This window comes from Cupressus sempervirens, chromosome 10 (genome assembly GCF_028749045.1).
Source record: "Cupressus sempervirens isolate cs-2001-9-10 chromosome 10, ASM2874904v1, whole genome shotgun sequence".
NCBI lineage: Eukaryota > Viridiplantae > Streptophyta > Pinopsida > Cupressales > Cupressaceae > Cupressus > Cupressus sempervirens.
The window spans coordinates 573,083,342-573,371,699 of record NC_143127.1 but is presented as its reverse complement, the minus strand read 5'-3'; the positions used below and the strand labels follow the sequence as shown (position 1 = coordinate 573,371,699).

Here is a 288,358-nt window from a genome sequence, read left to right as displayed (position 1 = left end):
TGGAATTCACCATATCTTATGCCTTATTTTACATTCACTACTCTAATTAAGTGTCATGGTAGTTAATGTTTTGCCTTTGTTTGTCGTTTACCTCTGTCCAATAAGTACCCCTTTTGTGACATTAGTCTCATGATGCATTTGAAATTGATCACCTCAGTATACTATTATGAATTTATTTATGCATATTTATTGTGGTTCCTTAACATGTAGTTCCTATTGGCCCAATTGTTTAGGTAACTATCACCTCACCTTTGTCTATGTTGTGAAGTTTCTTCTATAGGTTCTTATGCTTCCTTGGTTTGATAGACTGAGATTTTTATTTAGTATTTGTTTGTATGTACTAGGTGGATGCAGTGGGTAGGTACCAATGCATTTCGGTGAGATGTATCATTTACCATATGGACAATTTTATTTTTGTTCTTACTTTGGATGCATCTCTCTATGTTTGATTGATTATCTCTTCAAGCTTTTGTATTTTATTCCATCTGTATTTTTGAGTTCAGTTGATTGCCTTTATAGTGTCATCTGAGGGCACTCATGCATATCATAACTTTCTCCACCTGGTCATGTTTTATTTTAGTAGAGGTTCTTTAGATCAAAAAAAAAAATTTAATAGAGCTTTGCAGCTTCTATATCCTCTAGTGGTGTTCTTCATTATCATCCTTTTGTTCCTATCTTCTGAGACATTCTCTAGCTTGGAGGCTTCTGCAGTCCTTCACTAGTTCTTTCAACATATTTTCTATCTCTTTTTTGAGTAGGATTTTTCCTATGTGGTTTTCTCTATTTCTCATATTTACAAAGATTTAGTTGTTCTTGGGTACCTCATTAAGCCTTTTTGTTGGGAACCAAGTTTTCTTTCAGTAGTAGTTTCTAGGTTTTTAGCTACTTCCAAAGTTTATGTTAAGGGGTGGTGTTAGAGTAATAACATTTTGTCTTATTACCTCTAGTTTTCTTAAGCTAAACTTTAAGAATATAATAATTAATTCTTTTTTTAATTATTATCAAGCAACCTAGGTTAGTTTCCCTTTAGGGTTTTTAGCTTTTAGTTTTTACCTTTTTCCTTTTATAAGCATGGTAATTGTAAATCTATTCATTCTCTCTTAATGCTTTTTACTCTTTGAGAGCAATTTGTCTGGACTCTATTCTTTTCTTGTGACATATTTTTGCATGCAGGTGTTCATGGGTTAAGAAGATTCATATTTCTCAAATTTAATAATTATTTACACTATACTATTTTATTTTATTATGTAATGTTGCACCTAGGAGCACCTAGATGGACATGTAACATGTAGATATCCTCATGGAATATTTTTTATGACTTGTATTGACATATTGTAATAATATTTGATGTAATTATTTAATATTGGAGAAAAATACATTAAACAACCAATATCAAATGTGGGTTAGTAGAGGTTAGGTAGCACATGATTTATGTAATACCACTTGGTGGTTTTGTGGGAGTTTTCCACTATAAAAAAAAAAAATCACAAGGGTAGTTTTTTATGAGTGAGAGAGAAAGGAAATGTGAGACATGTTAGCCAAGGGAGCATTTGTAAAGGTTTGAAGAATAGCTTAGGATGTGTAGATTCATGCTTGTTCACATGAATTGTTTGATTGTGGCTATGGATTTGAAGGCTCCTATGATTGTATTGGGATGGTATTTTTGTTGAATAACACATGGTGATGGATTCTTTTGGAGGCTAGATTTTTTTCCCTCAATGAGAAAGTTTTCCAAGATATATCTTGTTAGCATGAATTCTTGATTATTCTAGAGACATGACAGTATGGGGAATATTGTCAGTATGTCAAAGAGATGATTGAGTGCTTACATGTTTCATTCATGATTGTGTTTGTCATTGATGCAAACAAATCAACTTTGTGGATAGTTTAGACAGAATTGTAGAGGAAGATTCATTTGGTGAGGTTTGTAGCTAGAGGTTTTGAAGGAATTAGGATAGTGGATTTAGTTGACTTCCTATCAACTCCTCACAGTGTTGACACAACTCCTAATAAGGTTGGAATCTCCTGACAAGGATTCAAAGTCTCCTAACAACCATAAGTACTAATTATATTTCTTTAGCTCCTAATAGGGTATATCCTCTCAAAAGGAACTTCTATATTAATAAATCATCTTATGTGCATCATTCCCACTAGGGCTTTCTCTTTGATCAAGGGTTTCCTCAGTTAACAAATCTGGTGTTATTGTGTATACTTATCTTTGTACAATTGTTGTAGCTTTTGAGTACATGTATCAGGTTTGATAAATTTATTATAATTTTTTTATAGAATACAACTGATTTATTCCTCCTTCTTAGTTATATTGGTAGACTTTACTTTCTAACATATCTTGTGTTACATTTTTGTGGGTATATTATCTATTTTCTTTCATGTAGATTATAAGTTCTTATTTATTTTAGATATATTATGGGTTATATGGAAATAGTAATATTTTTGGTGCAACATTCCTGACATCTTCCACCTTTTTTTCTTTTGAACTTCTTGTTCAACTTTTATTCCACCCTTAAGGAAAATTGATATGCCTCTTCAATACTAGTCATTCTTACTAGACTTAACTCTTTTTGAATATTTGACCTTAACCCATCAAGCTAATGAACAAATTTCTCCTTGTTATCTTTTGCATGACCTATTTTGATGAGGAACCAATAGAACTCTTACGTATACTCTTAAATAGATATTTGTACTTACTTCAAATCTAGCATTTTACTCAATAGATCAAGATCATGATCAACATGTATGAATTATCTCTTTAATTTCTATAACATCAAATTTTATCTTTTGATTTTATCCTTTCCTCTTCTATTTCTCTTGAATTGAATCTTCCACCACCAATGTTTTGCACACCCCTTCAATTTAGAGTTTGCAAATTTGACCTTCTTAGAATCTTTGATATCTTTATACTCAAGATATTCTTCCAGATCATCCATCCATTCAATCAATTTCTTAGTTTGATATTTCCCAAAAATATGGGGACTTCAATCTTGGATCTCTTTCCAATCTTGGAAATGATCCTCAAAATCCTATCCTCCTCAGGATTTTCATTTGGTGCTTCTTATTCTCTACACCCTTCTTCTTTAAACTCCTCCTGTAAAACCCCAAAATTGGCACATTTCCATGTTAACCAATTCTAATCTGTTTTATCATTCTTAAGTCCTATTTTACTAGGCAATTCTGATTCTGATTCTGATACTCGCTACTTGACCTAAGTGTCAAATGTAGAAAACCTTAATCTACATTAATCACACTAATTATTTAATTCCTAAATATTGACTGGAATTAGCTACATTAAACCTATTGATCAAATTTAATTGAATTGTAAGTGTTCATACTTTAATTAAATTAAATTACTTCTTGTGCTAAGGAATTAAACATATTTAATTTAATGAGATAATGTCCTTATTTCAATTATTGGGTTTAATTACTCAATTAATTAAAAATATGCATTTATGAGGTCATATCTAATTTTATTAAATTAAATATCTCTTCAATAGCTTCTCTTTAGTTCAGGAAGGGGAATTTTGAGTGATCTATCTCTTGAATTGGAATTGACCTAATCAACTTGTTCTCACACTCAGGTGAAATTTAGTTAACTCTTCATCACACTCAGGATCTGATTTAGTTAACCTCACATTCATAAGGAATCTTCCATCCTGACTAAATCTCAGCTTCAATCTTGACCATTCATATCAATTGATCTCAACCATTGATTGATTTTGGGAATTCTATTTAAGAGACCTCCAATTCCTCATTACAGAGGTTGAATGAATTTGCATCAAATTAATATTGGAATACTCACTCACTTGCTTAATACTTTCATAAGCTTTCATCTTTTCTTTCATTATTAATATCATATTAGATTAAAATTCACTCATAAAGTCTAATTCACTTTTCTTTGTTCTTAGATTAAATGCATTTTATATAGAATAATTGCACTCTCATATAGTTGCATAAATATTTTATACTAAAAGGTTTGGTTACCTGCTTCTTGGTCTAAGAGCAATGGAAAAATCCTTCTTGTTAGAAGGCAACAAGTTGCATTGTTGGATTACTCGAATGAACAATTCAATGGGATGATCTTTCAGGTAATGATTGTGTTGAAGTGTATGTGAGGATCAGAGGCCCCATTTCACATATACATTTTTGGCACCCATCGTAGGGCTGAGAAATCAAGTTTTTTGGCCTCATTTACTCTATTTTCTACATTTTTAATAATTCTATCACATATGTCCGTACAATTTTCCAAATTTTTGCACAAAGAACTGAGGATTTTTCCCATTTCATTGCACTTCCTCATGCAAAAAAGTGCATAAATGCACAATTTCTCATGCGGTGCACATCATTTTCTCACATAGGTCTATGCATGATTTCATGCAAAATTTTGCAACAACACATGCAAAATACAGTTTTCCAAAATTCAATTTATCATTATGTTTGACTAACGGTATTTTTTGAAGCATTTTCTTTCTAATTTCTATTTTTTCTACAACTTAACAGTGGTTTGCAGGATGTTTGATGAAGACACCTTTATCTAAATGCTCTAAGCATGTACCGACTGTGTGATTGCAAGACATTGTCAAAGATATGCATGTCGAAGACTTATTTCAAACCCACTTAAAATATCATGCCTTCTTTTTTCTTTTCACACAGTATAATTAGGGCTCATGAACTTTGTATGGTGCAAGACAAGGGAATAGGGGAGTATGATCTTACTATTTGGAAGTGATTCCCAAGAGTAAATTAGAAACCTAGAAGCCTCCAAAAAATAGCACTTCAGGGAGGCAAGCAAGTTAGTGGTTCTCTAGTACGAGTCTTCTCTATGAAGGGATGATGATTTCCTTTTAGGGAATCAAAATCTTAAGAAAGAATAGGTCTGGATTGATTAAGCTAACTTAGTGATTAACATGTCTTGCATGTTTGGGCAAGGTGATGAGGTAGAGAAGTATGCTCTTTCCCCTTGACAGAAATCAAAAACTTGGACCCTTAGATCTAAACCACCAGTCTAAGTCAACCATTAGAGGGCCTACCAGAGCAATCCAACCTCTGAAAATGACCGAAGTGAGCACACTCCTTTCGCCAGAGATTCCAACTCACTATAATAAAGAGGCTTTATAGAGTGAAAGACTCCAAAGCCATATTAATTTCCTCTTCTTCATTATGATACCGCATATCAAGAAGAGGCTATATCTATTGCAGTAGCTGGTGCTGGCCCTAGTCTTGATAGTCAAGTGTGTGCCCATTCAGATGCTGGTGTGGGTTATTGGCCTAAACTTCACTTGCAAAGCTATTGGGGGTTAATATGAATGGAAGCCAAGTAAAAACCTCTTAATTAGTTGTTGCCCAGTTCACCTCCAAAAGGGGACATAATCTTTGTGGAAGGAGGGGGAAGAATCTCTCCTATAGATACTCACCATAGGCATGTACTTGGGCATTGGAAGGTGGTATACACACTTGACCCCTGCCACAAGGGTGTTCATTTAGTGTATATGTTATTGAGCCCTTGGAATACATCAAAAACATGGGTGCCCTCTAGTGGAGTGACATGGTTGTGTGAGTTGAACACATGCACATAAATTGTGAGACAAAGTTTTTGCCTTCTCTACCTTTTTTGGTTTTAGGGATAGAGCATGCCTTTTTCAATTCTTAAACTTGTCCAAACCTATCAAACAAACTGAAGGTCAAGACTCCCCCATCCCTCTGAGTTACTTTGTCCTTGGTTGAATTGTTTGTGACTACTTCTTGCTTCCTATGTCTATCTGAAAACAAACTGTCTTGTTCAAAGCCAAATGCTATTTAACAACTTGAAAACCATCTTGCTATCTGTCTAAAATCTATCAAACAACAATGTATCCAGAATTGTCTGAAACTTGCAAAATCTCTTCAAAATTTAGTCTTTGTTGTTAGTCTGGTCCCTATTTTTGTGCCTAGTTTTGTGAAATTTTGTGCAAGTATCTTTTTAGTCAGCATTTCTTTTTGTGGTCCTATCCAAGTCCTCATATGGTCTTGCACAAATCTTCACATGAGATCTTGCAAATACTGCCTTTTTATGTTAGAATCTTGTTCGTTTGTCCATTTTTCAACTCCTCACATGACTCTATACAACTCCTCAAGTGAGAAAACTAGTCCAAAATTGATGTTCTAAGTCTTTGCTTGCTTCATTGTACTTTCTCATGCGGTTCCCTAAGAATCTTCGAGCGGAATCTTGTCTTAAAAATGTCAAACTATTTTGTCAAGAGCTATCTGGGCTCTAAGTTAGTCTGTTATCTGCAACATTTTACCTCTTTTCTATCTACAAATAGTGTCAAATAGTGACTTCTTTCTCAACTGAAAACTTGTGACCTACATGTAAACTAGTCTCATTTCTCAGTTATCTTGTCCTTGTCCTCTCATACTTGCCATACTTTGTGTCATGATAGTCATAATCATTGGCTATTCTAGTCATTACTAAGACAACTTGTACCTTAGTATACAATACTCTTATCTTGCTTTTTTTGACTACGTTCTAGTGTGGTCCTTGTCTAGGTTTTTGCTTTTTGTCCTTGTCTATGACTATGGAAACAAGAAGCAAAAATGTGTTTTATCCCCTTAGGCTTAGATGAGGTAGAGCTAGGGGTCATAATTGTGATAAAGGTCACTTTCCAGTCTATACATAGTCTGTCTCTAATTCTTCTAGTGAGGAGTCTTCACAATCTCCTTCACCTATCAGGTCACCTCGTGTGCAGAGAACATTCTCTATAAACTTACAACAAACTAGGAACCCCTTGTATCAAGAGGATCTTAAAACTAGAAAATGTCACATGTCTCCAAACAACATAGCTAAATTCTTATTCAGAGGACCTTTCCAACCAACATACACTAAAACTTATCACATTCCTACAATGGCAGATCAAGAACTCGAACATGGAGAACATAGTAGAGACCAAGATCAAAATAGGAATGAAAAACATAAGGAACGTTTTATTGATGAGACTGAGGAGGAAGTAGAAATACTTTATGAACACATTGAAAAATGTCATAAGGACAAAAACTTTCAAAAAGTGATGGAAATCCTGCTTAGTGAAGAGAAAGAGAAATACTTTCTCAAACTTGCTCAAGAGGGAGCCAAGCTGCCTCATCACTTTAACATTGAAACTATCATTGCACCTGAAGAGGAAATTGAAACTTCCAAATTGCAAAAACAACTAAAGATCATGCAAGAACAGTTAGCCCAAATGATGTGTGATAAAGACAAACCTACAAAAACATACACCTTAAATGCTCTTTGTCCATTTCCTTTTGACAAGAGTATAGACATGCCTTCTTTTCTAAGAGGAGTTGAGTAACTTAAGTATGATAAATACTTTGGAACTACCAATCCCCAAGATCATTTGCAAGAATTTAGTGCCTTTTCTATGGAATTTATGCATAATCAGACATATCTCATGCATCTATTCCCAAGAAGTCTAGGTGGTCAAGCTGTAGAGTGGTTTTCACACTTGCCTACTACTATCAAAATGTTTGATGAGATTGCTAACCTATTTTTTCAATAGTACTCTCATAACAGACAACACTCGGTTAACATTCGAGACTTGTGTAACCATAAATAGAAAGTTGGGGAACCTTTCCTCACATTCCTTCAGAGATGGAGACAAATTTACACCAAATATTCACAAAAGATTCTTGAAGAAGAAAAGCTTGACATCTTCACTGATAATCTCCTTCCTAATTTTGGGTATAGAGTTCAACTTCAAGGTTCACGCACCTTTGAAGACATGGTCACACAAGTTATCTATATTGAGGAATTCATGGTCAAAAGGGGTGAACTAACCTTTCAAAAGGACACTAAACAAGGATCCACCTCTAATAAGGATAAATATAAGTATGTGAACAAAAAATGAGAGGTTGTGCATGATGGAGTTGTTGAAAACATTACTCCTAAACCTACTAAGGTGGCCTCCAATCTTATAGACAATCTCAAAGCATCCAAGAATGTTGAGAAACCTCTTGTTGACAATAAGATGTTTGGAAACAAACTAAAGAACACATCATGGGTCTCACATCCAGGATGAGAATATACACCTCTTGGTGAACCTTTAGATGTGGTCTACAAGACCTTGCTACAAAACAAGCTTATTTCTCCATTAGATAACTCTCCTCCTTGTGATCCAAAACCATGACCACCATGGTGGAATGAAACTGCATTTTTTGAATATCACCAAAATAAAGGTCACAAAACTAGCAATTGCATCAACTTGTGTCAAAAAGTCCAAGACCTCATTGACAATGGTGACATTGTTGTGGATGGACATAATAAGAACATAGATCATGAGGCTTTCAAGGAGCCATTCCAAAGGAGAAAACTCAAAACAAAAATCTCATAACAAGATCAACTATATGTACTCAATGATGATAATGAGATAGTCCACATGTTTGAACCCATGGATGCTGAGTATTATGATGTTATCACCATCAAGGGAAAACAAGACAAAACTAAACCTAAGATGCCATTTTTCTTAAGGGGCCCTACTTCCACAAATCTGACAATTAACCATTGCAATCATGTGCCAACATTGTTACACATTCTCATGCTAAGTTAGTACTCAAAGGATCTACACCTTCTGCTCTTGATCTAGAACAAAATAAAGATAAACCTCTTGCTGGTTCGTCTGGAAAAGGACTAAAACCTGCAACAACTTCTGTGGCTACTAGCTACAGTATCTTCGATCAATTATAGCAAACTAATGCTCAAATCATGATCTTTGAGCTGCTCAAAATCTTGCCTACTCATAGGAAGATTCTTGATAAAGCCCTCATTAAGGCAAATGTACCCCAAGATCTTGATCTTGAGAGGTTCCAATCTATGGTAGGTCATCTTACCTCACCTTACTATATGTCTTTCTCTGAGGAGGAGGATAATTCACTGAGTCATCTGCATAATCAACCGTTACACATTGAGGTCATGATATACCAAAAATGTGTCCATCATGTGCTCATTGATAATGGAGCTAGTTTAAACATTATTTTTGTTACTCTACTCAAACAACTAGACTATTCTAAGGATTCCATTAATCTTCGTTGTAAGATAACTATTAAAGCATATGACAAAGTCAAGCATAAATATTTAAGTCTTATAGTGTTGCCTCTCTGCATTGGTCCTGTAGAAAGGGATGTCACTTGTCAAGTCCTTGACATTCCCTTGGCTTACAATATACTTCCAGGAAGATCATGGATACATGAGATGTGAGTTGTGCCTTCCACTTACCATCAATGTGTAAAATTTCCATTTCATGGGTCTAAAGTCACCATACCTGCAAGTACTAGCTATACCCATAACATGTTGAAATCTACTAAAAACTTTGCACCTACTAATAGGGAATCTATTGACCATCATGATAACAAGCTGAAGCAAATCGAGTAGTCACTCAGGCTAAAAGAAACTGGCATGGTTGAATATCACATAGAACCAATTCTATCTTTGGCATCTCTTCTTGAGTCTCCTCATCATTATGGGAGGTCATTTGAAGCGAAGAGACCTTTTATGTTAACACCTCAAACTAAGTATGATGGTACATTTGTCAAAGATACTATCCCTCTTGAGGAGGAATATGAAAATAGAGCTATTGTTGCATGGATCTACAAAGAAGAAACTCCAGTTGACCACACAGAATAGTCTCGTGAAATTAATCCTATGAAGTATGGTCTCGGTCTTAAACTCATGAAACACTTTGGCTACAAGGGGACTGGTCCTATTGGATGCAACAAAAATGGTCTAATTGATCTTGTCAAAGCGAGAACTAGGAGGAATCAAGATATCTCTGGCCTAGGCTTCAAGAAGATCCCTTTCCATCTAGGGATTAACAAATTCATACCAGAGCCTAAGAGTTCATTTGAACATGAGTCACAAGCTGAGTTTGGTGACCATGAAGACAATGCTAATGATGAGGATCCTTATCCTTATCCAATTCCTAATGATCTGGCTAAATTCTTTGTAGAACTAGATGACTTTGTACCACATGTCAATACCATGGATGGTGATAGTGACTCTTCTAATGATATTACTGACTCACATGATACCTAGCAAGAACAAGGAGAGTCAAGTCATGCTTTACACATTCAGTAACTTTGAAAAAATCTAGATGATGAAGGAGAGTTTGTTCCCATCACTGTTGGGGAATTCTATAGTCTATCTCCCTATAGTAATAATTCTTGAGAGTGTGACTTTGACTCTCTCTCAAAATAAACTACAAAAAAAGACATAGATCAAGTTCATGTCTATGAAAACCTCCTCAAAGTAGGTGAATCATCTGGGGTTAGGTCAGATGAGTCTTATCTAACTAGTGTCCTTAAGTCTTTGATTAATGATGTTAGTGCTCAAAGGCATTCAAACACACTTGTAGATGAAACCACTCTAGGTCTCAAATTGCTTGTCTAAGCATTTAATGATTATACTGTGAACACACTTGAACCTGCTACATCACTTTCACTCACCTATCCTAAGGTCATAGACTAGAATTCTAATGCATCTGGTGAAGTCCTCACATTCCAGAATGACTATGCTCTTGCCTGCTACTCAAACATTGTCAAATTAGTAATGTCTTCCACCAACAAACAAAGTGTCAACATGACTAAAGCTAACATCAAATATCTCAGTCATACAATCAAAAAGAAAAGAAATAAAATGTTCAACGGTGAAAACCACATTGTGGCAGTGTCTGAACCTTAAAAAGTAAAAATAAAAGACGTATCCACGGGTGAAAACCTCTCTAAGGCACCTGCGGATGAGATATTTGATGCACTTCCTAGTCATTTTTAGGAAAGATTATCAGTATTGATACAACCAACACAGCCGATCAACTTGGGAACATAGGAACAACCTCACATGATACATCTTGCACAGTCACTATCTCCAAAAGAAAAAGTGGAATTCATCACCTTCTTCCAAGACAAAAAGATAAACTTTGTGCTGACATATTTAGAAATGTCAAGATTAGATCCTAATCTCATAATCCACCACTTGTCTATTGCACCAGGAGTTAAACCAGTCAAACATAAACTTAGAAAAATGCATCCTCATGTTGCATTACTTATCAAAGTTGAACTGGAAAAGCTTCTAAAAGTTGGTTTCATCCACACTATTGATTATACTGAATGGATATCAAACTTTGTTTTAGTCTCCAAGCATGAAAAATCTATCAGAGTTTGTACTAATTTTTGACATCTTAACTTAGCATGTACAAAGGATGATTTTCCATTCCCTGACATTGATATGGTAGTGGACATGACAACAGGATATGAAATGTACTCACTCATGGATGAATTTTTTGGTTATAATCAGATCAAAATTGCACCAGAAGATCAAAAAATGACTGCCTTCACTTGTGCATGGGGAACTTTCTATTGTAATGTGATGCCATTTGGTTTGAAAAATACTGGTGCTACATATCAGAGGATAGTCACTACAATTTTCCATAATATGATGCATAAGACCATGGAAGACTATGTGGATGATACCTTGGTTAAGAGTGCAAAACACAACACTCACCTTCAAGATTTGGGACCTATCCTAGATTGCATGGAGAAATTTAGTCTCAGACTTAAATCCCAAAAATTGTGCATTTGGCGTAAAATCTAGAAAATTACTTGGCTACATTGTGTCTGCAAAAGGAATCAAAGTTGATCCATAGAAAATTCAAGCAATCATGGATATGCCTCCACCTCATAATATTAGTTATATGGGGGGCTTACAAGGAAGACTTCAATCCATTTGTAGATTCATCTCACAGGTGGTAGATAGGTCACAACCTTTCACCAAAACTTTGCATAAAGGTGTGAAATATAATTGGATAAAGATTATGATCAAAGCTTAAAACAGATAAAACAATATTTAGCTAATCCTCCAATCTTGATGCCTCCTATCTATGGGAAGCCTCTAATTTTATACATCTCAACAAAAAAGACATCTTTGGGTATCTTGCTAGCGCAAGAAGACAACGATAACAAGGAAAGAGCTATTTACTATCTGAGTCCCACACTGATCTCCTATGAAATGAATTAGAGTATCATTGAGAAGGCTTGCTTGGTAGTTGGATTTGCTTCCCAAAATTTGAGACACTACATGCTCGCCCATACTACATGACTGGTTTCTAGAATTGATCCATTGAAATACTTACTCAGTAAGGTAGCTCTAACAGGCAGGGAGGTTGGCTAAGTAGGTCATGATCTTGAGCAAGTTTGACATTCAATATGTTGAACGGAAGGCTATCAAAGGACAAGAAATCATTGATCAGCTAGCAAAGGAACCAATGCAGAGTTTTTTTTTGCTAAACATCAACTTTCCTAATGAATCAATTCTTACGCTTACACACCAAACTTGGGTGATGTTCTTTGATAGTTCCTTCACACAATAGGGATCTAGTGTTGGGCTATTGTTTATAACACCATAGAAGTATTCACTGCCTAAGGCATACAAAATTTTGTTTCCTTGTATGAACAACATTGCAGAATATGAAGCTCTCATTAATGACATGAAGATGGAAGTTGAATGTAGAGTAGATCAATTGAACATCTTTGGTGATTGATAGCTCATAATCAACCAGGTCAATGACATATATCAGAAAAAGGATGAGAAATTGATCCCTTATAAATGCTCAGAGGATAACCTGAAGAATACTTTGCTCATATCACTTTCCAATAGGTTCCTTAAGCAAACAACAAAGTGGTTGATGTCATGGCTACTCTTACTTCCTTGTTACAGATGTCAGAGAATGATCTTCAACACAAGTTCTTGGTGGAAGCGTTACTCTACCCTACTTATGATACCCCTAAATCTCAGATGATTTGTTCTATTATAGGACATGACTCATCCCGCTACCACCATATATACACTTATCTGTGTGACCAAACCATTTCGAACAATCTAACCCAAAATGAAAAACATCACCTTATCTGTAATGCTTCATAGTATGTCAATATTGCTGATGACTTGTTTAGGAGAGGTCTTGACAAAACAGTTGTTAGGTATTTAGAACCCAATGAGTCCATATGTGCATTAACAGACATCCATGAGGGTATTTGCGGATCTCACTCTAATGGTTTTACACTAGCTCGTAAACTTATTAGAGCTGGTTAATATTGGTTGAATATGGAGCAAGAGGCAATCAAATATGCCAAGTCCTACAAACAATGTCAGCTCCATGGGAATCTGATTCATGTTCCAGTTAGGGAACTAATTCCATATATCAAAATGTGGCCATTTCAATAATGGGCCTTTGATCTTGTGGGTCAAATTCACCCATCTTCTTCAAATGGACGTAAGTTCATTGTTATACCTACAGATTACTTCACTAAGTGGGTAGAGGCAATCCCTCTCTCTATAGAAGATGGAAAAACTATAACTCTATTAATCATGAATTACATCATATGGTATGATCTACCTTCCTCCATTATTACTGACAATAGAGGATAGTTTGAAAATAAAGATCTTAAGGAGTTATGCAAAAAAGTTTAGAATCACGCAACATTGGTCTTTTATCTATTGCCCCCAGAGTAATGGTCAAGCGAAGGCATCCAACAAGGCAACCCTTAAGATCCTTCATCACACTATTCACAAATTTGGAAGGGACTGGCACCTTCAGATTAATCTAGCTTTATGGGCTTATAGAACAAGTATCAGAACTCTGATGAGTACAATGCCCTTTGCTTTAGTATAAGGAGTGGATGTTGTGCTTCCCATTGAGGTTGAGATTCCTACTTTGAGAATCTCCATGAAGGGCCTCATTGCTAATGATGACTATAGAATATCTTAGCTTCAAGAACTAGAGTTGTTAGATGAACATCAACAAATGGCATGTGATCATCTTCGAGCTTATTAGTAGCGTATGTCCAAAAGTTACAATAAGAAAGTTAAGCCATGTGACTTCCAATTGGGTGATCTTGTTCTAAGAGAAAACCCTAAGAATTAGTAACAATAGGTACAAAAAGGGAAGTTGAACCCAATTGGCTTTGTCCCTACATAGTCATTGCAATGTTCGGATCTGGTGCTTACCAACTTTCTATAGTCGAGGGAGAGATTCTTAAGGAGCCTATCAACACTCTCCACCTAAAGTGGTTCTATAGCTGATCCAATTTCAAAAGATCTCTATATATATCTAAATTTCCTAGAAAAAAATCTAAAAATTGCAAAAAGTCCTAAAAAAAATCTATTACCTTGGTGAAAACCTAGAAATAGGCGCTTTGGTAGTACCAAAAAAATCAAAAAGAGAAAAATACAAAAATTAAAAAAAAAGATAAAAATACAAAATACAAAAAAAAAAATTGAAAAACAAAAAAAAGTGCCATTGATGAAAACCTTGCAAACAGGCATCACGATAGCAAAAAAAAGAATTTATGCCAAAAAGGTGAAAACCTAGTAAATAGGCACCTCTTGTTTCAAATGCTATATCTCGCAACACATCTTCTGGCTCATGCACAATTGCATTCCTACTTTTGTTTGCTACTTTCACTCATCCATCCATGGATTGAATCTGGTCGTAACTCAAGGGCAACACCCTACAATGTCATAGGAATCTCTCTCTCTCATCAGTCACCAGTTGTTCTAACTATGTATGCCTAATGTCACTAGTGTTACTTTTTGGGACTCCTCTCATGGAAGATCTCTCTCACATTGGTCACCAGTTGTTATAACTACATCTATCTACTATCACTCAGTTTCCTACCAAGGTTCTTGTTACTAAAGATTCCTTTTTGACTTCAATCACCCGTTGTCCTAATTATGTATGTCTATTGTTGTCACTAGACTGAAGAGATTTCTTTCATACATGTTCTAAACATTGACACTTGACATCAATCCTATAACACAAAAATTGAACTCAAAATGATGAACATGTTTTGGATATGCTGAGCTTTTCTTTGTTTGCTTTGCTTTTGCTATATCATGTCTCTTTGAGCAACTTGATGATGTCACTTTTGACTAGAGAAGCGAGGATTGGGGGCATGATCTTTTCCTCACTTTTCATTTGTGGTTTAGTTCCAATGATCTGAAGCATTCATGTAAAAAGGGTGTCCACTATATGATCCTCCATCTTGTATTAGATGGTCGTGTGTATCTCGACTCCTTTTATATGGATAAATCAGTGAGGTTGGTTCTTCTCCTTTCTTGTTGCAGTGAACTCTTTGTGCTACAATAAATATTGATACTCATCCTGCTAAGTGAACGTATGGGTCACTGCAAGTATTCTTAGCACACTTCTATCTTAGGTTACAAATGCAAGGGTCATTATACTTACTAATTACTTAGCATAAGAAGGATCTCTCATGTGTCTACATGCAAGAAACATTTTGGTCATCCTAGTGTTTATGTTCTGATACTTATGTTAGCTTGCTACATTAAAAGAGACAAATGCTCTGGTCATTCTGGTTGCTTGTGCCTCGAATGTTTACATTTAATCTCGACAAAACTAGAATAGGTGTCATACTCATATTCCCATGATTGCAATGTCATGGGAATTGTTCAACATTTGGGATTTAGCTAAATGCTCAGTGATGATAATTATTGAAGCTTGGTAACCAGATCTAGGGTTGCATCTAGTCTAAGGTTGCATCTAGCATAGGGTTGCATTACATAAGCACATGGTTCAATTTTAGATCTACTTGCAATCTTTATGAAGAGGAATTGTTGGCTTCTTCAAACTATAATGCTTCTTCATGATTGCACAAGCATTCGGTCCTTTGGTTTGTCCTCTTGCTCTTCATGGAATACCTGTCACTATCAACAAAATAGAACACTGCATGAGATGTTAGTTCATTTATATTTTCATTTCATACATGACTTTATCATTCATCTCATCTACACTACATTCATACATCATATCGTATTCGCTTTCATACATCATATCATATTTGCATCCATACATCACATCATATTTGTATTCATAATCATAAGGATAAACATCTCATGTAAATCAAACTAAAAATAGAGAAAGGGACACACGTGAATGGTACTCAAATCAAAATCTCATATATATATATATATATCATAAATGTACATCGATGCAAAATTGGATGCTACTCGAGCGCTGTCGATCTCAAAAATGACACAAAATAGTGCTGGCACACCAATCAATACAAAGCCAAATCAAAGTAGTGGTAAATATGAATCTAACTCTCTCCTTCCCCCTCACCTCTCATTGCTTGTGGAGGAGAAGGAGGAGGAGGAGGAGGCATGTTAGGTCTCGATGTAGGTCATGCTTCCACAAACTCTCGTGCATACTATGAAAATTGAGGCACCTGCTTGGACTCATCCGGTACAACTGCTACATATGTCACAAAATAGTAGGCTACCCTAGTTGACTACAGCTAGATCTCATCCTATTACTGCTTAGATCTCTAGGCCTCTCCCTCTAACTGCTCTCACAGATGATTACATCATTGAATCTTTCAAAACTGGCTTCAAATTAGTTCGAATCTTATGTCCTCATCACTCGAGGCATCTCATCACTCGGGGCATCTTGTTCCCTTCTATCTGGCATCTTTTCATCTATCTCATCTTTGATCAACAGATCACATCTTACAGAAGTTCTTATCAGAGTTCAATGGATAGGTATCGAGACAGTCTAAACCCTAACTCCTGAGGATCAAGCCTCATTCTGGGGATGATTTTATGACTCCTAATTGGATCTTGTTATCTTTTTGAACTAGTATTCAGGTGTTCAATCTAGACTTTGGGGAATTAAGTTTTGTTCTAGAGATAATCCTAACTTTTTCCTGAGGATTAAGCCTCATTCTAGGGATAATTCTATGAATCATGATTAATCTTGTCATCTTTTAATGGACAAGTATCAGGACAGTCTAAACCCTGACTCTTGAGAGTTGAGTCTCATTCTGGGAACAATTCTATGAAATTTGACAATATTTGTGCTATCATCTCGGTATCTAGGTGTTCTATCTAGATCTCTTAAGGTTGAGCTCTATTTTGGATATAATCTTTAAAAGCTTATCAATCTTGGTATCTAGGTATTCTATCTGGATCCCTTAAGGCTAAGCTCTATTCAGGATATAATCTTTAAAAGCTTATCAATCTTGGTATCTAGGTGTTCTATCTGGCTCCCTTAAGGTTAACTCCATTCTGGAGATAATATTTAAAAGCTTTTCAATCTCGGTATCTAGGTATTCTATCTAGATCCCCTAAGGTTAAGCTCTATTCTAGAGATAATCTTTAAAAGCTTATCGATTTTGATATCTAGGTGTTCTATCTAGATCCCCTAAGGTTAAGCTTCATTTTGGAGATGACCTTCAAAAGCTTATCAATTGATCTTTGTATCATTAGTTTCAAAACCAATCTCATTTCTTGATCTTCACATCATACTTATGATTTCTTTGAATCGAACGTGTTGCTCGCACATTCATTCAAAGAGGGGCAAATGTAATACCCCAAAATTGGCACATTGCCATGTTAACCAATTCTGGTCTATTTGATCATTCTTAAGTCCTATTTTACTAGGCAATTTTGATTATGATTCTGATACTCGCTACTTGACCTAAGTGTCAAATATAGAAAACCCTAATCTGCATTAATCACACTATTTATTTAATTCCTAGGTATCAACTCAAAATAGCTACATTAAACCTATTGATCAAATTTAATTTAATTGTAAGTGTTCATACTTTAATTAAATTAAATTACTTATTTAGCTAATGTACAAAGGAATTAAACATATCTAATTTAATGAGATAATGACCTTATTTCAATTATTGGGCTTAATTACTCAATTAATTAAAAATATGCATTTATGAGGTCATGTCTCATTTTATTAAATTAAATATCTCTTTAATATCTTCTCTTCAGTTTAGGAATAGGAATTTTGAGTGATCTATCTTGGAATTTACCTGATCAATTTGTTCTCACACTTAGGTGAAATTTAGTTAACTCTTCATCACACTCAAGATTTGAGTTAGTTAACCTCACCTACATAAGGAATCTTCCATCCTGACTGAATCTCAGCTTGAATCTTGACCGTTCATATCAATTGATCTCAACCATTGATTGATTTCGAGAATTCTATTTAAGAGGCCTCCAATTCCTCATTACATAGGTTGAATTGAATTTGCATCAAATTAATGTTGGAATACTCACTCACTTGCTTAATACTTTCATAAGCTTTCATCTTTTCTTGCATTATTAATATCATATTAGATTAAAATGTAGTCATATAGCATAATTTGCTTTTCTTTGTTCTTAGGATAAATACATTTCATATAGAATAATTGCACTCTCATATAGCTGCAGAAATTCTTCATACTAAAAGGTCTAGTTGCCCACTTCTTAGTTTGAGAGAAATGGCAAAGTCCTTCTAGTTAGAAGGCAACAGGTCGCACTATTGGATTACTTGAATGAACAATTCAATGTTTATTCTGGGATGATCTTTCGGGTAATGACCATGTTGAAGTGTATGTGAGGATCAAAGGCCCACATTTCACATATACACCTCCTCACTCTCATCTCTTGCCACATTATTTATTCCTATTAAACTCTTCTTGTAATAACTATACTTATTTCTAGAGGTCTCTAAACCCTCTTCTATCTATAATCATCAAAAAATGGTCATCTCAACTATGAGCCCCTTTTTTAGCATTTTTGCTTACTTTATCCATTGCTTATCTTTGATCATATAATCACTTTGATACTTATTTGATTATAATCTATGGTTTGACTAATTTATCCTAAGTCTCTTATTATGTTAAAAGAAATTTCTCCATTTTAATTAAATAAAACTCCTTAAGTACCACTTATCCTATGTGTGCACATGAAAAGCATTATTCTTATTTTAAAAATAAAAGAAAAATAGTTTTTGTTTCACATGAGGAGCACATTTTTCAAGGTGGGTAGAATCTTTATTCTCCTCCACACATATTTTGCCTCTTAAACACCACCATTGGTATTTCTTAGGTGATATTCTTGTGCACATGGATAACTCAAGATGCATTCTCCACCCTTCATTATGCCTCTTAATCTCTAATATTCATTTATCTTTAAAAAGAGGCTCTTTCCTCATTCTCTCAAACTTATTAAACTCTCATTCTATCATTATGCTACATGTTTTCTTGGTGAATTTGGAGCTTTGAAGGACTTGGAGCATTCTTAAACTTGCACTCTCATACTTACATTCTCATACTTGCATCATGACATTGTTAGCTTAGTCTTTCTTTATTCTCTAGATTAGATCACATAGCTTAATTAAGAGGATTTTTAATACTGTCATTCTTTTTATCTTAGCTTTCATCTTGCATTTGCATTGCATCCATTGTGAATTTTTGGATATTAGCGTCCTTGCTTTTGTCTTTGAATCTTCCATTCTATGGTACAACTTACAAGGGTTTGCATAAGCTAGGTTCATTTGAGAGCCACCATCTCATAGCTCTTGCACATCATAGATAGGAAGTTGTAGGTTGTCTCTTGAGATGCTCTTCATCATGGGTATTCTTAAGTATAATGGTCTATAGAAGTGTGTCCACATTTTTAACATACCTTTTTGGTGCCCACCATGTGGATAGATGACCTTCTCTAGCTCCCTTTTTGCTATTTTTGTTTCTTTTTTCTGTTTGAACGTTCAAATTTTATTTTTACAGACAAAAATATCATACGATACTTTGTAAATCATCATATGATACTTTATGTAAAAGGATACAGTACATGGCCAATTTCTCTATCGTACTAGTTTCTATACTCTATCGTATTATAGTTGCATACTCTATTGTAATGTTTGATACCAAGTATTGTATTGGGAAAAACTATTGCCTAGACATATTGGGGAGTATCGTAGGATACTAGTGTATCCAATATTATCATTCTTCCTACTCCAATTTCCTAATCCAACTTTTAGTTTGCATTTTTCATTTCCAAGTTGTCACATTTTGGTTTTCTGGTTTTCTAACAACTCTTAACATTGGTTTTGCAAGGTAATTCTTAGCCTTTTCTAACCATTTGATGCACTAACCTTTGTTTATTTATAGTGGCATATTTCTTGCTTTCTTGCTAAGAGAAATTTCTAAATCGAAAAGGACTACTAACATTATTGTAGGGATGCCCAAGCAAAAACAAAAACAAAAATATTTTTGTGTGTCTTATTTTTTAATTTTGTGTGCAACATATACTAGTTGTCCTTTTTGATAGGCACATAAAACCCATAAGTAAGGTTTCATTATTGGTAGGAGAGTATTCTCTTCACCTTTTAGGTGAATCACAAATCTTTACCCTTTATTGAATCAAGAAAGGTGGTGGGCTATTCCACTATTTAGTGGTCTTAATTAACCTTTCTTGGTAGGTTTGGGGGAAGCATTGGGGAGTAGGAAAGTAGGCTCTTCATCTCTTGGTGAATCATAACTCTTGACCTCCTTGGTGTGGATCCATCTTTTTAATATTACTAGAGACATTTTACCTCTAAAGGGCCTTATATTGATGGAGAGATAGCAATAGGAATGACCCAAAGTTAAAACAAGTGATCCCAACTAATCTGACCCACTATAATCAAAATCTCTTGACAAAAGGAAAAATCCTTGGGGACCATAACACTTGACTTTACTTGGAAAGATTACTTGTGGGATTGTGACCATGAGGAAATTACTAGATGGGTATGGTTAAGATACTCCTTTGCCCACAAGGTCCATTATTATGTCTTGTACCAGGTGCAAGAGGGGTGTTATGAATGGAACCCTTACTAGACACTTTAGGATTTAGAAGCCACCTTTTTTATCCACTCAATATCTTAGTGCAGGGATTGATTCTAGTAGACTACCTGGGTCACCCCAAAATTTACACTCACCATATGTATCCCTTTAGTTCTATTAATAGTGTAATCACCTAAAAATGGTCATCTAGACTATTAGCCCCCTTTTCAACATTTTGGCTAAATTAATTTAATCACTTACCTAAGCCAAATTGCTAATAATCAATTTGTTTGATTATAACCTATAGTTTGACTATGCTATCCTAAGTTCATTATTTGATTAAAAGAACATGTCCCCTTTTAATTAAATAAAAGACCCCATTCTTCTAACCCACTTAAAGTGCACACATAAAGTCCTTTTTCTATTTTGCAATTAAAAGAAAAGGCTTTGTGACTTTTGTCTTATATGACAAGTTAACTTATATTCTATTGGTTGACTTGTGTGTGCACATGGATCACTCCTCTTTTTGAATTCCACCGTTGATCATCCACCATCTTCATCTTGATCTCTACCATCCATACATCTTTAAAAGGGAGAGAGCTTTCCCCCTCAATCCATCCTCATTTTGAATATTGTTATGCTGCAGGTTTTCTAACAGGTTTCTTTGGAGCTTTGTGGAGAACTTCTATTTCTTGTCTACATTCTCTCATACCATAGCATCTTAGCTTAGCTTTCATTTTTACATGTAGCTTAATCTCACATAGCTTAATAATGGTATTGTAACACTCTCATACATGTTTTAGCATAGCTGCACTTTTCATATTCATTCTAGTTTAATCTTTAGTTACATTGCATTCTTGAGGAACTCCTTGGGACATTTGCATTCTTGCATCTTGTCTTTGGAACCTCCCATTGCATGGTTTACTAGCAAGAAGAGTATCTCTAAGGCTCATCTGAGAGCCTTCTTATTCTTGAAATATACTCTCTTGCACTTCGTGGATAGGGAGCTCTAAGCCGGCATCCAAGCATTCCGAACTCATGGAATCGTTTGGATAGAAGGGTTTAGAGTGGGACACTTTCGAGTGTACAAATAGTACTTCCACGACAAAGCCAATATCTATTATGGACAACCGCTTTGTTTGAGCTGAGGAGGTATCAAGTTGTGGGCCAAGGTATTGAATAATGAACCACTTCGTTTAGGTAGAATGTTCTTGACATGTCTTTGAATGTTCAAGACCTATGGAAATATTTTGAACATACACATGATGGTAGTTTTCATAGGCTTTTCATCTTAAAACTCCACAAGTGCCTGTATTGGCAAGATTGCTTTGTCTCTTGTCCAATTTTTTGAAGACGTGTGTTTGTATGCCCAAATTGATTTCAAAACTAGCACTTAGTTGTAACAAAATTGAGACACACTTTGCTACAACTGTCATATTTTTCAAATTGACCAATAATCAAGTCAAAACATAGGTCTCTTAGGCATGAAGTCACTAAAACTGTCTTTGCTAAACAATTGTCATACTACCTATCGGAGAAGTATCATATAATACTTTTGGAGCTTGCAAAGCATCATTTCGCCATACTAGAAACTGTCATATGAAAATTGTTGTTGAACTTCTATTGTATTGCTTCTTGGACTCTATTGCCTAGTCCTATTGCTTTTGGATTTAACTTTGATCATGTCCTTGGCTGATTTAGGGGTCTCCCTAGGCTGAAATATACATGTTTGGAATTGGTTTAGGTTGAAAAGGGTCACCTTAGCTCCTTGGATAAAAACTTGATTTGACAAATCTTTCACTTGTCATTTATGCTCATTTTACCTACTTTGCTATTTGGCTTCTTGCCTAGCTCCTGGCTTGAGTCACTAGTGTTGCTAGTTTCTTGGACACTTCTAAAAAGATATTTTCATTTATACCCCCTCTCTTGACAAGTGGACATCTTGATTTTCTAAGTTTTGGACTCTAAGTCCTTTATGTTATCTCGCTAGGCTAAAAGCTAAGCTCTTACATGCCAGTTACAACTAGGGTTTAATTTGGTCAAGGTAGAAGTCCCTCTTTTAGCTTTGAACAATTACCTTCTCTAACTAGGTGTCTGTGTAAGAAAAAGTTTGAGGTGAACCTATCTTTGATAAGGTTGAGGAAGACAAACCTGCCATTTAGTATGATCCTCCTAGCCATTTTGGTAGTTCTTTTGATATTCCACTTGATACTCTTAGAGCTAAAAATGATGTGTCTTTCACCATAAACCTGAAAGAGAGAAATCATCACTTAGATAACTCATTTTCATATAGGAGAGAATAAATTGAAAGGAGAAATAAAGCTTACCAAGATGAACAAGCAAGACTAGAACTAGAGAGGCTCAAACAAGCAAGACACAACTTCTAGGGTGACTGCTCATATCTATGATAAAAACAATGCTCATGATAACAATGCTCTTGGATTTTGGAATCATCACATGTATACTTTTGAGAAAAAAATGCAAACACTACCTATAGCAATCCCTTGCAAATCATGTGAACTTTGGCAACAATCGCAACAACACCCCTCCAAGGACTCCAAGGTCTCATATTGAGGGTTATGTATTTCCACCTAGATGTTGTTACCATAGACAACATTCATAACATGGGAGTGAAGAAACAATGAGATTACTAGTGAAGACCTCATAAGATTTCAAAAAGATTATCATCTTCAAAGGCTTATGCTTAAGGAATTAGAACAAAATGAGGACCAATATTTCACATACATTACTTCTAGAGGATGGAAGTTACCCCATGAATTTGATGTCCAAAATCTTATTCAAAAGAGAGAACCAACTAAAAATAATATTTTGAATTAAAATATTGAGGAATTACAAAGAAAATTTGAATGCATGGAAATGGAAAAAGAAAAACCTAAAACTTTCTTCATTGAAACCATATACACACACCCTTTAGAAAAAAACTCTTTACATGATGTACTTCTAATGCAGGAGCATCCTAGGGTTGTTAGCAATCCTACATGTTAGAGGAATTTTGGCTAGGAATTGTGGACTTGGTGACCAAAGGAGTGGTGCTCGATCATTATTGGATGTAGTGTTGGCTAAGGTGCTTAGCATCTACTATTGCTCGATATTCACTATAGTGCTCAGCATGGGTTGGTTGCTTGACACCTATGGAACTTGACAATGCTTGTGGGAGCTCAACAACACTAAAGAAAATTTGAACGCATGGAAATGGAAAAAGAAAAACCTAAAACTTCCTTCATTGAAACTATATGCACACACCCTTTAGAAAAAACTCTTTACATGATGCACTTCTAATGCAGAAGCATCCTAGGGTTGTTAGCAATCCTACATGTTAGAGGAATTTTGGCTAGGAATTGTGGACTTGGTCACCAAAGGAGTGGTTTTCAATTGTTATTGGATGTAGTTTTGGCTAAGGTGCTTGGTCATTGATGGACTCAGTCACTCAAGGGGCTTGGCATCTACTATTGCTTGATACTCACTATAGTACTCTGCATGTGTTGGTTTCTTGATACCTATGGAACTTGACAATGCTTGTGGGAGCTCGACAACACTTGTAATCTCGTTGACACTCGGTAGTGTGGCTTGTGGGATGGAGTTCTTGCAAATTTTCTTGAACAATTTGGTGCATTTAATGAATGTTAAAGGTTGACTTGTGGGTCAACATGTATTTAATGTAAGGGTTTATCTAGTTTGTAGCTTACTAGGCCAATTTGTGGCTTAGTTGGGTATAAGTAGGGGGTCTTGTGGAGTCTTTAGTAATAGTCATCCAACTTGGAGAAGAGGATGAAGTGGAGGAATGAACTTTGAAGGGCTAGTAGCCAAGGCTTGGTAAACCAGGAGATTGCTTGGTGGGCTTATGGGTACAAGTTGAGATTTCCCTGGGGTTGTCTACCATAGTATAGATCTAGACTAGCTAGGGTTTGGATTGGATTTTGAGGGATCTTGCAAAACTATTACTTGCTTTGTAATTGGCCATAACCAGGAAGGTCGTACATCCTGACACATTGCATGTAATCAATTATTTTATGAATAAAGAGTTGTGATTTGGTATCAGATCTTGCATTGTTGTTGTGTTTCTACTGTATGGTTATTTTTTGAGGGCTAGTACATCTAATTTGGGGATTATCATGCCTTCCACTTCATTAGGTGGTATTAGAGTGGAGGTTTTCTTAAGCATGTAGAAAGATCACCGAAGTTGAGGCAGTTTGCATCAGGACTTGGGTGAAGGTTGGAAGTGAAGGCTGATCTTGCAAGGCTAATTGATCTTCTAAATTTGTGGATTTATTGCTTTGGGTTGGCAAAGGATCTTGGAAGATGTCTTTAAGAAGATTGGACCCTAGGGAAATTGATGATCTCAGTAATGTTGTAGAAGAAAAGATTTTAGAGAAGGTTAAAATAGATTTTAAATCTAAAATGGAGGAGGTTAAAGCTAGTTTTAGATATGAGATGGCATTGATGAAGAGTGACATGATTGCTAAAATTGTGAGTGCTTTAGGTGGTGTACCTAGGCATGCAGGTATTGAATATGGTTATGAGGACTTGGAGGATATGTATGTGAAGAACCAATTTGGGACTTTTGTGTTGAATCCCAGAAGATGTTCTTTCAGCTATTAAGAACATCTTTTCAAACTTGGGATCTCTGATGTAGGAGCATCCTAGGTTTGTTAGCAATCCTACATATTAGATGAATTTTGGCTAGGAGTTGAGGAATCAGTCACCAAAGGAGTAGTGCTTGATTGTTATTGGATGTAGCATTGGCTAAGGTGCTAGGTCATTGATGGGCTCAGTCGCTCAAGGGGCTCAACATCTACTGTTGCTTGACACTCACTGTAGTACTTAGTGTATATTGGTAGCTTGACACCTATGGAACTCGACAATGCTCGTGGGAGCTTGACAATGCTTGTAGCCTTGTTGATGCTCGAAAATGTGTCTTGTAGGATGGAGTTATTGGGGATTTCCTTGAATGATTTGGTGCATTTAATGCATGTATCTTTTGATCATGATGTGGATTAATCTAGGAGTTTGTTGGACCTATTTTGGTCTTGGTTGTCTCTCCTATGTGCATTTGATTTGTGTTGTAAGCCTTCTAAGGCATTTTGATATTTAATATCTGTTAGAGGCCAACTTGTGGCTCAACAAGTATTTAATTTAAGGCTTTATTTAATTTGTAGATTACTAGGTCAACTTGTGCCTTAGTTGGGTATAAGTAGGGGGTCTTGTAGAGTCTTTAGTAATAGTTATCCAACTTGGAGAAGAGGATGAAGTGGAGGATAAAACTTTGAAGGGCTAGTAGCTGGGGCATTAATGATACACATAACTACATTAATCATCCACATCACATCAACATCTATGACTATCACATAAATAAAATTACAAAACCACATACATTCATCCATGACATTGAATATATAAAGTCCATGATACAAAAAGTGCAAAAATCTGAACAACAAAAATCTTGAATAATCATACATCAAAAATATTGAATCATCAACATCAAAAGGTCATCATCATAAATGATATACATGATAAGACAATAAAATTCAATACAAAATGATACACAGATCACCCTTGCATCTCACCACCTGCATCCTCTGTTTGTGTTAGATCTAGAGGTCCTTGCTCACTGGGGACACTCATCCCATATCATGAAACCTGATCTGTCGAATATGACACCTATGTCATAGGAATAGTTGTGGTCATCTGACTCATAGTAGCCCATTTGTTCTCAATGGTGGCTGTAATGGTGGAGGCCTCAGTGTCATTGAAGCTATAAATGCATGTAATGTACTAGTCAATTGGGTAATCTATGTCCCCATCAATCCAACCTATACCTCCATAGCACTAATATGAGTCTCTACCTCTAATGACCCACTCTATCTAACTAGCTCTGGTGCTACAAAAACTTGTGGCTACCCCTATGGTTATGCACTCTGTGCATTTGTAATTGGGACCTGTATATGTGGCCTTTGTCACCTGGTAAATTAAACATCATCTGATAACCTAGCCCTAGGTTGCTTGATGCTTCCATGACCCATATCATCTGCCCACCAGCTCAGTCCTACCTTGCCACCAATGCCACCTCTCATCACCACCTTGCCTCGATAATGAACCTCTCTAGGTCTATCTACTCCAACATCCCCAAGTCTCTAAACTGGGCCCTATAAAATAATCCTCTATTGTGGAAACATTGTTTCCTAGCCTCAACCTCCATATGTCCTTCGCACCCTAGCTCTGCCTCTAGCCCTACCTCTCCCTCATTTTCCCTCATCATCACCATCATCCCCTCCACTCAACTGCTCCTCAATGCCAGGTATTAGCTCCGTCGGATCTATATATCTCAAAAATAGATGCTCTCAAAACCATTGTGCATAATCACCCTCCATTCCTACATCTACCTCTTCATCCCCAAAGCCCATATATGAGGTGTCTTTACCATTTGCATAAATGCCTCATGATATGCCTCATACTCCAATGTCAGCCCTCATATTGGCCTCTCTACTTATACGCAAGCATAGTGTGCTAACCCCTGTGGCATGCCTTGTTGTCCGCCAAACTATCTGACCACCCTCCTACAACAAAATATTTCTATTACCACAAGCACTCGACCTAGTAGATATCATAAAGAAAAGAAGTACACCATCTCATCATCATCTTCGACCCATGGCTCTGTAAACCTATATGGCCTCCATACAACCTCATCAAGGTCATCCAACATATGTCACCAATACTCTATCTCGCTCAAATGGGGTTGAATGATCACACTTGAGTATACATATATATGGCCTATCTTGTGGCCACTGATGAACGCATATCGTTTGTGTAATGAGAAGATGCTCCCATGTCCATATTTGTAACAAGACTACACCTGCTGACAACGATGCAGCCCCAGCATACACTACCTGATGCAAATCATGATATAAGTGGGCTAGTATGTAGCTACCCCATACAAACCTTCATGGTCAATCGATCATATCATGTATAATGAAGCCCCATCTAAGTGGACATTTGCACCCATGCCTATCTAGCAATAAAAATCCTCCTATTAGTCCAATTGATATCATAGGCAATGACTCATACTATAACATATGAAACTATGGCACACTATCATCTCCAGTATCATCATCCCCAAATACATCTTTGAAGGTTGTCCCATTAGTGGCCTAATCATAATACATAAAATCCCCCATAGTAGGGATTTGCAGAATTCTGTATACATCCTGAGGAGTAATCATCATCTCTCCCAAGGGCATGTGAAATGTGTTATGGTTTGAGTGCCATCACTTAGCCACAACTGTCAATAATCCTATGTTCACCTGGAACTAAGGCATCTGTAAAAGGTATATAAATCTATATCTATCAATCACCTGTCACTCAACCATAGACAATTTGTCTATCGACTCCAATGGCTACGAGTACAATCCCTGAACCATGAGCTTTCACCCACAAACAATCAAATAAGGACATTAGATTGTTATCACAAGTGATCAACCTACATCAATCAAATATCAACATCTAGCTATTCAGCTAATGGTTCTATCTTGAACCTTTTATTTGTCCTACTCTATATCCTAAGATGGACATATTAGTTTTCCCTACTTTATATCCTGACAGGGGCACTATTTTCTATCTATCCAACATCACTTGATTGACTTTACATGTCACTTTATGACCACAAATTCACTATCATTTGATTCGCTATGTGAACAAGTGTCTAGTTCGATTCCAGACTCATCAATTTCACATCAGAACCATATCATATACCATGACCAATGATCAAGACATTTGACTCTACCTATTAGGACATTCTATTATCAGACAAACCATTAAACTAGCCTTGCACATTATTGAATGTACCAAAAGCATTGCAAGATTCCTTCGGACTATTTCATCAATCATATGCGCTATTCAACAAGGTGTTGATGCTACAAAAATCAAACACACTATTACAATAATCAGATGCACTATTTCCTATCACATAAGTGCTACAATTGTCCTAAGTGCTATTAAACTAGACATTTGCGCCATTGAATTCATCAGATGCATTATAGGACTATGAAGCGCTACTAGGTGCATCAAATGTGCTATCCTATCCCATGGATGCACTATCTAAGGCAAAAGCACAACATGATGCATAAACGCTACCAAGATATTACTTCGCTTACAAAAACTCATCACCTATGATCCACCAAACTCCCTATGCATATGCACTATCCTATTAGTTATATACACTGAACAATATTTTATTGGCGCTACAAGAGTCAAATGTGCTACAAAACCTTAAGGATGCGCTATAGTTTAAACATATGCACTATTTCACTATGTGATTATGGTTTCAAATGTGTTATTCTACACCACAGATGTGCTATTCTATGTTAGGGATGTGCTAAAAGAAATTAAATGCATTAAAATAAGCATCAAATGCACTAAATTGTTGAACCTACACATTTATGAAGCAAATTTGTGCAAAAATCTAAAAAATCAGGCAAAACCCAAAAACTTTAAATTATGAAAGATCTTGATGACTTACCTAGGCACCATAGTCAGTCAGACACTCATATTTGCAACCCCTCTCAAATCTATGCTCTGGTAATGGGACAACCATCCTCACTAGCTCAATGATCCAAGATGACAAAAGTGAAAAGGGAGTGCAAAAATGAAATGAGAAAAAGGTCTTTTGACATATTTAACCCTCCTTTTGGGCACTTGATGGTATTTTCAACCCTACACACCCAAATTAATGCCTTTGACCCATTTCCTCAAACTAGGTATCATTCTAAAACAACTCAATCACCTACATTTACCTGACTTTACTCTCAATTGTTCTCATCAACATTTTTAGAAATAAAATTGGAATATCCCTATCTTTGCTCATTACTTTTTCCAATTTCATTTTTGAGGGGACAGTATACCCATATCAAATAGGGGCATCAAAAATGTTCAAATATAAAAAATGTTCTACCCCAACCAATTTCAACAATCAAACAAAATTGGGGCATCCAAGCAAGTTATCTTGAATGAAAGATTTTAAACATTGCAATATCGAACCAAACATCAACAATCAAACATCAAATTATCAACAATCAGACATCATACCAACTTTGAATCAGACACCATATCAACGTCAACAATCAAGCAAACATCTTTGATCAGACATTCAAACAACAAAATTGGCTAAAAATAAGAAATTCAAGACAATCTTTGAACTAATATACTTCACATATTAGCTCAAAGAGGGCTATTTGTAGACACCCTAAAATTGGCAAAGACCTAAAACAACACAAATTTTGATCAAACAACACAAATTAAGGGCAAAGTCAAATAATGAAGGAAAACAAAAAACTTTCAAATCAATGGTAACATCAAGTCATTAATCAATCAATCACCTATCAAATCAAAAAGGACCTAAATCACTCTAAAAAAAGAAAAAGCAATTCATAAATTTTAAAAATGAAATTTTTAAAAAAAAAGGAAAAAGGAAAAGAAGAAAGTTGAAAATAAATGGAACATTTAATAAATCAATAAAATCCATTTATCCTCTCAAAAGTGGAAATCCTCCTTTTTGAAATCAAAAGAATTTAAAAATTCTCATTTTTCCTCACAAACTAAGTCTACTAGACTTTTCCTCTTGGTGCCTTATGAGATATTTACAGTTTCAACATTACCCTCCAGTGAAAAGTAAAATTTTGATCCTTACCACAACCCCCTTCTGAAACCCTATAAATAGGAGGGAAATTCAAGAGCAAAGGGACCAAAGTTTTAGGCATCTGCATTATAGGCATATTTAGAGCTATCATCCATTTTATCATTGTTATTATATATAATTAATGTTTTTGAAATAAAAAGTGACAAAAAAAAAGGGGGTCAACCCTTACAACCAAAAAGCTAGTAACCAACACATTACCAGCAGAGACCAACTAAGGACCTTAACAGATTAAACTAAAGTTCCACATAACCACAATAAAACTTATGCATGTAACCAACTAGTATAATACTATGAACAAAATCATCTAAACTATAGTAATAGTCTATCAAACTATGAGAGTTCATCATAAAAATTGTTGACATAACTATGCCAACCCAAGTCTGAGCAACAATTGGATACCAGCAAAACCAGAAATAGCATACAAGCATAAAAACTTGGATCCGAGGATCCCCAAAAAACTAAAAAAATTAATTCACAGTTTTCTCCTTTCCCTTCACAGCCAACAGAATATGAGGCCAGTCATCAACAAGGAATTTAAAGAGGAGCTTATGATCCTCCATATGCATTCTAGTGTCCTCCTCCTCCTGAGCCAACAGTTGGAGTGTAGTGGCAGCATCGTGGGTGACCTTAAGGGCAAATTTAGAGAAGGGGAAAAACCCTTCTTCTAAGGTTTTAACCCTCTTTTCCAATTTGGCATACGCCTCCAATTGCTCCTCGATCTCTTCCTTATTATCCACTTCCACCTTTTTAGCTTCCTATTTAGCATTTTGCGCCTGGTTATCATCCTAAAAAACCCTTGGGTTAGTAAAAACCTTAAGTTTTTCTTTGGCTAGTGAGGAGATAGTGATGGGGGGAGTGTCCACTTTGTTGCTATCCTCGTAGAAGGTAATGGGCTAAAGGGTAGAGCTAGCAGAAACATGGGTAGTCTATGTGGTTGCAGCATTGCCAATTGACACTTGAGTATTATCAGCATACAACTGGGCATTGTCAATAGAATTGTTCGCCGAGTTAACACTTTTTGCTACCTCCTCCTTTCCTTCTTCACCTTTGGAATCCTCCTCCTCCCCTTCTTCTTCATTATTTTTTATGCTCTCTTCTTCAACCTCCTCAACCCTGAACATGTTGGATTTCTGTTTGTGCCTTGCCTAGGATTGGACAATTCTCCCAGACCTTCTCCTAGCCTTTCCCTCAACCTCCTCCTCTAAGTCCTCCTCTTCCACCACCACAGGTTTTTCCATTTTAATTTTTTTACTACCCTTTTATTCCCCAATAGCATCAGGTTTTTTCTTTTTCTTATTTACATGGTTAGAGGAGGGTCGTGGGGTATGAATTTTTGTTCCAATACTGGTGCTCGGGGGTGAATTCTGACGATAGTGCTGGTTGTCAACCGCCACCACCCTAGGGGGGCAAAGGGTAAGGTGGAATTGGCACAGGCAAAAGATAAGGCCTTGGTGGATAATGGTAAAATTTTCCCTTTGTTTCTCTTCTCCCTAACATCACTAACCATATCTTCAAGAGAATGCAACAGAAAAAATGGGATAGACAAAATCCTTGATCCTAAAATGATTCAACAAAGGGAAATGATAGTAGTAAAAAACACCCAACTTGCCCTCCAGTGTCAGATATTTCATAAGAACCAGGCACACATCGTCCCATGGAGCTGGCAGTTTGCCCCTCTTAAATCCTCCTCTATAGCACACTGGTTCCTCACCATCTGCAAAAAAATTGTTCATATTAGCCTCGTTCGCAATTTTAGTGACCTTCTTCCATTTCTTTCCTCTCATTGAAAGACTAGTAGCCATGGCTATCACCTTCTCATTTACTTGAAAAGTGATTCCATTAATGGTGACCTTAGGGTCCTTCCACCCATTGACAAACTAAAGGGCACAATTCTCGTCATACCCCACCATCGATTGCATGTAGGGCAGAAAGCCCCCCTCCTTCAACAAAAACCAGGTAGCCATCCTATCTTTGAAGTTCTCCATTTTCATGGGCTCTAGCCTATTCAAGTCCCTGCCCATATCAATCCCGCCAATTTCTCGTCCCCCCACTTCAACGATGCGCATCTAAACCTCCTTGTCTGTGAAAGCATTGCACCTATAATCGACCCTGAGTCTTTCAACAATGAACAAAAAGGTTTTATAGTCTCGTGCTTGAAAAGCTTCAAAATCCCATGTGAATTCATTATGGGATTCGTGATTGTATAGTATCATAATTTTAATACCTCAAAAATCTCTAACAATCTGATAAATGATATGATTCGTACTTTTAAATGGGGAGAAATTTGAATTCCATAATAGGTTACCATAATGATGAAGTGGCATTCCTCTTAATTTGCATTCACTCATATTTTCGTTTGTATGGCCACATCTCCTCATTTCCCTAAAACCTTTCTTAATTTTAGCACACTTCGACTCACACTTGCCAAATTTGGCCCCAGCATTAAATATTATAGACATTATTACATGATACTCCCTTTACTTTCCTTGCTTATCAAGGACTTAATGCCTTTGTTAAGATTCTCCATATTCCTCCAGCACGTGAATGCCATAGATTTAAACCCCATGGCAGTCGTCGCGTCGACCACCATATTTCCTTCCCTGTAGATGTGCTACAGGTGGACTCTTTCCATCCCATCTAAAATATGCCTGATATCCATAATGATAGTATGGATATTCCATCCTAGTTGGGGCACCCCATTGGCCAGATCAAATATTAATTTGGAGTCCCCTTCTATTGTTATTTCCTTAAGTTGCATTTCACTAATCATCTGTAGCCCACAGAATAAATCCATTGCCTCAGCTAGATTATTACTTCCATTTCCTACCTTGCCAGCATAGACTAACAGGCATTACCCTTCCTATCACACAACACTCCACCTGCCACTCCAATACCTCCTCTAGCAGCACCATCAAAATTTAGTTTAAATTGTGTAAGGGTCGGTGGTTTCCATCTCATTTGCTGTTTCCTCAACATTTTTGAGTTGTCAAAAAGGAAAAAATCCTCATGACAACCCCATTTTTCTACAATTTTTCCTTCTTGCCTACTTGGTTCTTCCTTCGATTTTGTACATTTGGCAACCCTTATATTTTCCTTCAATAATTTCTCCATTATTTCAAAAAATACCTCCACCGATTTTTCCCACTCCCTAAATATTCTGTTATTTCTTTCTTTCCATATATGCCAGCAAATATATGGAGGAACAATTTTCCATAGATAGAATGGACAGCACCAGTTCTCCACGAATTGACCCATATTGTCTTTCATAACCCAGTTCAAACCAAATCTCTCCTAGACTTTTGCCCATATCCCTATAGCATATTGGCATTCAAGGAATAGGTGAGAAATGCTCTCCTCCTTTTCCTTGCAAAGATAACAATAGTTGTTATATAAAATCCCCTTCTTTTCAGATTGTCTAAGGTTAAAATTTTGCCATGTTGAACCGTCCACCAAAAAAAGTTGATTTTAGGAAGAAGGTTACAAATCCAAACCTTACTCCACCATGGTGAACAGAGGTCCTTGCTAAAAAGGTGTTTGTAAGACAATTTGACTGTGAAGCAACCACTTGAAGTTAAGTCACAAATAGTAGTGTCCTCCTGGAACAAAATTGGGGGTCTTTGTGTTCCCAACAACTCTTCCAACTCCTTTAGTGGCTAAATATCATCCTGAGAGTGAGTATCTTTATAAAGTTTCTTCCACTTCTTCCCCTAATCAATATAGTCTTCTACCTTCCTTCCCATGTCTTCTTTACGTAACTATATAGAATTAATGTCATTTTAGTATCATGTTAGTGTTATTTTAGTAGTTATTTAATATCTCTTGCAATTGTTTAGTCTTATGCATGCATATATTCTAGCATTCTAGTGTTACTATCTTCATATAATCTACATTTTCACATAAATCTCACATAGACTTTGGTAGATTTGCATTTATAACATACTCACATTCTAGAACTATCACTAAGATGTTGGTTTGAGAGCAATTTTAGCAGTTGTAGTTAGGGAAACATGAGATGTTTGTGGAGTCTTTTTTTAACAGTGATTTCTTGGGTCTAGATTAGCTCATTGTTATTCTAATTGCACTCTGCTCTACGGTCTCATGAATATGTGATTCCACCATGTACACTATCCATTCACATTAACATATATTTCATCCTTGTATTTGCCTCTTGGTCCTAGAAAAATCCTTTCAATTATCCTTCACCATTGATGTCATCTTCATTTCTTAGTCATCCATCCATACTTGCAAAAATCTATAAACTCAAGAATCCCTGTCAACTTTTCAATCATTATCAACTTGTTAAGTGCATGTTATAAAATAATTTAATCTTTAATCAAAGGAATGCCAACATAACTATTACTAAAATTTCACACATGTGTAAAATTTAAGTATACATGCAATGAAAGTACAGAAGTTCCATTCATTTCATTTAAAATAAAAAATAAAAAATAGAAATGTCCTTGTGTTATTTACTTTCAAATATATATTGATGTTTTCAAAACAATGAAATGAATTGATATGCTGAAAGGAAAAAATCTCACACAAGCCGTAAGTCTAACTACTGCTTCTATACATATTTAAAATAAGAAAAACATAGCACAAGTAGGTAAAGTTAGAGATAACCAGTCATTGCCTTTCATCCTTTAACTAGTTAAATGTCCTTTGTTGCTGCTCCTAGTTCAACTCTTTATCTGATAAGCTCTGGATCTTTGTTCTCTTGCATTGGAAAAAGTGGGGTTAGATCTTTATGATCTAAGCAATGACTGATAATCTATAACTACGTACCTACATATGTCATATTTCTATTAATCTGAATACATATCAAAACAGTACTCTAAGTGCTCAAATGCAAATTATAGAAAGATAGTTCATGAGTGTCATGAGCCCGTGCTTGAACCTTATGAAATGCTCTTTCAAATATCACATCAGTGAAGGGTAATGTAGTGGTAATAGTAAGAGAGCAGCAAAGTGCTTTTAGTTTTATATTCTGAAGCAAGCTTCAAATTTGAATTAAAACTTGAATAATTCAGCAACTAGTGAAGCTTCCATAAATGGTTTGTCTAGCATGGTTGATAATTATAGACTCCGAGCTCATTGAAGTCAATGGCTCTCTTTGGGATCTTGTTCAGTCAGTTAGTGAGAAAGCTCACCGGGAAAATGTAATGCTAATGGATAGAGATAAGGCTGAAGTATTTTTTATACTTGGAGGAGCTCCTTTTGTGTGTTAACCAACATTTATCTTATGCCATTGGAAGGGAGATGCCACTTAGGCTGCAAATTCAACGTCTTTGTCAAGTCTCAGTTGCTTGTACAAGTGTTGTACGAATTTTCGTTCACTATAGAGATGTTCAACACTCGTGGTATCCATCACCGGAAGGATTGACACCTTGGTACTGTGAACCAACTGTGAGGGCTAGACTGTGGAAGGTGGCTTCAATCATTTTTGAATTGAAAATAGAAGCAAATATTTCAGAGCCTTCAAAGAAGTTGGCATTAATTGAACAACTTGAAGAGTTGACAGATGTTTTATTGGAAGCTTATGCTGGTGCAATTATTGCCAAAATTGAACGCGAGAAAGAATATTGTGGTCTCCAAGGTGAGTACTGGGCCAGAGAGGAACTTGGGTGTTGTGAGTGATAAATTGAGGGAAATTCAAATGCAAAACTATATACGGAAAATGAAACTTAGGAGAAAAAGAGGAGACCTCATAATTCAAACAAAAAAAAAAAGGACTAGCACCACCTTCATCATATTTAATATAGGCGAATATACCATCTAGTCACTCCAAAAGATCAACCAAAGATGCCCTGGCTGTAAACAACATACTTTAAAGCAATTTTATGGGTTTTCAATAAAACCCTTAGGTAAAATTTAAAGCTAGAAAATATGTTATATGAGAACAACACTGAAAGCTACAGAAAACAATGCCAGCATATTCCCAATGACAGCAAATGGAGCATAACTTGCTGCAAATTCTTTCATGATAACATGCTTCATTCAAGTGGCATGGAAGCTTTAACAAGCAAATTAAATGCAAAATATGGCTCAAACTTTTTAGTGCAGCAAAGGAAATACATATAGCAAATGAAATAAAAGTTCCAGCAAATGCAAAATGGTAGACAGTATTTCATGGCGACATTTTTTTAAAATCTCAAATAGTATAGAAGCTCCAAGCAAAAGAATATGATCGCAATACATGGTGGCAAAGATGGCCATGATGCTATTATTAATATGGGAAACTAACAACATGTGCACTAAATTAAAGCACTAGATCAGGTTTTTTTTTTGAAAAAAAAAATAGCAAACCCTCCACCTTATTTCAGACAAATTAGGTTGCCATGAAATGGGCTTAACAAACTTAAATAAGTGAGAACCAATAACTGATGATGCAGCAACAAAACTATGGAAAGGCTGAGAAAGGCTACAAAGTCTATATTTTCTTTCAATGAAGTTGTTACTTGAAAGGTAAATGTTGTGCATACCTTTATGTCTGTGGATCAAATGCCATGGAGGAATTAAGAAGGGAAAAAACTACTTACTATAGCACAATGTTACTATTCAAGATGATTGCTATTTAGAATGCACGCAAAGATCACCTTAGCAAGTTCAACAATGGGGGTATCAAAAAAACCTAACATCAATATAAGTTTTGCATTTGCAACATAAGTTTCAAAGCATTATCAGCTGAAAGTCAAAGTGAAAATCTGAACAGTAGCAAAATGACAAATATTTTAAAATACAAGCTTCGGATTACAACGAGTTCAACAATGACAACCAAAAAAAACCAAATCTTACCTCCACAGTAAAGAGAAAACTCCATAATTTTGCTTAAAGAGTAATAGGAATTCAAGAAAGAAGCAAAAACATTTGTGATCAAAGAATGAATAAGGAATGATACAAATCATTCTTACCCATCAAATGGTCATCAATAAACGTCTCCAGAAAGCTCATTCATGGTGGCCAATAGAATATAGAAACTCAAAAACAACAAATTCCTTTCACTGCATTCAAAAACTCAATGAATCTTCTTCATGGAACAACAAGGACCAGTAAATTCTCTATTGGCAGCTAATAAAACCAATGAGATTCAATTCCAGCAACAAATAACACGGTGGCGGACATCACAAAGAGAAACCCTTCTTCCTTCGCCGTAGCAAATTCTTCACCAATGAAGTTAAAAAATGAAGATGTTGCAGGGTTATGTTTTCATGCCCTCAATTACTTTTTGTTTTGTTTTGAAGTCCACATGCTTTTCATAGGATTTATTTCCTATTTGAAAGTATGATATTTTGTGTTGTGATTTCATTTATAGAGGGAATGGTTTTTTTTCTTTTCTCTTAACTTTTATTTGCACAAAGTTAATATTATTAAAACAAGAAATATTAAAATGGTATTCATAATTCATTTTAATATTTTTGTTAAATTGAATGCAAATAAAAGGGGTATTGTTTATTTTCTTTTCTTTTGCGCAATTCTATTATTGTAGAGGATAAATATTTAAATGATAAATTATATATCATTTAATATTTTTTCTATTTGATGCAAAAGAAAGTGGCTGGGTTAATTCCATATGTCATGGTCTTAATTGAAAGAATCGGTTGGGAAACATCTGGAGGGAATATAGGCTTTTGGGGTCGAATTTGACTTCACCCTAGCAGTTAAGTAGCCTTTATTGACTATTAGAGCATTTTTAGAGGAGTTTTGAGTGAGTCATGAGGTTCTTTATGAGGTAGTGGAGTTTTCCCAGGGGTAGGACTTAATTTTGCGAGTTATTGAGTCTTTGTTTTTATGTTATCTTTCTACATTCGACCGAAGGGGTAGAGATTGTACTTAATGAGTTTTGCAACTCATTATTTTGGGAGTTCTGATTATGCAGAGAAGTGGATGTGACTTCTATTTTCAGTCCTTATTCTTTTTTGCAGAAATTGTATTTCAACTTGGGAAATTCAATACAGGTGACATAATTGTGTTCATGTTATTTTAATGTTACTTATAAAGCCTTCTTTCTTTCTGCAAGTTTTGTGTGTGTCCTTTTGAATGATTTGATAGATTAACTTGAGAATGTTCATTATTCCTTGTCTTTCTGTCTCATTCTAGCACTTGTTTGTAGGAAAGTAAGTTTATTTGCAGGTTATAATATGTGTTTTAAAGGTGAAATTAGCAAATGAGAGGCATTTGTTTTCCTCCTTTTGTTAATTTATCCTTCAAACCTTATTACAAATCATTTATGCAAATCTTTACAAAAAGATGTGTTTTGTTGTACTTCAAGTAGCTATATACTCCTCTGTTAAGTGTGTTTGAGTTTTTCATATCATTTTAATGTATCACCATCTCCTAGTTTAGGTTTATTTTAAGCAACTTCTTCCCTTTTCCCTGAAGTTTAAGTTAGGATCTTGGAAATATTACTGAATATCCAATAGGAGCCAGCCTAGAATTTGGAGGTCTCATTTCATTTGCATGTCCCATGAAGTGAAGTGATTCCCATGTTAAGTAAGGATTGCTAAACTCTTTCAGTTTAGTACTGGGTGCAAATCCTGAAACTTAACAATAACATTAGTTGGATGGTACAACAATTAAGGTTTTTTTGTAGTATTTGAGTTTGATGGGGTTACAGTATTCTTAGTTTTTATTTTTCTTTCATTGTGAATCTATCTAAAACAATAAAGCTTTTGGTAACATTTGAGTTTGATTGAATATATTATGTTTTTTATTGTTACTTCCATTGTGAGCCTAGCTATTGTTTTTTTTCTTAATTTGAATAGGAAATTTACACTTATTATTATTTTTGTTTCCTCTTACATTCAAATTTCATGCATTATAGATCAAAAGATATTATGACTATGATATTGCTATCATGATTCAATTATGTAATTTTTTGAGTCAAACTCATTCATATCACAAGACTCAAACAAATACACACTTTAATCCTATTAGAAATATCACAATTCACTTGTTGTAGGAAATATCTCCTACTTATCGAGAGATTATTATTTTTTATGTGTATAGGATGTGAACAAAAATAAGTCTTTTAAGAAGTGTACATGAACAAATTAAGAAGCATCAAATTTTTAGGTGTATCTTGAGGGAAAATAAGAACACATGTTTTCAAGAAGCCCACATAAGAAAATTAAGAAGGATTAGTCTCATTAGGTGTGTCATAAGAAAAAAATGTGTATAGTCAAGAAGGGATAAGAAGGGATTGATTTTTAGATATAGATATAAAACATACACATATTCTAAGAGAATCATGGTTGAGTGAAAAAAATATCCATTCATAACTAATAAAAAATTATGTTAGTTGGAGGGTCACTTTGATGTAGATGAAAGGGTGATGGACCCAATACACAAGATAAATTACTCAAATTTGGCTTAAAATCCCACTACTTCTCAAAGTGCTCAAATGGTTTTAAGAGACTCAACTCATCCAAGGTTACTCTAAATGTAAACCTATAATAGATTTTATGTATTTGAGGTATACAAGGGTAGATTAAAGTTGTTTCAAGGTTTCTAGAACTATCTCTTACTCACAATGACAAAAAGTCTCCAAACTAGCCTAGAGGCCTAATGAATCAACAATTAGCCCTGCAGTGACATTTTTGGTCTTGAAACACTCCACTTTCCCAAAACACAATAAGAACTAAATCCACATTCAAACACCCTTTTGGCCTTTTAATAACATATCTCAAATTCAGGTATTGGTCTTTTGGACTAAATAGTAGTATTATGCTTGTACCCCTATAAACACACTAAAAACTAGGTGATTTTACAAAGAAACTACCACCTTGAAACATCTCCAAGGTCTCAACTCTTGGACAGTTTCATAAAATGTCACAAACCCTCTAATCCTAAGAGGAATTCAACCATAAACATTTGGAATCCCAAAGGCCCCAATTTAGTTGCTTCAAACCCTTAATTTGAGGGTTTCTCCAATCTCATTCTTCCAACCCTTTCTTGGAACTACTGATTGATTCACCATTCACTCCACTATATAAGACTATCCCAATCATAAAATAACTATGTTTTTTAGCCCAAACTCCCACTGCTACACTTGTGCCATCAATTTCAATGGAACATTCTTTGCCTTAGCCTATGATCACACTTCTCATTCAATTTTTTGTAAGTTCCAAGTCATATTCATATGTTACATGGTAGTAATCATCATTCCATGGATTCTAGGCCTCTGATTCCATGGAGTGGTTATTAGTTACAAATAAACTTCAAAACAAGGAAAGAAAACTAGGCAAACCAATCTATTCTGTTGGAAATAAAGGTACAATCATGTAAGATGACATTCAAATCCTCTAAAACATGTAACAATGCCTTCCAATGTCCTATTGAATCTTCCAAACCTATTCTATATTAATCTCAAAATGAAAACAAGAAGTGTCAATGCCAAGAACAATGGATTTGTTGATCAAAACTTATATTTCATTGGATCTCTATGATGTTTGTACATTCCAGGCTTTAGATCAATACAATGGATTCCCAATTAAAAATAAGAAATTAAACTTAACTTCCCCAACCTCTTCCAACCAGTTTGAGGGATTAGTTAAGTGTTTAAATAACAAAAACTCCATTTCCCTCCTAAATGGCTACTAGTTGTTATCAATTAAGCATTTGAAGTTTTAAACTATGAAAATGAACTAAAACTCATTAAATTTACTCACTAAGGTTTTTCCAATACTTAGATAACTTATTTAAAACCCAACTAACCTCCTCAAACCTTTTAGACACATTGGGACAGTAATGGTCCAAGATACATTCATTTAATCCTTTCAATGATATAAATTCATTCAAAAGCCATTTCATGCATTACACCATTATAGGAGCCAATACATTATAATTGATATGATTTGCATCATTTAGGATCCCTTTGACCTCCTTAGACATCTGATTGTCATTGGGTATCTTCCATTCCTTCATAGTCTTCATGGTTTTCTTGTTGTTCCTAGGTGCTCCTGCACCATACTCCCCACCACCAATGAAACTCTTATCCCAAGATTTGTGTGGCTTAAAGGATCTTTGCAATGTAGGGGTGAAATAATCCCCCAAAGTAATCTTGTTTCTCACACCTTGCTAACCTACATTCACATACAACTTGTTAAAAGAAAAACTTGGATTTGTTGATTATCCTTATGAAGGATAGTGAGAAAGTTGTAAGTCCTTCATCTATGATCTCTTTCTATGCATTAAATTCATTAAAGGACACTTAATGGTCCCAATTTGTACAAAGGCTAGATTCCAGAGTTCTTCGCCTTTAGGACTATTGTAGTAACCTCTTTACTCTACTTGTGTACCCTTCTTCCATCTACTATCATATTGATCTTTCTTTGTTATCTCCTACCCAAAACACATAAGAATTGGGTCCTCTCAGTTTCTCACTAAGGGCTGCAACTCATATTTCTTGCCTTAATGGTGAACCAAATACTTATTGGTGAAGCCATCATAAATTACCTTTCTTGACCATTGCTAAGACTTGCTTAAGGTCAAGTGTCCACAACTCATATCCGTAACATCACATAACACCTTATCCCTGTATTTTCCAAATGAAAACTCAATCATAACTTGAGTACTAACCAAAAAATGTTGATTTATATTCACCCAAGTAGCATAATATGGCTTAAGATGGACAAATGTTTTCAAATTCAACTTCCTAACAACCTCACAAGACACAACATCATGACTTGCACTTGAGTCTATGATGAATCTACATACTTTACCTTGAATGAAAAAATTGGATTTGAAAATACTTGGATTGTATGGTTTCCTTCTTCCCATTAGCAAACATTCTCCTTCTTCAAGTAAAACCATTATGTTTCTAGACTCTTCTTCTTCCTCTGAGTCTTCTTGGGTTAAAGTGGCTCTCCTATCTTTTCCCTTATCTTCAATCCACTTAGGACATTTATATGGCCGATGACCCACTTCATTACAAGTGAAACATCTTCTTGTGAACACTCCATTGCCTCTTCCTCTACTTATTCCACCTCTATACCCACCTCTTGTATCAGATGAGTAGGGATTGTCCTTGTCTTTCTCATTGTGATTCTGAAAATTAGTTCTGCCTCTACCTCCTATTCATCTCATGGATGAACCTCCTCTTGTGTTACTGTATTTCTTTTGTCTTCTCTTGATATTTTCCTTAGCCTTAATGGCCAACTTATAGTATTCTTTAATTGATCTAGGGGTAGCAAAACTAAGTTCATCTTGTATGTTGAACTCAAGTGCCCCCATGTACCTAATAATCTTCTCCTCCACGTCTTCATCATGACTCACCCTCATGTATAGTTTGTGAAACTCTTTAGTATACCTTTGTACATCTATGTCTTTTTGCTTAATACCTTGCATATTGTATAGCTGAACCTTATAGTCATTTGGAATTTTTATTGCCTTTATCTTATCCATTATTGTATACCAAGATGTGATTTTGGGCTTCCTATTCCTCCCTCTCTTTGCTTGAACACAATCCCACCATAATAGAGCATGTCCTTTCATTTTGGACTTTGCAACCTTCAACTTCTGATTCTCTTCTACACCCTCACATTCAAGGAAATTCTCCATGGCACTAAACCAATCTATCAATTCATCACCATCCATCTTCCCTCCATACATAGGCAAATTAACTCTTTCCCTTATGTCACAATTCTTGATGACTTGAGAAAACTCAACCATCTTTAGTTCATCGGGATCTAATGGTTCTTCCTCTTGGACTTCCTCTTCTACTTCTTCTTCATCCTGTTTGATGCTCTTGTACCTTTTCTCTGAGGCCAATATTCTCTCCATCATGATTCTCATCTCTTTATCCTTTTCATCTTTTCCCTTCTTCTTTTGTTCAAGGGTTTCCTTTAGCTTCTTGTTATCTACCAATTGTTCTTTAACAATCCTTACCAACTCCATGTTGGTCATCCTTGTAGGTAAATCTCTTTCCTCACCTTCAGTCATGGTTCTTTGATTAGCTTGGCAAATGAATCAACTTAGGGCTACACCTTAAAGGATGTTTCTACTCCAAGGGCTTAACTAAGGATCCGAGAACCAACTCCTCATGACCACAAAAAACCTTCCACAAGACCTTTCCCTGGGGTCTAATACCACTTGATGTGGAGGAAAGGGTGATGGAATTGATACACAAGATAATACTCAAATGGTTTTAAGAGACTCAACTCAACCAAGGTTACTCTGAATGCAATCCAATAATATATTTTATGTATTTGAGGTATACGTGGGTAGATTAAAGTGATTTTAAGGTGTTTCTAGACTTATCTCTTACTCACAGTGGCAAAAAGTCTCCAAATTGGCCTAGAGGCCTAATGAATCAACAATTAGACCTAAAGTGACCTTTTTGGTCTTCAAACACTCCAATTAAAAAAAACATAAGAAGAAATGAATCCACATTTAGAAACCCTTTTAGCCATTTAATAACATATCTCAAATTCAAAAATTGGTCTTTTGGACCAAATAGTAGTATTTCGCCTGAACCCCTATAAATACATTAAAAACTAGGTGATTTTACAAAGAAACTACCACCTAGAAACATCTCCAAGGTCTCAAATCTTGGATAGTGTCATAAAATGTCACAAAACCTCTAATCCTAAGAGGAATTCAACAAAAAACATCCAGAATCCCAAAATTCTTCATTTGGTTGCTTCAAACCCTTGATTTGAGGGTTTCTCCAATCTCACTCTTCTAAGCCTTTCTTGGATCAATTGGTGATTGATTCACCATGTAATCCACCATAAAAGACTATCCCAATCATAAAATAACTATGTTGTTTAGCCCAAACTCCCATTGCTACACTTGTGCCATCAATTTCAATGGAACATTCTCAACCCCAACCTGTGATCACACCTCTCATTCAATTTTCTTCAAGTTTCAAGTTAGATTCATATGGTACATGGTTATTGATCATCATTCTATGTATTCTAAGTATTTAAGTCCATGGAGTGGTTATTAGTTACAAATAAACTTCAAAACAAGGAAATAAAACTTAGCCAAATAGTCTATTCCGCTGGAAATGAAGGGTACAATCATATAAGATGACTTTCAAATCCTCTAAAACATATAACAATGTCTTCCAATGTCCTATTTAATCTTCAAAACCTATTCTACATTAGATTTAAAAACCAAAACAAGAAGTATCAATGCTAAGAACAATGGATTTGTTGATCAAAACTTATATTTCATTGGATCTTTGTGTTGTATGTACATTCCAGGCTTTATATCCATACAATGGAGTCCCAAATACAAATAAGAAATTAAAATTATCTTCCCCAAAATCTTCCAACCAGTTTGAGGGATTAGTTAAGTGTTTAGACAACAAAAACTCCATTTCCCTCCTAAATGACTACTATTCATTATCAATTGAACATTTGAAGTCTTAAACTATGAAAATGAACTAAAACTCATTAAATTTACTCACTAAGGTGTTTCTAACACTTATAAGACTTATTTAAAACCAACTAACCTCCTAGAACCTCCTAGACACATTGGGACACTAATCGTCCAAGATACATTCATTTAATCCTTTCAAGAATATAAATTCATTCAAATGTTGTTTCATGCATTACACCATTAAGGAGCTAATACATTATAATTGTTATGATTTGCATCATTTAGGATCCCTTTGACCTCCTTAGACCTTTGATTGTCATTAGGTGTCTTCCATTCCTTCATAGTCTTCATGGTTTACTTGGTGTTCCTGAGTGCCCCTGCACTGCACTTTATGTTAGTGGAAGAATTTTGATATTTTAGATTGCATATATTATTCATACCAATTACCTGAGTAATCATAAATTATGTTCTTGAGTATAAATACAAAATATATAGTTATAAAGATAACTTTTTTTTTGACAAAGGAATTACACAGAGCTTGATAACTCCATCTTTATATAATAAAGTACAAATTTATAAAAAAGTGCTTACATATGAATGAATTATTCTAATAATGTTTGCAAGGCCAAAGCAACCTATGGGACCTACAAGAAAGGAGACAAGCACACCCTTGAGAAAAGGGTGGAAGAATATTAAGCCTTTTGAAGCTACTTATGTAAGATTGCTCTTTGATAATGAATGTTGATCACTAGATTTGTTGTCCTCTCCGACTGCGTTTCCTAAAGAAGAGTACCTAAATTTCTCATTTCTAGAATATTCCCATAGTTGGAGTGGATATCATTGTATGCTAGGAATTCCATGAGAAAGTGTTTTTCAGTCTCCATCACTCTCTTGTTGCAAAATGGACATATTCTTTTCCCCCTCTCTTCCTTGGGTATCATCCATCTACTTGTTTCACATCTCAAATGGCGAGAGCTCGTCCTAAGTTGTGCTGTGAGCATTTTAGATTTCCACTTGATGTTTACTTCTATTTATGCTTTCTCCCCATGGTCTTGAATTGGGTTAAATTCTTTGATATAATAGTATTTTTTGCACTCATTTTGTTTTGACCATGTGCAACTTCTAAATTTTTCCTTTACAAACTTTTTTTATTCCAACAATGTTATTTGAACATTCATGCATAAGTTAACATTCCATTTTTCCATCCATTTAGCATTTTGCTTCATCCACATGTTATTTCTTCTATCCAACCTTCTTTCATGATAAACTTTGGCCAGTAATGATTTTCTATACTTTGGGATTTCTTAAATAACATAATAATTGAATCATTATTGAGGCCTCTAAAGGGAAGATTCTTGTTTCCATTAATATGATCTCATTGGGGACCTTTGTTTTACTTTTGAGATCGTTGATCATTAAATGCTTTTGGATTCTTTCCACTTGTCTCCATTTATGATCAAACATGTTTCTACCCCAAATCTCACAACCATAAAGGATCACCTACGTAACCAACAAACCAAAGAACATCTTTTTCATTTTCCAATCCCATAATTCTACATTTTTGTGTCTATTTTGTAAATAATAGATTGCTTTCCATCATCCTTGAATTCTTTTTTCTCTACATGTTTCCCAACTAAGTTTTTTGTTGAAGTCAATTCCAAGGTATTTTGTACGCATCCACAATCTGTAATGGGCTACCATTGAAAAGGAAAGTGTTTTGCTTCCTCTTATTTATTTTTAAAGAGAAAATCATCATTTTGGTTTTTCTAGTGTTCACTTGCATTATGAACACCTGAAAAAAAGTCTCAAGTGCCTTGAAGTGTTCCCTCACACCATTCGTTGTTTTAGCAATTAAAATGAGATCAACTGCATCAAGAAGTACCTTAATCACATATTGGCTAGTTGAACCCCATCACCATTTTTCTTGTCTAAACATTCTTCTAATTTTTTGATGTATAACCCAAACAAGGTTGGTGAGAGGAAGCATCCCTATTTGACACCTATATCACTCCCAAAGCTCTCTAACATCCCTTTTGTAGTTTTGATTTCAGCCATGACTTGCTCATAAATTCTATTTATCATAGTTCTGAGTTCGTTAGGATTTTTCAAATCTTTCATTCTAATCTAGAGTTTTTCACATGACATAGTGTCAAAGGCTTGTTTAAAGTCAACAAAGTAGCAAAAGGCCTCCTCAACCAGTGTGGTCCAAAAAAAAAACCCCAAGAATCTTAGTGTAACCCCGTGGTCAACAATGGAGTTCTTTGGTTTGAATCATGCCTGCCCCTTAGCTCTTTTACCTTCTGATTCAACCCACTTACTAATATTGCATTCCACCATGCTACCAAAGAGTTTTCCCAAGAGTGAATTAATCATAATAGTATAAAGATTTGATGGATTATTTATGTCACCGATTCTGTGGAGAGAGATAACCGTGCTAGCCGTCTAATTTTTAGGGAACCCCTCTTTAATGACATCATTAAATATGTGATTAATATAAGGTGCCAAGATATCACTGCCCTATTTTAGATGTTTATTTTCTAGCCCATCAATGATTTGCGCACCTCTTGCCCCCCCGCCAATTTGTTTATGCCTTGGAAGATGTCTTCAATAGTAAAAAATTTATTTGTTGCCTTAATTATTGGAGGTCTATGCTTTTCCTTTTCGCACTCATATAACATCCTTGCATATTTAAGCCATTGGGGCTTTGTGATGTTGTTTACTATCTACTTTCTATTTTACTGTAGCTCATTCTAGAACTTATTGGGGTTTTGTTTTCCTAAGGTGATCAATTCCAACCTTCTCATTCTCACATATAATTCCTTTTTTTACCTCTTAACAAATCCTTGTACTTTTTTTTGTGCTCTTTACTCATTCTCTTTCTTAACTTTCTCTTAGCCAACTTGTAGTCATCATCAAACCAAGGATTTGTTGGGAAAGTATTTTTTACCTCCCATTTGGGTTTTCTTCTTTTACATTTCTCAAGTGCCTTGGGAATTAGGGGAACTAAAGTCTCTTTGCACACCCTTTGTTGATTCGCATGTGTAACTCCTCTTTCAAGGCTCCAAATCATGCCTCTAAGAGCTTATCAAATATTTTCTAATTTTCACAGTTCATTATAATTCTTCCACATGAGGGCTCTTTCTTTTGATTAAGGTGGGTTTCTTCTCCTTGTTTTTTTTTTGATTGGTAAATGGCCAAGGCCATGATGATATATTATTATTAATAAAATAATTACAATAGCATTCCAACATTCAAATGGGCACTGGTAGGAAAGAACAGGGAAAGAAAACCTCCAGTCTCACCCGGGACCATAGTCCTATATTATTACATCATAAAAGGGGCATACCCCAGTTAGAATATCCAAATTATACATTACACGTAAATATTTATTTACACAAAGATTAAAGAAAAACTCTCTTTTGAAGCCACCACGTTCTCTTGGCATGAATTCCATCTTAATTATGCATAAGAACCAAATGCGATCATCCCTATCTAGCTATCTTGCACTAAAATTGGTTAATAATAAATAATATAGAATCAAGGATAATATTCTAACTAAATAAGAGACATTCATAATCTCTTATACAAAACAACAAAATAAAAATGGACCTATTTATAATAGGACATAAAGGATGATATAAACCAATATATAGCCTAAAATAGAAGTCAAAATACCTATAAGAACTAATTATATCTAAAATACGACAACTAACTTTTCCCCAAGAATAAAGTTTCCTCTCCTCGTTGCTCCTTCAAGAAGGCCTATTTAAAATAAAAAAAATAGATAGTGGTCTAACCTTAGTTCAATGGGACACTTTCTTATTTCTTTCTCTTTAACTCTTTTGATGTGATCTTGAGAGCATATAACATAGTCAACAATACTTTGCCCATTGTACATTTTGCATGTAATACCTCCCGAGCTTGGCCATACTTCCATACCATTACATATTACCATATCATATAAACTTCATAAGTCTAGTAATTTTTCCCCTTAATGATTTGCATTGCCTTTGTTGTCTGATGCCCTTTTCCAAAACAAATCATTCTCCTCTTCTAACCATAATGGGTCACTTCTTCCCTTGTAGCTTCTTTTCAAATTGAGAGATTGGTTGTTTGTTGTCCATGCATATAAATCTTTGATTATTGGGACTTTCCCTAGAGTGTTAAAAATAAAGATATCCCTTTTTAGCAATGTGTATGGATCATCTTGATCTAGGTTCTTCTTCTTGTGAGTTTTTATCCCTTTGGTCCAAAACTTAACATGATGCCACTCTTATCTCAGTTTGCTTATCTGTGATTTTCAACCATATGAATTGTTTGCCTGAGTCTTCTTTATCTATACTTCCACTTATGCTCCAAATATCTCTAATCAAAATAGTGATTCCACCATGCCCTTTTCTACAATTGATTATTTCATTCCAAAGTGATTTTGTTTTATAACCCTCAAACTTTGGCACTTTACATCCATCACGTTCATGAGTTTCCATGAGCAAGATAATGTCTTTACCTTTGGCTATGGGCCATAAAACAGGTCCTCTTCTCCACGAGTAGCCTCTATAATTCCAACTAATTATATCTAGGTATTCTTGGTCCCTCCCCACCCCCCCTTGAGTTGCTATTTCTTTTGTTATTTTCTTTCACATATCGAGCCTTACCAATCTTTACCACACCCACATTCCAACCTCTCTTGTTGGCTTCACCCTTTTCCATTATTTCCTTCTTTCTTCTTGTTGAAAAATGGTAAGATATTCATCAACATTTATACACGTGTCTTTGAGGAGCCTCTTGTTCCCCAATATCATGTTCTTGTCTTTTGAATTCTTCAAAAAGACCCTTACATGTTTTCTCATGCTATCTTTTGTCCATTTACCAATCCTTTATGCTTGTTGGATTGTTCCATGCTACTCTAAATGGTCCATAAGGAAATCTCTTACCAGATTTTTTGTGTTCTCCTTTTCTCCGTAGTCCTTTATCCCTTTAATGATGATATTTGCTTCCTTATCATTTATATCTTTCTTCTTGAATCTGGCTCCTTACTTGCTTTTCTATCACTTGGTGTTTGACGGTTATTTCATTACTTGACTCCATGATTTGATTTCTTTTATTTGTTCTCTCAGTCCATTTTCTTTTAACTCTATGTTTGCCACTGCATATTGTATTTATTTAATTTGTGGGTCATCTCTTCCACCCTCATTTACTTTACATCCTCCTGTTGTTTTTATTTCATCCATTGCTTGTCTTAATATAATCAACTCATGCTCCCCTTTTTCCACATTGAACTGTAGTTTTTGAATTTGTTCTCTGAGTGATTTGTTTTCACATGTTAACTTCAGATTGCACTTGATGAGTGCCTTTATCCTATTTTCCTCTGCATGACTTCTTATTTCTAAGGCTCAAATCCTCTCTTTCATGAACATCCGCTCTTTAACAAATAGATCTAGACACTACGTTAAAGGTGTTGAAGAAGGGTTGTATGTGTTTGTTGTTTTGTTTCCCCCTGCTTCTATCATGTAGAGTGGAACTCAAAATTATTACTTTTCTATCCTTTGATTTGATTCTTCTCATGTTTCTCAATCATTTCCAAAGCTTTCAACATAGTTCTTGGTAGCATATCTCTTAGTTCCCCCCTTCTTGCATACTTAGCTTGCCAAATCTTCCTACAACTTAGCATTCTTTTGTACTATATTGCATTGACATACACACATGATTGGTTTATTATCCTAGTATTGGCCTAGCTTGTGAGACCTCTGCATATTTGTATCCCTGACTTGGATATTGAAACTAGAATTCCAAACTACAATCTGGGAAATTTTTGAGGTCATTGCAGAAGAGATGAGATAGATAAAAAAGCCCTTTTGGGTTAACATCCCAAACATAGGCCTCTATTCTGATTTATCTCTTTGAGACTCATCATTTGTTTGAACTATACCCATTGTGATACTGTTTGACTCTGTCCCTTTTCTCACTCCAACAATTGCTATTCCTCTCTTTAAACCTATCATCTCATCCTGAAAATTAGTGTCTATTTTTACCATACTCTAACTAGTATTAATGGAACATGATAAATCTTGTTTCCCATTCTCCTTCATATCTTGTAACTAAGTTTTGTCCAGAGTGGCGAAAGGTGTTTGGTTATTTTTTAAGGTTTTGTTTTTTAATGAAGTTATATGATAGGTTTGAAATTTTTTGCTGTTGAAACAAAAATGAAACAACAAAGACATAAAAGAGCACAAAATGCCAAACGACCGAGAAGAACTTGGCAAATTGGTTTCTATAAAAATAAATAAATATCATGTTGTTGTTTTGTGAATTCGCTCTTGTTTGTTTGAAGCCCAAGCCTATTTGGTTGGAACTCGTGGGTGTTTGGTTGAAACCTGTGCCCGGATGAAACAAAAACCCTTGTCACATTGCTCGATTCCCTACTATTCCCTAGTTCTCTGCATGCCCTGTGCGCCCTTTAAAATCTCTAGTTCCCTGCATGCCTTGGAAAGGTAAAAGCTCGAAATCTTTAGTTCCTTGAGAAAATCACATACTAATTTTGTTTATTCCTCGGCTAAGCCCATGAAGAAAAAGTTTCCCTTCAACTAAGTTTTCATGAGTTATTAACGAATGATTTATGGATTAAAGTTGCTCTTCAACTAAATTGCCCTTCAACTAAGTGTAGTTATGAATGAATAAATGATTGATTGATTTTAATGACATCTATAAGACTAAATAATCTATGGAACAAAGAAAACATCCTTAATTTATCTTCACACTCTTTTTGATATTGGTTCTCCTACTATTAGCTTTGACTAGGAAGTTGGTCATCTTGTTCCTCTCATCATCAAATAATTGGTATACATTGAATACTAATATCCTCAAACTATTTTTAAATTAAAAATCTAAAAGAAATATACAAATCATACTTAATCTAATATAAAAATTGAAATATTAATAAATAATAAAATAATATAAAAGAAGATTTATTATGTTCTTTTCAATTATTTAATTAATCCAACTATAACGATATAAAGTATAACCATATAAAGAAACAAACAATAAACTATTTAAAACAACTTAAACAAACAATAAACTATTTAAAACAACTTAAACAAACAATAAACTATTTAAAACAACTTAAACAAACAATAAACTATTTAAACATTGATAAATAGTATTATAAAAACGGACATTGGAAATTGGAGGCGCTTCTCGACTGGTGAGGAACCTCCTTTGTTTTTGGCGGGGCGTCAAAGAAAAGGAGCCTCAGTTGTGGGATTAATTCGCGTAAAATACTTAGCAACTAGGGAAAGTGATTTGAATTGAACAGACGTAAAAAAAAAGAAAAAATGCTGCATGAATTGTTGCTAGCACTGGTTGGATGTACTGGAGATTTCATCATAGACGGAAGAGAAGAAGAACAAAATACAGCGTCTTCTCAATCCCTGGATGAAGTCGCTGAAGAATGCACATTCAAGCTCGCTCCTGATCTCGCCTTCCTCCAAGATTCCGAGAGGTATTTATGTTCTTTCTAAACTTAATACGATTCCTAAATTCCTCGTATTCTGTCGTCTTGATAATTTCTAAATAGGCTACATTAGAGACACCATAGCAATTATGGGTACCACCCTAATCGTCTTTAACATGAAGATTTTCAGTAAATAGATTTGCATTTCTGATCCAAGTCTCACTAACTCAAAGCAAATAATCCTCCTCCGATGATTTTTTTTTTGCAAAATACTTGAAAAGGGTATCTTTTTAATATTACTAATTAGTCTACATCTGTACAACAGACTGGTACACTCCTAGATATTCACCACTTTAGGCCTGATGCTAACCATCGATTTGGTTCATGCTCTCTTCCTTTAACGGTTATTCTAAGGGGTGGTAAGGCTTGCCTTATTTTAACTTTGAGCGGTGCATAATTCTATATTGCTGTTATCTTATATCCTTTCCTCATCATATTGCTGCAAATCATGCGTGATAGATTTTATTTCTTCTAGCTGATTGAACAGTGTTTCACTTAATTTCTGTGATGGGGACAGTAAAAATGAGCGACAAGCTTGAAAATTGGAGTCATCATCTAATAGTTGTTAAAAAAAAAAATGATTCTTTTTATTGCTGGAACTGCCAGAATAAACTATATCATGTGATCATCAATGCTGACAGCACATGTTGCTCTTTATAAACTTGTAGCAGGTCTTCATGTTCCACTTGCCTATATGTTTCAAAGGTTTACTTGTACTTAGGCATCTTATGATCAATGAGATGCAAGACACTATGCACAACAAGTGTTTTTCTGTTTTCTTAGAAGTAAGTTTGTTCCTCCAAAAAGAGTGGGTAAAGCTATAGTTTATTCCTCTTAAGAGAGTGGATAGAGCTATAGTTTATTCCTATTAAGAGAGTCGATAAAGCTAGACGGAGGAGCTAGAAGCCTTTGAGAGGAAATTAATTTCCAATGCACACAACAATCCTTGAAGTCCAGATGGTCATCTCCAACAAACTGGTCTATTATTGGCCATTTATTAAAGGCTATTTTTAAACTGCCCTTGATCATGGAATCAACGTGTGTCATCAAGTTGTTATCCCACATTATCTGTGGACAATAAATTGCATGTTAAGCTCCTTTGCGATTGATGTCAGCTTGTCTTAGTCAGAATATTGAATGCTTGTACTGTTTGTCCCAGGTCACACATGTTCACTGTCATTCTCAAATGCCAAATCACTTGCCAAATTGAAGTTTTCAAATTATATTACTAGTTGCAAGTTATTCCAATTTCTAGAATACACCGCCAGTTACAAATGTGTAATGTCCCCTATTGGGACTTTACTCAGTTGGCCCTAGAACTCCAAAATGTGGTATGGATTATATTTGGGAATGTAAAATCTCAATTTAAAATCTTGTTAGAGCCAAGTGCTAGGAAATAAAGCTATTGTTTAGTTTATAATTTGTGATTCTGAAAACTTATTCCTTGATTGGATGCCTAATTATTCTCATTCTTTGATGGTCCGAGTATATCTTATTTCCCGTGTGATATCTTCATTCTTTTAATACCACAGTAAATTGTGAAGACTTATAAATAAGACATTTTTCTCTGCATATATCCTTATTTAAGAATATCTGATCTTATTTGATATTTGTTCTTCCTTTAGTTAATCGCTGGCTATAATTTTCAATGTAGATTTTATCTTTCCACTAGGGGTTAATATTGACTTTTATATCTTTCTATAGGATGGAAAGCCATGACCCTTGCATGGAGGTCTGTTTGCAATTGAGATGGCTTTTAGCTTTGTGCCCCTTGACTCTTGACCAACTCCAAGCTGACTGCACCCCTTTGTAGATAATCTGATCTTAAATATAATCCACTTGGAGGATTTTAAGTCTTGTTGCTTCCATGTTGCTATATATCACTATCTTGCATTCAAGTTTCTGGAGAAGGGTATTTGCTGTCTTGCATCTCATTGTGTCAGCTGCTCCTCACTTCCCTTGGATGATTGAAATGTCCCCCAAAGACTCTTAGTTATACCCATTAAGTGCCTCTTCAAATGAATGGTCATACCCCCTTAATTAGGTTGGCCATCATAACCTTTCTAGGTCAGCGGAGCATTTATTGTAAAATTAAACCTTTGTCCAAATTGAGCAATTATCATGACAATGTTGGCCAGCAATTGTGCATTATTTTTGTTTCACAAAGTTGTTGATTTAATATTTGTTTTGAGGCACCTTTTATGGAACCTTCTTACAAGTTTCGCAGGCACCAATCTACATGAGACACTAATCCGCAACAATTGGGCACCAACGCAACATTAGACACCAATCCCTTTCATTAAGAGGCACCAATCTTGCAATCTCCTTAGATAGAAGGCACCAACCTTCAAGATAATGATATGTTAAGTTTTTGGGAACTTCTTGGATCTGCTCTAAAATGTCTTCTCAAATAACACTCATAAAGCTGCTCAAATACTCCCTACCATCTTCTTGAATAGCCTCCTTTTTCTGCTTTTGATACATCTATTATTCCTTAAAAATGCTTTCTTTTAATCATCTTTATTCACGCTTCTATTTATAATTTCCAAAACTCATCTTTACTGAAAGGAGGTGACTAATCTAAGGTGGTTGGCGATACCAACAACAAATGATTTTCTTTATTAAATTTTACTTGCCCTAGATGGGTGCTCATGTCAAGAGGATTGCCCCTTTTGGGAGGCCCAATTAAAATTAATTAATCTATTTTGATGTCCGTAAAATAGGGCAATCAGGGGGGGGGGGGGGGGGGGGGTTGACTCCATAGGAACTACAATTAATTTGCATATATCATAGTTTTTGCAAAGTAATTAACTTCTTACCAGCGATATCTTGAGAATAATGCATAAGTTTGGCACAATTGAATCTCCAATAATTAAACGTAAACTTGACCTTTGGCTTCAAAGACAAAAATCGAACAGTTAAGGATGTATTAAAAGAAAGTATTTAATTATGATGTAAATTTCTCAGCATGTCATACATTCACTTTATACCTAGTCAATATCGCTCATAAGTGATATATATTCAAAACGCATTATTCTTTTGCATATATAATTCAAAATGCACCTTTTTAGCTTATACAAATAATGCAAACAAATCCAAACGCCCTCAACTATTCTAAATGGCTTTTTTATCATTTCTATTTTTTATTAAGTTATTCCCAACACTCGAAGTGAACTGTTGGATTTAGGAATAATTTAACAAATAAGGAACATACAACTCATTTGAGGTTTGGCACAAGAGGGTTCTAGAATTGCGAAAGATTTGAGTCAGTGGCAAATTAGTTTGACACATCACAAGTCTTTCACTCTAATAGAATTAATATAATATCCTGTTCTGTAAATTCCTTAAATAAATATTCCACACTCACAATAATGCTTGGTTGAACTGTAAAGTTATGCTTTTGATAATTTTAATGACCTAAACTTCTCAACAATTGTCATATTTTCACTTTATTTCAAGTCAATATTGTGCACAAGTGATATATATTCAAAACCCATTATGATTTTGCATATATAATTCAAAATATAATTTTTACCTTATGCAAATTATGCAAAGAAATCCAAACGTCCCCCAACTATTCTAAATGGTATTTTATCATTGCTATATTTTATCAAGTTAATCTCATCACTCAAAGTGGACTGCTGGATATAGAAATAATTTAACAAGGAACATATAAATCATTGGTTGGGCACAATAGGGTTCTAGATTCGTGAAAGATTTGAGTTGGTGGCAAATCGGTTTGACACATCACAAACCTTTCACTCTAATAGAATTTATGTAATGTCTTGTTCTGAAAATTCCTTAAATAAATATTCAACACTCTTATTAATGCTTGGTTTAACTGTAAGCTTTTGTTTTTGATAACTTTAAACTTTGGATTCAAAGTTTTTATACAAATTTGCAATTATGAAACATTCATTCTGCTGTAATAATTTTCCAATTTGCACCTTCCTCACTTGTATAAATGTTTTGAGATGTTCGTCAAATTCCTGTCTGAAAATAGGGTTTATTTGTCCATTAACTTTGCAAGAGATATTAAGAATTTTTGTCCTTAAATCTCTGATCTTTGAGGGGTTTTGGCCTTAGTGGCTGAACACTTCACAAGGAAAATAATATAAAATTTTTCACATAATTTTTTTCTCCTTTGCTTGGTCTTCTTTATATATACTTTTTCACCAATAGACACTTTGACCTGCACCTTTTTAAGAAAATTAATCTCTAATGATTTTCTTTCATTTACAATTTAAATATCAACCTTTATTAAAATAACATGTTAATTAGGCAAGAGCCCATAACGGGGACCTCTTGCATTAGTCAGAGAAAGGATTGCGAACGGGGACCTCTTATTGGTCAAATTATCCAACGCATGACTTGGAAGAACCAAAGCTCACCATGGTTCGATCACATACCACATTGGAAGAGACCCATCACAAGCATGGAGGGCAGAATCTCTCAAGGAAGATGGTCAACGACTAGAGACCTACAATATTGGGTAAGGTGCATAGCGTACGTTAAAAAGGGCATTGCTTGCGATTGACCAATGTGGCCGGAATATCCCCAACACAACACAGTCTGTTTTAAACTGCATGTCAAGCAGATGAGGACTCATAACCATCAATAATAACAACGATCCTGACTTCAATGAAAAGTCCCTCAGATGCTTCCAAAGATTATAGTGACAATGCTATACAGAAACAATAAATTGTTTATGGATGATGAAGCCAATTATTTCCTAGGAATGCGATGATGGATAATAGTACTGAACTTCACAAAAGGAAATCGATGTGTGATTAGTGTTGATGCCAAGTTGGACATGGTAAGTGTTATGATCTAATCTGCATTGGAGGATTATGAAGTCAATAAAGTCCCATAGGAAGTCAAACAATTTTACGTGATTGAGGATGTGAATTTGAGAACATAGACTATTTTGATGATCATTTATCATCACGAAAAGACTACCATTGTGACAAACACCATTAATAAGTAAGTCGATAACAAGGATTGATTAGACAATGGACATAGTGGAAGACTAATTGGGTTGGTATGAAGAGAATTGTTTGGAAGAGTTATCTCCCATCATTCACGAAGAGGTTTAACCTTTCCGATTACACAATATAAGAAGATAATCGTCAATACCCAATCAATCATCGACTTGGAAACTCTATTTCTTATCTATCCATTCTTGGATCTGCTCATTTGAGAAGTCATACCTTGTATAAAACCAATTCCAACAAATTAAGATTTTTATAAATATATTTCGGCATTTAGGGATATCAGTATTAAGATGTTGCTAAAGAAGTAATTTGTTTTAAGGATATTGATAATCGCTATTACCTAAGGCTTAGAGGAGAGGGAGTAAAGTCTTGCCAAGTTGGCATCCCCCTATATTGATATCATTTTTACATACAAGGAAATGATGTGCAAGCTAGGAGCCGCGAGCTCTTCGCATATAGAATCGCTTGCTTGAACATTGAAGAAACAAAATGGATCATGCTTTCCCTGCATGAGATTAAGTGTTGCGTTGAGAGAAAAAAATACTTGCAATGAACCTGTAAAGAGGATCTTTTGTGTCAATTGGACAAGAACGAAATCAACGCAGCTAAGATGGGAACTATGTGATCCGATTTAATAATGTTCGCCAACAGGGATGACAACGGTCATGTCCATGCATACATACATTGGGATCATAGACAAATTACTCGCTCACTCCTAAAGCAAATTGGAAGAAATATTCTGACTCTATAAAATAGAATGAATGGGAATTTTACATTGTCGGGAGGACTAATAATCAATGTTCCATTCCCACTTGAACCAGCTTTAGAGGGGAGATGTTCCATTCTTAAGCAAATTTTGATTAATTGTCTATAGACCTTCATGTGTAGATAAGTATTTCTTATCCTTGAATGTTACATTTATCTACCCATTGTAGTCTCTTTCTTATTTGTATTTCTATACATACTATAAAGAGCAATTTGCCTTGATCTTTTCCTTTATGTTTGGGGATATTCTTGTAGGAAAAGAAGGTTGGTACTTATACATGATGCCAAATATTGGCAGACTCAATGTTATGACAGTAGCTCCAAAGAAGTTGTGATTTGAAATTCATTAGTCATATGATGATAAGGCTGGATAAAGTGAGGCTCTTGAAGCAAACATCTTTGATGGTTGAGATTATGAGTATCATTATATATGAAGAGGGAGTCTGTCACTTCATCAAAGACAACGTAGGAGCTTAAAAGATTGATATGTAGAGGGAGTCTAGAAATACATGTGTGTGACTGCATGATTTTGATGGGCCTACTCCTGTGTACATCATGAGGAAGTAATGACTTATCACTAGAAAGTTGGAAGATTAATATTAGATTCAGAGGGATTCTGATAGGCATCCTTGGGCGAAGAGAGCCTCTAAGGGAGTAACTATAGGACTTGACTTCCCAGGACCATTATCCAGAGGTAGAATTTTGAGGTGCAATCCCTTGTGAATGATATTTTCTTTATGAGGGAGAAGTTCTAAGTGAAATTCCTTGTAATGCATCTTCTCTGTGAGAGAGAAGTTGAGGTGAAAGCCATTGTTCCACCCTTTGACTTGATTCATGGTGGTTACTATTTTGCAAATGTGGATTATCGATCTTTCATGATAGATATATTTGGAGGGTTGCTATTGTAAGGTGACGATCTGATCAATATAGCTTGACTTGTTATCATGACAGACTACATTAAGTGGCTGTCCTGGAGTGCCGAAAATCATGATAACAAACATATCATGATCAGACTACATTAATTTTCTATCTCGGAGTGCCGAAAATCATGATACTTGTCATGATGGAGTTCATGACATGTTGAGTCCTAGTTATCTGATCTACTTCACTAAGTTGTTGTCCCAGAGTGTTGGAAATCAGATAACACATATCCTACTAGGATATAACATATTCTTTTAGTAGGCATCAAGGATTTGATGATAGTGCACACACCAAAAGAATATAAGTATGATGAATATCATATGATTGATATTTCTTGTTGAAACATCTTTCAGATTATATTGAAAGATAACATCTAAGTTGATGGATATATGTTGATATCCTTAATATGCCATTCTAGAAATATCATATTGAGATGATTTCCCTTCATATACTTGAGAGCATAATGTGTTCTATAACAATCCTCCCTAGCTAAGAAGGAGTGTTAAGTCTGTAACTTCAGTCAGATTGATTCGATCATGAGATACATTGTTGATGGTAAATTATCATTTAGACAAATATTCTTATATATATAGTATATTATATATAAATATATATATGGTAATTTATAGTATTGTTAATATATTATTATTATCTAATGATGATTAACCATAGAGACATGTCTCTTCATGAGACATGCCTCTCATATTTGTAAGTCTTCAAATCTGCATTTGGAACACACCAATAACAATAGTAGTGTTATTACATTTGTAAAAAATGATCCTAGATAATTCAACACTCACAAGATGGAACATGAGTCTTCTCTTGATAATAGTCAGCATCATGATTAAAATCTTTTGAAATTCTGCTACATAATCTTTCATCGAACCAGTCTGCCTTATTTATGTCATCTCCCTAAAGTGCTCTTTGGGTTTTTCTTATCAAATGTCTTAAGCCTTTTCTGAGATCAACATATGCTAGAATTTGTTGATCCCATCATGTAATTAGTGTTAAATTTGAACCAAAAAAAAGTATAGAAAAGAAATGCAAAACTAATGTAAAAATACAACTCAATTTTCCTGGGTAAAACCCTCCCTAATGAGGGAAACAACCCAGCCCACACAAATTCAATCATTCTTATTATAATAATGAGAAATAGGAAGTATAGGTCTCTTAAAACTGAGAGATTCAGGATAGCAAATTATTTTGATAAACTTGAATATCTTTCACAAAACTTGAAAAATTGTTTCTCAAACGAACTGATACAATGTCATACGCACAAACTGCTATTGAAATATATATCAGACTCGACAAAGTTTAACTGCTTTAGCTTACACTACCAGATAATATGATGAACCATAGAGTAATATGAACTTGAGAAAATAATAATCATTCCGAAAGTCTCTTTGTTGGAGAATACACTAGATTAAAGATTGATAAAATATCAATGCCTCATTATAAATTGTCCATGCATCATAATAAAGCCGACAAAACAATACAATCTGTGTATACCATACAATGTTGTCGCTATCATAACAAAAATCTCTCTAGTGTCTTTTCCTATCATTCGCATCTTCGGAGACGATGAAAAAAGGCAGTTACAAAGAAGATGAAACTATTATGAAGTAATTGGTAAAATACTTGCTTATTATTAACAATGATTAATAGATCAATATATACAAAAAGAATGAACGATGTTTCCATAGGAAATGATCGTAAAGAATAGAAATTTCTATTCTAGTTAATAGAAAACTAATAGATTTAACCATTAAATAATAATAGATAATAATAGAAGCTATCTATTATTATAATACACTCCCTTAATGGTTAATCTATTCACAACACCAAGCTATCCTCTGAATTTGACAAACTTATTAGGATCAAGAAGCTTGGTGAGAATGTCTGCAATCTGATCCGTTGTAGGAACATACTGCAAGTCTATTGTCCCGTCTTCAATCAGTTGTCATATGTAGTAACAATGAACATTCACATGCTTGGTTTGTTCATGGAAGACTGGATTCCGTGCTAATTTGATAATGCCTTCGTTATCAACAAACATGATGATGACATTTGCATATCCCTAAGCATTTGACGAAGCGAATTAACTTCATAAACTGCCTTAACTGTCCCTCATTTGCTTGGCAAAAATTTGTAAGCCAACTATAATTGTTATTAAAAGATTTTTACCGTTAAAGGTTGTGTTTCACCAAGCAAATTGATAGACATACTTGAGAGCCCTGTTGTTGTCTACAATGAGCACATAAGTTGTAACAAACATATTTCTCAATATTTGAGTCTTCCATGACTTATCTTAGGCGTATTCATAGGAGGGCATAGGCTACTATGAACCTTAGTCTTCTACACTCTAGTTGATATTTTGATATATGTTTTCAACTTTTGATTCCATGGATTTCATATATTGTAGACATTTGACAGTGACACTATGTTTAACTTTATATTACGTTATTCAGTTTTTTTCCTTTAGAAATTCGTTGTTAAACTTATGTGATCTATGCAAAATTGTGTATGAGTGTTAAGTAGCTTCTATTTACCTCAATTATTGTGTATTTGATGTTAATTGACAAAATGATGCATGAAAAAACCTTTAAATCCTTAAAATTTTTTGAATTTTGTGGATTTTTCGATTCTCTGAGTCCTGGTCGAGTCCTGGTCGGATTTTGACTTTCCGAGTTAGAGGCGAGTCCGAGTCCTGTAGTTATGCTATAGAGTATATATTCCACGACAAAGATCAATTGAAATCAGCACAGATGTTAAATTTGAAGAAGATGTTACATATAAGATTTCTAAAAATATTGAAGAACCAAATGATAGATCAAACACAAAATTAGATGAAAACAATACTATTGAGATTTAGAGGTAGAATTATTTAGAATATCATGGACTCATACAATCTAATTCTAAAAATCTAGAGGTTCCAGCCAACAAGAAAAGACCACTATGGACAAGGAAGATGGTCGAAGAAAATAATGTAGCCCCTTAAGAAATCTTTAGAGAAAGTAAGGAAACAAGAAGTCCCTCATGCTATGTTGCACTTATAAGTGAGCTCATCAAATTTGAACCATCAAATGTTGAAGAAGCTTTTTACATGCAAGCCTGGAAAGATGCCATGATTGAGGAATACCAATCTATATTGAAAAATGATGTTTGGGACACCTTACCAAGACCTAAGGATAAATCAATTGTCTTCTCTATATGGCTATTTAAAATAAAACATGCCCCAGATGGAAGTATTGAGAAACACAAGGTTAGATTTGTTGCCAGAGGATTCTCGCAGAAGGCTGGAATTGACTATGAAGAAACATCCGCTCTTGTTGCACGATATACCTTTGAGAAACACAAGGTTAGATTTGTTGCCAGAGGATTCTCTCAGAAGGCTGGAATTGACTATGAAGAAACATCCGCTCTTGTTGCACGATATACCTCTGTAAGAACTATAATTGCCATTGTTGCATTTAAAGGATGAAAGATACATCAAATGGACGTAAAGACATCATTCCTAAATGGTGTTATTGATGAAGAAGTATATCTAGAGGAACCAGAAGGCTTTGTCATCTGTGACAAGAACTCCTATGTGTGTAAATTGAAAAAAACTCTATACTACCTTAAACAAACTCCTATGGCATGGTATGAAAGGATAGACAGTTACCTTACCAAACTAGGATAATCCAAAAATGAAGTAGATCTAAATATATATTTCAAAGTATCAGATGGTGACATGTTAATACTTGTTCTCTATATTGATGATTTACTGATAATAATGGAAGATCATCTCATTATAAAATGCAAACAAGACCTTGCTTCGAAATTTTATATGAAAGACCTAGGTCTCTTGCACTATATTTTGGGACTAGAAGTGTGGAAAAAAGAGAACTATATTTTCCTAAATCAAGGCAACTATTATATTGAAATTTTGAACAAATTTGGAATGATGGACTGTAAACTCTTATCTACACCAATGGAGACAAACCTTCACAAGCTTAGAAGTGATGCATCTGAATTTGAACCTACAGATTCCACACACTTAAGACAGATAATTGGATCATTAATGTATTTGGTGAACACTCATTTTGACATCTGTTATGCGACAAATGCATTGAGTCAATTCATGTGCGAAGTTAAGAAAATTCACCTCATGGCAGCCAAACACATCTTGAGATACTTGTAGGAAACCATTGGATTCGGTCTAAAATATGATAATGTTGAAATACAACTTCAAGGATATTTAGATTCAGACTGGGCTGGAAGTTCTTTTGATTGTAAAACTGCTATAAGATGTTTCAGTCTAGGAACTACAATGATATCTTGGTTTGACAGGAAGCAATCTGCAGTTGCACAGAATTCTATTGAAATAGATTACATAGTAGCCTTTGTGGGAGCCCGAGAAGCAGTTAGGTTAAGGAAGCTACTGGTTGGATTATTTGGAAAATCCTTGAACCCAACAGTCATACACAGTGACAATCAGAGTTGCATAAAACTATCAGGAAATCCATCATTTCACAACAAGTCAAAGCACATCGAGATTCCCTATCACCACATCAGAGATATGGTGGATAGAAATGTCATCAAGTTGGTATACATTAGCACTGATGAATAAACTGACGATATATTTACCAAATCTCTTTCAAAACTAAAAGTGGAGAATTTTAGAGGTAAACTTGGTATGATTAAAATGTAAAAGCAAATTGTAATTCCGAGATTGAGTCTTTGTTATGTTTAATTTTAATATTCATTTATATTATTTTAATATTATGCGAGTTATGATTTTGCATATGTGGATAATGTCATGAAAGGTGACGATCTTTCATTGATGTGTTTGTGAGGTTGCTATTGTAAGTCAATCTTAACAATGGCTTGACTTGTTATCATGATGGACTACAATAAGTTGTTGTCCCAGAGATCAAGATAACAAACATATCATGATGGACTACATTAAGTTGCTGTCTCGGAGGTCATGATTGTTATTTGATAGACTACATTCAGTTGCTGTCCTGGAGTGCACTGGAGATCAGATAACACATATCCTTATAGTATATAACATATTCTTTTGGTAGGCATCACGAACCCAATGCTAGTGCACATACCACAAGAATATGAGAGTGGCAAATATCATATGGATGATATCACTAGTTGCAATCTCTATTCAAATTCAAACTATCATTTTGAAGGTGGTCGTGTTGTTTAAATCCTCCCTCGCTAAGTGGGAGTGTTAAAGATGTAGCTTCAGTCGGATTGCAGCATATAGTAAATCATAATCAAAATAGTATATATATATTCAAATTGAATGATCAAATTATAATATGATTTACTAAATTGATATCTGTCACAACAAATCGAGCTGCATCTTATTCCATACCATGGATTTGACTAATGTATCACAGCACCAATTGGGCTCTATCTCAAATATTGATTGAGCCTTTGCAATGATATTAATTGGGCCGCTAGTGTATTATGATCGGGCATTAACCAATTACGGTTCATGAACAGAAATGACCACGTAGGGACATAGACCTATGTGGCATAAGCCACATAGAGTCACACCCCTATGCGGGCATGACTATTCTCATTGTATATATACGTTATCACTGTTTCCGCAGAGAGAATATCAATTACAGCGGCATACAAGTATCTGCAGTAACATCAAGATATATATATATATATCTTACAGCATTTCTAATATACCCTGTGAAATCTAAAATTTGTACATGCAGTCATCTAAGTAATATTGAAGATAAAATCAAGACAGTTGCAGAACTGCATATTATAGAAAATATTGAATTTATATTTAAATTAATTTAACTCTGAGATCTGAATTTGCTTCACACGCATCTGAGGCCAGGAAGCCTGCGTCGGCTTCTGAGATAATAAGCTTCGGATTTAAAGCTATCACACAAATTTGCAAATATTACACATATTCTGCTGTAATCTTTCTCCCAATTCACAGTTTCATCACTTGGATAATTGTTTTGAATTTTTCTAAATTTCTATCTACAGTTAGGGTTTTTCGTCCACTAAATGGGCAATAAGGGTTTTGATCTCTAAATCACTGATCATTGAGGGGCTTCCTTCCCTGTGGTTGAATACTTTCACAAGGAAAACTATATATTGTTTCTTTACATAATTTCTTTCTTTCTCCTTTGTCTTGTCTTCTTTGTATATTCTTTTCCACTAATGGACATAACCTTTTACATGCCCCTCATTAATCAAATAAAGCTTTAATATTTCTATTTTATTTAATAATTGTAAGTGTTGCTGTGGTTTCCCTGCATCTTGTGTGGCAGCAATATTTTTGAAGCTCCAACATAGTAATGCAATCGTACATAGAAAGGTGCCATAGACTTTCTTTAATATTTCATAGAGGTTTGATCAGTTAAGATTGCAGCAGACCTAAACAAATTTAAACCTACAATTTCCTTATTTTGTAGCTGTCCATGGGGAAAGATGTACATTGGGTTCTGACTTAAGACTCAAACTTTATTTTGATGTGGAATATTTGGATGAAAATCAAATGCTGTTGGAGGAGATCTAGCAGCTATGTTGTTTACGTACATTTTTTGTGATTTTGTAGTTCTAGCTTTTGATCCTGTTGTTGTACTTGTCATATATGCAAATTGACAGTTACAACAACGAAATTTTGATAATTTGTGTGTCAACTCTCATTGGAATTCTCAATGCAACTCTAATGTTATGTAATATGGCTCTATAATGAATATGATGAATGTTGCATGAAATCAATAATTTAAATTTTCTACATATTTTAGTTTACCCTTACTTTCTTATTGGCATTCTCTGAAAAAGGTCTTTCATCCCCTGCCATCTTGGGACATGTTCCTTCATTACTTGCTGTCCCGACAAATGCCATGGAATGTAAAACATTGCAAAACTTTCTAAATATCTCACTTTCTGTAAAAAAGAATAAAGTACACACAATTTAAGAGGCTTTTCCTAGCATGTACATTGGCTTCTTTCCTTACTTGAAAAATATCAGAGGGCAGTAGAGCACTGCTATCGAAAATAACAAAGAAAAATGTTCTAGTTTTTGTGTAAATTGTTCAGCCTTTAAGGCCACAATCAAATAATCAAAATGGTTTAGCAAGTGGTACCAACTTGTCTAATGTTGGTCAATAAATTTTTCACTGTCAATTTGATTTAAAATTGACTCTTAACATACCCAGCCAACCGTTACAATCAATTGTTGGAAAAGTTGTGTAACAGCTTCCCTCTGAATTTTAGAGGTACAGCACCCTTTGATGATAACTTTTGATATTCCATGAGTTTCTTTTAACTACAAAGCAGGAAAGGTAATAATTTGATTATGAGCAAAATATAAATATAATACTCAAAATAAAACTATCATTTAAGGATTTAGGTCTTGCAGAAAAGAACAAACTCAAAGACTTACTCTTGCTGAACCATTATATATAACATGCAACCAAGATAAAATCTGAAAGTGATTGTCAGGCTCACAGACCACTAATAATCATTCCCAAATAAAATAATGTAAATTTAAATAAATAAATATAATGACACTTATAGCCAATCATTTATCTTCAATCGAAGGCATGCATATGAATGAATAGCCATCTATGAAAATTATGTTAAAATGGTTACTTCCTATTCAGCCTATATTGCCATTCCATTGCTTCCATTCATCAGGCAGCCATTCTATTGACCGTGGGTTTTTGTACCGAGGGCCATAGAACATATCCATTTCAGAATATCATTATATGTCAATCCTTCGGTTCATTCCACAGATATCCATATCCAATCCATCTCAACTTTCTAGCAGAATAGTGATTTACATTTTAAATTGTTAATATGACGCTCTTTTGTTGTCTACATTTCATAGTCTGTTGATAGAAGTCCTCTGTCAAGTTTTGATTCAGACTCCCCGGAGAGACAAAAGTGATGGTCATTTAGAGTATCAGATATTTGATGGAGTGGATCAAGCAGAAGCATGTATTACTAATATGTCCACCTATTTTTGGCACTTTGTTCAGTCCCATGTCAATTAAAAATCTTTTTCCTCAGTCAAGAAATGGATCTTTAGATTGTACTGTTGCTTTTGGTCTGTGATTCAGATTATTGCGATTTCCCTTCTTCTGATAAAGATAATGTTTTACATGATAATAATGTATTTCTGATATTTTTATTCTTCTGAAACATATAATTTTATGGGCTCAGTTGCAATTCTCCAAATAATATCATTTGGACCAGGTATTCTCTTTAAAGTAGACTGGTACCAAGAACTAGATGTGACAAACTCTTTTTTGCAAGTGCAGGGAAATCTTGGAACGTCTTATTCGCCTTGGGTTTTTCTATCGTGAACTGGACCGTTTTGCTGTAAAATCACGCAATCTTAGCTGGATAACTTGTGCAAACCATGATTTTCAAATACAGGATCCAGTTGAAATGAAAGGGAAAAAACGACCTCCAAGTGTTTATCGCAGAGCTCTTGCAAATGGCATCTCTGAGGTGTTGTCAATTTATAGGTCTGCAGTTTTACAAGTGGAACAGAACTTCTTGGCTGATCCTGTGCCAGTGCTGGCTAGTGTAACACAGGGACTGAACAAGGTTTGTTAAATCTAACTCTAAAGAGGGCAATTATAAATATGCCTTTGCACATATTTTGGTAGAATATTTTTCCTTTTATATCTGTTTGGATGTTTTGCAAGGCTATGTCTGGTTTGATCTGCTTATTGTTCTTATTCATACTGTTCCAAATTAAATAAACGGTCCCTGAAAAGATAATTTGCAAAAGCTGTTGCATCATTTTGAAGCATTTATGTGTGTTCCACAGGAATATAAAGGATATGGCAGCATCACTGTAGCCTTATAGGATTCTAACGTTCTCACTTTATTCAAAATATGAAATATGAATCTTTATTTTATATTAGTGTATGCAAACGATTAAAGTAGGTCAGTGGGGTTCAAAACTACTACAAGTTAGATTAACAAATGACTCAACTAATTGGCAATATGAAAATTATGCAACTATTTTTTTGTTTAGATTAAGGGAATAAACTTAAAGGAGGGTAAGTCAATTGGGTAAACCCTAGATAGATCATCATATACAAAGCAATACCAACAATCTTGTGAACTGGCGATTCATGTTAAATGAGAATTCAGAAAATAGAGGCAGAAGCAGTACGCTATGGGAGAACAAAATTTTAGTTTGCACAAGATCTAGGAGCAGAGGAGAGACTAGCACTTGCATCAATTCCTATGAAAAAGACAAGACAGAGTCCTGTTGAATCATTAAGTGAAAGGCCTAGCTTACAAAAAAAATGTGCTGCTAGATTTTGATTAGGGTTTACTATTTTTGGTGGAACTTGATGTTTTTCAATGCATCGTTGCTGGCAAGTTGAAATTATTATTGAGACAACTACTAGTAGTGGGTAAATATAAGTATTCTAACACTGAGTTCAACTTTGATGGAAGCCTTAATAATAATGTACTCAATGTAGCCCTAGATTTTCTAGTTGCAAATCCCTCTTTTGATCTTCGAAACAATAACCTTTACTGTTAAGAATTTCCTCATTCAGTCAAAAGCATAGAGGTTGATTAGAAAATGTTTGATTCTTTTCAAATATTTCACTTGTTTTGTTAAAAAGTCTCATGACACTAAGATAAATGTGTTGCTGGCAATTTGTTTTGGTAAGTAAGAGGCCACAGCCAGTAATTTTATTATATTAATAAACTTAAAAGTACAAACTCTGTTCAGTACGGGTACTGGTAGGAAAGAATGGAGTTAAGAAAACCTCCAGTCTAGCCCTAGACTTATTCAGTCCAGATCGTAATACAAATCCTGCTGTTAAACATGAGGGTCATTTGTAAGAGAATCTAAGGTTCTGTGGTACAAATTCAGAATTACATTCGAGTATTTTACAATTTACAATTGCGAATCCTTCCTTCAATATATGCAGGATAGGTTTATTCTGCCATTACACTATGGCTTGTAACCTTCTGACCCAACATTCCAGGTATTATAGCTTATTACATTACAAACTTCCCAAATCAGATTACATCCAACAATTATTTCTGCAGAAAGCTCAGATCTGTGATATTCCTTTTCTTCTGCATTATCCATAAAATACCTGTAATCCAACCAGCACCTTCCTTCCTGATTGCACATTAGCATTTATCAAAGATGATCTAGAACACATGCATTTAAAACGTAACGGGTATCCAAGATATAACCTATCCAACATCCATAACTCAACAAGACAGAGCAAATGCATTACAATATCTGGAAGCAAGTAAGTGTGAGGGATAGGCATTATATATTTCTGAATATATATTTGTTTGTTGATTTCAAAAAAATATATTTTCAGAAATATATATATCCATCAGAGAGCCTACTCATACTCACTGTTACTCTGACCATAAATAATCCAGTAAATGTATACAATAGCAACAGATTAGCTCCCAATTAAGAATCATAGGCTTACTTACACATCTATGCTTCTCACAAAATGTAACAGAGCTACCAAATAAGTCAAAGAGGACAGCAGATCTTATATCCAGCCAGGCTTGATCAACAAGTCAATATCTTCTACAGAGTTAATCACTTCACTATGTTAAGCATACAAACTAACGATTATAATAGTACCTTAAAATCCTTATCCGGCATAGCTAGCAAAACCTACCTCCAGCAAGAAGTATTGAAATACCATAGATTACAGAAGTGTGAGAACCAGTATTCTACCCAGAACAACCACCAGATCAATAACTAGAGCTAAATAACCCAAACATGAAGAAGCCAAAGAAAAGCCACACACAAGTAAGACTAGAAAGATACAAATTAAATAACCGTTTTTAAAACAAGTGAAAGATACACGATCATCAGATCAAAGCATGCCATATGGAAACAGAGCCAGACAAGAAAATAAATCCCAGATTATATAATTATATATAACAAAAAAAATATATATACGTGCATATCTATGTATGTATGTATGTATGTATGTATCTATCAATATATATTTATTTGTCACTTTGTAGAGTAGAAACTAAGTAACATAGAAAGGATAGTATTAACAGATAGTATGATAATGTGATAGCCCGTGTAATTTCCCATATTAAAATTCATATTTTTGTAATAATTGCCAATTATGAAGAAGAAATAAAATAATCTCATTGTATATATAAATTAAAATAATTAAAATAATAATAATAATGAATTAATGATCATTGTAATTATAATATAAATTAAAATAATGGTAATAATAAATTAATGACATTGTATATATATTTAAACATGTATTATTAAATATATATGTCATCAGGTTTAATAAAATTAAGTACGATATTGATTACCACTCAATCTCATATTATGATGAAGCCGCATCAATTAAACCCAACTGAACAGACGGCTCTCTTCACGACATATATCTATGAAGTCTTATCGGGATCTTGGAGTGGCCGGAAACCAGCGGAGGAAAATACACAGTGAACAAGTTGCCAGATTTCATCAGACCTTAGAACAACCATTGTGTGAAGAAATAAACATCGAACACAACGACAGATGAGTGCATCAATATTGAGGTGATGGTAAATCAAAGATATTAATTGTTTAAAAGTTTGTATAAGGAGAACAGATATTGAAGGATTATCTACGGATTCATTTCAACAGCATCATTAATTAGAATCGGGTTCCTGTAAGGAGGTTGATTAACAGCAGATCACATTCAATCAAGATTAATCTTATTAAGATTTCAGCAAACATCACACTTGGAAGTCAAGTAATTCGCAAAGACACGTTACTTGCCAGGTACTAGAATAAGACGGTCTTTGAATGTTTGGTTTCTTTAGAAGGAACCCAGAGTAAACATTCAGATTAAGACATGGAGAGTTTTGCACAAAGCTTATGAAATATCTGGTTTCTTTAGAGAGAAACTCAGAATGCAATAAGCAATAAAGATGATTAAATTCTTTGGATAAGAACTTAGTTTCTTTAGAGAGAAATTGCGAATAGGAGACAATATATATATTGTGAAAATCAACATATGCATATGACAGAGGGCCTTGGTAAAAGAGGGATCTTTACCAAGTGATTAATCCGAGATCCCAAGAGGCCTTAGTTAGATACTCCTTCATGACAAATTACTTAATCGGGAAAACAATTCCCGTAGAGGATTGAGTAATTCGAAGGGAGTCTCTTCCGAAGGATTAGTAATGGGTTATATGGGGTAGTCTTTATACTGTAATTTTATGTTTTAATTTGAGTTTCATACATCTTTTATTAATACTGACAATCTGATGCAGGGTTCAACTTTATTCCGACAAGGGTTCATTACAGATAATACTAACAGATAATATGTTGAAAGCAGAGTTAAAAGACAGATCATAAGTGACAGAGATCCACCTACATTTGATATTAGTGTGATAATGTCAGCCATCTCAATAGATCAAAATGGATGGATAAAGGAGGTTCAAACCAAGCCTATCATCTAGCCAAAGCATTCAAACTATAAACAACAGAAAAGAAAATCCTTAGAGGCCTTTTCCTTGCCCTTACTGCAGGCCAAAACTATATTAGTGTAAGGCAGCCTCTCCTCTATTTCATCATCTCTGTGATCCACTTTATCTTCCAGCGTAAATTTTTCTAACCCTTTCCATTCCTTATGTTGAGGAATTTAGCCTCACAGTGAATTGAAGTAAACTCCATATGTTAAATATGTTAATATATGTGTGTGTGTGTGTGTTGATGGATTCATGTTGATATCCTTAATATGTCATTCTAGGAATATCTCTTCATATAATCAAAAACTTAATGTGTTATATATCAATCCTCCCTAACTAAGAGGGATTGTTAAGTTTGTAGTTACAGTCAGATTGATATGATCATGAGTTTCATTATTGATGATAATATAAATATTCCTTTATATATATTATATATATTACATATATTACATATATTATAATATATATATATATATATTTTTTCACATATGGTTAGTTATACTAACTAATGATGTTTAAACCTTGAAGACATGTCTCCTTCTCTCATACTTATATGAGATCCAAATCTGCATTTGAAACACATAAATTACAATGTCAATGTTACTACATTTGCAGAAACGATCCTAGAAAAACAACATGGTATCAGAGCCAAACTACAAGTGTAAAATGGAATCAAGAGAGCGGGGAATAAATAAACATCCATTGCAGGATACACATATCAAGAGTGATATGAACGAAAGACTATGCTGTGGATTAAAAGAAACAATCAACCCATATATTCAGCAAGAAATTTTGGAGACGATGGGATTACCGGAAATAGATCATACATAGTCGCTGGATTAATAAGGATTATTGAATTCCTACAATTACTTACAAACATTGAAACATCTGATAATCAAAGTTATCTCAATTCGTAGTCTATAGAGAAAGAGGGTGGAGTCCATATGAGGGAGCATATTAATATGCAGATACACTATCACATAAGCTATCAGAATCATATTAGAAACAATGATATAGATTTCAGATTGATTGTGATAACAGTGGTGAAGATCAGATTCATTTAAATTAATGATACAAACCAATTCATTCAAGGAGAAGGAACTAAGGGAACATAGACTACTCTTGAATTAGATGGGAATGGAAAAGACATCGTTGCACACAGCTAGAGAGGTCGATATTTTTCCTTTATCAGGCTTACACCCTATCAGAATTGAAATGTATAATATGTAATCATAAATCACGAAGTCCAACTGGCAAACCCAACAATCGTAGAGGAAGAAACAAAATTGTTTCTCAATGCAGCATACCAAATGTCCATCGAAATAATAATCAAATGGTGACATGGAGGATGTATCATTTTGGGGGTTAGAACTCTGTAAGTACGAACATCATATTCTCGGCAGACATCCATGTGGATAGCCTCCATTGGTTACAAAAGGGACGAGAGTACAATCAACGCCATCGATGGTTCTGGAAAGGAAAGAAACACGGTGCGCATGAAGAGGAAGTCTGTTGAACACTGCACTAATGTGACAAGGAAAGTACACAAACAAAACAATAACCAATCGAACTTAATAGTAGTGAATCTTGTATAAGGGAGGAAGCATTAAAGGTACCGCATAAAAGGAAGTTCGACCAACATAAGAAGGGGGTCCTAGTCAATCCTAAGACAATTGGTTCCCACCCACTCCAGCGAAGGTATGTAAGGTCTTTAAAGTTATTAATAAACTAATAAATATGTTTATTATTTATTTATATTGGAGTCACCTTCATTCTAAGTCTCCTTATCTTAATTACATAATGACTTTAGATACTAATCTATTATATTTTGATATAATATTATATTAAATGTTAATAGAAATAATGGAATCAATAACGAAAAAAAAATTAAAAAATAAGCAAATGAATGTTGGAAATATAGATTATAGTATGCATTTATAAAATCAATTAGATAGTGATTAATAGGGATCATTCTAAATGTAATAGAGTATCACATCAGTTTCTAATTATCTACATTCTGTTGGAAAGATCTTATATTGAATATTATCTTGTTCTCTCTCTTAGTTTTTGAGATATAAGGGATGAAAAGGCATATTAAATAAGATTAAAATTTATTTGTATTAAATATTAATATTATTTAAGAACATTGAGGAGAATCAAATTGCTTATGTTCTTGTAATAATAATATTTAGAATAATTATTATATATAGTTTTTATGTTCTATAAGAGCTATTTTGCTTTGATCTTTCTTCTGAGAATGTTCTTGCAGGAAAAGGAGGATTAATATCAAATTTGGAGAGAGTCTAACACTTTCTTAAAGGGAAGTTTATTTTAAAAGCTTATAATATTTATGTTTAGAGGGATTCTGACACATCCGTCAGAGGGAGCTGATAGAGAATATGGTTTCGTCAACCGTCAGTGATATCAATCATATTGATTTAGAGGGAGTAAACCAATGTTGTGATGGAATCTTTAGTGATCAATAAATCGTAACAGTCAAGAGGACTATAATTCATGCAACTATGTGAATGGGCCTACCCCTTGTGTACATCATAAGAAAGTTGTGACTTTAAATTAAACTATCTACAAGTCTCTCTTTGATAAATGAAACTTGATGTATGAGTTGTAGAGTCATTCAAGTGGCATAATCGTACTCAATCAAGATATTGGCGTATTGTGGACGAGTTTGTGATTCGCTTCTACTATTAAGCTTAATGAATGTTTTGAAGCTTCAATGGATGAAAAGAGCAAGTGAAAATTTTACATTGTGGGGGGAATAATAGTCAATGTTTCATTCCCACTTGAACCTCATTATCAAATAATCTAAAAAGACAATTTCTAAATCTTCATGTGGAGATAAGTAGTATTCTTATCTTTTACATTTATCTACTCTTTGTAATCTCTCTTATTTGTAATTCTATACAAACTATAAGGGTTATTTGCCTTGTTTTTTCTTCCTTTATGTTTGAAGATATTCTTGTAGGAAAATAAGGTTGGTACTTTACATATGCTATCTAAATTTTGTGCAGACTCAATCTAATAATAGTAGCTCCAAAGACCCTGATGATCAAGATAGATAAACTGAGGCCCTTGAAGTAAACATCTTTGATGATTGAGATTATGAGATTCTTCTACATTAAGAGGGAGTATGACACTTCTTCTAAGGCAACGTAGGAACTTAGAAGATTGATACTCAGGGGAGTCTAGCAATACATGTGGGTAATTGCATGATGTGATGGGCCTACTCCTATGTATATCATGAGGAAGTGATGAATTATCACCAGAAATCAGACAATTGATTCAGAGTGAGTTCGACAGGCATCCTTGGGTGAAGAAAATTTCTGAGGAAGTAACTAGAGGATTTGACTTCCTAGGATTGATGTTCAGAAGGAGAAATTTTGAGATATAGTCCTTTGTGAATGATACCTTCTCTATGAGTGAAATTCCTTGAAATGCTTTCTTCTCTATGAGAGAGAATTGAGGTGAAAGCCTTTGTACCACCCTCTCACTGGGTTCATGGTGGTTACTATTTCACATATGATATGTAATGACAGGTGACGATTTTTCATTGACATATATAAACAGAAGGTAAGCATTATAAGATGACGATCTTATAAATGGTAGACCTGTTATCATGGTTCTTTGGGCCGGATTTTGCCGGACACCATGATAACGAACAAACAGAAGTTAAGTTTTGTAAGATGACGATCATGCAAATGATAGGCCTGTTATTATGACAATTTTTGTTCCGGATACGTCAAAAGTCATTGATAACGAAAGCATTATGATCACTCTAGATATTGTTTCAGACAATTAGAGATCATAATATATGTTATGATAGTGTTCATAACATTGTGATTGTAGTTATTTGACAAGTCACTATTTCAAAGTGTTAAAGTTAGATAATATGTTGTGTATAGATATCCTTGATACTGATATCTCATAAAATGTTTTTGTCACTTCTCCCTTGCTAAGAGGAAGTGTTGAAGTATAGCACCAGTCAAAGTGATATACTCATTACATTGAGTATTTGTATTTATGATTTATATAAACATTTATTTATAAATGACTTTACTTAACTAATTGGGCTCTTATAATCAGAAGAGACTATTATGTTATGGAGTTCTTGAATGTAATTGTTTTACCACCACATGATTGTTGATTGAGAAGGAAACTAATTGTGTTTGTTTATACATCGATGGTGATCAAATAAGGACATGACCCTACGTAGCCTTTGGCCACATAGATTCATGTCTCTACGTGGACATGACTTGTTAAGGTTGTAGCTGCTGTCGGATTGATTTTATCATGAAAATTATTGGTGTCATTGTTATTAAGCCAGATTTTGCTTGACACATTGATATCCATCATGGTTATTAGGCCGGATTTTGCCGAACACCATAAAAATCATTTCTTATGGTTCTTTAGGCCGGATCTTGCTGGACACCATAACTTAAATCTATCATACACCACACTTAAGGTGGCATTTAATTTTGTATTATATTTGCTTCAATTCCCTCCTTGCTAAAGAGGGAGTGTTGAGGAATTTAGCCTCACAGTGAATTGAAGTAAATTCCATATGTTAAATATGTTAATATATATGTGTTTGGGTGTTTGTTGATGGATTCATGTTGATATCCTTAATATGTCATTCTAGGAATATCTCTTCATATAATCAAAAGCTTAATGTGTTATATATCAATTCTCCCTAACTAAGAGGGAGTGTTAAGTTTGTAGTTACAGTCAGATTGATATGATCACGAGTTTCATTATTGATGATAATATAAATATTCCTTTATGTATATATATATATATATATATATATATATATATGTCACATATGGTTAGTTATACTAACTAATGATGTTTAAACCTTGGAGACATGTCTCTAATATGAGATCCAAATTTGCATTTGAAACACATCAATTACAATGGCAATGTTACTACATTTGCAGAAACGATCCTAGAAAACAACACCTTACTGGCGCGGACATGCATAATGCTCATTAGAAACTGAATATTCTTGATAATGGCAGGAATCCTAGTAGTAAAGGCTTGATGGTTCTCAATAATCAGAATAGGGTAAACTGGGACCAGGTTATTCCTTTCCCAATAATGCCTTCGCTTGGGAATGCAAAGATTCTCATTGATATTGTTCAGAGCCACGTCCGATTTCTCCAACAGGGATTTTTGAAGAGACTTCTGCATAAAGTATTCAATGTAGCCCCATCCTTCTCAACCTTCAAGATATTAGCAAAAAAACTCCAATAACCTCAGTGCTTGTTTTTGGTCTATCTTCCAACAATGATAATTTCTTCCCCAAAATCCTAAGCACAACCCTTATTATCAGGTTGTGCTTAGCATTCACCATCTTCTTAATCCTTTCACTTGAAACACCTTCACCAAATGGACATTTCTCTCTTATTAGCTTTCATCCGAATAGAGGTATCCATAGTTAGAACCGAAGCGGTATAGGGTGAATGTTATGTGCCAACCTGCTGAAAGGAATTTAAAACTTGAGAGGTTGCTAGAACCTCCAAGAAGCTTTGACATAAATGTTGATGTGATCAACTCTTACTTGGAAATGATCCGCCCATAATTGTTGGGAGAGATATGGAAACCTTTACGAGTCATCATTGCTAATCAAGGCCGTGACAATAGAGCATAAGAGGACATAGAGCCCAAACAATATAAAGTGGATGAATAGATGGGAGCAACAATATAAAAGGGGAGAATTGAAAAAAACATCAAAAGAGGACAAAGCAAAGAAGAGTATGGCGAGAAAAAGTATATGTGTGTGTGTGTGTATATATATTTATAGATAAACTCCATCCACATAAATAAGTATAAATATACATGTGTGTGTCTGTTGTAGTCAGTAGATATTGTGTAGCCAAAGGGTTGATGTCGTCAGTAAAGATTGTGTAGCTGACAGGTTGATGTCGTCGGTAAAGACTGTGTAGCCAACGGGTTCATGTTGTCAGTAAGGATTTTGTAGCCGATGGGTAGACTAGTATTGTTATGTAGCTGACGGACCACTTCGGGAAGGTTCAGCGGGAAGTATTTATACCCCATCTGGGATCATTGTAAATCATCATCTATATGTAATCTCTTGGCATATGCGAATAATAAAAGGAGTACTGCTGTTCTTGTTCATTATCTATGTGCATTAATCATTTGATCTATGCGGTAAACATTTGGCGCCGTTGCTGGGGACTTGGAACAAAGGCTGAGGAATGAAGACTAATGCCGTATCAGTTAAACAAAAATAAGAATAAACTAAAGGACAAAGATGAAATCTGCACAGGTCAAGAAAATTTAATTTTGGCGCAGCAGGCCAAACACAGACGAAGGTTTCAGAAGATTATCGATGGACACTGAAGCGCTGAGGAATTGTTGAAGGAGACTCGCTAGCAGGTGGAGTTGGTGGAAGAAGCAAGGGAGGAATTTTTGAACTTGTATTTGTTGAGGGAAGAGAATCCAGACGGAAGGGAATTAACTCGCATGGCTCGGAGTGCCAAGGGAGCATGAGCGTGAAGTGAACTCTTTGTCTGCGATACACTTCCAGAAGAGACAACTTCAAAAGATCCTTCTTCACCAAAGTTCGCCGCTGTTGCAAATAAGACACCTATACAAAACGACGACAGTGTGGGAGCGCAAAGCGTTGGCGTGGGAGTGCAAAGCCACGGTGTGGGAGTGCAAAGCGTCGGTGTAGAAGTGCAGAGCGCCGGTGTGGGAGTGCAAAACAATGCTAGTGTTGCAGGACTGAGCAGTGCTTGTGCACAAAATCTAGTACTGATGGCAGGACCAAAGGAAAAGTTGCCAAAGTTTGATGGGGATGGTATGGCCGATCCAATCTGACATTGTAAAACATGCGAAACAATTTGGAGGGCGAATGGCATAACAGATACAAACGAATGGGTTCGACAATTTTCGGCAACCCTATGAGGTGTCGCAATTGATTGGTTTGCCGATACGGATCCCTAAAAATTAACCAATTGGGACAACATTAAAAAAGGAGTTTATCAGTGAATTTCAATTGCTGTGCGACAACAATGAGATTGTAGCAGAGATATACAACACAAAGTAGGGGAAGAATGAAATTCTCCGAGTATACTCTAGGAAATTAAAAGACTTAATAAATAAAATGGAAAATAAACCGGCAGATGGACTACAAAAAAGATGGTTCGTTGAAGGTCTATGCTCGAAGTTGCGGAAAAAGATGAAGATTGTGCCGCCATCGTCATACGCCGAAGCATAGAAAGTGAGTAGAAGACAAAAAAGAAAAAGAAGAGTAGTTCATCCGACTCAGATGATGACGCGTCCTTGGGAGAAGATAGCAGCGATGATGAAAACAACAGCAAGAAGGTCCGAGCTCTCTAGAAGGAAATGATCCGAACGATGAAGGAATTTAAGAACATGCAGAAAGAAACGAAGGGAAGCGAGCTATGGTGCATAGAATGTAAGGTAAAAGGTCACACAAAGGGATCCTGTCTAAAGAACCAGTTCTGCGAGATCTGCCAGATCATGGGACATTCCACAAAAGAATGCCCGTTCAATATGAAAACAAAAGAACCTCAACAAGTGCTCCTGACATAGGCAGCTTCCACTTCAGGAGGGAACGAAAACACAAACATTGATGGTGCCACTTCGGGTGGGTACAAAAATAATAGTAGAGGGCAAAACAACAACAACAATGCCAACAACAATAATGGGAGCCGAAGTCGAATTCAGTATGATGTGAACGGCCGGTCGATGGTTCAATGCCGAGCATGTAATTTGTGAGGCACTTTGTCCGAGATTGTACAACGACAAACACACCAAAATTATTATGCAGATGGTGTGGGCCTAGTGATCATGAAGATTCCAAGTGCCCGAAATCAAGAGTGAATTTGATCACCATCGGGATGGACGAGGAGGAGGTTCTGGCAATTACGCGACGGCAAGCAAAACTATACCCTGATCCAATGGAAGAAAAGAGGAAATTGGGGGAAGCACGGGCCGAAATTGAAAAAGCAGCAGAGGCGGAGACATCTCAGTTGAAGGACACCACCGACACCTCAACAAGGAACTGTGTCGAGCAAAACATAATAAGGCAGGTGATGCAAATGGAAGTCCCGATCAAATTTAGTGACCTCCTCACAATGCCCTAGTTACGGACGACCATTTTGAATTATACACCATTTTTGAAAGCGACGGAGGAAACAGGAAGGGACAGTAGTGGAACGACGACAACAGACCCAATGCTTCTGGCACTCACAACAGGAAGGCATCCGACAGTAGTGGAGATGGGCATTCTGGGAACTGTTTTGACAGACACAATTGTGGACGGAGGGTCAGGAGTGAATGTGTTACCAGAAGATGTATGGAAAAAGTTAGGACAACCTACGCTATGGCCACCAACATTCCAGTTGCTCACAGCAGACCAACACAGGATCAAACTATTGGAAACCTTGAGGGCACCACCGGTAACTATTGGAACGTAGCCATTTTTATTGGACTTCGTGGTCATCCCATTGAAAAGAGAAGGCTATGATGCTATTCTAGGATGGAATTGGTTAGTGCAAGCAAAAGTAAAACATGATTGGAAATGAAATACCTTATCAATGGAGCACGGAGGCAGAAGATTCATAATTGACCTGCACACACAAATGGTAGGTGAGGAGGCGGCATCATCAGACACAAAAGGTGAAGGCGAGAGTTACGACGAAGGAAAGAAGAGAATGGAACTGGACAAAGGAGTATTGAGACTAGGAGGAGGATCAAATGACGATGACCTAGACTTGGTGAATGGTCTTTTCCACTGGCAAATAGAAGACTACAAACTCTTTTCGAGTTGTAATATGTTAAGGTTCGACGGAGGTGACAAAAAAGAAGAAAATGAATGCTTGAAAGAATACAGAGAAGCGAAAGAAGGACAGACAGTTACGACTGAAGTTGAGGGGAAGAACATACAGTACAAACCCAGAAAAAGGAAAGAACCCACCGTTCGGTACACAGTGAACGGACCGTGCGGGAAGAAAAGGTTACACCGCACCATAAAATTAGTAGAAAGGTGCTGACAACAAGGAAATAATCTAGATGAGCGACGACTGCAAGCACAATGGGCCACAAAGGTGACACAGAACAGACGCAAAGCGTGGCATGATAAGCACCTAAAACTCAACAGGTTTCAGTAGGGGCAGTTGGTGTTGAAGTATGATGGACGAAATGAAATCAAACTAGGAAAGTTTAAGGTCAGATGGGTAGGGCCATACCAGATCCGGGAGGTAGGTGACAATGGAGCAATAAAATTGTGGACTTTAGACGGACAAGAAGTAACTCAGGCAATCAACGGTTCGAAGCTAAAGATGTACCATGCTAGGAAGACTCCCTCGTCATCACAGAATGACGAAGTCCGGAGGGAGAATTGAGGTTGTAATTTAATTTAAAAAAGAAAAAGAAAAAAAAAGAGTTAAAGTGAATGCCTGCAGGCTGTTCTGCGGACACCTGTCCCGCAGGAAGGTCTGCGAGTTTTTCATTTGTTCCACGCGGCTTGAACTTTGTCTTCCACAAGTGGCTTTTTAAATTTTCCGCGGCCTAGCATCTCCTTTCTGCGGACGTGCATGGCGATTACTTTCTTATCCTTGTGGATTGCATCTTGTTTGTTGGCGACTTCACCTTTTCACTGTGGCTAAGTCTTTTCTTTTGTAGACTTCATTCTTGTAGAGCCCCTCTTCCGTGGACGGTGCTATCTTGGCGAAGGTGTTTATGATTTCGGCAGGGATGTTTTATTCTTTTGTGGAATGAATTCCTGTGGCTGATGTTCCTGTGGAGGTTAGTAAATTGTTGCAAATAATATAGGAAAGTTCTTTGTAATAATATCCAGGGTATCACAAACCTGTAATCAGGTGTCTTGCCAGGAGTGAGGGCAGAAGGAAGCAGTCAGAAGTGAAGGAGCAAAAAAAAAAAAAAACAACAACTCAAAGATATTCAGAATGAATAATGTATGATGTTGAGGAGAAGGGAAAGATATAAACGGATAGGAAACACAAGCAATTGCTAGAAAGGGTGTGGAATCAGAAGAAAATCACAAAAATAGTGTGTTCCATGCAGTTTTGTGTGGTTTTGGAGTGCTAATTTGGGTTTTGGTAGCCTCAGGACCCCGCAGCCTCGACCCCGCTGGGGGCGTTGCCCCCTAGACCCCCAGTCAGTGTGGTTATCAGTTGTGAGAAGTGTGACCAGTTGATGAGACCTGGAGCTGCTGCAGGCATAGTGTGCCAGAGGTGGAGAGCATTGGAGCAAGCCTTTTGAGAGGGATGTTATGCTTTGAGGCACTTGGAGTAGGTGTTGGACGTGAAGCTGTCTTGGTGGATGCATAGAGAGCTCGGGAGGAGCTCATCATCCAATTGAAGGCAGTATAGTGACACTTGGCTCAAGGTACCCAGGAGTTGGAAGTAGAGAAAGCAGCATGGGTGGCTATCAAGGTCAGCTTGATTAAGGAGACAGTATTGTGTTAGTAGAGGCTACAGATGCATTGTTGGTTGGAGACTAGGCATGGGATGAATGTGAAAGTGATGTGACAGAAACAGATCTATCTTTTTGTAGTTAGTCAGTTAATGTATTTTGTTTATTTGTCTTGAATATTTTGTAATTGTCATCCAGAGACGACTTTTTCTTTTGGGGGGGATGAATGTAGTCGGTAGATATTGTGTAGCCGACAGGTTGATGTCGTCGGTAAAGATTGTGTAGCCGACGGGTTGATGTAATTGGTAAAGATTATGTAGGCGACGAGTTGATGTCGTCGGTAAAGATTGTGTAGGCGATGGGTTCATGTCGTCGATAAAGATTTTGTAGCCGACGGGTAGACTAGTATTGTAGATAGTAGTTTTCCACAATCCATTAGAATTCTTAGCTGTGTTTTTTGGGTAGATTGTGTTACAATTTTTGGATCTTTAAACATTTCGGATCACACTCTGTGATCCATCATCAGGATGAGAGAGCTGAAGGAAAAAAAAAAGTAGAAAGATTGCAGACCCAATAAGGATAAAAAGGTGGGGAAAGGAAGGGGGGGTAGGTGCACCACAATCAAGAAAAGTTTGAGGTTCAACAATAGGGACAAGGAGGGAAGGGGACCCCAAAATTTTTGAGATGCAAAAATTGTAACACAATCTACCCAGAAAACACAGCTAAGTAGACTAGTATTGTTATGTAGCCGACAGACCCCTTCGGGAAGGTTCGGTGGGAAGTATTTATACCCCATTTGGGATCATTGTAAATCATCATCTGTATGTAATCTCTTGCCATATGCAAATAATAAAAGGAGTACTGTTGTTCTTGTTCATTATCTGTGTGCATTAATCATTTGATCTATGCGGTAAACATATATATATATATATATATATATATATATATGGCTATTTAACCATATCCAAATAAAACAAAAAGAAAATGCAATCCTTACATAAACAGGAACCAATAAAGACAACAGAGAAAGCCCGCCACAACACAAAAACCATAGAGTCCAAACAATATAAAGTGGATGAATAGATGGGGGCAACAATATAAAAGGGGAGAATTGAAAAAAACATCAAAAGGGGACAAAGCAAAGAAGAGTATGGTGAGAGAAAGTATGTGTGTGTGTGTGTGTGTGTATTTATAGATAAACTCTATCCACATATATAAATATAAATATACGTGTGTGTGTGTGTGTATGTATAGATTAGAGTATTTATATATATACATATCTATATATCTATCAATAAATATATGAAAATTTATATATATAGCTATTTAACCATATCCAAATAAAATAAAAGAAAATGCAATCCTTACATAAACAGGAACTGATAAAGACAACAAAGAAAGCCCACCACAACACAAAAACCATAGCATACCACGAGCCTATCCACAACCAATCCATTCCCCAACCGCCTGCTGATTAGCAAGTTTATCAGCCACATCATTCCCCTCCATATATATACAATTAATCGCATATTGTTTGAAGGATTCAAAAATTCCCATGGAGCTTTTGACTAGCCCATTTAGACGCCAGTTTGAGGTGTTTCCGCCTCTAATGGCATTGATTACTAGGGCTGAGTCTCCTTCAATTTCCCGATTTTCTATAAGAAGATTTTTACAAAAAAGTAACCCTTTAGTTAGGGCTGTGAATGAAGCATATATATTTATAGATAAACTCCATCCACATATATAAATATAAATATACATGTGTGTGTATGTATAGATTATATGTGTATATATATCTAGAGAGAGAGAGAGAGAGAGAGAGAGAGAGAGAGAGAGAGATTATATATGTATATATATACATCTTTATATCTATCAATAAATACATGAAAATTTATATATATAGCTATTTAGCCATATCCAAATAAAATAAAAAGCCAATGCACTCCTTACATAAACATGAATCAATAAAGACAACAAAGAAAGCCCACCACAACACAAAAACCATAGCATACCACCAGCCTACCCACAACCAATCCATTTCCCAACTGCCCCTTGATTAGCAAGTTTATCAGCCACACCATTCCCCTCCCTATATATGCGATTAATTGTATATTGTTTGAAGGATTCAAAAATTCCCATGGATCTTTTGATTAGCCCATTTGGATGCTAGTTTAAGGTGTTTCCGCCTCTAATGACATTGATTGCCAGGGTCGAGTCTCCTTCAATTTCTAGATTTTCTATATGAAGATTTTTAGACAAAAGTAACCCTTTAGTTACAGTTGTGAGTGAAGCATAAATTTTTGTCTCTACACCAATAGGCCTTGCCAAACTTGCAACATGCTTACCATCGGCATTGTGAATGCAACAACCAATCTCGACTACCTCATGACTACTTGTAGTTTTGCAAACCATAATAAAGTAGAATAAATTATGTCTTTGTAAGTAAATGGCAATGTAATGAATATAGTTCTTGGGTAGTAGTTGTTGGTTGTTGATGGTTAGCACTCTTGATCAACTGTGGAAGGCTTTATATTTTGGGATTGCACCAGGAACATGGACATTATGATTGTATAGATGATACATTGGAAATAAAGCTATATCTTTCTGGTAGTCTCTATGTGTTATATTTGAATTGCTATGTTATATGTCTTTTGTTCAATTCCGTGCTTATTTTGAGTTAAAAATATATATCTTGTAGGGAGTAAACATTTTGGCATTGATGCCTATTCAAATGTAGAGATCTGTTGAAAGGCCAAAATGTGCGATGACAACAAAATGGGTAGCTCGTTTGAGCTACAAATGGTAGAAATCGATAGTGATGTTGAGGAAAACGAGGAAGAAACATGTTAGGATGGCTTGACAAAAGATTTGTTGCATGCCTGTGAAGTTTTTGTCAATCAATTAGTGTAGAGGGAAGCTCAAGAGAGAAAGGTCCTTGAAGGCACGATACGCTATGGACTTATGGTGTGATTTGGGGTCTATGATCTTCTCAAAAGTATTCCCAGGTTGTTGGCTCATAATCTGATTGAAGTACAAGAGCGACATGAGAAAGGCAACAAGCAATGTGACAACAAATACTGCAACAACATGAATAGAGGACTTGTAGGGAGGAAGAAATACTGGATATTGGCTGATGTCGTACCCCTAGCAATTAGTGTCCCTATGTCCAAACAAGGATAGATGTACCTCACAAAACCAAGATGAGAGAGGAGCGGTATGAAGCTATTGGTTAACACTGTATCCCTAGCAATTAGTGCCTCTATGTCCAAACAAGGACAAACATACCTCACACAACCAAGATGAGGGAAGAGCAATACAAAGATCTCTTCGTCTTAAAGAAAAGAGTGAGAGAAAACGATAATTATGACAAAATGGCAAAAAATTGGAGTGTCTAGCAAAAAGAAAGAGCCATAGTGTGAGCTAGTGATGTAGTGAAGAGAGGGCAAGACCGTACATGGAGTGAGTAGGAAGAGGTTGCTAGAAACCTACCACTTGTAGATGACAAAGTAAGTGAAGATCTCGTTGACTAGGCAAGTAACCAAGTGGCACACTTTGCTTCCAATGAGGACTCCCAATCTCTTGATAATACTAGTACTACAAGCCCCTTTGTGTTGTCAGATGAAGGGAAGAGTGAAACCTCCTGACTGAGGTTGCTGAAATTAATTACGACAAAATGGCAAAAAATTGGAGTGTCTAGCAAAAAGAAAGAGCCATAGTGTGAGCTAGAGATGTAGTGAAGAGAGGGCAAGAGTGAAGAGAGGGCAAGACCATGTACATGGAGTGAGTAGGAAGAGGTTGCTAGAAACCTACCACTCGTAGATGACAAAGTAAGTGAAGATCTCATTGACTAGGCAAGTAACCAAGTGGCACACTTTGCTTCCAATGAGGACCCCCAATCTCTTGATAATACTAGTACTACAAGCCCCTTTGTGTTGTTAGATGAAGGGAAGAGTGAAACCTCTTGATTGAGGTTGCTGAAATTTTTGATACTACTTTGCACTTTATCTAGAACCTATCCCTTGTAGAAGATCCAAAAATATGTAAAGTTTCTGCAAATTCTGAACAACCAAACTTTACAATGCCTTTCTCTACTTGTTCAAGACGATCTTGAATATATCACACTTGTATATGAAGTGTTCTTTGGAGTATAATAATTATTCTGCAAATGTTTTATGCTTGCTATGAATCATATAAGGCTGTAGATGCTAAAGGAGCAGACTTGTATTTTCTGTGTGTCCTTTATCCACAATCACACCCTACATAAATATGGCAACCAAGGGGACATGTCCCTCTTTAGGTCGGTCTGAATTGTTTTCTTCAAATCAGCGTCTAATGGAGGAATAGATTTAGTTAGTGATTAAACTAAGTTGATCAAGTTTTTTCTTGAACAATATTGCCCCAAGGGAGATGCCGATCACAACTAAAGAAGAGACAATTATATATAGGCCTTAAATAGTAAGGCATGCATAATCAGATTTGTATGATTTGTACAATCAGACCAGTATGATGTCAGAGTTATAGAATTAACACTCCCTCTTAACTTGATAATCATACTGAGAGATAACATATCTAGCATCATCAATTAAGATGAATAAGCATAAATTGATACTCTATATCTATCTGAATCTTCTAAGCATGTGGTATCATTGAACACATGATACTATGTCATATTACTATACCTATGATATGACTTATCACTTATACTTGTGATAACAGTGGAATGCAATATACAGGATACAATTTGGAGAATGATTAAATTCTTCTTTTATCCAAGTTGTGACTATTGGTATTGGAAGGCCTATATCACAATATGATCTTGAGTCAAGATCTACCAGTACACAGGATAAAATTCGGAGAATGATTAAATTCTTACTTTATCCAAGTTGTGACTCAAAGGCATAGAAATGTCTACATCACAATGTGATCTTGAACTCATCTAGATCTGACAGTAGTTCTCTACTGTTCAGTACATTATCTTAGAGATTGTCATCTCCCATAATGTCTTTTATACAAGTGTTCATTATCTCAGAGATCATCACCTCTTAAATAATGAATACAAATGGTGGAGCCCATAACAGTCAATAGCCTGACAATACTAATTTAAACTAAAAATGATTTCATTAATAATTAAAGAATACAAATGTATTATAATTCAACCATACCAAGTCTTTTCCTGAAGTGATCTATCTTCACTCGAGAGAGAGGTTTGGTAAATTATATCTGTTGTCTGGAGCCCATAACAGTCAATAGCCTGACAATACTAATTTAAACTCAAAATGATTTCATTAATAATTAAAGAATACAAATGTATTATAATTCAACCATACCAAGTCTTTTCTTGAAGTGATCTATCTTCACTCGAGAGAGAGGTTTGGTAAATTATATCTGTTGTCTGATCTGCAGTGCAAATGTATTCTAATTTTACAATATTCCTATCTACCATATCTCTTACATAATAGTAAGGAATTTCAATATGCTTGGACCTGTCATGAAAAACTGGATTCACAGAAAGCTTGATGGAACTCTGATTATCACAATGAATAATAGTAGGATTCATGGGTTGACCAAATAATTCCGCAAGTAACTTTCTAAGCCAAACTGCCTCCTGAGAGGCCATTGCTGCGACAATGTATTCAGCTTCTGTGGAACTCTGTGCTACTGATGCTTGCTTTCTGCATATCCAAGATATCATCGCTGACCATAAACTGAAACATCATCCTGAAGTGTTTTTCCTATCAGTAACACTTCCAGCCCAATCTGAGTCTGCATACCCATGTAAGTCCAAGTCAACTCTCTCATACTTGAGCCCAAGGTTAAAAGTGCCTTGTAAGTATCTCATAATGTGTTTGACTGCAACTAGGTGAATCTCTTTTGGCTCACACATAAACTGACTTAAGGCATTAACATCATAGCAAATATCAGGTCTTGTGTTTACTAGGTATATAAGAGACCTAATCATCTGTCTGTAAAGAGTAGAATTTATGAAGGGTGATTCTGCCGCAACTTCCTTAAGTTTGTGTAGATTAGTCTCTATTGGAGAAGACATAGGTCTGCAATTCCATATTCCAAATCTCTTCAAGATGTCTAATGTATACTTTCCTTGATTAAGTATGATGCTGTCAGAGTTCTACCATACTTTTAGTCCTAGGAAGTAATGAAGGAGTCCAAAATCTTTCATCTCAAATTCTTTGATTAGATCTTTCTTGCATTGATCTATAAGATGATGATCACTTGTTATTAGTAAATCATCAACATATAGTATCAAAATTATCATATCATCTTTATCCTTTTTATAATAGAGATTTGGATCAGCTTCATTTTTGGAGAATCCTAAACTGGAGAGATACTTTCAATTCTTTCAGACTATGCCCTTGGAGCCTGTTTAGGCCCATAGAGAGCTTTCTTGAGCCTACAAACAAAGGCTTTAGGGTTATGAGTTTCAAATCCTTTAGGTTGTTCCAAATATACCTCTTCTGTAATCTTTCCATTCAGAAATGCTGTTTTCACATCCATCTGATGTACTTTCCATCATTTCGATGTTGCAATACCTAGTATTGCTCTTACAGAGGTGTATTTGGCAACTGGAGCAAAGGTTCTTCATAATCAATTTCGTCCTTTTGAGAGAATCCTTTGGCTACGAATTTGGCTTTATATTTTTCAATGCTACCGTTAGCAGCATGCTTGATTTTAAATATCCGCTTAGAAGAAACAACAGATTTTCCTTCAGGCCTTGGAACAATTTCCGAAACATCATTCTTAATAATGGATTGGTATTCTTTTGTCAGAGCATCCTTCCAAGTTGTATGTTTAATAGCATCTGAAACATAGGTTGGTTTTTATTTAGATAGATCACTCATGTTTGCTACATAACTAAAAAATCTTTTGGGTCTTTTGCTTTCTTTGAAGGTTCCAGATGGTGTAGTGAAGTCTTGTGCTTCCTCTACGGTCTTAATAGCCCAAAGTGGTCTTTTCTTAGGATTTTGAGTTTCCTCAAGATTAATGTAATGACCCTCCTCAAATCTGCTTTCAAAAATGCCGATGAAAGCACAAGGAATTTCATCAAACAATTCACATGCAAGGGACGTATGACTGATATAATATTTTAGCTGGCTTTAAATGACTCTTTCTTCAATTTGCATCAATGAGAATTTTGTGCTAGAAGACTCCAAATGGACTACACAATGACCTAACATGAGTGTGCTACTAATTTTGACAATATTCAGTGCATATATATGATCTAAGCATGAGAAATGAACACCTACAACCAATTGGCATTTTTACAAACAGTTGGTATGCAAACTAACTAGCTGATAAATAATGATATTGAATTGCTTAAATGACACCAACAACTATTATCTTCTTAATTGCAATGAAATTTCTAATACAATGCTCATGAAATATGGCCAAGACTTTTGGCATTTACATGGATTACAAAATGATAATGCTGATATAATGCACACTTACAGCTGAAACTTATAATACCCTAAAAAACAATACTAACAAGGGAACCTGGTTGTAGATGGCTGTAATAATTTCCTTCAATGCTGACCCTTCTGATTTGCTTTTCCGATTTGCTTTTTCGAACTGCTCTTTCGGATCGGCTTTTTGAATTGCTTTTACAGACTGCTTTTTCAGCCTGCTTTTTCAGTTTCGCTTTTTCAGACTGCTTTTACGGACTGCTTTTTCAGCCTGCTTTGTCGGTTCCGCTTTTTCGGATTGCTTTTTTCAGACTGCTACTATGTTAAATCTCAAGACCATATCTTTCAATGGCGTCAAGATTTTCAGCTTGAAAGGATTTCGTCCTTCAAACTATTGAGATGTAATCTCCAGAAAATTTCTCAATTTCTTTGATATTTCCGAGCATACTAAAAAACTCTTCCCTTTCTTTTATAGTGTTCTCACAAGAGCTCAATCCTTCGTTTTCTCAATGTGGGATAAAACATCACTCCCTTTATGTAACTTATGTCTCCAATGTGTTATAAAATAAAGGGGACTTTTTTAATTTAAATATTTCCCACAAACTATAGTCTATGCATTAATAAAGTTAAATATTTAAATTTAACTTTATAAAATAGCTTTATCAATGCATAACAAATCTTATCAATGATAAACAAGTCTTCTTGTCGACTTTAAACAATTACCATCGACATACTGTTGCCACTGGATGTCCGACCATATCCAAGATGACTTACTATAAATAGTAAGTATGCCCAAAGTTGCCTCAAAACCCCTCAGAAAGACCTGCAATTGAAACTATCAAGGCCAAATGGCCTCTAAGTCCCTTTAATGTCCTGGTTAGCCTACGGGACCGTGGGGAAATAGGCTAATGACAACATCATGCTATGAATGGTAAAAAGGGGACATTACAATTAAGATTTTGAATTTCATCTTCATTTTTTTCAATGTTCTCCTTCTGAAACTCAGATTCATGATTTTCTTCAGAACTAGGTATATGTGTGGGATCTTCAGTTTTAAGGGCTCTTTTGAATGCTAAATTTTCTTCAAATATTACATCATTACTAAGTTCAATGTTTTTCTAATCAAGTATGAAAACTCTATATGCTTTAGATGTTTCAGTATACCTGACAAAAATACCTTTTCTCCTGGAGGGTTCTAACGTAGCTCTCTTTTCTTTTGGCACATGTATGTATATTGGGCACCCAAATATCCTAAGATGACTTATATTTGGTTTAACCTTAGAAAAGACTTCTTCAAGAGTTTTATCTCTAAGGTGGGAGTGAGGACTTCTGTTTTGAATATAGACAACAGTACATGAGGCTTCTGCCCAAAGATAATATTGTAAATTTTGATCAAATATCATAGCTGGTTATAAGGAACAATATACTCCCTCTTAATTTCTGCTTCTTTACAAAATCTTTTAAATAAATCTGAAGTTTATTCCGCTCCATTATCAATCCTAAGAGTTTTAATCGTGTCCTGATAGGTTTTCAGTTAAGGTTTTGAATTCTTTAAATCTCTTAAGGATTTCTTATAATTCTTTACATTTTAATAAGTAAATCCATGATTTCCTAGAGAAATCATCCATAAAAAGTATATAGTATTAGAATCCTCCAAGAGAAGGAACAGAGATAGGTCCACATAAATCTGAGTGGACTAATTCCAAAACATTGTTAGTTTTTCTAGTGCTATATTGAAATGAACTTTTGGTGTTCTTACCTAGAGCACATCCTTTGCATATGTTTGAATGATCTTTATTCAACTTAGGTAAACTAGCAACCATCTTCTCCATAGTCGATAAGGCTTTGAAGTTTAGATGTCCTAACCTTCTATGCCATATTTTATTTATATCAACAACTTCATGAATTAAGGCTTGAATAGGTTCTATGTTTAATTCATACAAGTATCCCTTTCTTTGACAATTAACTTTGATTTCTTAAATGAAGAGTTCTTAGACCAGGTCATTACTTTACCGTCCATAAATGCAACATTATGTCCATCATCTTCAAGTGTTGTAACAACGATTAGATTCTTCTTTGTTCTTGTTACATAGAGTACACTTTTGAGATGGAGAGAAATACTCAAGTTCAGTTTCAAGGTGCAGTTCCCAATTCCTTTGACTGAATGAGTAGAATTATCACCTATGGTAACTTTGCCATTAACTTCTTCTGATATTGAGTCTAGTACTTCTTTGTATCCTGTAATGTGTTGAGATGATCCACTATCAATTACCCATGCTTTGCTTGATACTTCATTTGATAGTGCATAATACAATACATGTTGCTTAGGATCATAGTTTTTTTCTTTCCTAGTAACATTTGTACCGTTTACTTGCTACTTTGTATTCTCAGAGCAATTAGATCTATAGTGTCCAAATTTTTCACATTTGAAGCATTTTATTTTGGATAAATCTCTCTTAGGTTTGTCATTTCTTTGATTACCCTTCATTTTCTTGAAGTGCTTCTTCTTACCTTTATAGGAATATGTGTTGAGAACATGAAGTTTTTCATCTTCAGTTTTCAATTTTCCTTCTTTCTTAAGTTTGCTAGATTCTTCTTGAAGGCAATCTCCTTTAAGTCTATTGAAGTCTGGAAGATTGTCTCTAACACTTACTCCTTGTGAGAATGTTTCCCATGAATCCAGTAACCCATCTATAGCCATAAGTGTTAGCTCTTTGTTTTCAATTATGGACCCTATACTTGCAAGTTCATCTCTTAGACTAACCACCCTTAGGAAGTATGAATTCATAGATTCTCCCTTCTTTATTCGTATATGATTTAGTTGCCCTTTTAGTGCAAGGGTTCTAGTTGCATTGTTAACCTCATATGCTTTTAATAATGTATTCATCATATTAAATGCTGTTTGATGTTTCATTAGCATAGGTACTATTTCATTTTTAACTCCATCTAATATGATTTGCATGGCTTTCCTGTTTCCTTTTCTTCAGATAGTTTTATGAGGATCAGCATTAGGTTGCTTGGATTCTTTATCAACAAACTATTTCACATCATTCTCTTCAAGAATCATCATAATTTTGAATTTCCAAGCAACGAAGTGTTCTTTTCCATCAAACCTGTCTCTGGGTCTGATTGTGCTAGCCATTAAAGGTAGAGGGATGTTGCTAGATATTTTAAATCTGATTGTCAATTTGCAGAGCCTAGGTTCGACTACCAGAGCTCTGATACCATGTAAAGTTTTTGCAAATTTTGAACAACCAAACTTTACAATGCTTTTCTCTATTGGCTGAAGATGATCTTAAATATATCAGACTTGTATATGAAGTTTTCTTTGGAGTATAATAATTATTCTGCAAATGTTTTATGCTTGCTATGAATCGTATAAGGCTATAGATGCTAAAGGAGTAGACTTGTATTTTCTGTGCATCCTTTATCCACAATCACACCCTACATAAATATGACAACCAAGGGGCATGTCCCTTCTAGGGACATGTCCCTCTCTAGGTCGGCTTGAATTGTTTTCTTCAAATCGGCATCTAATGGAGGAATAGATTTAGTTAGTGATTAAATAACTAAGTTGGTCAAGTTTATTCTTAAACAATATTGCCCCAAAGGAGACACCGATCACAACTAAAGAAGAGACAATTATATATAGGCTTTATTAGTAAGGCATTTCATGCATAATCAGATCTGTACGATCTGTACAATCTGACCAGTATGATGTCAGATTTACAGAATTAACAAAAGATGGGGACCAAAGTTGACCTTGGGGACGAGAGAGTACAAACATGAGGCATGCAAGGTGTGGATGATGTGGATGGACATGTAAAGGACTCACACGTGGCCGAGAGTGCAAGAGAGGCACCAAAACGCAACAAACACACTCCATTTTGGTTAGATACACATGATATCTACTGTTGACCCTAAGGTTTACAATCTAGAATGGTAACGAGTCTTATGAGAAGTTCAAATGTTGTGGGACAAGGATGCTGCCATTTGACCAACCTTCAGGATCGAGAAGCCGACTCTTCATGAATAGGGGGATTTGGAAAGGGAAGAGAATGCACTAGAACACTTCACAAATAACTTAGAGTTACTTTATTCAGAAAAGGATAAGATATGATCACCAATAAACTCACAACTGCTATTTTCATGTTAGAAAGAAAGCTAAAAAACTACAACTAACTAATACTAACTAAATATTAGAAACATTTTAATATTTACACTAGGTTACAAATAGATTGCCATTAACTAATAATAGACGATTATCTATTATCGTAATACCCTCTCTTAATGGTTAATCTATCTACAACACCAAGCTGTCCATTGAATTTGAAAAATTTATCAAGACCAAGAGGCTTAGTGAGAATTTTTGCAGTTTGATCTGTGGTAGGAACATAATATAAATCTATTGTTCCATCTTCAATGAGTTGTTGTATGTAGTGACAATGAACATCCACATGCTTGGTTCATTCATGGAAGACTAGGTTTCGTGCTAATTTGATAACGCCTTTGTATCAACAAACAGAGTAGTCGGTCCTGCTGGTGACATCTGCATATCCCTGAGCATTTGATGAAGTCAAACAACTTCACATCTTGCCTCAACAGTCCCTCTATATTCGACCTCTGTAGTGGAGAGAGAAATTGCTTGCTGTTTCTTGCTGGTCCATGTGACGGCATCGGATCCCATGCTTAACATATATCTAGAAGTTTGACTTTTTATCGTCAACAAAGCCTATCCAATTTGAATTTGTGGACCCATTGAGTCTAGGAGTAGAACTTCGAGAGTACAAAAGTCCATACTCTGAAGTGCCCTTCACATAACGAAGCACACGCTCACATAACGAAACACATGCTTTGTGGCCATCCAATGATCAACTTTAGGAGCTGTCATAAAGTGTGAGATGTAGCTAACTGCGAAGCTAATGTCAGGCCTAGTAACAGAGAGGTTGATGAGGTTTCTTACTAGTTGCCTGTATGTAGTATCATCAATGGAAGGAGAATCAGACTTTGCGAATAACTTGAGACCTTTCTCCATGGGTGTAGATGCAAGCTTGCGGTCCTGTATACAAAATTTGTCTAATAGAGCCCTGACATATTTGGACTGAGAGATGAATATACTAGAAGACTGTTGCTAAACTTCAACACCTAGGCAATAATGCATGAGCCCAAGGTCAGTCATATCAAAAGACTGGCATAAATTTTGTTTGATTCCTTGAATCAAAGATGCTGAACGATCAGTGATGATTAAATCATCCACATAAATGATCAGAAGGATGATGTCATTGCTAGTAGACTTGATGTACAAATTTGAGTCTGAAGAACTTCTCTGGAAGCCTTGATCATTGAGGTACTTATCAAATTTTATGTACCATGCCCGAGGGGCCTGCTTCAAGCCATAGAGAGCTTTTACCAATCTGAGAACCTAATGGTCTTTACTAGTAACTTTGAAACTAGGAGGTTGTGTCATGTAGACCTCTTCATGGAGACCAGCATTCACGAAAGCAGTCTTGACATCCATCTGATGGACCTTCCAACCAAACAGTGTTGCCATGGCTAGGACTAATCTAGTGGTGCTCATTTTTGCAGTAGGAGCAAAGGTCTCCTCATAATCAATACCCTGACGCTGAGAAAAGCCCTTTGCAACTAAACGAGCTTTGTACTTATCGAAAGTACCATCCGATTTGTCTTTGATTTTGTAAACCCATTTGCAGCTAATGGGTTTCTTCCTTGGTGGAAGATCAGAAAGGACCCAGGTGTTATTCTTCAACAAGCTCTAGTGTTCAGATGTCATAGCCTGTTCTCACTTTGAAATTCCTTTAGCCTTAGAGTATGTCTGAGGTTCAAACACACTGTGAATGTTGGCCATCAGAGCAAAGTTGACAGACTCTGTAGGTTTGCTCTTTTTTTGGGTAGTTCTCCCATCAACGAGTTCATCATCACGAAGATCATCAAGTGTCTTAGCCCACCATTTGGGCCGGAGAGGAGAATGACCAACATTAGTATCAGGACATGCATGCCGATTAGGTTCCTCATTAGAAGAGTCCGGATCAAACTCAGGTGAAGCATCTACAAATCAAGGTGATCCTGTAGGAGAAGCTGGAGGTGTCTGTACAGGTATCACTGGTATAACTAGCGCTGCAGGAGCTATTGGAGCCCTCCCATCAGGTGGACCTAATGGAAGCCTAACTCCCAAATTATGAGCCTTCATAGGCTGGTCTGTTGGATCAGGAACAGAAGAAACAGGCATGAAAGGTCCTCGCTGCTCATTAAAAGACTATATCATGACTGTAGATGAGATGAGATGTCTCAACATCGATTAGGCAGTAGGCTTTGTGAATACTGTTGTATCCAACAAGCATGAGTTTCTCACTCTTGGCATCCAACTTGGTGCGTGACGCATCAGGGGTCCAAACTAAAGCAAGGGAGCCAAAAACCTTCAGGTGACTCATTTTGGGCTTGCGACCTTACCAGGCCTCTTCCGAAGATTTACCTTTAACCGCCATTGTGGGTGACCGGTTCAAAAGATAACTTGCAATGTTCACTGTTTCTACCCAAAACTTCTTCGGTACATTTTTGTGTTCGAGCATGGATCGAGCCATCTTGGTGATTGTTATGTTCTGTCATTCAACGACATTGTACTGTTGTGGTGTTTGGAGTGTGGTTAATTGATGTTTGATGCCATGAGTATCCAAGAAGCTAGAAAATGCATTAGAACAAAATTCCCTCCCATGGTTTGATCTAAGAGTGATAATAGATTTCCCAGACTCTTTTTCAACTAAAGGTTTAAACTTTTGAAATACAGGAAATGCATTTGATTTCTTTTTAAGGAAATAGACCCACATTTTCTATTCAAATCATCAACAAACAACAAAAAATACTTGGACCCAAGAATAGAAGGAGTGTCCATAGGGTTGCAGATATTTGCATGAACAAGCTGAAGTACCTGAGAAGCTCGCCATGAATTGCCACTTGTGAAGGGTGTATGATGTTGCTTCCTAGCCTGACATACATCATAAACTCCAAGCTGCTGAGTTTGAATCTCTGACAATCCAAGGACAAGATCATCCCAAGCAAGCTGTGAGAGGTAATGCACATTTAAGTACACATATTGCTGATGCCAAAGTGTGCCAACAGAAGATTGCCGAGTAGCCATAGCTAAGTCCCAAGAATCACCAGAATGAGTGAGTCGAAAAAGACCATGATCCTCAAGACCCATTGAGTCACCCGATCGGTGATGGTATACTTATGTGAACTGAAGGTGACATCCAAGTGTGGAGAATGTCGCAGTTGCTAACTGATTGAGAGTAGATTTAGTTCCATCCCTGGAACATAGTACACATTGAGGAAAATGAAATTCCTTCCAACAAATTGAATCTAAATGTCGCCTTTGCCAACAACAATGTACTCTTCTCCGTGACCAAAAATAACAGAGTCTGAATAAGGCTGGTAGACAGTAAACTAGTCTCTGCAGTGAGTGAATTGACGAGAGGCACCTAAATCAATGTACCAGACAAACAACTTCACATGATCTACATGTCTTTTAGTCATGAAGCTGTAAAAGGCAGATTTTGTTTGCTCAGTGTGCTCTGCACTGTTTTTTTTTGGTTGCAAACCTAATTTCTTAGATTGTGTACTTAAGCGTTTTCGACATTCAATCTTCATGTGCCCAAACTTGTGGCAATAGTTGCATCGAACGTTCTTTTAGGAGTCGTCCGAAGCAAGAGTAGAAGACTTCTGTTGAGGTGACTGCTGAAACTTGCTTTTATCCTTTTGAAAAGATTTAGCAACAAAGGCTTGTTCTGTGGAGGTGGAGTTGGAACTACTACTGAACTGTTGTTTCCACCGATCTTGCTGAAGCGGAAGTGTACAGAGATCTGTGAACTTCAGATCAACACCAAAAGACGTGATGTTGAGAGTCTTGATAAATATGCTCCTACGACTTTGGTAAACTCTAAAGAGTGATAACCACAATATCCTCTTGAGCCATCTTACGACCGATGGCAAGCAATTGATCACAAATTTCTTGAATCCTATTCAGGTGTGCCTAGTGTTGGGTGGATATTTTGCAACCGACAGTTTTGGGTAAAAATTCAGTCGCAAAATAGGATGACGAGCCACAGCATGTGAGACAGAGTCTCTCCTACCTTAAAGGGAAGGCTCCCCCTTCTCACTGTTCTTTGGATCAACTCAAGGTAAGCAAGAAATTGAGAGATTTATAAAGAGGGTGTTACTATTATCCTTTCTTCTTAACTTTCAAGAAAGGATCGACTTATTTGTAAGGCGAATAATGGGCAAGGTGAATCTCTAATTACACTTCTATCACGAGCTGGAACAGTGATACCGATAAATTTTAACCAACTCAAAGGCTAGCCAAAATGTACCAGTTTGGCTCTAAGTCCTGTTGTACTTCTATATGGTAAAATCTTTACAATTAGGGCACAAAGACTCCTAAAAGTAACAACAATCTAACTATTTTGCAAAGTAAGACAAACACCCAAGCTACAGACAAAGCTAATAGCTATGGATTTTCACAATTGTTCCTGGTCAAATCTCGGGATTCAATTGTTTCTTAACTCTTTTCTATCAATCACAAGATACAATATCAATGACAAAAGATATTACGAATCAAAGGTAACTTGAATGAATTATAGACAAAGCTTACAATTCACACAAATAACAATCTCACTTAATCAAAGTTAAGTCTCAAATGCTCCTTTGTATTCACTTTCTCTCAAAATAGTGCTACACAAACAAAGTTCTGCTCGCACAATTTCACCAGAGCTCTCTTGCATAAAGATAATGATGATTTTACAATGAGGGGGCACTCCTTTATATAGGCAAAGAAGTTGAGAAAAGGGGGGAGGAAAAAGTGGGAGCAACTCAACCAACTTTGACCAAGTCTAACTACCGAAACTAATGGATTACATGCAACTGCACATGCAACTCGCATTACATCTTTTAAATACATGAAATTAGCATTACATGCAATTACACTTTATCATGTAATGCATCTTAAACAACTATGAAGTAGAAATTACATAACAATCTTAAAGATTGCTTCTTAATGCCTTGAATTTCACAATGACATCACGCACTGTAGGAAGATCAGCAATCTCCATAGTCTTTGATATGACTTCGATTCTCACTGCATTTTCATATGCTGATTGCACGACTTTGGAATTTGCTCTTGTAGTATCTAACAAGTGTTTTGTCAAGGATTTGTACAAAACGAACTTGTTCATTGTGTGTGAACCAAAATCTTCGGAATCTACATCAGCATCGATTCTGATTGTATATTCTGAATTCACTCTCTCTGCTGCCAAAAGATTACTAAGATTATCAGTAACATGACATCCCAATTACTCCAAATCACAAGTAAGGATTGTTTCAACTGCTTGACAATCTTCAAGAGCCACTTGCAATTTTGTGATCAACTTTTTTAGGGTCTCTTCCTTGTAACCAATGAGTCCTTGAAATATGAAGAACATTTCAGATGATGGAAGAATGTCACATGAGACCATAGCATTTAGATCAAATTTTATCATTTCATCCCAATCTTCAAGGATTTCCTTCAGGTTATCTGCTTCCTGAATCAAAGAAGAAATTAAGCTTAGTTCCATTTTGTTCATCTCTTTGATACGCTTTAGAACTGCAAGTGTCTTTGTGATAGCTCGAACTCCTTCAACAATGATTTCCTGTATCCAAGACTTAGCAGCTTCAATCAACCTTCTCTCTTTAGTCGTTTGTGATGCAACAACATTCTGAGAAGATTGCTTCTGGATGACCTCATTCAAACGAGCTATTTCCTGTTTCAATTGATTCTTCTTTTCCCAAAGCTCATGACTGCTTTTTGATACATTTGCCAATGCAGCATGAGCATCTTGTAAAGAACTCAAACGAGATTGCTTTCCAACTTCAATCTTAGTAAATTTATAATCAGAGCTAGTGAGTTCTTCAACAGGTTTATCTTCTAAGGGCTTAGCAACCTCAACATACTTGGTTTTGTTAGAATCAACCAAAATTCTAGAAACAATCTTGTCCTTCAGAGATTTGGATTTAGTCTTCTTCATAGGAAGATTGTCAGGAGGAACAACCACCTTCCTTCTCTTCGTTATTATTCTACTCAACCATGCAGGTTGGCTGAAATTTTCATCTGTAGAAGCAAGCACAATGGAGACCATTGGCATTGATCTAGATTGTATATTTGTAGTGACTGAACAAGATTTAGTTTGCACTGCTGTAGGCATAGGAACATGTTGTGAAGATTCTGTCATGAAAAGTTCAAATCCTGTCAAAGATATATCAAGTTGGGAAACTTGACCACTAGTAAGAGTCGGAAAATCTTCAAACACATTTGCTAAGTGTTCAAATTGATTATGTGCAGGAACATGAGGAGCAACAGATGAAATCGGAAGAGCCATGGTATTAACTTCTGAGACGTGAATAGAGTGAGTGAAAACAGTAGAAAATGAATTTACATCATCATCAACCTCATGCAAAAAGGGCTCTTCATGTGGAGAAGACGTGCAAGTTTGTGCAGGCTTGGGAGGAGATATGATTCTAATTTCTCCTTCATCTGAATCTTCTTTCTCCGATTCTGTTTCCAATTCTTCTTTTGATTCTGTCACTGATTCTTGAATTGGTTCACGAATTTGGGATGATTTAGTCCCTTTTTCGCCCTTTAATTTGAATTTGAGAGTATTCTTGACATTTGAAGATGAAGCAACATCTTTCCCTGTAATTTCCAGTTGTGACTTCTTGCCAGGAGGACCAAAGCTTCCATAATCCAGACCCATTTTAGGATTTACTTTTTTTAGGCCTTTACTTTTCAACCACTTGTTAGTGTTTGCTAAGATGGATTGAAACCTGTCCATAATAGATGTACCTTCTTTTTGTTGCCATTGAATAAGAAAATGACACATTTTATCAAAACCGGCTTGATGAAATTCTGGATTAAGGATGTTGCCGTCATCTTCAACTTGGAAATCTGGAGGGATTTCCAACATATTAAGATCGATTATTTGTTGCAAGGTTAACCTGCAATAATCCATCTTCATAATATCAAGCTCTGTTCTCATGTCAATCCAAATGTCTTCAATGCAATGAACATGAGCATAAGCCTCTTTATCTGAGAGTTCATCTCTCGATAATCAAAGTCAAATTGAACCTCTTCAATGTAATCAATTGCAACTCTGCTTTCATATTCTTCGCTTTAGGCACATAAACAATTGAATAATTGCCAATAGATAAAGGCCTAGCTGAGGTGATGCCAAATCCGGGCTTATGTGATGCATGCTGATCATTCTGCACGTCCATGAGTTGTCTGGCTAACTCTATTAGAATGATTGAATCTGTTGCATACCTAGGTAAGGTATATGGCTCTCCTTTGAAATATCCAACTCTCAAGTATGTGAAAGTGGGAAATTGAAGAAAAATGCAGTCATATTGGTTTACCTTTTCCCATGCTGCATCGGACACTCTTTTGATACACAACTGTTTGTCGAACAGACACCTGTAATGTCCAAAGAAAGCATCTTGGACTCTTTTGTACTGATATTTACTGTTAGCCAAAGTAATTTGGTCATAGTATTCCCAAATAGGTACTTGAAGATGATCACCTTTGGTGGAAAGCCCCGAAAAAGATCCCGTGGCAGCAGCAATATAAACTAGATATGAATTCATGTAAAAAGGTACTGATGTTCCTACATTGCATATCTGCTGACAGATCGCAGTACTGATAAGCTCTCCTTAAAAGATGGGTTCTTTGTTCTCTATGATTTGAAACATAAATTTGTACATCCATGGCTCAAAGTCGGAAGAATCCTTAAGACCACAGATTTTGCTGAGAAGGATGATGAGATCTTTGTATTCCTATTTAAAATTGGACCGATGAATAGTCTTTGGCCACTTGGAAAAATTACTTCTTTTGTTGTCTAACCAGTAAAGGTTGACATACTTCTGATAGTTGCTTTTTTGTTCATTCCAACAAGCCAATGACGAATCTTTGGTCAAATCAACACATTTTGATTTTCGAGGAACTTTGAAGATTTGTTCAATCACATTAGGATCAAGGCTAATGATGACCTTGCCGTCAGCGTCTTTGATATTCCTTGTCTTCGGAGTGAATCGCCGAGCGCATTTGTAAACAAAATCAAGTTCTATGGCCGCCATGGGAAATGTAGAAACCAAATGAATGTTGCTTCTTTTAATGCGTTTCATCTTATGCGTAGTTGGAGCTTCAATCCTTTGTAGAAAATTGGCTACATCTACATGACCAATCTTGGTGTCTAGTATGTTATCCAAAACAGACGTAACTCAAGAAGGAACTGCATGAGCCAATTCTTTATCATATTGGTATTTCATCTTGCCTTTGGATTTGGAAGGCGAGGACATTTCTTGTGTTCGTACTGTAACACAAAAATTCCAAAACACAAATACATCGTCAAAAGGAATCTCCATGTAAGTGGATTCCAGAGCAGCAGTGAAGATTCGAAAATGAGTGACTTTCGAAGAGAAAGCGTATGCATATGCAACGGAATGTGAAATGAGATGTAAGTGCGAATGCGTATATGAAGATGGAAATGAAACAATGGAGGTGAGATAATGAATTATATAGTCAGTTTTGGAGGAAGAAAGAAGTCAAAATTCACGGAAAGCGAAAATAACATCTTTTTTGTCTTTTCAAAATATGACTTTTGATCAAAATCAGACCTTTTGGATGCAATTACATGTAAGGCATTTTGTGTAATCGTATTGTGCGAATGGAAGCGAAAAATGAGATGGATGAAAATGAAAATGGAAAATGGGATTACATGCACGTGCGGATGGCGAATGAGATGATAAACATGTAATCGCATTTGTCGGATGAGATGTGAGATGTAATGACATGGAAATGGAATGTGAAAAATGATAACGCTTTCGCATGTAATGAAGGAAAAACAAGTTTTTGGGAAAAAAACTTGCAACTTCTCCAAATGGAGAAAAACAGGCAAACAAACACACAAAACCAAAACAAAAGAAAAACATACCTTTGAAAACAACTCAAAACATGCCAAGATGCAATGCACTCCAAAGATGAAATTCGAATTTGGAATTTGGGGAAGAACCAAAGACATCAAAATGAAAAATAAATTCATATTTAAAGGAAAAATGCATATTCTAAGGCAAAGTTTTTTACAAATGGCATCCATTCAACGATTTCATGCATAAAATCAGCAAGGATAAGCATGAATTAAAATGTAAGAAAGAAGAGGTCCACTTACATGATGAATATGTGCCAAAAATGAAGGAAAAGATGCTCTTTGCTTGAAATTTTCTTCAAAAATGATAAGAACTTTTCAAATCTCCAAAATCTGAATGATGAAGGGCAGCAAACAAGGAGATTATTTAGCAAAATGCCAAAACATGCCCTAGACTAGCTCCTCCTTGCAACGTTTTAAAGATTGCATGTTCTTGAGCCGTTTTTGCCAAAACAAGCAAAAAACGTGATCTTCAAAGTAAAATGTTTTGATGATTTAACACCAAAATAATGATCCTCAACCAATGTAATCACCTAATGAGGTAAAAACAACTTGATCTCATGCAAAAATGTGATCAAACTTGGCAGATTTATGGAGTTTTATGCAAAAAAGTGCCCTATCTTGGGAGTTCCAAACACGTTTTTGGGTGCAATAACTTGATTTTTGATGAGGGCACAATGATCACCTCTCCAAAACATGGTGAATGCAACTGATTTCATTCAAATCCATGGAGAAAATCAAAAGTTATAAGCAAAATTGGAGGTTTTTGGAACAAGAACATGTTTTCTTCACATAATAGGACATTTTTATGTTCATAACATATTTTAAAACATGTTGGAAGGCAAAAGAGGACCTTTTTGAGTCCAATGCATGTTTTAAAATATGTCTTTGATCATAATCTCACTTTTTGAAGCCCATTACATATTTTAAAATGTGCAAGTCTCCAAAATCTCACTTTTTGAAGTCACTTACATATTTTATAAACATATCTCACCTTTTTCATACACAAGCATGAAAACTCAACTTTTCATGTCATTGCATCAAAAATGTCCACTTTTACAAGCTTTTGATGCAATGACTTGAAAAAGGTCCTCAAAATGAGTTTTCATATGCATTAGCATGAAAAGTTTCCACTTTTCATGGTTTTTTACATGCATATGCACATAAAATGTCCATTTTTAGGCTTTTAAGTTATGCATTTCACTTATTTTTATAAAAATGTCAACAATATGGGTCAAAAATAACATTTATGCATTATATTAATCAATATAAGTCATAAACATTAAGTTAAAGTGACATTTATATAAGTATTTGATTTAAAAATCAAAAATTTAAAAAGTAACTATATAGTTCTATAGTCACTTTAAGTGAAAAATTAAAAAGTAACTCAACTTAAAATTATAACATAAAGTGCACTATAGTCACTTTAAGTTATAAATTTAAATGAAAAGTAATTTCAAAACATAACAAAAAGTGAATAAATGTTATATTTTTGAAAAAGTGAATGTCAAAATGAAAATAGAACATCATTTTTTTTAATTCGTTCTTCTGCACCTAAAAGGTCCACTTTTTGGGCACTAAAATGACATATCTCTTAACTGACAACTCCAATTGACCTCTAGGTTAGATCGAATCGAAGGGGAAATCGAAAGGCATAATATGAGAAAATTCAAAGGACAAAAAACAAGCGAGCACAAACTCAAAAGCAAAGAACAGACTGTGAAGGCTTCACAAATCAAGCAAAGGCTCGACAAAAAGCAAAACAAAAATGACTTGACGAAGGCCTTCAGTAAAACAACTTGATATTCGAATTAAAATGGATCAATTGATTAACATTAAGCAATTGAATATCAAATTCAAGCTTAGAGAAACATGAAACTAGCTTGGAAAAATTTCGTGCTGTTACCAACATTTTGTGGTGACAAAATGCAGGACAACAGCTGGAGCGAGGTTCGCTCATCCATGATAATAGGAAATAGAGTATTCTTTAAAAAGAAAGCTTTGGTTTTGTTAGAATTTTCTTGAAGACCTTTGAGATGTGTTTATGTCTCGGCAGCTGTATTGTTGGATGAAATTTGAGAGAGTTGATCATTAGCCACAAATTATTTGATAAGCATCACCGCCTTTTGATTATTCAGAGCCCATGTATCTTGATCAGTACCAGGAGCAGTTGGACGCTTGTAATACCCAGAACAATTTGATCGGTATTCCAATATTCAAATATTGCTATGATCTGCTGCTTCCAAGTGCCATAATTTCGACCATTGAATTTTGAGTTGTGTTAGAGCAGTATGTTTGTCAGAGATGCCATGGCATGTTTTTCAATGAAAAAATGTGAAAATCTGTGAAGGCACATTTTTCGAGGTAAAACAATGGAAGACCCAGAAAATTTGAAGGGTGACTTAGAAGAGAGCTCGAAAAACCCAAAAAGAATATTTTGTTGGTTTTTAGATTTGTTGGCTTGAAAATTGAGGCACAAAAATCGAGGCATCCAAAAAAAACGGACAGCCTAGTTGAGCTCTCGGAAAACCCACCACAAATTTGTAATCAAAAGAAATTTCAAGGTAAAAAATTAGGGTTTCGAAAAAAAACTAGGCAACAACCATGAAAGCTTGGATTTGTAGAAAAATGGAGTTTTGGAGGCCAAAAAATTGCGAATCTGAGGTTGCAACCAGCTGAGCCAAGGTCGTTTTTGGCTTGGGAAAGCAAAAACAACCCCAAAGAGGGTGTTTGAGGTGCTTGTATTTGAAGAAACAACGGTCAAAAATTCTAAAAAACACGAGATGCTGTAGATGCCTTGATTTTCAGCTCGCGATTTTGCTCTTGCTTGGAGAAAAATTGTGATTTCCAAAGCCTTAAAACCCTAGTCAAGAACTAGGTAAGAATAGAGGAGTTTTACGAAAAACCAGACCTATACAACATTCATAAATAATTTCGAAAATTTGGAGCAGATAATTTCGAAATAAATTATAAAATTTTCAAAAAAATTTGAAGTATTGGCTTTGATACCATATTATGAAGTAAGTGGTAAAATACTTGCTCGTTATTAACAAAGACCGAGAGGTCATTATATACAAAAGAATGGAACGATGTTTGCTTAGGAGACAATCGTAAAGAATAGAAACATTCTATTCTAGTTGAAAGAAAGCTAAAAATTCTACAGCTAACTAAAGCTAACTACATATTAGAAGCATTCTAAAATTTACACTAGATTACAAATAGATTACCATTAACTAATAATTGACGATTATCTATTATGGCAATAAATACATATGCTCAAACACTTAGTCATTTTTGCATGTAATGAGGAAAATACAAGTCACAAATCCTCTGAAATGCAAAATGTTTTTTCATGTATATTGTTCTTGAGGTATTTTTAATAAAAAATGCGCCTCTTCACTGCTCAAATATGGGTTGTTTTTGCAAGAATAGGGCAAAAACCTTGCAAAAATGTGTTTCTCCTATGCCAAAACAAACTCCCAAATATAAAAATGTTACCTTGTTGTTGGTTTGTTTGAGCTGGGAATGCATTTATATGACCTTCAAATGCAAAAACATGACTGGAAATATGGATTTCGTGGCTTCAAATGTAGATTTCTGGGCGTTTTTAATAAAAACATGGCTTTGAAATGCATGAATTTGAAATGTTTTTGACTTTGAATGCAAAAACGTGAGCTCCAAATCCATTTTCATGTGTTAGAATGGTGAAATCAGATCCTAAACATGTATTTACATGTTTTACTTTGCTTTGGAAAACCAATGTTTTGACTAGAGATGCATAATCACACTCTAGTCTCATTACATGCAAAAAATGTCATGCACTTGGATGTTTTTGACTTTGAAGTGCAAAAACAGGGTCTTGGAGGGTGATAACATGAGTTTTTAGTGCAAAATCGGATTCTCCATTACATTTTACATGTAATGTTCATTGGTGGGAAGTGTATTTACATATAAATGGACTCTTAGAAATGCATTACATATTACAAAAATACATTTTTTAAACTAAAAGTGGATTCTCGATATACATTTGCTTAAAGGGGTCAAAAATAACATTTACACTATATAGTTTATATATCATGTGCAGATATTATTCAAAAAATAATATTTAACTTAGATGTTTTAAAATTAAACATAAAGTAAAACTCAACATTAAATTAGAACTATTTAGTGATAAACTCACTTAAGTGAAAAATAAAAAAGTATCTCAACATGAAATATAACATAAAGTGCACTATGGTCACTTAAGTGATAAAATATAACATTTATATTTTAAATATGGGATTGCGCCTGGAGAGTCTACTTTTTGGGCACTTAAATGGTCATATCTTTTGACTACCACGTCCAAATAAGCCCTAAGATATACCAAATCAAAGAGAAAACCGAAAGCAAGAGATATATGAAACAAAAAGACTAAAAGCAACTAAACACACCCTCAAAAACAAAAGAAAGGACGTTGAAGGCTTCAAAAATCAAGCATAGAATTGATATAATGAAAAACGAAAAGGACTTGATGAAAGCCTTCAGTAAAAGGATTCATTATGCAAACTGGGGTCGATTGATTGATCAATGTTGGCCAATTAATTAGTGAATTATCTCAAAGAATTGTGAAACAAAGTTGAAAAAGTTTCGTAGTGCTACCTACATTTTGTGGTGACAAAATGCAGGACAACACTAGGGTCGATTTTTCCTTGTGGGGACAAAGTGAGATCAAATTTTTTTATAGTACAAATTGAATTCCATCCAAGCCTTGGTTGATTTGCCCTACTTCGTATGGGTGGAATTTGAGTTTGGATATGTCTTTGGATCCATGCATATTGTGGACTTTTGAGGATGTACGCATCGATCAATTTTCCTGTATTGGGCATTATTTTAGTAGTTATAATTAAAATATGGGGAAAATTAATAAATTAAAGACGAAAGCTTCTAGAAAGTCATTGATCTTTTATTGCACATTGTTTGTGGGTGGTAAAACAATATCCCAAACTCATTTATAAGGCCATCAACCAAGAGGAAAAATTCAAAAGGATTTATAAAGGTAATTGCTAATTGGCTGAAAATCTGAAGCAAGAAGGCTAAGTTTGTTGTCCTGCATTTTGTCACCACAAAATGTTGGTAACAACATGAAACTTTTTCAAGCTAGTTTCGCGTTTCTCTGAGCTTAAATTTGATATTCAATTGCTTAATGTTGATCAATCAATCCATTTCAATTTGAATATCAAATTGTTTTATTGAAGGCTTTTGTCAAGTCATTTTCATTTTGCTTTCTGTTGAGCCTTTGCTTGATTTTTGAAGCCTTCACAGTCCATTCTTTGTTTTTGAGTTTTCGTTAATTTTTTGGATTTGCTCATACCATGCCTTTCGTTTTGCCTTTCGATTCAGTCTAACCTAGAGGTGAATCAAAGTAGTCAATCAAGAGATATGGTCATTTTACTGCCTCAAAAGTGGACATTTTAGGTGCAACAACATGAATTAAAAAAATGATGTTATATTTTCATTTTGACATTCACTTTTTCAAAAATATAACATTTACTCACTTTTTGTCATGTTTTGAAGTTACTTTTCATTTAAATTTATAACTTAAAGCGACTATAGTGCACTTTATTTAATAATTTTAAGTTGAGTTACTTTTTAATTTTTCACTTAAAGTGACTATAGAACTATATAGTTACTTTTTAAATTTTTGATTTTTAAATCAAATACTTATATAAATGTCACTTTAACTTAATGTTTATGAATTATATTGATTGATATGATGCATAAATGTTATTTTTGATCCATATGGATGACATTTTTATAAAAATAAGTGAAATGCATAACTTAAAAGCCTTAAAGTGGACTTTTTATGTGCATATGCATGTAAAAAATTATGAAAAGTGGAAACTTTTCATATTATTGCATATAAAAACTCACTTTGAGGACATTTTTCATGCCATTACATCAAAAGCTTGTAAAGTGGACCTTTTTGATGCAATGCCATGAAAAGTTGAGTTTTTGTGCTTGTGCATCAAAAAGGTGAGACATGTTTTTAAAACATGTAAGTGACTCCAAAAGGTCCGATTTTGGAGTCTTGCACATTTTAAAATATGCAATGAGCTTCAAAAAGTGAGATTATGCATGAAGGCATATTTTAAAATATGCAATGGACTCTAAAAGGTCCGATTTTGCCTTCCAATATGTTTCAAAATATGTAATGAACATGAAAATGTCTTTTTTTGTGTAGAAAATATGTTCTTGCTCCAAAAACCTCCGATTTTGATTATAACTAGAGATTTTCTCCATGGATTTGGATGAAATCACTTGCATTCAAGGCATTTTGGAGTGGTGATCATTTTGCCCCCATTAAAAATCAGTTTATTGAGCCCAAAAATGTGTTCAAATCTCCCAATCTAGGGCACTTTTTGGCATCTTGCACAATAATCTCCTTGTTTGTTGCCTTTTATCATTAGAATTTACAAGATTTGAAAAGTTCTCACCATTTTTGAAAAAAGATTTCAAAGAAAGAGCATCTTTTCTTTCATTTTTGGCACTTATTCTTCATGTAAGTGGACATCTTCTTTCTTGCATTTTAATTCATGCTTATCTTTGTTGATTTTATGCATGAAATCGTTGAATGGATGCCATTTGTAAAAATCTTTGCCTTAGAATGTGCATTTTTTCTTTAAATATGAAGGTTTCTTTCATTTTCATGTTTTTGGTTCTTTCCCAAGTTCCAAATTCGAATTTAAACTTTGGAGTGCATTGCATCTTGGCATGTTTTGAGTTGTTTTCAAAGGTATTTTTTTTCTTTTGTTTTGGTTTTGTGTGCTTGTTTGTCGATTTTTCTTTATTTGGAGAAGTTGCAAGTTTTTTTCCCAAAAAATTGTTTTTCTTTCATTACATGCGAAAGCATTATCATTTTTCACATTCCATTTCCATGTCATTACATCCCACAGCTCATCCGACAAATGCGATTACATGTTTTCACCTCATTCACCATCCGCATGCACATGTAATCCCATTTTCCGTTTTCATTTTCATCCATCTCATTTTTCACTTGCATTCGCACGACACGATTACACGAAATGTCTTACATGTAATTACATCCAAAAGGTCCGATTTTGATCAAAAAGTCATATTTTGAAAAGACAAAAGGATGTCATTTTCAATTTCCGTGTACTTTGACCTATTCCTTCTTGCAAAAATGACTATATAACTCATTATCTTACCTCGATTTTTCATTTTCATCTTCTCATACGTGTTCGCGCTTACATGAATAAGTACATGTTTCCACCTCATTACATGTTTTACATGTTACCTTTCATCCACATATGCACGTAAAGTGTACATTTCATTTGCACTTACATCTCATTTCACTTTCCACCTTCTGTTACATGTTGCATTTACATATATGCATGTTTCATTCAATAAAGCCTTGAAAACTTTAAGTCACTTTTGAAATCAACAACTTTCACTTTGCACGCATTCCCATGCGTTTCACTTTCGCACATTTTCATTCCATTCAATTTCTTTCCATTTCATTTTCCATATTTGTATTTCCATATCATTTCATTCGACATTTCGTTCATTCCATTGCATATGCATATGCTTTCTCTTCGAAAGTCACTCTTTTTCGAATCTTCACTGCTGCTTCGGTATTCACTTGCACGGAGATTCCTTTTGATGATGTATTTGTGTTTTGGGATTTTTGTGTTGCAGTACAAGCACAATAAATGTCCTTGCCATCCAAATCCAAGGGCAAGATGAAATACCAATATGACAAAGAATTGACTCATGCAGTTTCTTTTTCAGTTACATCTGTTCTCAATAACGTGCTAGACACGTAGATGTAGCTGATTTTCTACAAAGGATTGAAGCTCCAGCTACTCATGAGATGAAACGTATTAAAAGAAGAAACATCCATTTGGTTTCTACATTTCTCATGGCGGCCATAGAACCTAATTTTGTTTATGGATGTGCTTGGCGGTTCACTCCAAAGACAAGGAATATCAAAGATGCTGACGGCAAGGTTATCATTAGCCTTGATTCTGAAGTGATTGAACAAATCTTCAAAGTTCTTTGAAAATCAGAATGTGCTGATTTGATCAAAGAATTGTCATTGGCTTGTTGGAATGAGCAAAAGAGCAATTATCATAAGTATTTCAACCTTTACTGGTTAGACAACAAAAGAAACAATTTTTCTAGGTGGCCAAAGACTCTTCATCGGTCAAATTTTAAACAGGAATACAAGGATCTCATCATCCTTCTCAGCAGGATGTGTGGTCTTAAGGATTCTTCCAATTTTGAGCCATGGATGTACAAATTTATGTTTCAAATTATAGAGAACAAAGAACACATCTTTTGGGGAGAGCTTATCAGTACTGCGCTCTGTCAGCAGATATGCAATGTAGGAACATCAATACCTTTTTACATGAATTCTTATCTAGTTTACATTGCGGCTTCCAGGGTATATTTTTTGGGTCTTTCCACCAAAGGTGATTGTTTTCAAGTACCTGTTTGGGAATACTATGACCAAATCACTTTGGTTAACAGTAAATTTTATTATAGAAGAGTCCAAGATGCCTTCTTTGGACATTACAGGTGTTTGTTCGATAAACAGTTGTGTATCAAAAGAGTATCTGGTGCAGCATGGGAAAAGGTAAACTAGTACGGCTTTATTTTTCTTCAATTTCCCACTTTCACATATTTGAGAGTTGGATATTTCAAGGGAGAGCCGTATACCTTACCGAGGTATGCTACAGATTGAATCATTCTAATGGAGTTAGCTAGACAACTCATGGACGTGCAGAGTGATCAGCATGTTTCGCATAGGCTTGGATTTGGCATTACCTCAGCTAGGCCTTTATCTATTGGCAATTATTCAATTGTCTCTGTGCCTAAAGCGAAAAATATGGAAGTAGAGTTGCAATTAATTACATTGAAGAGATTGAAGGCTAGATTTGATTTTGATTATTGAGAAATGAGTTCTCAGATAAAGAGGGCCTACACTCATGTTCATCGCATTGAAGATATTTGGATTGACATGAGAATATAACTTGACATTATGAAGATAGATTATTGCAGGTTAACCTTGCAACAAATAATCAATCTTAATATGTTGGAAATTCTTCCAGATTTCCAAGTTGAAGATGCAACATTCTTGATCCAGAATTTCATCAAGCTAGTTTCGATAATTGATAAAATGTGCCCTTTCCCTATTCAATGGCAACAAAAGGAAGGTACATCTATTATGGACAGGTTTCACTCCATCTTAGCAAACACTAACAAGTGGTTGAAAAGTAAAGGCCTTAAAAGCGTAAATCCTAAGATGGGTTTGGATTGTGAATGTTTTGGTCCTCTTGATAGGAAATCACAATTGGAAATTATAGGGAAAGATGGTGCCTCATCTTCGAATATCAAGAGTACTCTCAAATTCAAATTAAAGGTCGGAAAAGGAACTAAATGATCTCAAGTTCCTAAACCAATTCAAGAATTAGCGACAGAATTAAAAGACGAATTGGAAACAGAATTCGAGAAAGAAGATTCAGATGGAGGAGAAATTAGGATCACATCTCCTCCAAAGCCTACACGAGTCTGCACGTCTTCTACACATGAAGAGCCCTTTTTGCATGAGGTTGATGATGATGTAGATTCATTCTGTACTGTTTTCACTCACTCCATTCCAGTCTCGGAAGTTAACACCATGGCTCTTCCGATTTTATTTGTTGTTTGTCGTGTTCTTGCACATGATCAATATGAACACTTAGCAAATGTGTTTGAAGGTTTTCCGACTCTTACTAGTGGTCAAGTTTCTCAACTTGATACATCTTTGACAGGATTTGAACTTTTCATGACAGAATCTTCACAACATATTCCTATGCCTACAGCAGTACAAATAGAATCTTGTTTAGTCACTACATATATACAATCTGGATCAATGCCAATGGTCTCTATTGTGCCTGCTTCTACAGATGAAAGTTTTAGCCTACCTACATGGTTGAGTAGAATAACAACAAAGAGAAGGAAGGTGGTTGTTCCTCCTGACAATCTTCCTGTGAAGAAAACTAAATCTAAATCTTTGAAAGATAAGATTGTAGAATTTTGGTTGATTCCGACAAAACCAAATATGTTGAGGTTGCTGAGCCCTTAGTAGATAAACCTGTTGAAGAGCTTACTTGTTCTGACTACAAGTTTACTAAGGTTGAAGTTGGAAAACAATCTTGTTTGAGTTGTTTACAAGATGCTCTAGATGCATTGACAGATGTATCAAAAAGCAATCATGAGCTTTGAGAAAAGAAGAATTAGTTGAAATAGGAAATAGCTCGTTTGAATGAGGTCATCCAAAAGCAATCTTCCAAAATATTATTGTTACATCAGAACCATCTAAAGAGAGAAGGTTGATTGAAGTTGCTAAGTCTTGGATATAGGAAATCATTGTTGAAGGAGTTCGAGCTATCACAGAAACACTTGCAGTTTTAAGGCATGTCAAAGAGATGAACAAAATGGAACTGAGCTTAATTTCGTCTTTGACTCAAGAAGCAGATAACCTGAAGGAAATCCTTGAGGATTGGGATGAAATGATAATATTTGATTTGAATGCTATGGTCTTATGTGACATTCTTTTGTCATGTGAAATGTTCTTCAGATTTCAAGGACTCATTGGTTACAGGGACGAGACATTAAGAAAATTGATAACAATATTGCAAGTGTAATCACCTAAAAATGGTCATCTAGACAATTAGCCCCCTTTTCAACATTTTGGCTAAATTAATTTAATTATTTACCTAGACCAAATTGCTAATAATCAATTTATTTGATTATAACCTATAGTTTGACTATGCTATCCTAAGTTCATTATTTGATTAAAAGAACATGTCCCCTTTTAATTAAATAAAACACCCTATTCTTCTAACCCACTTAAAGTGCACGCATAAAGTCCTTTTTCTATTTTGCAATTAAAAGAAAAGGCTTTGTGACTTTTGTCTTATATGACAAGTCAACTTATATTCTATTGGTTAACTTGTGTGTGCACATGGATCACTCTTTTCACATTCCACCGTTGATCATCCACCATCTTCATCTTGATCTTTACCGTCCGTACGACTTTAAAAGGGAGAGAGCTTTCCCCCTCAAATCATCCATCCATCTTTTGAATATTGTTATGCTACAGGTTTTCTAACAAGTTTCTTTGGATCTTTATGGAGAACTTCTCATTTCTTGTCTCATTCTCTCATTCCATCATATTAGCATAGGATCATATGGCATTCTTAGCATAGTTGCATGTTAGTTTAGCTTTCAAGTGTGACAAAAATCTCACATAGCTTAATATTTGGTTTTGTAATGCTCTCATTCATGCTTAGCATAGCTGCATTTTGCATTATCATCTTAGCTTAGTTTCCATACTTGCATTGCATTCTTGAGGGATTCCTTGAAGATATTGGCACTCTTGCTCTTGTCTCAAAGAACCTCCCGTTGCATGGTTTACTAGCAAGAAGTACATTTCTAAGGCTTGGCTGAGAGCCTTCATGCTTGAATACTAACTTCTTGCACTCCGTGGATAGGGAGCTTTAAGCCGGCATCCAAGCATTCCAACTCATGGAATCGTTTGGATAGAATGGTTTAGAGTGTGACACAAATCAAGTGTACATTTTTGGCGCCCACCGTGAGGCTTGAATCAAGTTTTTAGCTCCATTTGCTTTTATTTTTCATCTCTGGTTTTTTACAGCAGCATATTGGATCTAATCAAGTGCTTTTGTAGAATTATCACTTGGGTTTTAAGGCCAACCCATAAGTAAATTGGTTTGAAGGCCAAAAATATAGTTGGTTTAAAGATTTGATCATATCTTTTAAACCGTTTGGAGTTTGGTTTTGAAATTTTTTTTGCAGGTTGGGTATGTGTTCAAAATATCTCAGTCCGATTTTCAGAGCATTTTGATGTGATTTTTGGGAGTTATGATTTTTTCTTTGTTTTTCATAAAAAGTCGTTTCTAATAGCAAATCAGCGCATTTTTTGGAAAAACTTACATTTTTAGAAAGATTTTTGAATTCTAAGAGGGGTACTCTTTTTGTGTTTTGTTTTTTGAGGTCGTATTAGGGATCAAAAACTCGATTTGATAAATTTGGCCTGTTTTGACAAAATCGATCTCTAGGGAGCAAATGAAGAAATTTTTTTGAATTTCTTGCATTTTTGGAAAGCTCTTTGATTTCTAGTAGGTGTCTCTTCTTTTCATTTCTGTTTTTGGATCCGAAATAATAGCAAAAAAGTCTAATCTTGTTGACTAGATAAAAAGCAAAGAGTAAAAATGAGAGCATTTGTGATTAGTTTGCCCTTTCTTTGCATACACTTGATTGGAAGATAACTTGGATATTTGAGGCAACTAACCACTTTTTATTGCATTATTTTATGTTATTTTACACTAACTTGTGGTGCTAACAAGTTGTGATTGTAGGTTGCCATCCTTGTGAAAAAAAAATTGAAACATTGCATAAAAAGAACGCATGTCAAAGCTTCAAATGCACAAGGGCTACTAACGATTGTTTGCAGAGCTGCCCAATGCATAAAAACCCATTTTTGCTTGTTCTTTACTTTTACATGTGCGGCACATACTATTTGTTTATTTTTAGGCACATTAAAACTTACAATTGGGATCTTTTGGTGATAGGAGAGTATGCTCTTCACCCTTGTGGTGAATCAGAAATCTTGGCTTACCATTTGGTTTCAAGAGTAAGAGGCAACTAAATCTTCTTGGCGTGTTCTGTAGGAAATAATTGGAATAGGAGAGTATGCTCTTCACCCTTGTGGTGAATCAAAAATCTTAAGAGGCAACTAAATCTTCTTGGCGTGTTCTGGAGAAAATAATTGGAATAGGAGAGTATGCTCTTCACCCTTGTGGTGAATCAAAAATCTTGATTTCCAAAAGTTGATCCACTCTTTATGTAGTTTAGAATCCTTTAGAGGGCCTGCTCTCGGACAACCTGAGAGGAACAACCCAAGTGGGGACAAGTAAATTACCTGACTCTTCCAACCCACTATAAACTCAAGGCTATCAAGGACACAAAACCTTGGTAGACGTAGTGTTTATCTTCGCCTAGTGTGATCGCTTATGGGATTTCGACCATAGGGAGATCACTAGGCAAGAATGCTTAAGGTACTCTTGTGATCGCGAGATCGGTTACTCATCGCAAGGTGAGGTGTCCCGTAATTAAGAGCAAGAGGAACACTATGAACGAAAGCCCTATCTAAACACCCTAAGTTAGTAACTACCTTTTTTAGCCGCTCAACTTCTTGGTGCAAGGATCGATCCTAGTGGACTACCCGGATCACTCCAAGATTTTACACTCACCATATGTGTTCCCTTGGTTGTGTTTATGGCACTTCCATGAAAAATCCAATATCTCTTGTGGGCAACCACTTGGTGTGAGGAAAAGGAGCATCAAGTGTGGGCCAAGTTGTTGAGTAATGAACCATGACATTTAGGTAGATATTGCTTGATGTGTTCTTGAATGTGCTAGACCTGTGGAAATCTTTGCTAGACCTGTGGAAATCTTTGGAACATACACATGATGATAGTTATACGACTTTCTTTTAAGACCTCACATATGCTTGTATCATGCAAGGTTGCTTTGTCCCTTGCTTGATTGTTTGAAGACTACTTCATGTGTCACTATCTTGCTTGGAAAGAAATTATTTTTGAACATCAAACTTGCTATGCTATCAACTATTGTCAAACTTTGTCAACCAAGTCAAAGCATCAAGTCTTAACATTTTTCTTGTGTTGCTTCCTAAGGGGAGTCTCATCATTTGACTTTGATTTGCTATGTCTCTAGTTCTTGAACATGCTTAAAGTGAATTTTTGGTCTTAGTGCTCTTGGTCTTTTTGTCTTCATGGTCTATGTTTGCTTGCTAGTTATCCTTTTGTTGAAATGGTTTCCTTGATTTCTTGACTACACTCTTGGGTTGGAGAGTTGTTCACTTGTCACCCCGCTTGCTCTATCTATTTGGCTATTTGGGCATCTTGCCTAGCTATTGACTTGAGTCATTCATGTCGTAAGTTTCTTGGACATATTGTTTGACAAGGTGCTTTAATCTCTCTCTACTATCTTGGCAAGTGAACACTCTATCTCTTATAGTTTCAACATCAAGTTATCTTGTAGACTATTTTATGCTTGGCTTTGCATCTAAAACTATGAGATCTAAACCTTGTGCTACCAAACTTCAACCGAATCTAGATGATCATGATATCCTCCATGTCACTAAAGAGTTTCAAGATCTATATGCACAATACAAAGAACTAGAAGAGACAAATGATCTTTCTTACCTTCATCTCTCTAAGCGCATGACAAAAATGAAGTATAAACTTGAGAAAAGGTTAGAGGAGAAGATTGCATCATTACATGAATCTTCCTTAAGGTCTTTAAATGCATGTGAGTCACCTTCTTTGAGGTCATCCTCTTCTTCTAGGTCTACATACTCTACTTCAAGACATCAAATTTCTTCATCTTCTAGATCTAAAGACCTTTGTAGAGAACAAGCACTTGAGCCTATGCCAAAATTTCATGATGGACCTATCTTTGACGAAGATAATGATGAAGACATGAACGCATGCTATTCACTTGAGAAACAACAAGAAGATCCTAGACATATTTTTGAGAGGACTTTTACTCCCTTGGAACATTCTTATGATGACATTTTGCAAACACTTCTTGAAACCAAGCTCATCATGTTGCCTAAGTCTAGCTCCTATGGAAATCCATTCTTGGATATCTATTGTGCCTATCATCGATCTAATGACCATGCTACTTCAGATTGCATTGAGCTAAAACATAAAATCCAAGATCTTATTGATAATGGAATTATTGATACCTCTAATAATTTATGCGATGAGGATACTTTTCATGAGCAAGATTACATTAATGAACCTATGTCTAGTAGCAGTTCTATTACATCTTCCACTTCTTCCAACACTCGTGCATCTCCCAACACTTCAAATCTTTCCAACATGCCTCCATCAAATAAAGAATCTAATGCTTTCCACATTGACTATGTGTATCCTCAAGGGCTATCTCTAAAAGAAACTCAAGCTAACCTTCACTTGGCTGCAAACCTTTTCCATGCTACTAATCCTAAACATCCTCAACCTTCATGCACTACTATACCTAATCCAAGCACTACTCCATTCACTCTTCATTCTCCCTTGTCCTTAGAAGTGGCTCCATGTCAAGAGGACTCTCAAAAAGAAAAAGCTATAAATTTCAAGAAAGATCAAGATCAAGCACCCTTTCATCTCTTTCAAGATTTTTCCCCTCCATATCCTATATCTTGTCCACCTCCTAAGTATGGTGAAGATACCACTTCCATTATCTCCCTTGAGCTTACTGAAAATTATGAGAAAAGTTCTCTTCATATGCTATCCAAAGCTACTTCTCAAGATCAAAGCATCCCCTCATGTTCTACTTCTCCACATTCACTTCACAATTGTGCTCAAGCTTCAAGTGCTTCTATTAAAAATGTTGTTCCTATCAAAGGTACTCATGAGTCTATTGATGGCTTTGACCATGTCGCTCACTCTAAAGATGTTGATATCCCTTGCTACTATCCCTTTGCATCTTCTAAATCTATCCTTGGTCCTTATCCATCTAAGCTAAAGCATTCAAACCTTCCATCCATATTGGGGCTTTATGTTCCTTCATCTCCTACACTTTCCACTCCTAGCTCTCCCATCATACCTCAAGATCAACAAAGACACTCATCCTTGATGACTTTTCACCCATCTATCCATTTAAACCAGTCATATCAGCCTTATTCATCCACAAATCCCAAGTCCTTTGGAAGTGAGAATAAACATAAGAATCCATTGAAAAATGAAGATCACTATGTCCCATCTAATCGACATGTGAATGCTAAGAAGGAGAAAGCACAAAAGAGACTGCAAAGGTCCACTATTAAAAAAGCTAAATCAAAGAAAATATGGGTTCCTAAACCCATTATTGAAGAAATGTGTTTTGAAGTATCCAAAGGAAAATCTAAAGCTATATGGATTCCCAAGTCTCTTTTAAAAGACTTGAATACTGAAAATGCTTCAAAGTTGACATTCAAGCTTCCAAAGGCTTCCATTCCATCTTCTTCCAAAAATCTTCTTAAAAATATTCCAAAGCCTTCCACTCCACTTTTTTCCAAATCTCTTCTACCACGTCATAGATCTAAACCTCAAGCTATTTCATCCATGATTCCTCCATTGTTCCAATACCCTTCAAGGTGTGTGTCAATGTTGATCTTGTCCAATATTTCAACTACCCTCATGAAATCCTCTAAAGCTTACACTTACTTTCTATACATGAACTCTTATCCTCAATATATTCTTCCTACTACCATTTCTCTTTCATCACCCTATCAGCATCTTTGAGCATACCTTTCTATGGTCTTGGCTTATCATGACTTATCTTTCCTATAGGAGCACTATCAACATTCAAAAAGCTTGAGCTCTTTCTAAAAATTCCAAAAAAAAAGAAAAAAAGAAAAAAAAAGAAAAAGAAAAAAAAAAGAAAAATAGAAAAAGCAAAAAAAAAAAGAAAAAAAAATGAAAATGTGCCTTGGTGAAAACTTGGTAGCAAAAGTAAAGAGAAATAAATTTATCCTATGGTGAAAACTACTTCTTGTGGCACCTTAGATAAGTACCATGATGAAAACCTGGCAAACAGGCATCATGCGTAATTCTTCCATTATCCATCTATCCCCTCTTCTCTCTTTGATCTTGACAATGTTGAGCTATCTTTGCATATTGGCTATTTTATCCACCAGATTTTCTATTGTGCTCTCCCATTCACTCATAGCCTCTATTTTGAGCTTTATTCTTATTGCTTTATCCCATTGCTATACTATCTAGTTGACCCCTTGGTCTTGATCATAATAAATGAAACATGGTTCTCATAGGTCTCTTGACATGGCTACTCTTTTGGACTACACACTTCATGCTATCTCACTTGTTGGCTTCATTGCTTATCCTACATGCTATCTTTCTCATTACTTCCATTGCTTATCCAAAATATGCTTCATATGATTATTTCACCTCTTTCCCTAACTTGGGTACTCTTGAGGAGTCAGTCCTTGAGGATCACTTTCACTTGCTTCATACTCTTTTTTCATCCATCTTTGCTTATCCACTGGCTCGTTGCTCCATCATATCCCATACCTTGCTAGACATTGGGAGAAAATGATGTGATCTTGCTTGAGAACTAGTGATATCTAAAACCTTGTAAAAAATTCCAAAAAAAATCATATATGATCCTGAAAAAAATCCTAAAAATCAGAAAATGTCCTGAAAAAAGATCTTCTTAGTGAAAACTTAGCAATAGGCACTTTGATGTATCACCAAAAAAATCAAAAATACAAAAATACAAAAAATTGAAAAAAGTCTTGAAAAAATCTGTCAAGTGGTGAAAATCTGGAAACAGTTGCTACTTGAGACCCTTGCACCTATGTCTATCAGTCTCAATCACCTATTTTGCTACACATTTCCTAACTTGGAATTGTTTCTTGTCCTCGTCTTGGGGGCACAACTGCTTAGCCTATTGAGGTATTCCTGTGCATTAGGGTTTCTTGAACAACTCACAAAATAATGTTTCTCAACACTACCCCACCCACTTTGACATCAAGTGTTTCTCAACACTTTTCAAATAGTTTACCTACAGTTTCCGATGTCACGATATTTCTCACTATCAGAATCAAGTCTTGAAGAAATGGCCAAGTGACTTACACACATGCACTTTAACACTTAAACGACTGAGTTATGCTGACCTTTATCTACTTTGTGTGACGTCTATGATGATTTCTTTGCCATGTGTTCCCTCCCTAATAGTCTTTCGAGGATGTCATTGACTAGAAGACTGTGGGCATGGGACATATTTTCTTGATTTCTGCTTGTGGGTATACTTTGTTTGTCTGTAGTGTTGTAAGCATTTATGCTTGTCCTATTCAACATTTTGACTTACAAACGTATCATCCTTGACTATTTTGCAAGACCACACTCGGGGTTTATCTTGGCGCTTATGCCTTGATATAGCTGTAATCTTGCTAAATTAAACTTAGGGAATCTAATCGCATGGTTATCTTGACTTACATGTCTCTGATGCTTAGATTGGTTTTCCACATACCTATCTGATATCGATCATATTCATATCCTCATAGTTATACTAGTGATGGTTGTATGATCTCATGATGTCCCTAATAAATGCTCAATGATGAAATTAAGAGTCTAAATGTTATACACTTCTTGCTGGTAAACCACTTTGCATATTAGCTTGCATTTTAGGTTCATTTTCTAGCTTAGTCTTTCATTCTTGCATATGGGGAGAGCTCTCTCTTCATCTTTTCATAGACATATCGGCTAACTCCTTTCATATATTTCTTTACTTTCTTCTTGTTCATGTCCTTTACCTTCTTAATCTTTCACTTCATCTCTTTTCTATCTTATCATCACATTATATAAAGTTTTGACCTCTTAAATAATTTCGACATCCTAGATTCATTTTCAAGATTCAAATCGAAATTCGAGTTCATCTTGATGGTCAAAATTGTCTTTTAAAATTCTACTTTCTTCTAAGCAGTTAGCTGACCTTTTGAGGTTGAATCTTCAAATCATCACTGGGGCATCTTCATTTCTTCATGTCTTCATCATTTCCATATTTCATATCTATTTCAATTCACTGTTTCATGTCTAAAATCACCTTTCTACTTGTTTTGAACTAATTTTTATATCCTTCAAGGTCAACTCTAGTCAAACTGGGGCATTTTATCAATTTCTTATAGTCATTCTTGGGTTCTAATCATCTATCTGTCATCTTGGACATTGCTCTATTCTAATTTTCTCATGTCTAGCTAGTTTCTGCATCCCCTTACCTCATTTCAATTTCGATCCCGAGGGGGTAGAAATACTCTATTGTTGATTGTTACAGTTATCTATTTCTTAGGAGCATTTGTTTGACCTTATCACTTGCTCTCGATCTATTTGCTTTGCTAGGTGTTAAAATTCTTTTTGGATCCTAACATCATCTTCCTAATGTTCAGTACTACCGCTATCAGGCTGTGCATTTAGGACTTGCTATTTATTTCTGCATTTCATTCTTTGGAATTAGATGTCTATATCTATCACCGTCTACTTGGCTTCGATTTTCTTTGACATAATGTGTTCCCAGATCGATCACGCATTAGTCAAAGAGGGGCAAATGTAATCACCTAAAAATGGTCATCTAAACTATTAGCCCCCTTTTCAACATTTTGGCTAAATTAATTTAATCATTTACTTAGACCAAATTGCTAATAATCAATTTATTTGATTATAACCTATAGTTTGACTATGCTATCCTAAGTTCATTAATTGATTAAAAGAACATGTCCCCTTTTAATTAAATAAAACACCCCATTTTTCTAACCCACTTAAAGTGTACACATAAAGTCCTTTTTCTATTTTGCAATTAAAAGAAAAGGCTTTGTGACTTTTGTCTTATATGACAAATCAACTTATATTCTATTGGTTGACTTGTGTGTGCACATGGATCACTCCTCTTTTCAAATTCCACCGTTGATCATCCACCATCTTCATCTTCATCTCTACCGTCCGTACGACTTTAAAAGGGAGAGAGCTTTCCCCCTCAAATCATCCATCCATCATTTTGAATATTGTTATGCTGCAAGTTTTCTAATAGTTTTCTTTGGAGCTTTGTGGAGAACTTCTATTTCTTGTCTACATTCTCTCATACCATAGCATTTTAGCTTAGATTCATGTTGCATGTTAGTTTAGCTTCTATTTTGCAATAATCTATCTCACATAGCTTAATATTTGGATTGTAACAGTCTCATCCATGCTTAGAATAGCTGCACTTTTGATATTCATTCTAGTTTAATCTTTAGTTGCATTGCATTCTTTAGGAACTCTTTGGGACATTTGCATTCTTGCATCTTGTCTTTGGAACCTCCCATTGCATGGTTTACTAGCAAGAAGAGTATTTTGAAGGCTCAACTGAGAGCCCTTGAATTTGAAATACACTCTCTTGCACTCTGTGGATAGGGAGCTCTAAGCCGGCATCCAAGCATTCCAAACTCATGGAATCGTTTGGATAGAAGGGTTTAGAGTGAGACACTTTTGAGTGTACAGCAAGTGGCTCTTGAAGATTGTCAAGTAGTTAAAACAAGCCTTACTTGTGATTTGGAGCAATTGGGATGCTGTGTTATTGATAATCTTGGTAATCTTTTGGCAGCAAAGAGAGTGAATTTAGAATATACAATCAAGATCAATGTTGATGTAGATTTCGAAGATTTTGGTTCACACACAATGAACAAGTTCGTTTTGTACAAATCCTTGACAAAACACTTGTTAGGGAATACAACAACAAATTCTAAAGTTGTGCAATCAGCATATGAAAATGCAGTGAGAATTGAAGCCATATCAAAGACTAGGGGGATTGCTGATCTTCCCATAGTGCGTGACGTCATTGTGAAATTCAAGGCATTAAGAAGCAATCTTTAAGATTGTTGTAAAGTTTCTATTTCATAGTTGTTTAGAATGCATTACATGAAAAAGTGTAATTGCATGTAATGCGAATTGCATGTATGCAAAAGATGTAATGCGAGTTGCATGTTTTCGTAGTTAGACTTGGTCAAAGTTGGTTGAGTTGCTCCCACTTTTTCTTCCCCCTTTTTCTCAACTTTTTTGCCTATATAAAGCAGTGCCCCCTCATTGTAAAATTATCATTATCTTTATGCAAGAAAACTTTGGAGAAATTGTGCTAGCATAACTTTGTTTGTGTAAGCACTATTTTGAGAGAAAGTGAATACAAAGGAGCATTTGAGACTTAACTTTGATTAAGTGAGATTGTAATTTGAGTGAATTGTAAGCTTTGTTTATGATTCATCCAAGTTGCATTTGATTCATATTATCTTGTGTTATTGGTAATTGTTCTAGTGAATTGAATAGAAAAGAGTTAAGAAACAATTGAAGTCAGAGCTTTGACTAGGAGCAATTGTGAAAGTGTATAGCTAGAAGCTTTGTCTGTAGCTTATATTTTCTTCTTAATTTGCAAAATAGTAATATTCTTGCTTTGAGGAGTCTTTGTGCCCTAATTGTAAAGTTTTTTCATATAGAAGTACAACCGGACTTAGAGCCAAACCGGTATGTTTTTAGTTAGCCTTGGAGTTAGTGAAGATTTATCGGTATCACTGTTTCTAGCTCTTGATAGAGGTGTAGTTAGAGATTTACCTTGCCCATTATTTGTTCTACGAGTAAGTGGATCTTTTCTTGAAAGTTAAGAAGAAAGGGTATTAGTAACACCTTGTTTACGAGATGCCTCGATTTCTTGCTTACCTTGAGTTGATTCAAGGAATGGTGAGAAAGGGGAGCCTTCCCTTTAAGGTAGGAGAGACTCTGTCTGACACGCTGTGGCTAGTCATCCTATTTTGCGATTGAATTTTAACCCAAAGTTGTCGGTTGCAAAATATCCACCCAACAAAGTTGAAAACAACCCAATCTTAGAGAAGTGAAGATGATGAGTTCAAGTGATGCAAGTGATTGAGGGAAGGCTGAAAGGTGATATTTTCTAGGTTTAAGGAAGCCATTAGAGAGATGCAAGCAAGGTATTTTCAGACCAAAAATTCTAAAAACCCTCTTATGGAGCCATTATTTTTTTGAAAATTTGTGGAAAATTATTTGCAAGGAATTTCATCCATGCATTATTATAGATTGTTTGGAGACCATTTTTCTGCGTCATTAAGGGCTTTGAAGGAGCAAAAACAAGGAATTTACAGTCCAAGTCTGCAATTTAGGTAGAGCAGGCATTTTTTTTTTGAGAAATCTTAGAAACTCACTAAGTGCCCAAATTGCCATGCTCTTGTTCTAAACTCATCCCCCATCCTTGGATATCAAACATGATGCCATTAGAGGGCCAGATCAGAGGTATGCAAGCCCAAATCTAAGAATTACATGTACAAGGGTGATTTCTCTTGAAAATCTAGTAAAAATAATCTAAGGGTCTAACCTGCCATACTTGTTTGCATAATGATATTGACTAAATACCCACCTTTTCCAGTTGTTTTCAGTCACAGGGGCATTGACTAAGGACGCTGCGAATGAAAGTCTGAGGAGTAGGTATGAAAATCAATTTTTTCTTAGATAAGATAAGATAATAATATTAATGTCCACGAAAAACCAAAACTGTTTGTGGGACTGAGTATACAATTAGAAGAGCCAGCCAAAGCAGAAGCACCAAACGGTGACTGAGAAGAAACAAAAGCAAGAGACAAACAATGAAGAAGACAAGCTAAGGACTAAGGGTCCTTCCTTGCCACAAAGAAATCAATAATAGAGAGGTACACCCGTGAACTATCCATAGCCTTAGAATGCTGTGAAGAATCGCTATAGGACTGTCGCTGCCTGGAGAGATTGGTACAATGTTTTACTGATCTGGAATGAGAAGTAGTGGAAGGCCTTTTCAAACCCCATGGAGTAGACAAGGGAGAGAAAAAGGCGGTAATGAGCTGTTTGAAGTACACCCCTGAGGAATAAAAGACTGTAGGGTAATCTCTCGAAGATGGGTGGCCTCCTGAAGAAAAAGTGCAAGACATCGCTGATCAATATTGTTGAAGAACATCGAAAGAGAAGAATAGTCTCTGAAAAGGCAATAAAATCTCCCTCTGATCTCATAGTAAAGAGGACAATGAAATATGAAGTGGATCTTGGTCTCAACCTCCGCCAAAGTACATAATTGACATAACCTATCAGCCTGATCCATACGGTGGTCAGTTTGAACCCTGAGGCGATGAGAGCCAACTCTGAATGAGCCTAGAGAAAATCGTAGGGCATGATTCCAATGTCAATAGAGATAAGCAGGGCGAACAACAACACCATCCTGAATCTCAAGAAAATGCTTAGCATAGAAGGCCATCCTAGGTTGTAGACCCCTCGGGGGATTACTCCAGGTAGTGGTAATGTACTATCCATAAATATCCCGTCGGACATGCTCATTCAACTCTTGATGTGAGGGGAGAAGATGAGCAGGAGCATCCAGCGAAAATTGATAAGGAGGAAGACGATCAATGTCAATCCTGATCGAACCCAACAAAGAGGTGGCCTAAGCGTACTAGCATCGAGATCTAGCAGAAGTGTCGGATCTCATAATCTCCACCGAAGAACAGTATGCCAGATGAGAGTATCTATGCCGCTCAACACATGTCTCCATAAAACCACGAAACCGATGAAGAAACCAAATCAAGTCAAAAATGGTGACAAGTTTGAGAGGATGAGCACTAGACTCAGCCAAGACAATGCTGTGAGGGGTGCATTTGTGACATCTAATGATACATCAAAAGAACAACGTCTGAACCTGCTCAATAGAAGCCCAATCAGAAGTAATAAGAGAAGGCCCCCAAACGACCAAACAATAGAGAAGAGTCGGATGAACCAAGGAGTCAAAAAGGGACAACTTGGACGAAATATCCTGAAAATGATGTTTGAAGCATTGTTTCTCTAGCAAAGCAAGGGAACCCATACCGTTACTGACTTTGGACTGAATAGTAGGTCTCAAATAAAACGCGGTCCCGAGAACTTCACACCGAGATACATATAAGAGAGAGATATATCAACCTCCTCTCCCTGAAAGAAGAAATGAAGATGTGAGGTCTTTAAACAATTAAAGACCATAACCCGTGTCTTAGACAAATTGACCACAAGCTGCCGTTGAACACAAAAAGAAGCCAGACCATCAAGGAGTCTCTCTAAGCTGTTAGGAGAAGAAGCAAAGAGAACCACACCATCTGCAAAGGGGAGAATGGAGATCAAGACTTGATACAAATAACATCCATCTCTCGGTTGGGAGGATTTCAGAAGGAAATCCTCCAACTCGTCAATATACAAACCAAACAGTGTAGGAGAAAGAGGACAACCCTGCTTCACCCCAATAGTGCTCTGAATCTGATCAGAAAAGCCCTCCAGAGTCCTGAGCCTACTGGTTACCCTCTCATAAAGCCTCATAATAGCAGTCTGTAACATATCTGAGATCCCAATCTCATGAAGCCGTTGAAATAAAGCCAAATTAGGAACAAAATCAAAGGCCTTACAGAAGTCCACAAAACAACAATAGACCTTCTGGGAGCGGTGTCTAGCCTCCTCAATGATAGCTTGCAGTGTAAACACATGATCCATAGTTTGATTGTTTGCCCGAAAACTAGCCTGTCCTTTAGCCCTACAACCTCTTCTATTAAGCTCACTAGATAACATGGTGTTCAGAGCAGTAGCATAAAGTTTGGCAAAAGTATGTCCTATCATAATAGTTCTGTAGTTACCCGGATCAGAACTAGGCCCAGACTTGTGAATAGGGTAAACCACATGTCTAGACTAGGAATTAGAAAACCTAATGCAAACCACTCTATTAAAAAGTGTAGGAAGGTAAGATCCAAGAATTGAAGCACCAAGTTTGAAAAGTTCTACCTGGAAACCCTCTTCATCTGCTGCATCTCAAAGATCTGATGGCCTCCATAATACTAGAGTAGGTGAACAAGTGACAGTAAGGAGGTGGAGTGGAGTGGAGAGGTGGCTGCCCAGGAATGTCGTAAAGCATAGCGATATGGGAGGTCAGAGAGCGGTAGTCGAGAGTGGAGGACGAAGAGGAGCAATGAGGGAAAAGGGTACGCCAAAAGATCTGGGGATTCTGAATAAGCGTGGAGCAAAGGGTTTTGCACTGAATGGAGGCAAAGGAACGTTTCTTATGACAAAGAAAACAGAGGTATGAAAGGCGCAGATGGGTGAAGGCAGGAGACTAAGCCTCAAAGGCGACATGATCAAAGCGATGGAAAGCTTTGCAATCAGCATCAAATCATTTATTCATAGGACAAGTATTTCAACGCTTAGCTTTGAGAGAGGAAGGGGAACGGTGGAGAATAGAAAGGAGAGCAAAATTCCAAATGGCAGAGGCAAGCGAATCAAACATGTTAGAGGCAACAAGCGACTCGTTAAAGCTAGTGGGTGTCAAAAATCTCCTAAGGTGATACCTAAAAAGCTCACCATCACTCTCAGGGTAATGAAAGTGGGTAGGGAGGGAGATGGTACCAACCGGGCAGATCAAAGGCGGGGACGGATAGGGTGAAATGCAAACAGAAATGCTAAGAAGAGCATGATTAGCTAAGGGGAGATGTGAAATGGTGAAACTGCAAATGGAAGAAATGAAGGAATGAGAAGAAATGACATAGTCAACAACACTCGCACCACCATAGTGCGGCCAATAGGTAAAGAGGTCCAATCCAGGAAGGATAAACCGTTCAGAATCAACAGCCCATAAGACTCACATAGCTGGAGGAGGTGACGGCCATAAACTAAGAGCGGTCCAAGAACATCCTCTGAGGTGCGCTGCAGGCCCATAGTAGTCAGATCTAACTCAGAAGTGTAGTTCGAATTAGAGCCACGATCATGTAAAGTAATCTGAAGATCCTTGGTTCGAGCGTTGAAGTCTCCAAGAATAATAATACCACCCAAAGCCTCGAACTGTGAAATACTCTCCTGCAGGTCACAATAGGGATCTCCATTCCTCTGATCAAAGCGATGGAAAGCTTTGTAATCAGCATCAAATCATTTATTCATAGGACAAGTATTCTGACGCTTAGCTTTGAGAGAGGAAGGGGAACGATGGAGAATAGAAAGGAGAGCAAAATTCCAAATGGCAGAGGCAAGCGAATCAAACATGTTAGAGGCAACAAGTGACTCGTTAAAGCTAGCGGGTGTCAAAAATCTCCTAAGGTGATACCTAAAAAGCTCACCATCACTCTTAGGGAAATGAAAGTGGGTAGGGAGGGAGATGGTACCAGCCAGGCGGAGAGAAGGCGGGGACGGGTGGGGTGAAATGCAAACAGAAATGCTAAGAAGAGCATGATCAGCTAAGGGGAGATGTGAAATGGTGAAACTGCAAATGGAAGAAATGAAGGAATGAGAAGAAATGACTTAGTCAACAACACTCGCACCACCACAGTGCGGCCAGCAGGTAAAGAGGTCCGATCCAGGAAAGAAGGATAAACCGTTTAGAATCAACAGCCCATAAGACTCACAGAGTTGGAGGAGGTGACGGCCATAAACTAAGAGCGGTCCAAGAACATCCTCTGAGGTGCGCTGCAAGCCCATAGTAGTCAGATCTAACTCAGAAGTGTAGTTCGAATCAGAGCCATGATCATGTAAAGTAATCTGAAGATCCTTGGTTCGAGCGTTGAAGTTTCCAAGAATAATAATATCACCCAAAGCCTCGAACTGTGAAATACTCTCTTGCAGGTCACAATAGGGATCTCCATTCCTCTGGTCATGAATGACATAAGGAGAGGAGGCCGGTGGAAAATAACAAACAACAATAAAAATCTCTCTGTTGATATTTCCGCCGACCAATCCAGACCCACATAAATCTGACATAGGCATTAGAGTGAACAACTGAAATAACACTGAAGATATCAGCTCGAACCAAACAGGCAACACCCCTAGACCCACGGACCCCACCAGAAGTCTGGACCTCATCCCTGCAAACTGATAGCCACTGATAACCAAGATAACCCAGAAGAGGGTGCATAGGGCTCTCGTGAGTCTCAGTAACGACCAAAATATCTGAGGACCCCATCGCATCCTAAAAAAGACTAGGTAATGAGCATAAAGAGCCATTACCATTCCAACAGTTGACAAAAAGAGAAAGGGGTCTCCTCTTGTCAGACTGTTGTTGGGACCATCATGCCAGTTTGGAGGTTGTCCTCTCTACCCAACCATTAGGAGGAGAATCACGAACCACCGCTCTAAAATTCCTAATATCAGCTCATTTCCCAGCACGCCTAGCATTTGCCACAATTCCCCGAGCCTGTTTGAGTTCTGTAACTTGTGCCTTAGTAAGATCTTCGTCTAGATAAAACTTAGAGGGGAGAAAAAATAACTTTCTCTTTGCTCTAACAGCACGAAGACTATCTAAAAAAAAAGAAGAATCTGATAAAAAGGATGTCCCTTGTACCAAACCAACATCTATCCAAGGTAATGTCTGTGATACCAAGTTGATCAGAAAGAAAGGAATGTCCAACAGCAGTAGGGTCAGAAGTGGGTGTAAGACCACGAACACGCAAGTTGAGCCCACGTGCTCGCCGCACCCTCTCGTCATCAATCTTAACCTGAACAATCTTGTCTATATTCAGTCTCGAGGTAGTAATATTAGTATTGGTGCAAAGTGAAGCCCATAATTTCACCTTTTGTTCCTTTTCCGCAATCAGAGAAGAGTGTATGGTTGCCATCTCGGTCTGCTATTCTTTGATTTTGTTAGTCCCGTCCAACTGTTCAATGACAGCCTCTATGTTGGATTTTAACCCAGCTATTTTAGAGATGGTGTCTGAAAAACATTTAATCTTCATGGTGTTTGATTTCGTGGATTGATTGAGGCTCGCAATTTCTATTGTCAATTCAGACACTTGTTCTTTCAGCAGAATGTTATCATTTTCCAGTTTGAAAACTCGATCACATAAGTGGTGGTATGTGATGGTTTGATTATCACCTATAGGCATTATTTGGAGCCGTATAAAAACCCTATGGCTAGCCAGATTGACAACAACAATCCACCTGCAGTAGTAGCCTAGTTCATAGATCCAAATGCACAATAAAGTTAGAGGCAATCAAAACCTACAGCCCAACAAGTCGGAGGCAATATAACCCATAGGAGATCACACCAGCAGGAGGTAAGGAAAGTCGTAGAGCCAGCAAAGAGCAGGATGTACGAACACCACGGTTGTAGCAGGAAAAGGAACCACCACCCTCAGTAACAGCATAACAGTCACAATTACAGCAAGAAGCACCAGTAACCTCAGTTCGAAGGAGGAATCCATAGTAACACCCAGTGACAAAAGCTTGAAACCGCATGCAGACATGAATAATAGTCACAGTTACAGCAAGAAGCACTAGTAACCTCAGTTCGAAGGAGGAATTCACAATAACACCTGGTGACAAAAGCTTGAAACCGCATGCAGACGCAGAATGTAGAGAGAAGGAAGGAGGAAACAGTCTACAAACCCTGGGTCATTGATTGCAACAATGACAAGAAACTAGTATACAGTAATCTCGAGATCGTCACCCCCGTTAACGCTTGGCACCAGAATGAGAAAAGGCAACGAAAAACCACGCGAAAGGAAACTCGTAGCCGAAGAGAAGGCCCATGAAAATAAGCAAGCGAACGAGGGAAGGAAGTAAGAAAACGATGAAGCAGAAGCAGTGAACACACAGACGCCCACACGATCATAGATCACAGAAGCCATGGATGAATAGGTGCGGAGGAGTGAGGATTGTGTCGGGGAAGAATGTCACAAGGAAGAAAGTCGCGACAGAGGTCATTGTGGATAAGGGAAGAGAACTCAACTTTTCAAAACACTGGTTGAATTTCTGACAGCGGAGAACATGTTAGAGGAAAACAAAATGCTTGTGCCAAAAATGTACACTAAGAAAAGTGCACTCCTCTAAACCCTTCTATCCAAGGTTTTCCATAGATTGGAAAGCTTGAGATGCCGGCTTAGAGCTCCTTGGTCATGGAGTGCGAGAGGCAAACAAATGAGCACAAAAGAAGCTCTCAGCCGAGCTTTAGAAACACAACCCTTGCTAGTAAACCATGAGATGGGAGATTCTTTGAGCAAGAGCAAGAATGCTAGCGTCAAAGAACTCTTGTGTATGCAATGTAAGAATGAGAGTAAACTAAGATGAAATGCACAATGCAACTAAGCTAAGCAAATGAAGGTGTTACATCCATTCTAATTAGACTATGTGAGCTAAGCTATTGTAAAAGAACTACATCAACATGCAACTATGCTAAAATGCTACATGCTAAAATGCCATGGATGAGAGAATGTAGAGAAGAAATAGAAGTTCTCCACAAGCATAAGTCTTCAATCCTGCAGCATAACGGTAGCAAAAGAGTGGATGTAAGAATGAGACAAGAAACAAGAAGCAAGAAGCAAGAAGCTCTCCACAAGCAAGAAGGTCTTCAAATCCTGCAGTATAATATTAGCAAAAAATCTAATCCTAACCTTCAATAGAAGGGTTTGTCTTTGTTAGCAATCCAATCCTAACCTTGTTGTAGACCATTTGGTATTGTTCCTAGCACCATTTTAAACCATTTTGAAGTCCGAAATTGAAGTTGCAGACCCAAATCTGAGGCATCCAAAAACATGCGATTATAATGGATTGTGGGAAACTACTATATTCATACCCTGATTTGGAAAACATCAGTTCCTGCATTCCACATATCTAGGTGACTATGCCATAACTATCTGTACCTGCTAACTACCTCTTCAACTACGTTTTTCATATATTGATAATGTTTTTACAGTTCTTACAGCCCCATAAAGTAAAACCTGCATGCATTTTCAATTAGTTCAAGCAAGGATAAATTAATTAACAGACTATCCCGCTCTCTTTCTCTCAGAATTTTATTATTTATTTGGTCCATGCAAAATACACCCAAGAACTCATTATGCTACATAATTTGGGCTGCCAATGAATTGGAAGCAGTTGTGCATTATTTATTGTTGAGGTATTTGATAGTTCTCTATCAGGCTCTGAATGTCTCTTGTATACTTCAATTTAGAATACACATTTATCTTATTAACTAAATTCAGATTTAAGATCCCGTAACCATTAGGAAAATATATTTTGACATCCAATAGTTCGTACTGATGTTTAATTAAGAATGAACATTGTTGATTACTGCATCTGGCCTTCATATGAACAAAAGTAAGACTTAGAGTTGTATAAGATCACATAATTTGCTTCATTTCTTTCATTTAATTTTATTGTAAAGGGGCCAAGATAGAACTGTAAATGCTTCTGGGAGCTCCATAATGCATAATATCGGAAACCATGCTAGAGGAGGATTCTTTTTGTATCAAAGATGTCATCAAGATATCTTAGGATAAAATTTATCCAACCTTGGCATTGAACATGTGTCATGTTGTTTCTTCACTTCATGACATTGTAGTGCCTTTCTTTTAAAACCATGAAAACATGACATAGTGGTTTTGACAGTCCTTGGGATTCTTCCTGCTTATTCTGTGTGATTTGATAACTTTGTTCTTGGTTGTTTATTCATTTATGTTTGGACATTAATGGAGTTGTATGTGAACTTAATATAGATTTGTGGTGTCCTTTTAGGTTTTTCTTATTGCTGAGTATAAATATGTTCATTAGCATGCATAATATCATAAATTAGTGCATCCCTGATAATGCTTTTAGGTTTGAGTCGGATAGGGTTGTAGAAGAGGCATGTATTGGATGTTATTTAGCTATACATTTCATGTGCTGAATTTAGCTATCTTTAAATAGTGGATATGCTTTATCACTTTTTTGCCTTTTCAGTTTGAAGTATTGCTGCCACCACTTCATTCCTTTATCTTGGAAGTTGAGCGAGAAGATGTTCGAGGAGGATGCCTTTTGAATTTACTCCACAAGAAATGTCACTGTGGTGTGCCTGAGTTACAAGCATGCATGCAGAGGTATTCTTCAATCTCATAGAATCTAAGTGACACTGTTCACATTCTTTACAAGGTATATGTAATATGCATAGATTCTTTGTCCATAAGCTGTACTTATACATATGGTACGTATTTGCTTTAGCTTTTATTAGAGAATAACTGTCGGGTAGTTGAAACAACCATTTCTGAGTTGTGTGCCATTGAACTGCTCATGATGGGGAATCCAAACTTGTTTTGAAGTTTCCCTTTGTAAAATAAGACACACATTATCTTGCTAAAACAGGTCCATTTCATTTTCATGTTTTAATCAAAGTAAAAGTCATCTTTAGGGAGATCAAATGCTATGGTTCAGATCAGAATTGTTGTTATATGATATATGATTGGAAAATGATAAAATTTGGAGGGGGAGAGGGTGGTGGTTGTAGGAAAAAGGGTCAAAGGGGGCGAATTTGGTTAGGTGTGAAGGCCATGGATATTAAGTTTAAATAGGTGAGGTAACAAAAGATAGGTTGGGTAAAAGTGTTACAGTTGTTAAATTCCTGCAGGTTTAAAATCATTGTAGAAATGAAATTTAATACTCAATATTTTTGATATTGCTCATTCTGAAAATTAGAAACTACGTGTGATGCATCCATGTCAAGGGTGTTCCAAGGTCATCAGATTTTGGGCTATTGTTTATTGATTTTGTCAATGACCCAATAGAAAATGAAATTTATAGTTGACTGTTGACCTATGCTAGATGATATGCTTATCACTCTATTAGAAAGATCATCTGCTACTTGGTTGAAGTGTCTTTTTCTGTTGGGCATATGATTACCGCAAAAGACTAGAATTTTGTTGATATGAGAAATGAGTTTTCTCATTTTAATTTGGGTAGGGTTCCTTTCTTAGCAGTGGTGAGGTGCTAGAGTGTAATTTTGGTTTTCCCCTCCATTATTAAATTTTAGTTTTGTGTTTCGTACTTGGGGAAACCCCCTTATACAAAGCAAGGAGTTCAATAATGTTAGTAGTTTCATGACATATAAATTACTGATAACTCAAAACAGGAAAGTGTGGGAGGTAAAAACTCTCTTTAAATCTTAGCTTGAAAATTCGAACTCAGACTTGACTTAGCAACCCAAAATTTGACTTGGACTGGGGACTTGGCCCAAAAAAATCTTATAATTACACAGAAAAAATGACTGCATTTAAAGCACACAAAAGACTAATTTCAGAGTATCAATTTATCATAATTTAAATATTACATGTCACATGACCCTCAAAACCTGAAATTTCAGTTATTGTCTGTTATGTAGATGCTAGAAGTATTTAAGCTTAGGAATCAGAAGTCTTGGATCAGGTGTCGACTTAGCAGTCTCCAAAACTCAGCTAGACTTGGTTTGAGAGTCCAGTTGACTCGGAAAAGCCAGCTCAGAGATTCGTGAGTTTGGGGAATTTTGTTGAGTACTCTCAGAGTCTTCAAACTATCCTTCAAATAATATGGGAAAGAAACCTAAGAGGTTTAACTAACCTTAGATACTAAGCGATAGAAAAACTATACGATTATCAACACTGTCCACTTCTGTCCCATCTTTTTGCCTTGGCCATGAGCACAAGATTGGTAACGACTATTGTCTCACATGTGAGATTTTATGGATTTTATGACTGAACGTCAAGTTGTTAAAAATTGCATCTCACGACACCACACTTGTTACAAGTAGAAAATGATAAATGGATGAACATAAGATTTCAAAAGGAATAGTCAATTTACATACAGACCACATGATTTCCCATCTCTATAATTGAAAAGCTACATAGTATAGAAAGTGACAACCTGGATAGACATATGAGATAAATGTAAATCTTGATGCTATATCCTCTTTCAATTCAATTCATGAAAGCACAAACACAATAATTGCAGACATAAGAAATCTAGAATAAAAAACATTTTTAGCAGCATGTAGTGTCCCACCCTATTCTGGAACACTAGACAACTGTAGAACTGAAAATATCTTGCTTGTTTCCTATATTATTTTGTTTGGTTGATTTTATCTTTCAGAACTAGATAGAAGTTGCAGAAGGGTTCAGTTTCTGTGTTTGCAATGTTTTTAAGTTGATAATAAAGAAAAACAATATTTATGCAATAGATAACAGTTCTGAAATAAGATCAAATATTATGTAATCTGTGAACTTAAATTTTAGATTCCTCTATAGTTTCAAACTTACAAAATATGCTGCAAAAGAAAATGACCTAGTTCAGAAACAGGTCTTACAAATTAATTTGAAGCAGTTGCCTCTAAAGCTGTATGGGAGAACTTCCCTATCAGCTGTTATGTAGGTCTGAAAACAAGCTAGCAGCGACTTAGGAAGCTCTGAAAACACCAAATAGACAGCCACACAGCTCACTCGAAATACTATTTGTAGCTCTTTCAAATCTGCCCTTTCCAACTTGAAATTCCTCTCAACAAGACAGTCTGATTTGGGTGTTCTAGAATTGCAACTGGGGACACCAATGTCTAGGTGACTTGGCCTAGAATCAATTTGCAATGTGCATTAAGGGATCTGTACAGTCTGATCAGAATCTGATTTTTTTCTGTTATTGAGTCTTTAACCTCTGAAAATGATGAAACTCCTGCTCCAGACTATTGGGAATAAAGAAACTGTTGTGAACCAACATTGAACAGCAATATGTGAGGCTTCTCTGACTCCAAATGGAGCCAAGAAGGGTGCAGCTTGACAAACAAGCTGATCGTTCAGAAATAACCAGCAAAAAATTTGCAAAAAATGATCTTGTTATTGCTGAAGTGAAACCCTTGAAGTAAAATTTCCTCGTACACTCTTGGTAGATCTTTCACAATTGCATGTGTGATGACCTGTGAAGGTTTTTGTCTGCACAAGCTGCTCCAAACCCTAAAAAGACTTCAAGTTGCCTTTATAAGCCTCCTTCCATTTCTACACTCTAAGTAGGCTTTTCTCCTTTTCCCAACCCCTCTTTAGGATTTCTCACTTAAATCTTATTTAATTCTATTTTAAAATAATTTTCTACTTATTGGAGTGGCACCCAAGTTAAGTGACTTCTTTTTTTATTATAAAGTCACTTTTTGCTTTCTCCTCAAAAGGTGCCCAACTCATAGCTCCTCATTCTCTCTCCAAACTCATAGAGTGTGCTTTTTTTTAGAGAGTATTACTTAAGCTGAAGAATTGTTCTAAGTTGGCAACTTAAAATATTACAAAGTAGTAATTCATACCTCCCATTTTGTTCTAACAAGCTATTTGAAACCACAGGTAACCAACCAATTCATGTATCCTCTATCCATCATGTTAGTCTATGAGAACTTGGTGATAAACTAACCGTAATTAATTGATGCAGATTAGGAAGGGAACATTACCCAACATTAGTGTGCCATCAACTATCAGTAAGAATTTATGTGTTTCAAACATTCATTTATAAGTTTATCTTTACAAATGTTTATAAGAGAGTATTGGGGTGCTCATCGGAAAACATTTCCATTAATATAATAAGCTATTTGCCTGTTATTAGGATATTGTAATGTTTCTTTAGTGGTCATCTTAGTTAGTCTTTTGTTTATTAGGTAGTTACTATTTTTTGTCTTTAGTTCACAATTGTTTCATAAGAGAAACGTTGTCTTTGTAAATCTATATAAGGAGCTTTCATTTCTTGTTTAAAACAACAATATCAATTTACCATAACCATCTATGGCCTATAATACCTTCATTACCATTGTTTATATCTGTTGTTTTAAACAGTTTGGCCTATCAAAAAGTAGAGACCAATTTTTAATCCATCAAGGCCTTTGCAAGCCAAGTAAAAATGGTGATATACTAGTCTTATATTAGCTAGTATAGGAAGAAAACTACTTTAGAAACTATTTCCATGTTCGAGACATTTCAATACCCTCTTTTGTGCATGCAAAAATGGCTTAATTAATACCAACTAGTTGCTAATATAGTACTTAATTGTTATTTAGCTTTCAATTCGAATTGGCATGTAATCCCACCAACAATATCCACCCACTAAATTACCCCATCTTTCTACTGCATTCAAGTTCCCCTCCATTATTCCATGTTGCCCCCATTTAGTTGGAATGCCTACATGATTGCCACTGGAAGCTAGAAAATTCAAAGCTTTTGTAATTTCTTGTTGCACCTTGCCAAACACAATTTTCTCTTCTATGAGCTTAAGCAAGATGATTGAGCCACAAAACCTCTGGGAGCCCATTTTAGTGGGTGACCAACATCTTTTAAATATTCTTAGCCATGCCTTTGCAAAAGGAATGCACCTCTTGCAGTTAATGGTATGTTTTGACTATCTCTTTTGGAACCAAGAGAACATTTGCTATTTTTAAATTAGATTGCTACATTTGTTGAAGTTGACGGAGGGTAAGGCATTTGAACTCACCATTATAGGTTTCTGGTGAGAACAAACAAAAGTCCACGGGCTCTCATCTAGTATAGCCATTGAGAGATTGGTAATGAAATCAAGTCTAGTGCTTCCTTTTGATTGTTGTTGATAGTTATCATTGATTCTTTTTGCACCTAGAAGCTTCCTAGGAAACCTTATTACAATTTTTTCCTTATATCCAAAAAAGGGCACAAAGGCTTTTGTGTGCTACATGGCATCATGTATTAATCAACCCAACATTCTTTTTATAAATTTATTTTTCAATTGTAATACAACCATAAAATGCCGATAAGGATAGTTAGCTATCATAAGGTGCTAATAAACATTTTGAAGTGTTGATATGAAATCTGAGTGATACATTGATATGTGCAACTTCACAATCAGCTCCCACTACCATGTATAGTGATTGATTGAATATAACTACATAATAGCCTAGAATCGCAAAGTGAAAGGATAACAACAAGTCTAGAAGTCTATATTACCAGATTCACATCTTAGAGGTTCAAACCAGCCTCGTATTTGCTCCAGTTTGGATGTGCTTCCAAGCTTGTGGATTTAGATGGATGCCCACCAAGCACATCCACGGGCTTGATGCATATCCTAGACACATTTAGAGTGCATCTGTAGCCCCATGCAACTTTTTGGCATAAAAACACAAATTAAAGTATTTTTTTTAAAATCCTTTTTTTCCTATACTTACTTGGGTACTTCAGCATTAGGTCTTCTCTTTAGCCACAAATTTGTAAGGGCTATGGTTCTCTAGTTTTATTGCTTGGGGACCCTCACTTTCAGATTTGGATTGGGCTTCTACAAAAAGGATTCAGGTTCTTCTCTGACCATCATCAGATGTAAGCAGACAATCTCTCATCACATCATTCTTGCCTAGTTTGGGGCCTATCCGTTTAGATTTGAGGCCATCTTCGATTTGGTTTGGTTTTTCCACCGCCTCCGGGTGTTTTTCAACTCTTGTGAAGGTCTTAGTTGGTATCCCTTCTTCACCCTTTGTTTATTGGAGTCTATTGCTATCTTGGCCCCTCCGGGCATGCTCGTGGTTTGTTTGCGGAGGGTAGTGCTCCTCTCGGTTCCATTGCTATCAAGATTGATTGCCTCCCTCTTTTCTAGTACTCCCTTTCTCCCCCCTTCCCCCTCACTTCCTCCCTCATAGGAAGGAGATGAACAAGTGCATTAGAGAAAACATCTATAGACAGTTCATCCATACTAACTTGTATGGGGTCCGTTGCCCTAAGATGGCATTTTATGCAACACACTTTTTGGAGATCTGTGACAAAATCATTGTCCGCCCCTAGTGTCTATCTCATCATTAGTCATACTCCCTCAAGATCACTATTGGTTCCTTTAGAGTTGGGTCTTACTAGCTCCGCATTGAGACTGATCATCAACTACAAAGAGAGGATAAGTATTTGACAACTTTGCATCATTGGAGAGCTAGAGATTGAGGATTATTTCATTTTTCGTTGTCCTATTTACTATGAGATTAGTGGGAGAGTTTACTGCCTCTTTTAGGAGTCTCAGAATCTCTCTACCTTCTTTGGATACACAAATCAATGATACCTTGCCTTCTACATCTAGGAGGTTGCTAGACTTTGGCACCATAGGCTTCATTTTCAGGCCCCTTCGCTGCCATGCTCACACTCTAGCTGACTTATGATCTCCTTCACAGGTCTCCCTTTGGATTACGGTACTAAGTCATAGTTTGGCCCCTCCTCAGACTTTTCTAGATCAGTTAAACTGTGCAAAGGCTCTTCTCAGCATTAGCATACTTCATCCACCAGGACTCCCCAGAGGCGGTGGTTCCTCTTGCCACCCTAGAGACATTCCAAGGACACTCATTGCTTCTCATCCTACCCTTTGGTTTGCATGTTCTTTCAGGAGGCTATGAGCTCCTAGGTGCAGGGTGGTTCCTCTACAAGGTTCTGCTCCACTCCTTTGGTCGTTGTTCTCCTTGCTTTTGTTTTTTTCTCTGCTGTGTTTCTAGTTTTCTAAGATACTGTTTGGTATCCTTGCTGTGGGCTGGTCCTTGTTATACTCTTGATAGTCCCTTTGGCCTATTTTGTGGTTACTTGTTGGACATCAATACAATTATCTATCTTCCCTCAAAACTTTAACAGGGCCCTTTATAAGGCCTTTCAACCTCAAAATATATCATTTTGTTTGCATTTTTGCTCTCATCTCATTTTGTCTCCATTTTGGCATTTCAAATGATAGGTGGTTTTTTGTGAAGGTGATCATTTATGGCATGCCAAATAGCTGCCACAAAGGAGACTTAAGTGTCTAAGGTAAGCATTTGACCTCATTCATTAGACTTTTAGAGATTATTTTGAAAGTTTGTGATGATATTTTTCAAGTTTTGAAAAGATGTGTACCACCTAATTGTGAAGAGGAAATTTGTAGAGGCCTCATTGAAACCAATTATAGATGCATGGATTGAATCTGGTGTTTCTATTGATGGATTACAAAAATTGTCTATTGATATATATTGTCCTGGTATCCTCCAAAGGGATAATATTTTTGAGGGCGGTTGATTGTGAAGGGGAAGTCAAAGATGTTGAGTGCGTCTCCAGGATCCTCATTGACTTTGTAAAGATGGTGGGTCATGAGAATGTGATCCAAGCAATTATGGACAAATGCAAAAAATGTAGGGCTGTAGGTGCTTTGGCTGAGACAAGATACGAGCACATTTTTTGGACAATATGCACTATACACTCCCTCAACCTAGTGATGCAAGCAATTAGCACCCAAATAGAGTGGGTGAAAGAAATATACCTAGAGGATGAGTAGATCCAAATGATTGTGACAAACCCCCATATGTCACGAGCAATTTTCAGAACTTTCTGAAGATGGGAATGTTTGAAGCTAAATTAATTTTAGTTGTCATGTTCAATATCAATATGTATATAAATTTGTAATACTGTTTTGTGTTATTTACATATATTTAATGTGTTATTGACTTACTATTAATACTGTTGATACCAATATGGTAAAGAATGTTGCCAACAGTCTACGAATATATAATTTATAGTACTATCATCACATTCATCCTAATAATGGAAATAAAATACAAGTGGCAAAATATATCTTTATTGATTGTACCAATTGAGTTACATACCAATAGTGATGTTCACCAATATTACCATATCCTTTCTATTCCCACTTAGCGCTTGGATTGGTTACTAATGCCAACTGATGTGATGATTGGTACAGAACTTACCTAATAACTACTCAATTAATTCTTTATGAAATTAACCTCTACATTATCCCCGCCCCCCCCCAAAAAAAAAAAAGAAAAAAGAAAAAAACGAAGTTTTTTCTATATGACTAACAAGCTCAGGAAGAGGGAGAGAGGACGTCCCAGGAGCTGAAGTAGAAATTGAAGCTCCAACTGGAGTGGCCGAGGTTGTGAGACAGGCCAATTGTTGCTTGAGTAGTTGCATATCTTGTTCTGCTGCAAGTTGTTTAGTATGTGCGCCTTGTAGGAGCTTGAGTGCATTCATTCTATCTTTGTCTACTGTTGCTAGCTGCTTTGTCTATGCAGTCTGTTGTTCCCTAACCTTTGTTTCCAACCTTTCAACTTGTTCTGTCAGAATTACTCGATCATCTTTAGTCTTTGCCAATTCACAACTGACTTTCTGTAAGTCAATAATGGCTCAAAAAGTCCTTCCATTTAAGATAAAATAGAAGTCAATGGCCCGTGTGACTATACTAGTGGTGATGCTTGCCATTGTTGAGACTGTACTTCCATCTCCTCAATAGGGAAGCCTTGGGCTGCAAATGTCCACTTAAAGTTTTTGTGGCTCCCCATCCTCATGAAATGTAAGAGGGACTCGACTTGAGAGACTATGGTAGTCATATCTGCCTCCTTGGCTTTCTGCCTGATTTCCTATGTTCCCTTAGTTATGATTTCCAATTCTGCCAAGATTCTTTGAGTGGTTCGTCCCAAGGTGGGGATATGTTTTCTCCTCCTGCATCAAGTTGGCTCTCTTCCTCTATAGCTATCAGCTCTACCTGAATGTCTTCAGTCTCCTTGTGTGGCTAAAGGGATCATTCCTCCAGTGTAGTAGTGTGGGTTCTCCGAGCAAATGTAGGGATGGCGGTGGTATATTTTCCACTCCCAATTGAAATTGTGCCAACAATACTCGCCTCACTTCCTCCTTTGTGTCTTCCACTTGAATTTCCTTCTTGTCTCTCCTATTCTTATTGGGAAGAAGGGGCATTAATAGGTGGTTCTATTATGCAATTCTTCTATTTCTGGGTTCCTCCACTGGTGGTTTGTTCTACGGTTGCTTATATCCCTGGGTTACTCTTCCCTGTGAGTCCTTTGATGTAATCGTTGCAATGTCTATTGCCTTCTTTGTTCCCTTAATTCGGCTTCTCTGTGTTCTTCTATTGCTACCAACCTTTGTGCGAGTAGCCTTGGAAGACTCTTGAGGAGATTATACATAGTCTTATAAACTGTGATTTTGACACGTATCATATCGGGGGGAAAGCCCTTTGCTCTGCTTCCCACCGGACGTATTTATCAATTGCTATGTCCCATGCCTGTACGGGGTCTTGTGTCAATTGATCCTCCCTTGTTACTTCTCTTTATTGTCGCTGTTGGTTATCACTATTCACTGGTCAAAAGGTGAACCCGTTATGTTTCCATCTTCCTCCCACCTTCGCGACCTTGGGTTCGTACTTAGGCAATGATGCCAAAAATGTTGATACCAATATGGTATAGAATGTTGCCAACAATGTACGAATATATAATTTACAATACTATCATCACATTCATCCTAATAATGGAAATAAAACACAAGTGGCAAAATATATCTTTGTTGATTGTACCAAATGAGTTACATACTAGTATTGATGTTCACCAATATTACCATACACTTTCAATTCCCGCTGTGGGCTACATACAACACTCAGATTGGTTACTAATACCAATTAACATGATGATTGGTACAAAACTTACCGAATAACGACTTAATTAATTCATTACAAAATTAACCTTTACAAATACAATCCTAAGTTTCTAACACCCAGTTCACATCTCATACAATTGTTTTGAGATGACTGTTGATGGTCTACGAGGCATTGGATCAAATTATAATTATAAACTAATGGGCTAAATAGAAACTGTTAGATTTAGAGAGGGCCCAAAAAGTCAAGTCATTGGCCTTGGATGACAATTGGTGAATTCGTGTGGAATATGTATTGGATTTTGTCGAGCCTATCATAAGTATGCTCCCAATTGCCAATACAAATGCACCATGTTTGGGGATGTCTATGATAGCATGGATACGATGTTGGAGAAAATAGAAGTGGTAATAAAAAAAAGTGAACGACGCCAAAGGAACCATTTTCAAAAGGATGGAAACAATCCTTTTTCATTGTTGGAACAAGATGATCACACTATTGTACCTCCTTGAATAGGCTTTTTTAGGTACTATAGCAATTTTGTACATTCTTTGCTAGAGAAATCACCATACAAAGATTCTGAAGTTGTTAATGGGTACAAACTAGCATTTAGTAGACTCTTCCAGGATCTAGAAGTGGAGAGAAATGTTAGGTGAGATTTTGAATTGTTTATCTCAGGACAAAAATCTATCTTCTTGTGTTAATGACCAATCCAAAATGGATGGTAGTACATGGTGGTATGTCCATGATGAAGATTATATGTACTCTTGTGAGGTTTTTACACCATCACGACTTTGCAAATGAGGACACCCTTCTGTTGCCTTAGTAGTTGGTAATTTTGTGGTTTTGTCAATAGTTTAGCAACTTTCTGGCCTAGAGTGTCTAGCTCTAGAGTGATTTTGGATTCTTTAGAGAAGTCTAATTTGAGTCTACCTTGGTTAGTGAGATGCAGATAAAACGGAGTTAAATGTCAGTTTGAAAGTTCAAGCAAGGTTAGGATGAAGGCCTTAAAATCAAGGTGCAGTTTTCGAAATTGAGCAAAAGCGAGCCTAAAAATGACGAGTTACACTATTTTTTCTTAGCAAAATCAAATTTTGGCTCCTTGCTCATAATTTACATGTTGATCAAAATTAAGGGCACAGGAATTAAAGCTTGCATCCAAAATGATGTGCGTAAAGAGGTTTTACGTTTGAAAAGTGGGGAAATTTGGTGAAAACCCAGACATTATCTTGGAACAAAGTAAAGAAATTGATTTCCATAACCACATGTTTTTGGAGTATAAAGTTAGAAGTTGTTGCCAAAAACACAACCTTGCCAAAAGGCATGTACAACTATGCTAGAAGCTGTGTACAAATATGCCAAAAGCGATGTAAAACTATGTCGAAATTGATGTATAAGTCGTCAAAATGTCAAAAGCAATGTACAACCATGTCAAAAACCATGTATTACTTGCTCAATGGTGTAAAACTGAGCCAAAAATGGTGTAAAAATTGTCTTAAATAGTGTACAACTCAATAAGTGGTGCACACCTCCTAAAAAAACCATGTATAATTGCTCAAAAACTATGTGCAACCACTTCCAATGTTTAACGTGTGAGCAAGAATGCCCAATGTGGTGCAATATCCAAGTTGGTTAACTTGAAGAATATCAAGATCTAGGCAAGTTAAAAGTGCAAACTGCGAACTTATCAAGGAAAATCAGATTTCAAAACTGTGAAATTGCAGATTTGTTGAAATTGGAAATTATGTTTTGATTTTGTCTCACATTTGTTGTCATGAATTTAACACAAACCATCTTTGGTTTTGCAAGATGACAAGGAAAAAGGTGCTTGAAAGCAAAGTGTACTAAGGACCAGACCAAATTCAAAGAGAAATAAAAAAACCTATGAATGGATAGCCATTCATCAAAGAGGACAAACAAGGAGGTGGCTTGAGATCAAGGACAAGTTGAAGATTCAAGTTCAAGTCATGAAGTAAAATCGAGGCATCAGCAAAATTTCATGTACAAGCAAGTTCAACATCATGCCAAAAGAAAAATCCAAGTTTGCCCATGTCCAAAAACATTCAATCTCATCATGTCAAGTGTACAAGTGGAGTTCACATAAGGCTTCCACCTAACCTATTTTTTTATCAGTCAAAGTATTGTAATTTTTCATCGGCCCATGTGGTAGCATCTTCATGTAATTGAACAAGATTATAATGCTTGTAGCTATTAGCTGGATTAAGGGATTATTGGAGAAATCTTGGTGCTTGATCTTGAATTGATCTTAGCCTTTCATTGTAATTGAACAACTATAAAATGCCAAGGCCTTCTTATTTGTAACTCATTAGATTAGTTTTAGAATAGAGTAGGAGAAGACTTGGAGAAATTGTTGCCACAATCCTATCAAAGTAATTGCTAATTCATTGTTGGTCTTCATGGTGGATTACTTCCTTTGCTTTAGAGTATTGCATGGTTTCTACATTTCCTCCCTTAAGATTAGGATATCATTTCATGTTAACTAGTAGTGTTTAGTTGAATGGAAGATATTTTGGATGCATCTATGCTAAACTCGCTTATCCCAAACCACTAGCTACTTGGTGATTGTTAGTACTCTTTGCGTGGTTGAATGACTGTAATGTTCCCTTTTTGTAAGCATCAGAGTTTGTTTAGTTTAGCCTATTAGTGACCTTCGTAGGCTAATCAATTGGTTAGAAGGTCTCAATTGCCACAGCCATAGGCCAATGCCCACTTTAATGGGTGGTGATGTTCTTGGATGCTTTTTGTTGGAGCCAGCTTGGCAACTTACTATTTATAGTAAGTTATTATGGAAGAGTTAGGTTTCCTGTTCATAGCAGGGCACTTGAACATTTGGTTGCGTTGACAAAGCTCATTTTCAGAGACTTACTATTTATAGTAGGTCAGTTTTGTGCAATTGCTATTTTTAGCAAGGCACTTGGTTATCTGGCATTTGTAATGTACATCTGGATTTATAGTTGATCCCTTGGAGAAGTTTTTATTGCCTAAGTTCACAAATATTTTATTATTAATAAAGTCATATTTTATTTTTTAAATTCCTAATATAAATTAATAAAGTGAATGGTCTTAAGTTGTTTTTAAGTGCCATTGATGGTTATAATATTAATTAATATGTTGGCACCAATTTATGTGGATGGAGGAATTAAATATTATTATTTCAAATGCCATTATCAAGGATGTGCATGAAGTTATGAGAAGTCTGTAGTTATAAAAGCCATGAATGGGAATCGAACTTGATCCTATGCATTGTTGATTATTGAATGTGTCCCAAGGGTTTTCAGACTGAAGAACCTGAAAAATTGTAAATTCTCAGCATTTAACACAATTGGTTATATAAACCAGTGAAATGTGCCTCATGCGATGGTCTTAAGTGAAGGCCATGATTAGAACTAAGGGTGAGTGATTTAGAGTGAGATTCCAGCATTTAATCTCAGGAGTTCTTGCAGATACAAAGGCATCTCAGTAACGGCAGCTCACAGTTTCTTGATAAGATGCGATTGGGTTTTGCCGGCTGCTGCAGTTTCCTTGAAGATTCGGCATCATTTCTTTGAGGCCGAAATAAATTTATAAGGGCCTGCGTTTGTTTATAGAAGACTTGGTTTATTCAAGGGGTGCCACCATTTCTTATTCCATTCTAGACGTCAATGAATTCTCCTTCCACAGAGAGCTGCAACAAATTTTTCAGGGAATTCAAAAAACATTTCAAATTCAGATTTTCTTCAGGTTCCTTATCTAATTGAATAACTGTTGATGCATTGAAAAATTATCATTGTAAATCGCCTGAATTAGTCATGGAGGAATAAGAAATCACTCCAAATGTTTGATGTAATGTCATAATTGAACTGCTATTAATTTGTATATTAGTTTCATGCCAAGTGTTTGGCAAATTGTCTGTGAGGTGTAAGTGGTGGCTTCTGCATGTTGTGACGATATAAATGTTGACAAATTTCTATGCATAGCATTTGCAGTTTTGTATCGTGTTTTGTGATTTAAGAACTCAGAGAAATTTCATCTTGAACCTTGCATACTAACTGTTTGACAAAAAATATCATTGAGCCATAACAGAAATCAGCTATAGAACTTTCAGGGTTTTTTACAGTGGTATCCTAATGACATATACTGCTGGGCATAGTATTGTAGTCCTTTTTTTGAGCCTGTGCCTGAAGGTTTATAGGCAGCCGAGCATATTGATATACCTCGCCATGCATTGTAATATGTACTGTCAGCAATGTTGGAGTTAGTTGAGTCCAGCATCAAAATATGGGTTATAAGTATTTTTGGTTAATGAACCATACTCAAGTAATGTTATTCGATGTTAGTGCAGAAATTAGTTTCAGATTAATAGTCTTTCTTAGGATTTTAAATCCATGCATATGTATGATTAATCTATAAATGAATGAATAAAAGTTGGAAAATCAATCCCTAAACAACTTGAAACTGTGCACTCAAGCCATCAAGTAAACCGATCGACAAATTACTCAGTGGGAAAAAATGAAAAAAATATAGTTAAAATCTACAGGGGATCTTAGATTGATCAAATCATTATCAATTTGATTCCTTTAAACCTATCGGTTTTAACATATGATTTCTCAAAGGCCTCCCATGCCTCGTTAGGTGTTTTGCATGATTCAATATGAATTCTAAATTAAAAGAGTCTAATGATCATTTGCATCCTAGTGTTTTCCCACAATTGATCTCCCACATTGCCTTTGCGGTAGCATTACTAGGTTCAGAAATGGTTTCTTGTAGAAATCCTAGATAGCCCTTTCCCTCGAGATAATTCCATACTAATTTTCTCCATGAAGCATAATTGTATGAACAAGTTTATGAGACTTGAAGAGGGTGATTTATGGGTACTATGCTGGTGGTCTGACATTTTCTTTTGTTTTCCCCCTGTTGCTGGATTTGCACATGGTTCTTCAATATAGTTTGCAACTTGTCATTTTCTAACCATATATGTTTGTAACTTGTATCTACAAAATCTCTATATCTTATTTCTAGAACCTGTCTCACACACACATGTTGAATTTCCTATTGTGCATAACAAAATTCTCATCTTTTATGTTAGGGAGTTTAGAAGACCCTTTGAATGCATTGAATTATTCATAGTGAATTTTCAAGAATCATTTTTTAAGAATGCAGGAATTTTGTGTCCAGTGCAAGAGAAACAAAACAAAACAAAACAATGTTATGTTCCTGAGTGACTGAGTAGATCAGCAACGGTCAATAGTACAGCTTCTTATAATAGCAAGAAGTGGGGTTAGATAAACTCTGATATTGTTTTAGGCAAAGAAGAACTCTTGTAAGGAAAATTTTGGTAAAAGGAGTGCTATTTGCCATGCTGTAAATTGACTATGGAAATAGTCTGAAACTTTGAACAAATTTAAATAAAAGAAATTCCTATTGAAAGTTTGGATCTTGGTTGTTTTTCTACATTACTAACACATTAGATTGGCTTTCAGACTTCTTTGGCATGGACATCAGGTTATGTATCGACAACTGGCTGCTTGGATGGTCTACGGTATCCTTCAAGATCAGCATGAAGAATTTTTCATAAGAAGGTAAATTTTTTTGGTACTCCTATCTAACGCCTTTTGTTCTATAGTCTGTGTAAATGTAATTTAGTGAGACTAAATCATTATTAATATTCAAAATGGAGAATCTTTTTTTGGCATGTATATTGTTGCTGCTACTCTTTTAGACACATTTTTGTTTGACAATCTGTACAAATGTAGTTGTTGTAAGAAAAAAATACTAATCATAATCAATATGAAGAATTTTTCTGAGTGAAAAATCATTGTTGATACTCATATGGTAAGGCATTTTTGTCTTGTTGCATGTGTTTTATATTTTATCATCTCTGGGAAACTAATTCTAATAACACCAGATCAGATCCTTGTCAGATAAGAAAAAATAAAGAAAATAGAACATTTGTTCTGCCCAAAACAATGAAATTTATATATAGAGCATTTTAAAGTGTACTACATAAATGTTTTCATTCAAGGTTTGGAAATCTAGTCTTCTGAAAATTTTAAGATCTTTTGTAATCATTGATGTTGTATGATTTGTGGATGGTTATTTTACTTGTGGGTTACAAAGAATGCCAAGATAATATAAGATAAGATAAGATAATAATATTAATGTCCAACGAAAGACCACCAAAAGGTCTATGGGACTGGAAGGTTACAACCAGAAAGTAGAAAACAGCAGGAGCACCAAACATTGTTCGAGAAAAGCATACAATAGAAGCAAAGAAGAAGAAGAGAGACGAATGAGACACAAAGAGAGAGGCCAAGACAATGACTAGGAGTCCTTTCTTGGTGAAAAGAAATCAGTCACAAAAGGATATGATTGCGAGTGGATAGGAGCTCTAATATGTCTTTGCGAGCTCATAGAGGAGTGCCGCTGATGTAAGAACTCGGCATGGGGTCTAACAGACCTAGAATGACCAAAAGAACTGGAAGAACTAGACGGCCTTTTCACATCATGCAATGGCGATAAGGGTGTGAAAAAAGCAGTAATGAGCCGAGTCAAAGTATGCTGGTGAGGAAGGAGTGATTGTAAAGTGCTATCACAAAGCAGGGTGGCCTCCTGATGATAGAGTGCAAGACATTGCTGGTCACAATAACTAAAGAAGTCAGAAAGAGAAAACCAATCTTGGAATAGATAGTATAATCTCCCTTTGATCTCATAATAGATAGGGCAACGGAAGATAAAGCGAGACTTTGTCTCGACCTCAGCTAAAGAACATAGCTTACAGATCTGCTCTCCACTGTCAATATGATGGTCTGTCTGAGCCCGAAGACGATGAGAACCAACTTTGAAGGACCCTAGAGAGATACATAGGGCATGAGACCACCGTCGAGATAGGTAACTAGGACAAACAAGAGAAAAGGGCTGAATCTGTTAAATTAGTTGAATAAATAAAGGTGATTAATTCAATTAATTTTGGATGAGAGTAAATTTTATTTAAATAGTTGAAATTTATTTTATCAGCATTAGAGAAATGATTGAATAGAAAAATTAATGGTAGAAGTGGTTAAGCGAGGTGGATCCGGTGGGATGATGTTGGAAATGCAAGAGTTCATTTTAAGTGTTTCCATTTTGTCGCTCTTTGAGATGACATAATATTTAGGAGAAATGCCATTTCAAAGCAGATAAGTATAGACAGTGAGATAGACCATGTGCTAGAGTTCACCCAGTCCTTTGGAATAAATCTTGTTTGGGAATGGGTCAAAGATGCCCTTAAGAGAGTAGGTTAGGACTGAATGGCCTCTCAAGAAGATAACCAGGTTTGATAGGATGAGGAATGGATGAGATGGGTTTGAAGAGATGGAAGGGGTTGGCATTTTGATGAATTTAGGAGGTAGGGAAATGAAGAAATGTTTCTAATAAAGTGGATGAGATGTAAAAGAGTCATGCAAAGGAACATAATGGGTGTTGGTGAATATATGATGGGAATAATGATAATGATGATCAATTTTGACAAGGGCGTTTGAAATTGGATGCAAAAACATGTTGAAATGTGGTGAGCAACCTAGATTTGTTATAGCACATGATGTTATGCATTTAGGCATAAGAAGTGTAGCAATGGTGCACTATGATTTGATACACCATGATGTCAACTAATCATGAAGTGCACCAACGAGTGCCTCGCACATGTAGTCCATGAAAGAAATTCACACAGGCAAGCCTCCACAAAGGATGGAAAGGAAATGTGAATTGGATTTTGCCCTTTGTCAAATTGAAAGTCAATGATTGGGAAAAATGTAGCGATTTATAACTAAACATGATCTACAACTTAGCTCTACGAAGGATGCAACTAATGGATGCTTGTGGTTATGCTTTGAGATGGTTGGATTGGACGTGGATGCTAAGAAGGGGATCACAATATGGAAGTATGGATGGTAATGTATGATGGGAGTAAATGTTGGAGGTGACTTCCTAGCTCATTGTTGCACTGGAATTATATGCCCCTGCTTGATATATGCCACACATATATATGTGATGCTTGGACACATTAAAGGATTTCTCAATACATGTTTCAAGATCTTGTCCACTTCCATATTAAAGTCAAAAGCGAGAATGATGATAGGCATGATGACATGGAAATGTGGATATGATGAATGATATGGATGATTGACTAATTATAATGGAGGATGGAAGAAGGATGCCCCAAGTATATGCTACACAGACACATGATTCCCTCAAATGATGTAGATGATTGGCTAATTATTATGACTTCAGTACACTTACACATGATTCCCTCAAATGAGTTTTATCATTGCAATTGCTTAAGGTGCTATATGATTTTTTTTTCATTGTTGAATGGTTCAATGATGCTTTTTTCTCTTAAAAGTTTTGATTTTTTGATTTTTCGGAAGTTGGGTTGAAGCATTTGTTCCCATGGTAAGTTGATAATAACCCATTTTCAGTAATTGCTTTCTTGTGATTCATGTTGCTAGTGTTGTGCTTGACGGATATTGCTGCGAGCTTTGGTGATTGCTAGGTCGACTTTTCCCTAGATGTTGCCAAGGGAAATGGTGTGAAATTTGGTCGGATGGAGGATGTGTGGTGATTTTGTGAAGGGTTGGATAAAAGGATGTAATGATGGAGGTATGTGGGATCTTGAATTGGAATAGATTGATAGCTGGGATTATGGATATGTAGGCATAAATCTCATGGGCTGACAAGAATCGAAACCAAGTAGTTCAACCACCATCTACTTTGAAATCAGCTCTTTGTTGGATGTGATGATAGCTTTTGGATGTTTGAATTTTGGGAGTCATTGGCTTCAGTCGTCATGGATGTTTATATTGTTGGATGGTGGCACTTTGGACTTAGGATCAAGTATCCATATTGCTAGATTGTGGAAGCCAAATGAGTTGTCTTCTTTTTGTGCTTATATATTTGGATTGCAGGGATTTTGGATTGTTAGGTTTTGGGGTCCAAGTAGATTCCAAAATTTTGAATTGTGGATTGTTGACATTGAGCTTAGATTCGTCGATTATTTTTTCCTTTCGAGGTTTTTGCATTTTAAGATTGGATTTTGGAACCTAATAATTTTTTGGATTTTAGAAAAAACTAATGCAAAAGTACTAACTATTTTTGATCTCCAAACTTGTCTTACAGTGCAAGGAAAGAGCATTTGTGCAATTAGATTTTCGGGGATAAAAAGTGATTAAGGGATGCTTTTGTTTTTTGAGATCCCCTTTGTATTTTCCTTTGTAGAATTGCTAGCACAAATTCACCATAATTTTTTTAAGTTAATGAACAAAACCTAAAAGCTTTTTTGATCACCAAGATTTTGATGTGGGCAAGGTGAGAGCATAAGGAAATTAGTTGTATCTGGTGGCAAGAGTCTTGATGACAAATAGAGTCATACTAACAAAGCATAAAACGTAATTTATTAATCAAGAATTATAGGTAATGAGATGCAGATTCAATTATTCCCAAATTGACAATTAACAATTAGAAGTATATGTAACATACTAGTTTTGACTACTAGATAATAACCAAATAATTAGAAATTCATGAAAATTAAATTTCTTGTTTTCATAATAGAAGTAATTGCCATCCTTTTCACATGAGAGTATTAACTAACCCATACTAACCTAAGAAAATTTGGCAAAAATTCTTGTGAGCAAAGGAGAACATAATAACAATGTAACTAAAACAACTACCTTCCATTTTCTATGAACATGAAAAGTAAGCTTCACGTGCTATCTTGATAATAGTTACCTACTACTATTCACATGAAGCTGAATCTAGCTAATTCCATTTCGGTACTCATGCATTATAAGACCTCAAATAAGAATGAAACTCTAAATATCATAGAAGATAACTAACATCTTAATATTATGCAACAAAATAACAAAATATCAATCAATCTATAAACTCTGTACTTGCTGCCCCATTCCTGTTTTCTTTTATAGCTTTTGTCCTACACGGGCGAAAGAGTATCATCAAGGGTTTTCGCCACCCAACCTTGGATCTTTTGATCGTGACCTAACAGTCACCCGCACAACTTCCACCGAGAAGTAGCCCAATCCTTCCCAAGGGCATGTGAACACAACTTCAATTTGTCATCCAAGATTTGGTGTAGAATCCACAATCGTCGAGCTAGACATCCTAAAGACATCCTTGCCTTCTAGGAAACCTTCCTAGCCAAATGTTGCACTACTGGTCCCAACAATTGACATATTCTACCAGTAGCATAGTACCAACTTGGCCAAGGTTTTGAAAAGTACAAGCACATACCCTATGTGGTCAATGTCACCACCAAACTTGTATATTGAGTCCTTAAGACTCATTAGTGCCTCTACAATCAGTTTAGGACTTGATGTCCATTCTAGGAAAAACAAATGGTTTGTTGACCCAAGTGTGATACACATTGGCATAAGAAAAACCTTTATTGTTCCCAATGTTAACAACCAATCTAGTAGTCCCTTCCCAATAGTTTACTGCTGTTAAAAAAATTTAAAATATGATTGAAAAATGAAATCTTATCTTTCTTTTCCTTTCTTAGGATAGATATGGAATCCTTCCAAAATCTCTGTCATATTTTCCTATCTTTCTATATGACCTAATCATTCAAGGTTTGATTAGTAACATTCCAAATAGATGAGTCCACATATTGGTTGAAGACACGCTGTCATTTATTGACGATGGTCCCAATTATCCCATACAACATGATGAGATGAACTGACAAGTTTGTCATTTCAGCTATAAGTAAATGACTAATCGCTTCATGATTATTGGGGAAAATCTTGATGCAATTATGGTTAAGCTCATTGATAGATGGTTAGGGTGCTTTTGACCTCCATGCATTGATAATAAAAGGACATAGATACCAAGAGATTTCAGAATCGATAAGCAATTTATATTTTCTATATAGATGCTTAGTCGATAAGTAGACTTACAATAGGATTACTAATTCATATGTAACATGCAAACTCTCAGTGGTGTGCAGATTCCCATAGTCTTGTAATGTCCCCAATTTTAATAAAGTATTTTAATTATATTAATCAAGTAATTTAATATTTAATATTTATTAAAGGGGCCCAAATAATAAATTTGTAAGAATTTGCCTTATGGAAAAATAACACCAAGATCAAGAAGCTCAAGCACCAACACAATATGGACCAATAATGGATGATTATAATAACAATAATGAGAATGAATATCATATAAATACACACTAGAAGTGCCTATATATAAAGGCATCTAGAATGACTAGGAGTCAGCAAAGTGATAAGCCTCACAACTAAGCACATGTCCACCAAGAGTGGATTATCCTCCATTGAGCACAGGAGTTTGTGCGATGATGAGAGGATAAGTTTACATAGGTGTATCTCGTAAAGAGATGTTGTAGACACCATGTGCTCAATTGGAGTACAAACAACTGTGTTGTCAACATGACAACTTAGATGAATATGCAAACTCTTGTGTTGTCAACAAGACAACTCATATGACTACGCATACTCCTAGGTATCTATATGACAACTAATATGATAATGCATTAACCTAAGTAAACTTAAGTAAAGTGTAATAATAATTAATTATTTACACTAACACTCCCCCTTAAGTGCAACTTAAGGGAATGCACAACAAGCAAACAATAAACCGACGACTACTAAGCTGCTATGAATACTGTGGGCTCCTGTTTTTAAGCGCATATGCCCTTTGACATACGACGAATGTGGGATTAAACATGCCACACTCATCGCTCCACCCTCGATGCTCAACGCAACTCCACCATTGGTGTTCCCCGTCGACTCTTCCTTCTTCGCCAGTGCTAAAACACAACCGTTGTGGCCGCCACATCAGAGTCCCCGCAACGTAAACATCACACCATAACATGTCGGCGACACATCTGCTTCCACGGAGACTCGGCCACGACAACATCCACGCAATCCGCCACATCAACGCCCCCGAATGGAGACTGCTCTATTAGTTGCTACGTAGCGACACGTTAGCATCCCTGTCATGGCCACGTAATCAACATAGTTAGCTGCCACGTAGTGACACGTCAACATCCGGCCGTACTGCGACATAAGAAATCTGTACAGTACGGATTGTACAGTTAGTTGATCGGGCCCCTTTTTTTGTTGACGTCATCGATACACGAACCTAAATTTGACAGCCGTTTGACCGTCACAAGCAGGCCAAATCGCATTGCTGAGACGACCATTTGAACATCAAATTTAACATAGTATTTTCCTCATGTCATCAGGCAAACCCCTCACCATATGCAATTTTGATTTGATAGTCCAACTTTGGGAGGCCATATCTTACTCATCTGAACTCCAAATTAGATATAGTTTTTTTGATTTAGGCTAGGATTTCCTGAATTTTTTAGTGGTGTTGTTATTTTCTGGTTTTGGTGTACGGATTTGTCAAAAGAATCAGTTTTTGGTTACTGTACTTGTCCAATCCTGCATTTTGCAACTTCAACTACTCCGTACGGGCTCATCTAGACACATATTCAGGTTCCGTTTTTTTTGAAAGTGCATACTTTTTCATCTACTTTCCAAAATCTGCAATCAGATTATAGGCTTGTGTGGATAGAAATTCCACTTTTAGAAATAGTTTCTTTTTTGCATTGTATTGCTTTGATCCAACTTCAAAATTGTTGTATATCTGAGCTACATTGCTAAGTATTAGATTTGAACTCCAAGAGGAGGTTGTAAACAACAAAATCAAAAGTCCACTTAGGCCCTAAATTGGCAAGTGGCTATTGTAATCGCACTAAGTATAAAGTGCCTAAAGCATTCATTTTGGGGGGGGGGGTTCTTTGAGTGAGTGAAAAGGGGGGGTGTGTCTTGTGTTCTTTCGTCTCCTTGATATTGATATTGTGCTGTTTCTTTTGCATTATGGGTTCATTTTCTAAGTTAACACCACATAATTATGCTACTTGGAATGAAAAGACAAAGGAACCATTAGTTGAAAAAGGTTTACTACGTTATATAACTGGTGCAGCAAAGAAACCCGATGATGATGCTGACGAGTCTCGTAAAGAAGATTGGGCATCAAAACAAGAAATGGCCTTAGGAACCTTGTTAAAGAATATCTCAGATCTTGTCAAATATCACATCAGGAACATTACCTATCCAATAGAAGTTTGGGATAAACTTGAAGCTTTGTATGGGATAGTAGATGAAGATATGGCCTACACCATTGAGGACAATCTTCTCAAATTGGATCCTAGGAATTTTGACACCATCAAAGATTATCTTACCCAAGTAGACATGTATAGGGCACAACTTAAGGATTGTGGTGAACCCATAAAGGATGGAAAGTTGATCAAACATGTGATGACTCATCTTCCTCCTGAATATGCCACTTTTGTTTCAAGTTATAATACTCACAAGTTAACAATGGGAAGTGCCTTCACTAAGCCTTCATTCGAGGCATTTTTCAGGAATGTTGGTCTTAGAACATGAAAAGTTAGAGAGTATGGGAATTCTCCAATCTTCCAAGACCAAAGCCTTCGTAGCTAATGAAGGGAATCAAGGTGGTAAAAATTCCAACAAGAAGCAAAAGCAGTGGAATGCTAAGCCACAAGATGACACACAACAATCTTCCTCTACACATCAATCTACCTCCTCGCATCAATCTTCCTCACAACAAGGCAAGTCTCTCTCCAAAAATAATAAGGGGAACAACTTCAACAAAAGGGAGAAGAAAACTTGTGCCTATTGTAAGAAGAATGGTCATGATGAACATGAGCGTAAGGATAGCAAAATTGATGAGTTGCTAAACTTAATGAGGAAACATAAAATTGATGTGCCAAATGCCTGTAAGGATAAGGAATCTTCATCTACTTCAAAAGGTAAGAGACAAGCTTTGGTAGCAGGTATAAACAATTCTGAGGAATGGGTTCTTGATTCAGGAGCTACACATCATATGGGTGCTTCAAAGGAGTTTTCCTCTTTGAAACCATCACATCTACCTTACATCTATGTGGGAAATGACACACAAGTGGAAGTTGAAGGAAAAGGGAATGTTGAGTTGGACAATGGAGTTTTCAAGGATGTTCTTCATGTTCCCAACCTTAGCACCAAACTCCTTTCAATCTACCAAATAACTCATTATGGATGTGGCAACAAAGTGAAGTTCCTTCTTGATTCAGTTGTGGTGAAAAATCTAAAGGATGATTCTATGGTGGTAATTGGAAAGGCTAATCATGATACAAGACTTCATTCTTTTTCTCATTTTGTGCCTAAGTCCACTTCCCTTGCCTTGTTGACCCACTCAAATTCACAAAGTAAACTATGGCATGAGAGGTTTGGACATTTCAATTACCGCTACCTTCAACAACTTAGCAAGAAAGATATGGTCATAGGTCTACCCCAATTCAAGTATTTAGAGGGTGTATGTACAGGTTGTGAAGCAGGCAAGCATCCTGAAGAGAAGTTTGACAAGGGGAAGTCTTGGAGAGCTACTGTTGTTCTTGAATCGGTTCATAGTGATGTAGCTGGCCCATTTCCAGTGCCATCATTTGGAAAGGCTCGCTATGTTCTCACATTATTGATGACTTTTTACACTACACTTGGGTCTTCTTTCTATCTCATAAGAGTGAAGTGTTTGATAAGTTTATCACCTTTAAAGCTCAAGTTGAGAAGCAATCAGGGAAAGCCATCAAGATTCTTCGAACAGATAATGGAAGGGAATATTTGAACTCAAGGCTCATAGACTTTTGTACTCATGAGGGTATTGATCTTCAACATTTAGTTGCATACACTCCCCAACAAAATGGTGTTGCTGAAAGGAAGAATAGAACCCTTAATGAGATGACCACTTGTATGCTATAACATAAGTCTCTAGATCAAGTTTTTTGGGCAGAAGCTATGTGTTGTGTAGATTACATCCATAACATAAGTCCCCATAAGGCCTTGGATGGAATTACACATTTTGAGGCTTGGTGTGGAAGAATACCAAGTGTAAAACACTTTAAAGTTTTTGGTTGTCTAGCATGGGCAAGGATACAAAAATGGAAGGCATTGGAACCTCAAAGTAAACCTTGTATATTTGTTGGATATTCTGACCACCTTAAGGCATACAAACTCATGGATCCATAGACACATGAAATTTTCTTTGAGAGGAGTGTTCACTTTGAAGAAAGTTGTCCAAGTTTGGCTCCTTCAACTCCTCCTTCCTCCTTCATGGAAAATGATGATAGTGATGATAGTGACTTGGAAGATGATATTCCTTCAACTTTGACTCGCAAGACACCAACTTCGTAGTGTCCACAGACAATTGAGGATATTCCTTCTTCTTCTTCCACTAGACCTTGTTGTGCACAACAAACACTTGATTCAACAGGTTCATTGGTGGGGAATCCTTTAGATACTTGGAGGACAAGGTCACAACACAAATGATTTCCACATGCATATATTGCCATTGCTTTTGATCCACAATCATTTAAGGAAGCATCAAGGGTTCCTGAATGGGACAAGGCCATGGAGGAAGAATATAACTCTTTTAAGAAAAACAACACTTGGGACTTAGTTCCTCTTCCTAAGGGAAGAAAGTTGGTTCAGTGTAAGTGGATCTATCAGACCAAGTTTGTAGTGGATGGAAGTTTAGATAAGTATAAGGCTAGACTTGTTGCCAAAGGTTTCTCACAAATTCCTGGTATTGACTATACTAAGACCTTTGCACTGGTAGCTAAGATGAACTCCATTCGTTTGATACTAGTTATTGCTGCAACTCATGGTTGGGTTGTACATCAGATGGATGTGAAGAGTGCTTTCCTCAATGGGGAACTTCTTGAAGAGATCTATATGGAGCAACCTTAGGGATTCATACAAGATTCTACTATGGTTTGTGGGTTGAGGAAGTCTATCTATGGCCTTAAGTAGGCTCCTAGGGCTTGGTACGCCAAGATAGATTCCTTCCTACTCTCAGCAGGATTTACCAGGTCTCATTTAGATTCGAATGTCTACATTCTTCGGAGGGATGACTCACACTTGATAATTGTGATTTATATAGATGACTTGATCATTACAGGAAGTACTTCATCCATCATTACCAGTGTCAAGACTTCTTTGCAGGACAGATTTGCTATGACAGACTTGGGTTTACTTCATTATTTCCTTGGTATTGAGATCACACAATCTTCAATTAGGATCACACTTTCTCCAACCAAGTATGCTCTTGATTTACTTTCTCACTTTTGCATGAGCGATTGTAAGCCTCCACCTACTCCCTTTCTTTCAGGTATTAAGTTATAGGCAAAGTGCTCCACTCCACTTCGTGATGCTACATTGTACATATAGTTGGTTGGGAGTCTCATTTACATGACACATACACGCCCTGACATAGCTTTTGTAGTTGGCATGGTTTCTTTCTTCATGCAAGAGCCACATGAGCTTCACTGGAGGGCCACCAAATGAATCTTGCACTACATACAGGGTACACATACACATGGGATACACTGTGCAGTAGGTACTGGACTTCAGTTGGTTCGATACACAGACTTAGATTATGTAGGAGATCTCGATTCCTGCAAGTCTACTTTAGGTTACATGTTTCATCTTAGTTCCAACCCCATTTGTTGGCAGAATAAGAAGCAAAATACTATTGCTCTTTCTTCGACTGAGGTTGAGTATTGAGGGATTGTTACTGCGGCTATAGAGGCTCTATGGCTTCGACATATCCTAAAGGAGTTTGGGTTCAACTTTCCACAGTCTACAATCATTCATTGTGATAATCAGAGTGCTATTGAGATCTCAAAACATCCAGTTCAACATCAGCGGACCAAACATATTGAGGTGCATATGCATTACATCAGAGAGCTGATACATGAGCAAGTTATTGCATTGCAGTATTCTCCTATAGCGGAGCAGGTTACAAATATCTCCACCAAACCCTTCACTGAGGTCAAGAATATCCATTTGCGAGATCTCTTGGGGGTGCGTGATATTTCAGTAAGGGGAGTCACTTGACTTCTCTCTTCTTTCTTATGGGAGGGATCTTTTCCTTACATAAGGTCTTCTTCTCTCTCATTTTCTTTTATTATCTCTCTTTTTGGAGGAGGGTTTTTCCCATGAGGTTTTACCTCTTTCTCCATTTTCAAAGAGATTGCATTGCATTGCATCGCATTATACGTAGAGCATTGCATTTGTACATGGGTACCTAACATGGCCTAGTAGCCAGGACCCATCATGCATTTTTTTCATAGCTTTTGTGAGCTTAAGTGCATTCCCCTAAGTTGCACTTAAGCAAGGATGTAAGTGTAAATAATTAATTATTATTACACTTAAGTTTACTTAGGTTAATGCATTATCATATTAGTTGTCATATAGACACCTAGGAGTATGCGTAGTCATATGAGTTGTCTTGTTGACAACATGGGAGTTTGCATATTCATCTGATTTGTCATGTTGACAATACAGTTGTTTGCACTCCAATTGAGCACATGGTGTCTAGAACATCTCTGATACCATGTAAGAATTTGCCTTAGGGAAAAATAACACCAAGATCAAGAAGCTCAAGCACTAGCACAATATGGACCAATAATGGATGATCATAATAACAATAATGAGAATGAATATCATATAAATACACACTAGAAGTGCCTGTATATAAAGACATCTAGAATGACTAGGAGTCAGCAGAGTGATAAGCCTCACAACTAAGCACATGTCCACCAAGAGTGGATTATCCTCCATTGAGCATAGGAGTTTGTGCGATGATGAGAGGATAAATTTACATAGGTGTATCTTGTAAAGAGATGTTGCAGACACCATGTGCTCAATTGGAGTGCAAACAACTGTGTTGTTAATATGACAACTCAAATGAATATGCAAACTCCTGTGTTGTCAAGAAGACAACTCATGTGACTATGCATACTCCTAGGTGTCTATATGACAACTAATATGATAATGCATTAACCTAAGTAAACTTAAGTAAAGTGTAATAATAATTAATCACTTACAGTAACAAAATTAATAAAATATTATCATCCAGTGCCATATTGTAACTTTCGAGATGCTTGGAGGCATTTATAAGGAGATTGTTTAGCATTGTAGATGATCATGGAATGTCTCTGATTCTTGTATATTTCCAGAAGGTAAAAATTGAAGGTAGTTTGTGTGTAGTTTTGGAGGTGGAAGATCCTCCCTATTCTATGTTTGCAGTTTTAATGGTTTAGAGCCACCCTCGTTTGCCTTTGAAAATATCAACTCCAATATTTCACATTGTGCGTCAAATTGATACAAGTTTTCAGTTGAAGACAAATATGTATTATGTTCTTGGTTTGAAGTTGTCAAGATCTATTGATATAATAAGGAGTACTATCACTATTTGTGTTCATTTTTGTTGACCTTCTTACCATTACGTGCTAATATTATTGTCATCGCTAGATTATTTTTAGTCTTGAATCAATTATTTTTCTGTGGAAAGGAGATAGTACCATCGCATATGAAGAAGGTGCGAGGTTTTACAAAGCAAGTTTTCGTCGTATAAACAAAGTCAGATTGCAAGGATGTGAGCCACATTGTTCCACGAGAAGCTTGCGTAGGAGGGAATCATACTGTCGTACGGAGTGTACAACGAAGTTGAGTAGTGAAGGTCACAGAGAGTATGTGTGCATAAGTGTCGCTGGACATTTGGAGGAGATCCAAGTGTGGAAGACTAATGTTCCGTATGAACAAGCACACATTGCGCCAAGTCAAAGGGTGGGCCATAAGACATTGGACATACATGAATCCCTTGAAACACCAAGGGTGTTGTATGGGTGCATAGTCAAAGTTTTGGCTATATTGACCGTGCGAAGGTGTAATGACCCAAATTTCTAATCTTTATTTAACTCCTAGTTAACATTAAAAAACAAGCAAATTTACATGTTTATAAGCAAGGGGTTAGCTGTTATAATAGATTAACTGATTCTTGTGAAATATCATAACTAACAAATGGTAAAGAGAGATCATTATCTAACTGATGCATACATGAAATAGAATGATCATTAACTAGTTGATACACTTAAATATCATTTCATTTACGAAAGGAAAAAATGCAACAACTTAAATAATTACACGTCTAAATGAATTTGGATGCACATAGAAAGGAAATAAGATACCTGTTAACTGCATTAGGCTAAGAATGTAGTCCTGATCTATCTTGTGCAAGTCTTGGCATTGGTGGAGAGGAAAAGTATTGACAAAGGCTTAACCACCCAACCACGGACCTAGCGTATCCCCTCTCACTCTTATCTAAGAGTGAGCCTAGCCTGTTTGGGAAAAGGCATGAGAACACTATCTTATCCTGCCACCGGAGCATCCTGGTGTTAGAGTGTCAACCACCTAGCCGACTAGACCTTGGAATCTCTCCTAATGGCCTATCCATTCGATTGGTGGCTATTCTGACCTCTAGTGATCACAACAACATCAATTGCCACCAATCCTACCCTAGCCAAGGATTTACATGGACACTATGTGCTCGATCAGCCGCCGCTTGGCTCGACAAATAAGACATTCCTCAATGAAGCACCATGAGTTGACTAGGTTATAGTTTTCTTCTTTATATTATTACTGATATGATTCTCAATTTTGCAAGACATTCCCTCATTGTCCATGGTTCCATGATTTACAGCTTTCATCTTAGCCTTACTCGGCTGTCCTTGATGATCATCAATGTACTCATCCAACATTCACGTTATTTACAAATTTTAATTTTGCAGAACAAGTCTCCCCACTCCTTAAGGGGGTTCTTACATGTGATTATGAGATTATTCCAGGGTTCATATCACGAGGAAAGTGTTAGGTGATAAATTGTTGGGAGATAAGCTACTCAGTCTTTGTACTTATGGCTTTCCCAGCTGATCAATACGCAAGGTTTCATTGAAAACATGCCCATGATATATTGCAACAAGCGTCGGCTCCCATAAGGTTGTTAAGATTTTTTTAATGATAGAACTAGTTAGACAAATAATGCCATTCTATATCAGATCTTCCATGAGAATATATAGGTAAAATTTGATAATATTTGCAAGGCTCGAAAAAGCCAATTTTCAAATAGACAAGACATAGTATCAACAATGAGCAGTTATGAGCATTCGGGAATTCAATGTGATGAATAAGAGATGCAGCAAGTGTGATGCAAATGCTCCAACTACGTGCTTCTATAATGGAGGTCGCTAGGAGCTATGCCAATAAGAGGCTCTCTGAACTCTTGATGATTCTTAGTTGCTGCTCCAAAAGCGATACCGTACTGGCAAGAAAAGTATAGTAGAAAAGGAATGTGAAAATGTAAGTGTGCTCTTTCAGAAGAAACCTTTGAATGGTTGCGATCGAATATCTTATAGAATGAAGCTCGGTTACATCAGAATATGACCCTGATCAAGATATGTTACGTGCATGGAGAAAATGCAAGGTGGCGAGCATGAGTTACAATCTTGAATTAAAATGCAAAGCCAAAATAATGAGTGAAAAGAAATGTGGCTGATGGGTTCTAAGCATTAATTTAATTTGTCATAAGATAGAAATAATAAAATGTTCCCCATGATTTACTATAATGACACTTATATTATTTACATATCATATACATACATACACTTTATATTTCAAATACATGTATTACTTCGTATACCTTATAATTTTAATATACATACACACACACATATATACGTTGTACTCTGTATATACATGTACATACATATACATGTAGGTAACATGTACGTAAATACCATGATTGCCATTATAGTAAATCATGCTTGAAGTTGCATGAACTGCAGATCATCCAAATTCTCAAATCAAGGTAGTAATTTTATTTTTACTCCGCTTACTGCTCAAGTGAATATATATATGCATCTATTTTTGTTTAGACGATCTAGTTAGCTCATGGTGGACACTTGACGTATGTCTAGTTTTTCCTAGGCCGTGTACCCAGACCATGGTGGTTTAGATTCATACCCATGAGCCTTGGTGACAGGTTGGTGCTCTTGTACCCTGTTCTCTCTCTACCAAAGTTTCCCCCTTCATCGCGCTTCTTGTTGTTGAAGTATAGCATCAGTTGAAGTGATATACTCATTACATTGAGTATTTGTATTCGTGATTTATATGAACATTGTTTTATGTTTCATATTACTGATAAGAATATATATGTGTGTGCGTGCGTGTGTCTATGACTTACATAAGCTACGGGACATGACTTTGTTGTAGCTTTTGTTGGATTGATTTTATTAAAGCTACCTCATTGATGATAAATTGTCCTTAAGATAAGTATCTTATATATATAATATATATTATATATTATGTATTATATGTCTTTTATATATATATATATATATATGTAATATAATATGCATTATATATATTATGCATAATATATTATTATATAATAAAAAAATAATATTATATTATATTACATATATGGTTAATATATTAATATTATATATATGTTAAAGGTGGGTTATACATATAGTTATTTACAAACTAAATGGTGATTAACTATAGAGACATGTCTCTTCATGTCCCTTGAAGAGACATGTTTCCTCTTCTCATATTTATATGAGATCCAAATTTGCATTTGGAAGTCATCAATTACAATGGCAATGATTATACATTTGCAGAAACGATCTTAGTTACTTTAACATGGTATTAGAGCCAACTGCAAATCTATTAAAGATCAATTGTAATACAAAATTCTGCATAGTGAATGTGTTAACGTTGACCAGGTTTATTCTCTGGTGAATATAGGATGCAGCAAAGAAATGTGATGAAAGACAGACTGAAACACATGTTATCATATGCAATGAGGAGTAATAGATGACAACACCAATCATCTTTTGATTGTCTTTTATAAATATTTGGCAGTGTATATCCAACAACACCATGCACTTCAACAGAATATTGTTATCGTCAAATCAACAGGAGTCTTCTGAAGTTAATTATTATCAGGATTGCAAAATGCGATGAACACGAATTGGAAAGAACCAACGAAAATCTCAGAATAATATGTGCATTCGCATAGTGTCCAAGCACGAAGATAGGTCCTCCAATCAGGAATTGAAGACACCAATACAATCAGCATTTCAAATACAAAAAGACAGTCAACAAGAAAAGACTCAGCCATAGTGGAACAGTCAGCAATGTTAATATGTCCATTGTATTGTGCCAAAAATGATACATTCCATCACATTCTATTCAAGATCAATCCTGGCCTCCACTAAAGAACACATGCTCAGCGGGGAAGATTGAAATAGACCTACAGGTCTATGAACAAGACACATAAAGATTGAGCAAAATTACGTAATTTGCAGACCTGTTTACAGTCCACTTAGTTATCCATTAGAGACATTATTTTTTTTGCAAGATTACACCATCACCATTATTATTTCTGATCTGAGCAGAAGAAATAACAAAAATGAAATATGAAACAAGTTAGAAAGTGACACAGTCTAATTCGTCACTTTAAACGAAGTAGGAGGGCATTTAGGAAGGTTGAGACCATTGTGACGTGGAAGGAAAGTGATATTAAGGATGGGTTCCTTGTACCCAATAAGAGGCAAATGTTGGTTTTATAACCTTGTGACATGACATTCACATAACCAAGAGGCAACCTACAAAGACAACGATTGGAAGAACGAGTAAGAGTACGTACATTAATCGTCCCTGAACACAAAATGAACTAAGTACCATCCATTTGACGAATAGAGCTGATGTGGGAAGCAATATCATTCCCCTTGCATTGAGAAGATATCAGGTCTATGGAAAATGAAGTTGTAAATGACGGAAATGAACAATATAAGTATATGCGGCAACAATAATATTAATATCATTAAAAGAAGAAAAGGCCACACAAGGATAAGCTCAGTCCTCTCATATAAACTCCCATGGCACACAATGACCAATGAATTTACAGGTACGGTCCATGTGGAGCAGTAATAGGATATTGCAAACATATCACATACGAAGACAAAGGATATAAGAAGAGAAGACTGATCACTACGAGGTCAAATAGAAGGCAGATGAAATACGTGCAACCACATGTGTATGAATAAGGGCATATCGATACACTCTTTGTACAAACTACGGAATACCTAAAACGCATTGGCCATAAAGGGGTCACATTGACATTAATCTGTGTGACAAAGCAAGTGGACCCATCGAGCCAATAAGACTAACGGAGAAGGTATGCTTTCAAAGGTAATGTATTATGTTTATACATTAGTATTTAAAGGCTAATGTGGATATGTTTATGTCTATAGGTTATCATGAATACATTTATAGGCAATTTATGAATTAATTATTTCTTTATACTATATCTATGATATATGATATATTTTATATGAATTTTTGAGTTATACATGTGCTTATCTTAATTACGAAATTGCATGGATTGTAAAACAATAATTATATTATATTGAGGATAGAGAAAATATAATGTAAATTCTATTATCATTATGGTGACTAATTGATAATCAAATAATATATTATTCGGTTATGTAAATAACTATGTTTGAAATACTTCTTTATTCATTATTTGAATAAGAATTTCATACTCATTGTTAGTTATTTGATAATCAAATAACATGTTTAAAATATAGATTAAAATATATATTGAAATGATCTTATTTATTATACTTGAGTATTTTGGTTATCTAATCTTTGTAATATCTCGCTTACTTGTTTTCTATACAAGCATTTGCCTTGATCTTTTCCTCTCAGAATGTTTTTGTAGGAAAAGGAGGATTAATATCAGATTCAGAGAAAGTCTAACACTTTGTTAAAAGGAAGTTTATTTTAGAAGCTTAGAAGGTTTATTTTCAGAAGGATTTTGACACATTCGTTAGAGGGAGCAGATAGAGGATATGGTTTCATCAACCGTCAGTGATATTGATCATATTGATTCAGAGGGAGTAAACAAATGTTGTGATGGAATCTTCAGTGATCGATAAATTGTAATAGTCAAGAGGACTAAAATTCATGCAACTATGTGAACGAGCCTACCCCTTGTGTACATCATAAGAAAGTTGTGACGTTAAATTAAACTATCTACAAGTCTCTCTTTGATAAATGAAACTTGACATATCAGTTGTAGAGTCATTCAAGTGGCACAATCATACTCAATCAAGATATTGGCGTATTGTGGACGAGCTTGTGTTAGCTTCTACTATTAAGCTTAATGAATGTTTGGAGCTTGAATGGATGAAAAGAGCAAGTTGGAACTTAGAAAGAAGTCATCAAATTTGATGTGATGTAAAAGTGTTCAATGATATAAGAGTGGGAATTTTACATTGTGGGGGGAATAATAGGCAATGTTTCATTCCCACTTGAACCATCTTTAGAAAAGAGATATTCCATGACCCTCATGGGCAGATAAGTACTTGTATCTTTTACATTTATCTGTTCATTTATTTGTAATTCTATACATACTAGAAGGGTTATTTGCTTTAATCTTTTCCTTTATATTTTAGGATATTCTTACAGGAAAAGCAGGTTGGTACTTCACATATGCTACCAAATATTGTGCAGACTAAATCTAATGATAGTAGTTCCAAAGACCCTGATGATTAAGATGGATAAAGTGAGGCTCTTGAAGAAAACATCTTTGATGATTAAGATTATGAGATTCATCTACATTAAGAGGGAGTATGACACTTCTTCGAAGGCAACACTGGAGCTTAGAAGATTGATACTCAGAGGGAGTATAGAAATACATGTGGTTGACCGCATGATGTTGATGGGGCTACTCCTACGTATATCATGAGGGAGCGATGAGTTTGACAGGCATCCTTGGGTAAAGAGAGTTTCTGAGGAAGTAACAAGAGGACCCGATTTTCCAGGATCGATGTTTAGAGGGAGAAATTTTTGAGATGCAATCCTTTGTGGATGATATCTTCTCTATGAGAAGTTCTTTGTAATGTGTTGTCCTTTATGAGAGAGAAATATAAGCTGAAAACCCTTTGTACCACCCTATGACTAGGTTCATGGTAGTTAGTATTTCACATATGATATGTAATGAAAGGTGATGATTTTTCATTGACATATATAAACAGAAGGTAACCATTATAAGATGACGATCTTATAAATGGTAGACCTGTTATCATGGTTCTTTGGGCCGGATTTTGTCGGACACCATGATAATGAACAAATAGAAGGTAATCCTTGTAAGATGACGATCTTGCAAATGATAGGCCTGTTATCATGGACATATCTAGATATTGTTTTGGACAATTAGAGATCATAGATAACGAATCCATTATGATTACTCTAGATATTGTCTCGGACAATTAGAGATCATAATATATGTTATGATAGTGTTCATAACATTGTGATTGTAGTTATTTGACAAGTCACTATTTTAGAGTGTTAAAGTCAGATAATATGTTGTGTATAGATATCCTTGATTCTGATGTCTTATAAAATGTATTTGTTACTTCTCCCTTGCTAAGAGGGAGTGTTGAAGTATAGCATTAGTCAAAGTGATATACTCGTTACATTGAGTATTTGTATTCATGATTTATATGAGCATTGTTTTATGTCTCATATTACTGATAAGAATATATATGTATATATGTATGTATGTATGTATGTATGTCTATGACTTACATAAGCTATGGGACATGACTTTGTTGTAGCCTCTGTTGGATTGATTTTATTAAAGCTACCTCATTGATGATAAATTGTCCTTAAGATAGGTATCTTATATATATAATATAATATGTATTACATATTATGCATTATATATCTTATATATAATATATATATGATATATGTAATATAATATGTATTATATATATTATGCATTATATATTATTATATAATAATATAATATAATATTACATATATGGTTAATATATTAATATTATATATATGTTAAAGGTGAGTTATACATATAGTTATTTAGAAACTAAATGGTGATTAAGTATAGAGACGTGTCTCTTCATGTCTCTTGAAGAGACATATTTCCTCCTCTCATATTTATATGAGATCCAAATCTGCATTTGGAAGTCATCAATTACAATGGCAATGATTATACATTTGCAGAAATGATCTTAGTTACTTTAACACTTGCAAGAAGAATTAGCATGGTGAAAGCATACTTCCATATCTTTCAATTGAAATTAGTAATCATAACTAATAACCATAATTAAGTGTAATAGTAGGTATTTTAATCAACGTCTTCCTCTTCACATGAAACATAATGATTAACAAATGCTTCCATTCATATGAACTTCAAAAATGAGCAACTGATTTAACTAACCACTTGAAATATCAGCAGTTAAATGAAATTTCCAAATTCAACAAAATAGAGGATATAACAGAAGGAGAGGAGAGCGAGGGTATTTTTGGTTCGAATAAAGCCTAGAGTTTTAGAGGCACACTTGTAGTGCTACCTGGGAAGTTAGGTACATCACAATGGTATTAGAGTTGGTGATCTTGCCAGCTTGTGCGGGGAGATATGGTGCTGAGTGATGGACAATGGTGGTTGAATGCATTACAAAAGATTGGCAAAGAGCTTGATAATGGTGTTCATGTTCCACTAGATACATTTGAAGCATGTTTGAGTAAGGTGAACTAGTCACCTTTAAGATTTATACAGAGTATCTTTGGTCCCACAGAGGTTGCCTTAAGACAACCCAGTTTGTTGAGACACCATGACAAGGAAATCAAGTTAGTAGCTGCAACATGTCTAAGTGAATTTTTGTGAAGCTCGGCTCCTCGAGCACTCTATGTCGATGCCACCTTGATAGAGATATTACACTTGATTGTTGACAACTTTCAGAGCCTTTTTGATATTAGTAGTAACCCTTTTGCTAGTAGAGTTACAATATTGAAGATTTGTGCAAATGTCAAAGTAGCTTGCTCTTAGATCTAGGATTGCTTGATTTGATCCATGATGTTTCATCACTTTTTGGTCATGATAAAGGAGCACCGTGATAATAAGATTTTCTTTGCCATGGAGAGTATTATGATTTCATGTATTAAGGAGATGGATATAATATCCCAATGTATCATAACTATGCTATGGGTTATTCATAGTCAAGAATGCATCCCTTCTATTGCAGCGTGTAGATTGGTCAATAATTTATTCAAGCATTGTGAAGAAAAAATGAAGTCTCAATTGCACAAGGCTAAGGAGGATAGTGACGGTAATAAGAGTGATGAGGGAGATGAAGAGCCACATGAGGATATGTAAGAATCTGATACTACTATCACAAATGGAGAAAACCCAAGCCTGGAAGGCAACGATAGGGTTGAAGAGGGTACTTGTATGGAGCCTTCCAAGCCAACATTGATCAATCAATTGCATGAAGATGCAAACACTAGCAGTGACCCTTTTCATCCATAGGGTCTTCAGTTTGTTGGGTATGGAGTTCTTCCTTTTATAGAACCAATGATAGAACAAGTTACGGATAAGTTTTGAGACTCCAAACCCTCATTTTTTGAAATGATTGGTTTGTATGATGGCATAACAACTTGGAATTCGGGTATCATTGTGTTTGATGGTTGGCATCTATGGGATCATGGTGACTCCATACATGACAATGTTTATATTAGAGTGACACAGTAGAAACCCGCTTGTAGGCGCATTACGAAGGTGGTGTTCGTGGTCATTATGTAGCCTGGAGATTTTTGGTGTTATGGTCTTCAACACCCACACTTGGTTTGGGATCCTAGAGCAACGGAGTCCGCATGTTGTTTGATGACATATTGCTTGAGGGCAAGCAATCTTTGTGAGGCGAGGATTTGGAATGTCCCCAATTTCAATAAAGTGTTTTGATTAAATTAATTAATTAAATAATTAGTTAATTTAATTTTTAAAGATAAGGGCCCCAAATAATGATTTAATAAATTTATAAAATATTGTTGGGCAATGCCATATTGTAACTATTAAGATGCTTAGAGGCCTTTATAAGATGGTTGGGCATTGTAGATGATCGTAGAATGTATCTTACTCTTTTGTATTTTTGGAAGTTTAAGGTAGTTAGTACACAGTTTCAAAGGTGGAAAGTCATCCGTATTCCATGTAGTTTTGGTGGTTCAAATTCACCCTAGTCCGTCGTTGGAAATATCATTTCGATATTTCACATTGTGCATCAGATTTGTAAAAGTCTTCATTTGAAGACAAATTTGTATTCTGTTCTTGAACCGAAGTTGTCGAGATTTATTGATATAATCAAAAGTACTATCATTATTTGTGTCGACTATTGTGGAGCTTCGAACTATTACACGCTAACATTATTTGCATCACTAAATTATCTGTCTAAAAGCAATTATTTCCTTGTGCGAAGGAGATAGTATCATCATGTAATATAGAGGGGTGAGGTTGCACACACCAAGAAAACTATTATTGTGCAAACAAAGTCAGTTTACAAGTATCAAAGCCACTTTGTGGTAAGGGAAGCTTGTGTAGGAGGGGATCATACTATTGTATGAAGTGTATGTTGAGAAGTTTTTTGTACGATTGAGCATAGGTCACTGAGGGTACGCGTGCATGTATTAGTAGGCTTCAGAAGGAGGATTGAGTGCGGAAGACTAATTATCCATATAGATAAGCACACATTGCACTAAGTCGAAGGGTAGGTTGTACGACATTTGGCATACGTGAGTCTCTTGACACACTAGGTAAGGGTGTCATACGGGTGCACAGTCAAGCTTGGGCCGTATAGACTGTACAAAGGAGAGGAGAGTAAGGGATTGTTGGTTCCGATAAAGCCTGGAGTTATAAAGGCACGATTGTAGTGTTGCCTACAAAGTCAGGTGCATCACATTTCATAACTATATAGAGATTATGATTGAAATATGTATACATAAATATATAGGATATGTAGAATGATGTTAACTGAGTGGTACTCCATACATAATGACATCCTATAAGGATGCTCTAGGTCATGAGAGGTCTAGATACTTTGATCAATGATTTTAAATAGATGAAAATGTTCGTAAATTGTTTTGTATCTAAATGCAACATAACATAATACAACTATGGGTGGAAATCATTGATATGCAGATGCAAGACAACATTTCTCATAACAAAGCGATGGTGGATTTGGTCCCTTGGTTTTATTCTATCAAAAGACTTAACCAAACAAAAAACTTTTCATTCAAAATATGCCAAAAATAGGTCGTTGATGTCTTATAGCTTGGAAGTTTGGAATACTTTTAGGATCTTTCCAGCGAGTAAAAGAAAAGGTATCAAAAATTCGGTTCCAATTGATAAATGCTAAGAGTCACAGTCTTAAAGATTCTTTTATTGCAAAAACATAGAAATGATGATTTCTCTCAAACAAAATATTGACTTTTTGCCTTGAGAATACGTTTCTTCATGAATGACAAGGGTAGTTGTATTATTACATAAATGATCACACTATATGAGTGATAATGACAAGATTGTCTGGAGTAGGTAGAAATAATGAATCCAAAAAAAGCATGAATAGTAAATGTCTTATGATCAAGGGTAACAATATTCTAATAGTATCATGCATAGCTTAGTCATCATGTCCGAAAATTGAAAAGGAATACCAGAAAAAAAATAGAGTCAACATTGTAATGGATATTGATAACATAGACTAGTTCATTAGTTTGAAGGTTGATCTGAATGCTAAAGATGACATACATGATATAATATCTTCCAATGGGTATAATTTAGGAAGATGATACGCTTCTCTGATTCACTAGAAGGGATAACAAATTCTTGACAAGTTGAGAGACTTCATTACCAAGTTGAAGGTTTGTTTGACTAGAATGAAGATCATCCTCAAGAATATGCCCCCTAAAGGTAGGCCCTCGTAAAGATGCCATCAGAAAAAGAGAACCCTAGATTATTTTCTCCCCTAAGGTCTTGAAGTAACATTCATGATGCATGAACTATTACAAGATGCCACCCAAGAATTTGAAAAGAAAGCGAGAACTTTATGTTGCTCTTATAAGAGAGAGGATGCCGGGATTAGTAATCTACCACAAATAAAAAGTCGGATTTGATAAAACTTATCCTTTAAACCTTCATCACATGTATACAATAAAGAACTTTTACTTGCAATGAAACATGCAACAACAAATAACCATCCAAACACATTCAATATGACACGAGGAATTTTTTCGTGGAAACCTAATTTGGGTGAAAACCACGGTGGGATTGGTGCCCACAAATATGAATGCACTCTTCTGAAGTATGCCCGATTAATAGCTAAGCCTTTTTAGGAGCTTACCATAAGTCTTGTTAAGAATTGACCCTTTTAGGAGCCACCCTGTTAAGGGATTTCCCTCTAGCCCTATTAGGAGCTTTATGTTGTTAGGAGTAGCCTTGTGCAAGGACTTCAAGCATTAGCTAAAGTGTCACCTTGTTAAAGGATTTATAATTAGGACCTGTTAGGATCTAGCCGATTAAGAGATTTAGCTTCCTGCAACTATCAGGAAACAACAAGAAGGATAATTTGATAAATAGGTCCAATGCCTTGCTTGTACAGATCCTATTAAGCTCACACTTCTTCCTCGCATGCAGATTAACTTCCCTTCTAAATCATACCTCTTGATTCACACATAAAATGATATTACTTCATTACATCAATTAGGGTTTTCCACCACCTCAACACTTCGTATGAAATTCAAACTTCCCTCCTTAGAAGTCTTCCAAGCAAGTTGAAATCATTTTCTAGCTCGCATTGACATCAAGATCCAATCACACATTGACTTGACAAGAGTCAAAATGTGTTACACTTTTCTAGGTCTATGCACTTCTTCATGAATTATTGATCATGTCAATCAATAAGAATCATACCTAACATTCCTTGTTATTCTGGACATGTCATTACATATTGTGCAATCTTCAGTTGGCCTCACAAACTGATCTGCCTTCACCAATCAAGAATCTAACTGATTCTTCTTCATTATCAGAATATTAGAATCCTGTAACTTTTTCCATTGATCACCAATCTTGTTATGATTGCAACAGCAACCCAATAATATCATAAAGATCAAGTACTTCCAATCACAATACCTGATTCCATTCCTATAGAGCATACTGATCAAACTCATTGTCTCTGTTCCTGCACTGTGAACCAATTTTTCGTTTTCACCAAACTGACTGTAACTTACACCAAAGGGGTCATGAGCATGTGCGATTATAGAGACAGCACAATAAACACCTTTAGAAACTATGTGCATGACTGCACACCAAAGTTCACAACATAACTCTCACTGTACCTATTCTATCACAACTTAGTACATCAAGACCATAGTCAACCAAGAACACATAAGTTGACATTAATGACAATGACATAACTGATAGAACACATCATCAAGCTAGCAATATACTTCCTCATCTTATAAGCACCAGTTATGGCAACGGTGTTCGCATCCCTTACGCTGATGATAATCTCCCCTACTCATGATGGGGGTCTTTTCATACATTCATTGACAAGGAAGGATTAGATACCATCATCATTTAAAATAATTTATTAGCAAAGTTGAAATATACATAAGTCATTCATTATGCTATCCTTTATTTCTCTTTCCAAATATTTTGCATTAGAAATTTAAATCATCATATCAATATTAATTTATTAACAGACTAAAAAATATCATGAAGCATTCATTATCATAACTTGTGCAACGAAATTACCGAAAGTCATGTCTGTTTAACAACACATTTCACATGAAATAGTTATTACATTTATATAGATAAATGGTTCACAAGGAAGGGATGGAACATTACGTCAATGCCAAAATGACAGACTATATCATCAGTTTCTTAATCAATGGCCAAATGGTGGATGATGATATGCAAAAAAGTTGGATGCAGCTGTCCAAGATCTAACAATATCATTGCTATTTCTAACTGATGTTAAATTGTTTAGTTTGTAACAATTTCAAATGATAAGAATTAACACTCTTCACTAACCAAATCCTTGAATTATGTCAAATAATTGTCCAACAATCTCAAAAATAGACTTATTGTCAATAGTTGGAAAGTAAACTGCAAAATATGTAAATTACTTGGATGATGCAATCAGCTGTAGAAAAATTTAGCAACAGAAATCCTTTTGACTGACGCTAAAATTTATGATGCAAAACCTTTTAATATAACTACAGTAATCTTCTTCAATAAACCAGCAAACATGAACTTCGAGAAAACTGAATGCAATATTCAGTTGCATTGTTATCAGAAGAATATCATTTCAGTTGACACATTTTGGCAGAATGATATTTTCCAAATTTAACAGCCACCTTGAATGGTATGAGTCATAACTTCTGAGGAAAAGGTGTTGTAGGCTGCTCAAATAATATCATCATAACCTGGAGATGTATCTCCCAGCCTCTGAGATGTATGTCAAGGACAAAGACGCATCCTCTGTACCAGAGATGTCCTGATGCTCAGGGTTCTTTTTGCTACCGTCTCCTTGTGTCTACGAAGCCTCATGACTAGAAATTAATGCCTCTCATTTTAAAACTTTGGAAAAAACACATTAAAAGTCAAAAAAGGAAGACAAGTAAATAAAATAAGCCTACATAATGTTTCATGCTGATATTTTGGATCTGCTGACAGTGTAGATATTTTGAGAGGGACATGGACAGTTGTATGATTGATTTCCTGTCATTGTACTGGTCTAAAAAGAAATCACCTTTACTATCTACTATTCTTGTATGACTGATTTCCTATTCTTGTTTTGTTTCATGTCATGATACTTTCTGAAAATTAACAAGTTATATTTAGAAAAATTGCATCTCCAGGTACTCCCATCTCTTAAATTTGAATATTAGTTATATCGGTACTAGTCTATGTCTCACAAGGATAAACTAGAAAGACCTTGAATTTGGAAGCATTCAGATGTTGATATTTGGATGAACCCACGCAAATGGATAGAAGGATATTTTTTTTTCTGTTTCTGAAACAATCTCTCCAAGGGATGTTTATCATTAGGCAAATGAATAAGAACTCATGTTCATGCTCAAGAAGAAGAAATTGATAAATAATTATGAGCATTTAAAAAAAAAATCAATCCTCTTTATGTAACTTTTCTGAGTGTTGATGTTTTGTAGCTTCATTCAGATAAATGGTAGCGTATATATATATATAATAGTAGAAATATTCTATATAAGTATAACGAATAGACATGTCCCATGAAGGGACATGTCTTTTCTTGCTTAAATTATCATTTAAATATAAGAGGTTGCTACATTTGAAAAACACACACCAAATCAGGCAGTGCCAATATATCTGCAGTGATCTTCTTTCATCAACATGGTATCAGAGCAAGACTGCAAATAAAAATTGACAATAGCTATTGTTTTGAACTTCAACATTTATACTATAACAAGGCAATCGCAGGCTGGAAGCTGGCAGGGCACTGCACATCATGCGTAGAACCAGGAAAAATAAATGGAAAAACCATTGACAGGCATGAAATCTGATAACAAATAGGGAAACAAGACAATCCCATCAGATTCACGGAGATTTGACCAATTAGTAAGAGGTAATGAATATATCTGAAAATACTTAAGCTCTGCCACATAAGACAGAGATAGTGCGTGAACCATATGAGGGGCTGTCAAACATTACTCGAAAGGAATCAAAAATCACGATGACCACCATGCAAGTCTTGGTAGATTACAGAATTTTTCCAAGACAGGACACACCCAAGGTAGGATAATGCGGGAAGCCAGTAGAAAGTCAAACAAGGCTCGCACAATCTGAACATGATAACCTTCGATGGGCGGAAGGAAAGGTGTGCAACAACCATGATTGGCAATTAAATTGTGCATCTCTTGTGATTAGATGAGGATCAATTACCACAATGGGTATATATATATATTTCCATCGGAAGCTATTGAGATACAGGCAATCATACCTTGGTCTTATCCCCCCGACTACCAAATTTGATAAGTGTTAAAGATGGAGAGCATTTTATAAACAATGGGCGCCTGCATCACGAGAAAGACTTAGGAACCCACCACTATCCAAGAGGAATATAAAATGCAGCCAACAAAAGGTGGTAAGTGGTATTTATTCATAACCACAAACGTGGCTATTAAGGATCACAGATTGTTTACAAGGACAACTCCACCACATACAAAGCAAAACATATCATTTTTTCATTGCCACATTTGAGGATGGTACTTAAGGATTAAATGGAAGGGTGCACGTGAAAGGTGCCCACATCCAATTTTTTCCCAAATATCATCGTTTACACCACCGCCAAGCTAGGTGGTCATGTCAAGGGATTAACCTACAATTGATGATTAGTGATATCTACTATGTGATAGGTAGTATAGATTGCAGTGGATTATTCTAAGACAGATCGAACGTCTTCAGTTACCAAGCCCATTAAGGTGAGTTTGTATGGAGTATTATTTAAAATTCTCCTTTTATATTATTAAAATATATTATGTAATTTACGTACATTACTAATATATTAATAGACATATGGTAGGTATTTAAATAAATATGGAAACATATATATTATTATTAAGGAAATAGTATGGTTGAAAAATATAGATTAAAGTATATAATTTAGTTTTATATTTATCTATATTATATTGGAATGATCTTATTATGTAGAATTATTTATTAATCTTGAGTATTATATTAGTCTCTTTCATATTTTTTAATATGTACTATAAGACCTAGTTGCTTTGATCTTTTCCTTTGAGGATGTTCTTGGAGGAAGAGGGACATTGATGTCAGATTTAGAGGGAGTCTAACACTTCTTCAAAGGCAACTTTGGATGAGGAGTTCAAATGATTGATATTCAAAGGGAGTTCAAAAGTCCTTATGTGTGACTATACAACTTTAATGGGTCCACCCCCTTGTGTACATCATGAGGAAGTGACGACTTCCAAATGATCATCACTTGTATCTGTAGAAGTTATTGAAAGGTGACAATCTTTCAATAACTTAACCTTCTATTGTGATAGACATTTTATGATGTTTGAAATAGATCATAATAGATTGTAAACTTGCATGATGGATTAAGTTCCTTAAATAGACCATGGCCTTCTATTGTGATAGACATCTTATGATGTCTAAGAAGATCACAATAGAAGATTATTTGCATAGTAGATTAAGTTCCTTAAACAGACCATGGCCATCTATTACGATGGACATCTTATGATGTCTAAGTAGATCATGATAGATGATATTTTGGATCGTAGATTGAGTTCCTTAAACAGACCATGACTATTCATATTGTAAGCATTATTGAGAATGCGCGTGTACTTAACTTATGGATATTTAAGTACTTGGTGAATGTCATGTCACTTGACATTCAGGGGGCCATTACTTTTGATATCATGAGATGATATCTAAATGTTGAATATCTTCCGATCAAAGATATTCTTATAGTCTTATAAAATATTACATTGAGGTAATATATGGTCATGTGTTTATCCTCCCTAGCTAAAAGGGAGTGTTGATGTTTTGTAGCTTCACTCGGATAAATGGTAGTGTCTATGTATATATAGTAGAGATATTCTATAGTAGTATAATCAATAGACATGTCCCATGAGGGGACATGTCTATTCTTGTTAAATTATCATATAAATATAAGAGGTCGCTACATTTGGAAAACACATACTAAATCAGGCAGTGCCAATATATTTGCAGTGATCTTCTTTCATCAACACCGAGGGAATATAGTATAAATTTCTATTGTGATATTGCTATCAGGATTTAACTGTGTAGTTTTTGAGTCAAACTCATTGAATCATGTTTCACGAGTAGTGATTTGCATGAATCCATCTCTCATGACAATAAATGGAACACTTAGCACTCAAAAACTACACAGTTAAATCCTGATAGCAATATCACAATTTGACTTGGTCTGGAAAAATATCTCCTACTTATAAATTTCTATTCTTTCACCTTCCCCTCAAAGATATAAATCACGTGTCATTTTAAATGCTCACTTTTAGGAGCTTAGTTATAGAGAGACTTTTTAAACTCACTTATAACAACCATTGTAAACAATCAAATGTACATTGCCATTAATATAGTGTAAAGTTACTTTTCAACAACTTAAATTTTAATTATTTCCCTTTACCACTCCTTTAGCATATGGGAAAAAAAATGAGGAACGCCCTTAAATGTAAATTATGCAAATATGGAAAACAGGACATTAACCTTAGAAATGGAAACGTGAGGTGTAAAGATAATGTGTACAAGGGATATTTTTGATTCCCAATGTCACCTTGTGGTGTGAGAGAAGAGAACACACATCTTTTGGATAAACTCATCTAACAAAAAGGTTACTTTCCTTTAGACAAAGCAAATGAAAACAAATTAAAGATGTCTTAAAGTCATGTCTTGCTTAAACAAACGCACAACAAATGTTATTGGTTTTGGGTCTTCAATAAATGGTCTTGCAACAAGAGATTAGCAAATAACACACAAAGACCAAAGGCATCTCTGCTATGATGATGTTAGCACCAAAAGCCTAAAAACTAAGAAAATTATTAATTGGGAGCAGGTGTGCTGTTACATAGAGTGTATGCTCTTACCCTTTGGTGGATGGTAAGAGTACCGTCTCATCAAGTTATACATAAAGTATTTATCTTGAGGTTTTGTGTCTGCAAACTGTATATAAAGCCACTTATCTAACTTATATTGAATTGATATTGTTTAAGGTAATCTGATAATTCATTCAATCTAAGTACTCCACTACTTCCTTATACTTAGTAATAGATAATCCATTCAGCAAACCAACAAGCAATTATAGTTAACAAGCACGTTTACATTTTACTTTATTCACCAAGGAAGTAATTGCTACCTTGGAAAAAATAAGTGCCAAGTTATTTAAGAAGACTATCTTTTATAAAATGCCATAAACCACCAGATATAGGTTGAGGAGTCGGTCTACCCACCTTGGTCCTATAGAGCCAAAAGTGCAGGGGAATAAGATCAAAGATCATTCCTGTCAGTTGGCCAAATCTAATTGGACATCTGAACAGTGAGTAGGAAAGCTCATAGGAAATCCAATCTGTTGATTTGGGCACCAACATCCCCTTCATGTAAAGATCACATTACTCCATCTGAAGATGTCATCCCCTCTACCCCATCCAATGATCTCATTCCCACTAAAGATTTACACTCCATAGCATCATAATTTCAATGGCATTTTTATCGCGCAATAGTAACAAATTTGATGAATACCTTGAGCACTTGTATTGAAAGATTAAAACTTAAGATTCTAGAATGCTCAAATGCTAAATAAAATGCAAATGTGATAAATGGATTATAGATACACTAAAGTAGGATGCACATATGCAAGCAAAATATGGCAACACTGTGGTTTCAAACAAAAATGGTAAAAAAAAATGCAAGAACAAAATGGCACACACGATACTAATTATTGTGCTTATGATACTAATCATTGTGCTTGTGCCACTGTATTTGCAGGTCTGCCAGGGCAGTGTGTCTGTATTGAAATTAGTTCAGAGGACCTTGAGTGCACATGCACTAATAAGTCGTGCATATGCCACATGGGTTATGTGATTTTCTATGAATTGGGGTTTAGGGTTTAAGGTTTTTTGAATTGTAGGTAGGCCGTGTCAGAGTGTAGATAGGCCAAAGCATAGAGCAGATGTGCTGTTACATAATGTGCCTATGCCAAATTGGGGAAAGTGATAATCTTTGAGAAAATATAGAAAAACCCTTATAAACAGTAAACAAGGATACAATTTAGACTGGGATGTGGTCTGATCAGCTATCTCACAATGTGTTCACCAAAATATGAAAGAAAAGAATAGGAAACAATGCTTAAAATAAGAATCTTACTCTATACCTCGCAGAACCATGGATAGAGAAAAAGGATGAAAACAGATAGTAAGAGAGAACAAACTTGTTACCAAACACATGTTGTTGACCAAGGGATGTGCTCAAGATCATTGGTTGATAGTTGAAGATGAATTTCGATTGTTCAATTCAGCATGACAACCTTTCTTTTCATCCAATTCCTCATCTATAAATCAGTTTATGTAAGGCTGAATTCACGTACTTTGAATTAGAGTGATGGATGGATAAGATTAATCTTGTATGATTGATCATGTAATTTGTGGACATGATTAGGGCAAAGATTGGGAAATGTTGAAATGTGTTTATTCTTTCAATTTTGATGGAGGGTGAGGATTGACAAAGGGTCTTTGTGGAACCATGTGCAAAATTAGATTTTTCTTATTTTAAACAAAGTGGAGGAATGCACCAATGATTAATTAGTTGACTAAACTTGATTTTTTATTCAACTAATGATGAGGGGGATTTTAGAGGAATTAAGTAAAATTTTTGCATTTATCAACTCTATGAGACAATGATTGATTTGATAAAAAAAGTGATTTTTTCAATTAAGGTTTGAACATTTGAAGAAATTATAAAGGTAATTTCTTTAGTGTTGGATGAAAGGTTAGATTTGTTAATTAAATATTAAGGGCTTATTCAATCAACATGAGAAGAATGATCAAGTAGAGTACATAATGTTAGAAGTAAATACTTAGGGCGGATTTGATGCGTGGACAATAAAAATGTGGGAATGCCTTTCAGGTGTGATGACAATGGAACTGTGGGAACACATTTTAGGTGTGATGACAATGGAAATGTAGGGACACATTTTAGGTATTAAGTTACTAACACTTAGAAAGTGGATCTTGTGTGAAAAATGTCAGGATTTGGTTTTAGGGTGGCTTGATTGGCAATAATTGTGGAGGAATATGACGTCTCATTGAAATTGGAACAATAGGGTTACACAATCAATAGGAAGTAGATTGGGCAAGGAAGCAAAGTAGGCACTTATATCAATTAGAATAAAAAAAGAGAAAAATAAGTGAAAAAATTATTATTTGAGCTTTGAAGACTTGTATTAAGAAGCAATAGAAGAAATAAGTCAAAGATTAGAGGATTGGTAGTTATCAACTAACAAATAAAGTCAATGATTGAAAAAGGATAAGCAGTATATGGATGTTGTGTTTGAGGGAATGGTCTTATTTGTCAAGTCTGTTGGAGAATGAGAAATAAAGAAAGGAAGATTTGTGTTTGAAAATGTAAAACAAACATTTAAATACTAGATTTATAAAAATGATCAAACAATAGGAATTATTTTGAACATATGAGATTGTTATAAAAGACAATCGAGTGGTATGCAAATGTAAGAATATGTTATTTTTCTTCAGTAATGCATTACAAGAATCCGTAGTAGATTGGCATGGCTCCACAACTGAAAAGATGTCTTGGGAGATGCTAAAAGAAGCTTTTGGCAATGAATTGATATAAATAGGAAGTGATCATGAAATTTATAATAAAAAATGTTTAATTAAGTAGAGCGCAAATCAGTTGGTTCGAGAATTTTTTAGCTGTATCACTTAATTATAATGTAGATTAAAGGTGTGGCCATTGACATTCATTACTGTTATTTTTGGCTTGATTTTTAGATTGAAAATACTTATATTATCTCTTAACTTCACACATGATGCTAAAAGTAGAATAATAATATTTTGAGCAATTCCTATCTATCTTGGCTCATAATTCTTGCTTCACAAAACCCTGGCATTTTTAGTGAATGGTGCATCCAATGCAAGCTTTTTGGTTGCAATGTAGAAGATGAAAACCACCTTGCTCCTTTTTAAAACTCAATGGTCTTCATTGTTGATCCCTCTAGCATGTGTTGGCATCAATGTCAAACACAAGATGGTATGGTAATTATGGTTACATCCGTCTTGACTCTTGTAATTAAGGATTTAGTTTTCTCAATTTGATGATATTAAGATCACGTGCATCCCTGGTTTCATATGGTATGAGCTGCTTTCATTTTGAAGGTAAAGTTTCATGTTTTGACTTATTAATATTGATATTAGTGTTCTTTGTAATAAGACGTTATATCTATATGTGCAAGATGAAAATTTGGTTTCATGTTGTCATGCTTGAAGACATATATTTGAAGGTTTGAATATAATCTCAAGATCCCAATATGCCAGACATCTTTTCATACGTGGAGGTTGAATATGTTTCATGTGCCTAATGAAATAGAGATGTCTTTATACATGAGCATCACATATTATAAAGCTTTGAAAATAAAGTGAGAGGGGTTAAAATCCCATCCTAGTGATGTTAAAAGTTTGATATTAATGACTTTAATATAAAAGCCTCATCACCAAGAGTATTTTATGGCTTCCTCCTCTAATTCAAACTATAACCATTAATTCAATAGCATTTAATTTTTTTATTTAAAAAAAAAATGTACCTTTAAAATAAAAGCATAATACATTAATATCAAGGTTGCATGGGGACGGAGGTACCTAGGGTACTTAGTACCGGTACGGGTATGGCTATTTTTCCTAATAGGGGATGGGGGTACTTGGGTATGCCAAACTTTATTTTTCAACATACTTATATATTTATAGAAAATCTGAAATTATGAGTCATGACAATGATTTTTCAGAAAAAAAAGTGATAAAGTCTGCAAATTTGATGCATTGTTTTCAGTTTCAGATTTCCTATATGTTTGTAATAATAATGTATGATAAATGTTTAGATGCATAACAAGAACAGTGATAAAGTTTGCAAATGTATTGTATTGTTTTCTGTTTCAGATTTGCTATATGTTTGTAATAATAATGTATGATAAATATTTACATGCATGATAGAGAAGGCAGACTTTAGACATACTTGTAATGTTTACATGTTTGTAATGTTTTCAAACTTTGCAAGAGAAATCCACAAGGGGCAGAAAAAGACATTTTTGATGCACAATACCAAAAACGTGCCCTAGAATCTCTCAAACTTCCAACATTTTTGCTAAAAGATGAAAGAAAAACCCGTTTTTGACAAAAATATGATTTTTGAAGGGCATTACACGAGTCGTTTTTGACCATTAAATGCAAAAATGTGCCCTCCAATATCATCTAGAATGATTAAAACTTCAAAACGACTCATTATTGGACAAAAACATGCATTTTGGAGGTCCAAATTTGGGCATTCTTCCTCAAAACGTGATTTCAAATGGAACTGAAAACACACGTTTTTGACAAAAAGAACCAACATTTTTGTATGGAGAGGATTGGATTTGCAAAAACGTCTCTAAAAGAGAAGATTTGAAGAAATTTCATGGAAGAATCCAAGCAAAATCACCAAAAACATGTTCTTGAGGTCCAAATGTATGAAATTTTTTCAAAAACGGGTTTTGGAAGGGCAAATACACATGTTTCAATGCAAAACACACTTTTTGGAGGTGTATGCATATATTAAAAATGTTATATGAAACAAAAGCTCACCTTTTTGGTGCATATGCATATAACACATGTAGCTCATCTTTTAGATGTCATTGCACATTTTAAGTGAGTTTACATGCAATAGTACCAAAAAGGTCCACTTCTAAGTGCTTTTATACTTTAAGTTGAATTTTACATGCAATGGCATGAAAAAGGTCCACTTTTAAGTGACTTTTGCATGTAATGACATGAAAAAGGTCCACTTTTAAATGATTTTACACATTTTACTTTAGTGGGACATAAATTATATTTACATTATCATATTAATAATATAATGTATAAATATAATTTAATAAGTAATATTTACTAAAGCATTTGATTTAAAAGTCAAAAATTAAATTGAACTATATAGTCAATATAGTCACTTAAGTGAAAAATCAAAGAGCAGCGCAACTTAAAAATATAACATAAAGTGCACTATAGTTACTTTAAGTGAAAATTTAATTGATAAAGTAACTTAAAAACATAACATAAAGTGAATTTTAGTTATATTTTTCAAAAAGTGAATGTCAAATTAAAAATATAACATGATATTTTTAATTTGTTTTGTTGCATCAAAAAGGTCTACTTTTTGGGCACTAAAATGGCCATATATTTTGACTAACAAATCCGATTAAGCCCCAACTTAGATCAAATCGAAGGGAAAACTTAAAGCAATGATTTGAGCAAAACCAAAGGATTAAAAACCAAGAAACACATGCTCAAAAATGAAAGAAAGGACGTTGAAAGTCTCAAAAATCAAGCATAGACTCGACAACAGAAAAAGAAAAAGACTTGACGAGAGCCTTTAGTAAAATAATTTGCTACATGAATTGGAGTTGATTGATTGATCAACATTAACCAATTGAATAACAAATTCAACTTAGAGAAATGCAAAACTAGTTTGAAATTTTTTTGTACTGTTACCTACATTTTGTGGTGACAAAATGCATGACAACAGGTTGTACGGGTTTCTTCAAAATCATATCATTGTTGTTTTTGTTAAGTCACTTTGAAAAGGTTGGAAACCCTACTTAGGGTTACAGTTCTTGTGTGTTTTAGTTTACGCCCTTTTGAGTTTGTAGCTAATATGATTAAGGGTTTAGTTTTTGTGAGTCGAGTATGAAATATCCCAAATGGATATTTGCTCTGCTGCTACTATAATGTTTAATTATATAAATTATATTTTCTTGTAGATTTTTCTTTGATCTTATAGATCTAGACAGAAGTTGCAGAACAATGTTGTTTCTTTTTGTATTTTTCAGAATATAGGAATTACAATGAATAAATAACAGTAATTGATAAAATAGAAGTGATAGAAATCATATGCAATACACACTAATTTGGAAATGATTCTAAAACTGTACTAGTAGAGTCTAATTTATTTCAGAATATTAGCAATACAGATGTACTTTAAACAACATTGACGCTACTTGAAGATGGGAACCAACTACAACCAAACAAGTTCAAATGCTAAAGCCCAAGCTGCTGCAATAAAACAACTCCAGTCTGTTGCAAATAAACACTCCAGAATTCCTCACGTGAGCTGCTATAAAGAAATGCTAGGCTGAACCAAAGTGGCCGCCTTCCCTAAACATCCATTGCTTGCAAAGTGTGACTGCAATATTAGAAATCGATCCCCTGCCTTGATCAAACTGTATGCATAAGAACCTTCGAATCTGATCTTGTTGAGGGCTACGTCCCAACAAATCTGCTCTTAGCACTAGGGTTTCTGTCCTAGGTGAGGAATGCTATTCCAGAGCAATGGTGTCCAAAATAGGTTGACAAAATGATAAAAGATACTCACCATTAGGTTATCATCTCCTTATATCCCCTCTCCAAGGCAAATCGAACCCTAGAAGAACACTAAGTGGATTTCATTTGAACTTTACAATATAACATTATTTCCCCAATAAAGGCGTCCAAATACAAAGAAATCATTACTTTATTAATGACAGATAGCTCCAAGCATCAAATAAGTCCCGCCAAGTGATAATCAAATAATAGGGATTGAGCTTTTTCCAATGAGCTATCACACATAGGCAAATTGATCCAAATGGAGCTAGAAAACTCCTTATATTCCAAAATGGTTAAACACTTAGCCTTTTTTAAATTATTAAAATGCTAACTTAGGAGAAGATTTAAATATATTAAAATATTTCCCAAGTAGCCAAGGAACAACCCAAACACCTCCAAAACATGAAACTGAGTTTGTCACTTGCCTATGACTGATGCCGGACAACCTGGGCCAACTGGCAGTCTTACCCTCAAATCTAGGGATACTCCTAAAAAATAGGGAACACATCCAAATCTCCTGAAAATGAGACTAGGGGTGATCTCATAGATCATCAACTCTGGAAAACCATACAACCTCCTAAAAGTAGGAATCTCCTCCTAAAATCAAGGAACTGCTCTAACTGATCTATTGTTGCTTGAAATACCAAATCCGGACATTGAAAACCCTGATTGAGTCCCTAATCACCCCGGCTAGCCCAGGAGACTCCATAATAGGCTAACTCTCATGTCACTGCTAGACAGAGCTAAAGAGGGGACATGATAGAGTATGGGTAGTTTTGTTTATATAACCCTATTCCATGTTTAAGTATTTGAGCCCTTGTTTGGGTATGGGTTTAATGCATTTAACAAATCTATAATGTTACCAAATTGTTCCCTAGAAACCCAAAATTCTGGTCCGGTTCCTGCAAAAGTCTGGTCCTTATCATATTTTGGCAAAAGTCTGCTGCAAACCTTCAAAGTCTGCCCAAATTGTGTCAGATGAATCTGACATGAATTTTGCTATTTTTATGGCAAATTTGCAAATTTGTGGCAGGATCCAACCGAATTTGGCAAAAAAGAAGAAGGATTTATTTGGGTCTATTTTAGCTAGTCCAACCCTCCTACCCAAAATAGACCTACTAAAAAGGTAGAATGTATGTCATTTGGACTAAAACGTTAATATATATGGTGGTGTATTTTGCAATGTTACTTTACTGTTAGCATAGTGGTGTATGAAGTATTTTCCTGCTGCATATATATCCAGATCCAGATACATATATTGTAATAACCCTCCACTGGTTATGACTAGAACATACATCAATTTCCTTAGCAATGAGTTGTTTGACATTTCATCAAACAGTTGGTAAGCAACCACGGTAATGCTAGATGCTGCTGCTTCACTGATAATATTAGCTTGGAAACTTAGTGGATATAAAATTGAATATAATGCCAGCATAGAACTAACTTCTCCAACACTTTTAATTATAAATTCACATACACAACTCAATTGAAAATAGATATCAGAATTGTGATGAACACTGCCCACTCAAATTATTGCTGTAGCCCGCTTTGGCATTTGCTAAACACATTACAATTATTTGCAAAAGGGAAAAATGAACCTGGTATTATCTCAGCCCAATGTCGATCTGCAACAGCAATTAAATTTTCTTGAGCTGAACTGTATGTTTTTAGCTTTGAAAGATATAAATGCTTGCTCAATTGTCCCATGCAGTCCTCTGTACAATCAACGCAGACCTACTCAATTCAAACGCAGGTCCCTAATTCCTAAACACAGGCGTGGAAATGAAATCACAGGTCCTCCCAACTGTATTGCAGAGCCCAAAGGATGAATGCAGGCCCTAAGAAAGTGATGGCAGGCCTCTCTGTGGTGTCTGCAGGTGTAATGGAAGACCAAGCGCTGCTACAGGGTAAAACAGCAGCCTTAAAAAATGCACAGCAATCTCCCAAACCAAATTGCACGTCTGCAAATCAATGAGAAAACTGCCCAGGCAGACTTATGAGATAGACACGGTTGATAGCGAGGAATTTTTAACACCAAACAATAATTCCAAATGCCAAGCTGGAAGTCTAAATGCCAATAGCAGTGACTTGGCTTATGATATTTAAAATCGTCTCTCCAGACACTACTCCTTGACTGGTTCTCAGCGACGATCCAGGACTATTGATTGTCCACAGTTATACCCTTCTGTGATCAATTTCTTTATTTAAAATTGTCTCTCCAGACACTACTCCAGCGGTTCCCAGTGAGGATCCAGGACTATTGATCGTCTGCAGTTATACCCTTCTTTGATCAATTTCCTTTTGCCAGGGAAGGACCCCTAGTTGTTGCTTGGGCTTTCCTAGTTATGCTTATTGTATTGTTTCTTCTCGGACACTGTTTGGTGCTCCCGCTCTTTTCGGCTCTCTTGTTTGTATGCTCAGTCTCATAGACCCGTTGTGGTCTTTTGTTGGACATTAATATTATTATCTTATCTTATCTTATCTTATCTTATCTCATACAGATTCCCAGTAGATGGCCCAAATACCATAGTGAATGATGCCCAAAGCAATTCTCACATATGCAGATCGAACTCTCAATGTGCAAATGGTAGAGCAATTAAACTTCAGCAAATGATGTCTCAGCAACATAACGTACAATAAGAAGACACCAATAATTTCAGATTTACAATTCTCCGAATTTAACTCACTACAACTCTCAGCAGAAGACTTCTTCCAAAGCAACAGTAGCACAGAAATGGAAGACTAAATAACTCAAATTTGAACCCTTATACCTAAGCAAGGGAATTGAATGCACAAATCAGAAAGCTCAGAAAATTCTACCAGGACATCAAAAACAAAATAGACAATTGGATGCTTTTTCCTTCACAATGGGCTCGTATTTATAATCCCCAAATGGCTCTTAGTTTCCCAAACATAACTCCACTTAGGAAGCTTCATTAACACAACATCAACATTAAGTATAATAAAACACCTTATAATAATGTAAACTTAATAATTAATTAATAAATATGAACCCATGCAATAAATAGCCCCATCCAATGCAGGCGATTACCAACTCCCAGCATCAACAATTGCACTGCCAAATATGGAAATTGCCCAAATTAGACTTACTAAAATAAGTAAGCCCACAACCTAGACCCTCAAGTCTCATTGTCTCAATCAATAGCAGAGACTTGCCAAAAATGGGGACATTACATATACATTAAAAATAAACAAATGTATTTGCACCAACGAACCCAAAACGAATTCGAACCCACCCCCAAAAAATTGAAGAAATTTACCCCCCAAATCTCGAAGCCACATCAGAATCCGAATCCGAACCAGCAACTTAGCAAATCTACGGGTTGATCATAGTTTCACTTGTTCATTTAGTTAGTTAATTCACAGTTTGATTACTATTGTTTGCTAGAAAGGAACAGTTTGAAAACAGAGTTGTATACGAAGATTTATAGAGGCACAATTTTTAATCTTTGGTTAGCAGTTGTGATGGCAGGTCTCATTCATTTTTCAAACATTTAACATTATAAAAGTATTATTCTGAAAGTATTGATATATAGATGCAGAGAGTATGTGGTGTGTATGAAAGAAAATATTTTTCCTAAATGTATTCTGTTTAGAGACATTGATTTGTGATGATATTATGATCATACTGATTGTATAGCAGCATTTGAAAAATGATATAAAGCTTTATAATGAATCCATGTAACATGCCATTGTGTGTAAAATCACACCTGCACAATGGTATACTGTATGGTATTTTGAGATCTATGTTGTATTTATGATTCTTAGTCTCAGGTGATGAGAGACCAGAAAATGTTATGGAATGAATTAGAGAGGATACTTCGTGTTAAATTTCAAAAGTTATTGAGAAAGTTAGTGTGATTACTAGTGAGGCATATTGTTAGTGAGACACACCAGCCAGTGAGACATTATAAACAACATATTTCAATAAGCCAGTGAGGCAACTTCAAATGGTTTTATTCCCAGGAGGGTCTTGACTTAGGAAATCTCGAGTATGTATAATTGTATTGTTGTCCATTCTACTCTTTTTTTTTTATTGCATAAACAAATCAAAAGCTTGAAAATGTAAAGTTACGTATTAACCAACCACCCCCCAAGTGTTTATTGTACTCCAACATTCATAACATACCCAGGAGTATGATATTTTGTTGTGTTTGGGTGTATATGCTTTGCAGTCGACTAACTAGAATAAAAGTATTCATCCCGAATGCATAGGATGGTAGCAGCTGTATTTGGCAAAACTCTGTATATTATAAGTGTAAATCACGAGCCATGAATCTTGAATATGGTGATTGGAGTTTATGCTATATAGAAGCTATTCCCCCTAGAAGTGACATATGAGGATTGGTCCGTTGAATTGGCTATTGTGCAATGTTGCATGTGAGGTCCTCAAAGAGGCTTGGGAGGAGAGAACTTGCATGTTTCGTAGGACGGGAGCAATTGAAATGGAATGATATTTTCTCTTTGAATGCACAGCATACAACAACATCTGAACATACTATGATGTCATCCTAAAAGTGGACAACCTGCATAGCTTATTTGAAGTTGACAAGGTCAACCAAACTGCTGGATTTTTGGTTAAGATACATAGCAGGAGATCAGAAATGGAAAGGATTATGGAAATTGCTTAGTGCTGTGTTCCTTTGGTCCCTTAGACTGCTTAGTCTTGTGGACATCGTTAAAATTATTCATTTGTTCAAATATCTTTATAGGACAAAGCGGGAAGAATTCTTGTGTTGATTTTTTATACGTATAGACAAATTTATCATAGAGGGTTGTGTGCTTCACACAATTATTGGAAAAGCTGAATCTAGATTCTTTGAATCAGCATCAAGGGAGATATGGTAATTTGAAGTTGACATGATGATTCAATTTTTTGCCAAGATCTTGGGGATGTGTGCTATCAACAAGGTAATGATCAGCATCTATTCGACTAGCTGTACAGCAACATTCAGGCAATCAAATTGAAAGGTTATTCTCAGTTTTGTAACAAGAAGACGACCTCTCCATGCTAGGTAGTAGATTCAATTGCAATGAAGCAACCAAAAACATTTTTGCTACTGATTGAACAAGGGGAGGAGGCTTTTCAATCTTATCTTCTCCAGAAAATCTTTTTTAACAAAAGCTCTTACTCTACTATGATTTCTGATGGTAGAGCTTGTGTAACATAATCAGAGGACTGGAATTCCCAAGGAGATGGCATGAGTCAAGGCAGTATCTGAGTATAGATTAGCCATGGAACACCGCTGGCTGCATTGGTCTTCAATGTTCAAAATCAAGTTTGGAAATGGCAATATGCGTTCAAATTAAATCTTGAACTAACTTATAATGCTGTTTACTATTTGCTTTCCTGATATTTATATGTGTGTATTTCAATGCTAAGTTCAACTGTTTTTTCTTAGTCTACATGGTAGAAGACTTGATAAGTAATGCTACTAAATCCATAGTCTTCTAGGCTGCTTGTATTATCCTGGTTGTAAATCACTCTCTATGATATACTTGTATGCTCCCTATGGATGCTGAGCATGGTTTACTGATAAAAACTTAAAGATTTCTGCAGTGATAATTTGTTCATATTCTTTTAGATTTGACCATGTGGATTTTATTTTTGCCAACGTTTTGGATCAGACTGTATGATCCATCATCAGGGCAAGAGAGCAAGAGTGCATGCTTTGCTGTTTTTGTGGAGTGGACCTTTTCTTGAAAATTAATTTGTATATTTTGTTTATCAAAATCAAATATGGTTGCTGGATAGATTTGATGAAAAACTCATCATATTGGAAAGTTTCTTGCAAAGTTGGTATATATCATCTTGCCTTTAGATTTTCTTACAATTTGCAATGTTATTTGACATTGTTGGAACTCCTGAAATTTTTGCGAAACTCAATTGGTTATTCAGAATGTGAAGGGAATATCAGAGAGACAATAAGGACATATTGGTTGCATATTTTCTTTTTGTGCAAATTGCAGATCTTAAAATTTACTTCTTGTTATGTTATCAGATTGTACATTTGCCTCTTGTATTATTTGCAAATATTGCTATATGTTCTTGCTACTATATTTATTGTCTTTCTTCTTGTTTAAGTTTGTGATGTGATTTTCTTTGTGAATCTTCTTAGCCTTTGTCTACACAACTATTGTTTTCTCTGTCAACTGTATGCATCGAGTGGCAACTTAACATTTTCCTTTGAAGATTGGTTATATAATTTTTATGTCATAGTTATGCTAAATTTCACATGAATGAGTTTGCAATGTGTTAAAATGAGAATGGATTCAAGCAATAATGATTGTTCTTGATACTTGTAATGGTTGTTGTGACTTAATAGTAAATTTAGTGATTCTTGTTTCAACACATATGTATGATTATGATTTCTATTGGAGTATTCTTTTTATTGATATAAGTTTTATGCACCAAGAAAGGCATATTGAAATTAGTCCTCTGATTTTGAGGGATCTTTTTGGCAGTTCCCATTGATTTTCCATGTCCATAAACATGCTTGACTTGGTCTTGCTTTTCAGATGTTCTCTAGTTAGTTTGGGTTATATTTCTTTTTGGGTACATTCTTATTAATATTGTACATTTTCTCTTTCAACTCTAGACAGCATGGTGGAAATTCAGATGCTCCTGATAGGTCAGCCGAAGATGTACATTTGTCAGATTGGCATACAGGATTTCATGTTTCCTTGGTATGATCACTATCTCTGATTCAGCATATCATTTTATGTTACATCAAAATTGTAACGAATTTGTAATGCAGTTGTTATTTTACTTTAAATATTATAATCAGTGTGGTGCCACTTTTGTTTTAACTGATTAACTAATACTACTTCAATGGGAAAGTTAATGTTTACCATGTCACCTCTGTTTGTTCCTCCTTCCAGAGAGATTTTCTAACGTTGATTTATTCCAGTCTTATGGAATAAAAGTCTTTGAAGACCAACACAATTATGAAATGGCTAGATGTCTGAAGTTATCTCTGAACCTCTTTCTTGCCATTTATTGAAAAATTCTAAGCAAAGAGCAGAGAGATTGTGATGTTTCTCCTCTAGCTGGTTTATTTTTACATTCAATTAGAATAACTAAAACTGTCAAAATGTCCATTGGGATTCTCTTAGCTTGAACTGGATTTTGGTGGAGGTTTAATTATATTTTCTGCCCTATACCATGAATTATCACATGAAATTTTGTCCCATGCCCTTTTTAGCAAGTATTTCTTTCAAACTTGATTGTGCCTTTATAATTTCTAGGTTTTCTACATCTCGCTTCTAGGAAGATTTTCACTGAGAAGATTTTCGATTGACTAAATGGGTACTATGTTAATTCGTTTTCTGTCAACCCAAATTAAGCGTTCACCCATCTGTAACAAGTATTTCTTTAATGTTGTCCAGGAAATGAAACCTGAATACATTCAAATGCAAGTTGCAGAGTCTATCCTTTTTGTTGGAAAGGCAATTAGAGTTCTGCGCAATCCAAGCCCATCATTTCGAAGCCAGGATTCAGAATCTCATCAACAAAGCTCAAAGACTGCAAACAAAACGTCTGCAACAACAGGAGGCTTTCCTTTACAAAAAGATTCTTTATTGGCAATGAATCATTTAAATTATGCCAAACTTCTTCCACAATCTGAAGCTGATAAAATTACTGCAATGCTCCAAAAGTTAAAGGTAATTTTTGTTGCAAGATGACACTAGTCAGTTAAAAATATTGAGGGTTATATCCAAATTAAAAAATATTGAGGGTTATATCCAAATTACAGTATGATACTGGAGTTGGATATCACTTAGTATATGCTTGCGTTTATTGAGCAGTTCATTTGGTCAAAGTTATGACACTCTTCTATGAATTGCTTTTTCGAATGTATTGGCATCAAAGTTATGAGATGATTTTTCCCTTCTGTAAATTTCTTTTTCAACTACATTCGCATCTGAAATATCTGTTTTCTGGTCATCTCATAGTGTCAGATGTAAAATTTCCTTTCCATTTCAATTTGTAAACGCAACAATATTTTTATTGCTAGACTTTTTGTGCACTGATGTATATGCAGGATTTGCCTGAATTCCACAAGCGCTCATTTGAATATGCTGTTGATTCTATTCGAACTATTGCAGCTGAACATCTATGGCAGGTTTGACAAAACAGAAATGTGAAAAGTTTCAATTGGTCAGTCTGGACAATGGTTATCCTTTAATATTGATCTCAATGTTTAATATTTTGATTTTCTCTGCTGGTTGTTTGTAGCTTGTTGTGGTACATGCTGACTTAAATGGTCACTTGAAAGCACTCAAAGACTACTTCCTCTTAGCAAAAGGAGATTTCTTTCAGGCAAGTGTTGTCAATGATATTCAAACTGCAAACAGTCAGTTGTTTGTAAATGTAGGATTAGTTTTGAAATGTGTGATAAAACTAATTATTTGCAAGTGGTTGTAGTTATGAGAACTGATCCAACAATTGGATTTGTTTATGATTGGGTGGGTGGCTCGTATCCAATAGTCAGAGAGTCCAATTTAGACATAATTCCATGTGGGAAAGTCATTCTGTCGGTTTGATGTATTGAGAAGATATCTATAGGGTTGTTGGAGTCTCAGGGTAATCCAAGGCATACTGGGGAAGAAGACAATTTTGTGCCCAATTTTAGCAACACATCTTTCCTTTGATAATTGCACATTTGGCCCTGCGTATAGAGCAAAATGTGTTTAATGTCTGAGCTGCCAGATTGACATTGATCTGGCCCTGTGAGTACTGATCTGGCTCAGCAAACTGTAATGTTGAAATTGATGATTGGGGGATAGTCAGACATGTTGTGGGAATGGAAGGACTAATGGTTTGCTTTCAACTTCTAGTGGCTGAGGTTCTTTCTTTTTGTTACATGAGAGGTTCAAGCATCTACCCTGAGAGTTTTGCAAGCTGTATTTGTGGATTGTGTAATAACCACCCTCCTTTCTTTTTTAAGTTTTTCCCAATGAAACATAAAAATTACCAAATTAAGATACACTACTTTTACAAGTTCTGATAGAATTTATGAATGACCAGTGTTCATGCATCTCCTGTTACAGATGTTTTGATGGAGAATATAACTCATACTTTTTTTCAGTGCAATTATGGCCATGATATGAAGATGTGCACAAGAAAAATATCTCAAAGAAGGATGGAGATGAGCTAGTAGAAGTCTGAACACCTTGAAATGATGCTGCATTAGTCTGATGTGTCAGTCACCAGTTGCAGATCTTCAATCCAGTAGTTTGAGTCCCAAACGGCAGTAAGAAATCCTTTGAAACTCCCAAAGTCGACATTGATCACCTTCTTAAGACTCCAAAAAATATCACACATTCCCAGCACTCCCTATCATTCCTGAAAAGATGTGAAATGGAAACTTACAGGTCTAGTAATGAAAAAATGATGCTACAAGTCTGCTGTTCTGAAGTTGCAGGAAAAATCAGCAATGAAAATGGCCTTCCAACTCCTTCCAACTTGCCTAGAGAACCTCCCAATGTTGCTAGACGACATCAAATACCCAATACTTTTTTAACGTCCTAAAAAGGCAAGACAATAGCAGTTCCAGGTCCGATATATATATATATATATATATATATATATATATATAGAGAGAGAGAGAGAGAGAGAGAGAGAGAGAGAGAGAGAGAGAGAGAGAGAGAGAGAGAGAGAGAGAGAGAGAGAGAGGTGGATAGGTAGGTAGGTAGATAGACAGATAGATAGATAGACAGACATACAGACAGACAGACAGATAGATAGACAGATAGAGAGACAGAAAGATAGTTAGATAGATAGATAGACAGATAGACAGACAAACAGACAGACATACAGACAGTTAGACAGACAGACAGACAGACAGATAGAGACAGAGGTAGGTAGGTAGGTAGACAGACAAAGAGACAGAGAGACAGATAGATAGACAAATAGATAGATAGATAGATAGACAGATAGAGAGACAGATAGATAGATAGATTGATAGACAGATAGATAGATAGACAGACAGATAGACAAATAGGCAGATAGATAGATAGATAGACATACAAACAGACAGATAGACATACAAACAGACAGATAGAGAGACAGATAGACAGACAGATAGACAAACAGATAGATAGATAGACAAATAGACAGACAGACAGATAGATAGTTAGACAGATAGACAGACAGAGAGATAGATCGACAGATAGACAGACAGATAGAGATAGAGAGACAGAGAGACAGAGAGACAGACAAAGAGACAGATAGATAGTTAGACAGACAGACAGATAGATAGATAGAGAGATAGATAGATAGATAGATAGAAAGACAGATAGATAGACAGATAGATAGACATACAGATAGACAGACAGAGACAGATAGACAGACAGACATATAGACAGATAGATAGAGAGATAGAGAGACAAATAGATAGACAGACAGATAGACAGATAGATAGACAGACAGATAGATAGACAGATAGAGACAGACAGACAAACAGACAGATAGACAGATAGATAGATAGTAGTTTTCCAATATATATATATATATATATATGAGTGATAACAGGTCTGAAACGTCACTGTTACAGGTCCAAACTGTCACTTTAAACTTGCTAGGATTCATTCCTTTTCAGCCAAGACCACCTCCAAACAAGCCAAACAGCTGGAAATATGCTCAACACTATCAAACAACTCCTAAAGGAAAGTAAAGTAGATTTGTAGACCTGGTATCACCTTCAATCCTCCATCGTGTATGTACAAAGCTATACAACATCATTATTTACCCCCAACAGCAAGAATTCCACCTCTTAAATTTTGCTGGCCACCTTCAAGCACCAAGGTGCCACATAACAGCCTGTTAAAACTTTCCACAAATAATTTGTGTTTCTCTAATTTCCTTATATATATATATAAAAGTTTTTAAATGTTTGATTTTTGATATCAAGAGGTTTAAAATCTTAGATGCTAAAAAGGGCATGGGAAACCGATGGTAGTTGGTCATTTTGTATTAGAAGCTTTGATTTTAATGACATGCAAATTTGACATCAGACTGCAAATTATATGATTAGTACTTTGAATTTGTTAGTTTATTTTAGTATTTTTGCCTGTTTGTAATGCACAATTATGGCCTCAGTCCCACCAAGTTGAATTTTGTATTTTGGTATCTTTTTCAATCTTTCTTTCATTTTACAATATATCCTTTATACAGTAAACATAAAATTGAGTGATGGGTATTCTAAGTTTAATTCTGAAGTATGTTGCACAGTGCTGAGTTTATTTTACTTTATGTGCTCAGATTAAATGTAAAAATAGTTTTAGAAATTTTAGTGTGATATTTTGATTTCTTCAATAAAGAAATGGAGCAGTTAATGCCTGTGCACATATCTACTATTTTTCATGTTTCATTGGAGCAAAATATAAGGAGTTTATTATGTTGCAGTGTTTTCTTGAGGAGAGTCGCTCTTTGATGCGTTTGCCGCCTCGTCCAGGAAGTGCTGAGACAGATCTTAAAGTTCCTTTCCAACAGGTAATCATGATTGTTTCATGATTCTGATCTTTCATTCTGGAGTTTTGTTCTTTTTTGGAAAAAAATCAATTAATATTTTTGCATGATTTACACAAATCTTTTCATCTGAATTTGTCAATGGTTATGGCTGATCAAAGCTTAGAGTTTCCCACTTTTAATGGGCTTCTCTAGTTATCCCTTTCATATGCAACAAATATCATGCCCCATTTTTAGAAAATGCAGAACAAATTTAGTTTGATATATTTTTATTAAAGGAAATGTTTTCATGGGTAATACAAGTTATTTTTTGATCATTGAATATTCTTTTATCTAAAGCTGCTATGTTTTGTTGGTGTAATTAAGGCATTTTACCTTGGTTAATTCACATCTAGGTACTTATTAGTTATTACACTTTGTTTAAGCTTACTTAGTGACCACATAAGAGCTTTTAGGAGCATTCCCACTTTAGATGGTGTTATCATGTTATCACATTCCACTCTATGTGTTGACCCCATCTTTAGTGCACTTACTACTTTATCACTCTCCACCTTTATTGCACATAATTACACATTAGAGGATGATCCACCTTTGGTGGACATATGATTCCACCTTAGGTGGGTAATAAGTTGTCTCTTGATTATCATGTAATGAGACAATGACACTTATCATTGTCTCATTCACTTCTTTGTTCTCAACTAGGGTATATAACCAAGGGGTCTTCAATGTAGTGATTGTCCAAATTTCAAGTTGATTCCATCTATTTTATTCCATTATTAATAGGATTACAGTTTATTCTTATCATATTAATTCTCTATTGTTATTGTGCTTTCCGTTATCTCTAGATCTTGGTAGCTAGCTTCATAGCCAAATCTTACATGGTATTAGAACAAATAGAGTGCCATTGGTTTGCCATTTGAGAGAATTGTGGTGCATTTTGAGGTTGGTGTTTTCATAGATTTTTTTTGCAGAGGGAAATTGGAGCTTGTTGGTTAGTTTTGAGGTTACCATTGGATTTAAGAGGTTCAAGATACTCAAGATCACCTTTTATTTTATCCAAATTTGACACTTGAAGTCAAATTTGTAGTTGCTTTATCCAAGAGTGATCTACAATTTCAGAGCACTTTGGGCCAAATTAGACCTTGCTATTGTGTTTAGAAGGCTTGAAGACCCTAGAATCGACTTTTTATTCCCCGAAATTGAAGTTGGGCACCTTGAGTTGAGAGAGTTCCCTCACCGGCCTATCATATGAATGCCATCCTTGTGCATGTACAATAAAAAATAAAAAAATAATATATTGTTATCAATATTTTCTTTTTGAAAATCTAAAGTTGGGTAAGGGGGGATTTGGCAATTCACTTTTGTATTTTAATCTGGAAAATTAAAAACAAAATTTCTTGCTGTATTTAGGTACCCCGTGATACCTACATTGTAGGGCATCCAAAGGTACCTAGAGTGCAAGATTGTAGGGCCCTTTGTTTGCAAGGTGGCTAAGGTGGCATTGTGAGATTTTCAAACCAACACCCCATTAGAAATGGGGACTCTCTTTTCTCTAGTAGTTGTTAGGTTTTGGCAGTCGTGTTAGCAATGTAGAGATTTAAAAGATTGAGAAGTGATTAAGAAATCAAGTTTTCAAAGTTGCGATTTTAAAGTGGAAGTATTAAAAATAAAGTCCATTTGGGGTCAAGTTATAGTGGGTTGAGCCAAAAATCCTAGTTGTATTTAAATTTTGGCTAGTTACATTATAAAGGTATATTTTATGTATAAGGGCCTATATTTTTTATAGAAACTGATTTCCGATACTTAAAATTGTTAAAATCCTAAGGAATACCAATTTATTATTAATAAAACTACGCAAAATACGGACTTACTAAGAATTTTCCCACTTGAATTGATCAAAATCCGGCCTTACCCATGAATTTCTCTTCTTAGATGTCTCGATTTATCCACAGACAAGTGCATTCCCCTTTGAGATGAGTAGGCATTTATCTAGAGACAAGTTGATTTTCCCTACATGGGTTGGTAATATCCACTTACAAAAATGAAGGACAAAGTGTTTCTCAAATGTTATTGTAGCTATGGTTGGATTCCTTTAGGCCGACATAGATAACATAAAGGTTGTGATGACATAATTATTGTGATATAATAATTATTAAACTGATTATATGATAGTTATATTTATTGAGATAATATAATGATATATTAATTATATAAATCAATATCTAATTAGCTATAAGAGATAACAATAATAAATAATATAATATAATTATATAATTAATAGGGCTACATGTGAAGAGTGGTGACCCTTGGTGGAGGGGCACCACTGATAAGTATACAAGAAAAGTGCAAACTTCCTCTCTTGGCACCTATTGAATATACACAGAGAAAAACATGGTATTGGAGCGGGTGAATTCTGCAGGAGTAATTTTTTCGAACAAGAAAAATATCTGCAATTTTAAAAAATATCAATTGCATTGTGTTGGGAGTTGCAGAAAAATATCCATGAATTGTAATATTAGTTATGCCACTCTTTGTATGCTCAAGGTCCAATATGAGAACTTGCTATGATCTCTAAGAAATATGCTCGCACTCTGGTATGTGTCCGGCGTGCGCCCAAATTCAAGAAAATATCCAAAGCTATAATATGTTATGTTGGTGATGTGGCTTAGAGTATATGTGGTTCACAATCCTGAACTCGACTCTAAGAATATTGTTAATAATGATCACGGAGCTCGAATAGAATAAATCAATGCCATGTCCTTGAGATCTTTATGGTTACTGATTGCCAATAGATATATGTTTTGATCCGATCGAATGATGTGGCCGTGGACTCCAAGCAACATGATATTGCTATGATTAGCCTTTGAATTGTATATTGTTGATGGTATAATATGTTGTAATCAATGGATGTGTATCTCTAACATGAATTAACATATTGTAGAGGTTATAAATATCGAAGGGCGGATGATATCCATGAGGATTAATGCTGATCCAACATGAATTGATATTGTTGTGATGCTGCAATCCCAAAGGATGATGTCACCAATATGATGCAAGAATCACTGATGCTTGCCAATCCTTAGAACCACGAATATATCATTGATCTACAATGAAGGATAGTTCAAATCTATTAGTCCAATTAGGTCTTGAAGAGACTTCACCTAATTGGAGAAACACCATTGCTGACACGAGGGCAAACATTCTTTAGAGGCTGGGATTGGTTCTTTTCTTATCAAGTACTCATACCCGATAGCTCTGGGGTAGTGATGAAAACAACAGGAGCTATATTACCCAAAGATCAACAATGCAATCATTAATCCTTGTAATATTGATGTCACAAGTTAGTTAATATTGAAGATTCTTGTAGCAATTGGAGTTTGATTACTATAAAAGGAAGTTGATATTAAGCATTATTGGGAGCCCTTGTATTGGAGTGGAGAATAAAATAATATTTTGAGGGATTGTCATTATCATTGGCAAATATCTCCAATTGAGTGCAGGACCCATATATAATAAGGTTGAACAAATGATTATTTTACTTGATGAATGTTGATTATAGTAATACTGAGGAACAACACATATATTTATTATCGGAGTATTGGTATTTATATTTAATACTAGAGTCGGATATATTTTGAGGGAAGCTTCAATTGCAAGAATTCAGATATGAAAAAGGATCAAATCCAAGACACACTTGAAATTGCTTGAGTTGTTTATTCAAGTCTTGCATGGAGCTTGCCAAAGGAGTTGTGAGCCTTTTGGCCATTGATGAAGTTTTACAGTATTGTGTAATTGCTTAAAATACAATCAACCAGCTTCAAGACTTGGAATATCCTTGTGATTGATATTGGAAGTGTCATTGATAGACAATGGTCGAGGCATCAAAGGAGTTTCTACTTTAGCATGAATTACTTCTGGGAGGAGTCTGAGTTTAATTCAGTATTTATTATTGACCTTACCCATTAGTGTTGGGCATTGGATCAATTTGTAGATTTTAGTACCAGACACTGCCTTGTTTTGGAGGAAATATTAGCTTAGACGTGGAAGAAATTTATGTTCATTCAGATGGCAGGTTTCTTTGTCATTAAGTTGCCAACATACATATTACTGTTTGATACTACAACATTGAGTTTTAAGAGAGTAAATCCAAGGTGGTCTTGGAGCTAGCACTTTCAACAGTATGTGGATCATGCCAAATGACGAGAGTCTCTTAGAGCAAGATATCTTCCTTCATTGGACCAAGTGAGCAGGGCATGCTTCCGTGTCAGAGGGAGCAACTAGAGGATATGCTTTCCTTGACCTTAGAGAATCTTGGTCATACTGGTTCAGAGGGACTAGACCATGTCAAGATGGTTTCTCTAGTGATCAGGAAATTGTAGTAAACAAATAACTATGATTAAAGGGATGTTGTCCCATGTGTGTAGGGAGAAAGGTCTTTATGCTAACACCTTGATATGTTGGATATTCCTGGATAGATGGGTACTTGGTAAAACTTGGGTTCACCAAGAGTGATGTAGATGATGGGAGTATTGTCATTGATGTCAAAGGAATAAAGAGCTAAAGTCATGCTTGGAAACTGATTACATATGAAATTAGATTTGATCTTATAAGAAATGACAAAATAACTAACTCTATAGAAGAAGTTTACCGAAGAATAAAACAAAGATTAAGTCCATATCATAAGGAGCATTGAATAAGGAAGATAAGGGTATAGACATTAAACAACAAGAAGACACTTCCATAAGCTTGATATATTCAAGGTAAGAAGAAGGATTACGTATAAGGAAGCAACATGTATTAAAAGGGCCACAAACAGTGATAGAAAGATACAACAAGCGATATATTGAAATATTGATCAGCAAAATCCTCTAGACATGATCAACAATAATTTTTGTTATAAAGGCCAAGGCAGTGACAGTTCAAAGACTGACATCTATTTTGAGGAGATAGCAATCTATATGGAAGATAGCGTTAATGACTAACTTTGTGAGTATTGAACCTCAGCAATAAATTAGGTTAGTTTTCAAAGTGACTTAAGGCATGGGAGAATAAAAGAAGCTATCATATATCATATTTCTTTGAGAAGCATCATGTGAAAATGAGAACTCCAGAAGCCAAACAAAATATAGATATCTGCAACAATCTATGAGCAAAAGATTTCAATCTATGAAATAAATAACAACATATATTCATTTGAAGGGTGCGACTTCAATAGAGGAAAAGAACAGCGTATACGTCACTTATTGAAGAAAAGTCAAATATAGAATCCACAATATATCCTATATGCCATGTCACTTTAAGAGGGTTAGAAAGCACAAAATTATCGTCTAAACAAATTATCGTGTATGAAGAATTGCATATTTCCATAGCATATTCGATGATGAAGGGTCCCGTGACAAAGAGGAGCAGTATGAAGTCTGCAGATATTTTATAGGGAGGCCAAGTCATATGATGTGCATCAAAAATGAATGAAATGCGTTATATTTTGTTGAAGAATAAGGAATAATGGAATTTACAGTTAAAAAAATTTGGAGACTAAAACATATTTACTATGTCATCCAAGACAGACTTAAAAACCAAGGGTGCAAATGCATATGTAATATAACAGTAAATATGGTCTGAAAAGCACAGATGAGAATCATTGAAATAATAAAAAAGAATTTACGGCAGTAGCAAACAATTATAACAGTATTGTTTTAGATATTGGTGAAGCAGAGAGACGTGCATCAATGTAGCAGAGATAAAATGGTTCACAGCTTAACTTCACCAAAGGAGTTTCTTGATTGGTGAAGCCGCGACGAGCATTATGACTGGCAGTGATTATTCAAGAACAGGTTTGAAACTGCTAAAATGGCAAAAGCCATCGTGGGTGAATATAACGGATGTTCTCTTTGAAACACAGTAGCTCAGATTATATATGACAAAAACTTCTGCACCACAGTTTATAAAATTTGCAAATAAAGAGTGAAAGAAGCCTAACTTTGGAGAAGATGTTGATAAAAGTCTAGAGCCATTGTGAACATAGCAACTGAAGTAGATGAAAGAAGCCATCTGTTTTCAGCATAAAGGGAATATGAGTTTTCAGCCTAAAGGAAGTTTAACAAAGCAGCTATTGAAAGATATATTATGATATTAGTTGCTTAAATGAAAATATTGATTACAGAAAAATAATTAAGAGCCTTGTTTAAGAAGAGAGCAAATATTCTTGAAAGGTGTGAAAAAGATTATTCAATAATAAATCAGATTTTAAGGAAGAGGCGTGTCTTTTCACTTCAAAAGACACAGATTTTGGAAATAGAAGATGTATATATATATGAGTTCATTGTAAAGTTTAAAAAAGATGTGTGATATGAGCATATTGAGAAATAAGAGTGAAATAAAGGAATATATATATATATATCAGAACAAAAAGGCAAGAGAGATAAATATATAAAAAGGAGTGAATAAAGAGCAGTGAAGAAGAAGAGGTCAGCTATAGAGTAGAAAAAGAATTAATGATATGAGCAGACATTAAAGAGAAGATAAGAAAATCAATATAGAAATAAAAGATATATATATATATATTCAGAAATAGAAGAGAATTTACAAGAAAGTGTGCATATATAATTTTTTTTTATATATATAGAGAATTTTGTAAATCAAGATATTTCATTATTAAAGGCCGATTTCTAGAAGAAAGAGGAGTGTGTATGTGCTTAAAGAAAAATCCATACAGAGATAAATTTCAGAGTAAAGAAGAGAAATTTATACAATTAAAGGGTCCATCATCAATTGAGAAAGCTACGATATTAAGGTGGAAAAGCAATTTGTGTGTAGTGTATAGGTGCTCACGAAGACAACAATAGAGGTTGGTGCTTCCAGTAGGTTGGTGCTTGCGAAGTGTGGGAGTTGGAGCTTCCACTGAGTCCATGCTCATAAACATAGTGGTTGGAGCCTCTAGTAGGTCGTAGCCTACAAATATTTATAAAAGAACAAAGTTTATATAAAAGCAATTATTTTGTTGTGGTTTTCTCCCACATCAAGTTTCTTCGTAAACATTGTGTTATTGTGTTCATGTGCATAATTATTTATTCAATATCTGAAGTTAATGTTTTGGATAAAAATTTTAATTGACAAAGTTGTCATTATACTAATTCACCCACCCCCTTTCAGTATAATTGTGTGCTCTTCAGTAGACTCCAACCTTTTATTTCATTATAGGTCGAAGCATGTGGAGATCAAATATAACTATAGTAGAAGGAATGTTATTCCCTTGAGGTACATTAGCACTCATGATCAAATGACCAATATTCTCACCAAGCCCCTTGCTTGAGAGAAGTTTGTGCATATTCAATATAAGCTTGGAATTATGGAGAATGAAGCCCTTGCTAAGAGGGAGTCTCAACATTAGTGGTTCCTTTAGATGTAGTGTAATGCTTTTTCTTTGAGATGGAGAAATTTGCAGTGTCAGTCCTTTTAATGCATTTTGTATTTGAGACAAAGAACTTTGAGGTGATAGCCCTTGTAGCACTTTTATTGAAACAAAGAAATTTGATGTGTTATCCCTTGTTAATGCATTCTTCTCTTCAAGGGAGAAGTTTGAGGTAAATGCTCTTATTCTGCTCTCTAGGAGTAGCCTTGATGGATCCACCCTCTGGGAGTAGCTATGGTGGATGTCATGTGAGAGAATTAATGGCTTAGCACTTGTGTTTATTCACCCTCTAAGAGTAGCCATGGTGAATGTTATGATGAGATGGCCACATCACATTGAGTGATTCTGTGATGGGCACTTGTGTGCATTTGCATTCATGGGATTAGCCATGATATACCCACCCTCTCATAGAAGCCACAGTGGAGGCCATGGTAGAGACTCCATGACTCACAACTTATGTTACTTTGCCCTCATAGAGTATCCATGGTGAACGCCATGATGAGATGATGACATCACATTGAGTGATTCCATGACGAACACTTATGTTTATTTGCATTTTCCATTCATGGGAGCAACCCTAATGGACCCACTCTCTGGAAGAGTTACAAGACTCACACTTGCCTTCGACTTGAGAAATTAAAAAACTCAATAAATTCAAAGATTCTTAAGGATTTATAGCTTTTTTCATGCATCATTTAGTCAGTTAACATCAAATATACAATAATTGAGATAAACTGAAGCTACTTTGCACACATACACAAGTTTACATAGATCACATAAGTATAAATGTGTATTTTTGAATGAAATAAGTTAAACAAAATAACCCATTGAAAATTTGAAGTGTTACTGTCAAATATCTAAAATATACATGGAATATGAAATCCATAGAATTAAAGTTCAAAACATACCAAAATAAAAGCTACAGTCTAGAAGACTAAGGCTCATAATAGCCTATGTCTTCCTACGAGTACGCCTAAGATAGGTCACGAAAGATTCTACAACCATCTTCTCTCCTTCTGTCTAAGGCTCAACCTTAGTGGCGTGCTCATCATCCTCATCCTTATAATCCTCATCATCCCCATCATCAGAATCCTCATTCTTAGCACCAGGGTCCTCCACTTGGTATCCTTGCGCTCTAGCCTCCTCTTGTGCCATTGCTTCTGCCTCTGCTTCTCTATTCACTTGAACAACCCATTCCAAGTCTCCATCACTGAAAATATTATCATCAATCTCAGTGTTACACATTGCTTGTGGATCAACCTCCTCTAATGTGATAGGAGATTTGTCAGTGCCCAAGATCTATTTGTGATGATGGTGAAGGTTGTAATGAACAAACACAAGATAATACAACCTTTTCACTGTCATCTTTTTGCACTTCTTTGAGTGCATATGCTTGAACAAATTTTAATTGCGTTCGCATTCTAAAGTACTATATGATTGACGCAAGATAGAAACTACAATCCTCTGTAGATTTAGCACCATAGTGTCAAACTTCTCCCACCATGCATTTGAAACAAGAAAATATAAAAATCAATTCTATAACTTTGACTTTATCAATGTAAAATTGTTATACAATTAGAAACCAGAATCGTAGGTTTTTACCTAGCATCAACATCTGATTTTTCTAGCATAAGTCGCATGAGAATAAGTCTTGTGCATTCTTATACATTTCTAATTTACAGATTACATTTGCTCCAACTATTCCAATAAGTGACATTCTCTCTACAACATCATAGAGCCCACACCACACCATCATCGGCCTTGAAACTTGAGTTGAATTTGAATCTTGGATTAATGTAGTGGGTAGTTGCATGTATAGGCTTGTGAAGTAGATTGTGCCATCGTCAATCAATGATATCCCATATGGAACCATGTTTGTCCTGATTCCTTTCATAAAAAGATCTAATGACCTCTTTCATCCTACCCATGCCCTTACTAATCTATCCCATTGAAGACTTCTCTCTATCAATATTACGTAGGATAACAACAAGAGGCTCTATCAACTGCAACTATTGTGAAAGTTGAAACATTATGTTTTAAATTTTAAGTTCTACTTTTAGAAATGAATAATGAACATAAACAAGTATGAACAAAAATAATGAGATGAAATGGAAATGAGAACAAAAAGGAAAATTACTTGCACAATCTCTTTGGCCAGTTTGCAAAAGCCACTCTCATAAAAAATCCGATCAGCCATCTCAATCCTTGCAGTTGTTTTCGCATATGATGATTCCATCCACTCCTCACTTAGAAACAAGCGTTTCAAATCAGCCTTGGATTGAAGCAAGGATTGCAACGTGATAAAATTTGTTGCAAATTTATTTCTGTACTTCCTCATATGGCAGAGGACCCAAAAGTATAATTATATATAAATTTACAAATACTCTGTCCTTTCTCTATATATGCTTTTATCCAGGGAAGTTTACCAAGATCCTCCAACATGAGGCCAACGCAATGAGCAACACAAGGGGTCCAAAACAAGTGGCTATGTCTCTTCATAAGAAGTTTACCTGCAACAACATAATTTGTTGCATTATCTGTGACTATCTATACAACATTCTTTTCACCCACCTCCTTGAACACTTCCTCCAATACCTCACAAAGATACTCTATATTTGCTTTTCTTGAAGCATCGATTGATTTTAAAAACTCCGTGGCACCTAAGAGAAAAACAACAACAATTTATTACAATCACAATTTAAAAACTTAATCACTAAATCAATAATTTACTATTAGTAATTGGTAAGTAGTAAGTTATTAAGCTCTATTATCGACAATTACCTGATGAGGAGATACGAAAATTCAACAATGTTCTCTTTCTTCTGTCAGTCCAACCATCAATCATGATGGTGCAACCCTTCCTCCAAAGCTCATGCTCCTTCTCAATTGAAACTTTTACATTGGCCACCTTTTGGGTAAAAGTACGATCTTTAACTCATCATTAGGGGCTTTGAACTCCGGACCACAAACAATTGCAACATCTATTGCAATTTGCCAATAAGGAGACCTAAAATAAATTAAATAAACCTTATTAGTATACTATTAAGTTTTACTGTCAACTATAAAAATTAATATAATCAATGTGGCATATTCTTGAGTCTTGAAAGTAAGAAAGTAAGACAGAGAAATCAAAATAATAAGTACCTTGCTGCATTAAATGGAAGGTGGTTGTAGAAAAAAATTTCCAAGTGCCATTTTTGCAGCCTCATACTTCTCCTTATACCAACCCATGCTCTCAAGTGATGGTTGGGCACCCAAAGTAGTGCGTGGAACAAAAATGGCATCTATTGTGGATTTCTTCTTATGAATTTGAGGCCCAATCGTCACAATCACAACTCTACTACTAGATGGAGGTAATGGAGATCGAAGACTTGAAGAGGTCTCTCCATCTAAGATTGCCATTTCTTTATTTTGCTTTTTCCTTTATTCTTCTTTCTCTTCATATTCCTCTAAAAGAGCTTGCATTTCATGTATAGATTCTTGGGATGCTCCTTTGCATGGTTTAGCATCATGCGCCTATATATGTGCAAGGTGATATTTCAATCTATTAATACCTCCCTACAATATTTAACACCACAATGCCAACTTATGACTTCTTTTTTAGAGTTGGGGATGACATGTTTCCAAACCTTGTCTCTTGCTACACTAACAAAGCCTTCATTTGGGTTAAATGGAGGCTTAGATGAACTACTCGTAGCCTGAGACATTATGCTGCTGCTGCAATATGTTGTAAATAAATAAAAATAAGCATCTATAATATAGAAAATCAAACACAAGGGCTTCTTACTTGTTAAGTTTTTCACCAACACGAAATGGAACAAATCTAAAAACTAAAACAAATGGAAACCAAAATATGATTCATGATTGTAAAAATCAGAAAAGAATACAAAAAATATAACTCATCTCTTCAAAATTGCTCAAAATTTGGATATACAACTCAAATTTGTAGAAGCCTCCTCCTAATGCTTCTTTTAGCTCCTCTCAATGTGTGAATGCAAGCTACAAACTTGCACAAACATTCAACAATCAATATATGAGAGCCAACCGATTTGGTAATCTATTTCTTGAAACCCAATATTCTTCTCTCATATCTTTTCTCTCACTTGTTTATATTTGCAAGTTATGGAATGCCCTTTTCAGGTCTTAGACAAAACATATAAACCCCAAAAAGCAAGTCAAAATAAATAAAATTTTGTTTATTTGCACTTTACTTCTTGTTGTTTGCGGGAGAGTCTAACCAGTGGGACATTGATAGATTCGACCAAGTCTGGGTCCAAAGCCTAGAAAACTCTGGAAGCTAGGCTTGACTTGGAATTCACAAAGTCTTGCAACACTGCTCTCTTGGAGTAGCCATGGTGGATATCATTGCATAACTCAAATATCGAGAAGGATTCTTCCCTAGCTAATAGGGAGTGTTAATGTTATTGTAGCTATGCTTGGATTTCTTCAAGCCATCATAGATAACATAAAGGTTGTGATAATATAATAATTGTGATATAATAAGTATATTGATAATATAGTTATTTTAAAATATTAAGATAGTTTAAAGAGCTAGATACATCAAATATACTGTTCTATATCAGAGTTAAATAATCAAAAAAGGAAACTACTAAAGTATCAGCTCTAACTACATTGTGTCCTAAGACTACAATCGACTGTGCCTACATTATGTACATGAGCAGTCAAAAAGAGTTTGTGCCTTCGGTCAGTTTATACCTTACATCACTTTATAGACATATTAAACCAAAAATATATGGAATTGATCTAATCATCAAGACCCCCATGAACCTTAGTTACTAGTTCATTAAACGAATCCGATTTGGGCATGCAAATCGGATCCGTGGATTCGTAATTTTTTTATTTTTTTTCCCAATTATGATTCATGGAGGATCTGTATATATATATGTTGAGTTCTTAGGATCGTTGCAAATGTACTAACAATTGCCATTTTATTGATTGTGTTCCAAATGCAAATGAAGGCTTATAAATAAGAGAGGAGACATGTCTCTATGGTTAATCATCACTAGTTAACATATTAATAAATAACCAGATATAATATATTATTATATAATATGTATAACAATAGAGATATATATATATATTATATGTATAAAATATATATATTATATACAATAATATATATTATTAAACATGGATAAGTATATATAGCAAATGATGATTTACCAATAGGAATAATGTATATCAGATCGAATCAATCCGATTGAAGCCACAACTTTAACTCTTTCTCTTAGCTAGGGAGGATTTGTAGAACACGTTATGTTCTCAAGTATATCGAGAGATATCATCTCAGCATGATATTCAATTCACTATAAGGCTAAATTTCTCAACACTCCCTCTTTAGCAAAAAAAAAGAATTGAAGGAATTATAATACAAGATTTGAACACCACTTTAAGTGTGGTCTACGATAGATTTAAGTTATGGTGTCCGACAAGATCCGGCCCAAAGATCTATAACAATTGATTTTCATGGTGTTCGGCAAAATTTGGCCAGAAGAACCATGATAACACTTGCTTCAACACATATTGGTGTTCGGAGATAGATCAATTATTGATAAGGTCGTCACCTTACAATAGTGAATTCACACATATGAAAGATCATCACCTTTCATAACACACAATTGCAAAAAATTAATCTTTCTATGACAACAACTTAATGGAGTTTGTTATGATACATTCATTATCATGACTTTCAACACTCTGGGACAACAACTTAATGAAATTTGTCATGATAATAGGTCTACCATTTATAAGATTGTCATCTTACAATGATTATCTTATGTTTATATATGTCAATGAAAGATTGTCACCTTCATTACATATCATATGCAAAATAGGAACCAACATGAACCAAGGCAGAGGGTGGTATAAGGGCTTTACCTCAATTCTCTCTCATAGAGAAGAACACATTAGAATAAATTTCACTCATAACTTCTCCTCATAGAGAAGATATCATTCACAAAGGATTGCACCTAAAAACTTTTCCCTTTGAATAATGATCCTGGGAAGTTAGGTCCAATAATTACTCCCTTAGAGGTTTTCTTCCCCCAAGGATTCTTGTCAAACTCTCTCTGAATCTGATATCAATTTTCTGATTTTCTGGTGATAAGTCACCACTTCCTCATGATATACATAGGAGTAGGCCCAACAACATCATGCAGTCACATACATGTATTTCTAGTCACCCTTTGAGTATCGATCTTCCGAGCTCTTGTGTTGCTTTTAGAAGAAGTGTCATATTCCCTCTCAATGGAGAAGGATCTCATAATCTCAATCATCAAAGATGTTTGCTTCAAGAGCCTCACTTTATCCATCTTGATCATCAGATTGAGTCTGCACAATATTTGGTAGCATGCGTAAAGTACCAACTTTCTTTTCCTGTAAGAACATCTTCAAACATAAAGGAAAATATCAAGGCAAATAACCCTTATAGTATGTATAGAATTACAAATAAGAGAGAGATAAAAAATAAGAATACTTGTCTGCACATGAAGATTTAGAAATAGTATTCTTAGATTATTTGAGAATGAAACATCTCCCCTCTAAAGAAGGTTCATGTGGGAATGGAACATTGACTATTATTCTCCCCACATTTAAAATTCCCACTCATTCTATATTGTTGAACAATTTTGCATCAAATCAAATATTGATTCCTTTGACATCATCTCTCCCGATGATTGCCCCAAATCTAAGATCTACCGCTTTTGCAAGTATAGAGCTGATCCACATATCGGATCTAAATCAACCCATATCTGTGATCTCATGTTATGTGTGGCCCAATGATTTCTTCCCAATAGAGACACTCTTCAATTGTCGGGTTGTCTATTCGAGATTGATTTTTTAGACAATGCTTGATCCACTTATCCAATCTGATTTGTGTTGCCCTTGCTATCCAAAATGAGCTAGCGAGACAAAGTATTATGCTTAATCAATGAAGTAATTGTCCCAATCATATTAAGCGAATGTGTTTGTACACATATTAAGCCTTCACCAATATGGCCAAGGAACATATATTAGATCATCAGTGCTAACTGATTTTGAAACTCCCATGATTCAAAAAGCTGAAAGGACAACTATTGGGTTACAACCAGAGTTCTAAGCATTCTGCACACATGGGCCATAAATGTTAGCATTCCACAAAGATTAAGTGTGTTTAGAGCATCGAGGGGGTGTCAACACTCTTTGTTGACTATCAACTACAATTTGGGAGCAATTTCCGAGTGGCTTTGTTCTATGTTGACTCACTCTCATTTGAACAAACTGGTGAGATCGATTTCTGAAGAATAGGTCTCTCAACTTCTCTACATCTGCAGTCTGGCTCTAATACCATGTTAGAGTAAGGATCTTTGTAGATGTAGTAACACTTCCGTTTTTCTATGTGTTCCAAATGCAAATTTGAATTCAAATAAATATCTGTAGAGAAGACATGTCTCATGAAGAGACATGTGTCTATGGTAATCTATAAGTTAATTATATATATATATATATATATATATATATATATATATATATATATATATAAGACATACATACATACAAAGATAGAGAGAGAGGGATAGGGAGACAGGGAAACAGGTTTTCAGGACATTTTTTTGGCCGGAGCAGGGGACAGCTATATATACAAATATCTGAATTTTCAAATATATTCATCAATTTCACATATCACAGCAACATAGTTTAGCATTATCAATTCCCATCATCAAATAATGATAGAGCATCGCAATTATTCATCAACGATCACAGAGCCTAGCAATTACCATCTAATCTAATCATCATAGAATATTAGAAAATAGCATTCAAAACTTCAACACCTACGACTGCATTCAAAACTCCAGTGTAAACTACGTGCGTCCATTGGGCAGAATGAGAAATGCAAAACAAACTTTGTTACATTTAATTGATATGTAAACAAAGTTATAAAGTTTATAAAATAATTTATTTTAAGTTTGACTTTGTGATGTCCCCAATTTTATTGTCCTTAGTTAAATAATTAATTGATCCCAAAAATAAAATAAATGCAAACCCAAATTAATAAAGTGGCAATCATTAATGTCGGCATGTCATAAATTTCTAGCAGCTTCCTAGAGGCCTTTATAAGGAGATGGATGAGCATTGTAAGCATCATGGATCAAATTTGACTCTTCTTTGTATTTCCGAAGGTTGAAGGCTGATGGATAGTTGTGTGTTGTTTCAGAGGTGGAAGATCCTCCCTATTTTGTCTTTGCAGTTTCAGTGATCCAACACCACCCTATTCTATCGTTGGAGATATCATTTAGATATCTCACTATAGTTGAGATCTGTTGATTGTCGTCATTTGGTGACTTATAAATATCTTCTTGGATCTTGTCCGATGCTTACGTAACTTTGCAGTATTACCTTTTGGAGATTAATATATTATGTGTTGATGGCATTTTGGTCATTGATTGTAATTGGGGCTCCTATATAAACCCCACCCCTCTCATTTGTAGTTTGAGACTTTTTGGAATTGTTGCTATGATACTGCCAAACTATCTTTAATTCATTGTTGGTCTTGATGTTGAATTGTTTGTATCATTTTGGAGTATTGCATGGTGTCTTCATTTTCCTCACTTAGATTATTACTTCATTTCACGTTATTCAGAAGTAGTGTTTAGTTGAATGGAATTGATTGTCAATCAATCTTTGTGGAACGTGCCTATTCCATACCACTAGTTGCTTGCTGATTGTAAATTTGCCTTTCATGATAAATTGGAAGTTGAGTGAGTGTTACTTCAATTATTGCTTGGACATTGATATGCATCTGTGGATGGTGTTAATGGGTTGATAATAGTTTGAACATCTTACATCTACCTTAGGCCTAGCTTGGTTGATGTCAATGGCTAAACTAAGTCTAGTAGATTCACAAAGACATCTGCAATTTCTTTCTTTTTAGGAGTAGAATAGTTCTCTATACCCTTCATCCCTGAGCAATTTGTTGTTGGAAGAAGCTGAAGTAGTTGATATCCATTGAATGAATAATGTAAGTCCCTTTGTGATAACCAACATATCACGTCATAAAAATTGAGTGCAAGTACACAATTGATAAGGAACCTTGAGGTTGTCTCATTTGAACACACAATCCAAATACATTGTTTAACATATGAGCTCCCTTATTCAAGAGTGTGGAGGATTTGGTATGAATCTTGGAATACTAAGTATTTGATTTTGTATGTTGTAGTGGAATAAAACTCAAATCAACAAAAAACTCACATCAATAGGCTATAACTTGCACTTGCCACAGTCTTTGAATTGTGATGGGGGGCAGGTCCCCCTAAACCTTTTTTTCAAATTTTTGAAAAAGTTTTCAAAATTAAAACCTTTTATTATGTGTTTTAAAAGGTTTTTCTTTGAAAACAATGTTTTATTAATTTGAAAATTAAAAATACTTTGTTTTAAATAAATTTTATTAAAAAATTATTTAAATAAAATTTTAAAATAAAAAATTTATGTTTTCATTTATTAAATTTTTAGTAAAGTTTTTGTTCCAAAGAAAGAAACATGTTTGTTTCTTTATTGTTTATATTAAAGTGTTTTTTGTAAAAAAAAAAAAAAGTATGTTCTCTTTTTTAAGATTTTTTTTTCCAGAGTTTAATGAATGATAGACTTTTTAAGTTTTTGTAAAAACAAAATTGTCAATAAATATGCAAAATTGGAACACATTTTTTGGTCCACCTAATGCCTATTGCAGTGATCCTCTTCCTACTGGTAGCCAGGGGGGTCAATTACTCCTACATTTTCTTGACACATCAGTCCAATCAATTGACATTATCAGTGACCATTTGCATTACATTCTTTATGACATCATATTTAGTTTCTAGGTTTCCATCTTTGCAGCTATGTTGCATTTTTGCATGAGCTATGTTATACATGCACTAATATTCCATTCTTATTTGTACTTTGTCATTGATGCCATATTTGAGGTAATCCTTCTATACTCAGTAGACTAGGAAGTATCTTGTGAGACTTGGTGCATGGCTCTTTTTGAGACTTCAAATGATACGAGATTTTGTTCTTTTCCTTGATAGCATTGTGTGTTGACATCTCTATTTTGAGGAGGACTTTCGTCCCATTAGGTTTTCATGTTTTTGTTTTGGTGAAAGCTTGCATTGCACTTGTACATGGGTACCTAGAATGACCTAGTAGCTAGGACCAAAGTTGCACTTCAGGTGGTTTTGTTGTAATCAAGGCATTTTACCTCCATTCACACCTAGGTACTAATTACACTTTATTTAAGCTTACATAGTGATCATATAGGAGCTTTAGGAGCATTTCCACTTTAGGTGGTGCTATCAAGTTATCACATTGCACTTTATGTGTTGACTCTTTCTTTAGTGCACTTAATCATTTTATCACTCTCCACTGCTGCACATACTTTATTACACATTGCAGGATGATCCACCTTTGACGGATATGTGATTCCACCTTGGTTGGGTGATAAGTTATCTCTTGATTATCATATCATGAGACAACACTTGTCATTGTCTCATTGTCTCCTATGTAATGATGGTCCGAAATTCAAGTTGATTCCATCCATTGTATTGCATTACTAACAGGAAACTTGCATTCTGAAGTGGGTTTGAATCTATTAACATGATTAAATTGGAACTCATTCTAAAAGTAAAGTTCCTAAAATTAGCAACTTTCTAAAAATATAATTATTATGAAAAATGGACGGATTTTCTATTGATGCTGAATTTGTGACCATGAAATTGGATTTTTCATGGGGACAAATGCTAAAGGACGACTTAACTACATGAATTGAAGGAGATTTTTGTGTACCATAGTCATCGTTAACCTCATTCCTCTTCGGCCTCTTTCTTGCCTGTTTCCAATTCTGCTTCTACTTCAACTTTTATGTATGGAGTCCAAAGCTTTTGTTATTTTCTTGCACTTTCTGCTTTGGAGCTCCTAGGATTGATTTCTTCATTGGCTGTATCTTCCCGTAAGACTTGTGTAAACACCATTAGTGAAAAATGGACTAAAACAGAACAACCCCATGGTCCTTGGGAAAGGGATGCTCTAAAATGTATAGTTGGAAGCTTTTATTATCTCAACACCAAAACTTGCTTCTTCTGTTCCTGATGCGCCTTTCTATTACTCTTGCAATTTTTAAAAGCTCTGTATTTAGGTACATGCCTATATATGCTGGATGAAGATTTGTAGTTGTAAATCAAGTTGCTTCATTATAGGAAGTGCACACATCAATGCGAAATGCAATTTTGATTGAAACTTCTTTCAACAGGATATTGTGCTACAAACATCATCTGAATGCTTTTGAAGAGATGTAAAATCCATTTTTTCCCAAAGGCACGCTCCGTAATTCTATAATTAAACTTTTCACCAAAATCGGACTTCTTGCTTGTTTGGCATGTGCTTATTTGTAGGCATGCTGTTGTTTATACGTTAATTTTATTTTTTATTCTCTTTTCAATGGATTGAATTATGTTTTGCACTTTGACAAAAAATTATGGTAGCTTCATTCGTCAAATCTGCAAAGACATAAGCACGAAAAGACAAATATTGCATAGACCAACAAGACAAAAGACTAAAACATGTTTTATGCATGTCAAAAAGACAATGGTTTAGCTGAAAATGTGATACATAATAATTGTTTTGTATAGTTGTACTAAATCGTAGTTTATTTCTTTAATATGCATTCAAATAACAAAATACTACCTCAAAATTATTCAATAGATATGTTTTAGCTTTTTGTTTTAGGATGTCACTTGTCTTATTTTTAATAGTTGTGCATAAATGGAGAAGTTGAGATTACAGTTTATTTATTTTTAGTAGAGAATTGCAATTCTTCTCATTTATTTGTTAGGATATAATGTATCTTTACCATAGTTCCTATCAACCCACTTTTGTTAGAGATTGCGATTGTTGAGAGATTGTTTGGAATTTGAATTGCTGTTGGTTATGTTTGGCATTAATGTTTTGTCATTGATGTCAACATATCTGCTTATTAGACAAAGTATTCATTATTTTTCAGTTCAGAGATTGGTTTGGTGGTGACACATTTTGTTTCACCTGTGCTTGCGATCATTACAGATGGATGTTCAATGTGTCTACTTTCTATGTTTGCCATCACATATGGTGGTGAGGTGTTTTGGTTGACTTGCAATGGTTTTGATGCAAATTGGTTACTGTTGGTATTTACCGATGAATTGTCTTTGACAGTGGTCTGGTTCTTGGTTCAGAAAGTTTTGGTGGAGCAAGTTTGCGATCTGCAATTCAGGATACTTCATGGAGACATATATTCTTATGTTTCTGCAGATTTTCTTAAGGATTATTTGTGTGGGAGTCTGATTTGTTGTTAGACAAAGAAAGGGAATTTATTTCCTAGCCGACTCAGTCAGGAAACATATTGTTTTGATTATTGGATTATCTATTGGAGTGTTAGCATGTTGATTATTAATTGTGAAGGATTCTATATATGTTCTCTTAGACACTTATGACATCACATTGGTTTATGTAATTCACTTTTGTATTAGGTTCTATATTGAGCCGACCTGGAATGTGCTTGAGACTTGTATATGTAAGTGAATTCATTTGTGAATTTGGTACACCCATGGTGTGATGCGAGCTTGATCAGAGTAGAGATCAAAGAATCAATGAATGGAATCTTATGTTGTACTTCAAAGGAACTGTACTGGCATTGTTGATGCTTTCGGTCAGTTCATCTCAATTTGTCCGCAGTGAATTGTTGTTCACTCTTTGGGCTGCTGCCCCTATTGTAATTGGACTGTTCTCCAAGTAGGGTTGTTGCCCTTGTTGTAATAGAGCAATGAGCTCCAGGTGTTTTCCTAAAGGCATTTGCATTCTCCACTGTATCTTTAATAGGATTTTATATTTGCAAGTACATGATCTTGTGAGTTTCATCCCTGCCGAGGTTTTTCCCTTAGCCGGGTTTTCCTCGAGATTGTTTTTTTGGTGTTATGTGTATTCATGTTATTATCTTTATATTGTCATATGTGTTTCAGATCTAGTGGATGGTTTAATGTTTTGATCTGCTCACAATTGATTCATCCACCCTCTCAATCAATTGTGTGTGATGCATTGTAATTCCTAACAATTGGTATCATGGCTGTTTGGTCCTCTTTTTGAAGCTTAACCACTTGAGGAGATCTGTAATGGCCTTTAAGAAGGATAGTCTGAAGTTTGATGGAACTAACTATGCACTTTGGAAAGGAAGGATGATTACACACTTCATCTGCTTGGGTATAGAGCATTGGAACATTACAAAGGATCCTAACCTGTTTCTAGATCTAGAGAAAGAAGATGAAGCAAAGATGAAGAAATTCTATTACAACATGAGTGCCAAGGAAGCCCTACTCAGTGCCCTAGCTGATACCAAATATATTGATGTGATGGAACTTGATACCATTCATGAAGTTTGGATGAAATTGCAATCACTTTATAAATGACACAAGTTTGTGCTACAAGCAAGGTTACAAAGTCTAAACGGAAACTAGGAATCTATGAAGATGAAAACATTAGATCTTTAGTGCCGAAGATCACAATAGTTACTTGTGGAATTAGAGTTGTTGGAGGAACCATTTCCAAAGATGAGATTGTGTCAAAGATTCTTAGATCCTTGCCATCTTTCTATGACACCAAGGTTTTTGCTATTGAGGAAATCATGACTATTCAAACTGTGAGAAGGGAATCATTGGTTGGTAAGTTATCTGACTTTGAAATGAATAAATTAGGAAATGCTTTATCTAAGATAGAATTGGCATTTAAAGCTACAATATCTAGAGGAAAGAATAAGATTGATCACGATGTTTCTACAAGTTCTATTAGTTCTGCAAGATTTGGTAGATATGCTAAAGAATGGGAAGAAATTGAGGAAGAGGAAAGAAAGCAAGATAAATTAGAAGCTATGATTGTTAGAAGATTACCGAGAGGTGAAGTTAAGTATGAAGGAAAGTTGCCTTTGAAATGCTTTGCATGTAATAAGATTGGTCATTTATATGTCCGGAAATAATTCCTAAACATAATCCTAGAAAGTTTAAGCCTAGATATTAGACAAAATGTTATTATGCTGCTAGTGAAGGTGCTACTGATAATGAATTTGGAAATGGTAAAGATGAGACTGTTTTTATTGCTATAAAAGATGAAACTCCTGTAGTTGAAGAGAGAACTCTTGTTACCTTGACTAAGAAGAAGCATGAATGAGATTCAATTACTCTTGATGGTAAGAATAATACAAATTATGTTTTATTTGTTGATGGACTAAAGAAAATCTGTGTTGGACAGTTAGTTGACGAATGTTACAACTTACAATTCAAAGATGGAATGTGCACTATGACAATTGATTTAGGAATTGAGATTTCATCTGGAACAAAGACTAGAGGTAATGCTTTTCATTTGAATGCATGAGAGAATAGATGTTTGGTTGCAAAGATTAATGATAGTTGGTTGTGACATAAGAGATTTTGGCATATGAATTTTGATAGGATTGTGAAACTCACTTCTACTAATACTGTGAGAGATTTGCCAAAGTTGATAAAGCTTAATGACACATTATGCAAGGAATGTACTATGAGAAAAGAAACTAGAGATACTTTAAAAAACAAGGCATGTTCTACTACTAGAATTTTAGATTTTGTTCATACAGATCTATGTGATTTGTCTTAGACAAGGACTTGGTATTGTTAGAGATATTTCTTTTTGTTCATTGATGATTATTCTAGAATGATGTGGGTTGCATTATTGAAGGAAAAATCTGAAGCTTTTGACAAATTCAAGATTTTCAAAGCTAAAGTTGAGACTAAGACAGGAATGAAGATGAAATGCTTGAGATCAGATCGTTGTGGAGAATTTACTTCTAGAGAATTCAATGCTTATTGTGAAGAACATGTAATAAGAAGACAAATTTCTGCCCCCAAACCCTCAACAAAAGGGGATAGCCATAGCAAAGGAATAGAACAATTCTTGTGAAATCTCCCCAGCTGGATATTTGCTGATTTCTTTCCCAAATAACATTTAGAACACACATATGTGAAGTTACATAGTAAAAGCTAGTAATATAAATACTAGAGAGCATCCCCAATAGTTGTATATATAGTTATTTGCTCAAAACCAATATTCAGAATTTAAACCATAGGTAGATGTACTATGAACAGTAAAGATAAACAACAGATTTTCTAATAGATATAAACCCATCTTTTTAAAATAATGTTCAGGAATTCAAGCATATAACAATGCGTACAAACCAATAATATTAAACCCAACAAACTCTTAACTTCTTAAAATACATTATTGCATTATACAACAACAATACAATAACCAACACTACAAATCCAATTCTTAAATATAGATTAATAGTCAAATTGGAATACTAGAATAAGAACCTGTAAGCGTGAATGAAACACTTGAATTGATGTCTCTCGAACAATGGGTTTGCGTCCACCGTCTGCCGACACGAGGGGCTACGTCTTCATACTAGTTGAAAGCTGAAGCTTTTTGAATAACTCTCACAAGAGAGAAAACTGAAACTGAGTGATAAATCAAGCATGCCCAAATGGAAGAGTCTCTTCTCCTTTTAACCCCATAGTTGTGACTCTTCGACTTCCTTCCTGGCATTTCATCTTATCTCTCCGTGTCCTTTTGTCCATTTTGTAATATTAAATTGACCCTTAACTTATTGAGTTCAAACTCTCCAAGTCAATTCTAAGGTTATATATAATATGCCTTCAATATTTCTAGTTCCCAAAAAGGGGACATTACATTTTGAGATTGCCAGGACTATGATGTTGGAAGGAAGAGTACCATAGATGTATTTGAGAGAAGCTATTGCTATTGCAGTTTACACATTTAACAAAGTTTAGTTGACATGGTATTGGTAAGATGCGTTATGAATTATGGTATGGACATGTGCCTACAGTTAAATATTTCTGAATTTTCAGAAGTAAATGTTACATTAAGAGAGATGATGAGAAAGGAAAGTTTGATCCCGGAAGTGATGAAGGAATTTTTATTGGTTATTCTAGTAAAGGCAAAGCCTACCAATGCTATAATTAGAGATTGAAGAAACTTGTTGAGAGTGCTAATATGAAATTTGATGAAAGATTTCAGATACAAGAAAGGACATTCAATAACGACTTAGATTATGATGACGAAAATCAATTACAGATCATGGAAGAGAAAAATCAGAACTAGAATACTATCCAAGAAGATTCAGTTGAAGAGATTGATAATGGTATTGAGGTTGAAAAAAATTATGCTCTAAAGACTCCAAAGTATGATAATACTGAAGATCATATTATTGGTGATAGAAATTAGGGATTTATGACTAGATGGAAGATTGCTAGAAATGATATTTGTTGTGTTCATGAGTTGAGCCTAAAACTATCAATGAAGCTTGCAAAGATGATAACTGGATCAAGCTATTAAAGAAGAACTTGATTAGATTGAGAAGAATAAGGCATGGATTTTAGTGTTCCCAAGCCTAAAGATAAAAATGTTATTGGAACTAAATGGGTTTTCTGAAACAAGTCGATTGAAAATGGTGAAGTTGTCACAGATAAAGCTAGATTGGTTTGCAAAGGATGTTTACAAATGGAAGTTATGGATTTTGATGAGACATTTGCTCGTGTTGCTAGAATTGAAGTTGTTAGATTATTTCTTTCTTATACTGCTTATAAGAATTTCATGGTATATTAAATGTATGTTAAGTTGACATTTCTAAATGGAGATCTTGGAGAAGTCTATGTTGAGCAACCAAACGTATTTACTCTTGACAAATAGAAGAAAATGGTTTACCGATTGAAGAAGGCTTTATATGGATTGAAGCAAGCCCCTAGAGCTTGGTATGCAAGGTTGGATACATATTGTTTGAAGCTTGGATTCAATAAAGGTATTGCAGACAATAATTTATACCTGAAGGTTGATTCTGAAAACATTTTGATTGTTGAAGTCTTTGATATTATTTTTGGAGGTGATGATGAGATGAGTTCAAACAATTCTAATAAGATGCAAAAGGAATTTGAGATGTCCATGATTGGTGAGATGAAGTTCTTTCTTGGTTTGCACATTATTCAAACTGAGGCCAGAAATTTCATATTACAGAGTAAGTATGTGCAGGAATTATTGAAGAAATTTGTGATGGAAGATCCAAAGCCAGTTAGAACATTGATGGTTACAGGTTGTAGATTGACAAAGGATGGTGAATCTAAAAGAACTAATCAAACCAGATATAGATCTATAATCAAAGGTTTGCAATATCCAACTCATACAAGACCAAACATGTCTAATATAATTGGTATTGTTGCCAAATATCAAGTCGATCCAAAGGAAATTCATGTGGTTGCTATCAAAATAATATTTAGATATGTGAAAGGAATAGTGGATTGTGGATTATGGTATGATAGAGTTAACGACTTTGCACTTTATGTTTCCACCGATGCTGATTGGGTAGGTAATGTTGATGATAGAAAGAGAACTATTGGAGGAGCATTCTTTTTGGGAAAAAGATGAACTTCATTGTTAAGTAAAAAGCAGGATTATACTTCACAATCTATTGCCAAAGCTGAATATGCTGGTGGTGCTATTAATTGTACATAAGTTATTTGGATGAAGAAAATGTTGTAGAATATCAAAGTTATTTATGATGAACCAGTTACTATTCATGTGATAATTCAAGTGCTACTAATATTTCAAAGAATCTTGTATTGAATTAAAGGACTAAACACATTTCAATCAAGCATCTTTTTCCCGGAGTATTTGGCCATTAAGGAACAAGTAGTTTACATCTTCACAAAACACTTGCTGAAGGATGCCTTTGAATATCTCACAGGTATGCTTGGGGCAATGGCCCCTCCTTTTCAGAATTGATTGATGCACATCAGTCCAGTAGTCTGCATTGATTTATCCTATATTACGACTTGATGTTTCGGGGGCTGCTCCTTAGGGGGAGTAGTTGTGCAATTTGAGATCTTATGTATGTTGTGCTATGCGAAGGGTATGCTGGCCCTTTGCCATTGATGTCAGAGGGAGAGAGAACCATGTTAAAAAAGTTTGGATAAAGAGATTCATATATACCAAAGCTATGTTGGAAGAGAGAGTTGTTACTTTGTGCATTGATGATTTTTCACATCATATGTTGCCATCAATGTCGAAGGGGGAGATTGTGATTGTTGAGAGATTGTTTGAAAGTGGAATTGTTGCTGGTTATGTTTGGTATTAATGTTTTTAAATTGATGTCAACATATTTGTTTATTAGATAGAGTATTTATTATTTTTCAATTCATAGATTGGTTCAATGGTGACACATTTTGTTTCATGTATGTTTGCGATCATTATGGATGGATATTCAGAGTGTTACATTCTATGTTTGCCGTCACATATGGTGGTGAGCTGTTTTGGTTGAGTTACAGAGGTTTTGATGCAGACAGGTAATTTTTGGTATTTACTGGTGAACTGTCTTTGATAGTGGCCCGATTTTTGGTTCAGGGAGTTTTGGTAGAACAGGTTTGCGATCTGTGATTCAGGATACTTTATGGAGACATATTCTGATGTTTCTGTAGTTTGCTTGAGAATTATTTGCGTGGGAGTCAGTTTTGTTGTTGGACAGAGAAAAATAATTTATTTCTTGGCCTACTCAGTCAGGAAATGTGTTGTTTTGATTATTGGATTATCAATTGGAGTGTTACCATGTTGATTATTATTATAAAGGATTCTATTTTTGTTCCAGCCGACACTTATGGGATCACATTCGTTTATGTAATTCAATTTAGTATTGGGTCCTATAGTGAGCTGATCTAGTATGTGCTTGAGACTTGTATATATAATTGAACTCATTTGTGAATTCGGTACGCCCATGGTGAGATGCGAGGCTTGATAAGAGAAGAGCTATGAATGGAATCTAATGTTGTTTTTCAGAGGAACTGTATTGACATAGTTGATGCTTTGGGTCAGTTCATCTCAGTGGATTGTTGTCCACAGTGAATTGTTGTTCACTGTTTGGGTTGTTGCCCCGATTGTAATGGGCTTATTGTCCACGCAAGGTTGTTTCCCTTGTTGTAAAAGAACAATGAGATCAAGTTGTGTGCCTGAATATGTATTCCACATTGTACTGTTAACAGGGTCCTATGTGTGCTAGTACATCCTCTTGTGAGTTTGACCCATGCAAGGGGTTTTCCCCTAACCGGGTTTTCCATGAGAACAAAATATTGGTGTAATGTGTTATGGTGGTATGTTCTTTGCATTGTCAAAAATGTTTCATATTGGATTATTAGTGGATAGTTTGATGTTCTAATCTGCTCACAACTGATTCAACCCCCCAGTTGTGTGTGGTACATTGGTATTTCTTACAACTTTATCATATTTCTCATGTATTAGTTGGATATCTTTGAATTTTATTTTATGAAACCAATTGCAGACATTGGCAATGATTTATCATATGCATTTCAAATTCGCAATAATGTGTCAGTTCATTTGCCTCTTTTAAATATTCTGACACAAATATAATACAGGCTGCAGTTAAAACTATTGGAGATGATGATAAATACTTCACAAGGGTGTCATTGAGGTATAGAAATGATTCAATGTTAATCTAGTTTGGTTGCTAATCACAAATTTAGTAGGCTTGCTTGTATAAGTTTGTTAATGAATTGACATGAGAGAAATATTTATATGTATAGTTTGTTAGTGTTTCATTTGCCATATGCAATCTGAGATGTTAATGTTTTGAACTTCGTGACCTTTTGTAGGATGCCATTATTAGAAAGTTTAGCATCAACCTCCAAGGGGGATATATCAAGACTGAAAGCTAGTGCTGATGGAAATTCTATTAGCTTGTCTAATATCTATGGAAATTCCACAGCAGGTGCATCATTAGATGGTTGGGATGGTATTGTACTGGAATATAGTGTTGATTGGCCACTGCAGCTGCTTTTTACTCGAGAAGTACTTGCCAAGTTGGGATTTCTTTTCCTATATTGATGCTTGAACTGTTTGTTTGTCTAGTTAGGCCAGGCTGTTATAGTGAGAAACTTTATTTAATATTTTAGTTTGGTTTTTTAATGATAGCTGTAATCAATGTTGGAAAACATTTATGTGGTATAAGTAAACATGAAACTTTGATCCAGATATTGCAAAGTCTTTCAGTACTTGATACGTCTAAAGAGGATTCAATTGGAACTGGAGAAATCATGGGCAGAAGCAATGCAACAAGACCATGCAGATTCTGCTCTTGAACGTAAAGATCGCACAAACAGATTGGTTTCCCAGCAACGTCGACAACAGCGAATGCCAATGTGGCGTGTTCGACAACATATGACTTACTTGATAACTAATTTGCAGTTCTACATACAGGTGAATTTCTGTTAATTTTGCTAAGCAGTCTTTTGAATTGGGAAACAGTACAAATTTTGAAGATATAAATGAACTTCTTGATGGTCCTTTATCTAATTTTCTATGTTATATTGTTAACTGCAGTCTTTTTCCTTAGTATTACCTCCCTTTCTCACGTTCTTGTTTCTACTTATGTAATTCTACCTCAACTGCTAGTTTCTGAGGCCTTGCCTTTCCATTTTGTGTGACTTCATTTGCTTCTGTAATGATCAAGTCATCGACATAAAGCACGAGTATCAAGTGTGAGTCATCCCTCTGAAGAATGTAGACATTCGAATCTGAATGACACCTGGTGAATCCTGCTGAGAGTAGGAAGGAATCCATCTTGGCATACCAAGCCCGAGGAGCCAGCTTAAGACCATAGATAGACTTTTTCAACTTGCAAACCAAAGTAGTATCTTGAATGAAACCCTGTGGGTGCTCCATATAAATCTCTTCAAGAAGATTACCATTCAAGAACGCACTCTTCACATCCATCTGATGTACAACCCAACCATGAGCTGCAGCAATAGCTAGTGTCAAATGAATGGAATTCATCTTAGCTACCGGTGTAAAGGTCTCAGTATAGTCAATACTAGGAACCTGTGAGAAACCTTTGGCAACAAGTCTAGCCTTATATTTATTCACACTTCCATCCGTTGCAAACTTGGTCTGATAGATCCACTTACACCAAACCAACTTTCTTCCCTTAGGAAGAGGAACTAAGTCCCAAGTGTTGTTTTTCATTAATGAGTTATATTCTTCCTCTATGGCCTTGTCCCATTCAGGAATCCTTGATGCTTCCTTAAATGACTGTGGATCAGAAGCAATGGCAATATATGCATGTGGAAATGATTTGTGTTGTGACCTTGTCCTCCTAGTATCTGAAGGATTCCCCACCAATGAACCTGCTGAATCAAGTGTTTGTTGTGCCCAATGAGGTCTAGTGGAAGAAGAAGAAGGAATATCCTCGGCTGTTTGTGGACCTTGCGAAGGTGGTGTCCTGCGAGTCAATGTTGAAGGAATATCATCTTCCAAGTCACTATCATCACTTTCCATGGAGGAAGGAGGAGTTGAAGAAGCCAAACTTGGACAAGTTTCTTCAAAGTGAACACTCCTCTCGAAAAGGATTTCATGTATCTCTGGATCCATGAGCTTGTATGCCTTAATGTGGTCAGGATATCCAACAAATATACAAGGTTTTTTTTGAGGTTCCAATGCCTTCCGCATTTGTGGAGGTATCCTTGCCCATGCTGGACAAACAAAAACTTTAAAGTGTTTTACACTTGGTTTTCTACCACACCAAGCCTCAAAAGGTGTAATTCCATCTAAGGCCTTATGGGGACTTCTATTTTGGATGTAATTGGCACAACACATGGCTTCTCCCCAAAAAACTTGATCTAGAGACTTATGTTGAAGCATACAAGTGGTCATCTCCTTAAGGGTTCTATTTTTCTGTTCAACAACACCATTTTGTTGTGGTGTGTATGCAACTAAATGTTGAAGATCAATACCCTCATGAGTACAAAAGTCTATAAGCCTTGAGTTCACATATTCCCTTCCATTATGTATTCGTAGAATCTTGATAGCTTTTCCTGATTGCTTTTTAACTTGAGCTTTGAAGGTGATAAACTTATCAAACACTTCACTCTTATTAGCAAGAAAGAAGACCCGAGTGTAGCGTGAAAAGTCATCAATGAAGGTGAGAACATAGCGAGCCTTTCCAAATGATGGTACTGGAAATGGGCCAGCTACATCACTATGAACCAATTCAAGAACAATAGTAGCTCTCCAAGACTTCCCCTTGTCAAACTTCTCTTCGGGATGCTTGCCTACTTCACAACCTGAACATACACCCTCTGAATACTTGACTTGAGGTAGACCAATGACCATATCCTTGTTGCTATGTTGTTGAAGGTAGCGGCAATTGAGATGTCCAAACCTCTCATGCCATAGTTTACTTTGTGAATATGAGTGGGTCAACAAGGCAAGGGAAGTGGACTTAGGTCTCATGATTAGCCTTTCCAATCACCACCACAGAATCATCTTTTAGATTTTTCACCACAACTGAATCAGGAAGGAACCCCACTTTGTTGCCACATCCATAGTGAGTTATTTGGTAGATTGAAGGAAGGTTGGTGCTAAGGTTGGGAACATGAAGAACATCCTTGAAGACTCCATTTTCCAACTCAACATTTCCTTTTCCTTCAACTTCCACTTGAGTGTCATTTCCCACCTAGATGTAAGGTACATTTGATGGTTTCAAAGAGGAAAAATGCTCCCTTGAAGCACCCATATGATGTGTAGCTCTCGAATCAAGAACCCAATCCTCAGAATTGTTTGTACTTGCTACCAAAGCTTGTCCCTTACCTTTTGAAGTGGTTGAAGATCCCTTATTCTTATAGGCATTTGGTACATCAATTTTATGTTTCCTCATTAAGTTTAGCAACTCATCAATCTGCTTATCCTTACACTCATGTTCATCGTGACTATTCTTCTTACAATAGGCACAAGTTTTCTTCTCCCTTTTATTGAAGTTGTTCCCCTTCTTATTGTTTCTGGAAAAAGACTTGCATTGTTGTGAAGAAGATTGTTGTGTGGAGGAAGATTGATGTGAGGAGGTAGATAGTTGTGTGTCATCTTGTGGCTTAGCCTTCCACTGCTTTTTCTTTTTGTTGGAATTTTTACCACCTTGATTCCCTTGATTGGCTACCAAGGCTTTGGTCTTTGAAGATTGGATAATTCCCATACTAACTTTTCATATTCTAAGACCACCATTCTTGAAAATGACTTGAATGAAGGCTTAGTGAAGGCACTGCCCATTGTTAATTTGTGAGTATTTTAACTGGAAACAAAAGCTACATGTTCAAGAGGAAGATGAGTCATCACATGTTTGATCAACTTTCCATCCTTGATGGGTTCACCATAATCCTCAAGTTGTGCCCTATACATGTCTACTTGGGTAAGATAATGCTTGATGGTGTTGAAATTCCTAGGATCCAGTTTGAGAAGATTGTCCTCAATGGTGTAGGCCATATCTTCATCTACCATCCCATACAATGCTTCAAGTTTATCCCAAACTTCTATTAGATTGTTAAGGTTCCTGATGTGATATTTGACAGGATCTAAGATATTCTTTAACAAGGTTCCTGGGGCCATTTCTTGTTTTGATGCCCAGTCTTCTTTACAAGACTCATCAGCATCATCATTAGGTTTCTTTGTTGCACCAGTTACATAACTTAGTAAACATTTTTCAACTAGTGGTTCTTTTATCTTTTGTTTCCGAGTAGCATAATTATGTGGTGTTAACTTTGAAAAAGAATCCATAATGCAAAAGAAAGAGCACAATATCAATGAGACACAAGAACACAAGACACACCCCCCTTTTCACTCAATCAAAGAACCGCCCCAAATGAATGCTTTAGGCACTTTATATGTAGTGCATTTACAATAGGCCACTTGTCAAAATGAATAAAAGTGGACTTCTGATTTTGCTATTTACAACCTCCTCTTGGAGTTCAAATCTGGTACTTAGCAATGTAGCTCAGATATACAAAAATTTTGAAGTTTAATCAAAGCAATACAATGCAAAAAAAGACATATTTTTAAAAGTGGTATTTTTGTCCACACAAGCCTATAATCTAATTGCATATCTAGAAAGTAGACGAAAAATTATTCACTTTCAAAAAAACGAAACTTGGATATGTGTCCAGATGAGCCTGAACTAAGCCTTTGAAGTTGCAAAAATCGAAATTTGCGATTTGTAGAAAATTCAGGAACAAAGATCTCAAACATCCTGCACCAATGTGTAGATCACGAATTTCTACCCCAAAACAAAAAAAATTGCTCGGCAAAAAGAGTCTGTATGAGGTAGATATCGCTGTTTGAAAATCACTTCTGCAATTATTTTTCCTGAATTGCCTCCGTCGCACCTCCAAAAATCAATTGACTCTAGATTTCACCTTAGATGTGTAATTTTGATGAAACAAAAGTCGATTTGGAGGTTTTTTGACCTTCTGAATATGATGCCAATATCTAATTTCCACCAACAAGCTCCAATCTTGTCTTGCAAAAAAAATCTCTCCTACTAGCCTAAAAGGCCAAATTTTTCGCAGAATTTCGGAAATAAATTGCAAATTTGAAAAGCAAAAATGTAAAAATTTTGAAAAATTAATTGCACAAATTTAAAGAGATCATACCAATTTCGTAAATTGGGCCTTCGGGTTATGGTTTGCAAAAAAATTTGCCTCAAATTTGACTATGGCCTAGGGTAGGCAAATTTATCGTCAAAACTTACCGAATTGACGCTCCGGACAGGTCCGCTTTTGCTCTAGACACTCCCAATAGTTGCAGATACTTCGAATTTGAATCGTGGCCCTTCGAGAGGTGAAGCAAAAATGGTCTCCAATGGCTATGTGAAGAGAAGCTCTGCTCTGATACCATGTAAGAATTTGCCTTAGGGCAAAATAACACCAAGATCAACAAGCTCAAGCATTAGCACAATATGGACCAATAATGTATGGTCAAAATAACAATAATGAGAATATCATATGTGTACATACACACTAGAAGTGCCTGTATATAAAGGCATCTAGAATGACTAGGAGTTAGCAAAGTGATAAGCCTCACAACTAAGCACATGTCCACCAAGAGTGGATTATCCTCCATTGAGCACAGAAGTTAGTGCGATGATGAGAGGATAAGCTTACATAGGTGTATCTCGTAAAGAGATGTTGTAGACACCATGTGCTCAATTAGAGTGCGAACAACTGTGTTGTCTACATGACAACTTAGTCAACAAGACAACTCATCTAATTATGCATACTTCTAGGTGTCTATATGATAAATAATAAAATAATGCATTTAACCAAAGTAAATTTAAGTAAAGTTTAATAACAATTAATTATTTACACTAACATATATATATATATATATGTGTGTGTGTGTTAAGATATGTCTATCACTATGGACCAAGATCGGCTTATGACAGTCTGCCCTTCCTAAATTTGCTTGCCTACAAGCAATTATATGTTTTCTTTGTATGATTTGATTATATAATTTGGCAACTTTAAGTTAATACAAGTTTTCTCTCATTCTTTAGAGAGATTATCTTAGACTAACTCATGGTGGTGGCAATAAATTTTTTTAAATCAATTATTCCATGACAACATGCATTAAATTCATATCTTTTGGTTCTTTCTTAGTTGTTTTTATTATTCTAGTTTAATAAATAATATAACCCCACATGGAACATATTTTTGGAAAATACTAAATATGTTAGCATGAGTGTTGATGGTATTCCTATGGGGGAGTATGCTAGCATTGCTGGAGAGATCTTTCTATGCATATGTGTTGCCTTCATGACAGTGTTTTTCATTGATGTCAACATATACAATGTTTTGTGAATATTGACAAAGTTGTAGAGGAAGAAATATTTGGCGTGGTCAACGGTCAATGAGTTGGGTTTTGCACTCTTGGGAAAACATTCAATGATGTGTACAAATGCTATAGTTATGAGCATAGAAAGAAATATGAAGATATGCTAGAGTTATGTGATGTTTTTGGAGGTAGCTTTCAGAGAGAGTTTTTGGAAAGCAGGTGCTATCTAAATCAGCTGTATGTTTTAGCAGAGATGGAATTTGGTTAAGCGAGCTTAAAAGATGGGTAGAGACATTTTCAAGATGCTATGTTCAAGATGGCAAAATCAGATGTGCAGTTTGAGCCGACTATTGATAAAATCATTATGGGAAATATTAAGTGTAAGGTAACATGTATTGTTATATCCCAGAGATGTTCTCTATTATTCATTGTAAATTGAGAAAGCCTCAAGGCAACTTAGTAGTTGTTTTAGAACTTGGTATAAAGGAAAGGTCATTTCCTTGTGGTAAATCATGAGTGAGATCATTGTGTTATGCAAACTTTGGATGTGAAGTATGTTTAATTAGAACAGAGATTGATGTTAAGGATATATTGTGAGCTTGAAAGGAACTGTATTGGCAAAGTTGTTGTCTAGTCAGGTCAGAACTTGGATATTATATCCTAAAAAAATTTTAGTGAAGACACTCTGAGGCTATTTGAACAGTGGGTTCAATTGTCCTCCTTTCAACTTCTAACAGGGTTGGCACAACTCATAACAGGTTGAAATCTCGTGATAGAGATTCAAAGTCTCCTAACAAGGACTCATATGTACTGATTGTATTTCATTGCCTCCTAAGGAAATTTGTCATTTCACAAGGAACTTTTATATTAGTACATCATCTTGTGGGCATCATTCCCACTAGGGTTTTCCCTCTGATCAAGGGTTTCCCTAGTTATCTTGGTGGACTTTACTTTCTAATAATTGGTATCAAAGCATCAAGCCATTGAAGGAAAAGTTTAGCAGCTTGAGGAGATCCATGGCTTATTTCAAGAAAGAAAGTCCGAAGTTTGATGAAATTAATTATGGCAGCTGGATGGAGAAGATGAAGACTCACTTGTTGTGCATGGGTCTGAAATTTTGGCAGGTTGCATTGAACAAGAAGACTGTGATAGGTGAAGATAAACTTGACTCGTGTGAACAAAGTGAAAAAGATCTATTCATGTAGAATATGCTTGCCAAAGAAGCATTGTTGTCAGCTCTTCTTGAATTAGAATTTGCAGAGGTAAAATCTTTAAATCTTGCACATGAAATTTAAATTGCTTTACAAAAAATATTTGATGGTGATGAACATGCTAAGAAGGCTAGATTGCAAAGTTGGATATGTATGTTTCAAGATGCTAAAATGCAAGAAGATGAAACTATAAGAGGTTACTTTGGTAGAATATCAGAAATTGTTATTGGAATTTAAAGTTGTGGAGGAACAAAGACAAAAGATGAAATTGTATGGAAGATCTTGAAGACTTTGGCACCTTGTTTTTCTCAAAAGGCATAAATGATTGAAGAAGTTATTCCCTGCACACCTAAATTACAAGAGAGACTCTTCTTGCAAGGTTACAAACATCTAAATTATGGATGAAACAAAATGAAGGATTGCCTAGAGTGGAAACTGCCTTCAGTGTACAAAAAGACAAACCTACATTGACAAGAAGTGCGAGTACACGTGGGGGTTATGCTAGAGAACGAGCAACAAAGCAAGAGGAAGATAATGGATTGATGAAGGACTGGCCCTACTTATCAAGAGAGATCCTAAAGGTAACAAAATTCTTGTTTCTTGGACACGTAAAGATCTTGTTCATGATCTTGGTCCTAAGAGAGAAAAGAAGTTTAAGCCTAGAAGGCCCTACAAGTCGAGAATAGCTAAATATTCATTATTTGTTACTGAGGATGACGAAATTGATTTTAAGATGGTGAATTTCCTAGATGAGGAAAATGAGATAGAATTTGTTGCTATTAAAGAAGAAAGCTCTGAAAAATAAATAAATGAAGTAAACGAGGAAAAAACATTAGTATCACATATTGAGAAGAAAAAGTATGATTGGATTATAGATAGTGGTTGTTCGCATCATATGACTGGAGATATGAACAAATTTGTTGAATTCAATAGTTATGATATTGGAATAGTTAGAGTTGGAAATAATGAAACATGTTATATAAAAGGAAAATTATCTATTACTCTTGATGAAAGGCTAACAATAAGGATGTTTGCTTTGTGGATGGATTGATTCATAATCTTGTGAGTGCTGGAAAACTTGTCAACAAGGGATATCAATTTAAGTTTACAGTGAAGACTTGCATTATCAAGGATAAAAATGACGCTTTGATTGTTATTGGTACAAGAAAAAGAGCTAATGTATTTCAGTTGTATCCCTACTGAAATGACAAGTTTGGTTCAAAGTTGCATGGATACGAATACAGATACTATATTGGGTACGGATACGACAATTTTGTAAGACCCCCAATATGGATACGATTAGACATGACATTATTAAATAACTCATTTACATATATTTAACATAGTTTTCTAAGTTATTGTAGGAGATTTTCATTACTTCAAAGTAATATTGACATATAAATGCTACATAAATATTTATAAGTTAATTTAATGCTTTACAATATGTAAACATAGTAGAGTTACATTAAAAGGTAATCCAAAAATGGGTTGCTGCAATAGAAAAACATTTTATTTGTCTTTCTCATTTGGTACAAGTTTTGTTTATACTATTTTTTTTTTAAATTGCTCTATATAGTTTTTTTTACATTGATTAAAGAGAAGATTTACCTCAATCTTTTAAACAAACAAATCCCATACTATTTGGTATGGTTTGAAATTTAATTTTATTAGGAAGACATGGGTACAATATTCGACGTGTATTTGGGCAGTAGTGGATACGGGGATACGTGCGCCCAAGGAGGGACAGAGGAGTTTCCAGCAACTCTGGTTTGGTTGCTAAAGTATATGACAATTGGCTATGGCATAAGAGATTTTGTCATATTAACTTTGATGACATTGTGAAGGTCAGTACTACATTTGTAGTTAGAGATTTGCCTAAGATTGTAAAACCTTATAATATGATTTGCAAAGAATGTGTTTTGGCAAAGGAAAAAAAAATTCATTTCCGAGCAAGATGTTTACTACTTCAATAGAATTGGAGATTGTGCATACAGATTTGAGTGGTCCTACAAGAACAAGAGCATTTCATGGTGAAAGGTATTTTATGCTTCTTATTGACGATTTCACTAGAATGATGTGGGTTGCATATCTTAGAGAGAAATCTGAAGCTTTTGAAAAATTCAAGATGTTTAAGAGTAGAGTTTAGAATGAATTTGGTTTGAAGATTAAATGCTTAAGATCAAATAGAGGTGGATAATTTATTTCAAATGAATTTAACAACTTTTGTGAGGATAATGGTATATAGAGACAACTTTCAGCCCCTAAGACTCTGTAGCAGAATGGGATAGCAGAAAGAAGGAATAGATCGGTGACAGAAGCAGCTAGAGCAATGATGTTTGAGAACAATGTATCACATATCTTTTGGAGAGAAGCAGTGAACACCGCAGTATACACTATGAATATAGTGCAGATAAGACAAGGCACTAGTAAGACACCTTATGTACTTTGGTTTGGACATACACCTACTGCGAAATACTTTAGAATCTTTTGAAGTAAATGCTACATTACGAGAGATGATGATATTGGCAAATTTGATTGTAGAAGTGAAGGAATGTTTCTTGGATATTCATTGAAAAACAAAGCATATAGATGTTTTAATCAGAGATTGGAGACTATTGTTGAAAGTGCTAATGTGAGAGTTGATGAAAAGTTTAGAATTCAATAAAGGATACTCAATTTTGATTCTGATTAGGAGGCTAATCAAAAGGACTAACAACCAAAATGTTGAGTAGGAATTGTTTAATGAAACTGACACTAATTTGCAGACTGAATTACAAAGAGAAGAATAGAGAGAAGAACCAAGATCAGAACCTAGAGCAGAAATCAGAATTGAACAAGTGACACCTAACAGAAATGTGGCAAAGAAGCACCCTTTGGACCAGATCATTGGAAGTGTGAAGAAAGGAGTTATAGCAAGAAACAAGGTTAGTGAAGAATTTTGTTTAATTGATGGACATTGTCATTGATGTCAAAAAGACTTCAGATATGTGGTACACAAGATCATCAAGAATATATATATATATATATATATATAATAAATTATAAATATGCAACAGGTAAAAGAAATAGAAGACGGTGATTGAATTATTTATAATATGATGTTGTTTGCCTGATGTAAGCTACAGATCATAACAACCACTTACATCAAGAGGAAGTTATAATGTAGCTGTTTCAGCAACAGCGAGGATATAACTATGCATCTCCAGATTGAAAGATTTCATGAACAAATACTGGCAGCGATGGATACTTAAGATTGAAGAAGCCATTACAAGAGAGCATATTCGATATATACAACAGCATTGGAAATGGTAAACATATAGCAGCAGTGATAATCAATTAAAGACAGAGGAACAGCGAACAACTAGAGACCTCAGTGTTAAATATTGATGGCAGATGATAACTCGGGAGAAACAACAATGTGCATAGAGAGATTGAACATATATATGAAGGCTATGGTAATGGTCATTCTTGGAGCAGTCAAAACTATATACAAAGAGGCAAACAAGAAATGTATATGCAGCGATAAAATAATGTGCAGTAATAAAATGATGACGTTTGAAGTTTTTTAATGGGAGTATTGGATTTCTGAAGTCATGTCAAAGGTGCCATTGAAGTTTTAAAAACAACATTTAATCATCACTCTAATAAAAGCAAAGATATATGGAGTTGCTTATGAAATAAGCAGCTGTGAGTTTTCAGCATTTCAGACAAAGGAATAATTCAGAAACAATATTGCAGAAGTCAGCGTGAAATGACTTAATTAGTATCTGTATTTGGTTGTAAAAGGCAAAGACAAAGGAGAAGCATTCAAAACAAAATTCTGAAGTCATAAAAGACAAAATATGTCTTATACCTATTTCGTCTCATTCACCTTGTTCAATCAAAGAAAGAGCAGTGATAAGTATTCAAAGAAAAACTAAGAAATTTGCCACATCACCCAGGAGTAGTGTAGTTTGTCATGGAAGGTTCAATAAAGACAAATAAGGCTACCACGTAATTCACAGAGGTAGAATAAGGACAAAGTTTGTTTGTTTTCTTTCATACAGCATTATGATGGACAAGACCTGTATACATGAAGATTACTTGAATAAGGATATGGTAGCCTGCAAAAATATTTACGGCAAACCCATAATTATCGATATGAAACAAAATTCCAATCAGCATAATCTAGACAAAGAAGTCTAAACGGAGTTTCAGCCAGTGATATGAAGTAGACGAAGAAAATAAGTTTGGATGAAATAATTTCAGGCATCAAATAAGAATTGCACACTTGCAATACAGAGTCATATCAAGTAATAAACATAAGCCCCATCTTTAGTAAAAACTAAAAGATAATTATTTTAAAAAGACCACAACATCAGTACTTGGTCGATAAAACAAAGGCTGCAGCTATAATTTAAGATGTATAATTAAAAGGTTAGTTAGAACCGATGTCTTATTTGGGCAAGAGATGTGACCCTATAATATATATAAGTATAGAATGAATTCTTGAGAAGAATGAAGCGTATAGAAAGAGAAGAAAGCATGTAAGAGATAACAGTGATTAAAAACAAGAGAAGATAATGATATTTGTTTGTATATTCAGATTTTAGTCTGATATATAAACATATATATTCAGGATAGTAGAATCCATACTACTGGGCAACACTCGCATACAGAACAAGGTCGATCACATCATAATAGGGATCAAGGGATGCCTGCCAGAAGAAACTGATCGCATAGCTTGGAAATAGGGATCACATAATCACTTTTCTAGTAAAGTCCTTGCTCTCCCTTGACTTACTTGAAAAGTCAAGCGTCTAAATAAGTGAAAGCTTTGAATGATAGAAGATTAACAAGAGTGGATATATGCAGAGTAGAGTGGTAGAAGCAAAATATTAAAAAGAATAAAAGAGTGAAATAAGATGTGAAAAGGATATAATAGAAAATTGAGATAAAACAGAGATGTGTGTTAAAGTTTATATATATATATATATATATATATGATTTAATAAAAATGTGTATGGAGAATTTATAGAAGATATACATCGAAGAGAGTATATTATAAAGACTACCTCAGAAGTGTTTTCATATAAGAATAGATTAAGGAGAAGATTAAGGAGAAGAGACTATGATTTCTTATGACATATTTGTGAACAAGTTTATATCAGATTTATAGCAAATCAATGAAGGAAATTATGACAAACTTGTAGTCATTTCATAAGATCTCTTCGAGAAGAAGACTTGTAATTGATTTGAAGGAAGGAGAAGCGTGGATAGCAGAATCAAAAATTAATGATATCCATCATCAGTTGAACAAGCAACATTAATGAGGTGGAAAATAAGTTCGTGTGCAGTGGGTTGGTGCTCACGAAGACGACAGTTGGGAGTTGGTGCTTCCAGTAGGTCAGAGGCTACGAAGTGTGGGAGTTGGAACTTCCAATGAGTTGGTGCTCATAAACATAGGGGTTGGAGCCTCTAGTAGGTCGTAGCCTACAATACATTGTAAAAGAACAAGTTTATATATAAAGCATTTAAAGTAATTTGAAGTATTGATGTGGATAAAAGTTTTAATTGGCAAAATTATTATTATACCGATTCAACCCCCCTATCAATATAATCATGTGCTCTTCATTAATGTCTCAAGTTGAACCTACGAGTGCTGATGAAGCTTTTAAAAATGACTTTTCGATAAAGGCTATAAAAGAGGAACTAGAGCAGATTGAAAAGAATACATGGTGACATTTGACTTCCCAAATGTTAGTGGATAGACAAGAGAACATGGTGGTGATGCACCCCAAAGTGGAGAAGAGGGTATAAGGAGAGAGAATTGCTTGAAATGGTAGGAAAACATGTTGGGGGGGTTGTTATCAAAGCGAACAACAATGCGAGGGGGGCCCAGGGTACAAGGAGGGTATGGGTGAAAACGATAGAGAGATGCAACAAAGCATGGCCAACTAGAGGGAGAGGGAAATAGATAAAGTGGCTAATGAAGGGGATGAAGGATAGCCGAGAAAGAACTTAATCCACCACGCTAGCACCACCACCATGAGGCCCGTGCCTGAATAAGTGTGATCTAGGAAAGCAAGATAACCCATTAAGAACCATTAGGTTCAAGGACCTACTAAGATGTAAAAGATGTTTGCTATATTTGGTTAGGGGTATTGCCCCAATTTTCATAGTTTAAACTCTCTAAGGCGTTTTCTTAGTTGATTTGTTTAATTTTGGTTTTTCTTTCACCCTAGTATTGTGGCATTTTTAATTCCGCTCGTTTCAAGCTATCATTGGCCTCAATCAGAGTTGAATTTCATGAGATATTGAAGAATTAAGTACGCCGTAGGTAGGCTTTTTAAGCCTGCTTGCATGTCCTCATTCCTTATGTAATATTTTGCTAAAGTAGGCTTTTTGTTGGTCATTACATGTTGTCTTGGGTGTAATTTACTTGCAAATTGGAATTAAAACTCCTCCGTACATATTTGCAAATAAATATATGTACTTTTTGTTGAATAACTTGGATCTTTTCTGCAAATGTACTAACATGGCCATTGTAATTGATGATTTCCAAATGCAGATTTGTATCTCATATAAATATGAGAGGAGACATGTCTCATGAAGAGACATGTCTACGATTAATCATCACTAGTTAACATATTTAATAGTAATATAAATAACCATATATGTAATATATTATAATATTATTATATAATAATATATAATATATATTATATTACATCTATATAATGTATATTATATATATAAGATATTTATCTTAAAGATGATTTACCATCAACAAGGTATCCAACAGAAGCTACAACCTTAACACTTCCTCTTAGCTAGGGAGGATTTATAGAACACATTATGCTCCCAAGAATATGAAGAGATATCATCTCAATATGATATTCAATTCACTACGAGGCTAAATTTACCACCTTTCATAACACACAATTTATGCAATTTCCATAACTTTAATATAAGCTTAAACACCAACTTAAGTGTGGTCTATAATAGGAACTATGTCATAGTGTTTGACAAGATCCGGCCCAAAGAACCATAACAAGATGGTTATCATGGTGTTCGGAAAAATCCGGCCCAAAGAACCATGATGAATTGCTTATCATAGTGTCTGACAAAATCCGGCCCAAAGAACCATGATAACAGGTCTACCATTTATAAGATTGCCACCTTACAATGGTTACCTTCTGTCTATTCATTATCATGATTTCTAGCACTTTGGGACAACAATTTATTGAAGTTTGTCATGATAACAGGTCTACCATTTATAAGATCGTCATCTTACAATGGTTACCTTCTGTTTATATGTCAATGAAATATCATCACCTTTCATTACATATCATATGTGAAATAATAACCGCAATGAACCAAGTTAGAGGGTGGTACAAAGGCTTTCACCTCAATTCTCTCTCATAGAGAAGAATGCATTTCAAGGAATTTCACATAGAACTTCTTGTAGAGAAGATATCATTCACGAAGGATTGCACCTCAAAAATTCTCCCTCTGAAATAAGATCCTGGGAAGTCAGGTCTAGTAGTTACTCCCTTAGAGGCTTTCTTCCCCCAAGAATTCTTGTTAGACTCACTCTGAATTTGATATCAATTTTCTAATTTTGTGGTGATAAGTCATCACTTCCTCATGATATACATAGAAGTAGGCCCATCAAAATCATGCAGTCACACACGTGTATTTCTAGACTCCTCCTAAGCATCAATTTTCTGAGCTCATGTGTTTCCTTTGAAGAAGTGCCATACTCCCTCTTAATGTAGAAGAATCTCATAATCTTAATCATCAAGGATGTTTGCTTCAAGAGCCTCACTTTATCCATCTTGATCATTGGGGTATTTGTAGCTATTATCATTAGATTGAGTCTGCACAATATTTGGTAGCATGTGTAAAGTACCAACCTTCTTTTCTTATTTGCACATGAAAATTCAGAAATTGTCTTCTTAGATTATTTGAGAATGGAACGTCTCCTCTCTAAAAAAAGTTCAAGTGGGAATGAAACATTGACTATTATTCCCCTCACGATGTAAAATTCCCACTCATTCTTATATTGTTGAACAATTTTGTATCAACCTTCTTTTTGCTTAATAGATCTCAAAATCTTAGTCTATGTGATCAATATCTCATATGATAATCGATATTTTGAAAGATAATCATTATTGTTTGGAAAATTGGCAAATTCAGTTTATTATATGACTAGCGCATGGCGTAGCTTTTATGAGCAATAAGACCTTGAGGTACTACCATCACTTTAATTGTGCTTTCATGACCTACAATTTCTCCAAGTAATGCACCTTCAAATTGCTTATATGATTCTCTTACTTCAACATATGCTTTGATAACTATAGGTCTCCTTATTTCATTTCATAATCAATATTCCTTTCATATTAACATTGCACTTAGATTACTTCTAATTGGGACTATTAGGTTACATTCCATTTGACTAATCCATGTGATCAATAAAGACTTCATCCATCATTGCTATTATTCCTCATATCATCATATCCTTGTTGTGAGTATGTAATGTTCCCTCCATACAGTTACTTTGATTCTATCTAATTTCCCAATTTCAAGAGGGTCCTCGTAGTTTCCTTGTAGAATATTTCTCACTTTTCACTTTGATATGTAGTAGGGTTTGCCTTGGTTTTAAGGAGATCGTATATGTTTTACTCTTCAGAATACATGTTTCCTCTATGTGCTCCCTCTGAATCTTAATATCCCTCTTCCTACAATAACAATCTCGGAGGAAAAGGTCAAGGCACATAGCTCGTATAGAAAATAAAATTAAGAGAGACTAATATAATACTCAATATAAGATCTTTGCACAAAGACACAAATAAAAAACTAACGTCATTCCTTCTTATCTTACTTTAAGAACGATCCCTATTGTTCCTGTATAATAAGTATCTAATTATATATATATATATACATTCCATTAGATTTTCATATACTTATGTTTTCATATTTAATTATCTATCATATATATTAACATATTAATGATATGAGAACCTTAACATATATATGATGATAATATCAAAAGAATTTAAATAACACATTTCATTATATTTAAATAACATATTAAACATCATACCTACCTTTCTAGAATTAGGTACCACTTCTTAAGGGATCTCCCCTTCCTATATAATGGCTTCATATAATGGCTTGTCTAATCCTTCCGTGGGATGTCCAATGTCTTAAACGTGTGGCAGGTTATCAAATTTCAGTGTATCAATGACCTTACTTCATGTGATGGCTCTCACTAGCTTGGGAGGCGGGTCCCACTCCCATCTATGGCATTTGTAGTCGCTCATTTTATTTTATATATTTGCTTCCCCCGTATGCTCATTGTGGCAGCCTTTAATACTCTGAAGTTACTATACCAATGCATGTATATAGACAATGACATTATGGTCGCAAATCCATAGAGAATGAAGTCCGATCCACATGGTCCTCCAAACCATGACTATCGTTATTATAACTATCCTTGTTATAAGGGGTGTGCCACCTTGGTATAGCATTATATGTGGCAGAAAAAAATGTTCCTACCAATAATCTATATTAGAAGTCTCCATTGAAATGCAACGGAAGCCCTGATACTTGATGCCAACATTCAAATATTCCCTTATTTGGCATGTAATAGTGAACTTCTTATAATTCCACTTGATAATATATGGTGATATATGTCATGGCAGGTATTGAATCCTCAATATGTATATAGTGTGCAGCAATATCTATCTTCAGGAGTAAGATCGATGAGCCCCACAATTTTGCAGATGTGTATGCCATGAGATGGATGTATGGTAATGCTAATTTGCATAGAACAAAGGAGATCAGCCAGCAATCAGTAAGTATGAGTGCACTTAACAGGTGCAATACAAGCTTATCTGAAATTTCTGGTCACATGAGCCCCTTGGATCAATTTCACTCTCAGATTCATTCTTCTTATATCAGATTTTGACCTTCATCCATCTGCCTGTTTTGTTTAGAGAGACCCCTGAAATCTGTAGTCTATCAAAGACAGAGATGCCTTTGTTTATCTCATAGTTCCAAGAATCATGACGATTCATGCGTTCCACGCAATTCGGCGATTCGATTCAAGCCAAACGATTCTTTGTGAATCGGTAAATCGAATCAGCGATAAAGGATTTATGAAATAAGTTGCTCACTAAATTTCAAGGGTTTTTTTAATTTCCCAATTCGTGGGCGATTCGATTCCAATTCATGGCCAATTCACGATTCGATTCAGCCTTGCCGATTCCGATTCTTGTTACTTTGGTTTATCTACAACTCTGATTTGTGCTTCCCATGATCGATTTGACAGGGACTTCTTCCAGAGATGCAGTGATAAAAGCACATATTTTGTTTATTTCAAAGTCAAGTATTTATACACAGTAGTGTATTCATCAAGTTGTTAATAAATTTGGTTTGAATGCTGGATGTCAAATAAATATCCTTCAGTTATGATAATATCCAAAGCCACTCTTTATAACATGTCTTTTAAGTTAAATGTTATTTCAAATATTCCGACTTCAGCAATATAGATTGAATGGCACACATCACAATAGTCTGAAAAGAGACGAACAAACCTTAATGAAGTATCAAAGAGAATGAAGTGAATTGATAAGGTCCGTGTTGGGTCTACTGATCAATATTTGTGTGCCTGTCATTGGCAATTTGACATTTTCTAGAAATTAAGACTTGGTCCGGATTTGGCTGAATTTTAATGATTCAATTTGCAGCGATAAACATGTCAGAATGGCAATTTCATTTTTGCAGAGAGGAAGATGACAATGATACTCTTCGAGAATATCAAACTCAAATTATGTCAAGCTATAAAAAACAAAAAGAAAACCAAATATTTAGATCCCAGTGGTTCGAACGTGCTCTGATACCATGTTGAATAACTTGAATCTTTTCTGCAAATGTACTAACATAGCCATTGTAATTGATGATTTCCAAATGCAAATTTGGATCTCATAGAAATATGAGAGGAGGTATGTCTCATGAAGAGATGTGTCTCTACAATTAATCATCACTAGCTAACATATTTAATAGTAATATAAATAACCATATATGTAATATATTATTATATTATTATATAATAATATATATTATATATTATATATATAAGATATTTATCTTAAAGATAATTTACCATCAACAAGGTATCTCATGATAAAATCAATCCGACAGAAGCTACAACCTTAACACTTTTATAAAGATTTTAATGTGTTGGTGGGCTCTTTAAGCCAAACTGCATATCATCTCTTTAAATGCATGTAAATGCAGATGAGAAACCCGTTTTTAAACAAAGAGATGTTTTTAAAACTTACGTTCGTTGGTGGTTTTTTGAGCTTACTTGCAAAGTATGAGTTTAAATTTATTTTTGACATGCATATGCAATATAAAATCATGTCATTAACTTTAGAGAGTTAAACACGATGGTTTTAGAAGTCATTACATGTTCCAAATGTCTTGCGAATGCTATTCTAAAACCCATGATTACTTATAAGTGCTGTTTTTAGAGGCTATTACATGTGGGAAAGACATCATGTTATAACTTTGGAGGCTCTTTATTAAATAGAAAGGCATTATTTCACATGTCTAAATGACATTGAAAAGCTTGTCTTTACTCAATATAATGCCCAGCAACATGCAATATCCATCTTTAAAGCCCAGTTTAACTTAGAGATGCCTCTTTTAAATATGCAATGTGTCATGTCCCCAAATTTTAATGTAATAATTTAATTTAATTAATTAATTAATTGGTCCTTGAATTTAATTAATATAATAAAAGGACCTTTAATTAGTTACTTTAATTAATAAATATGGGGCTTAAGTTAATAATATTTGAATTTGTGGTTTTGATTGATTTAGAATATCTCAGACTCATTTTTATTTTAATTGTTTCCGTAGGTGTTGCCGTCAGCTATCGTTGTAAACCCTCAAGAGTTCCTCCGAAGGGTATTTAAGCATGGCAAGTAGGTAGTAGTTGTCATGCGATTTGGATTATTTCTTTGTACTGTGAATTCCTGTTGGAGTTCTGGATTGTTCATCATTTCGGAAGTGAAAGATTTTCCCTATATGGCTATTCCGGTTTTCAATGGGATTCAACCTCACCCTATTCCATTTGTGTACTACTTGGATCGGATCTGGCAAATCAAAGCATTAATCTTGTTTGCTAATATCATTGTTTTTTGGAATATATCTTTAAATTTGTATAGTTCAGGTGCACCAATGTATGTTTTGTGCTTATATTGAGATGTTGTGATTGATTTTAAATCCATTTATTCAAGGAAGTTTGTCGGATTGCACAACCTTCCAGCATCCTCTATACCCCCACTCCTTTTATCCCCCTGTACACCCTTCAACGCCACTGTACTACATCTTCTTGCCCTGTACGACCAACCCAATTGGTCATTATTGTCCCTCCCTACCTTGTATATCGTATGGTCCATTTACCCTCCAACACACACCGTATGACCCCCTCCATATCTACCGTACTACACCCACCCTCACCATATGGTGATATTCTTGTCCCACTATACGACCTACTAACACCATACAACAACACCCTGCCAATACCGTACGAACAACTATGGCATTGTACAGGCATTTCCTGCCACTGTACGAACACCCCTTTAATTGTACGCATAATAGTTTGTGTGGATACTACAAGGAAGGTAATCTCTACCACTTGGGAGCCGTCAGGAACAATATAGTGGTATTTTAGCAATTGCCTTAAGGTTGAGATCCCCTTCGGGAAGCCATTGCCTTTGGGTCGAGATCCCCTTCGGCTCGAGATTGCCTCTGGACAAAGATCCCCTTCAAGCCAAGATTGCCTCCAGACAAAGATCCCCTTTGGGTCGAGATCGCCTTCAGGTCACTTGGGAGCTGTTAGGAACATTACAGTGGTATCAAAGCAATTGCCTTTGGGTCGAGATCCCCTTTGGCCCGAGATTGCCTCTGGACAGAGATCCCCTTTAGGCCGAGATTGCCTCCAGACAAAGATTCCCTTTGGGCTAAGATCACCTTCAGGCTAAGTTCGCCTTCGAGACATTACAGTGGTATTAGAGCAATTCCCTTCGGGTCGAGATCCCCTTTGGCCCGAGATTGCCTTCAGATTGAGATTGCCTCCGAACAGAGATCTCCTTCAGGCCGAGATTGCCTCCAGATAGAGATTCGCTTTGGGATAGGATCCCATTCGAGCTGAGATTGCCTTTAAGGTGAGATCGCTTTAAGGCTGAGTTTGCCTTCGAGACATTACACAATGGCTTTCTAGAAGTCCATTATTAGTTTATAAAGGCAAGACGTTGAAGTTTTAGTCAAGCAATGACTTTTAAAAAGCTCATTTGTACTTGTAAGGGCAACATATGGAGTTTGAAGAAAATAATATTTTTGCTAAAACCCTAATGGGCTGATTTTGATCGAATAAACTTCATGTTAACATATGCAAATGCATGTGTAAAGCCCATATAGAGCATTGTAAGGTAAAAATGTATTGCATAATGCATGCGTACTCATGAGAAAAGACTTTTTTTTGGGTTGTATGAGCAAAAACAACCCAATTTATGTATTTTGTGGGGTCTCTAAAGCTCGTCTTTCAACATCTCCTTTTTAGGCTGCAATCTCTTTATCAAAGCCCATTTTTGGAGCTGAAGTGCAAAAGCGTCCATTAAAGGGGTTGCATTTGGGATTCAAAAGCTCATTTTTGGGCCAAGGTATGCAAAAACAACTCATTTAATACCTGTGCTTGAAGTTTCAAAAACCGTATTAGGCATGAAATGACACCCTCTACAACAACAAGGCATCCATTGACATAAAATAGTTTATTGAAGAGGATTTATACTTGCAACATATAATTAGAAGACCGTCCAAGGGCAAATACATTTGATTTGCTGCTCGCTCTCTTTATTAAAAACACCGTTCTCAACAGGCATCATTTTTGAGTTCTTGTGCATTTTGGCTTACACCCTCAACCAAAATCTTTGTATGGCAAGGGTGAACCAATCATAGATTCGCAAGCAAATTTCTTCTCACCTTGAGCCATTTATCTAAAATTCATGGAAGACTGAGTTTTGGGGAGAAAATTTAATCAAACTATTTCATCTATATAGCTGCAAAATGGAGGTCTTTGCTAGTTCCAAAGTTGTAGATTTGCGAGATTTGTATTTCAAAGATTGGTAATCTTTGAATGAGAGCATTGGTATTCAAAACATTTCAAGTACTTCCCCTCATGTTGCAAGTTTGTGTTGCAGCTAATGATCTTCCCCAAATTTCATTGATAATTCTTTCCAAGGTTGCAATGCAAGTGCTTCCCTTTATGAAAAAGCTCTAAACACTTATATGCCGCCGGAATTAAAAAAATCGTCCATAAACATGTCTTGCATAAAAAGAGCAAGTTTTTCCCTTCATTATGTAATGTGAGCTAAAAAGCCCACCTACAAGTGTTTGCCAAGCACTTTTTGACTCTTTCCAAGGCAGTAGATGGACTTGTAAAACCTATTTGTAGGTGGCAAGTATTTTTTAAATGACTTGTCATGGGACCTAAAAACCTCACTCATAAGAGAAATATCTTCGTGTGCTCCTACAAGGAGATGAGAAATGGAATGGCAACAACATAGAAAGCTTAAAAGACCTAATTCAGTAGGCAATTTGTTGATGCCATTGATATAGAACAATCAAGGACGCAAATTTATTTTCCGGTGCGATATCTTTTCACCAAATCTAAACACGTCAATCACAAAGCATCTTGTAGCAGCACGAAGACCAAATAACGGATGTGTCTTGTCAAACACTTAGTCATTTTCACACACTATCATAGAGTAGGAATAGTTTTGTGACATATAGCATGCAGAGTGGGCAGTTTGTAAATACAGGAAAACAAGTACATATTTAGTACCTTCATGCAATTAGGTTGCAAGTGCAACCTTGCAACATTGAATAAGTCAAAGTTAGTTTTTAAAAAATAAGTCAAGACAGTTGAGGGTTTCCCCTGTTTTCTCCACTTCTTTTACTCTTTTCCTATATAAAGGAGACAACTCATTGTAAATATTCATCTTTTGGTTTTGGGTAAGAAAGCTGCTTGGATATCTTGTACCTTGAAGACTTTGAGTTTCATGGTGCAACTTTCTAGATTGAAATAAAGAAGCACGATTTTCACAACCTTGAGTTGCAAATCTTGAGATTGGCTAATGTATCTTATATTGCATTAGTTAATCTTTCTTGAATTCAGTTTTAGCTTACCTTGTGTGAACCTTTTGAGCTTTCAATTTAATTTCTTAAAGACTTTGAGCTTCAAGAGAAGAGATTGCTATCGTTGGATAGTGGCTGCAAGAGGTAGGGTTTCTAACTCATTTTTTATTTTACTTCAAGATTTCCAAGTGAATGTTCATTGTTTTTAGTTATATATTTTTTGTTGTTTCATTTTGTTATAGTTCATTTCTAGATTGAAGTGGATTCTTGTTCTTTCATTTTCTAAATTCTTCTTGTTTAATTTCAAATTAAAAAAAATTAATGTAGGGCATAGGCTGAAACCATGTGTTTTTTTTTTCACTTGGTGAAATGCAGTGTCAAAATGAGGTCCCATAGTCATGAAACAAGTGATGATGAGATGGAAACTCATTCTCATAGTGGCACTAACAGCCAATCAGATTGCAAATCTGAGCATGATGATGACACCAATGAGGGGGTGAACGTGGGCCATGTAATGCCCCGCCAAGGGATCCAAAAGCATTAACCTAAAGATTTACTAAGTTTGCCAAACATTTTTTTTTTAAACAAGAAAGAATAACGTACACATCAAACATAAAGTAGCGGAAGCAATAACATACAATCATCTATAAGCATACATAACAAGTCACATCCCTTTAAGGATCCCACAACATTGAATCACATTTAAATTTAATTAATACTAAGTCTAACAAATACCACATTCATATGAAAGAATAATTAAAAGTCCAATGTCCATTTAAATAATATACATTTGTTCTGAATGCCACTTGGCAATAAAATTCAGAATGCTCAATCATCCACTATACATGTCACAAGGTATGAAAGGCCAAAAGAATATACATTTATAAAAATAGAATTACATTATCCTTCTCAGATCCATGATACAAAGTACAATACAATAAAAGAAACCATCCATCATAATGATACGAAGATAGAATAAAAGGAAATGTAGATAAAGAAACTCCAGCCACGGTAGCAACGGACGGATCTCAATGGTAAGAGTAAAAAGCACTACCACCTGTCCGTGTGGTAACCCAAAAAGGTCCACTCCCACCGCGCTAAGGAGATAGTCTCAAGTCCCAAACAAGATATCAATCCAAATATCAAAAGTACTCTCTAAGTCCAGGAAAGCCTAAAAGTAATCTAACTCAAAGGTACCAAGATAAATCGACATCTAAACCCAGAGGCAAACAAAGACACGTAGGAAACCTACTATGCAAGTGGGCAAGTGTCATGAATCATGCTAGAGTTACTCTGGCAATCTCTTAGGACCTCGACCCCCTAGTGGTCCCTATGCGGCCACTAGTATCATCTCGTACTGACAAGGCATACTACGGATGCAAGATTGCAACCAAGCGTTCTCTCTACTCCCATCCTAATCTGTAGTAGCACTTGAGGCATGGGCGAGAACATACAAAGACTCTTATTAGTTTCATTTTATTCCCATTTAGTGTAGTGTTTTCACTTATTAAACAACTTATAATGGGTTACCCTGGGAACCACTTAGGGCCCTGGCCTCCATTGCAAACCACTTCCTGACATTACATATAGATAACCTACCCTAGGCTCATAAAAGCACAAATCAAATAATCATAGTAAAACACCTCAGTCCTATACAAGTGACTAGAAAGCATCAAAAGATAATTCACAATAACACATCAGTTCTCTACAAGCAACTAGAAAGCATCCCAAAAATACTGATCGAAGACTCAAAATGGTCAAGTCAAATATATCATAACATGACATCACCAATAAAAAATCATAACAAACACCTCAATCCTATAAAAGCGGCTAGAAAGAAATTCAAATATAACTGATCGAAGACTCCAAAATGGTTAAGTCAAGTAGGTCATACATTCACCTTAGTGTTACACAAGAACACTGGAAAGCAATAACAATCAATTTATCAACATACATCATAGAGCATACCAAACACATTACCATGGTTGGGTTTAAAAGATTGAAATCAAACATCATAACATCACAATCGCAAAACTCCCAAGCCTCTGGTAACATCCTAAGACTGGTCAAAGCTAGGTCAAACCCCGAAACCCCAAAGCATAGACAACAAAAGGAAAACAAAATAGCCTCACAGTTTGGTTTAATTTTGAAAGCACATAGTTTGAGTTAATAGTAGGGTTTCAATTTTTTATTTACTATAAGTTTTCAAGTATATAAAATTAACACTTTAACCCTTACTATTTAACCCATTTCTTGTATTTGAACAATTTGCACAATCTCCCTTATCTTATGAGATAACCAAAAATAATGATAAATAAATTTAAAACTTTACTCCATGATATTTATCATTCATAAAAAAATAAAATTAAACTTTATTTAATTAAAAACAACTAAAATTATAAAATAAACTATATTAATATATTATTAATTACTTAATAATTAATTTTTTTTTATTGGTAAGAGGCTGAAGCCAAGGTTAATTATTATTATTTGGTGTGATTAATTATTTCAATTATTAGTTAATCTCGAGTAGATTTGAATCCAAGACCTCCCAATTAAGAGGCTCACAATTTACCATTGTGCTATAGGCTCTTGCCTTAATTAATTAAATTAATAATTAATAATAAAAAACTTATTAATAAAATGCTAATTAAATTTTAATAAAAATTATAAACAAAATTTAGAAAAAAAACACATATACTAATAGGCGTTTAAGGTTCGCACGGCCAGCCTCAAAGGTTGCTGTCGTAGCAGCCTTGCTGTCGCAGACAGAAGTACTTTGTACTGCTGCTGCATACAGCAATGTTGTTACGCGCAACAGCACTGGGTGCCATTTTTAAAAGAAAAGGATGATGGTTGGAGGGTTGGTGGCCCTGCCCACCAAAAAAAACTTTATATTATATATTTTTCAAATCATTTTTTTTTAATAAATTTTATTTTATAAAATTTTATAATAATACAAATTTTAAAAAAACAATAACCCCCTATTTAAAATTTATTTAAAATATTTTTATTTTTAACAGAATTACAACCAAACTCTGATAGGGAAAATTCAGTGAACCAATCAACTTTTCAATATAAAATTTCCATATCATTTCAAACCCTTCCAAAATAAAATTGAGACCCCAAATCTACAAAACGAGATTTGTTTTACTATATTTTAAACCTCCACGTATACAAAAGATATTGACATGCATTCAATAATTTACAATATTGAAATATTCACGAGTTCATCACAAAGAAATTCAGATTTACAATTCGCAGTCACGAAGAAGATAGGAAAGGAAAAAGCATAATAAATTGTGCGAATAATCACAAGCATCTACCTAGACTCTGATGCTAATTGCTACGCCCAAAAAGATTGTAAGAGAAATTTCTCCTCTCAAAACCTTCTCTTTTCCGAAATTCTTTCCCCTTCAAAATTCGTGGTTCCTTCCCAAAACCCTTTAACTCTTGATTATCTTTTCTTTATCTTTTCCATGCACGTTTATTGAATTATAAAATAACTTTATTTAATTTTCACTTGACTTCTCTTTTCAATTAATTTATTAAATTTTAATCTCATGCACGCATTATGAAATTTTGAAACTTTTAATAAATTAATATCTTTTTCACTTTTTAATTTATTTTCGAAATGTTAATTGATAAAATATTTATTAACTTAAATAATAATACTATTTAGGATTTATTTAAAAATAAACTCTAAATATATTATTATTAAATTAAATAAGTATTATCGCGTTCTAAAATAAAACTTATCTTTTAAAATTAATTAATTAAATATGATTAAATATTAAAATATCATAATAATTTTCCATTAAATTTAATCATTTAATTTGACTTAATTAATAGAAAAATCACCAAAGACTCATAAAACAAAATATGAAAACCCATGATAGAAAAACACATATAAGATCAAACTAAAAAGTTATAATCACGAATTAACGTCATCCGACACTTTTGGAAGGTAAACAACTCAAATACTTGTCCTAATTTTCGAGGACAAATGGCTTAAAGGTTTAGGATTTGGACTTGAGAATTTATCTCCCCTCTCTTACCATTGAGATAATGCGATAGGGTATGCTCATTCTAGCAATTCAGGGAAGTCAATACCCAGTACCTACAATCTGCATAAGATCCACGCATGTACAAACACAATATTCTAAACTAAACAGGCAATGGCAAGGAGTGGTGCATCATGTAGATCCCGACTAGCAGGTGACTACAACTACCTTAACCATATCAGAAACGCCATACATAAAGAAAACATACATGCACACCATACACATACAGTATGGGGTAAGTATCTATAAGAAAACACATATGATAATCCATCTAACTAATCAACATCAATAACTGAAAACACTGTAATAATCATCATGCATACATGAAGTATAGAGTACCAAGTAATCTCATCATAAATCAACTAAATGTGAAACAATATTTGATAATCTCAAAACAATGTTACTAATCATCAAGCATAAAACTGGCCTAAAAGAGTTCGGCAATGATAGCAAAATGCAAACTAGGGGCAGGCACTACAAGTCAGATCGACAAGGGAAAACTAGTTCTATAGATAGTGCACCACCTGATCCACCATATACTAATTGCTCCTCCACACTTTTGAAAAAGTGGGCTAGGGGCACTTATGATCTTAAATCTCCTCTCATGCAGTTTGCAACAAGGATAACAGCCCCAAAGCCATCGGGTGGTGGCACAAGGAAATGGAAGTTCAACATTTGTGGCACAAAATGGTTCGGTAGCATCACTAGACTGAATGCACACTTCCTCCTTTGGCCAAGAAAAGGTGTGGGAGTGTGAGTTTTTGAAGAGGCCTAAAAATTTGCATTAATATAATTGAGCTCAACAAGCTTTGAGGTGTTTCAGATGAATTGGGAATTGCAATAGCTACTACGTTGTCTGGTAGGCAACAATTTGTGAATACAGTGTTTACCGATTCTTGTAAATTCATAGTGCATACTGTACCTATATTGTTCTGTTTTATTTGTCATCTAATAGTCTACTATTTCTTAAATATACTGGGTGTATGTATTGATCAAATCAATTGTAATAGATGCTATCTCTTATTATTTTTTTATTTTCAGAATATGAAGAACATGTTAATTGTTTATTTGTTGGTTTCCCTGCATGTCATGTTCATTTATATATGGATTATGTCTTTTTCATTCGAAAGAGAATGAATCTACCACTCTGCAATGAAGGAATATGTACCTAATGAGAATAATCAGTTTGATGATGGCAGGTTGATGTAATTGAATCTCAGTGGAATCTCTTACAAGAACGTGTTGAAACATCCAAGGATTTTACTGAGCTTACAAAATATCACCAAGAGTGCGTATGCCTTTTCCCTCTTTTATGCTTAGAATTGTATTAAACAAACTCTGACAGCTGTTATGAAGAAAAATGGTACTATAATCTAAGCTAGCTGACATTAAAGAGCGCACTAGTAAATTCAAAGGAAAAAAGTGTTAACAATAAAGACCATTAGATATTTGTTAGTATTTTCTACCATATCTAAGGTTTTTATTAGACAGTCTGATGGTCTTTATTGACATTTGGATTTTTTTTCCTTCTCTTTGGCTAAATCGATCGAAAGTTAGGGTTTCAAAGTGCTCCACAGTCTTCATAGGTATCCATAAAAAACCTTATTAATATGGATCTCCTAAGAAATCCTTTTTGGCCATTAGTTATATGCTTATTTGAACAACTTTAAAGTCTTTAATCTAAGACATAAATATAATAACTACGACTGATTCAGTGATTTCCAAACAATATGAAATCCTTTTCAAATGTTAATAATTCCACCCAAATGCTTATATCAATTGCATCTTTTAACTCAATCCTCCAACACATACTACCACCGACATGAATTCTTAAACAATTTGCAAAACTGTAGTGCAAGCAGACTATGTTTATGCTGGATTGATCCAACAAGTGCTGAGAAACACATGACCTATACTAGCAAATTATCCTTAAGTAGAGCTATATCTTATCTATTTGTGTTGTGGATTGTTAGCAAAGTTGCAAGAAAATAACATCAACAAGTGAAAAACATCACAGGAAAAGGGATGAACAGTGACCTGCACACTTTGGGCAGCGATACAGGCCACAGACAGTTTGGTGCTATCAATAAAACTTTGGAGGCCAATTTGGAGGTCGGAAATCAATAAAAAAGCCATATATATAATTCTGTAGCAGAATATTGTTCAAATAGTTCTAATTTGATTTTCATCATCAGATCTCATTGGAAATATTTTAATTTTCAGTTGGATAAAATATTGTAATTTGTTTTTGTTTACGAGTGCCATGCACCTTGGATGCTGTAGGAAATCAATGCAAACTGGAAACACATAAATCTGCAAATAAACCTTTTCAGAAACCTGCAAACTGTTTGACAAAATGAACATTGGACAAAGGTGAACATTTGTGGTTGAAAATTGAGAGGAATTTTACAATGTTGCAAGAGGAATGCCAACTAGCAAAGTTCAATGGTGACTTAAAAATTGTGGTGGAAACGGAGCAATTCATTGATGCAAGGGTTATAGATATAGGGAGTTGAGCTGGCCGTGTCTCCCAAAAGATGTATCTAAAACTTTCCACATTCTCAGCATTTTAATTTGCCCTTTCAGGGCAATAGAAAATGGAACAACATGTAAGGAAAAGCCTTTCTTTGAATTGGAGGGGAAGCTCTGTTGTAAAAGAAGAATCAACTGGAACCTAGTTTAGATTTGCAGCTTCGTTTAGTATACAGAAAATATTCTCTGAAGTTTTGGAATGCAATGCAAATAAACAAATACTACCCTATCCTTGTGTACTTGGTTACGAGTACAGGACTGCAAGAGTTCCTCCAAGCACAAACGAGATTTTTTATATCTATATTCTAAATATGTAATTTGTGCCCCCAAGATGCTTCCTCTGTATCTTCTGATTCCATGCTCACCACTGGAAAATTTTTGTGGATGTGTATGAAACATCTCGTCAGCACAATAATTGGAAAGGCTAGGGGATAGCTAGACACCTTCCAGCAGCCCAAACTTTAAAAGCACAAATAAAAAATACATAATGAGGAAAAACCCTTTTTTTATTTAATTTTTTGTTTTAAAAGCCATTTGAATGAAAACTGGAACAGTGGAAATATAAGTTCTGTTTTAAATCTTACAAATAGTGCAATATTTAATATTTCAATAACAAAGCCATAATTTTCATATTTTGCCAAACAAAAAATGAATGTTTTGTAGCATGCATGAAGAATGACCAAACCTTGCTAAATGTAATAAATACAGTTACTAGCATATCACTGACTACAAAACAATTCTTTTTGTGGAGTTGCATCTTCAAATTCTGAGGGGTTATTATTTGAAACTTATCAACATGTAAGATCTTTATAACTATACCAACCTCAAATATCAAAGATATTTAACAAACAGACCTCAAATGAGTACATTGATGCTCAAAATTTACATAGTTAACCAATCTAAAGTGCTGTGAATTAGAAATCTCATGATTGGTAAAAGGAGAAGGCCGTAGTTTTAGGTGGCTTGTGATCAAGAATAATCATGTCCAATCTTATGATTTCTGTTGTCATAGATGACCATGCACCTGTGCAAAGATAGACGTGTAACCACCATTTTCAAGTAACCAAATTTTATAACATTTCATTGAATCTAATGCCTGGCTGGTTTGCAATGTGTACATGCCAAAAGCTTCAAGATATTCAATAATGTGGTTTTAATTTTAAGATCATCTCCAAGGCCAGATTGTTTTGAGTCATGTGACCTATTTTGTGACAATCCACTTCATACTTGTGGTATTTTAATGCTTATACCTACAAAATCTTACATTCAAAAATCATTTAAATTTGATTGTTAAAAACTCAGTCATAAATAAATTCTTTTGCATTGTGGTCAACCACTTCCCTTTGATGCTTGGTTATAACTTCAAGTCCAAATTCATTCCTAGTCAAAAGTTGCGATAACATCTCTTAAAGGGAGGAAAAGAAGTAAAACTAAAATTAGAAATAAAATCTAATTAAATTCACTTCTAAAACTAAAATAAATAAAATGAGGTCATGACTTTGAAAAGTCAAATATTGTGAAATCAAAATTCACAACTCATAACCAGGTTATGAGTTTCAAAAAGTGAATGAGGAGAGTTATGAATGGTGAAAAGTAACTGCAGAGTTGAGTTATGCATTGTTAAGGATATGGTAACGCTGGTCAGAATTCAAGGATTGTTCTGATAAATCTGTACACATATGTGCATGTATGTATACCAGTTCATCATTTGAACTGGTATACATGCATACATAATCAAAATTCTTATTGCCATTAGCGAAATAGCTCTTGAAATTGACCAGATTATCATCACCAAACTAAGTATAAATTCTGAAGCATTCATACTCTTGGATCATGTTTGATCAAGCAAACAAATCTTGGTTATGATTGTTTATTCCAGATCGAAGTTTGCAGGTGATTAGTTAACCTAATCACACCTGATTAGGATCGCATTCTTAACAAATGCTCTTTAATATCTAATCGTGTCTTTTCATGAAGAGACATATGGTGAATAGACTTGACCATCTATGATTGTGTCCCTTGGAGCAAATATAAGATAAGGATCCAAACAAGAGATACGACCATCGAAATCAATAAATGATTATATCTCTTCAGATTTGGACTGCAATACAGTGATCGAATAAACACTAGTTGAGACTATGAGACATGTCTTGAACCATGACTGTAATACGCTGGAACTCATTCACAAAAGACTCCATGTTCCCTATCTGCCTAATGTGTGCTAACTCCCGATAGTAAAGCTTTGTGTCTTTACAATCAAACCTAGCAATGAGCTGCTCAGTGAATTCAACATAGGAGTGAACTTGGCGTGATCCTGGGTGACCAATCCATGGTGCCACCAATCATAGGCAACCCCATCTAAATGCAAAACCGCAAACTCTATAGCCTCTCTAAGGCATAGGTTTGAATGATAAATAGATATCCAACTTGTGCACCCAAGCTTGTGCACTCATATCACCCGTGCCATCATAAGTAGTCAATGTGATCTTCCCAAAGGCTCTACTGAGGTCATTGTTCTGCTGTGATTTGCAGCCCCTGCTTCCTCTAAACTTGGTGTTATCCCTACATTGTGCACAATACTATGGAAAAGGAAAAAATCTCTAACCTTTGGGGATAGGACTCTCCACTCAGCTGTAGTTGCCATGACTGAATCCTAGAATCCAACCTCAGGTGGCTCCACCTATGCTGGCTGCTCAACTTGCCCAAACTAAGGCAATAATGGTCTATCTACAACAAGAATACATGGACGTTCCTGCCTATGGGAATGAAGGGAGCTCTCTGCTGAGACATGGGATTAATGACTACACTAGCTTCTTGCAATGGAAACTGACCTGCTCCTTCACTGTCTTTCTTGTCTACCTCCACGTCTATCCAATTCAATCTGCTCCAGGGTCTTCTGTAATCTGTCCAATGTCTAGACTATCTTGGGTTGCGAAACAATCAGAGTTCTCATGAACTCTTTCTCCTCTGCCTCTGTAGGCATGCCGTCACCAGTAGCACCCTGTGCCTCACCCATATCTGGTGTGTTTGCGTCTCTAGTGGCCTCTACTTGCCACTAGTTTCTCCTGCGCTCGTAAAACCTATGTATTTCTCCACTGGGATGCATAGAACATATATAAAAATAGATGCCAAATGCTGAAATGATTTATTAAACCCTTTTTTGTAACCCGTTGTGATAATTTCATTAAAACCCTATAGGCTAGCAGGATTCAAGCTCTGATACCATTGAAAGATCCCAAAAGGATCCTGTTGTGAAGATTTCACACCATCGCCCCAAAAATTTTGGGGACCCCCTTTTTTCTAATCGCCTTGGCAAATTTTTGGATTGTCCAACAATTTTGAGTTTTGAAAATTTTGAGCCTTGGACACCTTTAGGGCCAATGGAGAGAAGGTTAGATTTATTTTCACCCGGTTTCAACTTGATTTTCTAAAGCCACCAATTTCATCCTTGAGCCGAACAAATTTTAAAGAGCAACACTTGGTAGTATAAAATTGTAAATTTTGTACTTAGACATTTTTCTTTTAAAAATTTGGATAATTTTCAAAAATGAAAATTTTGTTAAATTTGGTCTTTTGGAAAATCTTGATTATTTTTGGTGAAAAAGATTAATTCTTGTGATGGTGAAATAAAATTGCAAAAATTGATTTTTGGCTTTAGAAGAAATTTTATTTTATTTTTGTCAAAATAAATAAATAAATAAATAAATTTATTCGCATAGCAAAATCGATTTGGGTAAGAAATTGCAAAAAAATGATTTTAATAGATTAAAATTGTCTTGAAAACTTTTTGCGTTTAATGAAATTGGTAATTTAATATTGAAAAATGGCTTTTGGTTAGCCAAAATCCTATTTTAATGACGTATTAATTACTAAATCCTCATTAAATGAAAATATTTAACATCTCTAAGGCACCATTTAATTTCTTTTTGCAATTTAGAACTAATTGGCAATTTTAAAAGTTAATTTTCATCATAGCAAAATTAATTTTGGTTAAGTATTTAATTGTGGGCCATAATTTTGCATTAATTATTTGTTTTTCTTTCTCCCAAGGTCCAAGAAGAAAGTTGGGTATAAGAGGAGGCCTCTCTCCCATTTCTTCCTCACTTCTCACTTCTCCTTCTCAAGGCGTTGGTGATTTTGCAAGAGCAGATCTGCACTTTTCTTGCTTGGCGAATTTTGTGGAGGGCGAAATTTGTGGGAGCCGAAATTCGTGGAGGCTGAATTTTGTGAGAGCCGAAATTTGTGGGAGATAAAATTCTGATTTTTGCAAGTGGTTGCGATTTTTTCCCTAAGTTGGGAAATTTTATTTGGAGGTGAATTGCATGATAAATTTCTAATTTGCAAAGGGATTTGAACTTCTTGAAAGTCATATCCTAGGTTCTGAAAAGTCGCTGTAAGTTTACTGGTTAAGGTGAATTTTCATCATCTAGAGTTGCAAGTAGTGCTTAAGCTGACATCTATCTTTTGTTCTAGTTTAAGGATTGCTCCGCTTGGTTCTTCTTGCCTTTTGGTCCACCACTCTACCATCCCGTAATAGGGTGACGAGCATGGAGGATGATAGTGCAAGTAAGAATCCCAAGCGAGTGAACACTAAGAAAGACAAAGAGGATATGATGCCCAAAAATTCCTTCTTCTCGAAAATGAAGTGAATAAACAACACCAATACCTGTACAGTGGACATGATATAGATGAGGGACAGACTGAAGGAAGGACAATCCCCCTTGGCAAAGAAAATTTCAACAAGACAGATTTTAGATCGAAGTTGGATGAGTTGGGAAAGGTTGCTATCAAGAAAAAACATTTGGGCATCCTTTCCTCTCTCAATGCTTTTATTGGATTTGAGAAAGAATATGAGAAGGATCACGAAAGGATACTACAAGCAGCAAGTGGCGTGGCAAATTCAGCAAAACTCAAGGCAAAGCACACACCCTGTCCTCCTATGGGAGAAGTTAATGAAAGGCTAGCTAAGTTCATTGCCTTAGCTAAGAAAATGAAAGAAAAAGGAAGATTTATATTAGAAGATCATTTGATGTAAGCCCAAGTGGCAATTTCCCTTTCTTCTAGAATAGGACAAGTGTCTATTTCTAATTGACCACCATTTTGGTGCCTTCTCATTGGTTGCCACTTTTTGCACTTTTTTCATTGGTTCATTGATGAGGTGGCAGCTTCTCATTGGCTGATGGGTGGCAACCCTAATTAGGTTTTTGAAGATCCAATTTGGATCGTTGATCTTGTTTTGATCTCCACCGTCCGTTGTATTTTTGGCCCCTATAAAAGGCCATTTGCTCTCATTTGTAAAGTGTTGGAGAAATTGTTGCAAAGATAATACCAAAATGCTCTCTTTTTCATTGTTGCGATTGGCATGTTGATCAAGAACATTGGGTGTTATTGCATGTTTTCTACTTCCACTTAGTTAGATTTCATTTCAAGTTGTTTAAGTTGTTCAAGTGAAAGTAAAGTAGGTGGATAGTTGTCTGGTAGCATTGGTAAATGTTTGATAGGGATCAATACTAGACCACTAGCATCCTAGCGGCTGGTTGGGAAGCCTAGTGTGGTAAACTAGTCTATTATTCCTTTGAATCATTGCACCTATGGAAGTGAGGCCGCTGGTCAGCTTTCATTAGGTTCGATCCCCGTTCATTTGCTAACCTTCCATTCAGAGGAGTAGGAGTAGAGTAGTGAGTAGTTGGGTAATTGAAGCTTAGAGAGGGAAGTTAGAAGGAGTAGGTCAAGCATTAGAACACATCCATTCACCTTCCACGACCATCGCTTTCCCATCAACATCATCATCGGCAAACACACCCTTCATCATCACCACCATCAACATTATCTACCTCCACACATTTCACAAACCGAGTCACCATCACCTTCATTCCGCCAAAGTCCAAGTCATCTTTGAATGAATAGCGTAAGGCCGCCTACGTGATTATCAGCAAATCACATCGATAAAACTGAGCGAGTATCCACAAGAGTAAGGAACATTGGAGTTATACTCATGTCTCATGAGCATTAACTTTTCAAGAGAGGAGTTGTATGTTTGATATCCTATATTGAATATTGAAATCCTAATATGTTATGTAAGTGATACAAAACTCGCATCAATAGATCCTTTCACTGAACATCAGTAAATTTTAATTAAAATAATAGATTTTCCTGTGCTTTCCTTGTGGTCTTAGAGAATTAGACAAAAGTTGTAGAAAGATTGTTTCTTCTTTTTTGTATTTTTTAGATATAAGTAAAATAATAATTAACAACAACAACAAATAATATAATATTCAGTCAACCAGAATAGCTACAAAACGTACCAGGCAAGATATGTAATCAGTATGCTAACAAAGGTTTTTACAAACAAGAAATGATGATGCCAACTGCAAGAATGGACTAGCCACACACCAAAAGGGTAGAGATGGCTAGCGTAAGCCAACCAAAAAATCACATGCCAACTAAAAGGCAACCATACGGCTGCTACAATCATGCCAAGGCAACAAGAAGATCCCAATGTACCAAACAAGACCCTCAATGTGCAATGCACAAGCACCCCCAAACACTAAACTTAACAATCTTTGTCAACTGCTAAAACAATACTGTAGAATGCTGCTGAAACCATCTATTGGGGTTTGCATCCCAATAGCCAGGCTCTAGGGTTTGCGTCCCAGACCTCTAGAATCGCTCCTCAGAAAAAAATCGCAAATACCAAGAATGAAGATGTAAAAGATAATGAAAGAATGAGCCAACATCTCCTTTTATCTCCCTCTTAAAGCCAATCAAACCCTAAAGGGAGAATATGCCTTTCCCTTTATTATAAAATGACATCTTCTCGATTAAAAGACCTTTATGTATAGGAAAAACACCTCTTTCCTCAAATAACATAACTCTATGTGCTCGAAAGTCTTCGGATGATGAAAATAAGTTATAATAATTCAAGACCTTTCCAACAAGCTATAACACATAGCCCTACCTGACTAGATGGAGCCAAAGTCCCCTTATTACTCCAATTAGCTATATAAATAGCTTTATTTTAATTTATTTAAACACAAACTGAGGAAATATTAAAAATATTTCATTTTATTCAACTGGAAAGCCAAACGAACCAAATAATCAGTGAACAATTCCTGTCACCTACCTGTGATTGATGTCAGGCAATGTGAGCCAACCGGTAGTCCTATCCCAAAAAACTAGGGATGCTACTAGAAACTAGGGAATATACCTTGTCACCATAAAACTAAAACCGTATACTGGTCCTAAGGAGCCTCAAATCTAATCACGATCACAACCTCCTAAATTTTAGGAAAAATCCCAAAAATTAAGGAACTGCCCCGACTGTTCTCAAATTGACTGGATGCTCCTAGAAACTAGGGAATATACCTTGTCACCTTGAAACTAAAACTGTATACTGGTACTAAGGAGCCTCAAATCTGATCACGGCCACAACCTCCTAAATTTTAGGAAAATTCCCTAAAATTAAGGAACTACCCCGACTACTCTTAAACTGACTTTAGAACCATCTCAGGTTACTGAGTATCTAGTATGAGTCTCTATTGACCACTGCTAGCCTACGAGACTCCAATAATAGGCCAACTCTCATGACTCTGCTAGTCAGACTAGAGAGGGTAGATGACAAAAAATGACCCATTTTTGGCCATTTTTCTTCATTAAATCTCAACGTTTTCGTTCCAAGGTAAGTTCTTGGGTATTAAATCTTTTTCCCAAATTGTTTATCACTCATTACAAGTTGCATTTTGTAATGAAATAACTTGCACAATAGAAGAAATAGTATAAGATATTATATAAATATTTGATAATAACTAAGAGTAATAGACCACTTCGAGGGGGCAACCTCCAAATATCTCTAATGAGAACACACTGCACAATATATCTTGAAATAAGACTCACAACCTCCTATATATACCTAATTATGCTTAGGTTGAATAGACACAACCCTACATAAAACCTAGGCCGACCTACCTACCGAAATAATAATATAATAATGATAACGTGACTTAAGAATTATGATATCCACAAGTTGACTATTCATAACCCTATATACACCAAGATTAAGGGCATAGCATGCCCCCTCTCTTGAAAGAAGTATTATCCTCAATGCTAACCAAGTGTGGATTCTTTTGAATGGACTCCTCATCCTCCCATGTGGCATCTTCAACTAGTAAGTTCTTCCATTGGATGAGATACTAAGTGAGTTTTCTATTCCTTAGCTTCTTCATGCATGTTTGAAGAATGCACTCTGGTTCCAAAATTATTCTTCCTTCTTCATCAAACTCTAGTAGTACTGTTTGAATAGGAATATTCTGCCTAATTAACTTCTTCAAACAAGAAACATGAAAACTTGAATGTATCTTTATTGTTGGTGGCAACTCAAGCTTGTAGGCAACACTAACAATCTTTTGCATGATTTGGTATGGTCCATAATATCTTGGAGACAACTTATTATTCTTTTTTTGTTGCTTCATTGAGATTTGTTTATAAGGTTGCAATCTCAATTAAACCTAGTCTCCAACTTAAAAATTTCTTTCACTACAATGTTTGTCTGCTTGTTTCATTTGATTTTGTGCCATAGCTAAATTGTCCTTGAGTCCTGAAAGTACCTGTTGTTGATGAAGTGGTCCTCTACTGCCTGAACTCTTGGTGATACCTTTAATGATGATGTGATTGAAGGAGGATGGTATCCATAAAGTGCCAAAAATGGAGACATTTTTTATGAGCTATGAAAAGAAGTATTGTACCACCATTCTGCAATAGGTAGCCAATCTACCCATTGAGATTGTTTTTCTAAAGTGAAACAACGTAGATATCCTTCCAAACATTTATTAAAATCCTCAGTTTGCTCATCTAATTGAGGATGGTATGAAGAACTATGAGCCAATTGAGTACCCAAACATGAGAATAAATCTTTCCAAAAGTGACTAGTAAAGATAGGGTCACGATCACTAACAATAACCTTAGGTGTACCATGCAGCTTTTGGATATTCTCCAAGAAAACTTTTGCCACTATATTTGTTGTAGAAGGATGTGATAATGCAATGAAATGTGCATATTTAGTGAGGCGGTCAACTACTATGATGATGACATTATGACCTTTAGATTTGGGAAGCCCTGTGATGAAGTCCATGGATACCTCTTCCCAACATTGGCTAGAAATAGATAAAGGCTGCAAGAGACCTAGTGTCTTAATTGTTTCCCCCTTGTTTCTTTGACAGACCAAACATTTAGCCACAAATTTTTGAACATCACCTTTTAGCCCTTACCAAAAAAATCTTGCTTGACCCGATGATATGTCTTCAAAAATCCTGAATGACCACCAATTGGGGACTCATGTAGTTCTTTGACAATCTTGTATTTAAGAGTGGAATTCTTGCAGAGATACAAGCGCTCTTTATACCAAAGAATACCCCCCTTTAAACAAAACTTATCTGAACTACTAGGGTCACTTTTTATTTGCTGGATGAGATTACTTGTTGCAACATCATTTTTCCACTCTTCTTTGGCTTCTACAACCCAGTTTTCTTGTAATATTGAAAGGGCACACAATAAGGCTTCATCTTTTTCATCCTTCCTGGAAAGTGCATGGGCCATAATATTTTCCTTCCCTTTCTTGTATACAATTTCAAAGTCATATCCCAACATCTTAGTGACTCATTTTTGTTGCTCTTTTGAAGATAGTCTTTGTTCCAAAAAAAAATTTAGGCTATCATGATCTGGCTTGACCTTGAAGTGTCAACCCATTACATAAGGCCTCCATTTTTTAACTACATGAAGGATTAGCATTTCCTTCTCATGAATAGGTTTGAGTTGATTTTTATCTTTTAATTGACAACTCTCAAAAGAAATTGGTCGACCTTCTTGCATGAGAATTTCTCCTATCCCATTTCCAGAAGCATCACATTCCATAATGAATTCTTTGGTGAAGTCCGAAGTGGCAAGCACTGGAGTTGTACACATAGCCTTCTTCAATTGTTCAAATGCTACATTAGTAGATTCAATCCAATGAAAAGAATCCTTCTTCAATAGAGTGGTAAGGGGTGTTGCTATACGGCCATAATTCTTCACAAATCTTCTACAATACCTCGTCAATCCCAAGAAACCTCTCAACTTCTTAATGGTTTTTGGAATAGGCCATTCCATGATAGCCTTAATTTTGTTAGGGTCCACCTTTACTCCATGTGAAACAATGTGTCCCAAATATTCCACCTCCTTAAGACCAAAAGCACACTTGGATGGCTTAGCATAGAGTTGATGATCTTCGAGTAATTGTAATGCTTGATCTGTATGCTGTAAATGTTTTTCCCAAATCTTGCTATAAATTAATATATCATCAAAAAACACTAACATAAACTTTCTCAAGAACTTCTTAAAAATGAAATTCATCAAACTTTGGAATGGAGATGGTGCATTGGTAAGACCGAATGGCATCACCAAAAATTCATAATGACCCTCATGAGTTCAAAAATGATGTCTTGCAAGTATCTCCCTCCTTAATCCAAATTTGGTGATAACCCGATCTAAGATTTAACTTGGTAAAATACACAACTCCGTTTAATTCATCTAGAAGATCATCGATGATTGGAATAGGAAACTTATCTTTAGTGGTGTGCTTGTTGAGCACTCTATAATCTGGACACATGCGCCAAGTTTCATCCTTCTTACGTACAATCACAAGAAGTGTGGAGTAAGCACTTTGGCTATGCCTGATAATTCCTACCTCTAGCATTTCCTTAACAATTTTTTCTATCTCACTTTTTTGTATGTGTGGGTACCTATAAGGCCCGATGTTTGGTGGCTAGCTCCTTGGAACTAGTTGTATGGCATGGTCATGATCCCTCTTAGGAGGAAGTCCTTTGGGCATATCTCCAAGAATCACTGAGTGACAATCAATTATTGCTTATAAATCTAGATGAGTAAGAGCATTAGATTGAGAGACTTCTAATGAACATAGTTGGGACACAAATCCATCCGCTCCTTTCTTAAGAAACTTTTGCATTTGATGAGAGCTTACCATCTGTGGGGATTTTGCCTTCAATCCCCTTAACTCCACTACCTTTCCTTTTGATTGAAATCGCATAAATAATTCTTGGAAGTTCATCTCAATTGTTCCTAATGTAGTAAGCCATTGTACTCCCAAAACAATATTTGCCGCACCCATGGATATCACATACATTGGGGTATCAAGTTGATAATCACCCATGGATAATTTGATGCTGTGGCACTTCCTTGAACTACTAACTGTGCCCCCATCTGCAATCAAAACTTGAAACTTTGGGGTTGGATATATAAAACAATTTAGAAGAGTTGCCAACTTTTTGTTAATGAAATTATGAGTACTACCTGAGTTGATCAACACTATTACTTTCTGCTCCTTTAAGAAACCCACTTCCTTGAGAGTGTGTGGTGTATTGAAACTTGAAAGTGCATGACAAGAAATGATTGGTTGAGAATCATGTGATTCCTCACCTGACTGCCTATCCTCCTCTGATATGGTCTCATCCTCTTCTTCCTCACTTGGACCTTCAATATAGAACAATTTCTTTTCAGTACATTTATGTCCTTGACTGTATTTCCTATCACAATTGAGACACATTCCTTTTTCTCTTTTCTCCTCAATTTGTTACTGAGTCAACCTAGTAGGTTGAGGAAGATAAGGTGTTGAATAACCTTTTTCTATTGTCACATTAGCCCCTTGCTTTCTAGGAATCAAGAACTTCTCCTCTACCGTGTGTGCCAATATGAAAGACTCATTTACTGAGCTAGGACTAAACATGCATACCTCAAGTTGAATGTGATCCTTGAGACCACCCAAGAATAAATCATTCAAGTTCTCTGTAATTGTATCCACTCTTAAGGATAGATTTTGGAATTTTTGAATATAATCCTTAATTGATCCTGTTTGTTGAAGCTTAGCAAGTTGGCTAAAGAAGTTTTCTGTCACACTATTGCTATATTGTGCTTGGAGTTCTTATAAAAAAATTGACCATGATACAGTGAGACCCTTTTTCCTCCTATGAGTGCAAAACCAATGATACCAAATGAATTGATCTGGTTCTAGATATAAGGAAGCCATTGTGACCTTTTGTCCATATGGGGTTTGATGTACCTCAAAAAGATTCTCCATTTCATTTATCCATGTTAGAGGATCCTTGCCATTGAATTTGCGCATATCCACCTTTGGAAAAAAATTCCTAGATCTCGTAGGAGTATTAAAATTTGTGTCATTATTAGTCGACTTGAAGGTTTCACCTTAATTGCATGACAACTCCTTCCTTGTTTCATTCATATAGGTGCTTAACATGCTTCGTATATATGATATATCTCCTCGTAGGTCACACATATCCCTGTTAACCTCTTCTTTGAACTTATTTCCTCATTGGGATTACTATCCTCTATTGTTTCCCAATCTTGATCAGAAAATTTCCCTGGTGTGGTAGCATTCTTTTTTGCCTCTTGTTGTCCGCATATGCAATCCCTTTTGAAAAACTCATTCACCTTTTTTGTCGTCCCAAGGTTTTTACAGCCACCCCCCTTGTTCATAACATCTCGACACTCGTACTTGTACATCAAAAAATGTGCGATGGACCCATCCATGCTTCATTTTCTAACCTAAAACTTGTCCATTCATATGCAATGTTCCTAGAAAACCCAGTTTTTAAGCTTTTCCCTCGTTTAAGGAACTCTTTTTACCTTAATCTCTTCATTTTTCGTAAACCCCCTTTTTAAGCTTTTCCAAAAGATGATTGTTAGAGAATAAATCAAGGTGGTAAGGGTTTTCCCTTTCTTTCTCCACCTTTCCCTCCACTCTTTTCCTATATAAAGAAGGGAGCTCATTGTAAACAATCATCTTTTGGCAATGCAAGAAAATTTTGCCAATTTGTATTTGCACTCTATAACTTTGAACTTATCTGTAAATTGAATTGCTTTCAATAAAATGGGCAACTTGCTTTCAAACTTTGTGTTGATTCAAGGTGTTATGTCTCGACATTTTATGGATATTGATTGTGAGTTTTGGAGCTTTGCTCAAGAGGGATTTGAATTCAATTGTCCATACTTTGAGATGCCAATTGTTTTCAGAGTCAACTTGAACTTTTGAATACTTTATATTCCAAGAGGATAAATTGTTATAGGTGATGCTGGTTGCAATTACTTAGAATTGAAGACTGTGGACTTCTGTTGTAGGTATTTTTAGCCAATAGGCTATGTATACTGGGAAAACCTCCTGACGGAAATTAAAAACAACAAACAAATTCCATAGGTAAGTAGAAAATAGTGCGCTCGTTGCTTGACTGATAGCTGTCTTCGTAAAGTGTTTTTCTGTTTTTGTTTTTAATAAATACTCCTAGAGATTTCTTACTTTACCGTAATTTGCCACTACTGCAATACAAATCTTTAATATATTTAAGGTTGAGATCTATTAGATTTCCACAATCAATAATAATGCTGTTAGATTTCTGGATTTGATGTAAAAAAACTATACACAATCAAATCCAGAAATCTAACAGCAATATTTAATGTTTTTAAGTAGAATTAGTAATCTACCTCTCCCCCTATGTCACTTCCCATGATGTTATATCATATTGTCACACATGTGAAGATTAAAATTACTAATCAATATATTTTATGTATTTACCTAAAAAGGATTGATTTTTGTTCACGAAACTAATAACTATAATTTAATAATGATAAAAACTAATATATTTTAGATTTTAAATTATTATTACATAAATTATTTTAAAAAATAAATTATACAATTATATTAATTTTTGGAAAACATAATTTTTTTCGTTTTTATACAATTAGTTTTTTGTTATCTTTACAATATTTTATTCACTTATTATTTCAATTTTTATAAATAATGTTAAGACTACTTTCTTTTTTTGTCCAAACTTGGTTTTAAAAATCAATAATACTTTAGTTTATTAAATAAAAACATATGCAATTATTTTTTGTCATTGTTACAATATTTTAGTCACTTATTATTTTAGTTTTTATAGATAAAACTTATTTATAATTTAATTTAGTAAATAAATATGTTTATTTAATAATGTCATAAGATGATATAAACATTATTAAAAACAATAATAAAAATAAAATGAGTTTGAAATTATTTTGTAATGAACATTGAATTAAATATTTATAGAGTTGAAGTACTGTTATAGTTAGGGTTAAGTCTTAAGGTAACTGTAAATCTATTGGTGACTAGGATTCAACATCTATGACCTTGAGATAAATAAATCTTAATTGAACTCTAATTTTATTTTTCTTGTAAACCTAACCCTACTTCTATATGAAACCATAGCTCAACTTTTACAAAGAAGACACAACAATAACAAACATTAATATTTTACTATTGGCTTCACTATTTCACATGCTTTTGGTGCAAGTGCTAGTTATTAAGTTTGAGAATATCTATTAAGAGAATTTGTGCCCAATTGATTATTTATTCTACTTGAATCCCTCATTCGAGACAAGCACAGGAGACTTTGGGTTGCTGTATTTGTTTCACAATGTGTGTGTGTGTGTGTGTGAATTATTGCAGCTGGTGTTGTTCTTATGTCAACCACAGAGCTACCGATATTATCATCATAATAAATACCTTTTGTTAAGTTGAAAGTTGTAGTTGTGTATGAATCATTCCTGAAAAAAGAGAAGGTGATTAAGAATAGCCACACACAGTAGGAAGGGAGCCTCCCCTATTGTTGAGAGGAGAGAGAGAGAGATCTCATTAGAGATTGCCTAAAGTAACAATTTTGTAAGTTGTGGTGTTAGTGACTTACAAAAATTTTAGCCAACAACTTTCCATTACCAACAGATCACACCTTTTCATAATACCTGCCACACTGCTAATTATCGTTTTCTTATTTGATTCTTGTTTTACTTATGTTCGCTGGTATTATCTTTTGGTTGACATCAATGATCCAAAGCAAGCTGCTTATTATATCTTCTATTTCTGAGACTAATGTTGATGAGGATCTTATAAATGATCAACTTACTAAATGCTTGCTGACTGTTACCAACTCTATTTAGTTGATGATTACCATTTGACTTTGCCGAGTGATATATTATGATGAAGATAATCTCTGACTTGCTGATCTAACATGATGGTAGCTGATGCTCAATCAAGCTCTTTCTACTAACATCTCTTTGGAGCTATAGTAACTGAGGATGATAATGATATCCTCATTATCTTCCTATGCATGATTGTGATATTAATGATGAGGATGATGGATATAAAAGATCTTTGGGAATAGTTGCTATGGTATATATTTTTGTGTATCATAAATATTACGAGTATGTCAAGTTAAATAGTTGGATTTGCATCATATCTGACAATGATGTAATCAAATCCTGATTATACAAATGGAGTATCAATTGGTCATATTCAATCATTTGGTCCTTGAAGGAAGTTGCCAAGCTGCCATGCTTAATCTATATCAATCATTGTAAACAATCTCAATACCCCTTTTTACTCTCAATCCATCTCCATAGGAGACTTCTCAAATTTGAATGACCTCAACAGACTATGCTTATAAGGATTAATCTTAGAATGCTTGGATTGGAGGGGACATCACATCTTTTTATATGAATATTTGACATTTCCTATACATTTGAATTTCCCTATTGTTTGAATTGTTGTCCCCCTAAAGAATGGCTTTCTAGAAAAGCACATATTTTTTTATTTTTTATGACCACTAATAGAAACCTATCCTATGACAACACGAGCATGCTTACTTTCTGGCTAAAGAGCAAATGCCATAAAGTGTGTACACATGAGAACTAAAGTGTAGACACAAAACAATATTTTATCACCTGTACTTGAGAATCGCATATAAACCTAAAAGTAGTCAAATTAATCATGATCAAAGTACAATCTTGCAATAATTACCAATCTGATAATTTGTATGGATATATTATTGAAAGTAATACAAAAATGAATCGGATGAAGTTTTTGTTCAACACAGTTTTTTGCAATCTAAGAAATATCTAGATATGATTATAAATAAGATAAGATAATATAAATTTATTAATTTCCAACAAAGACCAAATAGAAGGTCCAAGGGATAGCCGAAACATAGCAGAAAAAAACCCACAATAGGGGTACCAAACAGTGTCCAAAAAAAAAACAGAATAGAACAACAAGAGCAAGAGGAAACCACCAAACCAAACAACCCAGCTAGTTGCTCTGAGCAGCTGGGAAAAAGTCCTGAATAGATGGATAGGCCCTAGGGAAAGAAATCCCAAGTTGCCTTCAAGGACCTCTGGAAGAGTTGGAAGAAGGCTGTAACTAAGTGGAGGCTTTGCAATGTCTCACAACCCTAGGGAACCTAAAAGCGGGATCAAGAAGCTGCCTAGTAGCACATGTTGGAGAAATCACCATAGAGAATGAGGTGTTGAGCTGATTGGAGTGCAGTTTCAAGGGGAAAAACCATTGCAAAGTGAGGTCCCAGAGCCTCTAAGCTCCTTGAGGATATAGTTTGAGGCACCTCTGATCTGTATATCTGAAAAAGGATGGGAGACAGTGAATCTCCCTAAACAAGTAGTAGAATTTCCCTCTGATCTTGTAGTAGATGGGGCAGTGAAATATGTAGTGAATCTAAATTTATTAATGTCTAACAAAAGACAACCAAGAGGGTCTATTTCTAATTCATTTTATAGTACATATTCTCTGAGAACATTTCTAGCAATAACAGCTTCTTAAAAAAAGCTACTTTGAGACATCCTCTATCATTTGTGGAGGTGCTGTCTTCTGCTTGTAAAATTTTGAAATCCAAAAATATTGGATAGCTAAACATAGCTACTTTGAGACATTCACTGTCTCTTGTAGCATTGAAGGCTCCTGCTTGTGAAATCTGGAAATGCAAATTAGTGTCTTTTTCCTCTTGCAGTGATATATTCAGTGATAGAGAAATGTATAATCCTGTCTTTAAGCATTGATGACATGTTTGGCAATGGACAAATGTGTTAGGGATTTGGCCATGGACATATTTGCTACTTGATTCTTCCAGCATATTAATCATGTCAAATATTAAGAAATTGAAATTATATCAAGAGTTTCTGATCTCTACTTATTTTGTACCTAAATACATTCCTCCATGTCCAATCATTCCTTTGCATGCTTGACATCTTTGAGCCAAATGTGTAGAGTCCCCATTTTGAGATACTGGAGATGATGTCATTGGTTTTCTCCTCAATGGTTTCATCATTATAAAACATTTCAGTCGAATGATGAATCTTATAGCAGGTATTGATGTTTGTTGCATTTGATTTCTTATGGATGCTATTCCTCATTTGCTTCTTACTTTTCCATATAATTATATATTTTCACTAAAGCACATGTTTTTATGTCAGTGACCTACATTTTTGTCTTAGGAACTTTGGTGGGTGAAATTACAATCTACATTCAGTGTGACGTTAAAAGGATACACCATACCAATGTATTTCTGGCCTTGCAGGTACTTATCAGCTTTGATTTCTCAATCATTTCTGGATATTGGATCGGTGTCAAGGATTCTGGACAGCATTATAAAATTGTGTTTGCAGCTTTGTCGAATAATTGAACAATATGAAGGCAATCCAAATATGGCAGAATTGGAGCAGATTACTGAGGTTAGTCTATTTCAATTTCTTCAATCATGCAGCATTGTCTTAACTTAAGCTCATAGTTACTTACTAATCCTATGAGAAAAGTGGAAACCAATCAGGCTTCTTTAAAATATAGCTAAGAAATTTAAAGCTGCTCTTTAAAAAGGCAGAAAATTTTCTTATGATGGTGTTGTGAACAAATACATGAATGCTAAGGATATCATGGCACATATATTTGCACATATTTTGTTCTTGATTGACAGACAAGGATTAAAACAGGACACTCACCCAACAAATGCTTTTTACGAACTCAATAACAAACAAGATCAGCTGACTGATACAGAGAATCCGCACAACAAAAACTAGATTACAAATATACCATAATAAGTTGATAACTGTCTACAGATTAAAGGTCTGAAACCATATAGCTTGATAATAAACAAAACAACATATAAGATAGGAGTATTCTGTGAAATTGAGCAGAGTGCATATCATATTTATTTGATGATTCAAGCAGATTACATCACTGAACAATGAGATTGTGAACCGTACCATTTGTTTTCCATGTGAACTGGTACTTTTTGTCGCAATAAGAAGATTGTGAAACTAATGAAAGGATGCTCTTTTAGACCATGACATTGTTATATGTATTTTTGTTGCTTATGATAGCTACGATGAAAGTTCTTGTATTGAGTAATTGTAGTTCTATCAAATTTCCCGTACTCTTTCATTTTGTGTGCTGTTAGTCATTGTTTTTCTCATGTTTATCAAGGTATATATTTGAGACTGTCATAGTGGCAATTGTAGTTTGTGGCATGTCTGTATCCTTCATTTCTGAGGTTTATCTGTATAGCTTATTCTCTTTTTTAAAATTTTAGTCTTTTGATATGAAGCATCATATAATCTAAATATTAGAATGGGTTTCATTATTTAATGAGAATTTGTATGCTCAAGCTGGAGTTGAGGTAGATTCAAATTGATGCATGTCAATGCTTATGTCTTATGTGTTATGATTACTACATGTATATCATAAGTGTCTTCTGAAAAAGGTTGAGTTATTTGAATTCCTGATTCTCATTCGCAGTTTAAGTGCAAATTTAGAAGAGCGTGTAATGACAAATAAAATGAATCGGCCCATTCTATGTTGTTTTAAAACTTTTTAAAGATAAATTTTGTATTCTAGTATATTTTGAATGTGTTGTATTTGAAGAATGTTTTCTGCACAAAGCAGGAATTCAACAAGAAATCAAATTCCTTATATACAATCCTTCGGAGCAGCAAGCTTGCTGGAAGCCAGCGAGCACCCTTTTTGAGGCAATTCTTACTGCGTTTGAATTATAACTCTTTCTTTGAGGTAATGTTATCTTGTTAGAGTGCCTATATTGTAATGATTTTATTTAATGTACATATAGAATGGTTCCTGGTTTCCTAGAGTTTTCAATTCAAAATTTTGTCAGTACAATTGAAGTTATATATTCCATTAATATATTGGGATGGTCAACAGGCTACAGCAAGAGGTGCACTAAATGTTGTGAGACCGCGTCCAAGTTTGTCAGCAGCACATTAAGGTAAATGTGTGAAATATTCATTAAGTTTTTAACTTGTTACATAAATGCCTTTCATCATGTAACTTTATCTTCTTAACATGTTTTTAATGTACAGACCAACCAGGCTTCTGACCTTTTATGCAAAACAGCAATTTGCCGGTATTGTTGGGGAAGTACAATTGCAACTTATACCAACAAAATGTCTTGTTCCCAGATCTGTTGCAGAGACTTTTTTCCTTTTCATGAGGTATTTTGTGTTGAAGGTCAATGCGAGCAATCCTCTCTTTACAATTGAGATGATATACATATGATCATATCCCTTAATTGGTTAATCTTTGGCATACTCTAGAAAGCTGGAGATGGCTGTTGTATTTGGTGTCTATAGATGGTCATGTGCACTCATTCTGTCATTCTTTGACCAATTTAAATGTAACCTCTTCATAATTTTATTCATGGCAAATTAAGTCGTAACTATATGGAATGTTCCCTTTTTAGCTGGTGTTCATTAGTGCTGATCTTGGCCCATCATTCCGATCCTTGTAGGCTAATGTTGTGGTTTTGAGAGTCTCTGTTGTTCTGTTACCATTGGTTAGGGTGTCATTACTCTTCGGCATGGTGAACTTACTATTTATAGAAAGTCAAATTGCAGCCTGTTGCTCTTTCTGTCACAGCCCTTGGGCATGTGGGTTTGTCAGTGTGCATCAGAAGTGGAATTATCCTATTGAAGGGATTCAATAAGCAATTAATTAATATTCTAATCATTAATTAAGCCCACTTAATTAATGACTAATCGTAAAAGTGTATATTATAAAGTTTGGGCATGAGTTATTAATCCCTGCCTTGCATAAGGCAGGTTACTAATGTTTTCATTGGTGGTCAGAATTTATTTATTTTACAATCAAACTTAATGACTTTTTAAAGTTGAAAAAGTACTTTATTTTTATATTAATTTTGAACCAAGAACTTCTAATTTCTGATTGGCTGGTGTCATTTATGCCAGGGGTAAAAATCATATTTAGATACCAAAAATTAGAAAATGATTTCTGGAAACTTCTTTTTCTTTTCCTTTTCAAGGGAACTCTAGAATTTTCTTTCTTCCATTCCAGCTTTCACTGAAAACATAGACTATTAATGGTCCTGCCAATTCCTTTACCATGGCCCCTGCAACGCACACTCTCCTCATCACATTACTTTCCTCTGATTCCATCTCTTCAACAAACTCTGACCCACTGAGCTCCCCATTACCCTTTGCAGAAACCCAATATGAAAAAATTATGGACAAACAAATCCCCATTCTTGGCCAAACCGGCAATCTGAAGGCCTACCCATTTGAGGGCTTACCCACTAAAGGGGAATGATAGTCAAACACCATAGAGGGATGGATATCAGGATCCCTTGCCGACACATTCTAGCACCTCTCCTTTGTCTCCTCCGTCGGAAACATGTGGCAGCAGCACGCCAAAATTGCCCAGTAAGGCCTTCTCCCAAATGTCAGATTCATGGTGAAAATCTGAAATTTGAATTGGAAATAATAAAAATCCGAATCAAGCATCAATTATTGACCAGTCTGAGTTAAAAAATCAGGTTTCCAAGATCAATGAGGGCACGTAGAGGTGTGAATTGAAAATTCTAACCTCTGATACAATTGGTTAAAGAAGACACAACAACTACATTTAATTGTAAATGTAAGTATTTAAAAAAAAAATCTGTGTGTGGCTTGGAAAATGGGTGAATGTAGAACAAAAATTTTAAAACGGGTAATAAAACCATGAAGAAGGAGAAGTGGAATTAAGAAGAAACAACAAAGACACTGATCAATGGAAAGAGCAGTTGTGATGAGATATTCAAGGCCTCTGCTTGAATCCATATATCTTTCTGTACATAATGGTAGCATTACACCCAGTTTAATTTTACTTGAATTCCACTATTAAATGCTATGCACTTTCCCATTCTATTCACCATGCTAACTAGAATCTGAAATATTTCTTATGGGCCTTCCTTTAAAATAAAAACACCAATTTAGCTCTAAATTCTTTAGCCTCTACATTAACATTGCCAGACCCAATTGTTAAGGGCTAGCTTTTCCAAGTCAGAGATAATCCTGACTGTTGACATCCAGTAAGCCGATTGAAATCTTATGAAAATAAGAAGGCTATGGTCATTTTTGACTTAAATTTTATATTTTTTATGAATTAAAATATATTTATAAATTTTATCATTATATAAAAAAATAAATTTTTTTTGTTTGAATCAATAATTTTGAAATAATATGAAAATTAAACAATTATAAATTTGACTTAAACAAAATGATATTTATTTATTCTTTCTAAAAAAAGATAATTTGAAAATTATAAAATTATAAATTTGACTTAATAATTATTAAATGTTATGACAATGTATTATTCTATTTCTATATTTATATTTTAGTTATCTTATATAAAAGTATTATTTTAATTTTTATGCAGAGATGATATTATAAATATAATGAATTGATGTTAATATTACTAATTTAGGTTATTTGCATTATTACTAGAACTAATATTATATCTTTATTTTGTATAGTCTATTAAGTTCAAAATTTCATAAAAATCCCTCAGAGTTTTCACAAGAAGGGAGGGACTCGAGCTCCTTCATCAGAGCTCTTTGTTTAATGATGTAAAACAAAGTGATTGTGGTTATGACTTATTTAACATTGGAGGGGGGAAAATGTATTAAATGTATTTAATCCCGAACTTTCCAAATAAGAGATCATTACGTAATTCAAATCATGCAAGGAGTATCGCTGAAATTGTGAGCTGCTGGTGTAACGGTGAAGCCAGGGGTTCGATTTCAGAAAGATGGTTCGACTTAAGTAAAGAGAATGAGATTACATTCATCATCCTTCTGCATGCGTTTTTTTTGTTTTTGTTTTGTTGAAGTTCTTGTTTGAGGTGAATATTGTTCAAGGGTTTCTACAACCTGTAGAATTGTAAATTCAGAACGTTGATGTACTCTAAATTGGTACGCTAGAGAACAATGAATTCTGTCTCTTGTGGCTACCTTCAGAATTAGTTTGGGCTTACCGAAATTGATTTGTCAAGCACAACTCAGTGGTCCAGACTAAGGAGTAAAGACCAAGTAAGGACAATGCTATATTTAAATCAAAGTGGCAAAATTTGGCTGCGTCTAATTCCTGGCTGCCATGGTTCAAAATATTGGACGACATCTTCTGTATAGTGGCGGCATATTTGTTTGAAGGGCCTATGTTAAAGAAAAAGTACCATTTTTGCTTTGGGAAGAGCTGACGTTGCTTCCAGCATCCGTGTCGGGAAATTAGCTTGGTGTGTAGCGCTGGAAATATTTTGAAAAAATAAATAGTGTAGCACATATTGATTATAGTTTTCTTTGTAAATATGCACCTATACAATCGGGAATCATGGCCGCTTGGACGATCAACAGAGCGAGACGTAGCAGAGCGAGAAAGCAGGCACTTGCAAGTTAACAAATCGCAGGGACGTAGAGGTCCAGGTGCAAGACAGCGGGGATTCGAGCCTTTGACCACCAAGGTAGGGCCGGCTTATTACAGTTGGGCAAGGGCGGCAGCAGTTCGTTGAAGGTGGAGCGTGCAGCAACCAAGGTAGGGCCGGCAACAGCGGCAATCAGTACAGGGGCAGATTTGGTTTGGTCGGCAGTTTTGGCAACCAGTGGGCCCAGTCATCCAGTGCTAAAGGCTTTGCTATTACTAGTGGGTCCATATTTGCGGGCTTCCAGAGGTAGATCCCAGGTACGCCTTTTCCCTTATTCTTACCTCTTACCTCTTACATTTCAGTCTACACCTGTTCAGGCTTCTTGTATTACTTCTCCTGGCTTTGGTAAATTTACAACGGTAAAATTACATAAAGAATCTATATCAACGCACCATTGGGTACGATATGGTCCCCATGGAAGGAAAAAACAAAGAAATCATAGAAACACCTGCAGAGAAGATACTTGTACAAGTATCATTGATTGATCAACCAAAGATAATAGAGGCACAGCCAGAACTAGGTGGGTCCACCTTGCAAAACATAGGATCTGTTAGTAACAGGGTGGCAGAGAATTTGATAGTCAGGGCACCTGTAACAGCAAAACAACAAACTAATCTGGGAGAAGCTACGAAACACAATGACATCTCTGGTAACAGTGGCTTGGTCCTGACATACGGGGATAGTTTAATGCACAACAGCATCATCAAGTGGAATCAAGGGAGCTTCCTCATTCTTCCAGAACCCTCAGCCGAACACGCGAGTTCATTCAATCTTGGAGGGATAAATGGTAATTTACCCACAAACACTTTGAGCTTTTCACAAGCCAGTGGAACACCCACAGGAGGAAACTACACCTATGTGAATGCCAAGCAATATAAAAGAATAATTAGGCAGAGAAAGATACGAAAGTTTAAAAATGCAAAAAGAGGGAAGTTAGCAACTTTACTTCCGAAACCAATTCCACATACCTCAGACAGCTCAAGGGAGGGTGAAATAAATCTGAGGTCGACTGAAATCTCTGAAACAATTAAGCGGTTTGATAATATCAGAGATATTAACGGTAAAGAGAAGATAAATAATTCTCAGGTGATAGACACAGTGGAAGATGGGCTGCCAAATAATTACAGCTCCATAAGGACACCTATTACGTGGTATTCAGACATCTTTGTGAACGATTTGGTAGCTATGAAAGAAAGGGTGTGGGCACTTGAAGAGAGGAGTCAGATAGAAAGTATCACAATGAAAAGAGTTAATGAGGATAATTGGAAATTGGCAGCGGAGGTCAAGTCACTTAGCGAACAAATTCAAAAATTGCAATTTAATATGAAAAAATGAAAGTATGAATTAATATTGTTAAAGAAAGAAGTAGGAGAAAAGAGGACAGCAGCGAGTACTACGGGAGAAGGAGAGGCTATAGAAGGAGATAAAAATCCGCAAATGAAAAATATACAAGATGCCATGGCCAATATGGAAATAAAAGAGAATCAACTCAGAGAACAAATTGAAGAAGTTAGATCATGGGCTAACATAGTAAAGGGATCAGCAAACACTTCTATTGACAACATAGAAAAGCAAGTTCGAAGACAGATTAGAGAGAAAAAAGAAAGAAATGAGAAAGCAGCAAATATCGTCATCAAAGGTCTACAAGACTATGGAGAACAGGAGAAAACAACATATTTAGTTAAAGACTTCTTTAAAGACCAATTAGACTGGCATGGAACAACCATAGAAGCAAAAAGAATCGGAAAATGGATTAGAGGAGGCAAAGACAGACATGTTAAAGTGACAATGAAGAATACAAGAGATAAAAACAACATTTTCAGCAAAAGGAAGTTTCTTAGAGGCACACACATATATCTCGATGATGACCTCACCGTAACTCAGCAAGAAGAAAGGAGGCAGGAATGGTAAAAAGTGAAAACAACAAGAGATAACGGCAAGTGGGCATGGCTACAAAATGGCAAAGCCTAAATCAACGACAAAATCACACGCAATAAATAGGAACTCGAGCCCACCCAGGAACATTTAACTATAGTTAGTTGGAACTATAGAGGTTATCCTTGGAGAAGAGGACCTGGGTTAGGGCCAATAGCTAAAGATAATGACATCATTATGCTTACCGAGACGCATGAGCATGATGGATGTAGGGTTCCAGATTTTGAAGGGTATAAGAAGATATCACTGTGGAATGAGAAGATAGATAATGGTAAGGGGCATGGAGGCATTACCGTTCTAATAAAAGAAACTTGGAGCAGATTTGTAAACTTAGAGAAAGAAGATGTAAACAAGCAATATATTTGGATTAAAATAACAGAGAATCAGATTTCTACAAGGGTGGTTGTCTGTTACTTCGCCCCAAAAGGCTCAAAAATGTATAAAAAGCATAGATTGGATCGAGAAGATCCATTCGCTGCACTTAAAAAAGACATAGTAGCCTTTAGCTCTCTAGGGAAAATAATGATAATAGGGAATTTCAATGCTAGAACAACAAACAACCAAACTCTCAATCTTAAGGAGAGTTACAATGAAAGCAGAGACCCAGTTTGGCTTGAAGAAGGGACACAAAAATGGGAAAGATCTTCACAAGATAGCATGGGAAAGATTAATCATTTTGGTGTTGAATTACTAGGTTTATGCTGCTTATATAAGATGGTCATATGTAATGGTTTGAAAAAGTGGCCTAAATCAGGTGGAATCACATGCAAAAGATGCAATGGACAAAGTGTTGTTGACTATGTAATATGCTCGCAAGAATATGTCGCAAAGATTATTAACTTTGAGATAGAGGACTGCCCCATGTAGCTAAAATCTGATCATAACCCCATCTTGATTAGGGTGGCCACTCACTTTAAAGATCAACATATTGTCCCAAAACTTTTACAAAAGAGGAAGATGATTCTGATTGGCAAAGTTTTAATGACACAAGAAAACCATGTTACCTTCCAAAACTCTCTTTTGCGGCTGTCTAAGTTTCCAGGAAACCATCTTGAGTCTAATAAACATCATTTCATGGACAAGGATAATCTTGTTCTTACTATCATTAAAGCACTGGAGGAGTGTAAAAGATCTAGGGCCACAAGAGAAGCCAAGAACACTTTTCCGGCCAATCCGTGGTTTGATGAGGAATGCAAAATAGCAAAAAGAAATTGGAAAAAGAACATAAATAAAGAAAGTAGAAAGGAGTATGATCCGCTGATTAAAAAGAAGAAAGGAGAGTATGTAAACAAGAGAAGAATCGAGCTGATTAATCTTGGTAAAAACAACCCCAGAAAGTTTTGGAAAGAACTTCAGCAGAGAAAAACTCAGATAGAGAACAACATAACAGGAACCAAATGGCTGGAATATGCCAAGACTCTCTACGAGTGTGATTTAGGAGAACGTAGAACTATGGAAACAGAGACTACAGGGGAGTTATTCAGCGAAAAGGATATTATCCAAAGCATAAGGAGGTTAGCTGTCGGTAAAGCGCAAGATATAGATGGGCTTCAAGTTGAATACTTAAAATGGGGTGTTGAAACCCTCACACCACACATCACTAAAATTTTCAACAATGTCAATAGAGAAGGTTACCCTATAAAATGGACAACAAGTGTGGTGATCCCACTCCACAAAAGTGGAGATATAAATAATCCTTCTAATTACCAAACTATCATGATCAATCCACTTTTTGGCAAGTTATTTGGCAGCTTGGTAGAATAAAAAATCAACAACTGGGCTGAAACGGAAGGCAAACGTGCAATAGGGCAAGCAGGCTTTAGACCAAAACACTCTACTATAGATCATGGCATCACTCTTAGACACTTGATTGAGAAAGTTTGGGACACTCCGAGGAACGAGGCTTTTTGTTGTTTCGTGGACCTTAAAAAAGCTTTCCACACAGTGCCACGTAATAAATTATGGGATAGAATGGAAGAGTTGGAAGTTCCTAAAGAACTTAGGTCAGCAGTTTACAGATTATATGAGCAGGTCAAAGCTAAAATCAGAACGACAGAAGAGCTATCAGAAAATTTTGACAGCAACATCGGGGTTAAGCAAGGGTGTCCGCTATCTCCAATATTGTTTGGGCTCTATATTGACAAGTTAGAAGAGTGGATAAACAAGACCAATGGTGAGGGGGTGCAGCTAGCCCACTTTGTGATAAGATTGCTCTTATATGCAGATGATTTCATAATTCTTGCTAGAACAGCTAAAGGTTTGAAAGAGCACTTGACAGCACGAGAAAATTTTTGTCATGAAGTAGGAATGCAAGTTAACACTAGCAAAACCAAAATTATGATCTTCTCACTGAAGAAGAATAGGAGCATACAAGACAAGTTTCTATTTGAAAATAGACCACTCGAGATTGTGGAAGAGTACAAATACTTGGGCATCGATTTTCATAACAAACTCAATTGGGATACTTGCAGATCAAAAAGGATCCAAGGGGGCTGGAAGGCGTTATACTCTTTACAAAACAAGTGTAGGAATGCAGAATTATGGGATTGGACGACCATGAAAACTCTTTTTGGTTTGCTGGTCACTCCGGTTATTCTATACAGATGTGAAGTGTGGGGAGGTAGTATGTCCGAACAGAAATGGCCGCAAGTAGAAAGAATTCAAAAACACTTCATCACATGCAATCTTAAAGTCAAGACCACAGTTCCGTATGAGATTTTTTTGGCAGAGGTGGGTTCCTTTCCATTAGAAGTCGTTGCTTTGGTCCGGATGATAAGCTACTTAAAGAAAACCCAAGGGCTGGAAACACATCGTTGGCCCAAGTTGATCATAGAGGAAAAACTTGTGAGGTGGAAAAGCACATGGATGAAGCAAAATGACAAATGGATACGAAAATGGGATATCAACATCCAAACTTGCCCGGATAACATTATAGAAATAAAAAAGTTTGTCAATGAAAATTTTCGTAATATTCTGTGGACAAGACACATAGGGCGGAAAAAATCTTATTACATTAAAGAATTTAATCCCACTTCTAGTCATGATGAAAAGGCCTATATAAGAGCACCTATTAACTAGAAAGCAAAAATGTTGATGGCACAACTTCGAACTAGTTCACATCAGTTGTGATGTGAAATTGGTTGGTGGCAAGTTCCAAAGGAAAAGTGGGCAGACAGAACATGTTTATTTTGTAATATGGGAATAGTTGAGACAGAGCAGCACTTTGTCAAAGATTGCCTGGCTTACAATGACATTAGATCTGGTTATACAAAAATACTGAAGAACAAGGACTTCAACTATTTATTCGAGGAAGATCAAATGAAGAGAGCAGCGGATTTGATTACCAAACTTCAGAGGAGAGACAAGTTAACCAAAACTTTACAACTGACTAGTTCCGCTCCTGACTCGGGAGGGTGATTGCATGGGTCCCATAGACTACTTTAATCTCATGGACGTCATTAGAATCTATCATATCATATCATATCAATGAATTAGCTTGGTGTGTAGAGTCTTATGCACTATAATTATTTTATTTAAAAATGTATTAACCGAATTTGAGTGTTAGTATTGATGCTAGAATTAGTAGGGTTCTTACAATGGTATTAGAGTGCTTTTATGCCATCCTATAGAATTAGGCTTATTTATGCAACTATTAAGGTCTGATTCCAATAAGTTTTACTCATGGCAGAGAACAAAGCTTCTTGGTTGTGAGTTAAATTCATGTGGGTGATAGGAGGGGTGGAAACCCATCTAGAAATACATGAAATGATGATGAAAGAGAGACAAGAGAGTTGTTCAGGAATATAGTTGGGAGGACGGAAACAGTGAGTGGTTGAACCACAATATCACAACTTTTAGATATTCTTTAGCATATGACATTGGCCAAGGGGTGCAATAGGGGCAAAGATTAGTGTAGTAGTTCAACTAGTTCTCACAAGTCAAAAACTAAGTGTACAAGTACTTTTAATAGGCCATCATGTCCTACCTATATGAGACTTGATTTAGATGAGGGAGTGGGGATAATGAGGTTACTTCTTTTACAAGCGATGTTCTCTCTTTCCATGTAGAGAAGGATGCTTTGCCTCCTGATGCTAAACATCTCAATTTTGATATATTTATGAGTCACAAGAGAGGGCACTCTAGAGCAAGGCTAGCTGGTAGACAAAAGTCTAAGAACATCGATCTTGACATGCAACTAGCAATTTGACACATCTAAGTTTTGATGGTACTGTCAAGGTGACCACTAGAGCTTGGATTCAAAAGTTTGATACATTCATTACCTTGCAACATATGTCAAAAAAGGATTCCATTAGGTTTGGTGTTGCTCATCATTGGTGGTATCATGGGTTAGTATCCTCATAACATGATCACATCATGCCTATAAGGAGTTTGTGGACAATGTAGTAGAATGGTCTATAGATGGGATTCAAAGAAACCAATGGAAGCCCCCTTAATCAAGAAACTTTGCAAGGATATATAGAGGAAAAAGGTTTTTTTTTATAAAAAAAATTGTCGAGGCCCTTACGATGAAAAACATGAATGTCACGTGAGTCTTGATGGAAAAAACAGGCAAATGGAATAGTTTTATGATGATGAAAACTAATCTAATTTGGATGAACAAGAAGTTGATCATGATGAGGTAGGGGCTATTGGTGAAGATAGTGATGGGAAAGAGGTTGGTGAATTGAGCCTTAAGGTGGTATATTTTTCTAGCATGAAGAGGGGTCTTTTAGGATGCATGGACTTCTCTCAAGGAAACATGTGATTGCTTTGTTGGATAGTGATGCCACTTATAACTTCATTGATTCATGGTTAGTGGTATATTTTTCTAGCATGAAGAGAGGGGTCCTTTAGGATGCATGGACTTCTTGCAAGGAAACATGTGATTACTTTGTTGGATAGTGATGCCACTCATAACTTCATTGATTCATGGTTAGTAGCTAGGTGAGGCATTCAAGCAGAGGGCTTTGAGGGCATTAGAGTGAAGGTACCAGGTGGTTACACTCTAAAGTGTAACATGATGATTTCAAAGCTTCCTATTTGTTTGAATTGCTAATTTCAAGGTGGATTTCTACGTGGTTGACATGGGGAGTACAAATGGTATTGGGTATGAGTTGGTTACAAGTCATTGGGGCATTTTATCTCAATCTTAAAGACATGGAGATGAGATTTGAGATTGGTGACAAATTGCATGTTATGAAAGTTATTAAAGGGGATGGTTTAAGTGTGATGTCACTCAGACATATGGAGAGGCTTATCAAGCATGATTTTGTTGAGTGGGCAAAGTGTAAATTGATGCCTACTCTTGATGAGATAGAAAAACTAGCGTACCACCCAAATATTTGGGAGTCCAAAACTAAACACTCCAATGTGTTTAGCAACATTTCGTTATGTAGATTGTTAGATAGGGACATAGAGCACATCAATGAATTAGAGGAGGGCACTGATTTTATCATAACGACTTTTTACTAGCATCCCAGGTAGCTAAAGATGAAAAAAAAAAAATCACAAAGGATTTTCTAGCTATGGGACACATTAGGTCAGATAAGTCTCAATTTGCATCATCAGTTGTGTTGGTGAAGAAAGATGACACACTTAGGATGTGCATTAATTGTTAGGTGTTGAACAACCAAACAATTAAGAATAGGTATTTGATTCCTCACATAGATGAGTTAAGTGACAAGCTACATGGAGGTTGTTTTTCTCCAAAATTGATTTGAGAATAGGTTACTAGATCAAAGTTAAAGAGCAAGATATAGAGAGATCACCTTTAGATGTCATTGTGGCACTTTGAGTTTCATCTTTTGCCATTTTGCTTGACTAATACACCAACTACTTTCTAATACACTATGAATAGTCTTCTAGTCACAACTGAGGAGGTTTGTCCATGTATGCTTTGATGATATATTGGTATTCAATAAAACTTGGGAGGATCATCTAGATTTTCTTGATATGATTTTGAATATACCTCACAAGGAATCAAAATGTACTTTGGGCATGATTGAGTTGTATTTAGGTCATATTATCAATGCAAAGGATGTTTGTATGGATCCAAAGGAGGTTCACACTATCATTGAGTGGCCCACTCCTAACAATATGACATAGGCCAGAGGAATAATGGGAATGGATTCCCTTTATTGTTAGTTCATAAATGGTTTCTTACATCATGTAGCACCTCTTATAAATTTCGTCTAAAAGTGTCATGCCCAAAATTCATGGCAAAAACACAACAATTTTTTTTTACAAAAGGGTATATCTAGGGTGATTACACATTAATATTAGCATGTTGCAACTAGGGCACATATAAGTTGAGTATTTGAGGTGAATATACTTATGGTTATAAGGTATATGTTGGCTTTATTAAGCATGACATAACTTTGTTGCTCATATCTTAACAAGGGGGTATCTTAGGTTTTGTTTAAGATTTCCAATAGTAGTGTTCAACTAAGTTTATTAGAGTGTACCTCATTAGTGACTATATTAGTGTACCAAATATATTAACTATTGATTATTAAATATTATATATATTGAATAACATATAATATGTATATATTATTTAATATATATAATAAATTATATACTAATAACAAACTAAATACAATTAACCAAATAATTAACTACTTTATCCTACTACCTACATTTCTCTCCTACCTAACCTCTTACTCACCTACCCCTACCTCCTATCTACCCCCTATTTCCCACTTTTCCCACCTATTCACTAGGTCGACCCTAATACCCATGTGTTCAGGGAGGGTGGGGGCAATATTGAATGAAGAGTGGCTCAAGGATAAAAGGTGGGCAACATGAGTTGAGGAACCCACATCTCACAGGAGGGAAAAGACCCTAAACCATCATCCATGCTTTTGGACCCCTCTGTGCATGTGCATTCCAAGGAATGGGGTGATGTGGGAAGTACGTGGAGTGTATGGGGGACCCGTTGAGTACTCCCCTCAACATTATGGCAACATCTATGCAACCGACAAAAAATCTTTGAATAAATTAATTTTGACGATTTAAAAATAATTTATAAATTAATTTACCACATCTTTATTGCCTTTTATTTAATTAAAAAGTTATATAAAAGAAGATTTAGTCGGCTAGTTAGCCATTGGCCAACATTATCAAGGAACCTTCGTTGTGATGCAAATGTAGGATGTTGTAGGTGGGTGGTGGGGTTTACTGACCAAGGCCCTATTCCCCCGCCCCTTGCAAGTACTTTGTTATTATTTTATTTTATATTTTATTTAAAACATATACTTGGTAAAAACAGAAAAAGGTTACAGGTTTTAAATTGATGCTCCTTTCTAAAAATGTAATAGTCTCATGGGTCTACTTGTTGCAAGGTCCCTAATATTAGTCATTTTTTGTGTGTTTGATGGAATGCACGTGGCTAAAGTGTGGAGTTTCCCTAAGATTCATTTGGTGGCTCACCTACCAAAACTTATTATTTTATTTTGAAGGCATATAGAAGGGGAATGTTCTAGTATGAATATTTTAATGGTTTGTATGAGAATTCTTGACAATGGCCTTTCTTTTGAACTCTCCATACATTTTCTAGGAATGTAGTCTCCCTGTATTTCTTTCTTTTGACTTACATTGCTATTTTGCCTTCCACTTTATTTCCTACCTACCTATTTATTCTGTTGATGGCTTTATTGTTTTGAAGGTTGAATTTTGACTATAGGCCAAATTTTTAAATTGTTCTTGATGTGATCAATTTAATTGATTTGTTACATTATCTAATGAGCTTTATTTATTCTATTGAATCTAGATTTTTGGAGGAACATGCTAGTTTCTTTTTTCAACTTCTCTATTCCATTCTAACATAAGCATTATGATTTTCAACTCAATTACATAAAGAGCCAATACATTTTTATACATTTCAAAAATCAATATATAAAATGAAAGAATCTTTTGAAGAAATACCTCATTTCATTTTAACTTCCCAATGAAATCATTCTTACAGTTCTCTTGCTATTACATATGTATTCATGCTCCAATACATTTTAAACCAATTTGCAATAGTTTTTTAATACATTCGCATTCATCTTCCAACAAATATTGGACACAATAAACTAACTCTTTTGAAGTGATTTTAGAATACATTATAGCACACTTCCATAATACCACAATGTTTTTTTCTTTGAAATACATTGCAATTTAGCACAACTATGATGCATTTCATATAAAACTAGCATTCCATCTCCTATCACAATTTTTACAACAATACAATGCAACAAGAAGAACAAGGTGGAGTCTATTACAATGTACAATGCAATATGTCAAGTTTTCTCTTCTTCACAATACACCAACATGATTACCAAATCCAAGTTTTTTCACTTGATGCTTTATGCACCAAACCTGCAAATACATTTGAACAATACCATGGAGAGCTCACCTCCCAACCTAGGCATCTATGAGGCCACCCACTGAGCTTGGAAAACCAAAGCTAAATGGGTTACAAATATACAAAGTTCACAAATGCTTAAACTTCACAATTACAACATTTAACACCCTCAACCATGAGCTTCAAAATGCATCACAAATGGACCCAGAAAAAAAAGGGTGGAGGTGGGACTTTCAAGAGCAAATTGCCATACTATTACCAATAACATAACATGATATTTTCAAAGGCTTCAACAATACATTCTCCTTCCACAAATATCTCCCTTATCACCCCCAAAATGCAGTACCAGTTAGTATGGCTTCATGGAGCCCATACTCCATGAAATTTCCTCTCTTCTCCATGAGAAGAGGCTTTAAACTACATTGTCAAGCTCAACTAACACGTTTATCCAAGGCCACTTTTCCCTCCCAAGGGTGAGTGATGCCTTTACACCCAAAAACAACAACAAAGAAATAAAACACAATGCAAGCAGTTTTTCATACTCATCACAACACAACATAAATCACAATCTACTTACAAATATGCATTTACATTCCTACATGTTCATATTTGCAACACCAATACTCAAGTTCAAAATGAAAGAGAGATTTCATGACAAGATGAACCAACCTTAGTCCTATGCAAATGGCAATGACTTTTGAGAAAAGCTCCCTTTTCCCTTAGTTTCCATTCTCCAAAACCCTAGGTGTCTCTAAAATTAGAGAATGAGTGAACATTTAACTAAGTTTCCCCAAGACCCTGTAAAAAGGCATCTAAAACCTTTAACGCGTCCACTATCTCAATATGGCAATAACATAAGCCTCTTTTCTTTTGCACTATTGTCACTTTCCAAAAATTTAAGCTTGGCCAAGTATGAGGGTGAGGGAAATGTCACGAGACAACTCCATTTTCGCAACTTTTAGAAAATGGCTTTATTTGGAAGGTCTCTAAAGTTATCTAGACTTTCTAATGGTGAAAATTAGGCTTCGAACTCATAGTACTACCATATGGGTGCCTAATTTCCACTAAAATGACACTTTAGGACCACTTTGTAACCCTCTAAAAACACTAGGAAGTTTGAATTTGAAATTCAGCTTGATGGGGACTCATAACAACTCTTACAAGTGGGGTTAACTTAAGCATTCCATTGGAGTTAGCTTTAGGTTAAGTGACTTCTTGCCAAACCCTAATCAATATATGACATTACAAGTGCCAAGTGACACCATAAAACACATTACACATTAGCATGACACGTCACTAGTTACAAAATAAATTTAATCTAATACACATACAATTCATGTTTACAAATTAAAATACATAACAATGAGATTCAAATCTTTCCAATAGATGCAACCTTGGCTTTACTGTGTTCACATGGGTTTAGACCTTGGTTCTCCAATTTAATTCCATGCTAAATTCCCTACACACTAAACTTGAGCATCAGTAGTCCAAGGAAAAGTCACATATTAAAAATATAGATTGACATTACATAATTGCATTCAACATTTGACATACACAATTCATTTTAAATTAACTTTTGCTTTCTAAGTATTGTCATATGAATTACTTGCAAAATTAAAACATCATGATCTACTCATAAACATCAATTATTACTTTAAAACATAACACATTTAACGTTTCGAGTATCACCATGATTTTGTTTATAGTATAATAATGAACCATTGAAAATATATATTAAATCATCAGAACATGTAAGATAGGTCCTAATCCATAACACGAGTAAAGATCATCATAATGTAATCATCACATGTCAACAAATCATATGAGTCACTGTCTAACCAAGCAAAAGTGTATCAAAACACTAAGGCATAAGGTATCAAAATGCAAAGAATGTCAACTATGTTATAATGGGTTGGGGTGAGGCCTCACATCCTCCCCCTAGGGATGAACCTCCTCATGGAGTTCATAAAAAAAGTATGCGTACTGTGATCTCATATGTGTTGCATCCTCCCATAAAGCCATGACCTTATCATAACAATCCCACTAGACCCTAACCTGCTCCAATTCTTTGCCTCGAAGTGTAAGGGTCCGTCGAGCCAAAATGTGAATGAGCTCCAACATTAGTTGCCCGTCCGACTCCACCTGCAAGACATTGCAATCTACAATGTGAGACTCATCATAAATATACTTCTATAATAGAAAAACATGAAATACATCGTGGATGCATGACATGCTAGGTGGCAAGCCTAGACGATAAGCAATTGGTCCTATTCGCTCCAAAATCTCAAATGGTCCAACAAAACGAGGTACCAACTTAGAGCCTTTTTTGTAACGAATCAAACTCTTGTGTGGCCGCACACTCAAGAAGACTTTGTCTCCAACCATATAGTCTCTATCAACTATCTTAACATCTGCATATTTCTTCTATCTATCCTGAGCCTCTTTAAGGTGTTGTCTAATCAATACCACCTGCTGCTTTATATCCCTAATTAACTGAGGTCCAATAGATACCCTATCCTCAATTTGGTCTTAACTTAGTGGTGTCCTGCAAGGTCTACCTGTTAAGTTTCAGGATTTGCACCCTTTACTGAATTGGAAAACGTTCAGTAATCCTTACTTAACATGGGATTCATTTCACTATATGGGACTGGACAGTGAGATGAAACCTCTGGATTCTAGGCCGGCTCCTATTGAATCCTTCAGTGATAATCTCTAAAACTCAATGAAAACTTGAGGGA

General features: G+C 35.4%; 1 protein-coding gene and 1 long non-coding RNA gene across 3 annotated transcripts in view; both read left to right on the top strand.

Annotated features, from left to right (window-relative positions):
• The first annotated feature begins 51,854 nt into the window (after positions 1 to 51,854).
• On the top strand, positions 51,855 to 272,597 carry GCP4 (GAMMA-TUBULIN COMPLEX PROTEIN 4). 2 transcript variants are annotated; one of them, XR_016356680.1, is made up of 17 exons: positions 51,855 to 52,187; positions 67,177 to 67,468; positions 132,605 to 132,741; positions 147,523 to 147,621; positions 191,661 to 191,748; positions 192,451 to 192,726; positions 193,107 to 193,187; positions 193,301 to 193,384; positions 196,472 to 196,558; positions 223,463 to 223,518; positions 223,700 to 223,906; positions 224,078 to 224,303; positions 251,353 to 251,455; positions 270,156 to 270,309; positions 271,517 to 271,639; positions 271,790 to 271,853; positions 271,948 to 272,326. XR_016356680.1 is itself a non-coding variant. In XM_089803100.1 (17 exons), exons 1-16 carry the CDS (start codon positions 52,021 to 52,023, stop codon positions 271,850 to 271,852), a joined length of 2,229 nt encoding a protein of 742 aa, XP_089659226.1. In that variant the 5' UTR covers positions 51,856 to 52,020; the 3' UTR covers position 271,853; positions 271,948 to 272,597. The 2 variants fall into 2 exon arrangements, 1 of the variants encoding a protein (XP_089659226.1); XM_089803100.1 differs by having other exon boundaries at positions 51,856 to 52,187; positions 251,367 to 251,455; positions 271,948 to 272,597.
• Positions 272,598 to 274,739: 2,142 nt separating this feature from the next.
• Positions 274,740 to 288,358, top strand: part of LOC149535173 (uncharacterized) — a 17,311-nt gene continuing 3,692 nt past the window's right edge. Inside the window, exon 1 of the long non-coding RNA XR_016356679.1 lies at positions 274,740 to 275,595. This is a non-coding gene — a long non-coding RNA (uncharacterized LOC149535173). The remainder of the gene's footprint in view (positions 275,596 to 288,358) is intronic.

What these genes read in the sequence shown, in the direction of transcription:
- GCP4 (XM_089803100.1), top strand. Translation starts at nt 52,021, where the DNA reads ATGCTGCATGAATTGTTGCTAGCACTGGTTGGATGTACTGGAGATTTC. An exon ending in CTTACAAAATATCACCAAGA is followed by an intron (nt 251,456 to 270,155) that starts GTGCGTATGCCT and finishes CTGGCCTTGCAG; the next exon opens with GTACTTATCAGCTTTGATTT. An exon ending in ATTATAACTCTTTCTTTGAG is followed by an intron (nt 271,640 to 271,789) that starts GTAATGTTATCT and finishes GATGGTCAACAG; the next exon opens with GCTACAGCAAGAGGTGCACT.